Source organism: Homalodisca vitripennis, chromosome 7 (genome assembly GCF_021130785.1).
Source record: "Homalodisca vitripennis isolate AUS2020 chromosome 7, UT_GWSS_2.1, whole genome shotgun sequence".
In the NCBI taxonomy this organism is placed as follows: Eukaryota; Metazoa; Arthropoda; class Insecta; order Hemiptera; family Cicadellidae; genus Homalodisca; species Homalodisca vitripennis.
Window position 1 is genome coordinate 53,492,526 of NC_060213.1, and position 288,358 is coordinate 53,780,883.

Below are 288,358 nucleotides of genomic sequence, written 5' to 3' on the forward strand. Positions count from 1 at the left end.
CAATAAATAAATAAATATTGGAAAATTTGTATTTATCTACCAGTGATAACAAATTTAATACTTTAATGCTAATTAACAAGCACTTTCCTAGAACCACATTATACGCAGCTAAATTTTTGTAAATGCGGTTACGTTATCACAGTCAGATTAAATGCGAATCAGAACCGAGTCATACATGCAGATTCAAAAATAAGGTCGACTTGAATCGGAAATGCAAGACAAATACATGACTCGGTCTAACTCAGCGGTGTCACTAGAACAGGACTGTCACAACTCGAGTTGGAAAAGTATTTGAATGCGAGTTACTCAAGCCATCACAGTATTTGATTCATTACATCACTAATTTCTCCTGTACAGTTCATCGTTAGTGTCCGAGATCCATCAATTAGCTTGTAACAAGCCGATTTCTGAAGTGATTTTTGCAGCTCATTTATATTCAAATAAAACATAGAGCCACTGGTACTTAGTGATCCTTGTGATTTATTTTCAAATGAATATACTGCAACAATACACAGGAAATTAGCAAAACTTACATTTAATATAGCGTACGTATAGTCTAAAAGATAGTGAATTTCAAGTCATAAATTGGTACCTCAATGCAAAGTGATGTTTACAGGTTACTTTGTTATGTTAACCATGTATTAGAACTCTTATAAAGCCATACAAATATAAAAAGCTTTCTTGTAAGAAAAACAAAATAGCTTTGTATGATTGAATATTTAAAGCCCATAGTTTTGTTTTAATAGTACTTAGGTGAAGATATACACAATTTTCAAACCTACATTTAAATTAGCCTTTTTTCAGAAATATGTGTAAAATCTAATTGTTTTATTTTTGTGTGAAACCAAAGTTTGAGAATTATGTTAGCACTATCACTGCTACTTTTTTTAAACATCAATTATAGTATAATTTTTAATATAAATTATTGTCTTCGGTTAATATGTTTCAAAATAATGCCACACATGATGGCAATTTTGGAACAGGTTTTTTACACACGCTTACAAAAAAATATCTCTCACGAATGGGCTAGAACAGCTGGCTTAAAAATGACTGGGAGATGCCATTTAATATCTGTTTTATGTTGATTATTTAAGTGTACAAAAAAATTAAAACATTCAAAAAGCAGGATGATTTTTGTTTCCGATCAGGCAAAAATGTTAGGGTGCTTAATGTGAATTGTAGAAAATTACTTAATCATTCTAAAGATTAGTAATACTATTATTTTTAAGTGCTGTGTACAAAAGATGATTAAAAGACATTGTGGAAAAATCTAAAATACTACTTGCTAAATTTTAACTATTACATCATAGAAATGCTATATAATGTTTACAAAATTACAATATCCATCAAATGCACAAACCAATTTTAAATGAACATGGCGGAGGGTTAATACATTATTTTTTATGTATCAAGAATAATTCAGTGTCTTATGGAAATATCAAAGACAACCCTTCGAGTCATCACGGAAATTATCCTTTATTGTACAATTTTATATTAATAACACTACATCCATAGAACAGAAAACAGTCAACATCAAGGTTCGAGGCAAGAGAGCTGGGGTGGCCACTTTCTCGAATTTTTATCCCAACAAAACAATCTTAAATAATAATAGTTTCAGTTGTATCCTATACATGTATTTACAGAAATAATACATTGCTACATTCATCAAAAACGACACCTCAACGGTTTACTAATCATATTAAGCGTTTAAGTATTATCCAACGTATTGACACTGCAAATAAATATAGATTACATCAATTGACCTTAGCTCTCTGTTGGTTACACTGTGTTGTGAATTGTTCATCATTTGAATAAAATAAACTAAAACTAAACCAGCCAGAGTTACATTAAACAATTGGTGGAGTGAAACTCTCCGGTTTTAACCCGATTAAGAAAACTTTGTCGAGAAAATTTTATCTTCAACACTGCTCAGCACGACTGAAAAATCTTGAAAACAACTGGAAAACGTAAAACTCGTTCAGAATCCAGCAAAACTTTACATGGCACTTGTATAGAATAGTAACAATATCTTACATCGTAATCAGAGAGGAACAGAAATATATCAAGCTAAATGATTTGTTAATTTAGCTTAGAAAATAATATATACATCAATAAAAAAATTGTATTGGTCCATTTAGAAATGCAACAACAAATATTATGTTACATGTAACAATGTCCAAGGCTTGGATAAGAACGGAAATACTTAGCCTAAGGACAAGAAGCGCTGATTATCCTGTGATTGTGACAGTTAGAACAGAACAAAGCCAACGGAAACAGAACAAAGTCTTATACAGTAGACGTTGGGAACGAAACAACTGGAAGATCTGGTATAAACACTGACATCTTATCGTTAGACGACAATCACACTTACGCACCTGACAATGTAACAAGCGTATGTTGTACAAAAATGTGCAAATCAACTGGGTTACCATAGTCGAAATTTACAGAATAACAGCCAGTATGTATTAAACTCGCCATGGAGCACAACTAGGGTTCAGAAACCATTAGAAATTAGATTTAAACAAAAATATCTTGTGTGTGACACTGAAAACGAGAACAAAGTCATGAGGTGCAAGGTTGGAAAAGACAAGTTAATGGAAACACAAACGAGACTAGGAGGACTATAATATTTGCATATTAACGTTAAAAACAAATATATGAAAATTTGAATTCAAAAGGAATAAGAAATGACACAATGAAATTCCACTGAGATTACATGAAATGAGACAGGTATTAAAGTAAACAACAGTGTTCAGGCATGGCCTGTTTGTGCCCTTTATTTTATATTGGTAGACGAATTTGTGGTAGAACTTAACCTATTGTCCAGCTTATTATTTAGGTGATATTGTCAAGCCAAGGTAGAATGGATAGTAGATTTATGGCGGAAAAACAGTGTAGGTTAGTGAGCTTTGTCTTCAGTTGGTAACCTTAGTGAAACGTTTTTTGTTAATGTATAAAAATATTAAACTAAGTAATCTACCTATACTGTAAAGTTTAACGTTAGAACAAATTTAGATGAGTGGACAGCAAATCTGGTTTCTTACCACTCACCACAATTATTGATATAATTCATGGAAAATTTTACTTTATATTTCTTCCTAAACATTTTTCTTTATATAGTAGTTTCCTTAAAAAACTGAACGGTAGATATTTCAGGAATATGATTTTTTTCAATTATTTTATACATTACTAGCTCTTTTTTATTTTAAAAAGTAAAAAAACACGTTTCTCTGTGTGGAACAAGTGTTTATTCATTCAAAGTAGAATTCTTTAGCTTAAGAGTGAAGTATTCGAATTAGAAAAAAGAAAATGTATAGTAATAATATTATACAAAAAGTTTTTTAACGAAACACTTTGTCAAGACTTAATGCACATTTAAGCCTGCAAAATGTTTCTTATATCAACAGTTGTTTTATAATTAATTTGTAGTGATGAACAACTACAAAAAGGCTTAAAATAAATAGTTCAGACTTGCTTCCAAATCATTTGTTGTACAAGTCATTTGTATTCATCCAAATAAGAGTTCAACACAGCAGTTCAAATATAATATAAAGTAAGAAAATTTACAATTGAACATTTACTAGCGCTTGACGCAAGAATAACTGAACATTTTAGGAACATAAATAAAGCCTAAATGTTCAGGTTCACAGACATTTAAAAGACCAACATATGGTTTAAACAAATTTGATGAAACATTATCCTAAACATAATTAGCTATATATTTATGTTTATTAGCATAAAAAACCAAATGTTCTATTTCTGTTCAGCATGTAATATGCATTTAGACAGAAAATCAATCACTAATTGTAAAAGTAGAAAATAAAAACAGGCCACTGATTGACATTATCATTGTTGATTGTTATTATTAGCGTTAATGCATTGTAATATGTTTAAATTTGTAATGCTCATTGGACATCCTTCTTGAAAATAATAGACAAATAATTATAATGTGATTTTTCTTTAAGTATTTAATTTTTAAGCCATTAGTCGAGTACTATAGAATTATAACAATATAAACATTTTTAAAGCATTAAAATGAGCTAATAAATAAAAAATGTATTTTTCTTATAAGGTATAAGAATAATAAGTAATATTGCTAAAATGGTACAAAACTTTTAGATAATACTTCTGGAAAAACTTTGGTACTTTTGATTAATTAATGTTTCAAAAACTGTCTAGAAGTACAATACATAACTGAACAAGCAGGTTAACTGTTCAATTGAAAATATGTTTTATTTAACTTTTTATATTCATATCAAAACGTTGTTACATCGTACTGTTGAAGGTTATGAAATGTGTAAGTTGTAAATGGTAAAGAAACTTGAGATGATAAAATGGACAAAATATTCCTATGGCTATGTTTCCCTTCTGCTTCACTTAACTAGACAATTCCATACAAAAAAATTAAATTAAATCTTTTGAATTTTGTATAAATACCTAACTCAAAAAAGCCAAACTTAACATTTCAAAAATGGTACTGTCTAGCTCCTAAAATATGGTAGTTTTTAAATATTTATGTCAGATTGCATAAAAACTTACATAAAAGCAAAACTATCAGAAGCCCTACAAAGTATGCTCCAGAAAAAAGAACTTTGGTACTTATTTGTTGGGATGTAATCAGAAATAACTGAAGAAATGCATTTTAACTGTATAAATAAACATTAAAGCCTCATAAATAAAATAACGTTGTGAAAAAAGTAGTAAAATGCATGCCCTCATTCATGTATTTATTTAGTATAAAACAATATGTGTAAGCCTGTTGTAAAACAAAATAAAAGCCGGCTGTTGCAGTAACCATTTTGATATTAGCTCCTTAAGAACAATGTTAAGCCTCACGCAATTTTACGATCTTATTCTTTGCCGTGGAATTGTAGGAGATGTCTTGTTTTCAAGGTATAATTAATATGAATCCAAATGCTTTATTTTAGATTTTTTGATTGTTTAAAGGTTATTCAGAAAAATATCTCAAATTGTTTTGTTATTTATTTTTAAATATTTAAAAAATTTTAACTTTACAAAAAAATATTAAAAAGTTTTGGGATGTGTATTAATGAGATATTTAAAATGTGACCTCTCTGATAATGCTACGATTAAAAATAAGGACGTAAAAGTGCACGAGTGTTGTCATTGTTCTTATGAGGTAAAACTCAAGGCCTTTTCACTACAGCTGGCTCTACAGTTGAATGAAGAAATAGGAATGCATAAGAGAGAATGTTGTAGTGGATAGCTTGCATTCAGTGAAAGAGCTATACATCCCTTAAAACATTCAGCAGCAAAGAAATTTTAGGTTATAAGTTTTATGATTAATTTGTGTGATAACGACAACTCCGACATTGATATGTAACAGATGTAGTACAGAGCTTTTGACAATAAACACAAATGTTTTTAGAGTGTCTAGTACTACAGACCTAACTAATAGTTGGAGGTGGCAGAATCTTATTGTTTCCCCTGTAAATTGGCTGCATCATACTTCTGCTACACGTCTGTACAGCAGAAAGAATATTATATTATTCTGAATTTGCCTCTGTTTTCAAATGTTACTATAGCCCACAAGATTAGGACCAATTTACATTCTTTAACCCTACATCGGGCGCTAAACGGAGTTTTCCTCCGTGTATTTTTTATTATTAAAAATAGTACTACTTTTCTGATGTTTGCAGTCGTTTCCCGCAGTGTACTTCACAAGCATCTTTCGGAGAAGCGAAACAATAGCCTCCCGCTTATCTTTGTCACAATCTGTCAGTATGAGGTCTATTTCCGTGCGAGACTGGACAATTCCTCCGTGAGCGCCCGATGTCGTGTTTGTAGTCCTTGGACGAAATCTCCATGAGCGCATTATAGTGTTTAGTTTTTATGGAGTAATAATCCGTGTGCGCCTAAATGTGTGACCTGTGATGGTTTCTTTTTAAGTTTTACAATATATTTTATTTGAATTTTGTGAAATGGAGAATGAAGACGAGAGACTTGTCAGTACAGTACCCGTGTGCTAGGGAACATTTCAGTACTGTTTATGGAGTGAACATTGTCGTTATAAGAACCAGAAGGAAAATGTTTTGAAACTTTGTGTAGTGTTAAAAGAATTTTTAGTAAAGAATAAATTTTGATTTTAGAATAATAATTGACATTACAATTGTATAATATCTCAAGAATTGAAGTAAGTTGTTTTTGTAAGAAGTTAAAAACTAAATTAATTTCCATATATTATTACAGAAGGTTAAGCATTTTTACAATTAATTGCATTATTCCTTAAAATAAATCATGTTGTTATTATACAATAAAATTTTTTTTAATTTCGAAATTCTTATTTGGAAAATTCATTACATAAGAAAGTAATTTTTTATTTAAATTCTAAAAATGAATATATTACATTGTAATTAAATCAGTATGAATATTTAAACAAATAAAAACAGTTTAAACGACTATAATATCCATTATTCGCTAACCTGGAGGAAACCTCCGCCTGATGGTGTTTCTAATTTTAAGCGCCTGATGGAGGGTTAAATATACGTCCTGTTTTTTCTTGATATCAAGATATAAATTTCATTTAAGAATGAAATTAAACATCAGCCACACTGGGTTACTAGGGTATCAAAAGGGTTAAGAATATGAAAATAAAAAAATTTAAAGCATATTTTTCAGTCTCATCAGCATTAGTAAACCACATACTGAAGCAGAAAGAGACTCTGTAACTTTATCTTGTTATCTGACAGTGATATAACTATTATTTATGTGTCTAGTGGTTAGTTTGAAGTAAATGAAGTAGAAAAAATATTATCAGAAAAAAATCGTTGCTTTATAATTTTAAACTTTTTGACACCCTCACATTTCAACCTCAACCAAAACTAGCATTGCTGACAAACAATTTCTTTCATAGAAAAAATTCCTCTTTCAATATCAAGAAAGACCCGGTTGTGTGCTTAAAACAATGCAAATGGTTCTCGGCTCCTAGACTATTAAGCTTGTAATAATCAATATCCTAAAAAGGCAGCACAATTTTAAACAATTTTTTTAAAAGTTTTAGCTGACCTTAACATACTGAATGCAGAGATGCCTTGGACAATAGTAGTCTCACTCACGGATGATGATGTTAATAAAGCGAGTAATTTAGAAAACTTACATAGCTTTTAACAACTTTTGAAGTGAATTTTTAATTAATTAGTACAAGCAGATGGACAGTCACTAAATAACTGAGATGAAAAATATTATAAAAGAAGTAATTTTGTTTATTTAAACCTTAAGTTTGGCCTCGTTTTAATACGCTATCCATAATATTTATTAATACACAATATTTATTCAGTCTATAGTGAAGAATATTGATGCGCTTTATATTTAGTACTTACTACAGGTGAATTTAAATTTCTAAAATAATTTTTTTTTCCTGTTTTCTGGCATGATAAAGAGCTTTGAAATAATTTTGTTATTCCTTTTTCAAGGTATAGTAACAAGTTTTAAAATTTTGAAAGAAAAATGTTTTTTTTTTCCATTTCAAGGCATGATTGTTGAAGTGACACGAAATTACTTATATTTAGAGGGAAAATAATGAGAATATAATTCCTTTTACTACTGACTTTCATAAAATTGATTAAAGATTTATATTTTTAGGGACATTTTTTAATTCCTTATGTAAAAATAGAAACATTGGGATTTCTATGAAAGTAATGTCATTAATTATATTGAAGTAGTTACTGTACACATAAATTGAACTAAAAACATACAAAATTAAAGTTTCACAGAAGAAAAATGATGTGAGATTTATCAGTAGTGTTTTTAATTTTTTTTTCTCTTTAACTGTATCAATCTTCTGTAACTAAAACCTATTTGTATAAGTCAAAATTGACATGGTAAAGAAATTAAATTCTCAATGCTTCTATTCAGTTATTCAGTTCTTCAGACAAAGCTCACTTTCAGAAAAATAGGTAAATAAAAGTTTGGAGGTGTAAATATATCAACAAAATTAAGATAATCAACAGAGGCATTTTATACACATGACAGAAGTTGAAAATGAGTCAACGTATGCGAATATGTACAAGATATGGGGTGATGTAATCACAAAATTTACATTTTTAAAGGGCCTCAGAAAAAATGAGATGGCCCTAAAATCCTACTTCTAAACGTAACACTACCTTACGCAAACTTGGAGAGTACGTCGAGTTTTCAGACAAAACCATAATACAGTTACAGCATTTTACATTGTTATGTACATCAAAACTGGATTACAAAAGTATTCGTACAAAGGATGGTTCGACGCACGCCCCAAGCCGAATATCTCAATGTGCGCGGTTTCACACATTTGGACTCAGCATTAGGATATAGTATTGTCCTCATAGTGTTTTTAATGTTTGTTTCATATTAAACTTAGATTTATAACTAACTTATGTTTACAAAAGGTTTGAATGTTAGAGCTGCTGTTGCTTTGTTCTTTCCTTTCTTTCATCGCTCTTTCTGTCTTTTACACGATAACTCTATCTCAAGGTTAATTATTGTTTATGCTCGGTTTATTGTAATTAAAATTACAAACGTTACTGATTTTTCGCCATCAAGGTTCAAAAAACGTTAAATACTCTGAAAAGTTAACATCTAGAGAATGTAGAATTCATGAGTACTGATTCAGTAATAGAACACTTAAATGTAATACTTATGAAAGTTGTGATGTAGTTTACTGTAATTGTAACCAATGGACCACTCATTATTTAATCTTTCTTTGTGTTTTAGAATGCATACATAATATGCGAAAATCCATAGACCTCACTTGTCACAAAAAACACTGAAATAGTAATTTTATAGACTCTGAAAATCTGTTTATCGTACTGTCCATGATCAGTTTTATCCTCTGACAGTTCCTGCTGCGTGTGACCTGACCCCTGTGCTGACAGAGAACAAAGCAGAGGCAACAACAGTCCCACGAGGGTTGAAGACAAGAAGAGAGTAAGGCAAGACATGGAGTGCGGGGTCCCCTCTCATTGTATCGGCAGGGGGTTCTCTTGACGGATGTCGGACTTGAGTTTGACGAACTCCTTGGCGACCTCATCATTGGATCGTTGCGACAAGATGCGCAAGATCGTCCAGCCCGTTTCGTCCATTTGGATGCGTTTGCCAAGCGACAGCCAGCATGCGCAGGAGCCCTGTGAAATACAGAATTGTTTATGAACCAAGAAATGTTTGTCAAAGAAAAATATTTCATCATGTACAATCTGCACATTATTTACTGCATGAACAAAAATTGGGCTGATGTCTTCAATAAAAATTTAAAAACGCAACCACTATAAAATATTAACTAACAAAATAATGCATAAAAAATATTAAAAATTTGATTCCTATTTTCTTTTTCTACTGAGGGTCTTATGACTCTTCAGGACTGTCTTATTTAACCATCAAATTTGAGATTTCTGCTAAAAACTTATAAGATTAGTGCAATCCTGTTCTTAGATCTCCTTTGTCTCCAGTATATAAGCCCCTAAGCACCATTCCCTTTGTCGCACAAAGAACCGAATATTTGATTTAGGGAGAGCTCCTCAGCATTAAAGTGGATCAAGTCCAGTTTTGTCCATTTAGTAAAAGCAATGATGGATAAAACAATTTTTGAGTGCAACTGTGAACCAAATCCAAAGGTCCTTATTTTTGCACCAGGAAGTAGTAGTTTTCATGTGCCCCAAAAACATTGGTTTTTTTCTACATTATTGAAGTGAACCAAGACCACTGGCTATTTGTTTAGATTTGCTTAGTAACCTGTTGGCATTTGACTTTTAAGTTATTTTAACTAAAATGAGTTTTTAATAGTTTATAACATAATTTTTATGTACTGTTATAAATATCCGATGATGAAGATTGGAACCCCACCTATACATATGGGATGAACCTGACCGGGGGTAAGGAATTCTGAGAAACTTGTCTCTTGTATCCGAAAATATTTAATGAAGTATGACAGCTATTATAATCATAAAGTTTTCTACTCCGAGTCATCTAAAGGGAAAAATATAAATATAAAAATTGCCCAATGTTGATCAAAATTGTTCAAGAACCGGAGTTACAAGTTGAATAAATCTAACTTAAGTTTAGAGTATCTGGGTATTTGTTTTTACCGAATGACACTGAATTCAGTGTGATTAGCAGCAGTAAAAATGACCAACTCATTTATTATACAAATAATTTAAAATAATATAATCCATTCAGAAAAAGTTAACAAGGCCACTTCTGAAGTTAACAAAGCACAACTAACAACTCGTATAGATGGTTTCTAATTTATTCAGAAGAATACAAAATACAATAAATTACACTCACACAATAATTCAAAATAAACTCTAAGTAATCCTGTACACACAATCGTACTACACAAGAGATAACTAAGATAGTATAAACATTGACTTGTAGTGACTTGTTCAATGTTAATGCCAAAAGTGTGACTAAAAATATCTGATTCACTTCTTAGCTGGAACAGGGACAGTTACACCAATTGAATATTAAGAGTGTGTCTGCTGCACAGATGGGCCAAGGGCTGCACGTCCGCCTGATGGGTGAGCGGAGTAAAGGGGTGTCTTTTCCAAGAACATTGGACTCTTCCTTAGAGCCCCTCCTTCGGTATTCTCATGACAAAAGAGACAAAAGCAGGAATATTTACTGATTTATTCAGTTGTCTCTTGGTTATATTCAAATAAAAGGTGTTCCGATAATTTAGTTCTTTTAAATCAATCACAGAATGACAGTAGGTGACGTCAATGTTTTGTAGATGGCTAGTAGAGTTTTGGCCATGCGCTCAGATCCCTTGGCTTATCTGTAAATCTAGATTTCTTCCATAATAGGATAAGAAAAATCCCCAGATGAACAGCTTAAATGATTAAATAAGTTAAGTTCGTTTATCTTTTTTCCAGTGGAAAGTTCATTCATGAAAACTGTCGAGATATGTCAACTTCCCAACATTTCCCAACCAGCCTCTTTATTTCTAAGATATAATAGGCCCTTATTACAAAATTTTCTATCATATTTGTCGACGAATTCAAACTAATAATTAGCGTAATTTTCGAAATAAAAATTTTTAGCTCTTAGACAAGCAACCCTGAGGAATATGTTAAAGCACACCTTGAGCCATTACCGTGATAATGTCAATTTCTCTGCAGGATCTGCCTATTCACAAAACAGTGAATTGTTCATACTATTTCTTGTTTTGCTTTATCAGATTAAGATTAAAAAACAACAACTATGTGAATTATTATGTGTGATACGTAAATTATTTAATAAAAAAATTAAAATTAGAATTATTTATTTTCTAATTTAATCCTTCAAGAATTCAAAACTTTAAAACTTTTTGAAAAATACCTGACTTATTTTTAACTTGTAGAAAAATAATTTTTATCTGATCTATCATTCTGTCTTCAAAAAACCCTCATCCATCCATAACAATATAAGCAAATTATAGTATTGCGGATTTACCTGATCGACAATATCCTTCAGTTGAAGCACTGCAACACCCACGAGTCGGTCATCTCTAGCGAAGCAGTAGTCTTTGACGCAGATGTGAAGTTCAAAGTACTCTAGTTGCTCCTCATTTCCGATCATACTGCATTAAAAGATCCAAAGTTACTCATTGTATAAGCATCAGTACAATGAACAGACTGTTTACATTCTCCAGTATGCAACATATTTTACATAAAAATACATAAAATGTAATTATTCTGTAAGGCCCAGCAAACACACACCACGAATTCAGTCATGTGGATATCTGACTTTCTCTGTTGCATAGTCACATTGCAATATGAAAACAGTCGTATCAATGAACGACAGCAGATGATTCAATGTGGAATTTCAAAAACAAAATGTCATTCTCAGCTGTGACATGGTAACATTACTGAAATCGCTATGTGCGTACTGGACTTAAGAGATGAGATGGCTTCTGCTTTATAAAATGCTGGTTGAATTATAACAAGGAAACGGTAGATGAGAAATGGTATGTACCTGGTAGGCTATATAGGAGGTGATGGACCTACCCGTCACATGTGAATGATAGATTGATGAGATTAAGAGATCAAGCACAGCTGTCAAGCATGCCTTGCTTGTGGAAAATTGTACATTTACTGAATAGGACATTCTGTTCATTCACATTTCTGGGCGGTATCAACAATTTGTAATAAGGAAGGTGAGATTAGTGTAGGGAAGACCAATGGACCATCAAAGAATGTCAATCCAACGATAACTTTATAAAATAAATTAAAACAAGCATAAATAAATTAAAATTTTCTACAATAATAGATCTTATAAATATCTCAGCTTGGTACTCCATTTCGTCCCAGAGTGGCGATCACTTAAATTTTTTTCCATTAATAACTCCCAAAATCTAACTACTTCCTCCTACTGAGCCGGAAAGACTGTTAAAATAAAAATCTGTAATTTATAGTTTTAAGTTCTAACAAAGCCTTTAATTTTTACTATGCACTTTTATTATATTAATTAGTACTATGCACTTTAAGAAATTAAACCCTTTGCGGACAACTCATAAATATCTCATTTTACAGTAGCTGGATGACGAGCACAGGTTGCAAAAGAGATCTGCTTTTAATTTTACCTCCTAATAGTTCCAACAATATCTCATAGACTGTGTGAGCACCATTACTAGTCCACTGATGTTTTGAACAACTTTTCTTTTGTTTTCTCAAAAAAGTTTGTAAATATTCTAGATTGCAGTTGTAGAAATTTAAGAATCAGCTGAACTTACTCTCCTTATTATTATTAGGCTTTGTAATTTGAATTTTCTATATGATATATACATTTATTTTTTAGTCACCAAACATATACATTCTACAATATATCCTAATTTATAATTTTAACTTGCATTTAAGTAAACATATAATATACATTTAAGTAACCGAAAGATTTTTTATTACTTAAAAAAATTGCCTTTGTTCTGTCTAAACACTGGTTGCCACCAAAATTTTTACCAATGTCAGTCACAGTAGTATCATAATGGAGACAACAGTGGAAATTCTCACACAAAAAACATGTAGTATGAGTTAAAAGTGATTAATCCAACCATATACTGTAACATGTGTTTATGTTAATAGTGTAATTTTTTTAATTACACATATTCATTTTTCTATTATTTAAACAAGTTTTCTAGATAATAATTAGTTTATGGTAATTATTAAAACAATTAATAGATGCTTAAATAGTATTTTTAATGGGAAATTATTTTTGTTTTCTGCACATCTGGCTGATAAAATATCATATCTGTACTCATACTGGGGTAGTAGGTGTGCTGCTTGCTTGAAATTATATGATATTGATTATATCAGTCAAGAAACTTACAAGTGGAAAGTCTCGTTGAACTTAGGAGACCAGTTGTTGTTCTTGGACTTGGTCGCTTGTTTACGTTTCTTGTCAGCTAGATGTGGGCCAATGAGATTCACTTCAACGAATGGCCGGAACATTCCGGTGGCGGTCGGCCATTTCAGATCATTGGCGGCAACCACTGAATCAAAATATTAATGTGTAAATAAACTATTAGTGATAATCCATTAAATTCATCATATAACATATGGAACTTTTTAACAATATGTTTATTTCTAAAAATCAGTGGAGAACTACAAAACTCCAGATTTTACATGTCTTATGACTATTAAAAATTAACTCATTGCAATTCATACGAGGAATTCCACATATGATATTAAAAACTTTCATTTTGTTACTAACATTTATTTGTGTACTATTATAAGCTAAACGTGAAATTACTAGAAAAAGATAGTTACAAGACTGAATAATTAAAAATGAACATTTACTTTTTTGGCAAGTTACAATTTTGACCATTTACACTTGTTTTTTTTTTATTTTATCAAAATGTGTAAATTGTTTTAAACATTTTACTCTTTCTGGTTTTCCTCAAAATTAAATGCCCTGTCATTTTGTATTTTGGTTTTTTTTCATATCAATAGTCATACCTTTTGTACAAATCAAAACTTTGAATTAAGCTTTTGGGTTCTTTTATGTTTGCAATCATGTAGTAGGTACACAAAATACAAAACAAAAGCAATGCAACTGCACCTCATTCTGTAATGGTTTTGTGGCAATTAAGTTAAATAATTGGATGCCACTCTTAACCAACAATTACAAGTAACACAGTACTAAAGTACCTACTGTACTCATCTTGACTGCCATTTGGCTTTTGAATGTGGTAATTCATTACCGTAATTATATAGCCTCTCAAAAATATAAATTTACACAGCGATACATTGGATATACAACTACTTAAGCTTTTAGCCTGATGATGTGAAAACTTTATAATTTAAACTACTTAAAAATCACTAAAAAGAATTTAAATGGAACTTTACAGATGTGAATAATGGTGAACAAAATAAAACACTTCTAACAAACTAATTAATAGAACTAATTTCTTAATAAAAAACAGGGGTTAGAAAGAGCAACACGGAAGAAAAGCATTTGTACCTAAATATACTATTATTTTAAATTGACATTGCAAGTTTATAACTGTTCTTGCATTTATTATGTCACTAACAGTCAATGGATGAGTATTAGAAAAGCATGTCACTCGTGGGTTAGAAATATTTCATTTGTCTGTCTGTCTACCTGCATGTTATCTTGAAAAAAAAACTGATCTATGGACTTCAAATTTAGCATGAACCTTCATTTCTATATGAGCAACATTGATTGAGGTTTATAATGTTGCATGTCATTACTGCATGCATGTGCATTACTGTTGCATGTCCAACATTACAATGTTGGACTCTCTTACTGACTACGCCCTTGGGATGTGGCGTACTTCTATTTTCTTATTATTTAGAAACAGTTCCAAACAGAGATTTTAACAACATCACACATCCTCATTTATCTAGTACATATCTTTCATTAACAATAATTTTACTCACCTTATACTACCTATATCGTGCAGCAGTATTTTGGTAACTACCGTAATCTAAAATATCTAAATATACATTGACAACTCCACATGCTTAAATTTAAACTTTCAAAAATCTTAATAGTGTCCCTTGAGATTAGTCTGCCATGTATTGTACTTTAATATTGCTTTCGTTTAATCTAAATGAATTAGGTAAATACAATGCATCTTTCAGAAGTTTGTACTTCTGAATGAATTTTTAAGTCACTATTTATTTATCTTATATTTTTGGCTCGACTTCTAACCCAGTAAAATAAGTTGGACTTTCAACCTCATCTTGCATTGTTTGTTTGTCCTTGGATAAAAACTTAATTTTTGTATTGCTGACTAAATTGTAAATGATTCTTGGGATTGTTCTAATCAAATACAATGAAATCCCATCCTGAACCGGATGTTTTCTTAGATTTAAAGCAATGACCTGTTTGAAAGTGAAACATCAAAATGCAATTATTCCGGGATAAAATTACACTCACCTTTCACAGTAACCTTGTGCTCCCCAGTGCCAGGATGTGTGAAGAGATCAACCTGGATAGATACCTCACCAACACTGCCCTCTTCCATTCCCAGCATGTCAGCTGCACAGACAATACGGTGGTTCGTTCAGTAAGTCCGTGATTGGTGATTAACAGATGTAATGGTTTTGATTAAACTACAAGCTTTGTGTAGTTTTACGAAAACTATATAGGAATATGCCAGAAATTGATGTTTTTATAGCATCTAATAACTTACGAACACTTATTTTTAGGACTTGCACACAAATTAATCTGAGTTGTGATAAATCACACCAAAAATAATTAAGGACTACAAAGATTAACGTGCGTCTCTTTTAATATAACAACCATCTTGAACATTTATTTACATTTACAGCATTTTCCATATTTAAAGGACTACTTCTTCTGAAAGTTCTATATAAAAATTATTTTATTTTAAAAATCACAAGAGAAATACTTCTTTACAAATTTTAAACCAATTCAATAATAATTTAATATATTTTATTTGTGAGGCATTATGTTTTAAAATAAAACAGCTTGAGGTTTTTAGAAACATAATAAGATAGTAACTGCTTTGTTCAATTTGTGAGTTACAGATTCAAATAATAAGTTGACCTCAGTTTTTATATATATATATATATATATATATATATATATATATTATATATATATATATATATATAATGTATATAATGTGCAAAAGTGTACCAATACAGTACCAGAACTGTGTTGAGATTAATAAACCAATGCAGAGCCAAATTTTCATTTGGTCAGGATTTGAGGCCATCTAGAATGAAACAATAATAAAAAAGGCCCACTCCTGTTTCCTCCTTTTTTTGCCGCCATCTTGTTTCTGATGTAGCGAGCACCATATACTATTGGTTCTCTATGGTTGGTTGGAGAGTGCAGACCTATTGTGACCTGTAGTCTTTAGTTCAGTCTTCATAATTAATGTTTTGTTTTTATTAAGTGCAAGTTTTAGTAGGTGTGCATGAAGTTGAGATATAACATGGTTTTTGTGATTCCTGACTTATGCTATGACTCTGGTATGAATTTTTATTTTAAAATAGATTGTAGTTATGTATTAGGTTAGCTATTCAGCTGAGGAAGAAATCAGATTATAGATCTCAAAACTAGTGTTACTGATTTTTTTTATCACTGAATGATGGCAAATGTCCAGAAAAATCCTGCTTCATTCATAAAATGATATGTCACAAATTTAATTATTGAATAAATAACTTTGAATTTATGTATTAAATCATGTAATTCACAAATCCAGGTGTAAAATACCACATATTTTATGATAACATGTGACTCCCTGTCTATAACATAATTAATTTTAAATTTTATATAAACTCCATGATAAGTAATAATTTTAACAAAATTAAAATTTTAGACAAAGAAAAGAATTTTATGGACCCAAAGCATATAAAGTTAATTCCGTGGTAATATTTTAATATCCATTCTAGAGTGTTTCCAGTTCCTAGTGGGTGCAGTTTTGGAAAGTTTCTAAAGTAAAAACATTGTTTCTTACCCTATTATTCCTAATAATGCCGTCTAAGTTCCCTTAAAACTTACTGATAAATCACTTTCAAAATTTTATCATTCCTTGTTAATACTATCCAGGAGCGCACCAAAGGGGTGTTAATGGGACCTGTCCTTCCCTCCAAGAGCATTTCATTTCAAAATAATCAATCGCCTAGTAGTCTATTTTCGACTAAAATGAACATTTATGATGAAACTTTGAATTCAATCATACTGAAATACATAAATTCATACTTTAACTATTTAACTATTATAATTTACGAAATACACAGCACTTCACATATAATAATTAAATTTTGCTCAAAACGCTAAATATTTGAATTTTATCATCACGCATCAACTACGAAAGTAAGATTAGCTCTATCTAATTTTTGAGGCTTCTAACTCTGCCCAGTACTTTCAGGAACCTAATACAAATTATACTTGTACTGATTCAGAATCACACTGCCAAATGAGTCTGAGTACTTTATACCAGGAACGGCGTTAAACATGTGAAGTATTTGCATAATAAAAATACCTAAAACAATAATTTGATACTTTAGGTTTGTGGTAACCAGTACTCTCAGGACAGATGAGTACTGTACAAAGTATGTTAATCATGACAATCAGTTGTCACAGTAGTGAGTGAGATGCTGAGATCTGAGCAGTTCTGTACTGTATTAGTTTGTTGTCATTCATTGCCACTAGGAGGCAACACCGCCTTATGTAGTCTGGCGATTTGTACATTAAAAAAATATGAGAATTTGCTAGTTACACAATTTGATAAGTTGACAAAACCTGCTCAATTTAATCTGTTTTAGTAATAAAACGTTTTGAATGTTGGTTTACGAAATTAAACCCTCTAGATATTGACTAAGAGCTTCATAACGTTACCTATGCCGATTTTTTTGGACCATCCGTTCCCGGTCAAGGATAAAAGATGGTAACTTAATAACAACTTTATTCTCTATATATATCTTTATAAACATTTTATCTTAATCGGATCACAGGTTTATGAGTTACGGATTTTTAAAATTGCAGTTTGGTTGAAAAGCGCCAAAAACAGGTATTTCTTGTCGTTACAGATAAAAAAACTGAAAGTTATTGTTAGTAGTTTTATATGCAGAAACACAGAATTAAACATTCTAAATATTAACATAACTGTAGTTAGTTAGTTTGCAGTCAACTTTCAAATTTGAATATCCATACATTTTGATCCAGACATAAAGATTTAGCTTAGGTATTGATTTGCAATTTGAACTTAACTATTTTGTTCATTATTTTGTTAATGTTACGATTAAGTTTTGTTTTGGATAAATACACAATATAAACTTTATTTGTTGCAGAATATTTTAATTGTCCATGTGTAAGCTTCCTGGTAATTGGTAGAGTGTTTTACTGTAACTTTTATACACTTTGACCTGATCGTTCCCCTATTTTTATTACTTCAGAAGTGATGTAAAATAATGATTTTATGACCTAATACTTTAAAAATATCCCGGGGAAAGGCCCTAGACCCCCCAACAGATCTGGAGGGTTTTCGGGTTTTCCATACCCCCAACTCCCCGGTGTTCTGGGCACCCCCCAAAGAAGATTTCTGGGTTCGCCACTGCTACTATCTGCAAATGTTAAGTAAATTTATTGATCTAAAATTCACTTTGAACTATCAGTGTATTACTTCTAATCACATATTTATAAAATACAATGAAAATACATTGCAATTTTCATGTAGCATTAATGTACACAATACATGCCTCACTCAACAGTACGTGTTATATTAGGTCACCTAAGTGATTGAGAGTTGTAAAGCTTAAGTGAGTTGGGATCAAAAGTGCACTTAGGTGAAGGGCTAGTTTATTCAATCCATCCACAAATCTACCACTTGAGCACAACAAACTTTGAACATTAAAATAGTAGAAAAAAACGTTTTCACAGGGCATGTCTCCATCTGGAATCTCAAACACAAAAAACTGTTGTGCCCTTGTGCAAAGTGGATTAAATTCTTGTGTAATGCTCTGGAAAATACAAATGTCATACAAAATTACAACTACTACAGTAATGTACAATTTTTTCCAGGTACATATAAAGCTGTGATAAAACTTAAATAATTGGTACAGTGACAAAACAAATACATACATTTAAATTTATAAAAAATGTATAATTATATAAAGTAAGATTTTCTCACTTTTTTGAGAAGTGATCTTACACTAGGAAATAGAAAACATTGAAAATGAAAGCTAGGCAATACAGCAATGCAAGCACACATTTAAAAACAACGCAAACTACATGCACATTCAGTTTTACTTACATTTCGGTGCTGTTTGTATTCAAGTTTAAATTGGTGGTGCTATTTTATCTAATTGAAATAAACTAATACATAAGAAAACCTAGGTAATTTACATCCTCAAGCAAAATTTTTTTAATTATAACTTAAAACATACTTGTGAAAAATTACATGAATTCTTTACATAAATCAATAAATAATACTTATGAAGTTACATTTTAGGGGAAATATTACTAAATTACTTGTTAAAATTTCTTCTACTGAACTATAATACTAAGTAGGCCGACTGTTACGCTAAAGATAGAACAGAAGTAATCATAAATAAGGATTTTTGGGTGAAATACTCGTAAGCAACAACACAAAATTATTTAGGCTTGGTATTAGTTTATGAGGAAAACTGTGGAGCCAGCTCTTTTGGTTGTTATCGAGATATTACTTCCACATGAAAATTGTTGGCCTTCTAACACTTTTACGCTATTTATGTAACATATAACAATGGCAGATATCCAAAATCCTATTACCCTTTTAAATCATTTGTCATCCGTGACAAACTTCAAAATAAACAACTTTTACACCCTTTTTTAGTCAAATAACTAATTTTTCTAATAATAAATCCATAATTTATTTTGGTATATCCTTATATGGTACAAGAATCTCCACAAATCTTGATACAATAATAAAAATGCAGAACAAAGGAAAAAGAATACAGAGATTTAAAACCTCAAAGATGAATTGCAAGATTAAAAATTTTACACCCTAAAGATTGTAAATTTACGAAGATTTAGTATCAATCAAGTCTAGGAACTATCATGTATACAACAACCAACCACAGAATGAATTAGCAATCCATTCTCATTAATTGGCACTTTTTACAAAAAAAACTCAGTATGTAGAATTTTGTTTTATAACAATACAACAAAGAAATGTACACTGTATTATCCTTGATTTAAAAGAAAATCATAAACAATATGTGAAAAATAAAATGCTTAATTAGTTCGTTGTATTTGAGCATGAACAATAAATTGTACATTGATAAAACCTACAACTACTTCATATTCTGTAAAATAGTAGGAAAATAATATATTATTGATCATTAAGACTGTGCTTTAGTTCTGTAAAGTAACTTATTTATAGTTATTTTAAAACTTAAACACCATTTAATCTGTTCTCAGGATACTGATGAATAAAGAAGTGTTTTTATTGATTGATTAAACTGGAATATCTCTCCCAGCTCTTCGGCCAAAAAAAAGAACACAAAAATGTTTAAGGTTTAACTTTGTTCTTATGAAGTAAAACTTGTTTCTCTCCAGCCAACTTGTTAAGTAATGTTGTAGAATGTACTGTTCTGTCAAACTACAATATTCTTATTATTATATTACAACTGCAATGAACTCTCAATTATTCCAAATACAACTTCCAAATATTTACAATAATTATTTTAATGCTTGTGATTTAAGTTACCAAATTAATCTCTTACTCATCATACGACTTTTATTGTTTATACTGCTTAATTTGTTGTAAAATCTAACCATCCCTCATCTTATAAACCACCGATATTCAAATTTAGCAAAAGAAATAAAAGAGCCTGGTGACTCCTTCAAGAAGATTAATTAAAGTAAAATGAAAGAAAACATATACACAAATCAAGAGTATCATATAATAGCTAAACTAATGGTCATAACGGAAACAGGAAATTTTGCTACTGTATATCTTAAGGTCACTTTCTAAAAAAGGAAATAAAATGCTAATATTACGTAACAAATTGTATGCACAAACAGAATAGAAATATTATGACCGAAATCTTCTAAAACAAAAACTTAAGCTATTACTGATTTAGGTTTATCTAATAGTTTATCTATTTCATAAGGTTGACTTGTACGCACTAATATTTTATGTACACTTCACAAAATTAACTATTCAAAATTTAAAGTTTGTACTAAATTTGGCAGGCATCATTTTTAAAGTTGCAACACATGCAAATTAAAACGTCACTAACTCATTTTAAATCATTTAGTATCATCAGTTTTCAGTTCTAACTAAACTGTCTATTTTTACAAAACAGGTTAATTCAAATGAAAAACAATGCTATGCAATGGTCATGAGCACGGGTGATATTTCAAAAATAAATGCAGTGGACTTCTCATGATGCGTATTTTAAAATCACATATTCAACGTTTCTCTTCAAAAATTCATGACAAATACATGAGAACTGTAGGGTATTGAATTTCTGCAAAGAGGTGCATGTCAATATAAGTGCTAATAGAAATCTAGCGAGTATTAAGGTGGAAAACTAGTGAAAGCTAGCGAGTAGGTGGCCAGCAGTGTGAGCTACCTTGCTGCAACGATGACTCTCGCCGCTTCTTCGCCCTCAACGGTTCCTCCAAGCTCTCCATACCGGTGTCGTTCTCATCACGCTCGCTAGACAGCGAGCGTTGCGCAGACAACAGCGTCTTTTTGTTGTTTAGTGGAACTTTAGACGTTAAGCGACAGAGAAAGCCACAGAGAGGGAAAGAGAAGAGACAGAGAAATTAGAACAGACACAGCCTCATGGACAGAGGTGCAGACAAATCATGTTTCAATGTGTTAAGTTGTTCATTTCCCAACAGCTTGACAAATAATGGCTTTAACTTGAAAGAAAATATATTAATTGATTATAAAAATCACAACATTGTAATGAAAGTTTTTTTGTATTTAATAAATATTGCAAACATATAAATGTTTAACACTTTCCACACGTTTTGTAAAACACATTAATTTGTTTTGAAAAACTTTTATTTCTTGAAAGTTGATTGACATTACATACAAAAAGTTTTTTAATTTTATAATACATTTTTGATATTTTTACTTACCGAAACAAACATATTGGACTAAAACATCTCTAAATAACATGTATTTTGACGTACTTTACATTTTTATAAACAAAATAATAATTTAAAACACTCCCAAATGTTCAAAATAAATAAATTAAAATGTCCAAAGTAATGTTTGAAGTTTAACACAAATTTATCGAAGAACATCACATACTTAATTTCTTTTACTTAGTTGTTTTATAACAGTATTAAATGCGATTATTTGGCCAATATTGATTGAAAAACTTATATTTACAAGAGTTTGAATTACGAAACTAAATAAATTGCAAGTAAACTGAGAATTAGCAGTAATAATTTAATTTAACAAGTAAAATAAACTAGTATTATGAAAATTTATTTAGCAATGAAATATTGTTCAAGTAGTTCTGAAATAATTTAAATGTAGTGGCAAATGTCAAAACCAACACTGATGGCCAATAAAGAAGCTAGGCTAGTGTAAATATAGTCACTGTGCAAGAGTGAGAACTTATCTGGCCTGTCATCAGAGCTGACGTAATTTAATACAATAATGGGGCTATCCTGGATTTTGAAAGGAAAGTGTTAAACAAAACTTGAAAAATTTGTAAATATAATAAAGTTTACACTGAATTTGAAAATAAATTAGTTTAGTTAAATTTAAATCAAATCTAATGTATCATTGTTTAGTTGGTTATGAATATTTGAGAAATAAACACTTTACTAAAATAATTTTATAGTGTAGAAAAAATATTCCTTACATTATTTGAAATAATTTTTTGTCACTCCATAAATAAATATAAAACAATATGGCATTAGAAAATAATTTAAACAATCACCAACAAATTTTACTGAAGGTTGGTTAACTCTTCACAACCAATATATTTGTATATTTTATAAAATATTTCAAATTAATGAAATTATGATTAAAAAAATGTATATATTAAAAAAGGAACAAATTGACTAACATTGTTGAAAGACTGTAAGAACATTAAAGGTAACAAATATTACACACAACAGAAACACGTAGCTAAGACTACACAGTCATGCCAAATCCAAGAACCAATTAACTTTTATGTTACAGTGATTTGTTCGTGGTCTCTCTTGGAATAACAATTGTAGTAATGTTGACTGTAGAACATCTGAGCATGATCTGTTAAATTACACTTATGAATGTATTTTTCTAAATGTAAAATAACCGTGTTGTGAAAATGTTGTCATCTCCACAATGAAAAACTGTCTACAGACATATGACACAGTACGACCGAAAAGCCTTTCACAGACAAAACACAAAACTACACGAGTAGGATGACACCACACTGAAAGGAAACTCGAGAACATGAGAGGTGAAAGCTCACCTTCGTTGGTCTGTGACGTGACGAATGTCTTGATGAGGGTATCGGTAGTCTGTGTGTAGAGAGAGAGGGCATACCGTAGTGACTGGAGCTCTGGACTCTTCTCCAGGAATGTCTTTTTGAGACCATTTCCTCCAGCATGGAAGTATTGCTTGATGGTGTCTAGCGCAACGTCCAGAACAGCACACTGCTTCGGAGAAAGGTTCTTCTCTACCTCCTGAATGTGGGAAATTAATTTATTACAAGACAAGCTCAGAAAATGTATGCTTATGCAAAAAGTAATATTTCTTGTAAATTTGTAACTAACCAGGATCTATTTACTTAAGTTAAAGCACCCTGGTAAAAGCCTGTGGTCCAAGGAGGCGTACAGAGTTGAGTTAAACAGGAGACCAGTCTCTTCAAACTAAGGAGTCTATATATTACCATATAAAAACACTAATTACGGTCTACAGACAATGTAGAAAAATACTGAGGTAATCAGACAAGTCAATGTTTTTACTGGGTTATTCATCACTCATTTACAGTTTTAAAACTTAAATAAAACACTGTTTCGAAGTGAATAATTTTTACCAGTTATTTCCAACCCATTTTAAGACCTGGATGAAAATCCCGGAGAACTATTTAGCAAGTGGAATAAAATAAAATGATTTATCAGTCTAATAGAAAGTTAAAATATTTTGTCTTGTCAAGATATAAGAACACTAAATACTAAATAACAATAAAAAATACTAACTAAAACACTAGTTATATACACCTAAAACCAGATTTATATCCAGATGATACTTCACCTTAATTATTTTTTGTTAAAGTCAGGCTGAATTGAAGTCTAAAAAATATATTCTTTTGTATTATTTAAAAGTCTTTGTTATGGCCCGGCCTTGGATTTTTAATACTATTTGTTCCTTAATCATAGTTAATTTGTGTTGCATATATTGTAATTAGCTTATTATCTTAGTGTAAGCTCATGTAGACATTATTTTATTGTTAGAGAGGAGATCTGGTGTCTTAAATATTAATAAATATAAATAAATAAGGACTTTATTTTGGAGCGGTTTTCAACAATAATTGCTGGTTTACAAAACGACTCATGTCTTATTATAGTTCTTAAAAAAATTAAAAGCTTATTTTATAGTTATTAATAAATAAAACACAATATTAGACATACAGTTATATATGGCTATATCACCTTGTATTGTACATTAAATACTTGTATATATTTTTCTTTGTATGTCGTTTCAGATACACCCTGGCCTGTTACGCTGGAGGAGGACAGTTCATTATATAATTTGGAAGCAAAGTACGCAAATCGCTTTCTTTCAAATTCACGGCGAACGCGAGGCATCTCCAACACTTGATCCTGTCTAGTACTGCGAGATCGGACTTGAGACCTGCTTTTTAGTTTTTTTTCTCAGATATCCCGGCCTGCCAGTGGTCAGGATTCTGTAAACCAGGCATGAGGAGCGCAGGGTACAAGTATCAGCTACAGTCAACAAACCCAGCGATCGTCGAGCCTCCGAAACATGGTCAAACCTTCTTAAACCACATACATACCTTACACACATATTTTGGACCTCTGTTAATTTTTCTAAATTCTCCTTTAGACACAATGTTGCCATAGACAGGGAGGCAATAATCGATCACCAGAGAGCACAAGAGCCCGGACAAGGCGAAGCCTGGTCTCTCTAAGAAACATGTGCCTATGCTTGTATAGCATTCTCAGTCGAACCAAGTGTTCGCCGACAAACAGCACTTACATGACCAGATAGCGTGAGGCCACTATCAAGCATGAGGCCCAAGAGCTTTGACGATTCACACTCCTTCAGTCTGACACTGCCAAGCAACACCTCACCCACTGTCTCCGAACCCACATTGGAAGGAATCGACAACACACTACACTTTTCCTTGTTCAGTTTAATCCCATGCCTCTCAGACCAATCATGGACTATGCTTAAGTCAGCATTCAAAATGGAAAACTGCTGAGTCAGCTCTTTCCGGCATCATATGAAACACACAGTTGAGCATCATCGGCGTATGAATACAAGCGACTATGTTGCAAGTCTGAACCCATAGTGGCGGAAAACAGGGTGAATAGAATGGGCCCAACTTCCCTGTGGAACACCAGCAACTCTATTTAAAGATGAGGAGAAATCCATCCCAATTTTTAACCTTTTTGTCTCCTATTCACCAAATAGGAATCAAACCAAGAAACCACCTCTGGTCGAAAACCATAAAAATGCATGACAGCCAACAACATCCTGTGGTCTATTGAGTCGAATGCATGTGAAAAGTCCAGCATTGCAAGAAGAGATGCTTTCTTATCCGCCCTTGCGTGAAGCAACTCGTTCACAAACGAGCAAAAGCGCAGTTGCAGTGCTATGGTCCTTCCTGAACCAGACTGTAAGGCTGGAATGATATTCTCTGACTCCAGAAAATTGTACCATTTGTGAAACAACCAGCTTCTCCATTATCTTCGACAGGGCAGGCAATACCGAAATTGGACGCAGCTCGGATACAGATGAAGGTGCTTTGACTTTGGGAAGAGGCAGTACAATTGCCTCCTTCCATGCATCCGGAAAAGTGGAAGTGGCCAATGACTGGTTAGCTAAATGTGTTATGGCATCATACAATACGGACTTATCATTTTAATCATTTTTATTGATATGCCATCTGCTCCAACTGCCTCTGATGTGATGCTATTCAAAGCTTCCTGCACTTCTCTCCTTGTAACACTCCTGAAATAGAAATCACAAGTGACACTCTCTGATTTGTTTCTTTCATAGAACTGTACGCAATCATCATTTGCCATGATACCTAAGCCCATACCAACGAAATACTTATTGATTTCTTCCAAATCTTTTACAAAGTTGGGTTATGGCTGGATCGAATTGGATCAGTGACACCACTTTGTCCTTATTTTTAGTCCAAAAAGTCTCTAGAGCTTTTACATTTCTCCATTTCAGTTCTAAAATAAAATTTTGTTTTGATCGTCTTATTTTCATTGTTGAGCATATTTCTAACCTTACAATATGTTTTTTTTACAAGTTTCATTTCCTGTAGATAGCATTTTCTTCTTATAATAATCTTTTTCTATGGTTAGTTGAATGATTTGTTTTATTTCTCCATGGAGATTTCTTTCTGGTCACTCTCTTATGGTACTAGAGGTGCATTTTCATTAAAAACTTGAATAATAGCAGAATTAATAAAATCTAGAATGTCATCTACATTGTTCATAGACATAGCATCTTCCCACCTAATACTGGACGTACAATGTATCATATTGTCAATGTCAAATCGGGAGAAGTCACGATAAGTAAGAAATCTAGGAGGCCTTCTTGATTTTTTTGTTTTTATATCGACATATGTCATCTTGTGATCAGATACTCGAACACCTCTTGAGTCATAGATGGTTGACATATCCACGACGTCACACTGTACGTATTTAACATTGCTATTTACAATAATGTGATCAATCAAAGTTGCACAGGTTTTTTAGTAACCCTTGTAGCAACTTTAACCAACTGAGTCACCTCAAGGCTCTTAAAGAGTTTATTTGCAAAGCGGGTCTCTGGGGATGATAAAATCTAACAAGTTAATATTCAAGTCACCACATTACAACAATATTATCTGCGTACTGGGCCATATCATAAAATACAAAGTGGAGAGCGGGCTCTAGACAAGTGTAAGGCATATCTCCTGGTCTATAGATAATGCAAATACAGAAAGATTCACTTTTACACTTCAATATTCCACAAATATGCTCTGGAAAATTACACTCTTCAAATTGAAGTGATTTCAGCAAAAATTGTAGGCAGTTCTTCACATATAGTGCCACTCCACCACCTCTGGAGGCAACTGCATTTCCCTTTCTGTCGCTCCTAAACAATGAATATCCACTCATCGCAAACTCATCAGAAGATTTACTTTCATTCAGCCAAGTTTCCGAAACACCAAAAACATCCAGGTTTAAATCCTCTACCACGGCACGCATCTCTTCGAAGCCCGTGGAAAGAGAGTTCATATTTAGTAACATCTATAATATTTATGAGAGGGTCACCTAGAGGTGGTAATTGCTACTTCTCATCTCAGAGCATGGGAAGCGACAGAGCTTTCACTCCCAGACAAGAATAGGCCTTCCATGGACCAAAGGATGTCAACCCCCAAGTTTATGGTAGGTTCACCTTGGTGGTGGAAGGGCTGGACCTAAAGTCTCGTGAGAAGGGCAATACTTTGACCTCAGGACAAGGACCCAGAGCCACTCTCCTCAAATTAGTATAGTTTCAGCACTCAATATGGTAGGGAGTACCAGCTCTCTACATGCCATTTAGTTTAGGACAGAGGGCTGCAGCCCTCTGTATATCATATTAATTTAGTAGTTCTTTAACTTGCAATACAGTCCACTTTAGTTAATATAATATGTATCATAGTAGTTAGTGTCATTTTTATATAAATTCAATGTTTAAGTTACCAAAGTGTTTTATTTATAGACAACTAATTCTGATACTCAATGTGTACCATGCGCCCCAACAGACTTTAATGTAGGAATCTTCATGTTAACGGCAGTTTATTGAAAAAATCTTAAATAATGTACAAAAAGTATGTTTTAAAATGGGTTGTTTAATGAGTACGCACTGGTAGAGAATAAAGAGTACATGTTATTTAGGGAAATGAAGGGATTTAATTACATTCTTTTAAAAGTTAAGTTAAAACTTCCATTATGTAAATACTTCTTACTGTCAAAATTGGTTGGTTGTAACATGCCTCTAGATATTTTTTTTAATTCTTAATTTCCTAGATTTTGAACTTCAACAAATAATTTTATATCTCATTGCATATTCAAAATAGCCAAAGTAAATAATGTATCTGTTTGTAAATCCCTCAAATCTTAATTTGTTATTGTGTAACATACTGAATGTAGTTTTCAATTTCACTTACAGATGTAATTTTCCCGTCTTAGATTGTTATCCAAAATAACACCAAGAAACTTACAATTTTTTTGGAAGGTCACTTATTTTTTTGAACAGTTATTTTCTGTTGCTATTTAATTTTTGTAGTACAGTGAAAATTAAGTTGGATGTTTTAGGAATATTTAAGAACAGTTTTTTATGATGTTAAAAATCAAATTAATGATTTGATGTAATTTTTGAAATAGCCTTCTATTAGATTTATTGACACTTGTCATGTACAAGGAGAATAAATTAATCTGCCACATAAAAAATCAATCTGATTGGGTAAGTTATTTATAAAAATTAATAATATGGAGTCTAAAACGGATCCTTGGAGTACACCTGCATTTATATAGCAGGAAGAAGATAGCTCTAAACCAAAAGAGAGAAACTCCTGTTACACCACAATACTCCTATTCATTCAAAGAAATTTTATGGTCTATACATCACAAACCTTCCGGAGGCACAGAACAGGTCTAAGATCACCTCTCCCTGGTCTACGGTATGGCAAGCATGCCCACGGATCGAATTGCATTACGTGGAAGGTACATCAGAGTAGCTGTAATAAGGAATCTACATATATTTGGTTAGAGCCCCTTGTAGTTTTACTATACTGCATATATTAAAATAATCATATTGGTAAAACTGAAATCACACATTAAATAGTGTTTCAGTTTGAGTTATTTTGTTACACCTGAAACCTGACTGAAGTACCTTATAAAAAATTGTGACTCGTATAAGATGGGGGCAAGTAAATGTACTAGTTAGTTAATTTAAATTTCTTTAACATAGTAGATTTACTGTACAGATAATAAGAACCTTAGTGAGCACATAATGATTAGATGGTGACGCATATGGTGGTTAATGAAAATGTTTACACTAGTAGGTTTTTGAAACTTCTGTTACTCTAAAACTTTATCCCTCTGTATATTACTCCCCCCCCCCCCCCCCATTAAATATTTAAGCTCAGCTTTTGCTGAATCTTGGATACACTGGACCTCTCTTGATAAACATATGGTGTTTCTCAATGTCCTGAGCCACATTATAACAAATTATGAAGCGGAACTAAGAAACTCCAAAAGACTTCACCAGACATACCATGACTCCACTCAGAGCATTCTTGACGTCTTGTTTGCCCGCCATATTCTTGATCAGACGTGACATGTCCTCCATCTTGGCGTTGGCTGCTAAGTTCTTGGCATTGTCTGTCAGATTCTTCAGGATCATCTGAGTCATAAAAGCACAATTTAAATAAACTGATAATCAAATTGTTTAAGGTCTTTATATTTTTACAACACTTATAAGTTATACCTAAATATAGTCAACATTTTGTAAACTGAAAGTCTGATTTAAAAAGATAATGAAATATTTGTTAAACCCTTTAACTCTTATAACTTATATAAGAGACATTGTCCAACATCGTGATGTTGCCATTTCACTCACATGTTGGATGGCATCCGGCTTTGTAATGACGCGACTTTCACTTAATTTTCCTCTATGTGATGTTTCTGGTTGGTGCTAAAATACCTTAGCATTATCAGGAACTAATACATAGTTCTATAACCACTAGTTTGCTAAAAATTTTTCACTGAAATATGCTAAAATAAAAACAAGCTAAGAGGCATACAAGTATAAGAATTCAATTGGAAAGCCTTAAGTTTAAAAATACACACCTTACTAAACAATGTTCTTGTTAATTAACATCCATCAAACATCTGTGAGAATTGAAACTGAGTTTCAAACAGAACAGTAAAATAAAACTACACTGTGGGACAAAAAAGTGGGACAAGCTTTTAAATTGTTTTAACTGTGTAATATTTTATTTAAAATTAAATATTTCTACATTTCTCTTATCTGTAGCTGATTCCTCACATGCTTGCTTCAAATCTATCCTGAAACATCTTGCTTACTTTATTAATATTGCTAATCTTATCATGAGTCTAAAATAATGTCTTCCTTATCAGCTCAGAAGTGAACTTTCAACCCCTTTGTGATCATTGCCTGCCTCAGTCTGTGTGTCTATCCATTACTGCAGGTCATTCCCAGCTTAGACAACAACAGAAAATGCCTCTGTCACCAACAGATTGTGCCAGAGCCGTTGCTCTAGTTGATAGTGGTTTAACATTGCGAGAAGTAGAAAACATCACAGGGTTTTTCCCTAGATCCAGCATAAGCACAGCTGTGATTCGCTTTAGATTAACAGGAAGTTATGAAAGGAGGCAGGGATCAGGCCGTAATAGAACAACAAGTGCCAGAGATGATCGTTTTGTTGTGTCATTAAGTTTGCAAAATCGGTTCCGAACTTCTGTTGAAGTTCATAATGAGCTTATAAGAGCCCGTGGAGTGAATGTTTCCACACGAACAATTAGAAGAAGGTTACAGGAGGTGGGAATTGGAGCGTATCGCCCAGCTACAGGTCCTAGGCTGCTCCCGCACCACCGAAGAGCTCTGTTGGAGTTTGCTCGAACTCACGTAAATTGGACCGCAGAGCAGTGGAGCCCAGTGCTGTGGACCGATGAGTCTCGTTTCTCCCTGAGATCACCAGACGGTCGTGAAAGAGTGTGGAGACAGGCTGGAGAGAGGTTTGCTCAATGTGCAATATCGCCAAGAGACAGTTTTGATGGTGGGTCCATAATGGTTTGGGGAGGAATTTCAAGAGAGGCTCACACTGAGCTTGTAATTGTTAATAGAGGAACATTAAATGCTGAAAGGTATGTAGAAGAGGTTTTTTCTGAACATGTAGTGGTTTTTGCAGGATTTGTGGGTCCTAGATTCATGCTGATGCAAGATAATGCTCGTCCACACACACCGCAAGCGTGGTGCAAAATTACTTACGTGAAGTTGGAATCGAAGTAATGGAATGGCCCACACACAGCACGGATCTTAATCCATTAGAACACATCTGGGATGTCATGGGAAGATGAGCAATTAGAAATCATCAATGTGAGTTACACTCTTTGCAACAGCTTGGCTAGGCCCTGCAGGAGTGTAATAACTTGGACCAGGAGGTGATACGGGGCTTGATTGACAGCATCGGTCACAGACTACAGGCAGTCATCAGAGCCCGAGGTGGGAACACAAGATACTAAAACGCCTTTGGACTACTCCAAGTTCAAGAAAAAATCATTCTAACCATTTAATTTCTTTCTCCTTTTTTTGAATTTTAAGTTTTTTTTGGAATTAACATGTAATTACGAATAAATCTTTGTAAATTGTTCTTCGTTTGTTGCAGAAATGTGTAAAGAACACTTTTCAATTTGGTTTTTGGTTTTACATCAATAATAACATTAAAAGATTGAAAAATATTGAGTGTCCCACTATTTTTGTCCCTCAGTATATTTATAGTAATTGATTGATGTGTTGACTGGGTGTACAGTACCTCATCGATTCCTCATAATTTTTGAACAATTTCTATTTAGTAGAGTTAGTTGAATGATAGTAATGGCTTTTAATGACTGAACTAAACCAATTTCAACCTTCTCACTTATACTATAAGCACATATAAGGATGTCTGCTAATAATACCATCTACTAATGTAAACTAATTTTAGGTGCTCATATTCACACTTTCCATTTTCCATAAAAAAAGCCTAAGCAAGATGAAGATATTAGTTTGTAGCCCATACATTAAAAATGTTATTGTGATTTGTAACCTTACAATAGCCAGAAATAACTAATTGCTATACAAAATATATTTTTTTAAATATATTTCAAAATCAAAATGGCTAATATATGCCAGTTGACTCTTAAAAAGTCTAAATCTAAATACAAAAAGTTTACTCTGATTAATATGAGCTGACTTTATATTTGTTACTGTAGTCTTCATTTTACAGTTTGTTTAAGGGTTTATCTATGCCCACCTCATCTCCTCTCTTTTTTCTAAAAAAGAGAAGAAAGTATGAAATTGTGATTTGTTACTAAATTTTGCTTTATGAAGTAAAATTATGACTAACATCTCTAAACCTTTTTGAAGATCTTAAAAGACGTAAGTGCAATGTTTCGTATTGTTATATGAGTTAATTAGATGATGGTGTGAATAAAATCTTACACTCTTGTCTGTCATCGGTGGAAGGACAACAGCTTTCTCAAGAATCCTCATGACAATCTTCCAAAGCTCCTTCAGCAGTCTTTTGAGTACTGTCTTCTCACAAGATTGAGCGTACAATGACAGTGATCCTGTTAACAAAAACATAGTATTATTTTTATGCTAAGGGTTGCTAAGGCTCCCTGCAAATCCATACATAAAGTGTGTGATACTAAAAGAAGGTATACGAGGTATGGCTATTAAATAACGGGACTGACGCTGCAGTGGAACGAGTGTGCATGCGCCAACCAACAATGACCAACAGCTGTGTAGTTTGAGACTTCCTCTTCAGAATGCAGTAAGTCTCGTTTCTGTAAACAACATCGTTGTGTAATAACCTTCATTTATGTAAGTGTTGTTATTTTGTTTTGCCGGAAAAATGGTTAGCGTAATAATAGAGCAACGAATTGTTATTAAATTTCACGTTAAACTTGGAAAAAACCGCTACCGAAACTTATAATTTACTAAAAGAAGTGTATGTCAGTGAATGTTTATCGCGGACTCGTGTTTTTGAATGGTTTTAAGCGTTTTCAAGATGGTCGACAAGACGTGGAAGATGATTCGTGGCCAGGTCGTCCTTTAACATCAAAAACGGAAGACAATGTCGAAAAAGTTGTTAGTTTGATTCGGTCTGACCGACGATTAAGCATTCGTGCAGTTACAGAATCTGTAGGCATTGATAAAGAATGTGTACGGCAAATTTTACATGACAATTTGAACATGCGATAAGTGTGTGCAAAAATGGTACCAAAACTTCTTACGATTGATCAACAAGCAGCTCGTAAAAATGTTTGTACTGACACTTTGAATGCCATTGAAAATGACCCAAATTTATTGGAAAGAATAATAACATGTGATGAATCGTGGTTTTTTACTTATGATCCGGAAACAAAGCACCAATCCATGCATTGGAAGACCTCAACTTCACCGAGAGCCAAAAAAGCAAGAATGAGCAAGTCAAAATTTAAAGCAATGATGATTGTTTCTTTCGACATTCGTGGGATTGTGTACCTTCACTGGGTTCCTGAAGGTCAAACAATTAATCAACATTACTATCTTGAGGTACTTCATAAACTACGTGAAAGAGTAAGAAAAAAACGATCCGAAACGTGGAAGGACAAATCAAGGATTTTGCACCAACACAATGCGCCAGCTCATTCCGCGTTATCTGTCAAGCGGTTCCTGACCAAGTACAGCATCCCAGTGTTAGGACATCCACCTTACTCGCCAGACCTAGCACCATGCGACTTTTATCTTTTCCCTAAGGTGAAATCTGCATTGAAAGGTACGAGATTTGAATCCGTAGAAGCTGTTCAAGAAAAAGCGGCAAGAATCCTGAAAGAGTTGACAGAAGATGACTTTCAGCATTGTTTCCAACAATGGAAAATTCGCATGGAGCGTTGCAGGGATAGAGAAGGGGTGTATATTGAAGGTGATAATAAGTAATTATTTTTAAAATGAAAATAAATTTTTTTACAATATCAGTCCCGTTATTTAATAGCCATACCTCGTATTACTAAAGTTTTAACCTGTCAGTTTTTTAAATCCTAAAAACCAAACAAACACATTCTTACTAAATGTGATATTTTTATGAACCTCCACTCCATCCCTTTTACTAGCAGAAATCAAAGGTGATTATTCTCAGATTCTCAGATAACACAATTATCACAGTTGTTTTGTACAAGACCATTCATTCACATTAGAATAAACTGCTTCCCAAAATTAATGGCCAAAAAAAAACATTAAATTTAGATTTTACTTTCTTAACTTATTCATATAAGAATAAGAATAAGAATAATTTTTATTCCAAGAATGCTGTTAATGTATTTACAATATTATGATGGAATAATACTAGCTATCTTATCAAGTAGTGATAGCTAGCGCAAACAAAACTTTACAATTGAGCGAACAATTCATTACAGGCTGTTGTCCACACAGTAACTTGTCACTTGCCAAATCCATTGGAATTGCCTGGACAGTTCTACTAATGCTGAAGCGTTCTGTTACACTGTTATACACTATTTGCATGACCATTGCCCGGACAGATACACTGTTTAGAGACAGAACCATATCGACGCCTCCGAATAAGAACATCGTATCTCAAAATCTGCAATTTTTCAGGAGAGCAGTTTGGAAGTTATAGAAAATCCCTGAGCCCAGACTATCTATATATATAAAAATGAAACTGTTCGTGTGTAACAGCATCACTCACAAACGGCTGGACGGATTCGCCTAATTTTTTTTTTAATTTGTTCGTCTTGATCTGTAGAAGGTTATAGGATACTTTTTATCCCTTTCCCGATTCAGGATTCCGCCCCACTGGTTACAGAAATACCCGTAAGAAATGCATTGCAGCAAACATATGTTATTAAGTGAAAGAGTCTTTTCAAATTTTTAATCAGCTGTTCTTTGTAAACATATATAATGCGACAAAAAATTGTTGTTATTTTTGACAGTAACTAAGTAAACATAAATATTTTTGACGTTTCTATGTAAACAACTTCATCCCTCGCATCCCCTTAATTCCATCCGACTTGCCATTTGAATTTAAGAGACTTCAGTTCCCCGTTCGACTTGCGTTCGCAATGACGATTAATAAGGCACAAGGACAATCACTTAACGTCGCAGGAATCCATCTGGAACCCTCATGTTTCTCGCACGGTCAATTATACGTCGCTTGCTCAAGAGTCGGAAACCCGAAGAACCTTTATATTTATGCTCCAAATAATACAACTAATAATGTTGTTTACCAAAACGCATTAAAATAAACAAAAAACTTTTATAATAGATTTTGTGATATGCTACGATGTATTAGTAGAGCAATAAATTAATTGGAAAAACGTATAATAAAATTAGTATTTCTTTTCGATGCTTGATTGATGTAGCCCTCTCTACTGCCACGCGAGCGGAGCCGCGGGTTTAGGCTAGTTCTCTCTAAAGTAATGAATTTTGTATTGATAAATACACTTATGCTGACACACATTTTAGTAGTATTGTGCATGAAGAATTTTTATTATTTAGATTGTTTACTGAGTTACGATTTTTTATACTCACAGTTTTCCAAATAAGAACATCGTATCTTGAGTTAAGATATTCTTATATGGAAAAAATTTTATCTTCTACTCACAGTTTTCCAAATAAGAACGTCGTATCTTCAGTTAAGATGTTCTTATATGGAAGAAATTTCATCTTCACTGTTTTGACTCGGGTAATTTAATGAGTAAAAGTTATTGTTTTAGAAAGGAACAGTTAATTTTATTTATTAAAGAAACATTTTCATGATTAAAACTATATAAAGCTATCATTATTTTACTATTAAGAAACAAATTATGATTGATATTACATACAAAATGCAGACTACAGCAAAATGCAGTAGTTTTTATGCTTTAAAACAGCTCAAATTACTACTTCAAACAGTATTTAAACCTTATAGAAACATAAAACTGTTTTAAATTGGAATACAACAAATTCTGAATACACAATATTTAGTATTCATAAATACAACTCTATTCACAATCACTTTCTACACTTGTGGTGGTCTTGCTATGTTTTAGTTTTCTAAAAAAATGTTGGTACATTACTGGAATTTGCATACCATTGCACAAAGATAAAAGATCTTTATATTTTGAAGTTGTTATTGCTAACTTAGACTTGTAAGCAGGTCCTAAAACTAAGTCTTCAATATTTCTTCTGCTTCCAGTGTGCTTATGGTACAGATCAAGTACAAAGCATGTCTCTTTAGTATGGTTATATTTTAAAGTCAGTGTTGTAGGGTTATCCTTTTCCATATATGAACTTCCTTTATACAGTTCCACTTAATCTTTTCTCCATTTATATCAATCTGCTAGTTCCTGTTATCAAATGTTACCAGATCTTTACATTTTACAATGTCTTTTTGACATACCTCTTTAACAATATATTTTTCTCCACTTGACTTAGCCATCCGTATGAGCATGACCCATTGTTCAGGAACATAAATGGTTTGGTTCTTGCTCCTCCTCTCAATTAGTGCATGCATAGAATCACCTTCATTCTGTGTGTACCCTTTTTCTAAAAAGCGATGAGTGATCGTTACACTCAGTTTTTCCGCCATAGCTGAATACATACTGTACATGATACGATTTCTGTTTTGGCCAGGGAAGTTATCGGAGTAAAAAATAAATTCCTTGACACCATCTTTTACTCTAGACAAGATAAAATCCATAACGAAGCTAGCAAGTTCATTGGAACCTTTTTTCCTTATTTCTTCATGCCAGAAGTAGCTGTATCCTTTGTTATTGCCAATATAAAAAATTGTAACAAGCGTACTTTCTCTTGTAATAAAATATACTTACATCGGATTGAGGGATGTTCAAGGTCTTCTGCAAGTCGAAGACAGCTACACTTACTGACTTGTCACTTTGTGCTCTTTTCTTATCTCTATCTTTCATTTCTCTTACAGCATTTTTGTTTTTCCATAACTCACAATGGTCTTTCTTGGGAACAAAAAAGCCCAGATTGAATTCTGAATTAAATATATCAGTATATTGCCTGATTGTTGCACTTTCTCCACCTTTGTCTTTTGGCATTCCTGGTATAGCCGATACATTTTTGCGATGCTCAATCCTTGCTCAAGATACTGTCGCTTACTTTCCTTTCTTATACAGTGGGATTCGAGACTTTTAGAAGATTTAATGTGATTTCTTACACTTTGTTTAATAGAATGGCTTAAAATCCACTTACCACGCTCAGTGTGTTTCCCCCTTTTATCTGGGGTTACTGTTACTTCATCAGACCTTTCCAGTTTATTGAACGCTGTCCTAACCCACATATCAGTTATGCTTAATGTATCTAAGTACATTTTTTTGCATACTTGAATAGAGGTGTTTTGAACTGGAATAGTATATTTAATTGAATAATTTCTTCCGAATCTCTATTTTCTTTGGTGGTTGCAGTTGTTTTGTCTGTCTTGGTAGCAGTTTTCACTATGAAATCCCATTCCTCGTATGATTGCCTAATTTCCAAAAGTTTTCAAAGATAACAAGGCGTTGTTCTTGGTTTACCCTCGTTTGGCATTTCAATCGGCATTTTTCAATGCAACCACCACCCATTGTTTTAGCCGAAACAATTTTTTTTGGTAGTAGGGCTAACATATTCCAAGCCAAGGTTTTTCAATCTTTTGGCTTTCACACTTTGCCAATTTTCAACAGAAACACTCCTTTTTTTGCCAGGACAAGTTTTTAGCACACATACACTTTGCTTCCTTTTTTTATTAGTATTGGTACAATCGACTTCTGGTAAATCAGTAATATTTGTGTTCTGATTTTCTTTCCTACCACTGGAGGAGGAATCTTGAGTGTTGCTTTGATAAGCCAGTGGCAGGGGATTGTTTGATTGGCCTATTAGAATAGTAACTTTTTTGCTACTTGGAGCAAATAATTGTCTAGTAGCTTTTCTTTTATTACTTCTTTTAATGCTGCTAAACTCATTCTCTGATTCATCACTTTCTTCACCAAACGGCTCCCAATCTGAATCATCCCAAAATTCCTCTTCGTAGTCATTTATATCTTCTATAAAATTTTTCAACAATTTCTGCAGTTGCAGCTTGCTCTGGATTTAGAGGCGATGAGCGGAGATCTATCTCGATCACATGAAATAATAAACTTACCTTTTATTGAAGATGTAGAAGGCTTTGTTATCATGTCTACCATTAGTCGACCTCTTAAAGTCATTTTTAAATGTTATATTACTTCTGATTACATTGAATTATCCAAAAGGAAAAACATAACCTATAAGAACAAAGCTGAAACACCAATACACAATAAGCAGCTGACTACTACACCAAGATGCTAATATTACTATTTTCTGACATTGAACAGCTGATTTAAATAATCAGTGAGGCAACTCATGAGTTCCAAAATAACTTTTATAAGAATAGCTCATTTTATAGAACAACGAAAACATAATGTTTTTAAACTAATGCCTTGAAATGTTATAAACATAACATCACATTGTTTTGAAATGTTCTAAACTTACCATGAACTACAAAACATCCCAAAAATCATCGTATCTCAAGATACGATGTTATTATTGGGAAACATAGAATTGTTAGAAAAGATACGATGTTTTATTTGCATTGATTAATTTAAAGACAAAAATCAGTTTTAACACAGAATTTATACATAAAATAGAAGATTTTCTTCTCCATTGTTTATAGTAAAAATATAAAAAAACATAAAATTTGAGTTACGATGTTCTTATTCGGAGGCGTCGATATCAAAATCAAGGTCATCCCAAGCATTTCTGATTCTTTTGAATATCATTCATCACAACTGGTAAGTTATTATGATTTTATATTACCTAGTTATAAAAATGTTTTGACAAAATTGCTGGCTTCTGACCACAAACCCCAATTAATTATTTACACATATGAACGTAATATTATCTTATATGATGGATTTGTAGCATAATGAACCAAAACTTAATGAAAATCGTGAGTTTGGAATTAGCCAAATATGGGGTACATAAAATGGCCCGCTTGCCATAGTGTTACGATCCAGGCCCCACGTTGGCTGTACGATTTTGCTACGTTCGTCGTCCCCCGTTTGTTGTGCCAATTTGCTCACGATCAGTTTTCTAAGTGTGCTGCCCCTCGTTGGTTGTGCGACTTGCTTACGATCAGTTTTTTAAACCGCTTTTTAACATGTGTTGTAGTCCCCTGTTGGCTGACTCATATTGTTCGAAGTCGGTATTTAAATAACGATCAAAGTTCAATGTCTGTGGTGTTGTTGGAAGTGTAGTTTGTATTAGTGAAAGTAGGCTACACGTTATATATATCTAGCACTGGGTCTATATTTATCTCAGGTTTTTTAAGTAGGTTGAATGATGGTTCAAACTTAATATTACTCTATTGAAAGTTCTGATCAATATGATTGTTTATATCATAATAAAGTTCACAAAATATTCACTGTTCTTATCAATCACTTTGAATCAAATACGTTTTGAAAGTAATATTCTCTAAGCTAAGCTTATTTTCTTACTTACCACATTTCTTTGTAGATGGGATAGTCAATGAAAGACAAAGCAAATGACTTTGACGTCAATTTATTTTATGTTATACTGTCTAATTCTACTCACTTTGCTTTGATAATTTGTTCACTAACACAACATCCCATCCCTGATTACAACTTTAATGCACTATTGTACAGTTTCATATTTCATCACTACTGTACCAGGAGGATCTACACGAGTACACGTCCTCGCTGCTTCAAGTCCAGAGAGAGAAGAAGATTCTCCGTCTAAAACCACGCATACCGGCTCAAACAATACTCATCCCCTCTCCCGTTCAAATCAGCGTCTTCACGATTGAATATAATTTGATTCTTTTCTCATAATTGTCGAAATTTATCACGTTCACTATAATTGATCAATTTAAGTCTTTCTATTTTCTTTTTTTATTTTTCTATAGCTTTTTTATTTAAATTTTTTGCAACATGTGCTTTCTGATGTCATCAATACGCAAGTCATTTTATTCCACAATTGGCTTTTCTGCGTAATTTTATTTATTACTTTTGTAAAACACGAATTTTGGTTATGTTTAACTCATTTTAATTAATTAAATTTGTTCCCGTATAAAGTTTAATATATTTCTCCGTTATTGATTAAATAAATCTCAATTCCGATAACATGTGATTTACTGACGTCACAGTCTGCTAATTCCCCGCGAATATTTAAATGTCGTAATTTGACCTGTCACAATAGTAAAGATGTTAAAAGATCTCACTGAACTCATTGTGATGTATGAAACACCAGATCAGCTTTAAAATACTAGTTTAATTGTGACAAAGGATTTAGATAACATTATCGTGAATAACTTTTGATGTTGTTGATATTCTTAAATAATATCATATAACTGTATCATAAGCTAGTATTAACCAAATAAAAATAACAGTTGAAGATGCCTGGAGTGGTGAACGATAACCGTCACAAATTATAATTCGGATTGGTGAGGAAAGACAGTACAATTTATAAATCACCCTAACCATTCAGAGCCAAAAATGATTTGTAAGAAATATTTTTAAGTTTTTTTTATAACATTCCTGCCTCTGAATGTTATAAGTTTGAATGTGTTTTAACCTGATGAAAACAAATTGCACAATCTAACGTTAATAAACTTCTATTATGCATACAACTATCCTGTTTTTATAAATCATTGTTGGGATCATAAATTAAAATTACTATAATTGCGAAACAAACTGTGAGAAAAGTAGTAAACATAAATTTTAGAATTTACATACATACAGCCTATCTAGCTAATCTTCCTGATTCATAGTGTCTTGGTTCAATGATACATGAAGCTAAAGCCACAGGGAAATAAAAATTTGATCTAAAAATTGGGTTATTAAAACTAGTACAGTGAAAATATAAAAGAATAGCAGTGGATGTAACATTTGAATTTGCCAACAACGCCACTTTTACCAATTTCTTAAAATAGTTTACTTCCATTTCCGGAAAGAATTTTTAAGCGTTCGCAAACCATATACGCAGAAACATAACATTAATTTAGGTTATATCTCAAATGGTTGATTGAGCTAGGGGACCTGAAGGAATCGAGATTTCTGGGTTGTGAAAGGTAAGAGGTTTAGGTAAAAAAAAAAAGAAGATAACAGAGTTGTAAACATTCACATGATAATCTGAGCAGGAAGAACAGGTCTGCCAACTGCTTTTGAAAGTAATTAAGAGCTTTTTAGTGTTTTTTGTCATTTCAGCTATATTTTCTACCTTCAAAGTGAAGTTTATTCATTGTTCCTACTTTCATAGAGAAGATTTATTCATCATTTTTACTTTGTTATTTTGTTTCTGTTTTGCTATTGCGCAACTTATTGGGGCATCTCAATGTTGGTTTTCTGATTTGTTAGATTTGGTTCTGAGTCACTTACAGAAATAGTCTCGTGGTAGTGGTAATCTATTCGTTAGTAGTAGCATTTTTCTGCATATTCAATGTAAAAATTTGTGTAGAGAGAACATTTTGAAGTACACTAATATTATTTTAATTCTTTGTGCACTTTCATTGACAATAATTTTCCTGCAATGTGGAATAATATGATTAGGTGAGTTTGTAGTATTTTTACCTCTAAGGCTGTCTATTAGGAAGGATGTGACAAAAATAGACCATTACGAAAGAAGACATACCATCCAGGAGATCCATGAGTGGACGCAGGACCTCATCAGCTTCCTGAGCAACTGCATTGCGCTGTGCCGGCTGGTTTAAGGTCACCTGGCCTCCACCCTTGATGGCGAGCAGGAGATCACCCAGCTCCCTCACACTCTGAGTTATCCTTGGTTCCAGACTACAGGGATTGGCCACAGTTAAAAATGATGCATGAAAATAAGTTTTAATATTCTAACGGCCAATTCTCTTTTTTAAGACTTTTCAAGAAGTATGTCTCATACATTACAGACTGTACAGAGACTAAATAGGAAATTCAAACTTCAACTTATGAACAAAATGATTGCTAAATAAAAAGCAAAATTATAATACTTATTTTAAACGTAACGATAAAGAAAAACCCACCTCAGCGCAAACTGGGTCGCAAGATCATCTAAGGACACATTGAGATTCTGCTGAAGTTCCTTCAGGATAATTGCTGCATCCTCCTCCAGCTTGTCACCTCCCATGGACTCAAACATCTTTTCCAGTTGGACCCTCAATTGTTGGATATTGTTCATCAGTATACACGCCTGGAAAATATTGTGAAGCTTTACTGTCGACATACAGTTTTGTATAGGACTTAGTGCATTCATAGAGATTCACTGTAACTAACTGGTAGAGATTAGATCTTATGTTATGGATTGAACGATGATTTTAGAAGATCTTGAAGAATATCATATTGTTATAAACATTTATTATATCAACACAATGACATTTGATGTTATGTTTTATTGGTGTGAAGGGATGAATTTATACTTGCTCCTGTATTTATCAAATATATTCTAATAGGATATTTAGTACAAAAAACAATGAAAACTTACAATTCTCTCATCTTTCAGGTGGTTGGGGAACTCTTTCTTGACGATATTAGCATATGCGATGAGGACTTTGACGATAGTCTTGGCGAACCGTTTCATGTAGCGCTTCCAGATCTCAGGGTCAGGACATTCGAGTTTGGAGACAACATCGAAACATTGTGTGAGCTGCGTGAATACATCCACCACAGAGTTGGAGAACAGAGCATGTTCCGAGCTACGTTGGAACTGTGGGAAGAATGAAATGAAATCAAAATCAAGTTGTTAAAAATGTATAAAATACTTTAAAACAATTCTTTATGGTTGATTAGTAGGAACATATTTTAAAGCAAAGGCTTAGGTATAATTGCTTCTCCACTAAACATACCCCTTAGGTGATCTGATACACCTTGCATATTATGTTGGCAAGTACATATATAATTTGCACATTTAATTAGTGGTTGCTGAAAAAGTTTTTGCTCTAAACAACAAATTTGTTCCCTGGCCATGTACCAATTTTTTTTAAGTCGTAGACATTATAATCTATTAATAAAACATTGAAACACTATGTAAAAATATATAAGATGTACATTTTTACATACATAAAAATTTTCAAATTGACCAAAAACAAAATGGTCTTTTGATAGGTCAGTATGAAATTTTTGCTTTACATACAAACACAACAAATGCTATATCATAGTAACCCCAAATTTATGTTCTATTAGGTAAATTCAAATTTGCAAGTCATAGCAAACAAAAATTAATTAATTAAAAAGTTTAAACTTTGTATCTAATATAAAAGTGTTGTTATATTCATATTGATATTATTTTGTAAAATCTTTTTTGCATATTCAATATGTTTTTCAAATAGAGCACAAGCACAGTATATAAATACGAGCTATTCATTAATATATTATATAAAATGAAAATATCCTTTGATGTGATACTTGGAAGTATAGGTAGTTTTATGCTATTCTCTCAACTTTGCAACTGGTGTCAAATAAGCAACAACTTCCTAACCTTCATAAGTGTCAAGTTTTTGCAATATAACAGTAACAAAACGTTTTTAATTTTGTGTGATTTGTTTTTTCATAATCTGTCTAAAAATTTTTAGCTTTAGCATAGCGATTGGTTTAGTTCCAATGGAAAAAAAAACACTATAAAAATAATAGATTTTTGGATCCATTCACAACGATAGTTTTTTTATGTATATCTTTGGTTTCCTTTACTATGCAAGCCCTCTAGAATACTCTTTATTAAAGTATTCATACTTAATTGTTGTAACCATCCTTTTGTTCAAACCCTTACTTTACCAAATTAAACCATTACATACTTATAAATTTTAAATTCCTTCAATCAACTTTAAGAAAGAAAAAAGTTAACAATCTTTGTTTGTATTCATCCCTCTAATTTTTTATAATATATTTCACTGAGCCAAGAATAAAACAAGTAAAGGTGATTTAAAAACAAAAGCTGAAACAAAATAAACTAAAAGTAAAAAACACTACAATATCCATATAAATACATGGACAAAGGGATACTAGCCTTAAACACATGACATGCAAAATAAACATCTATCTTCTCTGCTTGTTCGACAGCAGTTGCAGTTGTGTACCGAACTGAAATAACATCAGTCTGACAGCAGAACAACTACACTCTATACATCTTAAATTGGATGTCACATCCACTTGACAAATGTTCTACGTCTGCATTTATATTGTTTTTTTTTATGTACTGTGAACAAAATTTATTCTTTTTCCTTGCTTCAATGCTAAGCAAACACATTTATAGAAATAAATGTGAAAATCAGTTGTGTAGTGCAAATTATAGCTGACTGGATAATTTTAATGTTACTGTACAAGTTCTGGAATATATTTTTATAACAACATGAGCATGGATATGGCAGTCCTGTGATTCTCAGACAGGGCAATGTAAAGTCCTTGGTAACCGCCTTCTGCTCAGGAAAATATTGTAAATTTATTATAACTGATAGTAGAACAGAATATATTTCAAGCCTCGATTGAAGAGAATATGAATAGTAAAGTATATAAATAATGTGAAGCCTTCCCCAATACAGTAAAGTCCCAATAGTTAGTTATGCATCTGAGTTTTGGTACCTTAAACTGTAGAAAACTCGTATTATAAACATTTTTAATGGGAGTAAAGGTAGCTCCGTACTTCAAAATGTTGAACTGTTACAATAGGTAAAAATATGGGGTTTTGTACAGTGCAGAAGGCACATTTTAGAATTATTAAATACGTATAGTCGGAATACTGTAAATGTATTTTCCCGAACTATCTTAAAAACACAGAACCCCAAACTGTCAATAAGTTATGAAATAAGACATGTTTTCTAATCCAATTCCTAACTTTGGTATTTCAAATTGAAAGATCTAACTTCAAATATTGCACATATTACTACATTGAATCTACACAATCCAAGTCAAACAGTTGATAAATGTCTTAAACTGGCGATCTATTGAGTCACCTTGCCTTCGGAAATAGCTAAACATAACTTTTCACTTGTCAATCCATTTTTAACTACTGATAACAAGAACAAATTCAAACTCAGTTTAAATGTTATTTTATTCCTCTGGCTGTACATGTAAATTAAACCCTCAAGAAGTAAAGGTAAATGGATTTTTGAAAGATGCCTTCTATTCAATTTCAATAAAACAACCTCTATTACTTTGTTACCACACAACAAAAACTAAAAGAAGAACCTAAAATCTTAATTAATAGTCAGAAAATTCGGCAGGAACAAAGCACAACATTTCTTGGTTTATAATAGATAAAAACCTCAGCTGGGACCTCCATATAGAAAAAATATTAAAAAACATTTCTTTGGGAATGTTTGCTTTAAAAAGTTTCATTTTCTGCAATATTAAGACAATGAAAACAATACACTTCTCCCAAATTCTATCATATATAGCCTATGGCGAGGCTGTCTATGGGGTTACTACTAAAACAAACCTAGACAAAATTTTAATAGCACAAAAAAATTGTTATTATTCTCAAAACTTAAGGGGAATGATTCTGTGAGGGATGCTCTTGCTGATCTGGGTATCATGACCGTATATAGTTTGTGTACGTATCAAACTGTATTACATCCTGGACAACCCAAGAATCATCTACATAAGTCAACAGAAATCATCATCATAATTATAACACTTGAAATCTTTCCCTCGTTATAACAAACAAGACTACATTTGGAATTTTATTAAAAAAAACTAATCTACATTGGGCAATATTTTGTATTAAAATTACCAAACATTATCAAAATTGGAATAATGGTGTTTTGGAATTTGAATTTGAAGAATCTTAAAATATGGTATAGCAGTAATCAAAGTTTAAAAAAAAATACATTAGTATTAATTTGAATTAGGCCCAACTACAATATACAAATTTAGATTTATTCAGATATATTCCATATCATTACCCCATGTGGTGTGCTTTTTATATCCCCCCTCCTAAAGTCTTAACGATGGTACTGTCTTGACTGCTCAGTGGAATTACCATTAGAGCTCTCCAAATTAGCTGTAAAAATTCTACTATGTTGTACAAGATAACAACCAAAGTTAATTATTAACACAATTAACTAGCATGATAAAACTTAAATACAGAAGTAGTGTAACTACAGTGAAAAGAATCAACTAAACGTAGCCTATGCAGGAATCACACAACAAAGAACAACAAGGCAGCATGGTACAAAATCAAAAACTTGGAGTACATGAAAAAAGTTTCATGAGCTTGCAGTCTGATAATCCACCTACCCATCACATGTGTGGGAGCTGGGTGAATTCTAGTATTATTCATTACTACGTAAACAACAGCTATTTTTTCTTTCTTTTCCATTTGGTCTACTATCTTTTTAACCATTTCTTTCTTCTAATGTTAGTGTAATGTAAAACCATGAAATTGAGTAATTTGATATTAATTTAACATAGGTAGTTAGTAAATTTTAATCACAATTGCGAGTTTATAGATGATTTAATATAAGTAATTTTAGAACTAACTCCTACTCACCCCGTCCTTGAGATCTCTGTTGAAAGCACCATTGAGGTATTCCAGGGAAACATCATCGTTTTCATTGAGCCACTGCATGACAAAAGGCTCGAACCACGCTGGGTACTCAGGCACAGTGTCTTTGAATGGGGGACAATCCTTCACGTAGTTGGTGTACAGCCACTTAACTTTAAAATGTAGATTCATATAAGCGGAAGACTTGACGGGCTGCACCACAACCTTCTGTCGGTTGGCTTCATGTTCTTCTAGAGCGTACTTCTGGTCCATCCCAAACTGCATCCACATCGTGCCTGCTGACAGCTGTGAACAGACCCATCCCGGTTGACTTTAGTTGTTGGTGTCAAATATGTTTCGATAAAATATTTTACAGGAAATTATAAATAAATATAAACAGCCTTTTAAATACTAATCATTCTTGTTTTTATCAGATTTCTGTAAATGGACAGCTGGTATATTGCCTGAGGGATGATACCTCCAGGAAGTGTTAAAAAATTAATAAAATATTTTTGATAGTGATATCTTAAAATTTTTTTAACAAAAGGGATAGCTTTTAAAAACAATATATATATTCAGAAAATTGTCTCTCATATTATTTTTTAAATGCTATAATAAATGTTACTTTGCACTATTTATGCATTAAAAAATTTGTATTCTTTGCAATGGGTTCACCTTTGGCTAAAAGGCAAAAGTTTCAGCTCTTGGAGTTTTCAAATGTGATCTGGCTTTTTCAACAGAACAGAATTTACATATTTATCACAGGTTGACATACGTTGTTAAATTTTGCTCATTCCTCAATTTCAAATGTGATCTGGCTTTTTCAACAGAATAGAGTTTATATATTTATCACAGTTTACATTCATTGTGAAATTTTACTCATTCATTATCGTATATTCCTAGAAATATCATATATTGAATATATACAGCCGAGTTATTGCTTTAAAATATTTTTTTTCATTACTCTGAATATTATACTTTTATTTGAAATTAGTTTTAGCTGATGAAGTCCTGGGATAACATATAGCTACACATTCTTGAAGGAAACAGGATTTTTCCAGACATTTGCCATCATTTCTGTTTCACTGAATGATGGCAAATGTCCGGAAAAATCCTGTTTCCTTCACAATCCTTCCATTGTCAGAAATAAACTTCATACACATTCTTGTCATTCTAGACAGGTCATCATGGTCTATTATAGATCATGTATGGTACACATACATGTACCCAGAAATGGTTTAGTTTTATTTACTGACAAAACTCTAAAAACTCTAAGTCATGGACATTTTACACTGTAAATATTTTCATGGATTGTGTGTCTAAAAGTTACAATAAAATCTGTAATTTTTTTATGCAATCAATATAAAATATGGTTAAGGAAACAGGACTGGGATAAAACTAATGATATCGTATTGTGTGGAAGAAAGCCTAGGCTAATAGCTTTTACCAATTCATATTTATAGTTTTGCCTTAATATCATAAACAAAATCCCACCTCTTATTCGCAAAGCCTGTCGCTTGAGAGGCTGAGCAAATTATATTTTTCTCTGTCTATGTGTATGCACGTCATCTTAAAAAAAAAAAAAAACGAATCTATTGACTTAAATTTTGCATGAAGCTTAATTTCTATATGAGAAATACTGAGTATAACGATTGTTCATGTCACTCCAAGGGAGTTGGCTGAGCGGTAACGAATATGTTTACATCGGCCTTATGGGTAACTATGATGGCAACAAGAAAATATTAGAATACTTAAATTTGTAAATAAATTCAGTATAGTCATAAGATATTTTTACATGTATCACATAAACTGACACAAGCCTAATTATCCTAACACATAGGCCTACAACATTATGGTGACTTGGTGGTTAGGCCTTTATTATTCAAACACTGATATAAGTCATAAATTAATAAACAAAAATGTGAATGTGTCATGTTGCAACATATCTTAAGATTTTAATTGTAGATTCGAAATTTTGCATTAAACTTCATTTCTACGTGTGAGTTTTATGATAGTGTGTGTCTAACCATGGAATTTGGCTGAGACACATTGAAGCCTATTAATCAAAAGGATGAAACAATTTCCCTTTTTCTTGCTAGGAGATTGTTTCGTTTTCATATAATTGTCTTTTGTTCTATCTGTAATAAAACAAGCTATGGACTTGAAATTTTTCATTAAACCTCTGGAAAGCCTGTTACACGGGTGGGTCGTATTTCTACCTTGCTTTAGTTAGTAGTGTTGATTCTAGTAATAAAAATAATATTGCAATAGAATATTACAGACTCAAGCAGAAATCAAGTTATGTTATGATTTGTAAAAAAAAACTTAAGTTATATCAAATTACAAGTCTTGTTATTAAGCATAAAATAAATGTTATGTACACTTTATCATTTAACATAATGTAATTATTAATTTAAATACTGAGATTATTATAAGATTGGCAACGTGTTTTAATATTTATATTATTTAATAAATTTATGTATAGCATCCTTATTGCTCCAATCCTTAACAAGTAAAACACTTTTTTAAGGATCCTTTTATGACCATTTAAATATTTTGTTTATTTATTATCATTACAACTCGTCACTAAATCAGTTTACAGATTTTTTTACCTAAGTGATATTCTAGAGAGCGTAATTTTCATGTTCTTTGTAGACAAGATAAGTTGATGTTTGAAGCTCATGCAACTTAATTAATTGAACAAGTTCATTGAATTACATGATTGGTTTGCACCTACCTGACTGATATTAAGCTCCTGAGGGAACTGGTTGAGCACAGGAGCATAGCTGTTCCGATCCTCTTCTATGACAGACACAATAAGAGCTATCAGCTTGTGCCAGAAGTCCAAGGAGTCCAGTCTTGGTCCTGTGTCCTCCGGGTCTCTCTTGGGTTCATTGGGATCCACCTGCGAAACAATACTTTATTGAAGGACATCTCAGAGCCAGAGTCCGTTTCTTACGTTTGTAAATAACAAATATTTTACAAAATTTAACTGACTTTCAACTTCATTATAAAGTTATATGGAAATAAAACATTTGATTAAAAATTGTTTATAGGTACTACTGTTAAGTTACAACACTGCATGCAGTTTAAGCCTTCAACAAAATATAAATGTTGAAAAGTTGAACACAAACCTGATACAAAAATTTAAAATACAGATTTTCTATGACTGTTAATTAAGTAACATTAACATAAATATACTATTTATTTTCAGATTTCCAAAGGGAAATTTGACCCTATATCCAAATTCCCTAGCATGCCAGTTTCCAGATGCTGCAAATTGTTTGCCACACATTAAAATGTGACCATTATCATGAGCTGAACAATCATGCACTTCTTACAAATAACATTAGCTGGTTATTATGATTAATACCTGTGTAATGCTTTAAATTCTCATGAACACTGAGATATGCTTACCTAACCTCAAATTTATCCATTCCCATTATTAATGAACATTGAACATCCATGATCCATCGATCCATCTACTGGTTTGATGTAATAATAATATTCATATTTCATAATGAATAAGTTGTACACAACTATGCATATGATCAACACGATGGTCAGGCCCTTAATTATAAAACCTTTCTCAAGGGTCAGAGTCAGGAGCTTAAGATCAGGAGCTAGAAGATTAATAATTATAATATTATGTCTAATGGCGCTAAATTGATAGGATAAAATTAAACTAAAACACACAATACACAACTTCCTAGCAGCTGACCCCGTTATCATAACCTATTTCTCAATGTCAGTGTTGCCACCAACATGCCATCATATTACCCCTAGCCTAATTCAGAAAGTAACTTGCCCCAAACTGACCTACACGACCCCAGACTTATTTGAAAATGTTATCAAATTACTCCACTGTTTTAATTAATTATTTACATAGATAAATATCAAAGTATGTGTACGTGTGTGTGTGTCAGAAGTTAGAAATCCTTTATTTGGTTATATACAACACCTTTACATGCAAGAATAACCCAGACAACACAAATGGCGTGTGTAGGCATTAAAGTTACTCTATAACTTAACTATGACTACATTTTTGTGTGTCTACTTCCAAATTGCAGTCCCTTAGTCTTTTAATTTCATATCGCAGCATCAAAATTATGTAGGTACCATTATTCATGAAATTCAATCAACATGATGGTCTCATTTAAGTTTTTGATCAATGAAAAGTCTCAAATATTTTCATCTGTTCTACAACTTCTATGCTGGAGCATGTGCATTAATATTTACAACTATATGTTTATGACTTAACAGTTGAACATTATTTTGCAGTTGTTCCCTATAGGCAGGTTAGTATCAAAAAATACTAAACATTTTGATTTGTTTCTGTTTATTATAATGTTGTCAATTACCCATGTTGAAAGTTTACTCAAATCACTATTAACCTTTCTTTTTAGCAATTCCTTACTGTACACTAAACCCACAAGGGCAGTGTTATTGGCATATACGAATATTCTTGAATTCAGTTAAATACATAACATGTCATTTATGAATATCAAGAATATTATTGGCTCTAGAACACCTCCCTGTGCTGTCCTATATTGTAGTTCAACCATGTCCCTAATGCCTAATTTATCTTAACAGTTTATTTTCTACCCCTACAAAAAGATTCCAACCACTATAAAGCTCAACCTCCTATTCCACATTTCTTTCATTGTCATAACAAGAATATCACTATCCAAAACATCAAATGCTTTCCTCGTATCAAGGAATACAGATAATATATAGTTATACCTATCTGAAGAATTCATAATAGTGCTGACATTTTTCTCAATCGCTATGCCACACGCACGCATATGTTTGTGTATGTGTGTTATATAAGTTAATTCCTTGAAAACATTTTCTGCATTAGCATTTGAAAAAGGCTCCAATTCAGAGGATAAATGCAATGCCAGCACTTTGTTTATTTAGTTTACTAAATACTACAAAGTGATATGCTGTAGATTATCTACACCACAAAAAGCCAGTGAGTTTAATTCAATTACACCAAGATTATTGATATGGTAAGTTCAGAAATAAAACAGGTACTACAGTCACAGGTTAGATTTTTTTATTACTCCAAAATGACTCCCAGTATCATGTTACCCCCAAAACACACCCTAAGTGACACTGTTTTTTTGTCCTAAAAAAAGAATTTAAAATTAGACTAGTTTTAAAATGTGTAAAATAATGTTATTAGTTAAAACTGGTATGAGATACTCTATGATTACTTATAGAAGTCACATAGTAATTATTATTTATTCCTTTACTGTTATTGTTATTTATTATAAATATTGAATAAATTATACAGTATTTATTGTTATTATTTCTTAGATAACAGTTAATTTGTGCATCAATGTGATCTGTTATGATTACAGTTTATACAATACACTTATATATTTTTTTTGCTTTTCAGTTTTTTGCTAGACTGACTAGTTCTAACAATTTAATAAACACTTTAAATATTGTACACATACAATGAGTTTATTAATATCATGGTACATGCCATTGCTTTAATAGCATAACCATGTTAAACAATTTATTTTTAGCTTTAGCATTACAAAACTGCTTTATAACAAAAAACTTTTTATTTTGCAAAATTGTAACTTTTTAATTTTTAATAATTGATTCTACTACAACTACATAGGTACTTATCTTTTACAGTAGTTTTTAGATAAGCTGAATATTATTTATATTGTTCCAAATAAAAAATAAATAAAGTGGAATGTATTTAAATATTTTTTAGGTTTTAAATACAGATCTAAACTTCGTAAAAAATTCAAACACAAAATCCAAACCACTTTTGATTAGTATAAAAGGAACTAATACACAAAGGTAATACTCTGAACATGTTTATATCTAATACAATTTGTTTGAATATTTTAAAGCCAATTTTGAATATTAACAGAACAAAATTATAGTTATCATAAAAATATGTTTATTAACTAAACACCATTAACAATAATTACAATAAGGCAAGTCACTCAGTCTATATCTTGCGTTCACACACTGCACCAACATTGATTATAAAGGATATCAATAGGGATCATATTTGTGTAGGTATTTAAAGAAGTTATTTTATAATTTTTATCTTTATCTTTGATCTTTTTTTATCTTTCTATTATACATTTCCAATATTAATTTTAATTATTGCTAGGCCTTAATAATATTATAGGTTACCTGGAACTCCCTGCTGTAAAGTTCATAGCAGTTTTCAAAAAGGAACTGGTATGTGGAACGGAGACAAGCTTTGACACAGTCTTTGACAACTGTACTGGCTCTTGGAGGGCTTGACAATTCTTGCACCTGGAATTTTGAAATGTTTCATTTAATCCTAAGTTGTTATTAGCGATAATATTCATCCATTATATTGTATATTCATTATTAGAATAGTAAAACATTCCATGAATACAGTGGTATTAGATTTGATTTGAATTTATTATACACAGGGTGTACCCGAGTGCATACCACAAACTCCCACACTATATTCCACTGGGCAGAATAGGGCTTTAACTTAAAAAAATGTTTTTTCCCATAAATACACTGCTTTAGAACTAGAACCCTTTAAAGTTAACAGATAATTAATATTTTAATATCAGCAGTACAATTCAACCAGCAATATAACTTCCATGGATATGGGTTTTAAGCAAACCAGAACTTACTTTCAACAATATAAGATTATTTTTAAAGAAGTTCCAAAGATGTCTGTACACAGGGTATATCTTACTTAAAATGGATCAAACTATTTCAAATGTCACCATCTAAAACCACGTGAAATGTGAAATTTGCTCACATTGTTAGATTTAGTATAAAAATAAAAGTAGTTTGGAACCTTGTACTTTTCCTAAAATGAATTATTTTTTTAGAAAAAATTAATTTCAGCGTGGGATTCTTCACACTGTGGAAATTGCTGGTGAAACCGTCCAGGAGAGAGAAGAAATAAATTTTTGTTCATAGCCTTGTATGACTGTGGTATTAAAGTTCCTACTAGGTGATATATAAACTCTCAAATTAGATACCATCTGATTGAGTATTAAAAAAAAAAACACATTATAAGAATTTAGAGCTGTAACTCTTAGATAATTAAACCAAACAATGATGACCATGGCTGCTTCCTGCATGGTAGACCATCAAGCAATCCTGTTCTTGGTCTTCAGGATGTCCATTGGAGAGTGCTTCCTAGTCCTAACTTTAATTAGTAGAATAAGAACCTCTTTAAATTTTGCTACTAACATAATTCAATTCACATTAAAAAAGTATATTGCAGTAAATAACAATCAATGTACCTTCATCCGGAAGAAGGTGATGCTCGTGAGAAGGTCCACGGTGGACTTAAGGTCCATCAGCTTCTCTTGGCTGGAAGCTGGGAAATTGTTGCGGTACATGGACAAGTCGATACGCAGAGAGTTGTGCAACTGATCCAGCAGTTTCACAAACTTCTCTTTCTGAAAACGTCAAAGGACAATAACTAACATTTATTTTCACACTGGAGCTCTTAGACAACTAGTTGCACAATTATTATTCCACCAGTATATTTACCACCATCGGGAATTGGAAATATCTTTGCTTGTATCACTAGGGGAAAATACATAAGTAGAAATAATCTGAGAATAAGAGGGAAGTGAGAAAGAGGGAGTGCTGTTTGGATTCTCTGGTGTCTTATTTAATTCACTCAACTCGGATATGTGGATTATGATCAGTCATACTATCTGATTTTTTTTAGGTCCCACCATTCACTATTGTGATACTAGTCATCTTATTTACACATAACATAGATATGGTAGGAAGGGTTGATTTAATTGAATTTTGAGTTTATCTCCAATTCACCTTCCTTTTATTGCAGTGTCTGTTATCTGACGCTGTCTCAGACTCCTGGAATCTGGAGTCATGTTCTTCTGAAGAAATCTCTTTAGGAATGAAGGTGATCTGGAGCTAAACTCATAATTCCATCTTACTTAGTCAGTACAGTGTATTATATGGTTATTTAACCATACAAAGGCTGTGCATAGCTTAATAATGGTTTAGAACTAACTAAAACAGATCTTGAAAATGGGCAGAGTTGGAAGTTTGTATATTTATTGCGCACAATTCTTTTTCAGCCTTTAAACTCAGGAGAATGTTCAATTGTAGTCAGCAGATAAATAACACGACATTCAACCAGAAACATGCTGTATTTTAAAATTAATTGTTGGTTCTTTTTAGAGAGAGACATGGGATAAGAGTTGACTCTGCCTTTCTAAGGTTTAGAGAAATGTCCATAACTTTATATAATCCCATCAATAGCAGTTTGCTTCCATGTCTAATCCAGAAGACAGAATCAACTAAAGTCATTGTTCAACAGCTGTCATATTTCAGGAACTTTCCTCCACCGCTAATAAAGATGATATTAACATATAATTGTCTATTTTATTGTATATGCTTTTTAAACCATGCACAATGAATACAGAGCTGTGCTTTATGTGTAAAATATTTTTATAATGAAATGAACATTAGCTCTTCGTAAAATGCCGTATAATTCAAACTTGGTAACATTAAAAACCATTTATTTTGTCTGCATTCAGTAATTTTATTTGATATTATCCTTTGTGTTGCTATCTATTAAAAATATTAATTAGGTTTAAAAGTGCTAATGCAAGTAACAATGCCGTGTATAGAAAATTATTTTGGGGATGAGGGTGCTTACACATTGGGTAGTTCAGGAAGTATAAAATACCTTCTAAAAATAGTGGCTTGGGATTATTCCATGGGAAATTCTTGAACTTTAAGACCTCATAAATGAGTACTAGCTTAAAGCAAACTACTAATTGCAATTTTAATGTTTGTCTTTCAAAATTGTTGGGAGTGCTTGAGTTCCAGGAAACCCACCCCTCTTGTATACGCCACTGAATCAGGATAATGCTGTTTCTGAGCCATATATATCATATAATTATTAATTTAAAAATAAGACTTGTGACAAGGATAGAATGTGCTCGGCAATCCACCGGCTTCAGTATTACGACAAGGAACCCTCATAAAAGAAGTATAAATATTATAATAAGCTACCTCTTGAAATTCTGCACCAATTCAATATTGTAAAATTTAAAGGTTAATTAAAAATATATCTATTACACAAAGCTTCTTATTCAATAGAAGAATTTTGTCACATATAAAATTATCTTAATGTAATGTAATTAAAATTGTATTGCTATACAATTCTCCAGAAAATCTATTATATTAAGTTGTAAACACATTTGTAATATAACTCTGTAACTAAAATAAATATAGTCATATGTATTTCATGTATTACGCATGAGACTAATATAAAGATTTTGAATTGAGTCATGAATTTTCTCAAGTATGTCCATAAGAACTTTGTTAAGGTGTGAGTTGATGTAATGCAAACTGAGTTGTTGAAATGTATTCACTGTTGACACAAATATACCCATGTATGCTTTAGTGAAACTAGTCCAGGAATCGAAACTACAGTGTAAGATATTATACAGTAATCAAAATTAATATGCCCGTTGAACTAATTGTAAAACTTAAGGAATATGACTAAGGCAATATGGCTTACTTTTTGGCACATTAAAAATGTTGGCGTGGTGTATAGATAGATATAGAGTATAGATTTCACAAACTAAAAATTAACAAACCACAAACCTTCCTTCCCCAACCTATGTGATAGAGATATCAAGAGAGTAGAGTTTTATCTTTATTAATAGTATAAAATTCAAGATCGAAATTTCAAATAACTATTCATATAGTATATGATACCTTTGAAAAACTAGTTAGGGATGGCCTTCCTCATCACCATGTTTAATTAAGAGAGCACTTTACTGAGTTTAGTGTTTGGAATACACAAATGGAAGTGCTGTTGCTACAGTAGATTTACTACTCAACAGCCATAGAAATGTTGTTGAATGAAACAAATCTGAGCAAGTTCTTTCTTCATTTTTCCAAAGTTCACTCATTATTCACCTCCAGTTAATTTACTGTTTTTATGTATAACTTCCAGTTTTGGAAGAGAGAGTACCTATTCATTTTCCGTTGTTATTTTGATAGCTATTTCAGTTTATATGGAATACTGAATAACTAGAACTAAGTTTACCAACAGTCTGGTAATGCTGTGGATAATTATTCAGATTTACATTTCATTGTGCTTCACAAATAGAAGAATACTTACACCAAAATTGGAAGCAGCGAATCTATCACTAGCAGAAACAGCGGAAGACGCAGTGGTGTGTGCGTAGTAAGCGTTTATGTTCGCCAGGAGTGTACTCATTACAGCAGGCACTCCAGGGCACAGGTACTTAGTCGACAGACAGTGGAAGTGACTGGAAACATAGTATTTTATTTAAATACATACACTCAACGACGAATTCAGAAATATTTTTGCTTCAAGCGATAGTGATAGTTTTATTCATAAAAGTTTCACAAACTCATCAATAAAAGAAATTTAGACTTGAAAATTTGCATGCAAGCCCAGTGAAGACTTTTTGTAACGTGAGGTGTAGTGTACTTCTATACCTTGTCTTGTACTTTTTAACAAACCCTATCAACTATAATGCATCAAGAATACATAAAACACATGTAGTCTGTATTTCATTTCAGCTAAAATGCGATAATTACTTTGTTCAGTTTCTTTTACAAGAGCAAAGTAGCTACTAAACTAATAACATTTTGTGATTGACATTGGAAGTCAGAGTGCTATGCTGATAATACACTGAAACATTAAATCTCATTTATCATAGGAATATTTAAAATATCTTCTGTTTTCATTGTTGAACTTTCAAAACGTCATCATTTAATGGGTTTAAATGAATTTTTATTCAATATTTATTGAAACATCCTCTTTCGATATAAAAATATATTAGTAAAATATTGCCTGAGATACAAACAAAATTAACTTAGTCCTTGTTATAAAAATAACAATCTACACAAATTAAATAAGATGAGGTGCCTAATTGCTGGTATAAAATTACTCCTTTTTTACACAACCTGCAAAATTAACTGGAGTACAAAAGTATCACTGATGTTTAGTACATAAGAAAACCATAAAAAATCTTTAACTCTTTGCCATCTTGTGGCCATACTGGGGCTCATTTATATTTTTCAGTTAACTGTTTTAGTTTGGTAATAAAAATGCCTTCTCTGATCTGATGGCCACCTCTGATGCCCATTTATGTTTTTACTTAGTCTGATGGGCACCATAGGTGACCAGATTTATTATTTTGTTGTAATTGACTTTTACATATACTATTATGTATGTATAATGCTGAAACTTTGTATGTAAGATCTACATTAAAGGAATATTAATTTTCTTAGGTTGTTATTACTGCATGACTGACATTTTACATGTACATAATGCAAACAAATAACTCATCACAGTTGTGTTCCTTTGCATAAGTCAGGCCTAGTAGTTTTGTTTGTTAATAAAGTTATTTGTCATTTAGTTTGTTATTGTTTTATTTATTTAGTGTGCACTTTAAATTAGATAATTAGGTAGATTTAATTACTTAGATATATCAGATGATATGAGACGTATTATGAGAGTATGACGGTGCTATTGTATCAGATCATGAGAGCGATGTTTCATCTAATGTAGGTCAGAAATTGACGAAGAACTTTTAAACGAAATTGGTAATATAATGAATTGCAAAATAGTGTTCAAAAGATAGTACAGTACTGGAAGTTATATTGCATTGCAAGAATATAACCAGGAAAGAATTTTGGGGTGAGGGATCAGACAACTGCTATTTTTCCTTAGTGGACCGAGAGTTAGGTCCCATTTTGTTCCTTAAAAAGTTCTTGATCTATTTCTTTGTTGAGAATGATCTTTCAGAAGTACATGTCAGTAATACTGAATCATTTAAATAATAATAATTGTTTACTGTTATTGGCTTTAATATATAAGCTAGACAAGTCTACTCTAGATAAAAACCTCTCACCTATGTTGAACCTAGTGGTGGGGAGGAGGGGCTTCAGCAAATGTTCTCTATGTCAGGGGAGTCCGCCAAAAGAAAGGGAAGTCTACCAAAAATGGGAAAGGAATATTCTACTCTATGGTGGTGGGAAGGAGGAAAGAAAGGACCTCCTCTATTCTATTTTAGAGAAGTAACTTACGTCATAGCCTGGTAGATAGACTCGATGCCGTATCGCATGGCGAACTCGTCCACGATCTCCTCGCCAGGCTCGTCGAAGTACACCTTCCAGGCATCGTCTCCCTTGGCCTGCGGCAGAGTCACTATCCCCATGTTCTCCTCACATAGGTAGTGAAACAGGTTTTCATGAAGGCACGTATATTGCACATGATAAGGCGCAACCTATTTGTGGAGACAAAATTCAACCCTTAGTTCTTTGATGTTGAATTTTCACATATCATAAATGGTAAATTGGATAAATGTTTTAATTTTAAATAAAAAAATGGTTTTTTCCCAAACTTACGTTTTTATTAAAACAAGATAAAAAACTAAACATTTTTGTATAGCTTATTAGATAGGTACATTAACAGAATGGTGTGTACTGCATTTATTTAGATAATTTGGTTCAAAAGATCTAAAACATTAATTTTTAATTTTCATTCTGAGTAAAGTCCAGTTCAGTCCATAATATAAATAATCTGATTTTGAATAAAAAGCAGGAACTAAGTCCTATTTATTACTTTTTTTTAACAAGATAATGGAAAATATTTTTTGTTTTAAATATTTTTAACAATGTAACCTGTAAGACTTATATTCTTTTAAAAAATCAATTTTTTGCTCTGAAAAAGGTTTGATTTTAAATTGGTTTTTAAAACATTACTGATTTTTACATTATTACTAGTTATAGCCAAGTATGTGTAGGTTAAAATGAAATAACTGCAACAATATAAAAGTTATTTTTCAAGAAAGATTTAAATTGGATATAATCAATAAATTCTGTTACAACCTTGAAGATCTATATGATATCTCAATCTCAACTATTTGATCAGAACTCAATGTAGTACTATGGTAATGTGAAACATAGCATCCAATCTGTAACATGAGGAAGTTTTACTATATTTTGATATTATTTGTTATTCTTCTTATAATCATGCAACATTTTTGTTTCTTGCCGAGAATGTGGTTTAAGCTGACCTTTTCCTCTCCCTTAATCTCCACACTGATGTGCAGTCTGATAGCTCCAGACACCGCTGACTTGTCCGTCCTCTTCTCCAGATTGTACCAGACTTCCATCTCCCCCGACAGTGTACGAACCTGGAGAAAATAGATACTTTAGTATTCAATGAAAGAAAATTCTTTCACAGTTACAGGTAAAGAGTTTCCATGTGTAGCTCTAATTTTGAAGCATTGTATTGAAGATAACGTCAATAGTTTTGAATGCCAAGCGTAGAACATTAATAAGAAAATGGCTCTAATGCTTTGTACAGTAGTACATAATTATTTTTTAAATTAGAAAGCTCGTTTATCTCGATATCTCGCAAAATTTTAAGGATTATAAAGAAGTAAGTTGTTTCTAAATACGTACATTCTTTTAAAATACTTATTTCTCTCTGGATTGTATTATACCTTGATGAATATACTATATGAACGTTCCATTATGAATGAAACCATTTTCCATTTAATTCTTTTAGATGGTTTAACTTAATTATGTATACTGTCGAATACCTGAGACAATGTTTCCCAAATTAATTTTAGTATACATGGCCAGCATTGAATGTTACAATTGAATAGTTAACATTCGAGCATATTAAATGCAATCAAGTCATTATCCAAGGACATAACCAGCGAGGGAGTCTAAGGGTTCCCAAACTCCCCAAAATTTTCCATTTTTGTCAATTACGTTTTTATTAAACGATTATTATTATGTAAATAATTTAGTATTACTGACATGTACTGATGAAAGATTGTTCTCGAGAAAGGAATGGGTCAAGAACTTTTGAAGGAACAAAATGGGGCCTTAATCTTTGTCTACTGCGAGAAAATATCAGTTGTCTGAACCCCTCAAAATTTTTTAATGGCTACGTTCTTGTCAGTATCAAATCTGTTTTGATTTGTGCGTTTTGTTTACAATAGTTTAAAAGATATTTTAAATGATCTTGGTACTTAAAGCCCTTTTTTACTATGATTCGTGAGATCTAAGATATAACTATTCACTTTCTAAACTCATAAAGGGCACTATCTTGATACTATACAAGATAAAAAAAACGTGAAAAAACAAAACTTATTTGGGTTTGGTCAAAGCTTCTCAAAAATTTTTACATTTTGAGCATCACATATAATGTTTGAGACATAAAATCTGTACAAATAGTAGGTATGTTCCACCACCTTAACATTTTCATTGAATGAGGCTCGCTCATGAGATCTGTGTATTAAATTTAATTTCTGTCTATTAAAAAGATTAGTTATTGTGTGAACAAGTCCTTAATGTATTGCATAAGCCCATTCATTTACAGACACAAGTTTTAATTGTTGTAGTTTTGTGATATAGGAGTAATGATCCGTGAATAATAATGATAGTATTAGCCGAATTTCTGTGAAACCAACGTCAAAGTCAACACGAAAAGTAATAATTTTTTGTAAGTTATCAGTTGAAGGTAAACCATAATTCTTAGATCATTGCCAGATATGATAAGAAGAAAAATCAGCGTTAACAATTTAAGAATAGATTAAGGGATTTATTAGTTAAAGAAGTATTTTATTAAATTGAAAAGTTGTACAACATGTAAATAAAGTTTGTAAAATAATTGTGTAGTACATAAGACCTAGTTTTTAGAACATATTGTAACTATAAATTACAAAATGACACTATTCTTTGTACACTGATGTACATTTTGTTTGAATAATGCTATTTGAAATTGAAGTATTCACTACTAAGTCTTAGAAAAAAACATTCTTGAAGTTCTTTATTATTTGGATTATCTCAATAAAGTACTTGTGTTTGTATTAGTTTAGTAAAAACACGCATATTGAATGTTTCAATTGAAGCAAATTTTGGTTGTGCATTCTGTGTTGGGAAGAAAAAAGAGAAGCATGAATACTTTCTCCTATTTACACATACACCCTCAGACATTAAGGAAGTCTTTAAGAATGTGAATTATAACAATCTTACCTCAATTATGGTCTGACCCAAGAAATCATCAGACTCTCTCGTCAGTTTTTGTCGAAGTTTAGCTTTCAGATCATTGTCTTCATCCCAAACCCTGACTTTGATCCGGTCAGAAGAGTTGTGGCACTCACTGAAAAATGTATTTAATTTGGTATTTACAAAAAACACCTCTTCCAAATAAAAATGTAAAACCTTATTTCAACAGTAAGGCTAATGTAAGAAACAAAAGGGTTGATATTGACCCTTTCAAAGCTGCTTCTTAGTGTTTAGTTGAATATTCAAAATTTCTAGTTCAGAAAAACGATGCATAATCAGTTATTATTATTGTTTCCTATAGGAGACTAATGGTTATAGATGATAAATTAATTTGAATGTCTATTTTTTTATTGTATTTGAATGTAAAAACTTGACTTACATAGGAAAATTAGCTGTTTTGTTTTACTGTTCACTATGTAAAAAACAACATTAATTATCTTTAAATAATAATAATGTCCAAACCAATGCAAAGCAAACATGAGAAGCAGTCTTGGTATTTCCATGACTTAACTGTTATGAAATGTGATTTTGTCTAGACTAAGCTGTTTGTCTAAAATTACTAATAAGAGTCTTGTGAAGTAACAATTAGATAATAGAAAAAATAGAAAAGCAGTTGAGGGACTGACCTACTGAACTGACTACTTCTTATAACAGACTTTGAAAACATATCTTGAAAAAGTATGCTTGCTAGTAAATGGTAATTTTTTATATTTTAAAATAATATGTTAGACTCAATTCTTTAAAAAGTTTCATATTTTCTATTCATTTTATACATTATAAATGGTTTGTAACATTGTTTACATTTAATATTTTACTATGATCACTGACTTCTAAATATTAAAAAAATTTATATATTTTGATTATTATTGTTTATATTAGTTTCTATAATTTGGTCAGTATAATTTTCACTACAATCTTGTATTTCCAAAATAATTACTTAATTTTTATATTAACAAAATAAAATTACGTTAAACGGGTTTATAACTACTACTTAAATAAGAAATAAAAATTTTGGAATAAAATCTTACTGAATATCTTGTTGTACTTATAAGTTTCTTGTTTGAAATGGTTTGTTTAATTTATCTTTTAAAAAGTCAGTAATTGGTTTTAACGTTTCTTCAGAAAATTTTTTATAAACATTTGTTTTTAAATCATTTTTTTTAAGTGATGTAAGGTACGGCCCAATGTAATTGAGTAAAGGCTATAATTATAATCAGCAGAAAGACTAATTTTCTTCCAGGATTACATTACGGCTTTGTTAGCTAGAAAAGATCCAATCAATTTATTTTTAATCTCGTCAGGACGAAACTAGTAGAGGACTTGAATAGGAATTAATATTACCTGTGCTGAACTTCAATTTTCATTTCAATGAGCTTTAAATACCGCTATTAAATGACATAGTAATTTAATAAATTTGTCGTTCGATTCATTAATAGATAAATTAGTAGTCTCTAGATTTTTTCAAACTAATCCATAGCCCACCAAAAAAGTAGTCACTTCAATAAAGATCAACAGTAACTTCTCACTAGTACGCCTGGACAGCCACTGAACAGAGAAACGCCCTGCCTGACATCAAAATGGCCTTGATAGTGCTGCCCCTAGCAGTTACAGAGCGAGCAAGCATGACGTGAAATGAAAGTTTTTTCCCCGCACAAAACATATATCCATAGCCTGCCAAATAAAGTAGTCACTTCACAAAAAACCCCTATTAAAAGTCTAAAGTTAAATGAGCTATTAAAATAACAGATTAAAACTTTACTTATCATATACTGTATCTGTTTAGATATATCATTCTGACTGCTAATACTCTCAGTATTGTCACACATTCACTATATATATTATGTGAAGTCACGAAGTACAGATTGTAGAAAAAGATGCCTATAAATTGCATGGTCTGTAATTAAAAGAAATTCATTCAGTATAGTAAATAATGTACCAAGTATCTGCATCCCAAAAGAAACGTTCAGTGATATTTGGCCTTTTGTCTAAAATCATTGAAGTTTTAGTATATGATCAGCTAAGCAGTTTCCTGTACAAGAATAAAACTATTTCTATATTCTAGTATTATTATAGAAAAAAATAAGTCAAATGGCAATGTTGAGGTATTAGGTATGGAGAAATTATGTCTCACAGCTTTTGAAACACATAATTTGCTTAGGCCTCTCTGTGGTTATAGCAGACCATTAGGTTTTTAAAATCATTCATTTTTATGAGAAAGTTGTCTGTGCAAGACGTCTTTTTTATTTTATAAATGATGCCTTAGTAATTGAATATAAAACCTTGTGTTAATGAGGTGTGGTGTGATCTGAGATTAATTGGGTGATTCTCAGGCTCTGTTTTAGGTTATTCTTAATATCTATAAAAGATTTGCCTATTTCACTAAATAAGGCAAGTTGTTTTGCAAATTAAACTACTTCTTTACATTATAAATAAAATAAAATCTGTGTTAAAAATCAGTAAATAATGCTTTGCAGTGATTTGAGTCCAATGGTTTTCTATGAAATAAACCATAAGGAACTTTAAAGTTTATCCAATAAAGGAGTTCTTTGCAGTTGGTAAATTTGTTTTGGTGCTTAGTCAAACTGTTTTATTACTATCTCTTTATTAGTTGCTTTTATGTCATACAGAAATTTAAAAATAGTTATAAACTCTAGTTATTGTTTATATATTGTTCATGTACTCAATGTAATCTATAATTATTGCGTAAAATATAGAATTTTGGTTTTGAAATTTTTATTAATGCATACCTTGGTAACAAAAAATGTTTAACAACATAACATTTAGAAAATTATTGAATAAACAATTGGTGGTTTTAAGATACTGCTCATTATCTGTGATAAATATTAATAAGAATATTTAGGTTTGGAATTTTGCAGTAACTCTGACATTGTTAATGTATGTAAAATCAATTATTGATTTAGTCTTGAAACAAATTTGCTTCAAACTCAATGAGAGTCTAAATATGTGTTAAAGTTTAATCCTAAATTGATAAGAATTGGCCTTGAAGTAAATTAAAATTTAATCAGAAACTGTCTGAATTAAAAATAATAACCTTATTTTATGTTTTTTATACAAATTTTCTCCGGTATATTATATTCCTCCAGTAAATAATTAACATTTATAGAAAAATCAGTGGCTACGTTAGAACAACAAAATGTTCCACAAAGCTGATAAACGTTAATTGAGATGGATTGTGCAGTTCTGTCACACAAGTTGCATAAAACAAACTAAATCCTCTTTCACTAAGGATTTACCGCTGGGCGCCAGGCAGGATGGTTTGATACCGTAAAAGCCCATCCGTCACTGCCTGTTATGTTGTGTAGCCTTGACAGATTGGCACAAACGTTGTTTTATGTTCGTCCAGCCATGTTTTGACTTGGTGAGAACATCAATGTGTCAGAATGCATCAGACCATGTGATGGCAGGTGTTAAATTAGTGGAAGTGGAGCTTTCAGTTTAATACGGCTTTACCAGGTGTTGTTTGGAAAAGTTGGTGCTTTGGTTGCACGAAATCTACAACCGGGGTAGGATGAATCCTCCATCCACCCTACAATAATGAAGGATCCATTCTAATAGTAATCAAAAGAAGGAACTTGATTCCTAAATTATAGATTCAAATTGTTCAAGAGAATACTTACATCTTTTCATACATAGCAAGAAAGTATGTAAAATCATCAAAAATTTTAGTTGAACTAAAATACAATTTTGTTTAAACCACCCAGTTATTTTTCATGCAGATGCTGATAATTATTTGACATTAAAGTTATTTTAAATATGCTAAAATAATATAGTTAACTATGAAGCTTAATATCATTAAAAAATGGCATGGTAAAAGTGTTAACTAGAATCCACACCCTGGTTTTTCTAACTACAAAAAGGTGACTAAAATAGCATATTTACTAAAAAAATCAGTTAAGATAGTAGTTTAGTTAAAAAATATTATTACATGTTTTTGTTATGTATTAATTTATACTAGTATAAAACAAAGCAAAATTGTAAATATACATCATAATTGTAATTTTTCCATTGTAATGAAACCCCAAATTCTGTTTCAGTCAGGAAAACTGACCATTATGATCTGATAGACCAGTCGGCACAACTTCCACTTTAATTTCACTTGAGTTCAGAGTGGTGGAAACAATGTATATCAAGGTTCAAGAATTTGTAATTATTCTTGTAACTGGAAGGTTGAGTCTGTGAATATTGAAAGAGAACACTATGTCCTCGAGAATGTTATTTTCTCTTTCTTTAGATTTGTTGAGTCTGTCAACATTGAAGTCACCCACAGTACATATATCACTTCTATCTGTGGGAATAGAATTCAGAAGTTCATTTAATAATGTTAGATTCTCACTCAGAGAACTACTAGGTGGGTGATCCCAATTACATACAGACATCCATTTTTGAGAGGAGGGACTTTTAATTGCCACCACTTCAAGGACCATTTCAACTCTGAAGCCTTCCAACTCAACGGTTTGTGCGTTTATTTCAGCCCTATTGGTTTAGAAAATGGCCACCCTCCTTTTTGGTGATGTGACTTTCCAATGTTGGAATAACATCATACTAGGGAATACAACATTACATTGAATTCTTTCTGAATTATGCCCATGTTCTGTTACCACAACAATGTATGGATGAGAAGATTGAAGTAAATGGGTCTTTAACTCATTTCTCAGTCTGCCCATATTTTGAAGAAAATAGTCTTTTTGTTCTATTATGGAATGGTAGATCAACCGTCCTATCCATTGCTTGAGATGAGAGTTTGCAATGAATCTGGTTTTGAAGTTATGTTTCCACTTTTATTATTGCATTTGCTGATATTCTAAAAAATGTCAAACGATAATCTATAAATTTTCATGTATAAATTATCTAAAATAAATAGAAACTCTAAAAATAATAATAAGGCGATTCCAAACATTTTACATACCTTGTATATAATAATAGTATCTGGCTGTTAACATACTTATTAGTACGGGATTTGAAAAAATGAAACATTTATGAAAACTATTTAATGGATTATATAGCTTTCTTAAAAGTATGTACATCTTCTTTTATAAAAATATAATGTTTAAATCAGATGTAATATTGGTTTTGGTGGTCCGATTTAATTTTATATGTCATAAGTTTGCTGATGTTTTATAATTTTGTTCAAAGAGGAGTTTTATCATTGCAACCCTAAAATTTAACCAAAAGCAGTTTCTAATTCCAGAAAAAAACAAACTCCACCAACTGTTCATTAAAGTAAAAGAAATGGGTTAATAAAATGCTGCACTAAGTACATCATGTACTATTTTAATACTAATACAGTAAGGATTATTATGAAGAATTTACTTCCTTTTGTTCACGTGGAATAAGTTTTTCAGGTGATATCCGTAACATATTTTACTACGGTTGAGTGTAACCAAATGGAAAAATTCCATATTTCCAAAGGCAAGAAAACTACTCATAGTAATATTAAACAAGTCTGGAAACTGTTAATCTAAGACAGTGGTGTAAACAGAACTTTGTTTTTGTAGGGCTCACACAACGGTTAGTTTAGGATGTACTTTGCCCAGAATATTCTTGAGTTTTAAGACCTTATAAATGTATGTTATTCTAGCTTAAAACAAATTACTGGATGGAATTTTAATATTTTTCAACATTTCTGGGGGTCTTGAAACCACTGTGCTCTTCCCCCTTATACAAACCCATGATTTAAGATACTTATATGATATAAATTTCTAGTGTATTGTAACCTTTCAACTGTCTTTATAATTTAAGTGTAAATATCAAAAGGCTGTTTTTTACCCAATCCCTTGTAATTATATAAACAAATATGGGCATAGAATTAGTAAAAGTGTCTGAATTTAAAGTATTAATTGGGGGACACCCTTGCACAATTCACAAGCCATGATGAGCAGTAGCAGTTCTTGTCTTCTAAATAGATTCGATTATAGATTCTCTAAAGGTCATACTGATTGGATATTTTAATTGTTAAGTGTCAGAAAGTAAAGTTGAATTAATTTATTCCTCACTCATCTAAGCTGCAAGTAAAATAGTTCTAAAGCTACAAACACAAGTAAAACTGAGTGTAAAGGTATAACTACTAAATCCAACAATAGTGAGTTTCGTACTCATATACCACCTCATATATGTTTTCACGTGTCGTATGTATTCCAGAAACACCTCAAAACACAGAAAACTACAAAACACTCAAAAATATACAAAATAAACAGAACTCACAAGTAAAACTTCTCGTTCCACACAGGATTCAGTTCAGCCGGCATTGTCTTGGTTCTCTTCTTGACTTTGCCAACTTGTACGGTCACATAAGGGTCTGATGTCCCGCTCTTATCCTTGGCAATCAGACCTTGTGCACAAATTACTGCAAAAAACAATGATATTTCAAGAAGTGGGCAGTACTAAGTTCTGCACGAGGAAGCAAATATTATTATACTTACTTGTTATTGGCATAAAATCAAAATAGGAGCAGTTTTTTCGTTAATTCCTTTCTAATGTATATAGAAAAAAACAATACAGGCAAATAATGAGTTGTATTTAAATAATTACAGAAAAAATTCAGCAGTTTTTAAGTTTTTAATACCTGAGTACCTAACATGTTACTATGTTTGAGCTCAGTATAAGGGGAAAGTAAAGTTTGCTTACGTTAACTACCTACTTTTAAATATATCAGCAAATATTGTAGATAAATATTTATCTTATTAATGTAATGAATTATATAAAAAACAACAGTTTTAGATGTTTTTGACACATAACAGTTCTAAAGCACGAGTTTTATGAAACATTTTCCTTTTTCACACAGTATTTGTTTCAAGACATGAAGGGCAGTTTGATTAGCACCACTTAAAACTTCAAAGATTTTGGTGTAAAAGTTTAATTGGGACAAATTATTTTAGTGATTGGTGAACAAACACTAATTCCATTTTAATTAATTAATTGAAACCTTAACTTTTGGTGTAAACATTCATTACACTTACAGCATTCTTACAAAGAATAAAAATTTCATTGCTTTCAGGAATAAATTTCCAGAAATGGTTATGGGCTTTAAAATTATTCATTCTAATACCAAGACGGAAATCACCCATTCCGTGGGTGTAATTTCAATGTTCAACCGCAAAGAGTGAAATATACAAGGATTTATTTTCTTTCGAAGCATGGAAAATCCAAACAACATTTTTTTTAATATCTAAGACCGGTACCTACCATTTTTAAAGTGATCCGTTTTAAAGCCTTACTCTAATACTTTTCACTGTACAATTTGAAATTGAAATACATTTACTGGTCAAGTTGAAAAACTGCAAAAATCTATGAGCACTGAAAATTGTATAGCTGCATGCCTTTATACAGTAGTGTTACCTAATTGAAAACAATCTACAAATAGGGAATATAATATATGATGTCTACAGTTAATTTAAATTGTAGAATGTACGTGAAATAATAATAAGGCACTCAAAGAGCATTTACAAAGGTTCAATCACTCACAAGGTATTACTCCATGCTCTTGACGGGGTATTACAAGTAATTCTACACTCTACCCAAACTTTTGTGGTAAGTCAAATGGACATAAACTACTCATAAAAGAAGAGATGAGTCAAAGTGGTTCTAAATCTACAAAGACAATGTAAAACAATTACAATACTGAAGATTCAAGTTCTATGTGAGATAACTTAACAAACAAATTGAAATACCATACTTCTACTGATAAATAATTACTGGTAAAACACTACATTGAAAATCTATGTTAGGAAAGTTCACTTAAAAATAAACTAGATGACTTAAAAAAATTGAGCCATATTAACATATTGAACTTTAATATAGCTTCTTAAGCTGATAAATATGAAGGTATTATATCGCATGATTCAAGTAAACCGTTTCCATTTAATTAAAAAACTAACCTATAGTACAAGTGAAACCCAAAGAATACCATCCTTTCCAAAATTATAAATGAGAAACGCAGTAAAAAAGATTTGATGCCTTAAATACTGGAGATGCCAGAATATAAGTCATAGATCACATTTTTCTAAATTTAATCACAGCTTTCATAACTCCCGTTATAAATAATAAATGATGTTACAATAAATAATATAAGAAAAATTTGAGATTAATTTCATACTCTTATTGAAGTAGCGATTAAATTGTTTTTAGTACTGTACGGCAATGCCACATTTACAGTGTGTTAAAATTACATAAGTACACATACAATTATACAGATGAAATATTTAAATACTATTTGTGAGTTATAGTAATAACATGAAATGAACACATTTTGTGTTGTTGGTTACCGGTATGAAAACTTTACCTCTGGAAACATTTATGTACATTAAACATTAATGTTCTACACATTGAACATAAACTCGATTATTCTGACACTAAACATCAAAACTCAAAACATCGAACATCAATTGTTAACATCAAACACTGACGGCTTGCTATCTAACGAGCGCAGCATACACTTAGTGTCGTGTCTTGTTTTATAAACACGTGTCGAGCTAAAGTCATAAAAAAATATAAACAGTTCGAGTGAGAAAAGAGAAGAATGGACAAGTACAGAGAGAAACAATAAAAAGTGTCTACATAGAAATGCTTGTGATGTGAAAAAGAATAATTCATCAACCAAAATAAGTTTCAAAATAGTTTTTGGGTGATGAGTGGACAAAATGTGTAGAGCTTGTGTTGGCGGAAGAGTGGTTTTTTGTGTAGTTTTGTATGGTGTAGTGTGAGTTTGTATGTATAGCTGCATGTTTTATCAGGTGCTATAATGAGTGTGACTAGTATAATGCGCAAGATTGAAATATTATAAAAGTAAGTGAAGAAATGTGTTTGTGACGAAATGGACGTTACTAAAATCATCAACACTATGCACTGTGTCATCATTATCAAAGCAAATTGAGATAAAATTTATGTGACCTATTCATTTTACAATATTATCACGGTTAAAAAAATATTTTGATTTCAAAATTCTTTGTAAATGGTGTACATTTTAAGTTTTGGGATTAAGTAACTGACATTGAAAAGCTACTAAAATCAGTGATTTACTTTTTTAGCAAAACGTTTTTGAAATTATTTTGGTTGAAGGGATGCATTTGGCTTAATTTCATAACGTGACCACACATTTTTGAGCAACATGGTCAACTGACGGTTTTTTTAATTTGGACTGATTCGGGGTTTCAGCACTGTAAAGTCATGAGAAACAGGTTATTAAGCCAGATGCATTACGGCTAATCTACCAAAGTTCCGACTTTCCCATTGCCTACGGGGGTTACGGGGAGTGTTACGTGATCAGATGTGAATAGTCAGCTTCACACCAGCAGGCATACCAACATCACACAACCACATGTACCCGGGTTATAAGGTTAGTAGCACAGGAAAGTGGTAGAAATAAACTAAATAAGGAGAAATTGACAAGTTTGGTTGTATCCAGCTTTGCAAGTGGGGTTAAAACGCATCGCTCTGCTGAACCATAAATATTTAACAATGGCTCCTGCAATTCAGAGTAAAGGACATACATAATTTTAGTCTGAACAGAAATCTTAACCTTTATTTTCTAAAGTATTTATTCTATGTATTGATTATATTACAGTATTATTGTATTTTTAAACTTAAAATTGGTTTGTTTTATTTGAAATGTATAAACTATTGTCTATGGAGTTATGATTATCCTATTTCAAATATTATATGTAAAATATTTCTGGAATAAATGTCATTGATTCATTTTGAAAATAAATTGTACAGATTCAACGTATAAAATAAATGTATAAAAAAGTAAAATGAAATTCACAGTTCTTTCCTAAAAGAAAATCAACAACGTCCCTAAACCTTTATATTTTGAAAAAATTTAAACTTATATTTTGAAATATTTGGTAAAAAAGAGTTTTTTACAAAAATAGTAATATCATATGTTTTCAAATTTTATTTGGACGAGTATTTGCTATAAATAAAATCAACAATACGCTCTAAAACTAAGTTTATTTCTGCTCTAAGATCATAAAACTGAACTTTTAACATAAAACACAATTAAAACAATTTTTAGATTAGGAAAGTTAAAATATAGCATTTTTTTAACTTAAGAAGTTGAATCAAACATATTCATCAATAATCTACTAAATTTGTGTAGCATGCAGTTGTTATAAAATATGAATAATGTAGTGGTGTTGAGCAAATATTTGGTTTATAATTTTATAGAATAAATTGGACGTTATAGAAAAGATGGAAATAATTTTGCAATAATTTATAAGACATTAAAATATATTTGTTAAAGTTCATTTTAAATACTTGTTATTTTGCTTCTTCTTCCCTAATTATGATTGGGTTTTTTTTGTGTAGAGGTGAAGTGAAACTTTTCAAAATAGCAGTCCTCATCGTATTATATATCGAATCAAAGATGTTATACACAAAGTTCAACATCGTTCATAATGTATTATTTTATGTTTAAAAAAAATGGAGGTCATTTAAAATGTATACTCTCAAAATAGTTTAAATAATAACGCTCTTCTTGCTAAACCGTAACTGTTTAAACATTTGTGAAATATTATCAGAAACGATCGCTATAGCAATACATTTTGTGTCATGACAAAACTTTACACTCTACTAAAATAGGCGTGGCTAATTAATACACGCGTAAGCGTATCCACGTGTGTTGGCGTGTATTTTGAATCTATAGTAGGAGACATGACATTTTTACCATATTTATTTGATAAATACTATAAAATTGTTGAACAGTTGTGGATTTAATTTTTAATACTTTTTCATATAATGTGTCACATCCATTCACAGTTAGAGAGTAAAACAAAAAAAATTTGATCAAAGTTCAAGCTGTCTTATGAAGATATAACAAATATGTCAGTTAACTCTTATCAATCCAAGAGTTGTGATAAGGAAGAAATATGTATGACATACAACAGTAACATTTGAATTCGACCGGAATTTCGTTCAGTGCTAAGATTATTGCATTTAGTGAATAACATCGGAACTAATGTTTTCTGTTCTTGATTTGGGAAGTCATTAGATTGAGGCTGTAATTATTAAGGTTTTTAATATATCCATATCTTCCAACGTTATAAAAGGGGTCTATAAAAAAGGGGGCTATAAAAAGGGGTCACAAAATAAAATTAAAGACTTTGATCTGTTTGAGATTTTTTGTTGTAATCTGTGTGATTAATTTTTGTAAATTAGTAATTTTTTTGTTACTTTCGCGTGACATTTTTGGTGGATGGAATTTGAGTGTCGGAAGTTTTAGGGGTAGTAAATTAATGTTTTCATATAAACGAAAATACGCTGATTTATTTTGGTTTATTCCTCAATATATCATAAAATTTCAATGTTTTATCAATGGTTTCAATCATTTACAAGTCTTTAAATAAAAATAAAAACAGTGGTGTAGGAATGGGTACATGGCGACTAAGATCCAAAAATATTCCGAATGTAATAGAATGGAGGAATTCCGTAATGATCTCAAAGGTTATCGTTTAAAGTGGACTTCTAAAGAAAGTACTGAACTTTCTGATTAAAAAAGAACAAACAGCATGGAAATTAGGAACGGATGGTGGGGATGAAGGTTGGCATGTGGTCAATGTGTGTCGGCGGCAGGCAAACCAGCGGTACCTCGCCTAGCCTAACCTGTTATTGCGATCTTGCAGGACCATTTAGACGTGCCCTCAAGCACAATATCCTCGGCTTGCTCGAGCGAGTCTATATGAGTGTCCGGGTCCATCGTGAAAGTCTTTCTGTTGAGCATAACAATTAGAACAACAACAACAACAACAACAGACAACATATAGACAGGGTGCAAGACGAGGAGACGCAGGCTCGAACACGTTCGCTGGAACACAGTGTGGTGGGTGGATGGGTTTAGGGTGAGGAGGGGATCAGGAGAGGCTAAATTAGTTGGTGTTGAAATAATAAAGTAAAAAATAAGGGTTTGACGATTAAAAAACACTGTAATGTCGTTTCAATTAACTATTCAAATAAATGAACTTAAAATGTAATGTGTGAATTAAATCGATTTTTAACGAGAAAATATTTTACCGAAATGTAATTTATATCTGTTAAAACAAGACCACATGTTTGATTTTAACGACACTTGAACTTTCCCGAGAAACTTTGTTCGAGATTCACTTGACTAAAAATACTTTGGATGATTACATTCCTCTAAGAGGCGATTGCGAGAGGAGAGCCTATTATTATGAAGGAGCCTTCATTTTGGAGACAGGCAATTTCATTACTGCTGCTATATTGCGTTTAGGAAAAGAAGGCGCTCTCCCTCTCTCTGCAAGGTTGACATTTACTGATTTTATGAGTATAACGGCACATGAAATTCAATTTGATTTAATATGGTTAAACGATGTATCAATGGTTTCATAACACATTTATTAAGATTCAGCAGTAAAATAATTAATTATGTCATGAAAAGTTACATGTACTAATAGACAAATGTTTTAAAGTAGTACGTGTTGCTTACCAAATTTTATAAACACACGAATAATTTTTGTGGTGAAACATATAACGTACTTCAGTTATACCGATTGTAATGTCAATTATTAATTATTATCATAATAAGTTATAAAAAAAAACTGCCTACACATAACTACTATGGGCAAAGAGCCCAGTTATTGAAAATATCTATTTTAAAATCCCACGGAGTCCAAAAACGTATATAGGAATGGTGTTTTCCGTGTGGCAAAAAGAAAAATTTTGACCAATTTCGATAAAGGTAATTTATAAAGACTCGAATTTATTTTTTAAGCAATATGTATCCAAAACGGAAAAAAACATTTTCTGAAATCCATTACAACCGTTAGGTTTTAAAGTTTACATGCTAAAACAAATTCTTAGCTAAATCGCACAAACTAAAGTCATGATAAATGGCATCAATTATCTGTAAAATATTGATTGTTTTGTTTGATAAATGCATTGAAATTGAAATGATGAACACAAATGGTCTAATTTTATCGGAATTTGGCAAGCTAATAAAAATAATATCACTAGACAAGTTGTACTGTATTACCCAGTGAACAATGATATTTGCCTAACTAATCATATTTGTGTTTTATGTTCAAAAAACTTTAAATGAAAAAGTCCCTTTAAGATTATGTAATTTTTACGTATAAGTTAACTTAATCCAAGCTAGCCGAATAAAATCCGAAGTTTTAAAATAAAGAACGGTTGGGAAGAGTTAAACTAGACCAGTCAGTATTCACGAACAGTGAATCACTAGTTAGTTTAGAAAAAGTTTCACTAATTTACACCTATTTAGCTCGATGGGACGGAGAGCAACGCACTCCGTAACTAAGGGCCGCACAATAGTGCGTAACTAAGCGACGTCTCCCGGTCAAACAATAGGGTCTGAACCAATTCACTGCAGATAGAGCCCAAGTTATCTCAACGAGGGGACGAGGTTAGTTACAGACGCTAACGAGTGCCTTTCTCCTCCTCTTCGATAACGATCACCTGATTTTCTCTTGTTGATAAACTTTATCTCAGGCGTGATTTCGGTCTTCTCATTCTTTTACGTTTAAAAGCTGTTTAAAGAAGTATCACAAAGTGGTTTAGGAGTATTTATTTCAATTTAAATTAATTTTATGTAAAAAGTATTTATTCCTTAAAGTCCTCAAAATTTTACCGCGAAGAACTTCCAAAGAGATGAACAGTAATGCCTTGAGAAGCTTATAAAATGTTTAATGCTACTTTTCTATGGATTTCAAGGAAGCAACAATGTCTGAAAATAAATGTATGTTTTTATGTGTTTAGAAACACTAATTGTACTGTGTATGTAGCTTCATAATTATAAAATTAGTTACAGTCAAAATATGATGATAAACTCTATTATGGGTTAACTGTTGTAAGCACAGAAGAAATTTTAATGATTACTCATCGTTGATAAAAGATTAGGCTCTGTCACAAAGTAAAAATAAAAGTTACGGTGGAAACGTAAATTCACTTCCACTTGTTTAATAATAAACTCTCTAATTCCTTAGTTTGATGGCATAGTAGGTTTTTTGTACTTAGATTTCTTGTAGTAGGAATTAAATAAGTTAAAAACTGCATTTTTGGATCACAGTTGATACATTTAAAACAGCAATGCTATTTTAAGAACAACGCCGTGAGAGAAATACTTCTTAGCCTTTATCTTCAAGGAAGAAAAGATTTACTACAGAAAAAAAACATGATAAAATTAGCATAAAATTTAATATTAAAAAGGCATTATTTATTTGAATGAAAATTTAGCCAGCAAGAAAAGTTTTGTACTGAATGTGAGTGACAATGTTTATAATTAACCAGGCATGTGAGAAGAGCGCTTGGGGGTCTCTCACCGACAGAGAGTGATGGCCGGTATTTAAATTGGTCTACCAGTGACTACTTTACGCGGTAAGTTAAACCTTTGGCAAATCAGTGTTAAATCACAACTATATATTTATCCCGTTAAACTTACTAGATGACACAAATATCGTCAAATTTCAGAATTAAAAGAACAATTTATAAAAAACAGAACAAAAATAACTCAAATTAAAAAAATTATAATATAGTAATAAATAAAAATAAATGACATATATACGTCATTAATAAATTAAAATTATTCAGCAATCCAAATTAAAGCACAGCATAATAATATGTACAGTCCAAGAGCTTTAAAACAGCAATAAACTAAACAATATTAACTGTGAATATTGAGTGTAGCTTTAGGCTTACCCTCCGCTTAGTTCAGCGACTGAAATCTGAAATGTTATAGACTTGACTCCTGGAATCGTGAGTCATGTACTTTAAAGAGAAATAAAATTCAGCGACAAAGAAGCTCAAAACGAACTCTTTGCATCGTTTCGACATCAGAATCAAGCGTAATCTAGGTCTAATCAGATTTCAGACGCTGTACTACTCGGAAGGTGAACTAGAGCTAAATTCAATCGGTCAAATAACTAATAACGGAACAACAATTGAACAAAAGCAACAACAGCAAGGAATGGCAGTTTGATGGGAGGGGGAGGAGGGAGAGTGAACACTTTACAAACAGTTGTACAACACAAGATGACAATAACATGTGTTAGCCAGTCAACCTGTCACCAACCTGTGATGGCGATCTTTGCCGACCATTTCGATGTGCCGTCCAGTACGGACTGCTTCACAGCCTTCATGTGCCCAATATGGCTCTTCTCTTCAGCGCCGAATATCGCCCTAGCATCAGCACTCCATATTTATATCCATACTTGACCACATCACCAATACTCATCCATAGTTCATTATAGATACGGGTGATCAGAAAAGAGTGCAATAAACTTATGTGACTGTTAATACTCATGATTCGAAACAAAAAACGTCCTGTATATATGTAAACACTATTTTCAGTTGAGAGGCATCATCTGTTGTGACAGGTATGTTGCTTTCTGCTTGTAAAAGCGTACCTTTAAAGTGGTCGTGCTCGCGTATGCGTTAACAGAGTTTGTTGAAAAATGACCGTTGGAATCGTAATAAAAGTTCTAAATTATTGTTATTTTTTAAATTTGTATTACTGCAATGGAATTAAAAAAATTGACATTGAATGTTTTAACAGGCTCCATTTCAGGATAATCAAAGCAAATAACACAATTTGTTTGAGTTTTTCTCTTACTGGTGATCAAAATTTTTGTAAAGTTTGTTGTCTGCAGATTTACTAGTTTTATAAAATAATAGTTTTTTATAAAAAATAAAAAATGGCGGATTGCGATTAAACAACACATGTCTTGAACAATGCTTTCTGCAGGACATTTGGAACCATGAGTAATAACAGTTACAAAAGTGTGTGGCACTCTTTTCTGAACAGCTTGTTCAAGTACACACATATTGGGTAGGGTACGATAAGCGGACCCGGTGTTTTATATCGAAATTGGCAAACGATATTACTTAATCATAACCATCGATATAATAAGTCGGTACTAATTAATTATTTTGAACAATTAACTTAAATAATCTATATCACAGCTGTAAACACTTTAAGAAATACAAATAATACACGTATAGTAATATTTCAATTCTGCAACATGTTGGACTCGTACCGAAAAGCACATTATGTGAAATTTGTGGCAAAGAAACAACTGTAACTGTGAGAGGAGCAAATATGGTAGCCTTCAGTTTTCCTACTTTTGGATATAATAATTTGTTTGATCACTGTAAATGTTAAATTCATATTTTAATTTAAAACATGATTATTATTGAGGACTATAGATACTTTTATATCGATTGATAGTCTAGGATTTGAGATGCGAATAATCGGTATCGATGGTTACATTCTTCGATATAAAAACCCGGGTTCGCTTATCGTACCCTACCCCATATATTTACCACAATATAAATAAGCAGACTGATGAGTACTTATCACTTGTATATATATTATAATATAGCACTGTACTCGCCACATCTTAGAATGCATCCATATTTATTTTATAATAATCCCACCATTAATATATCCATACTTCTTCATACTACCACACTGTCATGAAGCTGTCGTCACCCACAGTGCACACACAACATGACATGATATAAATATTTCATAATTATTATATACAGCCCATTTCTTTCATACAACGTCTAATACTACTACCTTTGTATTATAATAGAAACAATAAGGAAACAATATACTTCTCTTCATTTTGGCAGCATCCATAATAGAGCGAGAAAAACAATTGAAACATCTATATACAACATAAGTTGCAGTAAAGGAAACAATCATTTTTATATTATTAATTAAATACTGTATTAAAGTAAAAAAATCAAATAAATCTTACAGATATTCGGGATTTTATCATTATAATTGCAACTATGATAACTGTTACACAAACATACCAAACTTTATTTAAGCAACACAAGCAATTTCTTGTATCAAACAACAAAACCAAAATTTAATATAATTTTGAAGATCATATGTCACGTATGTAAATAAAATAAATTTATAAAACTTTTATGACTTTCCTACGTTTGATATCTATTTATATTTCCTAACGTATTAAAACTCATCATAAATCATGAATAATAAACCTAACTCATTGCTTTTGTAATGACTTACCTTTTCCTCAAGAACGCAGATAATGTACTGTATTTTTACTATTTGAAAATAGTTTTGTGCATACATTTAGAAATATAAAGTTATGTATAGTGCAACGTATTATTAAATATCGCCGATTTTCTTGATAATCACGTGTGACGAAACGAAACGTTTTGTTACACCATTAACGAAATGAAAATAAATTGTTTTCCCTTTATCCCTGACGAAATCATGGAAAAAAAACACTAAAATCACACAATAATTCATATAAAAACCGATATTTTGAATCATTTACACAATGTGAACTGGTCGATGGATCTTCATTTTAATTGTTCCATTTCATTTGAAATTAAGGACTCAAATATTCTTATAAGTTTGTCAACGGATCATATACGGCTTCATTTTAACTAATAAAGTCCCATATAAATAATCGTAGTAAAACTAATGAAACCTCTCAAGTGTGTATTTGAACATACGAACATTTATAAACATACCTGATCAGTTCAAATATTTCTGGTTTCTCCCGCTCTCTTTGCTTCATCCTCTCCTTCATTGCAGTTATGATAGTATTTGCCTTGTCTTCAGCTCCTTGTTTCGAACTCTTCTCAGCGGCTCCTAGTAAACATTAAAAGAGGCTATTAACTATAATCAAATACTCTGTGTAAACATTGATTTATGAGAGCACAACCATTAATTAACTAATCATTTAATTTAAAGACTACTTTCTACTTGTTTATATTTATAGCGTGAAATCATAGAGCTTGATAATAACAACACTTCTTATTTAAACTTTTTATACAACCAGTGTTGAGCACAGAGTAAAGAAAATATCCAGATAAAAAAATAAAAGTTATAGTAAAAATGTCCCTTAACTGTATAAATTTAAAGACTGTTGTAAACTCCATCTTAGTTTGAAAAAGTGACAAAAGCAGGCTTCTCAGATCTGGGTATATACATATATTTTCTTGATCAAGCAAACAAGGCAAAATCAACTATGAAACAAAAAATACCAAGACCGGAGTAAATTACATTAGCAATAAATATACACTTTTTGACAGATGTTCCTGACTGTGGCAACAAGGCAACCTCAACATTGGCGTAAGAAATGTAATTACTCGAAACAGAAGTGCCCATACTCGTGAAAAATCTTAGTAGCCGTACAGGTAACTGCTCGTACCAAATATACTAATATGGGAATTAAATGATATCAGAGGTGAACGAAAACAATATCGTCCCATAAAACGCGAACCTTTTACTGGCCGGCAGGTTAATTATAAAGCTTGGATAATGTTTTCACTTGCTTATAGTTTTAGACTAGCAAAAATAAAAATAAAATAAAAAATATTCAAATAATTGTATGATTAAATACTCGCCACTTGCAAACCGTCGTTTGACTTTAAAACAAAACCCTGTAATGTTTTTGTGACAACAGATATTATTGTTTTCTAACTATATACTTAAAAATATAAAAACGACTTGAATTGTTTTTAACAAAAACAAAGACTCCATCTCGAATGTTTTACGCTTCACACTTGAGTTGCCGCTGTTCATACTAAAGTGCACGCCGAAGAAAATGCAGTGCACTGTGATGCCACAATCGTAGTGGCGACCCACTTTGTATAATGGATTGAACGTAATGTCGTTTTAACAGCGCTCTGGCACGCACACACACACGCACACACATCCTTTTATAAAAATTAAGCAATTTTATAATGCAAAGCAAAATGTTGAATTTTAAAATTTTAGATATATAACACAATTATTGTCTTATCAGTTTATCAATGAGGTTGAAAGAATATAATTTAATTACATATAAAAATAAAAATATTTACTCAATTTTGCGTACGAAAATACTTCAAAGAATAGGTATAACTGTTGCTTAATTGTGTAGGCCAAATAAAAAGAAATAAATTACTATCTTAAACATTTAAACCTTTTTTAGTATTCCACATATATTGGTATCAACAAACATTTTATGAATTCTAATAATTTGTTCGAATTGTTACATTTATCGTCCACTGTATTTTACCAATCTTCTAGGGTTGGTTGGGATGCCTCTGAAAGTTAATAAATTTACGATCGGTTTATGATAATAAATACATTTAATGATAACATTTGTAGAACTCCACAGTGTGTTAAAAGATATACAAAATTAAACAATGTCCTGGAAACATTCTGGTTTTATAAGGCCAAAGACTTACTCATTTTTACTCACATAATTATAATTTTTATAAACACCTCTTTGATAATTCATATTTTTTTTTAAATATTCAATACATGAAATGGAAATTAATATTAAAATTTTTCTTAAATACTTTAATAGTAGATTACTAACTACGTTAATTACTCAAACGAATTACGCAAAACCCGTAAGGATTTACATTTGATTCGAAAACGTATGTAAAGGATTGTAAACTATATGCTAATATATATATTTTTTTTGTTCATTCAAAAATATGAAATATTATTTAGACAGAAAAATTAATTTGAAAACTGAGTTGAAGGAATTGATTTATATCACCTGAAAGAAAGCTATATACGAAAGAATGTACTGGTTTCATAACTAATATGTAAGCGAAAAGATATTTTAAGCAAATATTTATAAGAATGAAAAACTATACTGTGTTTGCAGAATATATGGAAAATGTTTAAAATAATAAAATAAGTAATAATAATTTTAAAGTAATATGAAAACCAATAAAAAAAAAACTGACTTACAAAGTAAAAATTTTAGAAATATAATATTTCAAACTATTACCATAAATGAAAAATAACAATATTAACAAACCAATATAACATTAGTAATACAGTTAAAGCACAATTAAAAAAATTACATATAAGTTAAAACACGAGCCAAAGTTAATTCCTATAAAGATAATGCCAGTTATTTCGTAGGGCTGAAAACCTGTAAATAAAATACTGTTGAAAATATAAATTGATTTAATGAAATTTATTATTTAATGATCATAAATAATGTGTTTCCTAAAGTGAGTGTTATTAAAAAATATTAAGATGGATTAGTGGTTGGAAACATTTTATAATACATTGGAGGTTTAAGGTGTATTCTCATAAGTATAAATATGAAGTAAATTACCTCACGCAACATCAGTTAAAGTGAAGGAACAAATAAGAGTTTTGTAAATTAAACAATACAAATGGAAATCTGCAACAGCTTTGTTTCATGTTCGAGATGAATTTGGAGAAATAAGTGAAACGAGAAAGGGATGTAGGTAGGTCACAGTGGTGGCAGGTGTATAAATAAGTTATTTTCAAAGGTTCAATAATATAATAATCACTTTACGAGCCTTTGGAAAAAAACGTTAGATCGTCCCAGGGATTTTGTAGTATTAAAACCGAGCCTGGACATTATTGCGGACACCTATAGTTTGTCGGTCCCACAAAGAGCCTTTGTCCCGTCAAAGACCTTTGTGTTTGACACTTGACATACCTCTTCTGTTCTTTGTCACACATTCAATCCGTGCCAGGTGAGCTCGGAGGTGGCCCAATGTTACTATATTATCCTATTTTGTCACAATAGTGCTATATTATCCAAGACTTAGTTTCATAATTGGCAATTCCTTGCTTGATACATTTCAATAATTAATTATTGAAATTTTGCTGAAAGAGTAAAAGATTTTGGTATTTTAATTTCAGTTTTTGTTGGTAAGTATGCAACTAGAATATCGTATTATAAAATTCCCATAGGAACAACTTTACTAAACACACAAACTCTCATAACGTATGCCAGAGACTCGTTACAAATTTGTTTTGAATTTATACATATCACTTCACAGGCCATGCATTTAAATTTAGCCCAAACAACCCATCAATACTTAGTGATGTCAGGAGACTTTCTTAAATTCATGCTTTCGACCAGAGTCATGAGGATCTAGATTTTTTTAATTTTAAAAATTGTAACAATTCTTCTCAGGAAATTGATTTTTCTCTTAAAATGAGAAGAAAATTGCAATCCTTTCAAGCCCTTAAATGTCTTTTCTTTGAAAAAAGATTTTAGAGCAAATTTTAAATCGACAACCGAAACGGTTTCGTGACACTAGGATGTGAGACGTGCAAGATTGGTTTCTTCAACTTCAAAATTAACAACATTGTTTCAATATCTGGCATATTTATGCTATCATATCAGCTGTTTAACTGATTGTCAGTATTTTTCTTGATGAGGCCAATAAGATTTGTAACAAAGTTGGGAGTCAAACAGGTATAACATTCCCTGTACATTCTATTCTGTTACAAAACAACCTGTACGTATTCGTTACGTGAATCGGATTTCCTTCTGCCTAACAGTGTGATTGGTATGGATAACAGTGTTTCCTCAACCTATTTATATTGAAAAAGTGAAATTTCCTAAAACAGTACGATTTATGGTAGACTCCACTACATCATCTTAATTACATTTTTATCAGTTCATCACATTTTCTTTTTGTCATCTTTTCTGGTTTTCTGGAGCTTCGGTACTAAAATCAGCGAATGGTCGGTGATCAGCAATAGGAAATTCAGAACAGACTCTCGCTAACCGCATTGCTACACTTACTTTGCAGACAGTCGGCGTTGAGGAGGTCCTTGCACTTCTCGTGACATTTGACCATGCACTCGGTGCAGCGGACACCCTGGCGCGCCAAACCCCACAGGAGGCCCTCGCACTCGTAGCAGAAGGTGGGGGAGGTCGCCGACCACATCACGAAGTTGTGCGGCGTGGTGCTGGAGATCGGGTAGATTAGCGCCTGCAGAGTCTTCTTGTACACGTGCATCTTCTGCAGGGACAGAAAAAAACAGGGTGGTTACAGGGGCGGAACATTTCAATCAAATACAATACTGCATAGGATAATTCAATAAATTGGGTTATAACATTTACGTAAAAAACTGTATGCAAAAAAATTAATAATATTAAGGTTATTTTTTCACCAAAACATTATTTGTTTTCAATCGTTTTGAATTCCGATTTTCGTATCACAATTATTAGGAAAGTGGTAATTTATTGTGCAACTAATTGGAACACTTCTAACTGTAATTAATTAATTAACGAACGGGACACAGGGACCGCAGAAACTAATACATTGTAGTTTACTAAGTAGTTACTAGTTCCGTATCCCGGAACTCTACACGAGCTGCTCTAGGAACTGTGGAACTGGACCGAGTTCTGTTCTGTGCGGCAAAGTTTCACAATGCCTTGATGTGGTCTACACTGCTCGAACAGTGAAACTTCCGAAACTCTTCCATTTAAAGCGACCACATCAACTTTTACAAAAGAAGGAATTCCCAACTTCTGGGAATCGCTTATGAAATATTGATTGCTTTAACTGTGCCCGGAAACAACTTCGAGTTATAAGTTGCAAGCCACAGAGTGGTTGAGTTAGTGTTGTAATCCTTATATCAACAACAAGGGTGTTAAACCTTTAGAACAGCATCCGCTTCAAAGTTAAAACTTTATCAGGGTTCATATAACACGAATGTAGTAAATGTGTACTCATTGCTTCCAATTCTCCTCAACTTAAGGTTTGTTATACATTCAAATAAGTAAATCAATGTGTAATACGGTAGCTAAAATTATATAATCACATATTTGTATATAACTTGTCAAATATTTTGGGAACACAGAGAAATATTAAATTAACATTCAGAATAATTACGAAAATATTTCATATAAAATAACTTCTTCAAATTAGAATGTATTTATACCCAAGGTAACTTGCAGGCTTTGTTTTACATGACGAAATGAATCATAAGCACGAGCTTAAAAAACAAACAATGATTAAACTCATATACTAAGCTACTAACCAGTTCTTCGTCGTTCAGAGTTGCTCGAGGCACCGCAGACGTTAGACCTGCTCCTTTCTGTCGCGTTGCTGCCATCGTCTGAAACAGAAATACTATTACAACCTTGGTTCAAAAACAGAATTTGTTAAACCCAAACAAAAGTCTAGTGTTGAGAAAATGAATAATTTAAAAATAATATACAACAAATCCCCTAGAATAGAGCGCTGGGGTTTCTACACCAAAACAAAATTAAAAACAAATCCTCAACTGATAGGTGAAAATATAGAAGACATTTGGTCAAAAGTAAATGCCTGGATATAAATTTGACTAGAAAGTCTGTTTCAGACTGTCATACTAAGATCTACGTCGTTTACTGGAACTGAGTATGAAGGTACCGAAAAATAAAACGCAGTATAAATATGACAGCAGTGTGGATTTCCTTCTAATACCCTGACGTCATGAATGAAGATATGTACATTGGGAAATTGCTTTCGATTAGACAAACTCACTATGCAGATTATTAGACGTTCGAACTATCTGAGTCATTGAGGACTAAAAGTAAAGAAAGTGAAAAGAATTTCCTAGATTACTGAAATATGACATTACTGTTCTTAGAAGTTATAAGAAACCTATTGAGTTGATTATAGAAGCAGCAATAGCTCTGTCTAGTTTCGATGAATCTGATTTCGAGTATGCAGTCAGAATAAAGGTCAAGGCTTGTTCTGTACTGAACGGGACCCCAAAAGTCAAACAGAGATCAGAATTCAATAGTGGCTTGAGAACCTTCTGAGGACTCTTTTAAGGTTGTAAACAGTAGTGTTATGTATAATACTTTGGGTGATGAGTATAACATGTCCTACATGGAAAATTGACAGAAATACCAAAAAATTTTACAACTATTTGAAAAATATAACACCACCTATCACACATATTTACTGATTCAGGGTGAAGATACCAACTTAAAATTCCATTTTGCTCGAATACTCATGAAGAATGAAGTTTTGATTTTGAAGTTATGATTTACACTGATGAGAAAAAAAGAGTACAACCTCTAGTTCTATTGATTTGGATCGCACATAAAATCATCAATGAAACTGGAATACAACAATTTTCTCCAAAGACTCCAAAGCATGCTTTAAATTCAAAATATACTTGTAATATCAGTCAACGTTGTGCATTGCTACCCTCCTACGTAAGCATAAAGCACAAGCATACATCACAACAAGCATGATCATAATTTTATAAATATCCGTGTGAGAAAAGAACCAATCACTCCCAAAGTTGGTTAACCAGTTAACGGTAAGCTTTTTACGATTTACGTAAGTGTTATCCTTACTAGAGTTCAGACGCAGAAAAAAGTAGCACGTTAATGATAGAAGAGCATAGCTCACGAATTGCTACATTGATAATTCCGAGCAAATGAAAAGTTTCGCGTTGACTTAAAGTAAACTAATAAATTACATTGCACATGAAAATCATGAACAATTAAGAACGCACTACTATTCAATTATGGATTGGGCATGAAGGATGAATATACATTCCTAATGATACATTCTGGAAAAGGTACATAAATTCCTAATGATTTGAACACTCTGGATAGGTACATGCAAGGCTAAGTTGAAAGCAACAAAATTTGAAATTCATGCACTAATCGTATCAACAAATAACAGCAGGCCATTAACATTCAGTTGTCAGGAAATTTATTTGTTTTAAATATTGAATTCATTAAACATCTCCTATGTTGGAGATACAAACATGATTAACAAGAGTGAATATCGTTTCCGAACGTTCTAAGAAGTAAATTTAAGTAATTTACTGTTTTTATATTTTAGTTATTTATTATGTTTGTTTAATATTTGGGCTCATGCAAGAAGACATTATGTCACACAAATTCATTGAGTTGTCCTCGTAAGTAGGGTAACAGAAGCATTATTATTGTGTTTAAAGCTTTGATATAAAAAATAATAATAATAATTAATTTTGAGCATTACTCCAAAATTAATCTACGCAGATACATGATTTTTCCATGTAACAAATGGAAAGCAAAGATATTCATTATACTGTAGTTTTAATGTCTTAATTATTAAACGTTTACTACTAATTCAGATTAAAAAAATATATCTTGCTCTGTTCAGACTACAGTAATGTTCTTAAAGTAATCTTAATCATAGAGTTAAATCTTTAGCTGAACCCTGCATACATATGAATAACAACTTATTACGTTATTGGTAAATCGGATTTACTATTCACATAATAACTCAAGCTTTAATAAGGGATTAACCCAGATTTTCTTAGAGGTGAGCTTATTTAATCGAACCCAATGTGTTAATTGGGCTGTAAAATGCCGACTGTGTAGAATTACAAGACTTGTGCACCCTGACTCCTAATATGGTAGTGTAAATGTTCCTCAAGTAAAAGATTAATAGTGTATGTGCCGTAAATCCCAAGCTTTCGGACCAGGGAGAGAGGATGGAGTTTGAGATTTCTCTCGATGCAATAGCTGACTATACAACCGATACTGTCTAGTTTGAAGAAATCTCAAAGATGCGATAAGAATGCCCGGTAATATTCAATTTGTAGAATATCAATTTAAAGATCAATTAAATGGAGAGGGACACTATGGTGTACAGAGATCTCAACTTCTTTCAAAGTTTGTATCTGATCGGGTGAATTGCTAAGTTGCTTGTCGATAACTAATTTTGTAGATAAGACAGCTCAACTATAACTCTAAAGTGGTTTCTAAGATTTTGGTGGCATTGCAGTGAGAGGTAGTACAAAAATGAGCATTTATCTCAAAATCATCACTTTCCAGGGGCGTATTGCCATCCTTGAGACACTACAATCGCAGTTCTAATTTTTTTCAAATTAGAGCGAGACGTAATATATTATCAAGATGGGGAATGCTTTAATGACCGCTACTAACTACGGAAATACGAAACAGTTTTACGTGTACAGGAGAAGGGAAAAGTCATCAAGTCTTGTTTTTCGAAGGGCTGTTACAAATTACACGAAGGGCTACTATGCGTAAGCCGAGAGGTCTTTTACATTTGCGCAACCCAAAGTACGCAATTGGGATTTTATTAGAAAGTAAATAACGCACAATGTGGGATGGTAGGAGGATAGATACTGAAAATCTAAAATAATCCAAAACATATCATTGGATAAGCTAATAAAGTGATTCCGAGGAGCGTTTGAGTCTTTGGATGTCACGTTACCCTTATGAACCCAAGTTAAAATGACTTCCTCAGAAATCCTCGATTTTATTTCCTCAAGGTATAGATCCGAAAGTTTATATATCATTCCCGGATATTCAAAGTAAAGAAATTGTCCTGAAAACAGGAATCTATAAACAGAAAAAAAAATTATGGGAATGTTATTTAAAAAAAAGTGAATAAACACTTGTGAAAAAAGAAAACTAAATAACGACATGATGCAATGTTGTAAAGGCTGTGTTAATAATAAATAAAGTGATGACTTGAAATATGATCAAGAATGTCTTATATTTTGTTGTCAAAACGTAAACTGTGTAAAGTGATATTTCCCCCTTTACCCCCCACCCCACCCCTTTCTATTCAGCACAGCGGGCGAAGAGTAAGCTTCTTAAAAGATTAGTTCAGGCAATGCTTCCTTCCTTGTGACAACCTTTTCGACTAATTGATTTGCACAGCTCTTGTGTCATAACGCCCACTTCACCAAGGTGTGAATATTTCAGAGTATATGGTTGGCAAAGGTGTTACCTATACGTCAGGTAGGCGTGAATTCAAATTAAATATAGTTTTTGCTCAAGTTTGGAAAGATACTGAAGAGAAGTGTTACAGAAGCGTGAATGGATGATACTATGGTTTATATATGGAAGTGGCGAAATTAAAAATTATTTTTATTTAGAGTAGTAAAACAATTATTGTATTATTGACAACTACTAGCAATTACTCTTTAATACAAAGCGACATCAATTATTTGGCTAAAGAATTTCTAAACTTCATGTGTATGATGTAGCCTAGAGTAAAACAGAGATCTTAAAACAGTGATCTTAAGTTTTCTAAACTTCCCGTGTATGATGTAGCCTAGAGTAAAATAGTGATCTTAAGTGATGTTATCTGGGACAACACGTCCAGGCAGCAGTTGATCAAGAGGTACCCGCTGGTTCTGGCGCACCTCAACCCCAGGTGATGGTCGAATGGATGCCGCAAGGAGGCCAAGGACGGCGTCACGGCCATGGACGGAAGACAGTGACAAAGCACATGGGCCGTGGTCTCGTCATGACGACCACACCGACGACAGCGACGGTCCCCAGCACCCCAGCGCCTGCATCCATTGAGGGGGAGATTGTTAAGGCGCGCCCTATGTATGAATCGCCAGTCAGCGAACCTCGTGTGGCGACCTTCATAGAGGAAGTGATTTGACGTGGGGCACGCGGCGGTAACTCTCATCACCCTACCTTGGTCCGGCTTAGCAGACAATGCAGACCGATATGATAGCTGCATAGCCGACCGCAGGCAGGATGACACTCTGGACCGCGGGCCTCTGTCCACAATGGAGGTGGATCTTTCACCCGGGACAGACAGTTGGAAGGAATCCCTCTCCTCGCACCATCCCCAACGGAGGTCAGGGAGCCGCTTGGATTGGCGATTCCGGGCAGCCCGGGCCAGAGAAAAGGTGGTCGCTACATTGGAGTTACCAGCGAAATCACCATTCAAATATGCCGAAAGGTACTCTTTGTCTGCTCTGGCAGGTACTCATATTTTACTATATGCCGTCGTAACACTGAAATTTTTAAAATAATTACGGCATCTGTTTATCCCAAATCATCAAACATATAATGAAACAAGAAAATACATAAATACAGCTTATGAATTATCATATCAAACAGATGTGATAGATTTCCGTAAGCTAAATACACATTTTTACCAATATATTATCTTGTTTAGAATGAACTTCACAACAAGATATGATAAATTCTACTTTCCAAAACTTTAAATTTTAATTGTCAAGCAATAATCAACCCCAATAAAAAGGTCCATAGTTTTTTATTTTAGTGTCATAGAGTCTGTTTAAATTATGTTTGAACCTATTGTATAAGTGCTACGTTTAAACCACTTACAAACAGTCCAAAAAGATCATAAGAGTTAAAATTTGAGAATTTCAAACCCTAGTGCTATTCTTAAAAAATCTCAGTTTTGCAGAAACAACTACAGAATAAATAATGACAAAGGTGTAAATTTCTGATCTAAAGTTTTCAGTATTTTTAAAGTAAAAGTGATAAAAATAGAACAATTAAATCTTGCATGGTTTTTATTATATTCGACCAGTAACTATGCTTAATTTAAACCTTTGTAACAACCACAGCATTCTAGGTTTAGGGATGTAAATTAGACTGATATAAATCACACCAGGTGTAGGAGTCATGAATTATGGCACCGCCTATAATTGAAATAATTTATTCCCCCATTCAACAGCTGATAGAGTGGTTATTTTTGTGGGTGGAGCGCAAAGGACATGCGACTAGGGATGGATTGGTTCTCCACTCGCGAAGGTCAGAGACTGCCCAAGCGGGGTTTGGTGACCGCTCTTAGGACAAAGAAAAGTCTTAGCTTTGTGCGGAGGTCAAGATTTATAATTAGATTAGTGGACAAGATTTTATGATCTTATGATTTAAACAGACTTTCCGGAGTCTGACCAAGTACAAAGGATCATGGTGACACCAGCACCTTTCTTATATGCTTCTAGAGCTACATTCCGACTTGACCAATTCATCTTTCTTAATAAACATTATAATAGTAATCAGGTTGCTATATTTCAGTACTATCCCAAAAAAACTTTGATAATAACACTTACTAAGGTTTTCACTATACGGAGGCCGTTGAAAAAGACTTTTGTGTGTCATGAACCTTGGATTATATAGAGACAACTTATTCAGATATCACCAGTTCACGTCTATTCTGATCGTCTGATCGGGCCAACACTAGATTTTTTTGGAACTGGTTTAGAAATGCCTTTAGCGTAAAAATGTAATCTGGGGTTGCAACAATTATTGACTGCTTCTTAAAGTCCTTCTCGGAATCAAAGCGTTTAGAGTTTGGTTACTGAAAAATTTCATGTGATAGTTGGAATTTCATGTCAAAATTCTATTGTATTTAAATCTTTGAAATTAAATCTTAACACGTTGACTGTGGTAGAAACTAGAATATACAGCACTCAAATTCACTTAATGTAGATCCGCAGTGAAGGTGTTATCCACATGTATTGTAGCTATACATTTATTGTACATGGACATACAATTTTATATTTAAAAAGGAAATAGTTGTGAAATATTTTACGAAGTAACTTACAAACGGTATTTTTAATGCAAACATGGATCATACTCCTATAACATTACAGGCTAAAAGCTTTTTTCAGTTTAACTCTAAATGACTGTCTTTGGACAGAATAGATTGTACTAGCTAAACTGAAAACATTATTTATAAAATCCATAAAAATATAATGCCCTATTAAATTAAATCGCCAATATTTATTAGGTTTAAAAACTATCCTTCAGTAAAAATATGGTAAATAAGTAGTTCATAGCTAGAAACCAACTAACATAACATGCATTATAGTGGGATGTATGCACAAGAGATGCTAAAATGTAAATGAAAAAGTAGGGTCAGGGGTGTTCGATAGTTTTGAATAGCAGTTTACAATACAATAAACTAATGGTGGGAATCTAACTGTAAAATGCTATGCAACTGCTATGTAACTACTATGTGGAACTACCAAAGATCAAACAAAATCGTGCAGGACGATCATGCAAACAATAGAAAGAAGGAACAAATACCTTGAGCACCTGGTTACCATGGCAACAGACACAGTCAATTAGTAACAATAACACCACAATTAAACAATTAATGACAAGAGGATGTTATAATTGATTGGAAAAGATTTACATTGAGGAAACAGTAGATTATATCTAATAAACATCGGGATTCATGACAATGAGGACACAGGAAACGGATGTTATTATTGGTTATAATATTAATGGACATAGATGTATTATGTTTGTATGCCAACCCAAACTTTTTGTTACAAGTGAGATGGAAATTTTGAAATTATTTAGAAATGAATCGTTATAGCCACATTTAATAGGTCCATATATTAATATGCAATATTTAAAAAGTACACACTTTTTAAAAATATTTAAAATTAATAATTATTTTTCTGTCATTGCTTTCACAACATGTTATAAACATCGTTATTATTACAAACAAAGAAACAAAGGGGGTAGTTCAATATTGAACTTGTTTATATTGAAGGAACTTCAAATAAAATCGGCAACTTTTAGAAACCCTCCTCAGTAATGTTTTAAACTGAAACACCAGTAACGCTACGTTTTGAGATCTGAAATATGATCTCTCCCTCAAGTGAATAACTAACCATAAAACTTTATAAGTTAAAATAAACAAAGCATGTGTTGTGACACACTATAGTCAGTAATCAAAACAACCATGTTGTCTGCCAACTGTGTCAACAGTTATTAAAACGGATTTAAAGAAGTTTATATGGTATTCTTTAGTTCGGTTTTAATAATTAGGTATTTTTTATTAAGTGCATGGATTGAAACACAACATGATTGTTGTGATTCCAGACTTTTGCGTGTATCAAAGTTCTGGTATGATTTGTTCATTTAAACTTAGACTGATGTTGGGTCGGTTATTCACCTGACGGCGAGATTGGATTGCGGTCTCAAAACGAAACGTTACTGATGTTTTGTTTCATTTAAACTTAGACTGATGTTGGGTCGGTTATTCACCTGACGGCGAGATTGGATTGCAGTCTCAAAACGAAACGTTACTGATGTTTTGTTTCATTTAAACTTAGACTGATGTTGGGTCGGTTATTCACCTGACGGCGAGATTGGATTGCGGTCTCAAAACGAAACGTTACTGATGTTTTGATATAACAACGGTACATATCCAGACATATCCAGTTGCCTTCAAAAACGCTTTTAAGAACTTATCTTTTGTGGAATTACAAATTAACCCATGAAAATACATGATAAAACATCCAATAGTTATTTTAATGCACAAAGTGTATTAACTACACAAAACTAACACATTTAAAGTTAAGTAAGCCTAAACAAACACAGATGGCTTGTACATTTAAAACGTCACTTTACCCACAAACGAAGAGTTATTCACAGATTTCGAGCACAAAACATTATCCACATTGCTGTTTGCTGATTAAAATATAAACTTTAGAGTGCCTTAGCTCGTTATTTAGCAGAATTAAGGAGTTCTTTCCGCAAGTAAAAAGAGTAATCAGGAAATTGCTTAAGAGATAAAATACTTCAGGGACCAACCGTTTTCTTGTTGTGACTGTCAGTTAAGTTTTAACTAACTTACTGAACAGTAATTTTCCTTTTTGTATGTTCAATGTCATTTTAGATAGAGTTATGGTCAAAAATTCCAAAATATTATAATGTTTTTGTGAGATATTAAAAAAAATTCAATTCGATTATACATATCCAACTGTTTTCTTTAAAAGACGAAATGCAAACTAAACAAAAAGTGGAATGTTAGATTTTAAAATAATTAAGAAATAATTTTACGCCAAAGTTACACCTATATTAAAGTATAAGACAGTTGAATAACAGGTGATATTTTCAAGTAGAGCGGAAGTCATTGACTGTTTAGAAACAATAAAACATTTTTTTACTATAGGAGATTTATAAAGCGTCGTTAGAAATAACTCAAACAATTAAAACTTTTATACTTCACTTAACTTACTTTTATTTTTGACTAATTGGTCGATAATTGGTTTTAAGCTTACATAAGAAGTGAATTGCAACTGCCTGAAATCTAAACTGTTAAAACTCACAAGATTTGTGTTGGGCTTGCATACAGATACAAGAAACATATCGTGAGAACCAAAATTATTAGAAACTTTACTATGGAAACCCCCATATTAAATAACGCAGAATTATAGGAATTAATCAGTTAAAAGAGTTTTAAAACTAAATAGTCAATCGTTTTGTAAATATGTAACTGTAAGGGTGTCTCTTTGTTGATTTCCAAAAATAAAGCAGTTTCACAGACTCAATATTGTAACCTTAATTTAGTGGTTTATTGACATTTATATTAATGTTTTTATATAGGATGGATACAAATAACACACAAGTAGGAGCTGAGACAAACAAAAGGGTTCAAGATGAAAAGGAAACATTAAGGAAATATGAAATATATTGTAGGCAATTGTACGGACCTATCATACCTGTATGCCTAATCTCAAATATCCGTGATATCTACCATAATGCGAAGACATTCAGTACATTATACGTTAGTAATAAATACTATTCAAACCGTAATTATTGGTTTGTAAGATAAAAACAAAACCTGGAGCCGATATTTCCCACACAGGAAATGGTCTGGAAAATTAAATGTTGTACGTAAAATACATTCGCAGGGAACGTTTTCAAACAAAACATGGATGGTTAATGTAAAAGTATTGATTCATATTTGATTTACGTTGTTTTACAGCCAGTGATTTTCGATATTGTAAGATAAAATTCGAACACTAAAGATCGTATTTTTAACATCAGAATGTTGGTGAATATTTTCATACCGGAGAGCATTTCACAGTTGATTTACTAAGTACCTAACGGTACCTAGTTAAAATCTTATCAGTTTGTTTGAATGTGCAGTACATAAAAGGGTCGTGATGATTTGGTACATATATTCTTCTTGGTTCAAACAAAAACCCTGTTGATACAGATGTCAAAACATCAAAGGGTAGTCCCCTTGTCTGTCTGTGTATACGTGCGATAACTATTTAAAGAAGTATTCTTGAGTTTGAAACTTGGTAAATAGTTTTCTTTAGGTCGAAGGAAGAACTGAATTAATTTTGGAATCAAAAGATTTTTATCCACTCTTTTTTTATCCATTAGTCATTCTGTCATTGTGATAACTATTGATAGAAGGTTATAGGGACTCCAAACATGGGAACTTCGTCAAATGGTAGAGTGTACTCCGTCGTTCTATCTGTCTGTCTATGCAATAACTCTTAATAGAACGGTCGTAGACGTTCGAAATCCTATACAGATTTATATTTGTTATAGAAAGAACTGTATTTATTTTTAAGACAAAATTTCAAAGATAAATCCGTCAATCTGTAGGTCCGTCTATGTGATAACTGTAGATTAAAAGGACCTACAGACTAGGTAATTATTCAAATTAGTAATTAAGTTAGGTAATTGAGCAAAAGAGTTTTTAGGTCAAAAGGTAAAAGGGCTATCGGTCCAGCAGTCTGTCTTTTCTGTGTGATAACTATCTTATTACCTTTTGTCTCGTTCACCAATACTCCATTGAGTTGGATTATTTCCACTGCGCAACAATTTTGAGAGATGTTATAGTTTACCAAAATAGAATTTCAACCATATCAGAATTATAACCAGAACCAAATTTCAAACTATAAATTTTATTTTGCAATATATTTTTTTAATTATCATGTTGGGAATAAAAGAAGGAAAATTCAGGATATACATCTTTTATACTCTATTTAACAGTTAATATCAAGACTGAAAAACTACTAATGCATTCAAAGTGTTTAATTAATAGGAAGTTTTAGCGCGAACATTTCCAGTATGTTTTAGATCCAGCCAATATTCTAGGCTAAAATCGAGGACGGTGCACGATAGCGAGAGAGCGGCCCGTGACTGATGTAACAGGTTTCAATAGGTTAGAACAAATGATACGGCGCTAGTGACGAGACCGAAGCGGTGTAGTGGAGGGTGCTTGGCCGTCATCCTACACCACTCCGGGTCAGGTGTCACCGCCATGCCGCGCTATAAATCCTCAACTTCATCCTGAAATTACTCCAGTCCCATCGACAATCCTGTGTGTCCTTCATGAAAACATTTTACTTTTGTTTCTGAACTATTGTAAAAATATCTACAACGTTTAAAAAATTATAGATTTTTAAAACGTGCGAACGGATTTTTCTAACCAATGTTTAGGATCTGAGGATAGAATCATGAAGTGTTAGCAGAAATGAAAATTAACTCTTATAACTCAAACTTTCAGTTGGACACAACAGGAGTAAAAGATTTCAAAACTGCTGAAACTCGTTTCAAACTTTTAATTGATTACGAATCAATAGTGCCGCGAGCAGAGTTAATTACCGCATTTCCAACTCTAATCTGAAAAGTATTGCAGTCTAAAGCAGGACAGGGAAATGGACATGTAACACTGAACGAGAGGGTTGGTGTTGACATATAAGGAAATGCAATGAACAATTAAGGAGTTGACAATCACAGTTCAAGACAGGGACACAAAGGATGCTTGGAAGGTGAAGTATACCACAAATAAGTTGAGCAGACATCCACCTGTAAGGATCAGATTATGATTTAGGATATCTGATCTCAATTGGTAATTTTTGAAAATAACTTAATTCAAGATTGTCTCATAAATATTACATTCCCCATTTTCAAAACTCATTTCCCTTCATAGAGTAACCATGACAGTATAACAATGAGACGAACGAATAGACCGACATGGATGGATGGAAAACGTAAAACTTTGGATCTTGAAAGGGTAAGGTGTGAACTTACCAACTCCGAGACCAACGGAATGGATTTTCGCCTGGGTCGAATATCCGGCATGCTGTCGATGTTGCTGTAGAAAGGGTTGTCTCCAGGGTGTCTGGAACAGAAAAAGTTCAATCTGTTATTTACCAATGAAAATTAATCTTGAACTTTGGAAGTAGGAGAAGCACATGTAACATACAAGTTTCGAATGTTTATTAATATTACTGCAAGTGGAGAAAATATTTTTGATGTGATTACCCGTATAAAGCATTCCAGTTGATCGAAGTAATATCCTTATTTGAGCAATTGACCTTTTATATATCTGTTTATTCCAGAACTATGGTCAAATGTTTGAATCACAGAAATGTCATGGATCAAAATGTTATGTAAACAGACGATTGCCTTATGTGAAGTGTTTATGAACTCTGTGCCAAAACTACAACATACAGTTTTCTACGTTGAGGATTTTAACCTCTAGAGGTTAAAAACCTTTAAAATAATACAAATAAAATGAAAAAGTCTTTATTTATAGAGGCGTTAGGACTAAATTTATTATTTGCAGACGACGATAGTAAAAGGAACATTATAGGCAAAGCCATGTTATTACGCCTATACAAATTTTATAACTACAGCAAAAACACTGATAAAAGTTTAGTCAAACTCTGCCTCATTACTCACAAATATATTACAAAAAGATGTAACGATACGATGTTGTACTTAAAATCTGTTTTCTGCTATTTTTATCTAATTTATACTTTATCGCACTGTTACAAGAAAGGTTTTGCCTAAAACCAAATAAAGTGCCGCACTGAAAATAGCATTAATAGCATTAGAAGTCAACACTAACAAAAGCTCAACCACAGTCATATTTGTTGCATAGTGATGCATTCAGCTTAAAGTTTTTACATCACATTGTAGCATTGAATGTCATATAACACTATATGTAATGTTTTGTTGTGTTGTGTTTTATTGCAATCAATATTCACAATCACAGCAGCTCTTTTTAAACGTTTCATACCACTCAGTGATGTAATCAACATTAAATGTTATGTAACCCTATGGGTAATGTTTGATGGTGCTTCGTCATGCAGTCACAATAACAGTAGATCGTGTTAAACATTCCATACAGCTCACTGATACACTTTGCATCTAAAATCATGTAATCCTACGTGTTTACATTTTTGATAGTGTTTTGCGATGCAGTCTATATTTACAATCACAATAGCTCATTTTTAATGTGTGATACCACACAGATCTCGTAATGACATGTAATCCTATGGGTTTACATGTTTCATGGTGTATTGTGATGCAGTCTGTATTCAAAATCACTATAGCTTGTTTAATTTTTGATACCACTCAGATACAGGTATACACTCAACATGTAATAATATGTAATCCTATGGGTTTACATGTTTTATGGTGTATTGTGATGCAGCCTGTATTCAAAATCACTTTGGCTTGTTTAATTTTTGATACCACTCAGATATACACTCAACATGTAATATTATGTAATCATATGGGTTTACATGTTTCATGGTGTATTGTGATGCAGTCTGTATTCAAAATCACTATAGCTTGTTTAATTTTTGATACCACTCAGAGGTACCCTCAACATGGAATAATATAGGTTTGCGATTTGACGGTTTGTTTATGCAGTATATATCTACAATCAAAATAGCTCGTTTTAAATGTTTGATACCACTCACGTTTATACTCAAAATCCAATATCATGTAATCATATGGGTTTACGAGTTTGATGGTGTATAGTGATGCAGTCTGTATTCAAAATAGCTTGTTTAATTTTTGATAGCACTTAGATATACACTCAATATCCAAAATCACGTAATCCCATGGGTTTACGTTTTGATGATTTATTTTGATGCAGTCTGTATCTACAATCAACATAGCTCGTTTTAAACGTGTGATACCACTCAGATATAAACTCAACATCTAATATCATGTAATCCTATGGGTTCACATTTTTTATGGTGTATTGTGATGCAGTCTGTATTCTTAATGACAATAACTCGTTTTAAATGTTTGATACCACTCAGATATACACTCACCATCTAATATCATGTAATCCTATGGGTTTACATGTTTTATGGTGTATTGTGATGCAGTCTGTATTCAAACACTCTATAGCTTGTTTAATTTTTGATACCGCTCAGATATACACTCAACATGTAATATCATGGAATAATATGGGTTTACGATTTGACGGTTTATTTTGATGCAGTATATATTCACAATCACAACATCAGCTCGTTTTAAATGTTTGATACCACTCAGTTATACACTCAACATCCAATATCATGTAATCCTATCGGTTTACGAGTTTTATGGTGTATTTTTATACAGTCTATTCACAATCTCAATAAATGTTAAAAACTTTGATACCACCCAAATATTCACTCAGAATCTAAAATCATGTAATCATATGGGTAAAGTTTGATGGATCATTGTGGTGTAGTCTAAATCACAGAAGCTCATGTTAAATGTTTGATTCCGCTCAGCATTCAGTATCATATAACCCGAAGGGTAATGTTTGTGTCCCGAGTTAGCGAAACTAGACTTCACCGGAAGTCTCCTCAACCGCAACAGGAGGTCTCGGAAGCGCGTCCCTCCCAAACTCGGAGTAAAGCATAAAAAAAAAACAACAACATGCCACTAGTGGGAAGAGAGACAAAATTTCCAGTACATAATATAATTAATTAGGTGGCAAACATTTTCACACAAAATACAATTAACTGCAGCACCACGGTGCACCGAGTAACTTACACACTAAATAACAAAAATAAATAGAATTCCAATATTGACAATTACATAATAAATAGAAATTTGACATATAAATAACATAGTTTCAGGTACGGCATGTAGTAAATATAAAACTTTGAACTGGTAATTATTATGAACTGAGGGGAGGGAAAAGGTTGTAGAATTTCTAGGCCCACTATTTTTAAAAAGTAATTTTGTTTCAAGTTTGTAGCCAAAAATAAAAAAAAATATTTAAAGCCGATTTTCGAAAGAGGCGGGGGCTTAGTTGCCTCCACGAATCCGAATTAAAAATGAAATCCTCCCCTACAGATTATGTCACTAAACTAAATAAATACTAGGTAACTTAACCCTGGCCCTCCTCCAGATATAATATCTGGCAGCGCTCCATAAAACCCAATCCTCTCAAGTCCAGTAAAAGAAGAAGAAAAAAACATTTTAGCTCCAACCTTGCTCAAGATGAATTGAAGCACAGACAGTCCAGTTGGATGACGGTACAGTAGCGCTGGCAGGGCGCGGGCATTCAATTTTAGTTTACCAGTGCTGTTCCCATTGGGCAGACTCGCCGCACCAGTCATGTTCACGGCACTCACGGGGACCCTGCCGAAAGTCGGAGAACTAGCCAGCCATGGGCATCAGGACGACCAGTTAACAGTCAGAGATACACGTCGCCTCTGCCGAACGTGTCCGACCGCTCCGACCAGTAGCAGCTGCCGGCAATCAGCTGGTCGGTAATCAGTCAAGGTCAACCACCTGACCTCAACCAATCAGTCCATCCAGGCAGAAAATAATCAATAGGGTAACGTAATCACCCCCCCCCCACAGACTGACAAACGTGGCCGAGGTGGGAAAAAATTGACAAAATAATCCAAACTGAGCCCCGGCTCATTTGTGATACTGTCCGCATTCATAAGCACATAAGCTCATGTTTAGTGTTCTACAGAATACACCTAGCACCTACGGATACTGCAGGTGTTTTGACAGACACCTGTATTGACAACAACTTTCCTACACATAGTTCCATTTGTTTATCACTGTATAAATACAATACATTAGTTAATTAACTATCACAGAGAGAACATTTTGTGTATTGAAATACATTTACATTCTAGAATCTGCAGTACAATGTCAGTTTTCCTTTTTCCTGATACCATAGACTACGTTATCATTTCTTATACAATAATGTATGTACTGATGATATTACTGAATATTAATATTGTCATTTTGTTAGTTATATTGCCATTACAAAATAAGAAAAGTATTTGATCTTATTTACCTCACTTTTTTGTATGTATATTAATGTATCGGGGGTTTTAAGACTGTACACTAAAACTAAAATCTTTTAAAGTTTATGCAAGTAGTAAATTTTTAAATTTTTAGCACTAACGTACAACATACGTTTTTAATCCATTATAAAGTACATTAACGAACATTATACGAAGAGAGGCAAGGTATGTAATCAGCGGCATGTTTTAGTTGATTTCAATCCATTGGTTCATGTTTTATACATTCTGTATATAGATAATCTAGTAATTGTACTTTACGCCCTTTTCTAATTACTACAATTATTATATATTAGAATGTATAACTGAAGTATTTGTTCCTCTGTGTGAACAGAAACAATATTCAATCATATTAAACTTCCGTTCACTCAACATACTTACTTTGAAACAGAATAAATTGTTTATTTCATCTTTTATATTTCATCAGATAGAGTGATGGTAAAGTCTAGTTTAAACCAATGATTAACGAGTGTTATCTTCCAGAATATATAGTATTTTAAATGTCCATTTCATAATGTGTTATTATAATATGCATGTTAAATGAATATCAACAATAAGTTAGTTCACATTTAGAATATGGGAGTCTACATCCAATCAATCATGATGCAAAATATGTTCGGTCTTATTGCTTCGTAATTTTAAAGTGAATTCATTAAATATGTGCGCATATGTTCAGTGAGAGGAGAATGGAGGAGATTGCGATGATTAAAATTCCATAGAAATGCAGATGTGCAGCTCTAATAAGTTTTCTATATATCTCAAAATTCCCACGACATTCCTACAATTTGCCCTAAAACAACATCTCCTAGACAAAGCCTACTAAATGTTTGATGCATTTCTTTTACTAAAGATCCAAAGTTTCTATCTACAGTTTCTTTTACCCAGAGCCATAAATATTTTTACTTAGTATAGTTTTTTTTTTTAAATTTTGTTCCAATTTTGTAAATAAGTGGCTTGTACAAACTGATATTATGTACCATAAAATACTTTGACGTTCCACATATTTACTTGAGCTAGCTTAATATTGTAGGCGGTAAATGAGTAAACGTTTTTGAGTTAGAACTACACTAAAGTGGATTTTGTGTGTGATTAATATTGTACAGTATAGTGTGAAATTATTACACGACATCGCTAACGCCAATAGTAATGTCATAATTTGCTCTATATAGTCTGCACAAAAATCTACTCTAAATACCTATGACAACATACTGTAATGACGTGTAAATAAACGTTGAACCAAGTGCTACACGAGATACAGAGAAATTAGAACTCGCGTGTATTTAATTAAGCAGATATCGTGTTCTCCCAGAACATACTTGTGGAGTTTACATCAACACCAGCTATGTGACATGTGATTTCTTCGTCCCGTTAATACTAGTAACTGCATGTCATACCCTTGCAAGTATCTAGTCTCAAAACCAACTTTGCAATCAGGGGTCTTGGGCGCAATTTGATTTACTGCAATTATAATTATCCCTTCAGGGTTAGTCGGAAGAAAGATATATTTCACATATAGACGTCATTTCTAAACTTCAAATTGAAGATGAATTATAAGTTTAAATACTTAATTTACACAAAACCGATGAGGCAATAACTCTCAATTATGATACGTAAATATAATCGTAACACAAACATATTTACAAAATCTATAATACTGGAATTTTTAAAGACAAAAGATGTTATAAGCGCATACGTTTCTTTGTAAAAAAGTGACTCAATTTAGTTACAATTAATCATAAATTATGAATGTAAGCACATTTATTGGACCAATTTTATACGTAAATACCTTCAAACGGGTAATATATTTATGAAAAATGTTAATTTTGATTTATTTTTTACAAATTTTTGAGATAAAAATGGCCCGAATGATTGACCGCCAGCCTCAAACATTTTTTGGATGAGACTGATTAACGAACTCATCCCAGCTATGAGTAAGTACTACCTTTGAACCAAGATTATTCTGGGTGTTTTAAAAATTACGGCAAGGTTTGGACTTGGGGTTATGGTCGGGGAAATTGCAAAACATCTCCGGGAAATTCCGTTATGAGGGTGGTTGAAGTAGACAGGTTTCAATACTACACGCTTTTAGTCTACAGGGCAATATTCTAACGCTGACGTCTGTGTGAATCTAAAAGAAGCTTTCAATGGCAAAGGAAATACACTCAGACACTCTGGCAAGTAGAAAGATGTTCCTCTCATTCGACACAAGTAGACAGCAGATTGCAGCTGTCACCAATACAGCGTACTCAGTTGGAGATTAAGACCTTCACGTCCTCTTTTCGTGTTCCCTCTCTGACAGTCTATGAAAATAAATTGAACTACTCTAAATAAAATTTTCTGACTGTTATTATCCAAGCAATAAAAAAATCTATAATCTCATTTCGGCATCTCTGATTTTTTTATAGAATTTATGTAACCTAGTTTTTATAAATGGGTGCATTAAATATTCGATTACATCTTTCAGACTGGTGCTATCAATTTAAGGTTCAGTAAAATAACGTTTATTTTCGAATTTTTACAGAGGAATGTAAAAAGGTAAAGATAAGTGATAGCTTATTTTACCAGGCGAATTTAGGGCTTCTAACATCTCTAACAGTTAAATATAACACTTAAAGCCGGAGAACAACGGCTTAAATGTAACTTCCAAACTACTACTCATGGTCGAGAATATGGGCTACTTGTAAGCAGCAGCCGCATTCAAAGTTCACTCTTTAATCTGGTGAAAAAACACTATACTCACTACACGGCTCCATCGGAGACTGAATTTCCAACTGCGTATAGTTTATGTATTGGTTGTTGGTGGTCGGGAATAGGAGACGGGTAACCTCCTGTATCTAAACCGAGTTGTTGTGCGAAGAATATGACAGGTGCTTAAGGGTGTGGACCATCTCGCAAAACATTGCGTTCGATTACAATGACAAAGATTTGAAATTTGATATGTCTGGAAAATTTAAAAGACTAGACCAAAGGAAAATTATACATACAGAAACCATAAAATTACGGGGAAACCGAACTTTAATCGCTTAAAAAGTTGGTAACATTAAGGGATTTTCACAATGTTTCCTAAATTTGTTCTGTTATTGTGCTAATTTGTCGGTGGGGGGGGGGAGGGGTGATTAATGGTTTATTCCCTAACTCCCTTGAATAACATTATTGTTGTATTTTTTGACGTTTCTATCGATAGTAACTGAGAAGAAATATTTGTCATGCACACTGTACAAATAATAAGTATAATAAAAGCCAGGTATTAATATATTGAAGGTGGACTTTCCTATGCTCATTCCTAAAACGGAAAAAACGGAGCTTGCGCGTAGCCTTTGAAGGCTTTATAGTTTATCCTCAGTGTGATTATTACTCTCCGAATTGAACTCTGACCATCCTGAATATTCAATAATTTTAGAAGCAGTGCATAATATCCTTTACGATCAAAAACGTGGGAGCGTCTTGCTAGACGTAATATAAACTATATAAAAATGTATGGTTGTAATAATTTCCAAACAAGTCATAGTAATTTATTGAGGATATGGAAATGTATAGCAAAGTTGTTGCAGTTGAATATGAAGAGAATAAAACCCTCTTGCCTCATAAGTTGGAAAATACGTTGTCATCTTATTCCATTAGTCACATCCTATCACTCCTTGTCTTATAGGTGATTGAAATGCATTTTACAATAACCTTAGTAAGCAAAATCGTAGTGGCCACGTTATAGAAAATGGAAAAGAAAAAAACTACAGCACGGGGGCTAAAATTCACAATTCCTAATACATGGAATTAGGTGATGGAATATTGAAACACGTAAAGCTCCTGCAACTTTTATGGTCGTCTTATAAACAGATGGTTCAGAAAAAAATGGAAGTTTTAATTGCACGGGTATTCACATCAATGCAGTTAACAACATGTATTTTATCTGAAGTGAACTGCGTAATTTAAAAAATGCAGGGTAAGAGAGTATTTATTATTTAAAATAAAATATTGGCCTAGTTAGTTTGAATTACAACGATCTCATTAGTCATTACGTTAACAAGTAAAAAGTAAAAAAAAACACATACGGTGAAGGGAAAGAAATCCAAATAAGAATATTCACCCGGCAGCAAGGAAGTGGGTCACAGTCAGAAGTTGTTCACGTACCTCATTTATCATTACTCGCCGACACAGTATCACGAGAGTCTCCAGACACAAATATCTCTTTGTGTCCGCTGTTGTGATATACGACATGCTTTTTTACACAGAGGCTTTTTACACAGAGGATGCCTTGCACTGCAGTCATCTTGTGGTAGATAGCGGTCTTGTAATATCCTGTATGACCCTGTGTTTAACGAGACTTTCCAAACACAAGTACCGTATCTCTTTGTGTATGTGTTTAAGTACACGACCATACATCTACAGAGGAAATGCATTCTGCTGTAGTCATCGTGTGGAAGATAACAGCAAACGAAATAAATACGCCAAAATTATGAGACCTCTAATATTCTGTATGATCATGTGTTTAACGGGATTGTCCAAACACAAGTATCTCTTTGTGTATTTGTTGTGATACACGACCATACGTCAACAGAGGGAATGCATTCTGCTCTAGTTATCATTTGGAAGATAACAGCAAACGAAATAAATACGCCAACATTATCAGACCTCTAATATTCTGTATGATCATGTGTTTAACGGGTTTGTCCAAACACAAATATCTCTTTGTGTATTTGTTGTGATACACGACCATACGTAAACAGAGGGAATGCATTCTGCTCTAGTTATCATTTGGAAGATTAAAGCAAACGAAATAAATACGCCAATATTATCAGACCTCTAATATTCTGTATGATCATGTGTTTAACGGGTTTGTCCAAACACAAATATCTCTTTGTGTATTTGTTGTGATACACGACCATACGTCAACAGAGAGAATGCATTCTGCTCTAGTTATCATTTGGAAGATTAAAGCAAACGAAATAAATACGCCAATATTATCAGACCTCTAATATTCTGTACGATCATGTTTAACGGGTTTGTCCAAACACAAATATCTCTTTGTGTATTTGTTGTGATACACGACCATACGTCAGCAGAGAGAATGCATTCTGCTCTAGTTATCATTTGGAAGATAACAGCAAACGAAATAAATACGCCAACATTATCAGACCTCTAATATTCTGTATGATCATGTGTTTAACGGGATTTGTCCAAACACAAATATCTCTTTGTGTATTTGTTGTGATACACGACCATACGTAAACAGAGAGAATGCATTCTGCTCTAGTTATCATTTGGAAGATTAAAGCAAACGAAATAAATACGCCAATATTATCAGACCTCTAATATTCTGTATGATCATGTGTTTAACGGGTTTGTCCAAACACAAATATCTCTTTGTGTATTTGTTGTGATACACGACCATACGTAAACAGAGGGAATGCATTCTGCTCTAGTTATCATTTGGAAGATTAAAGCAAACGAAATAAATACGCCAATATTATCAGACCTCTAATATTCTGTACGATCATGTTTAACGGGTTTGTCCAAACACAAATATCTCTTTGTGTATTTGTTGTGATACACGACCATACGTCAGCAGAGAGAATGCATTCTGCTCTAGTTATCATTTGGAAGATAACAGCAAACGAAATAAATACGCCAACATTATCAGACCTCTAATATTCTGCGTGATCCTGTATTTAACGGGATTGTCCAAACACAAGTATCTCTTTTTGTTTGTGTTGTGATACACGACCGTACGTCTACAGAGGGAGTTTATTCTACTCTAGTTATCATGTGGAAGATAAGAGCAAGCGAAATAAAGAAGCCAACATTGATAGGTTGTAATATTCCTTATGCTTAACGAGACTGTCCATATGAAACTATCTGGAGTTGTTTATGTGTGTGCCTGTGTGTATGCGTGCGTAAGTAATTCTAAGCCTCCTAAAAACATTTATCAATATAGTTTTGACTTTTTTACGATAAATAAAGTTAATATTGTCAGTCATTATTTATTAATCATTAATATTTAGATAATAATTGCTTATGATGTTATCTGGTAGTAAATCTAATTTTGCAGCATTGGCCTTATTGTATTGATGTTTTTGTTTTTAATTTTTAATTATGATCCATATACGTTACGTATATAATAATTCTAAATTTCATGTACTAAATAGGTATATTTTTCTCTTTGAAGTTTTTAAAGTACTAATATTATCTAATTAGTTCATGGTACTAATTGCGTCCAAATTCCCACTCCCAGGCTACGTCCCCGTGGAATAGAATATCTGTAGTTTGTACACTAAATCCTGTGATCTGTATTTATGTGAGCAATACATACTCATTCATTCATCCCTTTGTGTGCGGTCATTCGTTTATAGAAAGAATGCTTTACGCTGTATTTAGCATTTGGAAGATATCAGCAAACAAAATAAATAAGCCAAAATAACAAAACGTATAATATTCTGTAACAACCTCGTATCACTGGATTATCTATTATCTCAAAAAATGTCATATATGCACATATAGAGTTCATATTCTTCGAGTATGAATGGAAGGTATTAGTGCAAGAAACGAATAAACTAAAAACCCCTTTTTTGGAGCAATCTACGTATCATGTGAATCCCAGACACAACTTTCTTTGTATCCATTGCTATCTTCTACGACCATCTGTTATACAGAAAGCAAGCATTGCGCTGCTGTCATCGAGTGACAGGTAACAGAGAAGGAAATGAAAACACCTAAATCACCAGTCTTGAAACTTTTTGGGACATCCTACTTATAATAAAAATGTTCTGACGCATGTATTCTCCCATTCTATTTGCAACAATAACTTCCTCCTTTATGAAGACGTAATCTTAGGAATTTGATAACAACGTAAAGATCCCTGACTCTTTCATGTGTCATCGTGTTCACAGAATAACATACTGTACTTAATCTTCTCATAGCTCAGAATAACCAACACATTGTAACAATGACATTATATGTTATGTTGTTCTTGTTTTTAAGTCTCCTTCTGGACGGATGATCAAACAACAGATGTTTTATCAAATGTTACGGGGGTAACCTTAAGTGTATTCACTTATGAATGCAAATTACTCTTTGAAAGAGTCTATAAGGGAAGCAAATTCTAATATTATTTTTAAGTAAATTCAGCAGTGAATTTCAAAACGCCAGTTTCAAACAACTGACGATACTACATGTTTCCAACTAAAAGTTTTTCTGCAAAACAATGATGAGCTAAAATGCAACCTATAGTTCTTAAACACCAAAAATAAATCACAATTTGCCCAAATACATACATTTAAACTAACCAAAATTAACCTATTATTCATGCAATTTAAATGCATTCATAGATTTGGACCTTATTTTAATAATTTAATATTAAATTTGAAAGCAATAAAAACTATTCAAACACGATTTATAACAGTTGGATTTGTTTAACTAGTTCCAAAATTAAGATTAACTTATTAAATATTACATTTTCTTTAATGTAATTTATAATCTGGAAATATGTTTATTACGTATTTACTAGTAGGTACTTTCTAAAATGAATCGATAGTGTATGGACATCAATAGGGGTATTTTTTAGCCTCTTAACCTAAGGTATTCTCCAGCATGTTATTTATTTTGTAACAATAATTAGTTTAACTTTTTTACATATGTTATTCCGTGTAACAAAATTCTCAATTACAAACTTAGTAAAATAAGTTTATTAATTGCTATTATTAAAAGGCAATAGACATAAAAAAGTCTTACTTTTAATAAGATTTTAAAATGGTATACTTTAAAACACATGTTGCTATTAAATGTTCGAATTTTCGTGTTTTTTAATTTATTAAGTCCATGTTTTTGTAAATTAGAAAAGAAAGTAAAAAGTTAACACCAATTCATATTTCCTGATAAAGTATGTAGGCTAATAAATATAAAAGAATGGTGCGTCTAGGTCTTAAGGGAGGCTGACATCAGAATTTATGTTAAAACCTAGCTTAAAGACATGTTATCACACCTTGTACACATTAATACACATAGTATTGAATTTGTGGCGGCAAAATGCTCCGGGCACTTAGACTTTTAATATCAGGTATCAAATGACCTAAGTTTCTTTTTGAACATTTTCCAAATAGACCCCTACCCCTTAAAAAGTGCTCTTTTAGGTAATTTTTCGGGTTTAAAATAATTTACTGAATTCTTTGGGGTCAAACATGAGGGTATCTGTTGAAACGAACTATGCAGCTTGGTTTGTATAGATGCTATACTGTAGATACTACACGTGTAGTATGAAACACCCTGTATATACAGTTTTTAATTACAAAAATTCAATAAAAATATGTCTTATTAGAGAAATAAATCCAAAATCAGGTTGTTTTTAATACAAACAAATATTAAAACTGAAGTGGGCAGGGGTGTCCTTAGGTTTTAGAAGATTTATCATCGTGATTATTAGGTTGTATAAGCAAGAACCATGGTCCAAATTTAGCCAGAAAAAGTAAACCGACAACGGAGTTTCGAATGATCCAACAGACAGTAACGAAAGATTTAACGAACTCATTGAGGGCAGGCTTTGACCGTTTAGCCCCCAAATCAGTAAGTTTATTCTTTTGACCAAGAAAAACACAACCAAGATACATGTATTTGGCAATTATCTATGATCTCTAGAGCTATATCGCATAGACGAGTAGACTGTCACACAAACATACTGCGAATTAACCTTCTGATAAAAAATCAACAGCATTTCATTTACACCAAGAGGAACCTGTACATACAATTTTAAGTCATCTCGGTATTACGATCGAGAGTCATAGCATAGACAGGTAGAAATACGGACAGGCAACAACGTGGTTTTGAAGATTTTGACAGACCCTAAGGAGTTGTTTCATTAATGTATTATACTCAAATTGTCGTACTGAAATCAGTATTTGAAGACGATCATAGGCAATAGTAATTGCCTGTCAAAATAGTTAAACTCCAATCTCAGTAACTTCACAGTGAAATATTCAGCACTTACCATCGCAGAGGCTTATGTTAAATGTTTGATGCTGCACAGTGATACATTAAGCATGCATCATTACCAATACAAATGCTTATGTTTACTGCTTCATTCCATGTCGCGCACCAATGAGCTCCGTTCACGTCTCCTTTCATGTTACCCCACAATTTATAAACAGAGAGCTTACATTAGAAGCTCCACGTGAACTGTGGTTCTGCAAACTTAAGTTATTCCATGTTCAATGTAAATGTTTTGTTATGTGTAACTAGTGTATATTTATTTCTTAAAATGTTCTCCCTTCTAAATGTGGGTTTAAAGTTTGATATTAGATTGACAAATTTGAAAAGAAAAATCAAATGATTTGATAGTTTTTAACTGAAATCCAGTTATTCATTGTTAAAGAAATTTGCTATTATACTTATATTATTACAACAATTTAATATATGTGAAGCTATGAATATTTATATAAGAATTAGTCTTATTATGAGGAAAATTTTCAAATCTTTTATAAATATAAATAATGTTATTAGGTGAGCGTTAGCGAAGCCTATCACTCGAGGTGCTAAAACAAATTTCATTTCTGTTTTGGCTCTGTCGAACTATAAGCCTGCATGTTCGCAGAATTTCTCGCAAATGAACAGACATACAGACGTTTACGAAATTCTGCAAAATATATCTTTTATATATAATTCTGTATAAAGAGACCTCGGTATTTATCTCCGAGATACTGATGAAGTGCAGGCCACTCCATGGCATTTGGCTATCGTTTTCATATTGGTTTTAGGGGTAAGCATGATATCTATGATAAAATTGTAGATTAAATACATTTGTAAACACACTTACTACAACCGTATTGCAGTTTATCATGAGACATTTAGCCTTATGAAATGGGATTTATTTTATATCTGAAAATTGTGCACTAAACTTCAGCGAACATTGTACTCTTGCCTTCTAAAATACATAAGAATGGACTAAATTATAAACATTTTTGTTCTTTTACATGTTATATTTCATGATGAGGTTACAATCCTCGAATTAACGTACAAACCAATATGTGAAATGATTTCTTTTCAAACTGCACAGATAAAAGCTGTTTTGATATTTAAGTTGATCCATGATGTGATGGCTGATCGTTACCTTATAATTATGATATAAAAATTAAGCTAGTGCTCATTTCAAACTATATTATTTTTACAGTTCTTAAATATTAGTTATATTTGATCCGCAAAAAGTAATCAATGTGAAATAATAAGTATCAGTTTTAATTCTTTTTCTTTATGATAAAAAGGAGTTTGTCACATGGAAAACAGTCTTTACCTACAAGTTGTACTTCCAAATACGGGTTTGACAAGTAATCGTATAACATAAATTAATGTTGAAAACAATTATTTCCTAGGGATTTCCATCTCTCTATAAAATTAATGGTATTTAATTCCAATAAAAGACTAATGATTGAAGACTGCTTACTAACTGCATATTAAAGCCAATCCCTTAGAATGAAAGTACTGTGGAGATATAATGAAGTCCTCTTAGTGCTCAGTGAGGGACGTTATTGTCTTCTTTCCTCTTAAATAGATTATTACAAATCTAATTATCACTAAAGGTGTCGCAACAGTTTCTGCTGACTGTTGCCAGATAGTTGTCTTCATGAAACACGGTTATTTATTTAACTCCATTTGACTGGGGACTGTTGGACATACGAAGCGACTGTTCAATTAAATTAAGTCCACTAAAAGTTAATTGCGTTATTTAGATATTCAATTATTACTAAAGGGACCAGTATGAATCAGTCCTAATGTCTTTAATTAAATCAGAGTGAAGGCTTTAGAAAACAAGGGAAACCTCCGCCTGCTTCCCACGTAATCCCGGCTCGTGTGGTCGCTTGTTTTCTCACCTAAGATACTGCAAAAATAGTTATACATTCATGTCTGGAAACAGTTTTCACTTTCAAATCCCATACATACCCGATGGACAAGGAGACGGTTTGATTAATTTGATTCACATATCTGCCGGTAAATCACGTGAAATTGATTTCATCGATTAGCAGTTACTCGAGTAACCATAACCTTAAAAACTTACGTTTTCAATACATTTTAGTACTACTGTAATTTTCAGGGATTTTGGGACTCTTTCAGTTTACATGTACGTGTCAAGTTGAATCTAGTATACATGGTGTTCACAGAAGGTTGTCAAAAACTTCTGTGGGGGATAGTACTCATCATTTCAAACAAAAATTTCATATAAACATAGGTCAAGAATTGTTTCGTTTAGATGCTAACCAGCATTTTTATATTTAAAGTTTAATATAAAAATAGACATATAAAAATATATTTAGAATTTAAACATTTTCAACAGGCACCATCTTGTTAATATTAAAGATAATAACAAAATTATTTAGTATAATGTTTTGTCATATATTCACACCCGTCTGCCAAATTTAGTGTCTTTAGCTAAACTAGTTTTAAATATAAAACTTAAAAAATATGAAATGTCGGTTACAATATAAATGAATGAATTAATGTATCCGACGATGTGTGTGTGATTGAATGAGTTTGTATGTGAAGGACATACCTTCATATTTGACTAAAATCACCACAGCTTAAAATATCGTTTGAGCATATGTTAACTATGCTTTACTGCTGTAAAAGACACGCCAAGGAAAAGCGTCGTAGAAATCAATAAAAAGTCCCAAAAATCTTTTGTTAGTTAATCCCGAAGTTACAATTTATATAAAAATGTATAAAGCAGATCGAAAAAATATACCGCGTAAAAGTAGGTGTCCCGGCGTTCAGAATTGTTCAAGCAACACAACTTTAAATCCCTATAAGGACTTAATTACCTGTAGGTGAGAACTAACCCAGGTAAATGTGAGTAACAAAGACATCAAGTGTTGCGTGTCTGTCGTGTTCTACCACGACACACTAGAGTAGTTTGTAATTGAGCAACCGGATTTTAGTAACATGTGAGTACTATCAAGGTGTGAGTACTATATCAAGGTGAAATTTGAAATAATTGTTTCTTGAGTTAATGATCTCTAACGTCAGATATTTTAAGACATCTTGATGTGCATAAGGTAGTGACACTCAATTCATTACGTTTAATTAGTAAATTCGTGAACTTACCACGGGATAAGTGACGAATGAAGTAATTAGTTGGTTTTAGGTGAATAATTAGGTATAATTAGTGAAAACCTACTCAAATTTATGTTTTAAAAATGAAAACATTGAAAACCCTCATCATTTAATGGTTGTTCAAGTACAAATCATTCTATTAGTTTTATTTATACTTATGTCAAATAGTCCGTTTAGTGCCAATGTCACCTAATTGAAATAAGAAATCACTTTTCTTTGTTTTTGTTGCTCTTTATGCAGTTATCACATCGTTCCTAGAAGATTGAATATTTGTGTTGTCATTATTCCATTCTAACTTCAGAGTACCCTCCTGAGGGTTCCCATTCTGGATGGTTTATGCTAACCACTGTAGCCTATACTGGGTACATCAAAACCGCATAGGTCACTTTAATATGGAGAACTCAATGGATGTCCAGAAAAGGCTCCTGAATAATCGCAAATTATATTGGAGATTAGTACAGAGGATGGCTGTTGGTGAACATAACATGGTTATGCTTGGCTTACGGACAGTAAGAGATTTCGCTCTTTTCACACAAATTTTAGTTTTACGTTAATTATAGCACTTTGCTAACGCTCAGCCAACTACTGCACATTACTAGACATCCTGTTTACTACTACCGTTCCTTTAGGAGATTTTAAAACAGCTATCGATCATTGCAAGTATGGGAGTGCACAGGATAAAATATGCTTATAAATATCAAGAAACCACTCGAGAACAACGGCCGATGCTCTATCACCAAATTGAGTCCCTGCATTGTTGTAAGTCACGAAAGTGGCCATGATCACGATAACGAGTCACTGAGGCTGAGTCCGGCTGAGGAGTGCACTTGAAGCTGATAACATCGTCTTTTCTGTTATGCACTGTCACGTGGCTTGGTGTTTCATTGAGTGGGAGTGCACATGTCAATAATTTCGATATCACGTTTTGATTGCTTTTGGAAATTACAAAAATTTTCCCTAGGCCTAAGAGCCAATTAGGATAAGCACGTGGCTTGGGTTAATTGAGATTGATTGTTAGCCATGTTTGGTAGGGTTCAAAATAGTGGAAAGGTTTAATATATAACATACAAAACGTTTTATCAGACCACGTTTCTCTTAGATTTGCACACTTAGAACCAGCCGCCAGACGAATAAAAATAATCTTAAATCAGCGCCTTATATACATACCATTAAAGTGGTAACTTTCAGTATTTTTATAGTTGTACGATGGAGATATAAGTATTATTTATGCACATAACGGGTTGGTTTTAAGTGTATTGAACTAGGAAAAATATAAATCTGAGAAAAAGATTTTCGTTTTATATTTTTAAACCTTACGGTACCCTCCTACTTCTACATCAATAAAAACTAGTGTTGCTAACGGGAGATTTATTTCTGAGGCAATTTTTCTCTGTCAACTTGAAGAACAGCAAGGTTGTGCGCTTATAGAGTGCAAATTGGTTCTCTACCACTTAACTATTCCCGAGACAGATGTTGGAAAAACACCCTCCCAAGGATTTATATAAGTGCAACAGTCTTATGGTTACCAGAATATATATGTCCTCTGCAATTTTTTCCTTTCCCCATTTTATATTCCCAATTAGCATGGGCATAAAAGCATAAAAATTTCGCAAACACTCTACATTGGTTGTAATAAGTTAGTTGAAAATAAAACGAAGATGATTCGAGTAGGGAAGAGGTTTCACCTAACATTATTCCTCTACTAGTGGGTCGTAGTTAGAAGTTGTTCGCGCACTTCATTTATTATTCCTTCGGTGAGGCAGTATCAAGATCGTCCCCAGACGCAAATATCTTGGTCGGCCTGTACGTGATGTACGAGACTGAGTGTCTCCAGAAATGATTTCTTACCCAACACAAAACTTGTGTTTAACCACATTTCATGTTACGATCAAAATATGTAATAAATCTCAGAATAGTTTGTTACATATTCAATAGATTCCTTCAAATTTAGTAGGAACTAACTTGAATTTGATCAATACCCAACTGAAGATGGTGGTAGGGGGTGTTCCGACTTGTTCTTGCAAAAATTCAAAAATGTTTTGTGCATATTACGTTCGAGAAGGAAATAAAGTAAAGCAAAAATGAATTGTAATACAGTTTTTGTAGGTCATGTCCAATAAAAATGAGTAATTTTTAACACCTTAGACCTAATATGGTTTAACTTACCTGACTAGGAATTGCCTATAGTTACACAATATAGACAACAGACAAGTTGTGACGACTACGTTTGCTTCCAAAGCTTGTTTAGATTTGATAAAGATATAAAATAAACAACAAACAAGAGACACCACATGTCGTGTAACATGCTTCGCTGAGGTTATGTGCAAAATTTGAAGTCTAAAGCTTATTCCACTCTTGACATGTCCTGGGACAAATACAGAACATAAACTATTAAATTCCTAAAGAGGAATTGCGTCAGGTTACTAAGTCGTAGTCTTTAACAATGCTTTGTTATCTATGCTTATCTGAAGTTGTATGCAAAATTTAAAGTGCAGTGTAAGTTGTAGGACTAATGTAGAAATATTCGCTAAGGCCCAGCCGAATCCCGGGGAGTGACATGCCCAAACCCCTAACTTACTGTTGCCTAATGTGTGTATATATAAATTGAGCGTCTTTAAAAATGTTTAGTCCATAGACCAGTTTGGTTTCAAGATATCGTGTCGAGATACATTCAGACAGACAGAAATTAAATTTGTCTAGTCTCTCGAGTGGGAAAATTTACAAAACGCTCAGCCATTATATGCAATTTTATATTGACCATTAAAACTGATTCTAAAATTTTTCCAAGTACTACAATTTTTGTAATTCGTACCATTGAAATTAACACGAATAAACAGAGTTATGCCTCTATTCAAACACTAAAAGGTAAAAGACATTTTAAAATATAAATAATTCTATTAACTAAATGGTACTTCACATAACATAATACAATTCTGTATTTTACGAAATAAAAATTTCTCCAACTTTCGAGCATTTACATTCATGGTATTGGAGTATTAAACTGAGTAAGGCAATTTTGGTATTTTGTAATGGGGATTAGACGAAAATGGTTTTACAAATACACACCAGAACCAGACATGCAAATGTAATGGCGGCAATAACGACAAATTACACTGCACCTCTGCAGTTACAACCCTTTTAACCCCTTCTCTCCTGCTTCCGAAGGTAATTGGATTATTGCTTCAGGCAAGTGCGAAATATAATATTCAGATTTATCGATATTTACTAAGCGGAGAGTACAACTCAGTTTGCCGCTTTTAATCAGTCAGTGGAAACATCCTTATTTGCTTCGTTACTACCATCTCTGAACTATTAATTACATAACTAATAGTCTTACACAACTAACTTAACATAAACTAGTCTTTGATGCTTAAAATGACACAAAGTGTACAAAAGTATCTTATTTATGAAATGCTAGAAATACTTAGTCACTTTATAATTTATAAAGTAGCCAATTTTAAATTAATTAGCATGTTTTCACTAATTGTGTATGTAATCGTAACAAGAACATGACATTAGTTACTGCTTCAATACACAATGTTGCACACTTTTTATTTAAGACCGGCTATAATATAGCTACATGACCTTAGTTTTCCTCCTCCTTAAGGCAATGTTAAAACTTCACGCACCTTTACGCCCTTAGTTTATCATAACGTTATGGGAGGCGTCTCATTTTCAATATTATATAACTATAAGCATACAGTAACTTTTTTAGTTATTTTTGTAAAGTGTTTAAAAAAGTACAACAAACTTTAAGATTTATTCTTCAAAACCATTTAGAAATTGTAAAAAGGTAGGTAGCATTTGAATTATGATAAATTATGTTATTATTCTACAATGACAAATAAGGTAGTAGGATAAATTAACATTATTCTTACAGTGCTAAAATCAATATGGCTGCCAGCACAGCCAGTTCACCACCAGTTGCATAAATTTAACCTTTTCATAATTTGCTACTTTATAACGTACATCAATGTTGCGACCATGGTAAAACAAAATATCTCCACTACCACTAATTTCAATTCTATTTCAATCCTATTTCAATCGAAGAGAATATATGAGTGTAATGTATGTTTTGAAAACTAATAAAATGTTTTTTACATATACCAGCTGACTCTCAAGGATGTTCAAAATTCGTGGTTTTATACTCCTATAGTTTAAACAACAAAATATATTGTACTATCACTAGTATAAATGAATACAACATTTTCTAATATAACTTTTATTTTGTGCAAGGCATTTCGGAATCAAAGATTCCATCATCAGGTACTTCACAAATTAACAAATGTTTACATTTTTTAAATAATAAACATTATAATAACATATGAATACATACAATATAAATACATTATAATAACATAGTAATAGTACAATAAACCTTTTTTCCAATGCTCCAAGGTTCTGCATTCAACAAATTATATGCTCCATTAAAAAAAAATGATTATACATGTTCGGCGTTTATGGCTTTTTATACCGATTGTACTTTATCTGTCGAGTGGTGACTGTAAGGGTAAGAAATTCCCCTGAAGACAAGCCGCGTCGTATATCACGTAGACGGACAAGAAAGCTATTTGCGTCTGGGGACACCCGTGATACTGTCTCGGCGAAGGAATGATAAATGAAGTACGCTAACCACTTTTATTTATTTATCTTTTAAGAAGCCGGACTTCATGTCGTGGGTGGATATAAGGCTAACTATGTTTAGAATAAGTGAGGGTAGACTGTGTAATATTAGGATTACATGGCTGTGATTAAACCATTGAATGTCATATTAATACAGCGAAAGAATCAATGAGCCAAAGATTTTTGGAGTGCATTATGTTTAAATCGATTGTGAATAACCCGTTTAGTTAATACCAACGGTAATTACTTTTGTAAATGCCATTACCTAACCTATCCCAACCTACCCTAACTTAACTTAACCTAACCTAACCTTTTTTTCCTTCTTCTCTTTTAAGCCTCAGCTTTAAGCTATGCTGGCTTCGATGTACACTGATTTTTATTTATTTTATTACACTGGTATTTATTTGCAAAGTACTTTATCGTGTTTATGCCTGATTGGACCTCCCCGGGATTTGAACCCGTGATCTCTCAGTTAGAGAGCTGAGACTGTATCCATTAATCTACGGAGGAGGATGAACCTAACCTATCCTAACCTAACCTAACCAACCTAACCTAACGTAACGTAGCCTTACCTAACCTACTCCAAACCACAAACGTATTGGTATGATTTCATAGATTGATTGAAAATCTGACTGAATGCTCACATTATCCGAGACCGAGTGAATACCCTTAGTCATCCTGGACAGAGGACTTACCAGATTTTCGTGGTAATTTCCATCTTGACTGGACTACATATACACAATCCATCTTGACTTGTAACCCACAATATTGTTAGAAATGGATCAATATTACCCTTTGAAATGGTTATAGAACTTAGCTAACCCCTTCTATTGTGTTAGTTATTACGTAGTTGTCATCATGGAGCCTAGTAATAGTGTTTAGCAGAACTATAATTTTAAACACAAAAGGAGACAATTAAGTTTGTTTTCGTGCCAAGTATCAGGATATAAATTGACTCTTTCTTTAATTAAAGCTTTTTATTTACTCTCAGTTACTCTACGGTTGTAATTCAAAAATAAATCTTTTTTATACACACTTATAAATATTTTTAAACTAAAAAATGTTTAAATTTAACCTATTAGATTTACAGTTAAGAATGTTTAAATGGAAGCCGTTAGAATACAGGGTATTTTGTAACAACAAAGTTAACCACCATATAGAAAATGATTAAAGCTTCTTTTGAAAGTTTGAAATACATATTTTTAAATTGTCTCTAAACCGAAAAAGATTTCCCATTTTCAGTTTGCTATCAAATTCATAGTTCCCAGGATCAAAATGATGGTCCATTTAGATAGACACCATATATATGTGGTGAGAATGAAATAGTGTTGGAAATTCTTTGTGTTTTAGAAAAATGTATATATATTTTTGTGCTCTAATATTAGTTTGTTGTACGTACTTGTGCTTTAATAATTACATATAACGCCATTAATAATTTAGCTTATTTGCAACTGGAACTATAAAAAAAACAGTATATCTGTAAAATTAGTTAAAAAATAGATAGGAGTTTATTTTTGAAAAGCAGTACAGGAAACATATTGTTAGTTTTAGTAGGACAAATTATAGTGTATTAAAACGGGAAACGTATAAGTTTTGTCTGAGTCTCTATATATTGCTACATTTTAAAGTGGCTTAATGTTTTAGTAAATCATGTAAAACAAAACATTTTAGTAAAACGCACCACTTTTTTTAAAGATTAGGCGATTTTTATTAAAGTTTTACTATTTTATTCACGTTTAATGTTTTAAAGAGAAATTTACTCAGTTTACGTCCATATATTTTAAAATGTTTTTTTAATATTTCGTATTAACTACAAAACCATAAAAAATTAATGAAACGAAATTTGTTTAATAAATTTAAAGCATTAACGTCTAAAAAAAGACTGATCGGAAACGTCTTGTTATATGGGTAGGGTGAAATACTTAGCTTATTGTTTACAAGGAAAAAACCACCATTCTTAATTATTTATTCAATTGATAATCATTGATGTTTTAATTAAATAAGTAAGTTAACGGCATATTAGCCTACAATAGCTGTTGACTATTCCATAGCAAACTGGTTGCACTGTACAGACAGGAACGTTATTGAATGCTACAAAGCGACAAAGCTTCTCGTTCCATGAATCAATTACATAGCGCAATTTGTCGGCAAGTACAATAACCTTGTGGCTCTGGCAATCAATTATCGCGACAATCAGATCTCTCGTGAGGCTCAACGTTCAGTACGTGGAGGCTTCAATAATGGACGTAATGAAATTCCTAGATTGTGTAACATATGCAACAAAAGTTGTGCACACTAATCCATGCAGGTCGTAATGTATGATATTGTAAAACTGTTCTATCATCAACCCAAGAAAACTAAAATAAGAGAAACATCAATTTACAAACTAATTGACATCAGTGTACTGTTGGTATAGCTAAAAATATATTATTTTTTGAGAAGCTAACCTTTGAATATATAATATAATAGAGGGTAGGTATACGCCACATCGTGCGTAGGTCTGAAATGATTGTAAAGTTTCAAGTCTATAAATTATTTCAATCATTAGGGGTCGTACGGAGAAAAAAACATACAGACAATCGTACAGAAATAACATTTGTATCCCCAACCCAGCAGATAAAAGAAAGATAATTAAGCCAGTCTACTGAGAGATAAGCTTCAATGACGTTCAGCCAAAATTCATGGATGAACATGCACCTTCATACATCTCATTCTTGTCTATACAGATATACGTTCATGCAAAATTTTTAGAGACTTACGATGATATATTTCACAAGTTATCTTATGGATAGGTTGGCTAAATGTGTTACTAGAAATTTCTCATATTAAACATGTCACATATTTTGTGGACACATGCCAAGTTAGAATGTCATTTGGTTTTATGATAATGAGTTTAAAAATGTATTTACTTTGCGATTTTTTGTTGACATAATGGTTACTCATAGAATGAATATAAGTATGCTTGCAGATGCTAACCAAAATCCCATGGAGTGACATTCACCATAATCGAACAGACAGAGAAACAAAAATGCAATAATTCTAGTCTCTGTAGTAGTACCCTCAACGATGCTTAACCATATATTACATTGTTATGCTAAGCGTACGCCAGAAAAGAATTAATTGATGGAATACCCTAAATTAAAGGTTGGAGCACTTCCACTATCATTCACATAGGTACGCTTCGCATTCACTTCATCGCTTGAATTTTTTACATGCATTCACTGGTTCATTTCATACTTCATAAGAGATCTAGCTTGTTTGAACACAGCGGGTTAGTCTGCTTTGACATCACCTCAAGCTAGGCACGTTAGTTGTGCCAGGATATGATAGAATAGGTTCTGCTACGACTTTGATGTGGGGGCTGTTGCTGTCAGTATGATGTTAGAGCGTCAGAGCGGTGGGATTGGGGGGGGGGGGGTGACACCACATGACGCAATACACTAGAATGTTCGCTGGCTGTTGGAGAGAATATAGTTTATACAACAAAATCGTGATTTGGATCTCAAAAGCTTTAGTATTTTTGGTTCAGTGGTTGATTTTGTCCTTTTCCCGATCAAGAAAATGTATATAAATACACAGCTCTGTGGAGCCTATTTCTGTCAAGATACAACTAAGGTAGGTTTAATAGCAGTCTTTAAATGTACGGTAAAATTTAGACTACTTTCGTCTTTATATCTGCGCTGCTAGTAGTTACCCGCTTCATTGCGGTAACTTTGTCTTTGATACATAATTCTTAATATTTGTAAAAGTTAAATGAACATTTAAAATGAGACTATTTACGTGTTTGTTTTTTTGTAATGTTTTAGAAAATTTAGAGCTAAAATTGGTACATTAGATTAGAAGCACAATCAATCTTTTCTTATTGTATTGTTCTTGCCAGCTGCTTCAAAGGGAATCTCTGGAGTAAAGTTCTTACCACCTTATAATTTGATACATTTTTTCAAGTAGATGAGAGACATAATCAAAGATACATAATCACAGGAATCCATACATGGCGTGAAAACGAATGGTTACTCCCTAGAGAATGTACAGACTATAAATGTAAACAAATTGAAAATAATGCTTAAATTAATTAAACATATGGTTGTGCTGTGATAAAACAAAGCTTAGCCAGAACAGTTGATTACATTTGACAGGTTCTTCCTATTAATTTCACAACTTTTGACGCAAAGGTGGGATTTGTTGATACGTCAAAGTCAAAATTTCAAATTAAGAATAAGTATTATTCATACTAGGAACAGTACGTATATTCATGTAAAATTTCAGTACAATAGGATGAAGATTTTACGCATGAAAGAAAAAAACCAACAAAGGGACTTTCGCATTTATAATATTATTTCCATCCCACCCCAACCGCAAATAGCCTACCCCTCTCGCGGTTCGTTTGAATGCAGATAGTACTTAATACATTTTTCAAAGTGTAAAAAGTTATGTTTTTCAGTTTAATCCATTTGGCCGTTATCGTGTGGACACAGCGACATGCAGGAATTGAATTAGCTGGGAAATATAGAGGATCTGCTTTCAAACAAAAACTGAGTAATAAAATAAACGAGTTACCATTTTATAACCATTATCACGCCTGCTTTCCCCACAGAGGATGGGAACACGCAACTTGATCATTTTTACCTCCGATCTATGTTGGGCTCAGATTGACAATGTTAACAAAATGTTTATTTCAAATTTTCAGCAGGAAAATTATTTGGACAAACTACTCTTTACTCATATTGGTTGCTACACAAGTACTCATGTACTTAAAGTAATTTATGTATTTTATTTAAGTAAAATGTTTCCAATACAACTAACGAATTTTGAAGTTTAATAATTCTAAAAGCTATACGAATTTATCTAATATATATCACTCAAAGTAGTATAAAGAAAAAAACTGGTGTTGCTGCATGTAATTATTGTTAGAATGATAAAGTTCATTAATAAGAGACTAATGAGATTATTTCAGAGATATAATAAATTCTATCATATCGTAAAACTCAATCTGCATTCAGTAGAAGCTTTATGTTCCCACCCTTTGGTCATTGATGTTAATTACATTTCTGCTTATCGCTAGCTCGATTTTAATTGCGTTCTTATCAATGGTTAATATTAAGGGGAACACTTGCATTGAATTTAAAATAGTAGGTCGATGTTTTAGGACTTTTCTTGCTTCTTGTTTACACGAAGTTACTGTTATCCTAGACTTGAAATGTTGTCCACATAGTACAGACCGAACCATATAGCATGAAGTGAGGCGCAGGGAGGCTGGCTCGGCCCCCACCATCCGATAATAACCTACACTTCTTGCAGCTCGATTGAGTACAGCCCGCTCCAAATTCCATCCGCCACTGGAAATAAAAGTTACTCCCACCCATTACAGCAATACTTTTGGATTCTAATGTGCCACATGCTTTTCTGTGAACTAGAGAGGGAAGGGCGGCTTGTGAGTATAGACTGACCGCGCTTGGAGCTACTTGGTCTCTACTCGAATATCTAATCTATTTATTAAACGACATTCCTTGAAAAGAGCAGTCGTCATTGGAAGATATTCTTATCTCTGGAACCAACCCTGAATCATAAAACGTCTAATATGAAATGTCAGTATTGAGTTTGAATTTATATAGATAAACCTGATGAAATATAACCTAAAGTTGTAAAAAATGTGTTTTTATATATACATGATTGAGAGTAATATTTTTGTAACAAAAAGTAGCCTGGTAGTCACAGACTCTTCTGTCTACGGCCATAGATAGAATGTCACTGCTTGACAAATCAATCGCATTCCCGTATTGTATTTGCATTTTGCGCCCCAAAACTTCGCTTCTGGTGCTGCCCTTGGGATCAAGAGCGATATCATTTCCTGATGAACACTTAAGAGATTGACTGGATTGAATGGGTTAGTTCAGTAATTTACAGACTCTTTTACCCCTTGGAAAAAATCCTGATATTTTATAAATGTATAAAACCCAGCTTGACTGTTAGAGAAAATTTCTTGTACCGGTTTTATAACTTGAAACCATTATAAAGGATTCATTAGGCTCCTTTTTACTCCAAGTAAGAGACAAAAATGAAGTATTATAATTGTTTTATTTCAATGAAAAACGTTTTAGACCTTCTCTTTTATATTACAATTTCACTCATAAATGCCTTAAAATATGCAGGTATGAATGTTGAAGTGTTAAGTTCCTACTACGACTTCACTAAACAAAATATTAATAAACTGTCCTTATGAACTTTTTATTATTACTAAATGTTTTTGAGGACTCTCCTAATATTTCTGTAGCAGTTGCAGCATAGGTTGAATGCTGTTGCAGAACTACTTAGAGCAATGTTTGAGAGTCCATTACAAGGCCATTATAAAATAACTGCAGATAAAGAGATCACTTATTGGATTGCTTTATTTCTGCCATGTTAACAGCTGGAAGTTGCAAGTTGAAAGAAATAATTTACTCATGATTTCAAGTAATAACTCTATACTACGTTAATTTCTTGTACCGGTTTTATAACTTGAAACCATTATAACGGATTCATTAGGCTCCTTTTTACTCCAAGTAAGAGACAAAAATGAAGTATTATAATTGTTTTATTTCAATGAAAAACGTTTTAGACCTTCTTTAGAAGTAATTAAACTGATATCGTGAATTTAGTGCCTGTAGACGGACATTATATGCCCGACGCAGATTACTTGCAGAACAGCTGATTTGGATATCTGCAAATTATTAGAATACTATTATTACGTGTACCTCTCTTCCGACTCCTGGTTGTGTCCTACACACCCCCTCCTTCTTCCTACATCTTCCTTTAATAATTTCACGTCTAAATGAGTTCAGTTGCTAAAGATGAGTTATAGTTACTGTTATAGCTGATGAGTTATAGTTAGTTATGAGTTATACTGTTTTGCTACTGTTATTACAGTTTATTACTTATCTTTGTTGTTTTTGGTACATTGTTATTATTTATTTTTATATGCAACGTAGTCTTTCAAAATTTCATTCAGTTTACCTATATTGTCAGTTATCGTAAGGAATATTTAAATTATTTTATTGTAGGTTGTTGGTGTTATGAGATCTATAGTATTTATTTTCTTTTTCGTTACTTGTTGTTGCAGTTGTTACTTTTTTGTTTTTGTTTTGTAAACTGTTACTTTTATAACATATTTATCAGCTATTTATGTGCCCATACGCTACTGTTAACTATTTATTTACATTGTATTATTTGACATATATTTTTTACCTTATTGTAAAATGGTCTGTACAGTTGAAATAAATAAATAAACAATAGTCAGCAAGTCTCGTCTCTACGACCGTAAGTTATTGACTTCTTTCTTAGATCAGTAAAAGGTTACGGTCCTTATTATATATTTAAATCTTAAATTCAAAATTATTAGGCTGAAGAAATTATCGGGTTCTAAATAATTTTCTTTTAAATTTCAGATTTGGGGCCTTCGTTTGGTTGTCTATACATAATAATTTGGAAGGATTAAAAGAGAACAAGAGTATGATAGATATTTACTTAGATACATTTTAATAGTAAAAAGACTTGGAGTAATCTGAAAACTTTTGAATTATTATCCTAATAATATTATAAATGCAAAAGTGCCTTTATATGTTTGTTGTGCTTTCAAGCGTAAACTATACAACCGATTGTACTGAAATTTTAAATGTGCATTCTTACGGTCCCTGGGACGAATATAGGCTGCTTCGTATTTCCGGGCTGCGCCCCACTGGTCTTTAAAGAACGAACATCTTGGTCTCTAAGGTTGTGAAATTTTAATAATAATAATTTGTCTAATGTAATCAACTGTTATGTGTAAACATTGGTTATTATTTTAAATTAGTTTACATTTATAGTGATGCAAGGAATAACCAATATATTTTGCGCAGTTTTATAGTTCATCGATTAGGTAAGTATTCATCTATCTTATAAAATGTCCTATTACATAAGAATTTGATAACGAATACTCCATTGAAAGCAGTCGGCAAGGCTTATGCTAGACAAAGGCTTGTGGACTGTGCTTTTGAATTGATGTACCAATTCCAGCTCTAAATTTTCTAAAATAATAACAGTAATTTTCAGTTCGTAAAGAAACAAATGCGAAATGTCATTGTTAATGTTATTTTAACTGTATATATTTATCAAATATTAAGTATTAGATCTAAAAGGCAATTTTACTATTTAACTTTTAAAATAAATTTAAAGATTGATTTAAATAAAAGACTTCCTTCATCTATGATATATATTTTCTTGATCGAGAAAAAGTAAAAAATCAAGCATGGAAAAAATATTTTAAGAACAAAGTAAATTACAATAGCCATGAATATAAACTTTTAACGTATTGACGTATTGTATTAATTGTGGAAATAAGGCAAACTCAACTTTGGCGTCTGAAATATTCACTCGTACCAGCAGTAATCATACGCGTACTACGCCTCCTTAATTGAATACAAAGTAGCGGTTACTGCTAGCAGTGCACATAAAAGAGAAAATATAGTTTAAATTTAAATTTACACTTTAAGACTATTATGAGACCTTCGTTAGTTGTATTTTGACAAAAGTAGACTATACATAATTGATAGATACTGAAGAAAACTATGTAATAGGAGCAATCACAGGTTATTGCAGCATTGAAAAGGTGTAATATGTCCTGAATGTAAGAACACGAATCCGTTTTTGTTGTTGTAAATATATATATATATATATATCCTCTTCATCGGGAAAATGGCCGAATCAGCCACAGAACAAAAATACTAACATCGAAGTAAATTATAGTTACCACAAATATACACTTTTTATATGTACACAGTGATTAGTGTAATATATACACATATTTTATTGATAGTGGGAAGAAGGCGAACTCAACATTTGCGTCGAAAATATAATTCACTCGAACTTAAACGTGCTCATATAGGTATAAAAACTACGAAATTGCGTGTGAAGCCGCGGGTTACTAATAGTAACTAAATAAAAAGAAACAGTAACATTTAATTTTGAATCCAGTAGTGTGCGGTGCCTCCATTTTACTTTATAAAGACGCATCATAAAAGTCATTTTTATAATTCATTATATTAACTGTAAAATTAAATATATAGTATACGTTATTTTATAAGGTTTTTATTATTAATGCGTTCGATCCGTGCGTAACGATTTTATATTAAGCTGAAAAATGTCAAATATAATTTATTGTCATGTTTGATTATTTACTCATTCGAGAAGTCGCACGTTTAACGTTGTTTTAACGTACTAATTAAGGTTTAAAGTTTTATGTTCAAATTATTAAATGCTTTTTTTTAAAGCAGGTGTTATTATTTTAGTTTTTTTGAGTGAGAAAACAATCAGTTTGTACAAGTCTGTATTAGTTTGGTTAAATAGATAATGGGACATATAATATCGCATTTATTTATGGATATTAGGTGTCAAAGGTATGGGGACCGAACCTATTGAAAAGCAAACCTTACTTTTACTTTAAAAATTTTAATTTTATTGCAGGCGTGTTGTAATTAGAATATTGTACATTGTCAAAACTGTAGCCAAAAACGAAGTCTCCCTTGGAACCGCCCTTAGACAATAGCCATGATATTCCGTATAAATTGGTTATTATAAGTATTAAGGGCGTAGAAGGATGGTAACAAGTTTAAGAGGACTTATCAGAAGTTATCAGCCAAAAGACACATCCGATCCCAGGAGTGCTGTGCAAAGTTGCCGCTCAATTTACCCTGTCAAGTCCAGCCAGGAGTTTTGCCGAGTCTTTTATATTCCCGTCTCAACTTCGGTCTCTTCTGTCGGCATCAGACTCTCGCGTCATCAGCAAATTGAGAAAACACACGGCCTCTGATTCAGTCTTTTGTAGTGTCGAGAGTTGCAAAATAACACTTGGGATTGCGAAAATAACTTTTACCTCATAAAATCTACTAGTAATTTTTCCCCAGTATATGACGCAAAATAATCATGTTAATAACTAGAAAAAGGATTTTTGCGGACATTTTCAATCGTTCAGTGAAACAAAAAAATCAATAACACTAAGTTTCGAGATCTGCAATATCTCTTCTTCAGGCAAATAACTAATCTAACATATAATTAACAACTAAGTTAAAATAAACCAATCGTACCAGAGCGTTGTGACACGCGTAAGTTAGGAATCACAACGACCATGTTGTGTGACAACTTCACTAACTCTAAAACATGCACTTTATAGAACTAAACACAACACTAATGGTTAAGACAGATACAGGTCACGATATGTCTGCATTCGTCGACCAACCACCTATGACTGACCAGAGGCCAATAGCAAATGGCGATGATCTTGTATCGTATAATGTATCACTGAACGATGGCAAACGTCCGGAAAAATCCTGTTGCTCCATAATCGTTCCATCGTCAAAAATAAACTTGAAACAAAGAGTTAATTACGGCTTTACTAAAATTTGCGAGATACAAATCTTTCTAGAAGAATAATATTTGTTTAATGCGGGAAACATTGAAAGCTCCAATACAAGATAGAGAATTTCCTGAGAAAAATATAAAATTAATGATATGCAGAATTAATTTTGGCGTATTGGATAATGTGAATTCAAACAGACATATATGTATACCTGTAGCATATATAGAGAATTTACCACTTCGTACCAAGTCGATGCATATAAAGGACGTCTTAAAACTTAAGTCAATTCAAGTATTATCAGGATATTACAAGATAAGAGTATGCCACTTCACGGGCCGCGTAACAGAATTCACTGAGGTGCTTGAAAAAAATCAAGTTTACTGCTTCTTTCATCCACTAGATGTCTTGTGGACAGATAATCAAGTGGGTAAAAATACTGGACATAAAGGTACTTTTACATATCTCCGACAGACAAAAGATAATATGGCTTTTTGGATGATAGTCTTCAATGTCGCTCAGCAAATGTCCATGATGGAACATACACCATCATAGATCTCATTCTGTCCATGCATACATGAAGTTACGTGCAAATAAAGTCTGCAGATGACATGTTATTGCAACATCAAACGTTCACATGTTTGCTTGCTAAGTTGCGTTTCATAGCAGTATTTAAATAATAAATGTTCACACAATAAGTCACTAAAATATGCTCGTACGTGTTGGGGTAGTTAGGCCACATGGTTTGACATGTCATATATTTGTGTACCAAGTTTGCTTTAAAATTAATTAATTTTTTAAATTTTAATGTTTCCATCATGGTTACCCATAGGATAACATTTTTTGGCGACCAGTAAAAACCCCATGAGATGTGATGCACCATCATCGAGCAATGTGTTGGCTATACAGAAACGAGGCTTAATGCTTGCTTTCAATTCTGCATATCAGATTGTTCTTGAGATATCCCGCGGATGGACAGACAAATAGATGGAAAGATAGATATTAATTTAATTTTTCAGGCTCAAGTAATAGGCTTAGCTAACGTTTAGTCAACAAGGTAGTATTGAAACGATCACCCTTACGTAATATTTTCAAACCTTCTTCATGAATTTGATATTTGTGAATGTCAGTAAATTTACTAAGTAATATATATGATATATAGATACTGAAGCAAACTATGTAATAAGCGCAATCACAGGTTATTTCAGAATGGAAAAGGTGTAATACGTCCTGAATGTAAGAACACGAATCAGCTTTCGTTGGATACAAATTATAACTATCAAATTTTAATATCGTTATTCACAAATTGTCCCAAAAACCAAAAAGGGTCTCTACGAGTGCTATTTAATACAGCTGGCCATTAGAATAGGAGAAGAAATTGAAAATAAAGTAGCGGTAATTTGCTTGCAATGGAAGAGAGGAAAGCACGGTTTCATTTTATTTAGGTAACCACATTCTGTTGGTAAGGTAAAGAGGTGGTAATCTATTCATGTGTCAATTGCACGCTGAGTTGGAGAAAACTTCTTTCTCTTCTTATCACATCTTAGGTTCTTCTCTCTTTGTGTATTTCATTACTGTATGCCTCTGGCATGCATATTAAGTGTAACCGAACAAATATAGTAAAAAGTCAATACATATTGTTTGGTCGTATTAAAATTCATACCAGCATAGTTGTTAGAGTAAAATAACTATTTAGCTAGGGATTCCAGAGCACATGTCAATTAGGGTCAGACCGTATTTGGTGCGCTGCGGAGACGCGATTGGACAGTCCCGTAATTCGGTCCTAAACCAACCCTGGCCCCAGTCGGTACCTAATCTGGTCGAGGGAGACTAAACAAATATAGACGTTGTATGCACAAAAGAGCTTTGCTGATCAATGTCATCGCTGACCAATCTATAGCAAGTGCATCTCCCGTACTGTATATTTATATATTTACTTGTATTTGAATAATTGACTTGACTTACTACGCACTAATGTGTCCTTTTCTATGTGAAATGTATTTATACACTATATGTTACGAGATAATTGCACATTTTATTGCAGTTTTAACATTAAAAAAATTCTCTTTATGACTTATATAAAAAACAAATATCAGTAGTTTATAACTGCATACCATAATATTTCACACAGATCTTTATAATATATCCTAAATATGCACTTAAAAATTATTTTGTAACGCATCATTAGATATAAAATCTACTGTAATTAATTAATTAATAAGAATTCAAAATAGATCATGCCTACTTCAACCTCTGTACGCAACTGCATAATTCAGGAGGAATTCAGGAATGTTAGGTTTTTTTATTACTTAATACTTTATATTTAATTTGCGATTTTTTAAATAATTATTACTACATATAGGTTTGATAAAAAATACAAATTGTGAAGTTCTGATAAATACTAACTAAAAACAGTGTAATTCTACTTTGTAATAATTTATGAACGAAAAGTCACAATTTGTATTTTTTATCAAACCTATATGTAGTAATAATTATTTATTAATTATTGGAGAATTGTGACTTTTCGTTCATAAATTATTTCAAAGTAGTGTGTTCCAATAAGAAGAGCTCCTCCTTCAATGAAGTGTAATTCTATTTATAAATAGTATCATTGAATGATGAAATTTGCTCTAAGTAAATAACCATGTTCACCGCAAAAGGTTTTTGAAATGTAAAGTATATAATCTGCATAAGAACTAACAACTCCATAAGCCTTGCCAAGTTTATGTACTAGAAGAAAAATAAAAATATGTTTTAGTGGCGCACTCCATTTTCCCAGTACCGAAATTTACCAGAAGAACCCCCTGAAGCTACCGTGTGCTTATAACATTTGAGAGTTAATTTCTTCAACGCAGAAACCACGACGATGTAAAAATCAATCCCTCAACATCGCTCATGAACAAAGGACTCATTGACGGTTACCACATTCAACCCTTTGACGCAACTGTCTTTATTTGTTGTTTATAATTGAGTGTACATAAAATACAACATCGTTTAGAGGAGCATAGCGAATTAAACAGCCATAGTTGAAATATCACTCAACTGTGACAACATTGACTTTGCTGCAGCTCAATAACATCTCCACCCCTTGGTCTCAATTACGGGTGGAGCAACAAGTAATAAACGTAATGAGGTTAACGCCGTGTCTGTTGTAATTACAACATACACAAAGCACAAAACCTGTTTTTGCGCAGTGTTGATTGGCTTTTGAATGGCTGTAGCAATTTTTACGTCAGAAGTTAGTAAAGTTGATTAAAACATGTAACAAATTCAGTTAATTAAGAGCCGGCTGCTTTATTATTTTAGCCCCGTAAAATCGCAAGAACAATGATCAAATTCAAACACATGTTTAAGCCTTTATTTTTGGGTTTAGAGTTATTGGTTATCTCTCGTATTAAAGATGTGTTTCCAAATTTTATAATTTTAATAGTTTATTAGTATTTAGAAAAAAATTGTGTTTAATACTTTTTTTTAAAGGATGTTAAAATTCTATATAACTAAAAAAATTAACCCTTTGAATGACAAAATCACACTTACCTTAATATAACGTAGCATGCTTATTAATTAACCTTTAAATGATTGTATCATGTCACTTAATTGAATGTCTAAAAACTACTGTGTAAAAGTGTTCGAAGTTTGGTAACATTGTTTTTATGAAGTAAACTCAAAGTAGTTTTACTACAGCTGTTTTAACAAAAGCGACACAATATAGTCTGTGCAGGAAAATCCGCAATCCAATCCATACCGGATAGACTTCAAATTTTGTATGAACTTGATATTTAACCTTTAATAGACACAATCAGAAATGCTTATCTTAGATAACATTCCGAATATAACTCTAATTTGTACTCTTTTTTGGGCTTATTTTATATTTTTTACGATTTTAATAATTTTATTTAACTAATTTGAATTCTCGAAAATGTGTTGGCAGAAACAGTAATCCTTTACGCTGAACAGGATCAGTTGTGATTCGAAAAATTCACTTGAACTTAAAATAACTGCTGAAAAATAATAATCAATCACAAATTCACGAAAGAAAATAAAGTATGAGTAGGAAAGGAATAAAGAATGATCATTGAAACCCACTTCATTCATGTAAGGCTTACACTCCTAAAAGTCCCTGGAGCTCTGTTGGTAGTTATATTCCACCCGCTGAAGTATATATGACGACTTAGCTAAAAGAATCAAAAATTGAATTTGAATTGAATCATAATTAATTTTGGTACACGAAATAGTGTATAAATTAAAACTCAAACTCTTTAAAACATAAACAAAGTGTAACAATGTAAAAATTAAGCAGTAATTATAAGTTACTTAATAACATACAATTAAGGAATCTATTTATATAACTAGTTGTACATTCGTTACAATCCTAGAACCTCTAGAAGACCCTAGTTGATCTCAAACTAGAAAAAAAAAACATTCTAATCAGCCAATATATTCCGCTTTAACTAAACCTCCCAAAACTCAACCTTACCAGACACGAAATAATCGAGCACGACAAACCGATTATAACGTAACTTAGTGGGAGGGGTTGATTCAATGCGCTACGCTCTATTTCACCTTCCACTTAGTTGCAAAATATGAAATCTGACATTGGTCCAGATGGAAACCTGGAATATGAAGTCCTCGTCTGTCCAAAAAATCCATAAAAAGTCGATGATGAAGACGTTTAAAAAGAAGTTAAGTTATACTCGTATATAGAAAACTTAGTTGCTCCGCCATGCTTTGAGACGGAGCACTCAACATCAAAGTCCACTAAATTTTGCATCTGAAGGGACAATGACAATTCCTCTTTATCTAGATTGCACTGAATACCTGCTGGGTACCAAGATTAATTTACTTAGTAGGTCAGGTGTCTCTGATGTCGAAACAATGCAGGTAGTCATTTTGAACGTCTTCCTCGCCGACCTTTTACGAATTCCTTTAGAAAAACTTGAAATCCAGATTCTACGCTTCAGTTTTTACCTGCGTTAGATTTCACGCACCCACTCAGCGTCTGATGGTTACAAGAACATATATATCTAAGCGGTTACCCATCCAAACGTCGTTCAAGGTCAAATAATACACTTGGTTATCCTGATAATAAAAATTGTACCAACTAGATATCATTGTCTATAACGTGAGATAGACAATGGCCGCATGGATGTCAGACTTTATATATGAATTAGAGATAGTGCAGGTTCAAATCCTGTCTGTGACTTTTTATTAGCACTACCGACCTTGAGTTGTCTTGAATCTGCTCCTTATTCTGTAATAAGAACCACGCACAGGATAGCGGTCCATGAGGATGGGTAAAACAAGTGTTAAAATGGAACCAGTCTCTCCTTTTTGTAACAAAAATCACCACCGAGGTTAGATCAACGAAAAATCTATTAAAATCCTATTCTATTTCTTTTTATATACTCCTTATAAACAAAAAATGGATTTTTAATATTTTAAAACTGTGCCTTGAGTTGCAGATTCACAATATTAATTTAAAGTTTTGTAAAAGTATAAATAATTAAATACATCGTTAATTCAATGAAATATTTAGCATTAGGGAAACATATTGACGCATAGTATATTGCGTTACTACCTGTAAATTTGAACAAGTGACAAATGTAGGAACAATCTACGACTGTGTGGAACGCCCACAGTATTTTTCCCGCGGTCTGTGCACGAGACCACCATTGTCGTCTGTTCGAGACCGAGCCTTGGACCAAGTGGAAGGAATTGGGTATATATGTATAAATAGAGTATTAATTTCATTGAACCTTCCGATAACTTCTGAAACCAAAATACGTGAGAATTTCCTGAATAAATGGTTCATGCGGATGAAACCATCATTAACGTAGTTGTTCAATTGTGATTTTTTACAGGTACTGTAGTACTATAGTAGGTACTATAGTAGAGTACTATAGTAACCCACACAAAAATGTTCCAATGATGTTTGAAGCGGTGTTGCCATATGGTGCTGACCACAACTTGTACCGCGATGAAGTGACTATGGCTATATACTCTATGCTTGGTTTACGTATTGTCTACAAAACAGATTAATGAAATAAACTGTACGCATATCTTAGATTCTATAACAGTGATGATGTATATTGTAGCACATATTAAAACAAATAATTTCCCATACATTTAAATTGAATTAAAAAGAATTGGTTATGTCCCTTTTGGATCTGATTGAGGATGGTATCTCCGAAACATACAACGAATGGTAACGCCGTTTCGGTTGATTTTGGTTTTGACGGAGGTAAGGATACCTAGTTAAATATATATGTAAAACTAGCAAACAGTGTTCGTCATGGGGTGTTGAGGGAAAGGGGGTTGGAGGCACACTAACCACTATAAGACTACTTTTGTGCGGACTGCTTTAGTAGAACAATATATAAATTCTAAATAAATCTAGTTGACAACACCTCTACCAAACAAAAAAAAAAAAACATCTAGAAATGCTGATTGTGAAACTGAACTGACTGCGTGCTTAGAATTAATTTTAATAATAATTAATCCTAATAGGTGCATCCCTAATCGCGTGGTTCTGCGGTGTACCGAACAAATGTAAATGGATATTTTCGTATGCAAAATCCTGGCCTAACCCAGCCTTGGTCCTGGACTAAGCGTAATCCGCTTAATCCACACTAACCAAACATTACAACTGCATTTAGGTTCACAAAAGCATTTGCGGTCCTGCCTCATCGCTGAATATTCCACACTATGCTGCATTTAGCTGATCATATACCCTTGTTGGACTATTTAGCTAAAATCTTTATTTTTTTCACCATGCCATGCGTAGTAGACGATATACCCGAAGGAAGGTCATCATAGAGAAATTTAGTTGAATAGAAGTGGAAAGAGAATATGATTCCTTAAAAAAGGCTATGTCATATTAGGCGACTTAGTAGCTGCAACAAAAACCAGTTACATTTATATTGTAGTAGCTGCAGCAACGCAATACCTTATCGTTATATAAAGTATCATTTGTCGGTATTATAGAACAAGAAGAACTGTGCCTTTAGTTATTAGAGGGCACTGAAGATGTTTGTGTGATTTAATCAACAATATATGGAACAAAAAGAAACGCTAAGTAGAAGAGAAACCACATCTTGCAAAGCGTGTTTTATTAAGCGAGTTTCAAATACTCGGATGAAGTTACTTCCCGAAGGCACGGATTTTCTATATTATCTATATTGTCTTAATTTTTAGTTTGTTCAAAATATCAACCACCTATGATCACTCGTTTTTTTACCTCCTACATAGTATGTATCCATTTAGAAACATAATACTGGCTTTGTGACTACACAGTTATGTGAAGAACTCATAATTATTATAATGTCAAGTAAAGAGTTAAATGCAAAAAAAAACTACGTAAAACTAGAGGCAACGAGGTACATCTTGCGACTAGTACGCTAGTTAACGCTATCACACCAGAAATGGTGAACTACAGTTGGAGCCACTACAGAGTGCAGTTGATGGTGACCAATATAATGGAGAGGTCTCTGTGACGTTGCCGCTCACACGCCAAATGCCACCAATAAGCGTAGATTTCTGAGTCTAGTACGCAACAGAGTCAACCACAATCTAGGCTAGACTTCCCGATTAATTTCTTCGATGGTTTAGGAACTAAAATGCAGAAAAATCTAAACGGAATCGGGTGCTCAGATAAGAATTCACGTAGTAGACATCACATCAACCTCTTGATAATTGCACAATACAAAGCAAGGTTTAAAAACGGTCATCATAAAATGGCTATGAAGATCCAACATATTGGGACGAAAGGATGATACTCTATCATAATAAAAAGAATTAGTTCAGAGATGAAAGCCGCAACAAGTATGACCCCCAAAATATGTTAGTACCGCCAAGTTTTAGCACAAATAACTTAACTTCTATCTCTGAGTGATCGCACTTATCAAAGTTACGTTAAGTTTGCGAAGCGTATTGTATCACTGTGATGCAACTATGAAATATTTATTGCATGAGGATGTCCTATGGATATGTGTTACAGATGTTCTCCTCCAAGTGCTTCATATAGTGTTGCCATACATAAAGACACAATTGTTTGACAAATAACTAGTACGGCCAGTATATTAATTTGATCCTGTATAGTGAACATGTAGAAGGTTCAAAGATTTCGGTTTTAGAAAGAGTGATAATCTTAAAAAGGCATGAGTTATGATCATATTGCAGGCTTCAAATACTGAATGCAATTAAATATGAGAACGCTGGATTTTATGAACAGATTTAAGTCATTTTGTTTGAGAACAACGCCTTGTAAATTAACTGATAATGAAAGAATGTCCAATCGTTTTGTTCAGTGTAAACATTGAGAAGGAAACTTTAATATGTGAACTAAACAGCAAAAAGCGTGTTGCACATCCTACCATGTAGGCAGTCTAATCCAAGTTTTCTTGTTAAGTTCTTTTACTTTTCTCATTAGTCTAGTTCTCATCTACAACTTAAGCTACAACTGATGAAGTCCAGATCACTCAAGTGTAAATACAGAATTTTACTGTTTACTGTAAAATATTTTATATTGATTCGTAACTGACGGTTTTATAAATTTTTAAATACTTCCTCAGGCATAATTTGATAAATCAGATGTCAAGACTCCTGCCAAGCGTAACTTTAAGTTGTGACGAGAATGTAAAGGCCTCGCCCTAACTTCACCTGGACTTGACAGCACTAACCGATCACCAACTTATCACAAGTCTTTACTCTAACGGTGGTGTTTTATTATTTCTAGATATTTTTATATTAATATTAAAAAATAGATAGAAAAATAGGAAAGAACGTGGGTGTTCTCTAAAAGAAAACATAGGATTCTTTGTAATAGTTATTTTTCAGGAAACTGCGTGTACTATAATAAATGTTTATCAGACAAATAAATATTTAAATGTCAAGGTATGTAATGGTATTCTTTACAGTACCAATTGGAAAATTGTCCAAAATATGTTTTAGGGAAGTTATTCATCTTGTTAGATTATGTTTAATGAGTTTATTTTATAATTTTAGAATGAAATGAATTAATTTTGAATAAATATTATGGGGTGGTTCAAAGTTTTAGTTTAGGTAGGGAATATTTAGTGGAAAAGTATCCCCTTTAGGAAAAATCCACAATATAAAGTAGAAAAAACATTGTTTTTTTGTATTGCAAGAATTCAAAGACAAAAACTGTGAATACAAATTTAAATTTAGTAAATGCTTCATGATTTTTCAGCTATACAATTACTGACAAGTATTTGATTAGAACATACTCAAATATGTCACATCTTATTTAAGTAGGAATAAAATGCACGGCTGTGAAAATACAATGCATCATAAAAGAATTATATTGCCTTACCCACAATTTTGCTATAACTACTTTTTCCTTTACCGCACTTTCTTTGCTATTTGTTTAGTCTTCAATGTACAAATGGCTCATGTAAAGTATCCTAGTCTGTCTTTCTAGATTTCCAGATGACTATTTATCTGTAAAGGATTCGATATTTTCCTATGAGATGTCTTTATGTCTTGAAACATAAATATGTAGGTGAAACAAAACAATGCAACTGGAAACTGTGAAACAACATCGGTCTACTAAAACATAAAAATAACAACTGGTGCAGCTTACAGTCACTCCTAAAACTCAGTTACAGGCATGGCAACTGGTAATAAGTATAATGGAGTTAACACCACGTCACTTGTAATAACCGATACACAGAGCAGAGGGCTAGTTTGTGCTCAGTGTTAATTAGTTTGTAAAGTGGAACTGAATCGAGAATTGTATTATTAGTCAAGGTAATTTAGCTTTCATTCGTAACCCCAGGGATATATAATTATGTTATAGAAGAAACAGTATGTGTTATCCGGTCGTGATAAATGAATTGTGGAATCTAGTGATATCAAGATAGAGGAGATCTTGGTAAAGCGTTACTCATTCCTACCACAATCGATTGTTATATACTGCCGTAATCTATTGCCTGTTACTGCCCCAATATATTTGTCGACAAGTCGCAGTAAACTGATCGATGGTCGCAAACTACGACCTTTAAAGCAATCTAAAGGTCGAAATTTTCTCAATGTTTTCCGTTTCTACAATCTATTGCTTGAAAATGCTGCAGTCTATTAGTGGACATCGCCGTGATATATTTCCCGACACTGCCGCAATCTATTGGATGACGCTACCTCAATTTATTGGTAGAAAATATCAAAAACTTTTGGCCGACACTGCCGCGAATCAACTGACACCACTTTAATGTGTAGGTAGACAATACCGGAACCCATTGGTCGACGCAATCGCAACCGATTGATTTACTAGAACACTGCCGAAGTCTATTGGTGGATACTGGTGGGATTTATTGATATTCACATAATCTTGTTTCGTGGTTATGGTTGTTCCTACACTGTTGGAACCAAAAAGAGATTAACTATCTTCCTTTAAGATCTCATCTATGTACAAGGGTTATATTATTTCTAGGCTGTAACTGTTCAAAAACTAAATATTGACAGAAATACATATTGCCTTCTATGATGGAGACTACGAATAAATAAATCATCTTCATCTATTTATTCATATAAATTTAGAAATGACTTTAGATTTAATTTTTTTATTTTCTAAATTACTTCTTTAAAGTATGGAATATAAAGAAAAAAAACATAAATGAGAATTTCTTTCTATGTGAGATCCTATTTTAATGAGACAAGAGGATTAGGTTACTATTAACTCAATACTTCACATATTTAACAAAACTATGATTCTTGCCGCTTTTCATTTAACACGTAATTTTCTCCAGTGTTGTGAGCTTGAACCTCATAGCTAACTTGAGCCAAGATTCTCAAGTTTTACTGGACGGGTGGTATTAGCCAGTGGGAGGAGTAGGTATGAAGAGTAATTGAGGAGTAGGTATTAGGAGCAGAGGTTTAGGAGTTAAAAGTAGATGTGAGAAGTAGGTAGAAGGTTTTAGGGTGAATAGTAGGAGTGAGAAGTAGGTAGGAGAAGTTAGGGTGATGAGTAGGTGGGAGGACTATAATTGAGAAGTAGATGTGAGGATTAGGATGAAAATAGATATAAGAAGTAGGTTGAGTCGGTTTGAGGAGTAGGTATAAAGAGTAGAGGTGAGGAGTAGAAGTGAAATATAGGTGAGAGATGTAGATAGGAGGAGTTGTGGTGAGGGGTAGGTGTATGGAATATGGGTGATGAATAGAGATGAGGAGTAGAGGTGAGTAGGGATGATAAATAATTGTCAGAAATAGATGTGAAACTGGGTTAAAGAATTAGAGGTAAGGAGCATGGGTGAAAAAAGCGTGGGAATTAGGTGGGAGGAGTTGGGTTCAGTGGTAGGTCGGAGGAATAGGGTTGGAAATAGATGTTATGGGTAGGGGTGACGGAGTAGAAATGGCGGAAGAGGGGTGAGGTGTGAAGATAAGGAGTAGAGGCGAGCAGGGACGATATATATATATATATATATATATATATATATATATAGTCTCTTAGAGCAGTTTCAAAAGAAAAACTAAAATGTTTATATATATATATATATATATAAACATATATATGTCTTATATATATATAAATACGGCCAAATACCAAAATAATTGAATCGGGAAAAAAGTGAGCGCTCTATGGTGTAATGGTAGCACATTCACCCGGCAAGTGAGAGATCCGGGTTCGACTCCCAGCGGAGCAAGTACTTTTTGTGATTCAATGTTTATTGAAATTAAATAAGGCTTTGCCATTTATACAATTTAATGTAAATAAAAAGTCGTTTGACAGGTATTTGGTCTTACGATCATATGTTAGTTTGCTTATTTAAACGCATATGTGACAGATACGGCCAAATACAAAATAATTGAATCGGAAAAAGTGAGCGCTCTATGGTGTAATGGTAGCACATTCACCCGGCAAGTGAGAGATCCGGGTTCGACTCCCGGCGGAGCAAGTACTTTTTGTGATTCAATGTTTATTAAAAATATATATATATATATATATATATAAATTATTATATGTATTTAAGAAACCTTATTTTGATATTATTAAAAGTCAACTAAGTTATATAGGGATCACTCTGGCAATAAAAAAATGTCTCGTTTGTTTGTAATAACATATTCCGATTCTTTATTATTCATTCAAAATTAAGTTCAAAGAGTAGCGCTGAAGTATACAGTAATTTAGTAAAACATAATGAAAAAAAAACTTTGGATACCGAACGACTACACTGACCACTTAGTGATTATTGCAATCTATGGAAACCTATGTTAATTGAAGACCACAAAGCGACAATGCTGACCTGTCACAGAAATCCATTACAGGGCCACTTATTGGCAAGTACGGTTGTTGGGTCGATTAATTGACCTTTGAAATCAATTATCATGATACTCAGGTCAGATGTATTTCATATATAACGATTGTAAAGTTTTAGTATAACACACTTGCAACAATAGATTGAGACATGTTTAGCACATAGCAACAATAATATATTTCAAATAATAACTGTATAATACTACTTTGAAAATGTAAATGGTCAAACTGTAATAATTAAAACCGCATGAAACAAACAAATAAATAACTAAAACCAGTTGTGAAGTTTTTATCTCAAAATAAAAATGATGCAAAATGTTATTTATTCATAGCTAATAAATAAAACACAGACCAGAAACATAGTTATAGCACAAACTAGTCAGAGAGAGAATTCTTCTCCTACACTCACGAAAACTTTGAGGTTATATCGGCTTGTAAACTCGCGTATGTATTAACCGTTTAAAATAACGGAATTGCTGAGGGTTTCAGTAATGCTTTAAACCTGTCAATGTGCATGTTCATTTTAATTCATTTGACCTTTAACTTGTGAATGTTGCTTGGATAGTTTATGAACAGATAAGTTAGGCCTAATGACACACCAATAAATTGTTTTCTAGTGTTCTCCTTATTAAAATTGTCTTTGCAAAATATGATGACTTTTTTCCATTAGCGTCAATAGTAAAAATGAAACCACTAGAATAGAAAATAAGAATGTTGATTATGACTCTTATAGAAAAATACAACAATTGAAATAATTTACATTTCAAAAAATTATTTATGTGAAGTAAGCAAAAGCATATGTTATAACTATTAAACATTTAGTAAAAAATTGAGTACTTTATTAGTTTATCCCTAAGGCGTCGACAACTTGGAATTGTGACCACAAGCATGTAATTCTAACCATTCAACAAAAATGTATGCACATTTTAAAATTTTGGGATCATAAAACAAATTGAATGAATGAAACAAACCATGTAGTTTATAATAAAGTTCAAGGGTGTTTCGTAATCTTCTTTCCTAAAGGTTGTGGTACAAACCCAAAAAGTTAAGCACAACCTTTAAGCACAATATCTATATTCTGTTCAAAATAAAATTAAGGATTTCCCAATAGCGAACGGAAAAAATGTAATATCAATTGAAAGTAAAATGTATATATACTTGGAACGAACTTGAAATTTTAACTTAGATTTAGTTAGTCATTTAAGTATATATTGCCATGCCTTGTTATTGGATGGACGGCAGTAAAGTAACCCTGATCGGCCTTGTCGGGTGGCTTATCAGAAATTACCAACCATCCGATACATCCCTCCCAGGAGTGCTGTGGAAACTTGCCGCTCAATTTATCCTGTCAAGTCCAGCCAGGAGTTTTGTCAAGTCCTTTATATTCTCATCAGTCCTAGGCCTCTTCCTTCGGCTTCTATCTCATCTTTTGTGCATTCAGTAATTTGAAGAGTACTTATTAGTTTTTTAGTTTAAATTGTCAAGAACCATTATAACTAAACAAATTATGATTACTAAAACAAAATTATTTTACTGCGCCTCAATACGTGTCCTGAAAACGGGCATATCTCTTTATAAAAATGGAAATATGCCGTCCGTAGATATCAGCTAAAGCTATAACCAAATTTACTAAAAATGACATTGGAAGATATGATAAAATAAGTTTCTGTCATTAGAAGTAAGGAAGTAAATTTTATATTTCGGTGAATACGAGTATTCTGTGCATTTTGAACTATTTAATGTCGAATTATATTCAAAGTGTCTTTAATAACCTCTCCATTGATTAGGGAGAAATTACGGATTCAGCCTAGTTCTATACATTTATTGGTGAGTAACAATTTGGCTGCCTCTTTACCTCAAGCATGGCTTTCCAAATTTCTACACTGTGAAACTGTGGACAAGGAAATCGTGGACGGGACTGAGACTCAACAAGGGGGTTAAGGAGCTGGGTTTAAAAGCTAAAGAGTTTACATCTTTCAAACATCAGAATATCTGGGAACCTTTAGTAGTGAAGAAATGAAGTAGCTCTATGTTCTTCTCTAATCATTCAACTAGGGTGTCTCTTCGCCTCCAAAGGCTTCTAAGTAGCCAGAATCTATTTAATGATGATAGGCCCTTCCATCATCATAATGCTGAAAATGATTCGATGATAATGGCCATTCTTTTATTATGTTTTGACACTTTCTTGTAATTTGCTTGTTAAGAGGGAGGAAAAAAGTTAGATGAACATAGTATTTCGTTTACTATAAACATTATTTTGATTATTTGATAAACAGCTCCTCAAATATTTATATAGTACATATCTTTACGAAATGTGCCCCAAACTTTTGCCAGACACCCTTACCATAAAAAACTTGACCTACCACAAAACACAATAATGATAATGAACCAAAGAGTAAAATCATTCAAAGAAGCTGTCTTTAAAAGTCACCTTTACAATTACAGCACTAAATCACTTGTAATCAGCTATAAAAATGTAGATACTATTTGTTTGGATTGTATCAGATTTTCTTTGAATCTATTTTAAATTCAACACAGGCCTAATAGTTCTAGAAATAAAGTCGAAAAACGTAGTTTAAGTATGAGACAGTAAAAATTAAAAATAGTGTTGATAGTATTACAAATTTGATTAATCCACTCATATAATCAAAGACAATTTTAATAAGGAGAACACTAGTGCAAAGAACACTAGAAAACAATTTATTGGTGTGTCATTATTACTAAATCAAGATTTCTCGTAATTATACTAAAATAATATTTTTAGAAGATAAATCATACAATTTAAAAACGGAAAAGAAGAGATATTTGCGTCTTGGGAGTTCCGAGATACTGTCTTCTTGTTAGTGTTATAAATAAAGAAGTGTATGTGGGCCAAACACTAACTATGGCCATCCATTTATCAAGTTTCTCCCTGGTAATTTATGGGATCTGAGCTGTCTTCTTTCCGAAAATAAGAAGGGCCTCCTTCTTAAAATCCAGACATTAATATTAAGTGTTTAATGTTATGTTATTAAACACTAAGTGCGTCTAAACCTGAGGGTGTGATAAAGAGAACTATAAAACATTGAAAGCAATTCATATTAGTCATTAATTTTATGTTCCTCACCATGAAATTATGTTATGAGAAATGTTTCGATAGCGGAGGGAACCCGATAGGATGACCTACTGCATGGATATAGATGTGTGGCCCCAATTAATTGCCTCGTGGAACTTCCGGGTTCAACTTCGTGACCGCTCTGGCTATTACTCTCTGGGCCTTCCCCCGAATCAATTTAATCAATTACCTGTTATGTTCATCCATATATGCCCGTACATATAATAAGGTTCTAGAATACACCCAATCAACCTGAAAAGCCATGAATCCTTTTTAAAGTACTCTAGGAATACAGTGCTACTTACTAATACTACTTGAATACTACTTAATAAATAATAAAGTGCAAAGCTATGTCTTAAGTAAATGCAGTTTATTCCTGGATTATCTCAAAATTGGACTCGAGGCTTTACAATTTGATTGGGTGGATTCTAGAACCTTGTAATATGTACGGAACATAACAAGAAGCTTAGTTAGAACAAGAAGCTGAAAAACCTCACTCTGCACTTAGTCCTAAATTACTCTAGATCTGCTTCTGGAGTAACAGGATATTCAGGATGCGTAAGGTTGGGGTATGGACTGTTCCGTATCGAGATCTATGAGGACAAACTGCGGACATTACGTCTTAATCATGTTAGCTTGGAGGAATGGGAAGCCAGCTTTGTACTTGTTTCTCTAGTCAAAGTGGGCAGGGGTAACGCGCCCTTATATCTAGGCTACCAACTTATTTTAATAATTAGGAAGCCCCATAGACTTGACCTATCGAATATTCTTGCACCCAAATATCTCAAAATTTGGATTCGTGATGTGCCACTCCAGGATATCCATAGGGTTGCCCAAATTTAAAAGACACACGGTTTATTAGAAGTACTTTTTAGGTCAGTTGTCAAACATGTAACCAGATTTTAATGGTTTTGAAATAATGATTACCCCCTGGTTTTTACCATACAGTTCAGCTAAATGAACTGAGTTAACAGTTGTAAGTTGAAATGTACTCAACACATTCAAAACACACAATAAATCAACTTCAAGGAATATTTCATTGCAATTTAAATTACATATAATATTCATACAAGTGAAATAGACTGTTTATTTAGAAAAAGACTATGAAGAAATTTATAACCACTATAGTACATCGAGTTACAAATTCTTTTAGCACAAGATCATCATTACGAGTAATATGAAGGTCGAGTAATATCACCACCTCCTTGACATATTCTTTTGGCAAGGTCAACATGTACGAGTAATATGAAGGGCGAGTAATATCACCACCTCCTTGACATATTCTTTTGGCAAGGTCAACATGTACGAGTAATATGAAGGGCAAGTAATATCACCACCTCCTTAACATATTCTTTTGGCAAGGTCAACATGTACGATTAGCATGAAAGGCGAGTAATAATAAAATGCACGAAGGCATAGTACTATGATCACGTCCATGTTTTATTATCTTGGCAAAGATCAGTTTGCGATCAATTTTTGTCCAATCCAAGAAGAAGTCTGTACTGACTATTTTTACCACATCACCAGATTTCCTCTTTTATAGAGGTTTACTAGTAACATAGCAAAATATATTAAATAAAGAAACACATATATAACTAATTTTAACTATGTATAATAGAGCAGAAGCTTCCATACAGAGAAAATGTAAAGCGGACACTGTCTGGAAATATCAACTTAAAGCCACAACTGATTGTAGAACTAGATACCAATCCTAAATCAACACTAGTCCACGGTACAACCCACTTCCACCCGCACAAACTAAACATCACTACAACATTTACACATAGAACAAGTAATGTGGATCAGCTTCATCTAGATTAGCTTACCACACTTTATGAAGAATAGTTCATTAAAATGTTGTTTTTATCACAACGATCATGTATTTTTTTGATATGGTTTATCTAATCTATTTTGAGTACTATGTGATTTTCCAACAAATATATTAATAATGAACTAAATACAAACTTAACTTCAGATGAAGCAAGCCCAAATGAAGAATCCGGCATTCAATATGAACCAGAGACATGTTGTTTGCCTGTTTTACGAAAGGCAAAAGTCACATATAAAACACCGCCCATTCCTCAGGAAGAAAGTTTTACTGCTGTCTGAATCTTAGTACTGAAGTCAATTTTCAAAAATATAGTCAACCAAAATGTACTTAAAAATCATAATATTTTACAAAAAGGAAACACATCTAAATAATAAAAATAATGAGGTGGCTTTAATTTTCCTGATATACTGAATCCGAGATAAATTATATGAAACAGGTGTCCCACGGTACAGTGAGCTAAAGAAGCAGTAAAATCGAAGCTCCCTATGAGCAAATTTCCCTCCAGGTCTGAAAATTTCCAGACTGTCCATGAAAGATATTCGCTTCTCTCAATCTCTTTATATCCCAACTCGCTACTCGTTCTCCGTCCTTATTCAGGCGATTTAACAGTGACGTAGTCAAGACGGCGTTGGAACAAGAATACATAAATAAAAAACCAACTAGGATCTGTGTTTAAAACTGGATGATCCATATAACAAAAGTCGAACTCATAAACTAATAGGTAACATTGTTCACAAGTTCAGAGAGGATTACCAATGAAAACATTAGAACACAAAGATTGTTGAGTTTCAAGAGCATGTATAGGGTTTCAGCCCATCCTACAGAAGAAAAAATAGCTGATTTCAAGGAATGTTAATTTTTATTTCCTAATGACTGTTGTTATTACTATAATTTACCTTTTTCAGTTCTCACCAGATAGAAAAATTATTAAGGCAATTAAAATAAGTAATAATCATCCGAAATGGTAAACGTTTATGGGCATCTAATTTTCTTTTCCAGTTAACTTCATGTTGGAATGTATGAAAGTTAAAGAAATTGTTCTAAGATATATTTTCCATTTTTTAAGTTTAAAAAATACCAAAATTGAAGATAAGTATATTTTAATGTTTTTGATTTTCAGAGTAACACCATGGGATGAAAAGGATTTGAGAAAATAATTTTAGGCGTCACGACAAGAAATTATCTTTTGAACTTCAGGTAACCAGGCGACAGAGAAAGAGTGTATCGTCAAATACAAATTTATTATTCTGTAATTTGTATTTCATTCCGTTTATTCGTAATAAACATTATGACGCGTCATTTCACAGTTAGGTTTTCCAGTAAAATTGCCCTTTCATATTCAACTCAATATTGCATTGACGTCATAAAACACTGTAATCCAAACATTCAACACAATTAGCTTACTGTAACTCAATGAGCATCGACATGCCCGAAACTCAATTACTAGCAAAGCAACAAGTAATAAGTTTAATGATGTTATCACCTCGCCAGTAGTAATTATCCCTACACTGAACGGAAACATGTTTGGCTGTAGAATCGATTTATTAGTTACTGCATTACGAGAGTCTGCTCATATTTGAATTGAACAGTTAATTAACGGTGATGTTTTGAAGGTGCTTTTAAACTTTATATCTGGTTCCATCAATTTGCTAGAGCCAATTAAAATATGGAAAGCAAAAGAAATCACGAAATAAACTCAGAATTCGTACTAAATTATTTTTTTAAATTGGAAAAATAATGAAAATCGTGGTTCTTTTTAAAGAAATACACTAAGGAAGTGAAGTTAAATGAGTAATAATATTTTCTTTTAAAGATGAAGATTTACAAAAGTTCATAATAATAATTTAACCTAAGTAGTACAAATTCTAAATAATTGTTATACAAAATGTAGTATAAAATATCACAACATACAACATATAATGTTATGGTTTATAAAAATAATATATCAAACATACAGAAGAGAAGAGCCTAAATTTTAATCCTACACATATAGTTTTTTATTTCATTGATTATCTTTTATTAAACAACCCATCAGCTGTCGAGCTATATTGCCACTTCACGAATAACATAATCTTAGGATAATCTAAATCTTTACATAAGGTAAAATAATTAGTAAGATATATTTCAAAGGAATAATTTATCAGGGTCTCATAAAACTCCCCAAAATAGCTAAGTTATGTGCAGAAAACCATTTATATAAAAAAAAATTAAATTAAAAAGATTTTTAAACATTATTAGCACAATTCAATATGCCTACCATATGTGGATCTACAGACATCCAGACGATGCTCTACTACAGTACACAAGTACAGAATTTCTCTTGTACTTCAGTCAATCAGTAGAGACAAATTTTGAATTTTTAAGGAACACGCTGTTTTTTTACATATACCCCAGAGAAAAAATTCAAGTGGATCAAATGGAGTAAAGGTTGGACGCCTTGGATTCCATGCTATAGGGCCACTTCTGCCGATCTACCTGCTGGAAACTTTAAATTTACGGACTTTTGAGCAACCGTCTAATGGTGAAGAGGCACTCCATCTTGCTGAAAATGCAAACTACTTACATTCTTCATTTCGTTTAATTAAGAAAAACAATATGAATTTATAGAGCAAATACACGTTGCCATTGATATGTTGTTGAACGAAGAAAGGCTCATCACACATTGTTCTTTGGATTTATCAAATAAAACTTTTTCAAATGGTTTTTTTGATACTGGTGGTGTACCAGGCCTACTTTGATTTTTAACTGCATGCAATGTTTGTGAGTTGCTTACTAAAACACTTCACTGTTACGCGGAGCTTTATGAAATGTTCAAAATTTCCGCTGCACTAAAGCAACTAACATTAGGTCACTTAAAAACTTTAAACTCTGAGATTTTTCGTTATTAGAAAAATTGCTTAGAAAGAAAACGCAGCACTGAAGTTCGTTGTCAAGAATGAGGTTATTAGCAGTCAGCATAACAATCAACACAACTGTTTAAGAACAAGTAAAGAAAACTGTTTGAGCTACAGGATGCAGTGGTATCGTTATGTTTTTTTATTTGTCTCATAATGATTTCAGAATCTTGAAACTTCATTAATATTTCATGAAAGCTCTTTGTATAAATCACAGATATATATTATATTTACAATACAATTATAAGGACCAATTATAATAGTTCATTTTTAATATTAGACACCTAAACTTAATTACAATTAATTATGTAAGTAAAGATGGGAGCAGTGGCTTTCATGATGAACCAACTCGTTATCTTAACATGGAGTTGGGACCTAAACCAACACTTATTAAAACACTACCAAATCTCGTTATGGTTGGTTACCATACTGAAGTCTACTGTACTGAAGAAAACCAGGGGAAACGAGATCGATGACTTCTAGCATTATGTAAGTAAATTTCTATATTGCACTTTATACGTTGTTTGATAGTTTTATTGGTTTATTGGTTGATCATTAACGAAGTCAGTTTCTCATCTTTTCTGTTTCCAGTATATCTCAAAAAGATATTAATTTATATGTATGGAAACTGATTTATACATAGGCAAGATCGAGTTCGACGATGGTGCTTGTACTTCTGTGAGATCGGTTGAGTGTCAGTGAAGCTCGTGAAGACTTTTCGAAAATGACTGTAGCTATAAACTAAAGATATTGTTCGAAATTTCATTTCTAGATAGGCAATACCGAGTTCGTAGGTGCTGTATTTATGTCCCACCACGGGATGTATCCCATATGGCCAGGGCCTTAAAGGATACTGCTTTTTGGAAACTGGGGTGAACCATATCAAATCAGGATAGAGTCAAAAACGCCAATGACCAAGAATATCGTTTCGCTACGCATGTTCTGGTGTACTATCTTGTTTATTAGTGTAGTTTGAGGTATACCAAAAATGACACAAGATTCCAAACAAAACAGAAGATACAGTACAAAATACACATGAAAGAAATGATGAAATGTTTATAAGTAATTGGGGATTGCGGCTAAGGGACAGGTAATCCCCTCGTACATACGCACCCCTAAACTCAGCGCAGAGGGTTGAGTCCAGCTCGGCATCTGACGTTTTCCGTCCAAGAGTATTAGATTATTACAAAAACTAATCACATATACAAATTTAATGAAAACTTTTAATCGATTGAGATTATTTAATGTTTATAAGGATCAAATACAACAACTTTTAAAGCTACAGCATCCGGGCAAGAGCAACTTAGTAGATTAGGAATCCCTAAACTAAATTATATATCCTGTTTTGACGAGGGCCTTGTTACTGCTTTCTCACTCATCTGATTTATTACTTTTTCAACGTCAATTTCGTAGTTTGTAGGAAATTATTGAAATATACAAGTTCATATAATAAAAGCCTCTCTATGATTTATGCTATTCAAAGAGGAAACCCTTAGGACTTTCAAAGGATCCTACATACATGTAAAAGGACTAAAAAATTCCTCAATAATACTTAAATTTGTATTTATTGATTCTGAGAGCGATTCATTATGCATATCTGTCGAAAAATTTATTTTCATAAATGTCGTAGCTATAACATATTGTTAATTGGAAATCTGAATTGTTTCTAGACATAAACTAACAATTGTATTGAACCATTCCTTACTTTATTATGGTACATCATGACTATAAAATTGTATTCAACCTTTTGTATCTACATGGCTAACAAAATATATCTGATAAGCCAAGATTATTTTGCACACAATTAAATACCTGGTAAATAAAAAGAGAAGACATGTCACATATTATTTATGTGGTGAACGGGCTGACTCGATTGTTTGGTTTGCAAATGTTATTACTCTGAATGGATGCACTTCAAGGATTTCCAAGTCTGAAGACAAGGACGCTAACGAGATTAGGTCTGGAATGTTTGGCCGAGACTGTACCTTACGACACTTCTGACCCAGACTATCTTGGCAGATTCTTTAAATTCCTCTCCATATTGGACACATTCCCGTTTTTTGTCCACAATACCCGTCTGCAGCTAATGTGTACTCTCAGACCCTCTTGTGCAGTCTCGTACTGAGTAGTTATTGTACTTAAATGCACCTTTCCTTCATATATTGTATATCGTATATTTCAGTAAGTAATATTCTAGTTTTCTTCGTATTAACATAAATTTAAATAAATAATCTGTATATTTAACTTGAATCACAGTGTATTCATATATAATTTGTGCATTAACATAAACTTTCTTTCATGTTCATCAACTTTGTTGTCCAGAATAATAAAGTACATTCTAATAAAACTGATATAAAACCTAAAATTACAAATATATGTCTACTTTGGCATGTATATAAGAAACATATTTATGTAAAGCTTACTGACACTGCAAGTGTCTGATGATCTGGATTTATTATTCAATATTTAGAAGAAACCAAAATACCATTTCAGAAATTTCAAAGCTATAACAATGCATTTATGGCCTTTTCCATTCATTGTCACTTTGATAAAACACCCTAATTTGTTGTGAAAAAGGAACAACCTGGACAAAGATTAATGAAGTTCTGTCTTTTGACGAGCTGTCCTTGATTAATGGAGTTTCCGAAAGAAGTTATTACAACAGGCTGTGTGTCCTCTTTTGAGGCTTTAGCTCATTATATTCAATTAATATCTTCCTTTGCACCACCCCCATATATCAAACAGCAGATATTTTGTAAAAGGTTTCTTTAAAAATAAGCGATCGTTTTTGTAATATAATTCAATTTATTTTTAAATAACTAACAGTCCATAATTCAATTTTCTTTATTCCAAAATATTAAGTAAAATATTTATGTTTCTACGAAACTTAATTTCTGTCAATACAGCTATTTTGAAAGGCGTGGTATAAGTATAAACTAAAAACAATTTATTATTAATTATGAAGATAACGTTTTGACTAAGTCGAGTATATTTGTAATGAATATAAATTTGTATTTAACAATTCGCACGTATCTTATTATTGACATTGAATAACAAAATGTGTAACTAAGCGCTAATTTCGAGAACGGATTGACTAATTCGGCTGATTCCTTTTGTAAAATACTCGTTAAAAACCGAAGAAAGTTGCTATAAAGAGATGTGTCTGAAAAACTACCTAGAATAGTCTTTAATTAGAAAAATGTGTAATGTTTACAATTCATAATCTAAATTTAATTGACACTAATCAGCTGTTGAAACTTTCAGTTGAAATTCGTGAAAAAAATACAGAATCATTTCTTTACAATTTAGTACTTGAATGGCAGTAATGCAGACAAAGATAATATCTAGCTTTTATTATAAATTGTGCCAGTGATTAATTCAAAACATCTAATGCATTTTAAATATTATTTAAATCTATTATTTAAATATTATAAAACCAACCTTAATGAGCAAAGCAGTGAAAGTTTTCATATTAAGCTACTCTAAACAGGTGGGTTTTCTTGGTATTGTAATATGAAATTTTAAACAGTGGCTCAAGGAAAAACAGGGAAATGAACACTAATATGCCTTAACGGTACATTCTTTCGTAGACTACACTCCGAATGACAAGACCTTATAAACATTACAAACAATTATTTTGAAATGTTGCATGAATTTAATAAGGATTCCCCCTTGTACTAAAGAAGATATGGATTTACCCTAGACCGCAATAGCCTTCTCCGTTTTATGTATGTATGTATTTTTTCTTCATTGGGACAACAAGGCGAACTAAATTATGAGACTGGAAATATATTAGACCGGAAGTAAATTACAAGACAGGAAGTGGACGCTTTTTGATCGAAATAGATTTCAGAGAGCTTCTTACGTGTATAGTTTTTTGATCGGGGTTATTAAAACCCCGCTTATTCCTACGTATGTATATAATATTTTCTTCTCAGTGGCTACAAGACAAACTCAACAATATCACCGGAAATACATGACAAGGACTAGAAGTAAACCGAAGTGCGTTTCCGAGAATTGTATTTTTAAGTTATTGATTGGGAAACAAGGCAAACCCTTTGCTATGTCGTCTGGAATACTGTATACATAATTTCCGCTAGATACCCCTACAAGTTCAAAATATTATAAAAGAGTCAGGTTAAACTCTGATACTCACCCATGAATACTGAAATAATAATTACATACCTTTGAAGAATTTCATAGGAATTCATCATATTAAACAATTAATGCTTTTACCAAGGACTTTAATTTTATTAATTACACGCAAAGCTGCAGGTAACGGCTAGTTTATCTAATAAAATAAAACCAATCAGCTAAGATTACTTTTGTGGAGACTGAATATTTGTTTATTGAAAAAGTTTGCATTTGTATGAATGATGTTACGAAATACATTATAATACGGTTATATGAAACATTTAAAATTTAATGTAAGTATAACTAATGTTATATTTAGTTTTGTTACCAACTTACAGGCTCTTCGTTACTCTCCAACGAAGATAGACAGAAAACACTGAGCACAACCATTTTATTGGAACAAAGGGCACAAGTCACTAAACTGTTGCGAAGGACTAAGAATGTGTTTACAGATAAGAAAGACAGTTTACGTTGCTAAGAAGGGGATGAAGGTTTTGTTGTAAAGGGTGTAATACGACTCTTCGCGATAACCCGCACCGGCTACGCCTTATCTTTTCAGTAATGATGGCCAGGAAACATCTGCGACATCGTCCGATGCTTTTGCAGAATAGTCCTGAGGCAGCGACGTTGTATACTATCCGTGCACTGTGGACACGCGTGCGGTGACCTAAATTATAACATCAAACATTCATTTGTAACTATACTATCTTTCAGTCTAAGCCAGAATTGATCCTAAATGGAGTTCCACAGGGGTCAATTCTAGGTCCCCTTCTTTTTTTGATCTACATAAATGACATCACAAATCAAATTCCAAAAGAAAACCTTTACATTTTTGCAGATGATACCACTCTTGTGACCAAAAGTAGGGATTGTGAAATTCTTGAATTAGAATTATTTCACAAAACAAATGTACTAGCCCAATTTTTTTCAAAAAACAGTCTTAAAATGAACCTCGAAAAAACAAAATGCATTTGCATCCAAACCAAACAAATGAAAATTTCAAAAAACTTTTGGACTCCATCCTTGTTCATTGGTGACACTGAAGTGGATATCTCAGAGTCATCTGAGCTGCTAGGAGTGGTGTTGGACGATGTTATGGACTGGGGCAGGCAGTTGGGAAAAGTCGCTGGAAAAGTATCCAAGGGCACCTTTGTTCTTAGGTGTCTCTCTGGGACTCAATAACTTAGACCTAGTCAAAAGCGTATACCACTGCCTGCTTGAGTCACACATATCCTATTCAATCATCCTCTGGGGTGGCAAAACAACAAATATCAAACAGATTTTTACCTTGCAAAAAAGAGCAGTCAGAGCTATGCTGGGTTTACCGCCTCTGACTCACTGTAGAAATCTTTTTATTGATTTAAATATCCTAACAGTACCATGTTTGTATGTCTATGAGTGTGCAGTGTATATTAAAACACAAAATCTTGAATACCAAAATGATGTTCACTCGTATAACACCAGGCATAGAAACAATTTTGCTGTATACCATAGGCTTACTATTTTTGAAAATAACCCTTATTATTCTGGAAACAAAATTTTTCAAGTTCTGCCTTCTAGTGTAAAAGATTTAAATTCTATAAAAAATTCAAGTGTGAGCTAAAGAACTTTTTAGTCTTAAATTGTTTCTACAGTGTAGAAGAATTTTTTGAATTTTGTGAGGGCATTGTACCTTACCCACCCTGACCCTTTCCTGGGGCAGTTTGACCTGCAGAAGCCCAGTTTGGGCCAACTCCTGCGGAATTGGAAGTACGAAGTAAGTAAGTATCTTTCAAGGGCAATAATTTTCAAACCTAATGTATTTTTAGGTATTCACGATAGTGAAAAAATCCTCCACAATACCCTTATTTTTTAGTCAATGGTGGTAATTCCATTTTGAAGGAAACGTGAGGATAAAAAAAACCTAGTATTGAGTCATTGACAGACCGGAAATGTGTGGCAGGCAGGTCGAGATAGCGAGCTTCCTGTATAGCCAAACTGTGTAAAATCCAGATGAAAAGTTAGAACACAAGGAGTGTAGGCCCCTCACTAGCAGTTATTCGCATCGCAAAATTGCTGACATATCACGGTTTAATTATTTTTTGAAGATGAAAAAAGTACTTTTCTTGTTTTGAAATAATATTATAGGTGGCAGAATAAATTTTATTGTAATATGGAGTAGCGAATGTTCGGCTGTACATGGTTAATTTTAAAGAAACATCTAATATCTTCAGCTAACAGCTCCTAAAAGTACTGGTACTTTGTGAAACCTAACAGCACCTAAACGTAATTAATAAGGTGCTCAAGAATACATTTAAGGTGCATCTAGAATACATTTAAGGTGCATCTAGAATACATTTAAGGTGCATCTAGAATACAACTTTTATACATTTCCAAAGGAATTTTCAGTACAGAAATAAATTAAAGGATTTTTATCATCAAGAGAAACAATAAAACGATTTAGAAAAAGTAATTATTTGTTCACTTAAAATTCACAACACTCTGTTCATCATCAAAAACATCGGACCATTTTGATATTCCTATGAGGTAGAACAAGAAAGAGAGTCAGTACGGTGTGAATTGCCTAGTAAATACTGTGCTCGATGCTGGAATCGAACTTCCGGTCTCTTAACAATTCAAAAATCCAATCCGTCGGCGATTGAAACTTCAGTTTGTTTTGTAAACATTGATTTACAGAACATGTAGACTACTACCAACGTGGAGTTTTATCTATAATCCGAATAACCTAGTGGAACAAGAGTACTTAAATTATTTGTAAAACATAAAATACCAAAATGACACTCGTGGGCTATTATTACTTAACTAGCGCAGTAAATATTTACGTAACATATTATTAAAACCAAACTAATACAAATACAACAGTCTTAAATTTCTTTTATGTGCCACTTAAAGACAAAAGGAATAATTATCCAATGTCAGATAATAGCGTCATCAAGATGTACAACTAGTTTAACACCTTTTATTGCGTTGCACAAAAAAATAAATAAAAACCTTCAAAATCTTTGTTAAATGTTATTTAAAAGTTATTATGTATTTCATAAAACTTGAAAATTTACAATCATTGGAGTTAATAACCTACCTTGTATGTAAATATCCAATGAAATTTATGTTTATGAAGCTAAACATTTATTTTCAAGCTTGAGCATTTATTTTAATATTTTATATTTTTATGCCACTGACAAAATACTTAAATCCAAGTAAAAGTAAATGGAACTGAAAACACGCCAGGCACTTAATAGCTTATTGATTTATAATCATAAACTAAATATTCTATCATAACAGTCCCTTTTGTATGAAAACCACAAAAAGTGAGTAAGCAAAGCTGAGCGATCCTTTATATAAAGTAAGGGCGCGTGAACAGAATTAAATACTTTGAGTCGAAAAGGAAAATTTTCTAATGCTTGTAAACCGAAACCGGATGTGGGTTAGGGGTGCGATAAACAACGCTCTAACGCGATTCCAGAAGAGACTAAAATCTCGGCTGCCTGGGCTTTCCGCAGGGTAGTTCCGTGATTTAAGCAAAGCGTCCCTGCGCGTTAATCTGGTGCAGCGTGGCGGCGGGTGGTCCACCTAATTTAATATTTAGTTTGTTTTTGCAGTCGGTTCTCCGAGACTTAATTTTCTGTCCCCAAAAGTAATATCAAAATCTACAGTGTTTATTTGACGACTGAATGTTTTAAGATACTCAATCTATTTTAATATAAAATTTTTACGTATATCCAATATGTGGTTTGTAAGCAGTAGTTAAAAAAAACTCAACGAAAAAGTTTAATGTATCTGTAAATGTTTTTGGTATAGTTTCGGAAGGAAAAGAATAGGCCAGGGTCGTAGACATTGGTATTATTTGTTTGAGAGTTAGTAAATATTTTTATTGCACTAGGAGTTAGGGCAACATTTAATTAATGTCTGAATGTATGCACTATATTTCGAGAGCGAACTGACCTAATGGTGTGTGGTGTACCCTTCGAGATTCAGCCTAGCGTAGCGAACAAATTTACATCGCTCTTATGGGTGACTAAGATGATAACGGGAAAACCACAGAAAAAGTTGCAAACTAACCAAGTACAATCATATAAACGATTGACACATGCCACCTTACGTAATAGGCCAGTTAGACTTGAAATGTTGCATGTAACATCGACGAAGTCTGTTATGCGATTTGTGGTGATGTACTGAAGTATCTTTACTTACGCGCCCAATGGGTAATTTGAGCTTGGAAACACGCTAAGAAAACATATATTAAACGAGAAAAATTTAATTTCACACTTTAAACCCTTTTGATACCTTTCCATTTTAATCCGCACCTAAAAATGCATGGATGATTATCGATTTCTGTCTTAGGAAAAACTTCAATACAGTTTTTTTAGTTTTTTTTTTCAACTGTTGTGCTTACCTAATGCAAATTGACTCTCAGCTACTGGACTGTATGTGGCATTAGCAGGATTTAAATGTTAAACAATAAGAATGTCTCTGTTTAAAATCCAAAATGCAATGGAAACAGGTCGAAGCGATTTAATACCGTAATAAGTAAAATTGTATTTTAATAAGTTTTAAATTGAATGTTGAAAAGGTTATTTAGTGTTTATTCATTTTGTCTAACAGCATTAAACATTTTGTAATGGAACGAAAATTAGACAAAACCTACGCGTTGGAAGATTTTGTCTCCTGAATTAGAGATTCGGTTCTGAACCAGGGCACAGGGGAGGCGTCCTAGCAAATACGTCATAGGTATGTTGATGAGGCCCCGCTCCCCCTTTAGTGTCTGTTATTCCACGGCACTGTGCCAATAACATTCACTGGTTGAATCTCCATTTGGCGTGCACGCCAAGTTGTTACTGCAAACTCAATCAAACTCTAATACAGGGCATCAATATGCGTAAATAACTATGAAGTCATTTTTCATGGTATTTGTGACACTGCCCTCAATGGGTTAATCGATAGTTTTAAATCTATCTATAGACTATCTATATAAGTATAAAATGGAAAAAACTAAGGGAGCTATAAAACAAATATGAAAAGTATGCAAGTTTAAACAGCCTCTAAATAATTTCAGATATACAGTTAGTTGTTAGATAATTAAGCAATACAGTTCTATTATGCTGTTAACGAATGATTGAGCGTTAGGGAGTTCAGTAACCACGAGGCCTGACAAACATTCTTTTTCTATAAGTCTGTTTTATTCTATACATTATTTTCTTTTGCTGGTCCGCAGGATATCTCAAGAATAAATTGAGCTATGGGTTAAAGAGTTTGGTGTTACACTTCATATTTAATCCATATCCTTGGATTTCCACACAGGTATTATAGTGTTAGACGATGGTGTGTGTCTATACATAGAATATCTATCATTCTATACTTGGCATATGTTGTGAACAGAAACGTAGTCTAGCGTATTTATACCTAGATTTATACCAGGTTACAGTTAGGACTACGCCACGCTACGTGTTGCGTAACAGGCTTTGCTAAGGTTATAATTCAAGTTCGTAGTTCATTTCATTCTTGAGATTTACAACGGACAGACAGACAGACAAACATACAAAAACATTTTCATCCCCAAAAAGGCAAAAGAGAAGTTGTGCTAGTTTAATGAAGCTTCAAAAACGCTCAGCCAAGTCTCACAGATGGACATACACCATAATAGAAATAATTCATGACTATGTAGAAATTAAATTTATGTAAAATTTAAAATCTACAGATGATGACGTTTCTAGAAGTTTAGTGGATAGTTAGGCTTTGACATTTGTTGAAATGCCTTATTGTTGTTTGTTTACAAATTTATTTACTATGCGACTTACTCATTGCTTTCATGGTTATCCATGCGACCCGTTTAAATATTTGCAAACGCTCAGCCTAATCACATGGAGAGTCATACGTATACTATTATAAACATCGGTGCTGCTTACATAAAAATGAAGCTTCATACAAAATTTCAAGCCTGTAGCTCAGTAAGTTTTTTTATATCGTGCCGACAGATATTACGTTTTTTTATCCATTCGAGTGATGAAAGTTTTGCTTAAGCTCAGCCAATAATGGCCTAAATAATTATAACTAAATAATAATTTTAGTTCTCACCGTTGTAAAGTAAATAATGTTTCTTTATTAATAAAAAGGAATATAAAAATCTTGTGTCTTATTTTGTATTACAGATTTGAATGTAATATCTATAATTATTCAAATGCACACGGTTAAAATGATAAACACGTTGGAAATTATATTTTGTACAACTATGTTGGTAATATTAAACGCATATTATCGAAATCAGTCATATTTTGCTTAATATAAATTGGGTTTATCTGTGACATATGAGATGAGTGTAGGATATTTATCAACTTAAAATAAATATTTAGTTATTATTAATTTATAAAATAGTTATTGGTAGCTAATTATCAACATCTTTAACTAATCATCAATTTCATTTTGGAACAATTCGAGGCTTTTAAAGAAATGTATTCAATCAGAATTCAAGCGTTCAAAATTCAAAGACCAGAGAGTAGAATAATGCTTTGTTTAATGAAGGCCTAAAAGCAAAACGTTTTGATAGAAGCTTTCACCGCCAAACCCCCAAATATTTTCCAGTTGAAACCCTTTCCGACGCCGCGGAGTAAGAGTTGTACAACTCATTTAATATCAAATGTTTGCCCAAACTTTCTTCATATCGCTGCCTCTATTTTATTTATACGCAAACTTTCCGCTACATTTTGCAATCATTGATTAACTGATATATTTAAGATAAGGCTTCACCTATACCTGCTCAATACCGAATTGAAAGAGAAATTAACGAGGTAATTACAGATCGACTTCCAATGTGAGTTTGGATCGAAATCAAATAATTTATACGGATGCATTGTAAAATATCATCTTTTAATATAGTCTCAGATATTAGAAACTAAGCAGATGATTAAAGTGATGAATAATGAAATTATTTAGCTATATAGAACATTCATATTCAATGAATGGGCGTTCCATGAACTCTGTCCGTGACTTTTTTAGTTGTAAGTCATACTCTGTTAAGTGTATTTAACTTATTATTTATTAACGTATTACAGTGTAAAAACTTTGCATTTAAGTAGGAAACGAACTCTTTTTTTTATAATTCTACTAGGTAAAATATTTTAATATAATGTAATTTTTCACATAAACGCGTAAACAAATCTTAAATAAATAAAAATAACAATTTTTGAGTTTCTAAAAAGAGCAATAGATAGTAAGTCTAAACAGAAAAGTTACAAAATCTAACTGTTTAATAATTTAAGTGTATTGCGTATGTTGAGAATAATACACATCATATGAGATAAAGAATGAATATATAAATATAAAAATAACACGCCCAACTTATGGTGTATTCAATACTTTTTTACTTTCGAAATTGATTTACACTGTTGATTCAAACAAAAAACTAAATAATCCCGTATGATAATATTTTCTTATATGATTGCATTTAGTTATTAAAGCTAGGGTTTCGGGTAACTTCCAATTGGAAACCGTCCTGAAACCACAGAGGAAATTATGCAAAAACCTAGGTTACTGCTAGCAAATAATTGATCGTTCAGGAAAATTTCATTGCTCAAGTCAGATTTTCTGAGGATGATCCTTTTCAAGGCCTGCTGAAAATGTAGTGATGCAATGATACAGGTTCATTTTTTGTATATATATATATATATATATATATATATATATATATATATATATATATAGAGGAGGAGAGTTCTTCCAATAACCATGATAAGACATATTAAAATCTTTTAAAATTATTCTGTTTATGTCAGAGTTCTAGGAGATTACCATTTGAACGCTAGTGGTTTAAGGTAGAATAAGGTGCGAAAACGAGTGCTGTAATAGCTAAAAATGGAACCAGTTATGGCAATTATAGGGCATTTAGTTCAGTAATATTCAGCATACGTAGTTAATTTTAGTTTTTAGACCTCCATTGCCACCCTTAAATCAATTCGCCCTCGCTGTAGGGAGCCATCTTAAGTGAGGAGATGTTAAATAGAAACTGGGAATAATAACTATTCGTCTGTATAGATTTGTTGGAGGGGCAGACGGTTACTGTGATTGGCAGAAACTTGACCACAAAACAACCAAGCATATAGCTATGAGTAAATGTAGTAAAATCTAGCTTTTTACCTATGTTCTCGTTATCTTCTTTGTTGAAGTTCTTTTCTCTCTTTGTTATTTCTAAGGTTTCTCTTATTATACTTGGGTAATATTAAGGAACTTTCTACTTCAGCAAACTGTTAGAATTCTTATGCCTTCGGTTTGGTTTGGATCTCCTTGACTGAAGATGAATCTCCACAACAAAACCGAAGTATTTGAAGAATTCGATTGGGTAAGCAATGTTTTAACGCATTGTGGACAGGAAGTCTTTGATGATAACTAAACATGATAATGTTCAAACGAACTCGAGTGAAAAATGAAACAAATTTATTAATTTGATACATTATTACTCAGGGAGAAATTTCTGAACAAAAATCTATTTCACCCAATTCCAAAAAAAGGAAATTATGAGTTTTTTCTTGAAGCACGTGTGTGTGATTTCCCTACAAAATATTTAAAACATTATAAACTGTGTAGCAAATCATCTATAAAAATGTGACAGAATGCGTGAACACAGTGGAATTTAAAAAAACACGGCTGCACCACGCGGAAATTAGACCACGACATATTCAGTGGAAGAGGGTCAGCGTGTGTGTTTATTAGACGGCACGAGGCGAGAATCGGGACATGAGCGCAAAAAGCGGGAATGTGTCCAATATGGAGGAGAATGTAAAGAATCTACAGGGACAGCCCGAGCCAGAAATGTTGTAAGGTACAGTCACAGCTTGCCATTCCACGATCTTCACAGTGTTTCCTATAATATAACAAGCAATGTGCTTGATTGAATATTAATCGCACTGGAATACAAAAATCGGCTCTTCAGTTTTACAAAACCGAACTGGCTACGTTTTAACGCTTTTGAAATGTAATACAATAGAGTAGTAATTGAACCATATGTACAGTTAATTATTGAAATAAATACTTTAAAACGTACCGATCCATTCATTGTCATCCCAAAGATGTCCAAGTAAACGCTTTGGGTTTACAAATATATTTCTTCTGTAATCAATAAATGTTGTTGAATAGATTACTATTTCATAACTGCATTTCATAAAACAGCTGTAGATTCTATGAATTAATTGTAAGTATGGGATTGAAACTAATCGTGATTACGCTATTTAAGATGAATACTGTCTGCCAGGGCGAAGCAAGTAAACATATTCCGGGGTTGTCGGCGAAGCGGTGGGGGAACCTTACATTTGCAACAACAGCAGTAATGTTTGAAATACAAACTGAGGGAAATACGATATTTCTTTGTTACTTACATACGGAATATTGAACATCATACAACTACAATCGTCGTCTTGTACCATATCAACACCTAATGTTTCTTCGAGTACCCAGGATACAGCATCACCAGTGCGATCAAGACTAAACGTGTCGTGTATGACGGAAATCATTAAAAGTAATGACAGAAACACGTAACTGCTGTAGAAACAACAACCAGGTCATGTCTTGTTTGTGAGCGAGTCATTGTTATGTTTAGTCAGCGGAAATATTCACTCCCTTGAGAACCTTGTCGGTTTCGTGTCTAGACTTGACTATACTGTAATGTGAGGCACCATTAATTGAGCATTGTCATTTTTAGTAGGTTAATCATGTCGTTGTCTGTCCGGCAAATCTTGGTGGATTTTAATTTGGTACACATGTTATTCTTCGTTCCAGGAAGAATTCTGTTGATTCTGGGGTCAAAGGGCAGAAGAGCAGTCCGCCTAACAGGCCCTTCGATACACCGTTGTATTAAAATAAAATCGCAATAAAGTGAATAATTAAATAAAATCTATTATTTACCATTTTGCGTTATTCATCATATAACAGTATTATCAAAAATGGATAAACATTGATCGGGTCCTTGCCGTATTATTTTTGGAAATAATACTTACATTTGGAAGGAAGCTGTGGAGTCATGTAGGTCGTAATGCTTAGTACAATAATAGTAAGTTTTATTTATATGGCTACTCGTATATAAGCAAACTTAGGATTATAATTCATTTCTTTATTTTATTATTTAGTAATTATATAAATCTATCAGTTTGTCCACTCACGAAAAGAAGATGAGAAAACCCTCATTTCACTTAGTCTTAAAGGAATTCTGCACTGGTTCCGGAGTGACAGGGGCCACCTCCTGTCTAGAACCCATATAGATGGATAGTGGGTACTACGTCTCAATCACTTTAAAAAGAAATTCTCAATGGTTGGATGATCTTAGCTTCCTCTGTGAAGCTACTATATTAGTTGGATTCGTTTGGATAAGTTATTCGGTTGGTTGTTTGCCATATATAGAGGTTATTGTTTAATCATTGCATTGTTTTGGGCGTTATAAATAATACAGTTACTGTTTCTTGGTTTGTCACAATTTTCCAAAGAATTATATTTATTATTGTGATTGTCCATTGTTGTTATATTACAGTTGCTTTATATTTTCTTATTGTTGTATTTTATAATCGATTATAAGTTAATCCACTTTATATGTAGCTTAGTTCCTCAGGGAAATCAGGGAAATTTAAGGCACACCATCAATTTGTCTACTGCAATGTATTCATATATAACAGTTCATAGTTTCAACTGTGTTGCAAATTTTTATTATTATTCATTTTGCGTTATCAGTCTGTAATAATGTAACGTAATTGTAAAATTATGCATTATCTTATGTATCAATAAATAAATAAAGTTCAACTAGGAAGAGGCTAGCTGTGTTTCAGCATATTCTAGGCAAAACGGCCAGTGAAGCCTAATACTCTCTCATCTTTAGGATAAAACAATACATAACACCAAGGGAGCCTCGCCCACTCCATCGGTCGTCTTTCATAGTAAAATAGTTCCATCGATCAGCCTTTATTACCAGTTAGTGATGCACTGCCCTGGGCATCCATTGGGTTGGCCAGATGCCCAGATTTAAGTAACACATTGGTTTTTTATGTACTAAGAAATGGTTCTACTGACAGGTATAAATGAGCCACACGTGAACCCTGCTTGGGAAATGATATTAGTTTAGTCAATTTACATTTCCCGTAATTTTTAATATCACTAATCTCTTGGTTCATTCGGTAGTACAGTCAATACGAAATTGAGTTATAAATTCAATTTATCTTGTACATAAATGAGTACCGAACATGAACTAATGTCATTTGCCAAGGTTCAATGAGAAACACGTTGCAAAAGTACCGTACTAGGTATTTTTATATTGTCATTTACATAAAAAGTAATTACTAGTTATAATTCTTGAATTAATCAAAATATTATCTCTAAATTAATTCATTCGGTTTGGTTAAACTGTATTCAACATATGTACAATCAGAATTAGTTTTAATTAGCGTGGCCTTGTTTTACTTAGTGTCTCCAGCCAATTACTAGGGACAGATTATCGTAGAGAACCAATTAACTAAAACAAACACAAATAGTGTTGAGCACCATCTCACTGGCTATCCCAATCAATGTGAGTATGTTACTATAGCATTTGCCCAATTTGTCGGAGTAATTTTACCTATCGACGCTCCGTTTGTGTTGCTTCTGGTATTGTTCTGATACGATCAAGTTTCATGTTTTTGACGGAGTTTTGTTGATAATTGATACTATAGTTTGACAAATTTTAAGTTGTGTTTGGTGTTTTAGACGAATTTACTAATCACGCATGATTTTCCCCACCGTAACGTATAATAGCTAAATAATTAACGTGATATACCTACACCAGTATATTGGACAAACCATTATTTTTTGTAACCTTGTGACATCACTACTCTAATCATTTGGCGTATTAGAGCTGCATAAAAACTCTTCTTTATCGTGAATTGATCAGAAATCTAAAGTTATTTTAGAATAAAAATTAACGTGAATTGGTAAGACATTCAATCTAATTAAAGTATAAAATGTATTTATTTTACAATAGGAACTCATCATTCGCGTTAAAATAAACAAACTGTTCTGTGACGGTAAAATAAAACAAAACATTAAGTACAGTTCAAGTATACTATTATAAAAGCAGTATATAGTAGATAAACACATTTAATTCGTGTGAAGTAAGTGTTGATTTTAAGCCCAGGAGGGTTGCTTCTGGTTGGTTTATACCTTTCAGTTGGACGTGTAATGGGTACAGCAAAATCTGCGACTCACTTACATGTAGGGTGTAACCGAATTAATGTCGAGTGCTGGCACGGTACAAACAAAATTTTGAGATATTGGAGTAAAATGGTAGTGAAGACAGATAATTCAGCATCTCTCCTTATTTTATTATTTCTCGCACTAGGACATGGCATATTTAAATACCAGTGAGTTGGGGTACTAAGTGTATTTATAGATAAGTCTAGCGTACTGTGGAGGAATAGTAAGGTGTGTCTAAGTGTAACATGAAGAATGTAACACGTCCGTGCCTGTCTTGACTAGATGATGGAACAGAGTTAGCGTCACCTTCTTCAAAGGTAACACGACTGACCCAGTGTCGTTATATTTTTTTATGGCGAATGTAACGTAGGGCTCATACAGGAGGTGGATCCTACCTCCCCATCATATCTCCTGTCACACCAGAAGCTGCGCGAGGTCCTGTTAGACCAATTGCGATGCTATGTTTCCTCAGCTACTTGTCTAAGTCAACTGGCGTCTTGAATTTGAATTTAAAATTCAACTTGGAAATTGATTAATTAAAAAGTAGGAGATTTAGTAAGCATTAGGTATAAGATGGAGTGGTTTAATTGTTGTCTTTTTGTTTCGTAGACCTTATGTACATATTTTCGGAGCTTTGATAATAATAGTTACTGAAATCTGCAATTTAAACACATTTAATGAAGACTGTTATGGTTGTGAACAACCCCTAAACCCTCAGTTGTGACTTGTCAATAGAGAAATATCGACCTAAACACACCCTACAAGCTCGCTGTACTATGAGCGGGAGCTGGAGACTTCACCAGGAGGGTTACGTGGACATCGCAGAGTGCTCTCAGCTATGCTTAAGGACAGAAAAATTAATTTGAAGAAACCAACATCTCCTCATCCTATCCTGTCCACGTACGTCAAGGAGGAACACGTCATCGGCTGTTGTCACCTGGATTTTAGACAAATCCAGCAATCTTTGAGGTCAGTTATGAACATCAACAGTTGGTCCATTTTTGCCTGCAACACGTCCCGTGGCGCTGCACGATTTTCAGAAACTGTGGATCTCCAAGAGTTGAGTCATTGAGAAGACTTGAGTATTTGTTTCAATAACGCAATAACATTCAGCCAGAAACAAAATTTAATTTTTTCACTGTTGGGCAAATACGTTTTATTTGAATAATTTCCAACTGTCAGTAGCTTTACAGATTTATTGAACTTTGCTTGTATAATTTTAATGAATAGATTAATCTGATCATTGATTATCAGGTACTTCCATTGTTGTATTGCAGAAATGTATGGAGTATAGTATTCCTCAATAAAACACCTAATTATGCAATATTACGAAACACCTTTAACATACATTTACAACCCTATGTGAAAATAAGGGTATATAAACCAATTGAATAGTCTTATAAGCTAATTGATCCTCAAGCTAATGGAACGGGAGTCGTAATGGAATAAGTTAAATTAACCCTGTCGCCGCCACGTGGTACAGATAAAGTGGAGAGGTTGTTACATAGTAAAGGGAAGGCAATCTTGTCGACAAAGGGAAGCAATACTGCTGCAATCTGCGTGTGTGTGTGTGTGTGTGTGTGTGTGTGTGTGTGTGTGTGTGTGTGTGTGTGTGTGTGTGTGTGTGTGTGTGTGTGTACATGCGCGTACTCGTGTATTCTGCATGAATTGTGTAGGAGGGTACGATTTACACTTTTACTGTTATACATAATTAAATTGATTTCAATTATTTTGATGTCTCAATTTAACTAAATTTCAGAAAAAAGTGGATTAATTGAAGAACTCATTTGTTCAAATAAGCTAATCAATAATTTTCCTATCTTTCTTTTGGAAATGTAGGGTGGTAGGAGAATGGTATTCCTCAAGAAAATACAAAACAGTGATTTATACATGGTAGTGAGGTTTTATAAGTTTGCTACGACAAATTTTGTTTAAAAACATGTTTTAGCTTAATACGTTGACAATCCATTAGCAAATTTATGCAAATTTGTGTAATTCGTGATAAATAATAAAGTTTGTATTACTATTAATATGTTTTACTAATTTTTAACATTAAAAATATTCCAAAAAACTGATCTCTCTTGAATAATTTTAATGGATAAATTGGATATAGATATCGGTGAAATGCAAGCTATTCTAATATAATGAAATAGACACAACACACATAATAATGGATTGAAAATAAACCGTTTCCATGGAGTATTGAAGAACCGGACTAAGAGTACTATTTACCGAAGTGACTGAAATTTCCCCGATCGGTGAAAATTAAGGTTAGATCAATCAAATGTCCTTTTTCCACGCACATTGTGTAAAGTTCCAGGTTGCGCTCATGAGCGGTTGAGCTCATGAAATGAAAACTGAAAGTTATGAAGCTGTTGTTATGATGATGGTCCAAACTAACCTGACCTTTGTCAAAACTGACCGTAACTTTGCTTCCCTTTGACCGTAAACCCCAAAATCAAAATAATTCTTGCTCGGACCAAAATAAATCTACGTACGAAGTTTCACTTAGCTAGGATCTTTCAACAAAGAGTACGGACTGATATACGGGTGAACTGCTGGAAAGAAGAATACACTAGTAATTAAAAAAGTCAGGATCTTAACACTCTTTCCTAATAAATTGATGAACTCTCCAGGTAGTTTTACTGAAATGGAAAAAAAAATATCTTAGTTATAATGAATAGTGAATTGAATCCTTAATAGGTGTTCGATCTATCCCCCCCATATTACGTTAGTTTGATCAAAAGCATTTTGTTTACAAAAAACTTCCAGACCAGCTTTTATTTACTTAATAACACGCGCGTTTGCTAGAACCTTGACATAGCCAAAGAATGTGCGTAAGAAGATTTCAAACTCTCATACGAGTACGACACCCAGAAGTATTTTATAAGTTCAACGTTTTTATAATTCAAATATGGTGATTCTTAAAGACATGTTTTTAACTGTTTCCAATAATTGGCTAAGCTTTAGCGAAGGATATCTATCACTCGTTTTGCTGGTGCTATAAAATCAGAAACAAATTTGATTTCTGTGTGTCTGTCTGTCTGCCTGCAGCACGATATCTAAAAAACAAACTGACCTATAGACTTGAAACTGTGCATGAAGATTTAATTATATACTGAGTTAGATGATGGTACATATGACTAAATGCCATTTTACTGAGCGTTAGCGAATATTTTTACATCGATCATATCTGTAACCATAATTGCAATGAGAAAATATAAGAATAAATTAATTTTTAAACACTCTCCATAGACCCGTAAGAGGTTCAAACGTGTGTCACATTAACACTAGTAGCCCACCTATTCCAAAACGTACATAATTTTATAATGATTTGGCGTGTGCAATGTTATTAAACACTAATACGAAACGATTTAGAAAAAGATTTCACATGTAGAATTTTGCAGGAATGATTTGTATGATGGAAATTTTCGAGTTAAAAATGCCAGTTTATCTGTCCGCAGAAAAGTTTGGGAATGTAATGCGCTTTAGATACGAAATTCTGTATGCAACCGCAGCGAAGCCTGTTAAGACACATAGTATAGAGTACTCCAACCTTGTCAACTATAAGCGTGTCAAAAACAGATAATAAGCTTAAACGTGATGCAATATTTTTGTAAAATTAAGTTTATAATCTTTAAACACTGCATTTCAGTTTTAAAGTGTAATCCACAAAAAATGTTTACGTTATAAATTTTAAAGTTTTGTCTACAAGATGTAAAGATTGAAAAGGAGTGGTAACGAAACACTCATACCGGGCTATATAGTTTGGGCTGTTCCTCAACAATTTTCCCGTTGTACCTTTTCAAACATTTCAATAAATACATAAATTTATTATTAAATATTGATTAATTTGTTATCACTATTATATTCATTTTGTACACTACTGAAAGCACCAAACCACTAAATACCAACTTCAAAACATTGCCACAGGTATTGAAATATGTATTTTGAAAGTATTTACAATGCTATAAATATTTCTTTGGGTATTTGGCATTACGAATGTACGTTATTTTCTTACGTAATATTTTGGAATTTCAATTTGAAATGTATCTGACAAGAAGCTCAGCACGTTTTTACAACTTAAAATAATAGACAATGCTCTTCACGAGAGAAGAGCACGATCTCTTTTTAACCCGTTTCCACGCGATATATGTCCCGTGACAGTTTCTAATCAAACAAAGTACACAGAGCACAGCTGATCGATTCGTGCTCAATATGGTTTGATCTCATCAAGGTAGGATTTAATCATTTGAACTATTTATCAATTTTAAGGTTAAATATTGGTATATATACAATTTAACATAGTTGCGGTACAAATTTAAACATTATTTTGAAGCCAATAAGGCGACGGCTTTACCTAAAAAGAAATTTTTAAATTTGAAATGTTCATCTCATACAGTATATCTAAGGGCCTGAATGTATCCTTGCACAGGGTATCTCTTTAATATCAAAAATTATATTTCCATACTACCAACACACTACGGGATTCATGGTGCGTCGTTTTTTGTTTCAAGTTAAGGAATTTTTTTATAAATATGCAAATACTCTTATTCCTTGGTGGATCGTTACATCTGGAAAACATTCAAAGGATAAACAGATTTTTAAAATTTACAAAAACCTAGTACTATCCTTTCAAACCATTCATCGTTAAGAGAAAAATGTAAGCAAAGTATGATAACATAATTATAGTTTAGGTTAAATATTTATATTCAAAAGTATAGACATTAACATTATACTACCCATGAGGTTTCTGAGGTAATTATCTTTCAGTGCCAAAGAGGGGATTTTAAGACACCCTCAAATAAGTGCTTAAATGCGTTAGAACATTCTAGGAAAATATTAAACACTATTTTCACTTTGTATTCTCCTTTTTTAATAACCTTTACCTTTTATATTTTAGAAATTCTAATCAGTTTGACACAAAAGATAGTATAACTCAAAAATATTTATTATATGAAAATAATAATTACGACATACTATGAACAAAACAGTGCGGTCAAAATTTTAAAGGGTAATAGAAAGTTGTAAATTAGAAGAGATATGATCATGCATATCTCACGCCATGGTTTGTAAAAATAATTTACTAAAATTTCACCAAATTGAAACAGAATTTTTAATGTAAAGTATGTGTCACCATTTAGACATATGTATAATTACTAAATAATACACAAATTAAAACTAAAACTAAAGTAATCACATATCATAAAAAGTTTAATTTGAAATGGTTTAACTACAAGGTTCAGTCAAAAGTACTATATAAACTCGACTTATAGGGTTGTACATTACAGAAAAAATCGAAACCTTTATACTATCAATATTTTTGGAACGAGGAGAATATAAAATAAATGTAAAATTTAAACCAGTTAGAGTTAAAATGTGTAAATTGGGTTCAAATCGAAACAGCAGAGTGACGTTACCGATGGTAAGGATCGTGCGTACCTATCGTCCAATGTCGGCACGATATGCTTTGACAAATTTAAAACATTCCAAATTTCACTAAATCAATTTTTCCTCAAATATTTTTATACTTTTTATAGCTTCATTTATCTATGTAAATCAGGTACACTTACACCTTGTTTAAACTTTTTAAATTATTAAACACACCATTGGTTAAAAGCAATATATAATTCAGCCATTGGCAACCGTAGTGTAAAATATAGTTTGCGTCGGCAACAAGTTTTAATAGACATTTAAAAATTCAACGTCTCAGGTTGTCTCGGATCTCAGCATTTTTAAGAAAGAAATTGTTTCGGAGACGCTGTTAGTTGTAGGACTCGCTCGATATAAAATGTTTGCTCAAACTTCTCTCATATGCTCCTGCAGTCTTTATTGCCCTAACGTTTTACTTTCCCTTTCTAAACGTAAACTTTAAACTACTTCCAATTTAAGAAATTGACTACTTGATGGTACCGTTGTATAAGGTAAAACAATACAAACTAATATAATTAAATACTAAAATTTACCCTCCAGAAGTTTAAAAATGGATGTTTAGAAATTTTAAACAGCACGATTTCAGTGAATGTATTTATGACGTTAATTAAAGTATTGTTTGTCACAAATTAACAGCTACAATTTATTATAGGCTACCGTACATAGCAGTAACAAATGCAATAATTTAATATTGGGAAAGAACTACAAAACCTATTTTTACGTGAATCTGAACGTAGTAAACTTATTCAGTACTTTGATTGAACTTTCAGGAGTGTAAATTATACTCAGCATATTCAAATTTATTGTCAATATTCCCCCTTCGAGTTACACTGTTCACATTCTACGTATAAGTTACATATTGATATTTTTCTAAACAATAATGGGAAAAGGATAATTTACGCTTTTAAAAAGATACTAAAGAAGATCTAAGTGTTAAGTGATATGGTTTATAGTAAAGGGGAGGCGGGGGTGAATAAGGATAAAAAATCTTAACATAAGTGGCTGCGACTGATGCGCAAAAGTGTATGACTCAGGAGGTCAGATAAAGTAGGTTTTGTTTATTATTTCTACCTAGCTTGATTACTATGTACCACATCCCCTGTACTGTGTTGGTAGGACTGTCTGATACTGAATGTATAGAACTGTCAGACTTGGTCCATATTTGTTCAAGGTCCACACAAACAAATGGGACATTCCATTTGTTAACACTGCAGTCAATCCTGGTTACGCATAATTTGGAGATACAGAGATTGATTCATGAGTGTTTGAGTATATTGAAACGACAGAAGAAAAGTAAAAAAAGTAAAGAATGTATTACATTCTTGAAGCTCTTTGTCTTATTGGAAATTATCTATTAATTTAAACAAACTCTCCAATAATATAAAGTTTTTATTTTATTAGTTTTCAAAATTCACCGCTACTTTATTTGATTTAACTAAATATAAACTTTATTTTTATATATACATATAACATACTGTGCTGTCATAGAATATTACCTCTTTGTATTTTTAATGACATATGTTTTTATTTAGTACAAAATTGTTTATGTTACTATTGCTATTATTACTTTTATTCAGTTGTGTGAGTCCGAAGATGTACTCATTGAGTACGAAAAGCCTCACAAAAATAAAAACTTTATATTATTGGAGAGTTTGTTTAAATTAAAAGAATGTATTATTTACGATGTCAAGTTAGAGCCATCAGGATGACCAGCCATCCAAATTAAGCCTCATAAATTTATCCTTTTGAGTTTCAGAACTTGGTGGTACAAGATATGATGGCATATGCAAATTTCTTCATATAGTTGAATAGTTGTTACCATCATCAGATAAATACAAAAACATTGCCTCTTAGACTGTTATAGCCTTTACGGCAGTTACAGCATAAAAGAAAAACATTTTGGATTGCAATAGGGTTTAATTAAAAACCTCGCTAACCTTATAAATCACAATCTGTCATATACATTCTCTAGGACATACAGGATGTAAAAACATATAGATAAGAACATTTTAAATTTCCCCAGTAGGAAAAAAAGAATTTGTGTCAGTTTATTGAGTGCATGCTTATTCAATGCCCATGTTTGGACTTGCACCAACGTAGAACTTATTCTTGTCCATAAGGTAATTAAACAGCATAAAAAATTTTAAGTTTACTGATTTAATCTTTATCGAAATATATTTTCATATGATACATTAAAATTTTTGCTCCTTGTGTTACATTTGATAGCATTGTTTAAATAATAAATGTTATATGTATGTATGGAAAGAACTACAACTTAAGAATTAGTAAAATCAAATCTTATTACAAAATGTGAAGTTGATTTTCAAATTTATTAATTTTTATGTATGAATACGCTACACGTTTTAAAATGTGTTAAACGTCTCATATGAATGTGCTCAGCTTTTTTATAAATTTATTTACTCTGCTATTTTCTTGTTGGCTTAATGGTTACCTAGAAGACCAAAGCGAAAATGTTCACAAAATAACGCTCAGCCGAATCCCATGCAGTGACATATATGAACATCGATCTCAATGTACTCTATGTAGAAATTAATCTTTGAGCAAACATTTAAGTTTACGGGTCAGTTTGTGCAAACGGACAGACCTAAATAACATTTTTTGAGCCCCACGAATGACAGGCTTCGCTATCTTTCAGCTAATTAGTTTAGAGTCCAAACTACAGACATCTACAACAATCTACTCCCACGTTCACCGATGACAAACTTGTTCATACGTTGTAAATTTTCTCAAAAAGTCGTACGTATCCATAGTCGGAACGCTTCGTTTATCAAAAATGGAGAATTCTAGTGCTACAGGAAATTGTTCTAAGTTGTTTCCTAGTCAGCGCCATTTTTAATAACGTTTTTGGACGAACATCAATGCAACGGCCAAAATAACCAATGAAGCGTTACAAAATATAATTTAAAGTTACTTAAGAAATTTATGTTCATTGCATTAAAAGTTTAAATTGTGTCCAGTATTTCGAGTTGAAGTTTCGATTATTAGCTAAATGTTCATTTATTCCATTTATAAGTTTCATTGGTAAACACTTCAAAATATGGTATGCCATGCTACATACAAGTTTAATTTACATGCCGAGCAATAAAATAATTTCTGTTGGCCTAGGGAAAAGAATGCATTTGCGGTCATTCGTTCAAATTGGAAAACACATTTTGGCAACAAAAATACAATTTTGAAATATTATATACAGCATCAGGAACACCCTGTAAAATGAAAAATCAACTAAACAATCCGGGTAACTTGTCTTCGAACAAGGGAAATTTCAAAGCACAGAAGATGAAGTTGGTTTTAATCTGCATACATTTCCATAGCAGAGGAGATACCAGCGGCCATTTGCATAAGAATTCTCAAAGTAAATACAAGTAAAGTTTGAGGAGGAGGTAAACTAAGAGGAAACAAAAGTTGTAAGTACCGCTAACACAATTCCTTTTATGCTGCTCACATAAATTACACAAATATGTATCTTAGACAGAAGGTGGAAAAATAGCACCGAACATTTCAACTGTTTCTGATCTGACAATGTTTTGTCAGATTTCATCAGCAGACTGTGTTTCGAAAAAATGTCTTACAGTCCCTGATTAGATGACATCGAAAATGAAGTTTTGCAACATTTCAAGAACATATTTATAAATATAAAAATAACTATCAATTAAGTTACGATGTTCTCTGATTTACCCGTATGCCCATTCAGTTTTAACGTATTTGAAGTATAATCACTCTGTGACACTTTCAACAGATTTTTCGTATGTTTAAGTAATCCAGTAATAATTTGGTAAATATGACGTCAAGAAGACACAAGCAATCTTTTAAATCTAGTATAACTTCTAGCAAAAGATCTGCTTCATTAATACTTTTTTAAGTTTAAGTTTTAAGCCGATATTTAATGCTGAATTATTCATTTCTGTTCAATAAAGTGTGAAGTTAGTGAGAAAATAAAGCTTAGTGCATTAGCAATGCTGTATGAGTTATAAAAATATGTGCATGTTTGTAAAAAAATGTAGCGCTGCATTGAGGGAGATATTTACATAATAAAAACCTAAATGAATATTTTCCTATATTAGTAGTCTTTTTATTTCAATATTATTCGGCCAGAATAATCGACAGTCCAGACTGCAATTTATACATAATATTTATAGTTATAAACCTGTTTTAAGCAAACAAAATATACACATTTGTAAGCACCAAAATCAAATAATAAATAATAAAAATAATATAATGCTTTATTGCGTTTAAACATAAACATGTCATCGCAACCGCCAAAGTGAAGGAAAATGCACTTCTAATTTGTTTACTACATTAGAATATCGCTCATAAATACATCAATTTTATTTACTTAATTTGTTCAGGTTTTTCCTCACATTTGCCCAAGTGTCAGTCAACAAATCATGTGGTGATAGCATGCTATACGCTCGTCTATACTGTACAGATTTCAATTTAATTCTGTTTTTAGAAACGCTAAAATATATGGGGATTAAGACTTTCTGGGTTGATAATAACTGAAATGTTACCCCTTAATACATTGTGACACATGTACTATAATTTAGGTATGATGTAATATTTCTAAAACACTTAACAATGTGGTGTACTTAATATTTTGTGTGTTCGTCGATTTAGAAGATGGTAAATGATAATATGAGTTAAACTGACTCATATTAATGGACATTTATATAATTTGTCATTGTTATTTTGTTTGCTGATCGGTTAAACAAATATTTTGCTTAATTATTTCCATTTAAGTTGTTCAGATCCAGACTAAAAGTCAGCGTAAACAATGAACAGTATGCAGATTTAACAGGATAACAAGATTTCGGACAATTGCCATCGATACTGTTACAAAGGTATAACACAACGTTTCGAGGAATGAAATCTATCCTCTTCGTCAGGTGGGGGAGGTTTAAGAACATACAAAAATAAATAACAGAAAGAAGGGAAAGAAAAGGGTTCAAATATACCCAAAAGCTAGCCCAGGCGTTGTCACTGCAGAGAATGCAAGCCCCGAGCACAAGTCACGAGTACGAGAAACACAATCACACATCATACATTGATATGACGATGGCAAATATCCAAAATCCTATTATAATGTCACACATTCCATCGTCAATAACAAACTTTAAACAAAGAATACAGATTTACTTACCCATTTGTGCGGCCGCCACTTTCGGATCCAGCTGTGCCATTCTGTAAAAAACATTAAAAATTAAAATCTTATTACATTTAGTTTTCATTATTAAGTATAATTATATGAGCCATTGCATCATAATCGACGCGTTTATGTCGCGATGTAGGCGCGTGCGCGTGTGTACGTCGGTTATTTGCATATGAGATTACCGCGAGGGGATTAGTCCTAACAAGGGGGCAAAGAAGCCGCACAAGCCTCCTACCATTATTTAAATAACCAACAGGAAGTTCCAACCTCTAGCTGGAAATATACATACTTCCAGATCAACAATCTCCCTTCGTTGCTAAATCTAAACGGATAAATCTCTTGATCTAAGTATTGTCTTAATGGGTCTAATGGAGATATGCGATTATATACTGTAAAAATAAAACACTACTTACTCTATTACTCGATTAGACCCAAAAAAGTTTTGTCACGTGATATAAACTTATCAAAAAACTTGTAAGGTTTATAGGGAAAGATAAAGGGTTTCATGTATATGAATGAAGTCAATTGTGTATAATTTATTAAAATACCAAATAAATTATGTGCAAGTAACAATACAATTTACAGTGTTGTTGGCAACAATTTTGTTTTCTAAAATTGTTTTCAAAAGTTTCCAAAATTTGATCTTAATTCGTTATTTTCTTGAACTCCGATTTCAAACACAGAATACGGCAGTATGAACGAAAAAAAACGTATGCATTGTTTAGTAGAACGATATATGCTGGTTGCTTTCAAACATTACTTTTTGCATACTGTGTTTCAAATAACATTAAAATATATAAATGTTATGCTTAAGTTATAAAGTTTCCATTTTTATCTCCGAAAGAAGTTGATCTTCACAATCTTGCAAAGCAATTATTTTTGAAGGCTTAAATGGAATTTAGATAGAAGTAACCATTAAATTGATGACACAATTAAAATCTATTGTTCAACACACTTTGTCAAAGTAAACTTACAAACCACTTAATACAAAGTTAGAAAAATATACCCATTTACGAAAGCAAGAAATGAAGTGTACGGGAATAAAAACTTTGATTTAAAAAATTTTTCAAAACGGTTTTTCTATCGATATTTTAAAATTTCCATTAAGTGTTAGAATTTTGAATATTGTTTGTTGAATTATAAATGGAAAGTATAAGTTTATATTGAATAATAAACCAAGTTTATTATATTTACAAGGTAGGAGTACGCCAGAACTCACGTAATAAAACTGCGAAATGTTAATGGATAAAGCAAATACAGTGAAATGACAAAAGATTGTGGTTTACCGTATGTTTACTATCTAGTTATATATTTTCCAAAATGAAAGTGATTTATGTTGGTGGCAGTAATTCTTCGCGATCTGGTTACCAAAATTTTCAAGCACTCGCCAGTTTTTGAAGATACAAAGTCACATATGGAAAATATTTTAGAATTTTGTATGGTAAGGTTGACTTAATTAAAATCATAAATTACTGTTGTCGTTCCAGAAAAAGCAATAAATGACACTACATGACAACCTGGTGATGAATAAGTACTTCTTTGATATATTTTATGATAGACAGTTACAACAGCTGTAGTGTCGGGTGTTATTAAAGCTGTAAATCAAAGGAAGTTCTGGTGAAGTTGATGCTGTCAGTTGATAATACCTCACTAATAAAGCCGTCAAGGTGACTATGTCACTTGATATACCTGGTGTTGCTAATGTACCTCTGCATAGGTTATGTATTATAACTACATATCTACAATAACAACGCCAGCATTTAAATAATTTTGAAAAATTACCAAGTAATAACAGGTATATTTGAAAATATCTTTACCATACTATTTTGGATATTTAAACCTCTTGGTTTGGATTAACTTACCTCTAAACTTACAAATTCCTAATTTATTCCAAGAAGTCAAATACCATGTTCCAGATATTTCTATTATACCTGATTAATAGCAAACAGCAATGCATGAGCTATATAACACTGTGTAGATCACTGATAAGAATGTTATCTCTGTCGACCCAAGCTGGCAATTTACGACGTGGATCGTAAACTGACACCTTACGACACGTCAGCGGATATATTGTACCCTTTAATGGCGAGGGTTTGGTGTAGAAACTCTCTAAATAGTACTGAGCAAGAGAACATAGTTTGACAGTGAAATAGAACATTTAATTACAGAAAGAACAAAAAACAGTACTAACAACGAAGAAAAGTTTTATGAAACGTGATTTCAAAATAGTGTTTGCTTGCCTATTATCTAACTGAAAATAGTTTCAAGGAACTTATTAAAAGAGCAAAGAAAGTAAGTAGATACAATGATGGTGCCTATAAATCATGTTAAGTTAGGGTTTTCAATTCTTCAGCTGGGGCTAGAAATCCAAGCAGTTTTTACCTCTCGGAAAGTCTTTCACTCTCAAGCATTTATTGCTTTTTAAAATATTTTAGTTCTTACGCAAGTTTAAAAAAGGGTGGATAATAATCTTATGTTTTTAAAACTACTTAATAGACGAAACACAAAATTGGATCAATAATAATCTGCACTATTTATGTATTCAAAAGTGTCATATATAATTTATAGTGTACCTGTATCATTTTCAATGTAAAACAAATATTGGTTAGTAATAAAATAAAAAAAACTGTGCCACATAATATCTAAAGTCTTACTTTACAACACGCCTGAATTGATAAACAGGACCTTATTACATGGAACCGAAGAATGGCTCAAACAAGTTAAAGAATAGTTCTGAAGATTTTCACATATGGAATGTTCGTACATATGTAATGAATGCGATTTGTGCTACGTAGGAATAGACGTCTGATTTCAAAATAAATTTAACTTCAATAATGAGAAACTCTTTGTAGATAAAATTCACGCAATTTAAAAGTTAGGAAAATTGTATGTAACAGCCGAATTTAATTTAATATTCAGTGTTGGTAAGTTTTAAAAATGTGTAGATTTAATCTTTACAGAATAAAAATAGATAAACAATGCAAAGTAAACTTAAGAACCTAATGTATAAAGAAATAAAATTAAAGAACTGTTTTCTGAGATTAAAAAATGCCCACTGAAACCAGCATCTTTCTATCGAGAATATCAAATTAAACAACTAATTGTTACATTTTTCTGATTTTATTAATGATATGACACCACTATACGGATTTTTTAATTTCGCCTGTTTGATTAAATGAGTATTGAAATCGCTGTCTAATTTTCATTATTCCTAATTAATACTTTTAACTTGAAAACTTAATACTTCAAACTTAGTACTTTGGCTTTATACTTGAAAACTCAGAACTATTTCATAAAATACAATCGTATTCTAACTGATTTTCAGCAAGATGATTCGTAATTTATGGCAAGTTTTGAGTTAAGGCAAAGCAGTAAGTCACTATCACACTCGCAATGAGTTACAAAGTTACAAAAACGTCCAATATACATATGCGGCTTTTAAGTTTTTACCAATCCACTGGTACAATGGACGGTGGTGGTTTTCATGGGAACCGAACTCTGCTACAAGCACACACTTGACGCAGAAGTGGCTATAACACCTGGAAAACTTTCTAAGCCTCCCAGAAGATTACTGTGCTTTCCTGGGATGAATAATTTATTACGGATTACGCGGAAGTGGCTCATGGTTGAATATATTCCGAAATATAGACAACAGAGTGGCAGCTTTTGAGTCAGGCGAAGCTAACTTTTAACTGAACATAATCTAGTAATTCAAGTTATGCACGTATTCCTTACGTTTTAAAATTCATTAAAAATTGTAACATACTGAAGAGTTCTGTTAAAAGATATTTGTGCACCACGTTTAAGACAGAATATCAATTTACTGAAAATATATGAGGAGATTAAGTGAAATACATAGTAACCAATTTACCTACTTTTAGTACCGGAATCGTACAATCGTTTGGTGCATACAATAGATATAATCTGCTACATGCACATATACAGATGAGTATAAAATCAATAATATTCTTAGTGTCATATTTTTAATTAAAATACAACAAAACGACGTGATGAGGAAGTTTCCGTTGTTAAATGAAATGTTGGTAAGGTAAAAGAACAAACCTGATACATCATTTAATGAAGTATTGACGGTAGTATAAGTATATTACTGCAGTATCATTTTGATGCATGGCTCTATATCTTATATGGATCTATACAAACGATAGTGAATTCAGTTTCTGCCATTTCCAGGGGGACGGAATGGCCCTTGAGAAGAAGAGTAAACGATGACAGATTATTTGCTGACACACGACGCTGAAGAAGTTTACATCTTGTCTAACAAATTGCCTTCTCCTGTCGATCAGGCGAGCTCTGCAGATGATAACATCGTTATTTGAGCGCCATCTCAATGACGCACGGGACCCACCTGGCGATTGCAGTCGTTAATGCGCCTTATAGTAATACTTCCTACATATGTTGTATTACACTATGTATAAATGTACATAGTATAATGAATGTAAATGTACATGTATACATACGCTATACAATTGTATAAATTTAGTACAAGAAAATTCATACAGAAACGATAGATTTTTATTTTATTAACTCTATATTCTCATCGACATCCTAGCAAGCTCTGCTTCTTAGGTTGTACTAAAGATGGACACAATATGGGTTTTCATTTTTGATTCACTTTCGGCCAAAAACAAGTAATATAAATGTTTTAATGAATTCCTACTCTGCATTCAACTAATATAGTAAAATAAATAAATATATTTTATTTTTATTTTTTACAACAGGATAGGCCGGATATCATTAAAGCCGGACATGGAATTTTTTTATGAAATATCTAAGTTATTTACAGCCACTTCGTAATTATGAAAATGAAAAGTGAATTTTTGTTCATAATAAGGCAAGCATATTATATATATATATATATATATATATATAATATATATATATATTTTCAATTATAATTATTTTATGAGTTTCAAATATTTTAAATTACTTATAGTTTTCATCTTCATCTTAAATAAATTTGTATTCATGTAGTATATTTTAATTTACACGAAGAACAAAAGAAACAAAAGAAAAACATATTTATATTTGTAAAGGATATATATATATATATATATATATATATCCTTTACATATATATATATCCTTTACATATATATATATATATATATATATATATATATATCCTTTACAAATAAAATATGTTTTTCTTTTGTTTCTTTTGTTCTTCATGTAAATTAAAATATACTACATGAATACAAATTTATTTAAGATGAAGATGAAAACTATAAGTAATTTAAAATATTTGAAACTCATAAAATAAATATTTTTACTCATCCTAACATATTGATAAAGAATATAGCACACCATTACGACACGTCTCATTGTGCACATTCTAAAGCTGATACGTCAGCACTGATATTACAATTTCGTCAAGAATGTCTCTAAAAATAACGCGGTGAGGTCATTAAAGGGGATCTAAACTCCCATCCCATATACTGGTGTGCGGGATACAGTAATCAAGCTTGTCCATGTGGCATTTCATGCGAGAAAAGCTTACAGTTAAATTGACTACGTATCTCTGCTCGGAAAACTGGAATCACATGGCATCCGAGGTGTACCTTGCGAGTGGTTTAGATCATTTATAGTTGCGCTACAGAATCAATATCCATCCCAGGGATCTATTCTCAGTCCAATTCTGTTTCTCATATATTTCAATTACATTGTCTCGATGGAAAAAATGGATGGAAAAATCGTGTAGTATGCTGATGATACGACTCTGCTTCGGTGGAAAATAAATATCTTTTTTGGAATAACGGACTTTTTTTGAAATCATGAATTGTGGTTTACGAACATCTACTCTCACATACAGGTTTTATCAACAAGCTGTCTAATTGGATAAAGAATACTGCATCATCCAATGTGATAAGAACTCGCTTATTTATTTATTTCCAACTGACATACTCTCCATTTTTACATTCAAGATCCATATACTTAACTATTATAACAACTTAACCTAAACAAGAGACTCTACAACAAAACATGTGAAAGGCTGAAAAATGATATTAACATAATACACTATTGCAAGGCATGATATATAACAAGAATAAATATATATAAATTTTTTAAAACTGTAACAATACTATCATGAAAGACCGCAACAATAAACAAACTATAACAATACAAATAACATAATAACAGAAATAACATAATAAACTATAACATAGTATAACAAGAATATTCATAACAATGTTTCAAAAACAGCAACAGTAAAAATAACAATAGTGATAAGATAAACTATGGCGTACAATAAACAGAGAATATGAATAAATATATGTAGGCAGCAAGTTAGAAGCGAAAGACAACTAAAACTGATGGTGTAATATGATAGAAATTAAGTGGAGACATTTAAGTTGGTAGCACTGCACCTTTCACTTTCCACTTCAATGTTCTCACACCATCGTGGAACAGGTCGACAGTGTTATAGGCAGGTTGTTGCCGGCCCTCTGCAGGCGTGCCACCGTGCTGTTTGCTGCATAGTTTGTCCCATAGTGTTGCCTGATGAAGAGGTCATTGGAACGAGTGCTGGATGATGGTGCCTTGAAATTGAGGAGTTGAAGGACGTCTGGGCAAACCATCTCACCGTTCACCAACTTGTGGAGAACCACTAAGTCGGCTACAGTCCTGTGAGTCTCAAGATGTTCTAGTTCAAGTTTGGAGTACAGATCATCAATTGGTACTTGTTGGTATTGGTATCCATTTCTGACACCCACCAAACGAATGAAACGACGCTGGACTCGTTCAAGATTGTCACAAAGGTATTTTTGGTGTGGATTCCAAACAGTCGATCCATATTCCAGAATGTGGCGTACCAGAGCACAGTATATAGTCCTCAGGGCAACCATATTTGTTATATGTTTAGAAAAACGGGAGATAAAGCCAAGCATTCTGTTTGCCTTCGAGCAGATATTATGAACGTGAGCCTCAGGGCTGAAATTCTGTGTCAGAGTAATTTCTCTTGAAACGCTTTTTATCGTCACAGGCATTTTATAATGCTATCGAGTTTTTTAAATTTCATTTGGAGATCACACAATCAGAAGATTGACTTGTAGGTAAAAAATTGGCAAAGGATGTAAGATAAATGTTGAATTATATATTTGATTGTGACCCTGATTTGGGAAGAATGTACACAATTTTAACTCTGTACTTTTAATATCAACGTTTGCTATACATGCAAATCATGTCCCTGCAGATGATGATAGATGAAGATTGATAGATTAATTGTTTTAAAATGTATTAATGAGGGAGCTAGATAGCGCGTGGGAACCGCGAGGAGAGAAGTATTCCTGTTTGAAGCGCCGTCTCCCACTACCAACCAACAGCCCTCTGGTGATGAGACCACGAAGAAAGTTAGTAAGAAAGCCGATACCGTTGCTTTGGAATGTATACGTGACCTATCACTGTCTCACCCGTATATCTCTATCTCTATAAAAATGCTGGCCTGTTCTGATAAAAAAGTTAAGTATGCTTTGGTAAATTGTTTTGTTCAAAAGTTAAATAAGCACAATATTTTTTGGCAATGACTGTACCATGTACTCTAGCAGGGAGTGCAGAGGGAACAGTTGCTTATGCGCATGCGCTAGCCGCGGCTCAAAATTGCCTGGTTCATTTAGTCACTTTTGTCACCAGGTCTGATAATGGAGGTGCCGGATATTCGAGGTACCGGATATCTGAGTTGCCTGATATCGGAGGTACCGGATATTGGAGAGGTTTTATTAAATTAATAATCAATACATTCTGGAGATAATGGAGGATTGTTCATATGTGAGTTTTCTGTGTATTATGATGTTTCAATAAATATAAAATTAAGATAACAAAATGTAGTCTATACAGTTTATATAAGCAACATTGTTTCTAAATATGGACGAGTGTTTAAAGATTATCAAAATCTATGCATTATAAAACTTTTGAACTAAATAATAAATTCCAGTTCGACTCAAAGTTTTGGTAGTGATAACTATGTTAGGAACCAAAATGAGGTTCAGTTTAATACTTGGACGCCTCTCCGTATTTTAAAAACATGTCATGCCCTGGGGCTGGTAAGAAGCAGGAAAGCAGGAGTATAAAGTACAATTATTGCGTGATTCCCAAGGATAAGTTTCCACATAAACTGAGATAAGGACACAAATCATCACTTCCGTTGGTGTAGAAGACATCTCTCTTTCAAACACTTCCGGGGGAAGTCGTTTTTTTAAAACTGTTGTTTGCCCCGTAATTCACGGCCACCGAGAGGGATCTGAACAAATTACTCATGAACAAAAGGAATTGATATTGCCAAGATTGCTTGAGCATAGTTTTAGGCCTATAAATGTAGCGATGAATTGCTAAGAATTATTCAATTACTACCTTCCTAACAATATTAGATTACTACTTCAATTTGGAGAGAAAATAATGGTTTTATACTTTTACATTATGTTTATGGTATTTTCATATTGGATTTTCAAGTAAAGAAAACTCAGATTATACATATGAATTATGCTAGGTAAACGTTAGGCCCTCAAATCTATAGTTTGTGTGGTTTAAGAGTTGTTTATGTAAAAAAGTACAAAGAGTGTGCATAGGATTTTTTAAATTGTGACAGAATGAAACTATTTTATTATTGTTGAAGCAAATGAAGACTCCAAGATTAAATAACACTTCTAATATACTTTGCAGAAGACATAGAGAATTATTATTTAAGTATCTAAACAAAAAGATATACGCGGATTGATCATTTAACAAAAGTCTAATATTTAAAGAAATACTTGCAGGGTTTCGGGTGACCCAACTTCCTCCTTGGACACTTCCGTTGTGAGCTTCCTTGGTCACTGGTAATCAAGATATACTGTTGAGTATCGAGATGGAAGCCATGAGTAGCAGCTAGTTTAGTATAACATTAATATATACGTTTGATTCAGAAGCTTCACGCAGTACCGTCTTTGTACTGCTGGTGGTTAATGCCCTACAACCGCATGGCAGAAAAATATTTCAAAATAATGTATGTTTTAGAAATTTTGTGGCATTCCTTCAATTTACCATGCAATAAAATTTTTAAACGCGAAAGTTTATGTATGTATTTCTACATTTAAATTATTTCCGCAAGAACTAATCGTACAATAGTATAACATTATCTACAGCTGATCATCTGTGATAAAACATGGACCGGGTAGAAAAGAAAATTGCTCTTCATACAAATTTTCAAAAACAGGCAAACCATAATTGAGGTATCGCATTTTAGATTATTTTATTGCAAAATTAAACGGCGTAGTTATAAAATGATACATTGCTTCACGATCCAACTATAGTTAAAATGAAGTACGATGTTTTTCACTTGAAAAACAAGGATAGAAATTAACATTTAAAGGATGTTGGAGTATAATTAATACTATTTATGTTAATATTAAGTTAGGTAAATGGTTGCTGTAGAAAAGGCGTTGGTTTAAAACTATGGCAATCAAGAAAGTAAGTTACTTTGGACACACTCTTAAACTTGAGTTTGTCGCTGAATATGTTGCGTACGTAATTTAATCTAAGGTAGAGACGCGCTGTATACATTGAAGGCCTTTCATCGAGTGTCTATATACTCGGTAATGGATTACTTTCCGCTCGTAAATATACAATCCCTTTTAAAACTCAATTTATTTTATGCACGACCATTTCGTATAGTACTTCAGCAATGATATATTTTGAATACAGCTGGGCTGGCATTGTAGGTGCGATGGAAGGAAAGTCTTTGAAGATCTAGTTTGTACCAACGGTATTGTAAAGTAAAGTAATATTCAGAGGAGAAAGGAACAGTAAAATATTCATTCAAGACGTCAGTGGCGTACAAAATTCATTTAAGGTAAACGTCATTGTGGCTTAAAAACCTGTATTTTGTGAATTTATTAATACAGAAGACTGTATTCTATTTTATTCTCGAGTAGAATAATTAATGATTTTATGTATTAAAACCTTGCTACTACCTATACAATACAAAATTGTAATTCAAAATATAGTTATTTGAAAAAAGCATTGATTACATTGCAGAATATGTATAATTATATCTAACCCTCTAGTATTGCTATCGAGAGAGAAAATTTTATAAAAAAACTGTTTTTTGATTATATTAAACATACTTTACATGCAAATTGTTTTATATAATAACATCAACATTAATGTGAATTACATAAGTCTTGTAATAATGAACAAGTTAATATCATTTGTAGATATTAAACATATTCCTTACAATAACAAATATAAAAATTCTTTTTATTTGAAAATGAACAAAGAATTAGAGTTGTAGATTGATATTAAAAAAAACTATAACATTATTAGAAATATAACTGAAGATTTTAAATTTAATAGTAATAAATATAAGTAATTATAAGTAATAAATATAATATATTAATGAAAAAACAAACTAAGCTATAGCGTTTGAAAGAAGCATGTAAAACCTCATACTAACGCTATAAATTAAATGCTACCCAAGATATAAATTAACTCACTACGTTAGTATAATGTACTGAACTATAGAAAATACTTAGGGCTACGAAGATAACATATTGCAATATCAAAACACTTATTTGCATATGAATACACAAATGAAACCGATGAATTATTCAATCAGTCTGTACTTATGAATCAATAATAATATGGGCATCAAGTTCTTAGCTACTGATATACGGTATATAAATGGTGTATATATATTTTTAATCAATGTGAATTACGTAGGTAGTGCATGGATTCTCCATGGGATTAAGCTGGACGATAACGCCATTTTAAATTGGTCTTATGGGTATCCGTTATGTTAATGAGAAAATCGCAGAATATATATTTATATATTTTTAAACAAATATCAATATAATCAAATGATATTTTTATATGTGACATAATAATACATATAGCCAAATTAGATGAGCTGTAGATTTAAAAATTTTCTATGTATTCTAAGTTAAGCCTTTTTTGTTACACGAAATGTCGTGTAGCGTACTTTTACCTTATTCATAAACATTAAATATTGATTTCTTGCTATTGGCTGAGCGTTAGCGTTACTTTGAACTAAACGTGACTGTAGAAAAATAAGTGTGGTGAAAAAATTGGTTCTACACAGGAAAATATTTGAGTGTCCTCAGATGTAGAATACCAACCCATATTCTTTCTTTCTTTTATTTTTTCCGAATGACTATTTTTGTTTATATTTGTATATTATAATTGTTGAACTGCAATTATAAACTTTAATTTATGACCTTTTGCTAAACTTACCTTCATAAGATATCTATATGGGCGCAACTCCGCGATGTTTGACAACAAAAATCCATATACTCTTATAATCAACAAATCGCTTCAGGCCATTTGACAGGTTAATATTTATGTTAGTAACTTCAAGTGAACGAGACTCTAGGTATAGAGGACTGAAGGCAAGCCTCATTTCCATAATCAGTTCGTAAAAAAAATATTAAAAAAATTAAATATATTTTTTGAGTAGGATTGTTTGATTTAAATTATTATTGTTATTGTTGCTCTTTCATTTGCCTCTGAACCATAAGCGGGAAAACAAACTAAAATAAATTTTTGTAAAGGATAGCGTCTCTAGCCTACGCACAAGCTGCTTGCCTATGTATGCTAATTTCCAATAAAATATATATTTAGAAATTACAATGTTTTTAATTTCTTTGTTAACTAATATTATTTGCAAACACATTTGTAATCTCTGTACTTATATGAAGATTGTAGAAATAAACTTATATTTCATTTGTTTTCATTACCACTAAAATATTATTCAAATTCGATAGAAAAGTATCTGATTTTGTTACATGTCCGTGTATTTATTGATCTTCAAAGTACCTTCTGATTTCTATTAAAGAATATATTTAATATGCTGAAAAGGCAAGATTGTTCCATAAAAAGCCATACAATAACGGGATTAGCGAAGATTGAGGCTATGGGCGCTATCTCAGCGATATTCTGGTGGGATGGGGATCATCCAATTGTCTAAATTTTACCTTGACCTATCTAATGTCAAAAAGTACTAAAAGATCCCTGCAATCCAATTCAAAAGATGCAGCGTAGCGGGTATAACTGTTATAGCAAAATAATCTAATAAAGCAACGTGACTGCTGCTTGGATGGGTGACCGTTAAGCGATCCTGCCTTTGCAAGCAGTCCACCTGTCTGGCCATTGGTGTTTTCTTAAATTATCTTTACACCGTTAGTTCCCAAGCTAGGTTTCAGAGGAGCTTTTTAGCCTTGACTTCGCCAGATGAAAAGAGGCATTCATTGACTGTTTTACTGTTTATAATCATACCTTGAGGACAGCTGTTCCTCGGACTTTTTCTCTGAATTGCTGTTTGAAAGCAATGGGCGGACCTTTGACAAGATTCTGGCCAAATGAGGACATCCACTGAAAGACATCGGTGTTTTCTATGTAAAAACTAAATTTCATCCAAACTGCAAGCCCTGAGCAAGTTCTCGATATATATTTCTCGGTAAAAACTGTTCTAACGTTTAACTAAATATTCTTATTACACATACAACATTATCGAATTAGATTATGTAATATGGTAAAATTACAATGAAGGAGGAGGAGCTCTTCTTATTGGAATATAAATTTTCTATTATTTCACAAAAGAAAACTCACAATTATCCAATAATTAGTGTATTTTTCACGAGGCCTTTCGACATCGAAGATGCCATCATCAGGTGTGAATCAACCTGTTGATTAACACCTGATACACTAATACACTAATTATTGGATAATTGTGAGTTTTCTTTTGTGAAATAATAGAAAATGGTAAAATTAGTTTAATTCCAATTCAAGCCTATAATTTAATAAAGCAATTCAGGGACTCCACCAACTCTCAGCCAATTCCTATAGAGGGACACGCATCATCATGGAACTTGATTATATCTTATAGAAACAAAGTAGTATCTACCATTCCAACTTAATTCGTTATCGAGAAATCTCCCTGAATGATAAGTTTTGCTAACGATCAGCTACGAACGGATGTGCTCCATAAGCAAATGCAACATTTTCTATGTAGAAGTAAAGAAAAGGTATCCAGTGCATTACGCTTTTGATACATCCTGTAGAAAGTGATAAACTTCACTAGCTCTCAACCATATCTCATAGAGCAAAATGCACCATCATTGACCTCCATGTTGCCTATACCATATAATTGAATTTCGTTAAAAACTTCAAGTCTACAAGATAATTAGTTTCTGTCGTATCGTGCGCGTTACATACATACTTACTTAAATACAGACACAAGTAAAATTTTTTCAGCCCCTCAAATGTTAGGCTTCGCTAACAAATCGATCATGTGCAATAAAAACAAAGTAGTATATAAAGTGCCAAGTCAAATCTTATACAAGAATTGATTCGAGTGATAATATTTAATAAGTTTAGACATAGATAGAGACAGAGGTGATATTTTTCCCAGCCCCAACAATTAAATAATACTTTTAAGAAAATTCAATTCCTCGGAAAAAGATTTCTCGTTTTACCGACGATTGTTAATTCTGGGCGGATCAAATTTAACGACGACTATATCAACTCAGTGTAAACCAGTTTCACTGCGATCTAATCAAAGCGTAACTTCACACTGATTACTGTTTCGGGTGGAGAAACCAGAGTTCTGAGTTGAGCAAATTCAGAAACTTACATACTGAATGGATATAATTCAATAGAGTGAGATTCAATTACAAAGGCATGTTACCCACAAGTATTTGTTGGGTTTGAACCCTAGTATACAACGATATAAATATTGTTTTCAGCACAGCTGGATGGAAAGAAAATGTTATGTGTAGCTGCTATCTTGAAGTATAAAATTAATGATACATTATCAATTTAAAAAGTGGATTCCTACCACAATTTTCATTTGAATCTTTCTTGGTAAACTTATAACACTAAAGTAATATAACAATTTCTAGAAGTAAATTGGAAAAAAAAGTCTAATTGTAAGAAACAAGTGGTTTCAATAAATATTTTCAAACGTAGTCATTATTATTTGACGTTTTCGTATAGTTCTCAAAATGTATAATATTTGATGAGAAATGAAAGAAATGGTAGCAATGGTTTCGTTATAAACCATCTACGCATTCTAAAATCAATTTCGATCTACTAAGCATAATAGCTTACATAAAATATATTTTCTAACCTTTAAACGGCCACTACCTTAATATCTGATACCTTTGTATGACTAATATATTAACCGGGGTTAATTTTCATCTCTGCTCGGTCGCTATCTAGAAAATTTAACATATATTAAAAGCGTATTCGCACAAACGTTATTAAACTTGTTTAAAGTATTTTAAAACATATACATTTTCTCAATATATTGTAGTAGGTGATTCTTGTAAAAATGCGAGCGGTCGCTATCTTGAAACTTTGAGTCCGATGAAAGTAGCTGACGAACTTTTGCCGTTATGCGAATGTACTGTATCTATACAAAATTCAAACAAAAAATACAGCACTTTTCACGAGTAGTTCAAATCATATTAAAAACGTCCATGCTTTTTCAACATGTAATGTATTTGATGCATGGATGTTGTTTTGTATTTTCGGATCAAGGTAATTCAGTGATCTGAAGGGCGTGATTGGCCAAAATACAAAACAACTGCTATACATTCTGCTAAGAGAGTAATTGCAACAGGCTTCGGTGAAATCCACATTAAATATGTTACTTTTGCTTACCGTTTGATTTCTTTCCTTCATTCATAATTTAAAATTAGACAAGTAAAGTAACTTTTGTTAAAAACAAAATATACCGTTGATGTGGCCGGACCATCCATGGGAATCTGTAATTTCCCACTGTAAAGATGTAATTCTTTGTAAGATCTGTTAGATACATAGCTACATTACTCTGGCTAAGAATAGCTAAAATTAAAACAATGAAAGAAATTATATTTTCATCATTCTGTACAGTAATAGGCCACTTTCCATTACCGCTGAGATCTATGAAAGGCAATGCTTCCCTCGTATCTAAATGAGCTGATTTCCTCCGCCCCAAACGATACTTTCCCTAATTCATCTCCTTCCATGTACAAACAATCGAAGTTCCCAGGTTGGCCACCAGGTGCACTAATGGTTTTTGTTGTGAACTTCGAAGAATAAAGCTGTAATTTTTGTTGTTGTAATTTTAATTATTACCTAGTGAGGAAGTAGGTTTCCAGGCACATCTGAGGCCTTTTGCAGTACTTTTCTTATATTTCTCTCATTTTTTAATGTGCAAACAAATCAGTGACATCCTAATATTTTTTCCTACGTTCAAATACCAAAACGAAAATAGTGTTCTATTCCCTTATGGAAGAATAAATAAGAGGCTATAAACTTAAAATAATATTTTAAAAGATTTTTAATGCACATTGTAATTATTTTAAATGCAATATCACTCCGCAATATGTTACTTTCGTGACTAGCAATGAAAGGTACAATTGAACTATTAAGAAATAATTCATAAATTAATAAATCTTCAAATAAGTATCAATACCTTTATAACATTTACGTACATAATTATGTACAAAATGAGAAAAGTTAACATATTAAAGGTTCAATGAACGATAGTGGTTATAAATGTCCAGACACGATTTATCGTACTTAATGGAAACATTTGAGTAACAGACGAGCCGTGATTGGCGGGCATAAAAGATAGCTACTATCAAAGGTGGATTTGCTCGGATGGTCGGACATCACCATAACTTCCGATACTTTACGTCCACAATCTCTGCAAACAGGTGCTTTATCGTCCGGATTTTACTGGCCTCGTAGAGGGAATGTTAATGCTGCGATAGCGACCGGATTAATTTAATGTCATTTTAATTCATGATTGGACGTTATTTCTATAGCCAACTACTACTTATTATTGAAGCCGGGATTTGGGAAGATTTGCAGAATGATATGAATTAGAGACTTTTATATCATAAATGGAAAAAGGAAAAATATCTATTTGGTTGGAAATACACACAGCTGCTTTTTAAACAGTTTTTTGTTACATAATTTCCCAGCAAATGACATTTTAATACTCGTACCTTTTTTCTTTGTAATAGAACGTCGAATTAAAGGAATACTAATATGTTACTATAATAGAAAGATGTTATTTATTATACTGATTTCTACATTTTGACAACTTTATTTATAACACACTTTAGAACACAATGTATACAGGACACTGATTCCCCTTTAAGTATCTTTTGAGTATATTTAGTGATGTTATCAATCAATCAATCCATCATTGTTATCAATAAGTTTCTGTTCATCGTATTTTTATTATAACCAAATCTTTAAAAGCTATAGTAAAATGATAATGAGTTTTATTCATGAACAATGTTAAATTACTTGTTTTATTTTTTTAAATATTTAAAATATCGAGTTTGAGATTTTTGTATGACTAACCCATAACAACAACGAAAAATGCTAAAAAATATGGATGTTTTACATTTAAAATTAAACATTTCTCCATAATACTATGAAATAAGGGCGTAAAAGCATGAGATTTAACTTTGTTCGTTTTAGGAAAAACTCAAGTTCCATTTTACTTCCCCCCGTTTTTAAACACGCTTTACTTTGGATTAATAATTATAACTGAACTACGTAGGTAGTCAACTCAGTCGTAGGTGGTCAGTAGACGAATGAAGACGTATTGTGACCTGCATTCCGTAGTTCAGTTATAATTATTAGTGTTTTGTATAGTTTTTTATTAAGTGCATGGTTATAGAGTTAGTGAAGTTGACAAACAACATGGTGGTTGTGATTCCTGACCTAGGCGTGCCACAAAGCTTTGGTAAGATTTGTTTATTTTAACCTAGTTTGTAATTATGTATTAAGTTAGTTCTTTACCTGAAGAAGAGATCAGATTGCAGATCTCGAAACGTAGTGTTACTGATTTCTTGTTTCACTGAACGATGGAAAATGTCCGGAAAAATCCTATTTCCTTCATAGTTGTGTGGTTGTATATTCATCATTTAACTGTTATTTATGTGTCTAAGTTTATTTTTAGTGTCTCAAGTTAAAAAAAATATGAAATAAGAAAATCTTTTTAACGCTCCTAAAACTTTTATTATATTTTTAATCATAGTTAGAGGTTTTACTTTGATGTGTGAAAGAGTCGTTTTAGATAGATTGGAAGGTTTTCAGCGCTACTCTTATTTTACGAGCACCCACACACAAAATCCAAGGCTTTTACCGGATCCAATTAGATTTATAGCTCCTTTCCTCTGAGGCCCGAAATATAATACCTTAGGCAATTTTAAAAGTGGCACAAACAGTCTGATACGCAAGCCATTTGTATCTTGGTTGTATAGTAAAATTTACAGTCGCTACTTTAAAAATAAAGTTGGCCCCAGTAAAGGAAGTAGTCCTTCTGGGAAAAAATTAAGAAAACTTAAAGTAGGAAGTGTTACTAAATATTATTAGTCAATAAACTACTGAAATTGTGTTTTACAGGCATGTCGTGCTTTTTTCGTTTGTTTAGGAGCCATATGAATCGCTCAGCGATTTGGTCTATCAGATCATAACGCCTTTCGCTTGTCGTTCATCAAATATCACCCGTATCGTAGCAGATGCCTACCTTTTATCCATAAGCCCTTAATTCCATGCCACCGGCTCCCTTGAGTTGATATCTCATGCTGAATACCCGTCATTATAGACAAGTTTATAGATGGACGGGAAGTGTTTTATACAATCAACTCTATTAACTTTCAAAACTTCCCGTTCTCAAAATCAGCGATTCCCCGCAGCTCCTGAGATGGAAATAGAGTACTGATGACCTATTTCTTTCTCGCTCGCTCTGAGTATCTCTATCTTTCTCTCTATCTCTTGGCAGCCTTCTCCTGATGTCTAAAGTAACATCCTTTGTCACAATAATGTGCGAAATAACCTGATATGGACGTGGAAAGCTAGATAGAATCTTATAAGAAACTAATAATTATTTATATATTTTTGGATTACTTAAATAGGAATCCCGTTTGAAATAATTTATTACTATTATAATTTATTTCTCGCTGATGTTATTAAGTTAATCTATATTGTAATTTTATTGCCGCGTCACGCTATATTTTATTTGTCTTTGCGTTACATTTTAAGTATTTTTATTCGTATTTTATTTAATTTTTGTCAGACTATGGATTGCCTCTCAATTGTCTTAAACGTGTGAGTTCAAATGTTTGGAAACAGGTGTCAAATTTGCTTTGAGTTCTCGTTTCATGTACCCCCGATATATGTAACTAAATAACGCATATTACAGTAGACTATGGCAGGCAACAGATGGTAAGCGAAATTGCTAAGGCAACAGATGTTGAGCGAAATTGTATAAGCATACAGCATAGGGACGATCTGCACGTCAAAATGAGTTTGGATAACAATTAAAAATCAATTTTGTGATTATTAATTAATTGGCGAATTACGCAAGCACGATAATTATTTAACTGTGTTTATTTACTCTAGGGATACCGAACGTTAATTAACGTTTGGTTTGTGGAAATAATTTCCAGCGTGAAGCGAATGTACTTCAATGTCAAAACAACCGAGTCGCATATCTGCCGCCTAAATTATAATATTCCACCGTGTTTTCCCTTGTAAAAGCGATTCGGAAAACAAAAGTATTTGTTTAGCGCGAGACAGTATAAACAGACCAGGCCAACAAGTCACGGAGGCTGCTGCTTTCTCTCTTGGCTTTTCCAAAAATTTATTGCTGCCTATTTGTTCATGTTATCGCTTTCAAATTCGGCCCTCGGGAAATAGATGATGGTAAAATGTGAGGTAATTGGTCCCGTGTAGTAGTTTATCTTTTCCTCCCGCAATAATTGCAAATATTTTCTTTCTTTTACTGTAGACTCCTCTGTACGTTTTCCAGAACAATCTACCTGCCTTAGGTTTTCTTCAAGTATGACGCTACGCCAATTTGGCAAAAAACCATTGCCTGTCAATGAATTGAGCCGGCAATTTTCATTGTGTAGCTACTTTATCAATCACAATAAAAGCCAGTCCATGATTCAAGAGTCAATTTTCATTTTATAAGCACACAGCCCCATTTTTTTTTAAATCCATAAAGTAATTTTCCCTAGGAAATAAATAAATATTCACTTACACTGGTTTTAGTAGAAAGTCATGAGAAAGGTGCACAAACAAACACCACACCCAACAGATGAATTTTGTAATTAAATTGAAAAAAGTACATTTGTTGGAAGGTTCAACTATTAAACCATATTTTTATTATAGCGAACTACCTTTAAGGTTTGACAATGTTTATAATAGGCTATAGAAAAATAAATTTTCAATATATTTCAACCAAGTGTTCAGCTTTTTAATCAGTAAAATGAAAACAGTCCCAGTTACAAAATCAATGAAAAGGGATTGTCTTCATCATCATTATTTAAAAAGTCGCCATAGAACCCCGGACTTTATGGACGACACATATGAGAGGTGCTACGGGTAGCGCCAAGAACTCAAACAATAACGACTCGTCGGCGACAGCGGGCGGGATCATTAGCGCTTCACATCCCATTTCTTATGCTCTTCTTCATTTTCCATATTATCGTGAGATCTTTACTTTCAACTTCTCACTGCTGGCGACATCCTTAGCGTTGAACCTTTCATTATCATTATATATGCAGATTGGTATTCACCGTAAAGAAGATCAGAAATACGCTTTTGATGCTCATTGATACATGATACGGATATAAAGAATATATAGTTCCTTAAAGTCTCTGGTTTCTGATTGGCTGAGCGTCAGTGAAGTAACTTTTTTTACTCAAGGAGTTGCAAAGTTTCTGTCTGTATATCCACGCGACATCTTGATAACGAGTTGATACAAAGCCTTAACATTTTGTACGGAGCTTCATTTCCATATGGTTAAAATTAAGTGAATGTTTCTAACTTGCTAGAGGATATCTCAAACACCGATATTGTTCTAATATATTTGGTTTGAGTCCCATTTTAATTTTGTTTGAAAATAATACAAGTTTAATTAATATAAGTGATTAATTCCGTCAATAATAAATATTGTAATCGCGGTCGTTTCAGTAGATAAATAACAAGTGCGCTGCTGGTATATTGTATGTTTATAACACAATGAGACGCTATGCACTCCTAGATTAGCTAAGAGAACACAAGCACAACTAAAGGAAAGGTCACGCTTGGACACAAAAAAATGACATCTTGTCTGCGTCGCCAGACGACGTCATTAGAGCTCCTAAATTCCTTGTACGTTTCCTTCATTATTTATATAATTCCCACCAACATTGAAAATTGCAAACGCGTTCGTTTCAGTGGACAAATAATAAATACGCTACTGGTAAAGAGTTTGTATAGTGCAAGGAGACGCTATGCACTCCTAGACTAGCTAAGAGCACGCGAGCACAACTAAAGGAAAGGTCACGCTTGGTCACAAACAATAACATCTTGTCGGCTTCGCCAGACGACGTCGTTAGAGCTCCTAAATTCCTCGTATGTTTCCTTCATGATTTCTTTCATTATCTCCAACCTTGAGAATTGCAAATGCATTCGTTTCAGTTGATAAATGATTAATGTGCTGCTGGTATATTGTATGTTTATAACTCAATGACAAGCTATGCACTCCTAGACTAGCTAAGTGAACACAAGCACAACTAAAGGAAAGGTCACGCTTGGACACAAACAATGACATCTTGTCGGCGTCGCCAGGCGACGTCATTAGAGCTCCTAAATTCCTCGTATGTTTCCTTCATTATTTCTATAATTCTCCTTCGCATAGAAATTTTAAGGTTTATTCTGGTACCACTCAAAAATAATTACTCAGTAGATTCTTAACGAAGGCTAAAATTAGATTACGACCTCCATTTAATCATTCATCTCATCAAGAATTTATTGAAATTAAGAGACTACTACAAATATTATTGAATAAAAACAGAAATATTGAATTCCTAGTGAGGTTTTAAGTTGTTTTATACGGACTTTGTAAAACAGTTTGACATTATTATTAGAAGAAATACTTAATATTGACATGTTTAAGGTAATCATCTAATAAGTATAACAGGCAATAACTGCCTAATTGATTGATATGGTTTTGACATTTTCGTTCTTCAGTACATATTCCAATTCGGGAGATTCCAACTGAAAACGTCGCAAATAAGCAACCATAAATTAGTGAGACGAAATGCAAGTTGATGAAGTTCGTCTTAACGACAAAATATTAATTTAAAACTTATATAAATGTTTAATAAACTCATGCAATTTTTTTACTGGCATTTAGAAATCCCATAGTATGATTTGGAAAGTTAGGTACGTAAAGGGCAGAAGGAATAATATATTATCAGAATTCTATAGATTATAATGGTTGTGAAAACACCTCCGGATGAATAAATAAAATACCTTATCAAATTCAAAGAACAAAAATTATTTTTCCTAAAATTTGAAATTCTATGTACTTGTTGCTATCCATGGTTACCCATGACAATAATATAAACATTTTCTCTAAAGCTAAGCCAAATTACATGAAGTTACATGCCCATCATAAAACTCAACTTGTTATATAGAAATGAAGCTCCATTTTAAATTCTAAATTTATACTCCAGTTTCTTCCATAAATATAACGCAAGACAGACAGACAAACATGAAATCTCATCATCCTCTCGAGTTATGTCGTTTGCTAACCATTTGTGCTATTATTTATAAAAAAGGTACTATTATTTGTACAGAATTTTAGTTCGGAATAAAATCAGTTATTGGCATTGAAGTTAGTTTATTTTACTTACACTAGATTTTACATGTACAAGTATATAACATGGCATAAATTTTTAAACAAACACAGTACAACTATACGACATTTTAATTTGTAAAATATTAACACGTCTAGCCTAACTATTACAATAAAAGAGTTATAATCTAAGTTTTGCATAAAACCTCAGAAGTCTATTATGTGGCACGTTGTTCTTTTGCATCCCTTCTAAGTTTTAAAAGAAAATGCGATGAGATTTTCCAACAGAGTTCATACAGAATAGGTTTGCGGAAAACAGTTGCATTATTTTGTTCTCATTCCATTTTATTCGCGAGGGGCCCCCAGATACTTTTCCGGTATCCCAAGATAACTTCACTTCCCTATCCCATCTCATTTTCCAGAAATATCGAAAAACCCGAGATTGCCTCGGGATACCCAAATTTACAACGTATCGTATTATTGGATCTGTGTTTACGCACTTAAGTCAGTTCCTTTATGTTTAGTTTTCGCGCAGGCCAAATTATCTCATTGATAAATCGAACTGATTGAAAAAAGCAGTATTGATTTATTTCTATTAAAATTGAAACGACCGTTTGAAAAATTGAAGGATTCGTAAGAGTATTTATTTATAAATGTCTTGTTTTATAAATAAATAAATATATATATATATATATATATATATATATATATATATATATATATATATATATATATATATGTTTTACTTAAACTTGCTAAAATAGTTTGACACCAGTACACAAATGGCTAATCGTAAACGAAGCTCATAAATTTATTATTATACAATTCTGTACATTTGCATGTAAGATATATTGAAACGATTAATCGAAAGTTTACGATAAATTATAAAACGTCTGAATCCTTGTAGGCCTATATCTACTATAGGAAACCCTCTGTTGATACACGAAATTCCCTCATTTTAGAGTAAAGAGGAGTTTGAGTAGGAAATCAGAAATATCCATACGATAAGTTGCTTATTTTGTTTTGGAGCTCTTAAAGATGCAAAACAAAAAGATGCTCTTTTTGATTTTCTTTAATCAATCAAAAATTATTTTAGTTCTAGTGAAAGTAAAAATAAGTCGAACTTTTAATGTATTGCATGTTATGTGTAGTAGTTTTTTAATTCTGAGTTACTTTACCATCTCAGAAAACTCTTAGTTGCCAAGATTTACAGACTGAAATCGGTCATATTCTGGAGCTTTGAAATAACGACCTAAAGTTAAAGAAATTAATTATATTAAACTGTAACATATATCACTGACAGCAAATGCGTCAAATTAAATTTTCAATATTTACGAGATAATTAAACTATAAATCTATATTAAAATTCTAATGCTTTGTAACATGCCAGTAAGCCCAATGTAAAAATTTAAATATTCAATACAATGGTTAATTTCTAGGTCTACATGTTCGAAAATAATACATTGACAACAAAGTTTTGTCGATCATAAAAAATGTCTGTTGCTAATTTTTAACTCTGTATAAATAAATTGATGAAAACCTATGTAACAAAGATTAAAATTTAAACTATTTATATCACTATGAGAAACAAATACAATGATACAGTAAACATGATTGTGTTAGTTAAATTGAGTAAACGTTAGTATTCGAACTGATTTCAAATATCCGTATATTTCTATAATTTTCAGCCTCCCGAAGAAGTCAGTATAATCGTTTATCACGGACATATAGGAGTAATGGAGATTGCACTAATTAATTAGAACCTAAGTTCACTTAATTGCGGAGGAAAGCCAACGTTAAAACCTGGGATCTTTAACAACGGAATTCTGCTCTCAAAAAAGAATTCGTCATGAAGCTGAACCTATTTTTGGGAATAATTAGGTATTGGCAGAAGTTACCGAACAATTTGTAACCGAAAGTTTATAAAAGATACTTTTCATTATTTAGAATTTTTTATTTAATGTTATTTGGCAGTATGTCGGCTTTTAGTTTGTGGTAAATAATGGTTTCAGTAAAATACTGGTCAAGTGGTAAAACCTTGTTGAGTGGTACTATAAACGCTGAGAATTATGTTTCGTGAAAATTATATATTAATATATTCGGTCACTGTTTAATCAAAACCAACGTTAAAATATGAACGTTACTGTTTTCGTGTGCTACATTTCTCGCCGACGCGGCACAGCAGTGTTGCTATTTACAACTTGGTCGTAAATTATATACCCGTGTCGATCAGGCGGTCTCTGCATGTGATAACATCGTTATTCAAGCATCACCTTGACGATATATCGGTCCTTGCGGTGACGTCAGGTGATTGATCTACCTTCCTTTAAAATTAACATAGGGAATCCTTTGATGAGACACGCAACAATCGATCGGAAAATATAGCCAAATTTAAATTGGAACAACAAACTAAAACCGTATTGGGTGATGAATATAGCGTGTTACAAAGTAAATTAAGGTAATATATATATATATATATATATATATATATATATATATATATACTTTTCAAGAACTGGAAATATTTTAGTTATAATAGTCATATAATTTCATTTAAACTTTACCAGGTCTTCTTTTACCGTTTTTTAAAGAAAATTTCCAACAAATAATTGCCGTGTATTGTAGTATATTTCATACTTTTTATACTTAAAAGCTTATAATATATATATATATATATATATATATATATATATATATATATATATATATATATATATATATACCGGGTGGGGCAGAGTGGACTCCCTGATTTGATCGGTTAACTGTATAAAAACCATACAAGATTATTACAAAAGCTTTTTATTTCTGAAATCTACATACAATGCCATTTATTTTTTATTAAGTTTTAAAAATGATATCGTCCAGGTGACGACCTTGACGAGCGATGCACATATTCAGCCGTTCAATGAAATTTTCAAAAACTCTACGCAGCATATCTGGCGTTATTCCAGTGATAACATCAACAATTGCTTCATTAAGGGCTTCCAAGGTCCTTGGTCGAACTTTGTAAACCTCAGATTTGAGGTAACCCCAAAGAAAATAATCGCATGGGCTTAGATCGGGGGAGCGAGGGGGCCATGAAACATCCCCTCGTAATGAGATCAAGCGGCCGGGAAACCGTTCTTGCAGAAGTTGGCAAGAGCGACGGGCGGTATGAGCCGTGGCACCATCCTGTTGAAACCAAAAGGCTTCCATATTATTTTCCTCACCATACTCTTCAATTCTGGGGAAGAAAAAGTTCTCCAACATCTCACAATAGCGTACAGTGTTCACAGTAACGATTTCACCTTCGGATTCAAAAATGTAGGGGCCAATTATGCCTATGGAGGACACAGCACACCACACAGTCACTTTTGGTGAATGAAGAGGTTTTTGATGAAGAGTTTGTGGGTTTTCAGCTGCCCAGTAACGACAATTGTGCTTATTTACTGTGCTCGAGAGGTGAAAATGTGCCTCATCACTAGACCACAGAATAGTGCCGGGTTGTAAAGAAGCCAGTATTGCATTGCAAGCATCTGTACGTTTAACAAAATCTGCTGGCATCAATTCTTGAACAACCATCATCTTATACGGGTGTAAATGAAGGTCTGAGTGTAAAATTCACCTCACCGTTCTGGCCAACATTCCAAGAGCAGCAGCATGTTTCCGCGCAGAGCGCGATGGAGATTGTTCAATAGACGCTCTCACCGCCATTATGTTCTCTGGTGTCCTCACACTCTTTGGTTATCTGACTGGTTTTCTAGGCAGTGCAGATCCAGTTGCCCGTACACTTGTAATCCATTTCATTATGGTTTTAGCATCAGGAACACTATCATGACGATTCAAACCAAACCGTCTACGAAATGCACGCTGGGTCGCCACCACACTAATCCTTATTTTTAAAGAACGTTTCGACTACAAAACCACGATGCTCGCCAGTCCACGGCATGGTGACTACTAAAAATGGCGTCTTTCCCCCACCAAATGAAACCACTCCCATTCCGCTAACTCGTGCGAGCGCTCTTCGGCGGCTGATTGAAACTAGGGAGTCCACTCTGCCCCACCCTGTATATAGCTTACAAAAAATATGTCTATTTACAATAATTTCTAAATAAACTCTCACTGGATAACTTATTATAAGCTTTTAAGTATAAAAAGTATGAAATATACTACAATACACAGCAATTATTTGTTGGACATTTTCTTTAAAAAAAACGGTAAAAGAAGACCTGGTAAAGTTTAAATGAAATTATATGAATATTATAACTAAAATATTTCCAGTTCTTGAAAAGTTCTCTTGGATTGACCTGTCTCAAAAAGAGAAGAGTAAAAAAGCTTTACGTACTTCTAAACTTGTAAATAAGAATTGCAGGATCAGCGTTGATAACTTATAAGCGTTGTTTGACATATGCATTAGACTACGAACAGCTACCTATACTGCACTGCCCAACAAAACTCGAGAGCCCTGCTTTGGTCGACATTTGCATTAGACTGCAAACAGCTACTATTACTGCACTGTCTAATAAAACTCGAGAGCCCAGCTTTGGTCAACATTTGCATTAGACTGCAGACAGCTACTTACTCGTATACTGCATCACCCAACAAAACTCGAGAGCCCAGCTTTGGTCGACATTAAACGGTTGAATTAAACACGTTTAATATGTAGTAAAATCACATGCATCACATAAACTAGATTCAAGTTGATGGCCAGGAGGAGAGTTTGAGACGTATGGATGAAATATCTTTGAAATTTCAGGGACTGAGAACCTTCACGAACGATAACTGTAACGTTTCAAATATTTTTACTAAAAACCCTTTACTCCTGACAGGTTTTGGTATCCAACATCAAAGTTACTGGAATACCACAAGTTGATAATAAAAATAAAAAAATATCACAAACCAATGTTTGACACTAACTCGTTTACACGGATATTTAAGCTGGTGTTAGACCCAGGCGCGTACACAAAATAAGCTGTTCCTTTGACGTCAATTACAGTTTTGACGCTTGGCTTTCATTTATGTCACGTTTCAGCAAGTGGTAAAATTAATTAGTCTTCAACTCAATCTCTCAATTAACATTTGGCTCATAATGAATTTACAGTTTTGATTCAATTCCATCATAATAACTGTAACCACTTACAATTTATAATTTTTTTACTAAACCAATGTATGTGTGTATTGCAAACACTAGTTTCTTAAACATATAAATTAATAGATTCGTGACAGGGCACAATTTCTGAGTCCTTAATTTAATGTGGAGTTTGAACCACTGACTTATGGAGTATCTGAATTAATACTCTTTTGGTTGGAAAAATTACAGAAATATTAAAGAAAAGGAGCTCTCCGTGTGAGCCTTTTATTACTCTCTTGATTCCACTCAAGTATAGAACACGTAACAACAGTTTAAATCTATTTGCTATATTATGTTCAAAAAACACAGTTTTTCGAAATCGGTATGAAGACACAACTTGCTTAAAGTCTCTTAGGCTATATTAGGAAAATTGTACTTCTGGGAGACCTACATTCACTGTATTGAGCAGAAAATGTGTCAGATGAGACTCAAGCAGAAATCATATAAATATATTCATACTGGTAACCTCCCTGACTAAGATAATTTCCAGAATCTTGGTGGAATCAATCTCATTCATCCCCGGCTGCAAAGCACGATGTTGCTGATGGCAAAAATGAACAAGATTCCATTTTAATTATTTCAGTGATGAAATATTGAATTGAGTTTATTTCCAAGTAAAAAAGTTATTTCATATTCTCATGTTGGTTTGCATATAAAATAAACCATTGTGTTATTTGAATTCTGAATTAGTCCTAATAATGGATTAAAAATAAAACTATCAATATGAATGAGAATTAGAAGAAACCCAGAAATAGACTACTGAGATACAACATGGTACATGTTTATAATTGATATTACGCACTCCCTGTAGCCACGGGAGCCATGTTGGAGTGTGGTGGAGCAGAGATTATTACTTTAGTCTGTAAATATGGAATAAGACACAAAAATTGATGAAAAAAACTGGAACAAGAACAAGAATGTCCATTTGGAGGCATAATGCTGACGAGTCGCTGAATGAACACATGTCTTGGTTCAGTCGATTACTCCTCCCATATTATTGATCTCCCCCCTCGCACTTTTGATCGGTCGAAGTTTCTTATTTTTATTGGGGTAGGGTACGATAAGCGGACCCGGTTTTTTATATCGACGTATGTAATCATCGATACCTAATATTCGCATCTCAAATCCTAGACTATCAATCGTTATAAAAGTATATATAGACCTCAATAAAAATCATATGTTTTAAATTAAAATATGAATGTAATACTTATAGTGCTCAAACAAATTATAACCACAATTAGGAAAACTGAAGACGACCATATTTGCTCCTCTCACAGTTACAGTTGTTTTTTCCCACAAATTTCACATAATTGGTTTTTCGGTACTCGTCCAACATGCAATCACGAAAAACATGTCTTATCATCTTTCAAAGCAAAGTCGGGTGTGTTTATAAAATTGACTGTCATTTTTAATAATCAAATGTTACTTATAAAATTATTATTATATAAATTATATTACATAATTATTATAAAATCTAAATATAACATTGCGAGTATTATTTTAAAGTGTTTTCAGCTGTTTTTAAGGATTATTTAAGTTAATTGTTAAAAATAATTAATCAGTATCGATTGATTATATCGATGGTTATGATTAAGTAATATCGTTTTCCAACTTCGATATGAAAAACTGGGTCCGCTTATCGTACCCAACCCCTTCCACTTCTAAATATAGCGATTAAAAACCATTGGCGTGTTGCATTTTTTTCTGTGAATGCATTTCTCGCGATTAAGGAACAGTGCACAGTAAATTTTAGTACTACTCTGCGCTATCCAGTCTAACTCGTATATTGTACCTTATAAAGGTGATAACACGTTGTCTGCGAAAGTTGAATGTTATACAGGGTGATCAAACAATCCACTTGACCTAACAAATGTAGACGTAAAAAAAAAGTTTAAGTAAATCTACTTTTCGCTACATTCAAATCAATATTTTTTTAAGTGACCATCCATAAAAAAATGTATAAGTAATCCTTTTATATTAATTAATTTTAACTAAATTTTACAACAGAAAATAAAAAAATAATACATAGCATAGCCATTAAGCCAGCAAAGCTCAGTATCGAAATAAAATAAAATAAAATAAGTACATTTTATACATATATATATACTCTTTATTTATTTAAATTTTTACCTAGTACCCATATAAGAATACCAGATTTAAGCCAAATTCTTTGGTATTGTCAATTTAGGAAGAGTTGGTAATAAAGTTGGAAATTTGAAAATGGATGGTACGTTTAAGGCGAAAGGGATATTGTAAATCCAGTGCACTCGTAAATATTTCGCTATTTTCTCATTGCCACTGCCTACATTGATAAAATGTTGGCTCACCATATTACTGTCAGATAAACTCACGTCTGGAACCCAACAATGAATGAACACTGACAACACTAAAGGTTTTTTGAATGGTGGCGATGACGCAAATCTACTTAGTACGTAATCTAAATGCACACGTCCGAATGGTTTTAGCTTCCATCTGTCAACTTCCACATCCTGTCGGCGATTAGATCAAAAGTCAGCGGCAGCACTAAATGCGACCCAATTATTGGGAACATACGGATTACCCGATGTAAACGCAAAGTGACAGCGAGCAGCGGAGTGCGGGGTGCGATCTGATGATGAGATCAATGATTACCCTTACGATTTACCCGCCGCTTCGCCTCTTTGGAGCTTCTCGGTTCAAGTCATACACGGTTGAGAGATCAAGCGTGGAGTTACTGGTTAATAACTACAAATACTGCATGCTTCATGCATTGCATTATATAGAACTAAGCTTCTTTTGTTTGTTTATTTTATTCTGTGTCTATATATATATATAAATATATATATATATATATATATATATATGTGTGTGTGTGTGTGTGTGTGTGTGTGTGTGTGTGTGTGTGTGTGTGTGTGTGTGTGTGTGTGTGTGTGTGTGTGCGTGCGTGCGTGCGTGTGTGTATGTATGTGTATTTATTGTATTTATATGTGTTATATGTGTTTATATATATAAATACATGTATTCTGAAAAGAAATTAAATACAAATGTCTGTATATTTTGTTGAAGTAGATTTTTTTTAAGAGGCAAACAATGTTGTATGTAAGCTAATAAAAATATAAGAAATACAATAATAATAAATAAATATAGGTATTATATTAATAAAACTAGTGATGAATACGCAAAGAGCCTTTATACAGAGTATATGAGTCACAAAAATAATATTTTACGTATATAATTCGATATAATTTAAAATTTTAATGGCTAAAATAGTTTAAATTTAGATTTTATCTTTGGTGTGATCGCTGTATAGAGTAGCTGGGAAGTCCAGAAAACATCTTCAGGTTGACATTATCTGAATACGAGACAAAATTTCATGAAAGATATACTATTATATAGGTAGGTTAGATGTTTGTGGATAGAAGGCCCGGTAATATGTTTGATTATTAAATCCCCAGATAGAAAACTCAACGCCACAAATGATCAATAGCCAATTTATGTTTTACCACTTGGGGTAGAAGAAAAATGGCGTGATAGGTTAGGTGGTATTTCGAGTTTAGAAGGCCAATAAATTATAGATGACGGTACCCACGTCATCAGCAGTGGTGCTTGTCCATATTATGACTTCCCAACCAATATGTACGATTTCTTTCAATGTCATGACGCGCTCCACGCCCAGTTGGACTGGTTTACACGCTGCCTTGTTTGAGATAATTTCAATGATATGACGCCCTCCACGCCCAGTCGGGCTAGTTTAAAGACTGCTTTGTTTGAGATAACTTTCACTGTCATGACGCGCTCAACGCCCCGTTGGGCTGGTGTACAGACTGCCTTGTTTGAGATAACTTTCAATGTCATGAGCCCTCCACGCCCAGTTGGGCTGGTTTACAGACTGCCTTGTTTGAGATAACTTTTAATGTTATGACGCCCTCCACGCCCAGTTGGGCTGGATTACACACTGCCTTGTTTGAGATAACTTTTAATATCATGACGCCCTCCACGCCCAGTTGGGCTGGATTACACACTGCCTTGTTTGAGATAACTTTTAATATCATGACGCCCTCCACGCCCAGTTGGGCTGGATTACACACTGCCTTGTTTGATAACTTTCAATGTCATGAGCCCTCCACGCCCAGTTGGGCTGGATTACACACTGCCTTGTTTGAGATAACTTTTAATATCATGACGCCCTCCACGCCCAGTTGGGCTGGATTACACACTGCCTTGTTTGATAACTTTCAATGTCATGAGCCCTCCACGCCCAGTCGGGCTGGTTTACAGACTGCCTTGTTTGAAATAACTTTCAATGTCGTGATTCCTCCTACTTCATAATTTAATTTTGGTTGTTAAAATCCGCCCTGTCACTAGTAGTGAGCCATAATCTTTTTGAAGACCCAAGCAAAGTGAATATCTCCATTCAACATAGAAGCCAAAGTAAATTCAATTATAAGAAGAATTGAAGAGGAATACGAAGATGAATAAATATATTTGCTCTGGAAACTATCAGCACTACATCATATTGTTAATGTTTCCATTTTTTGTGGTCTAGACAGATACGAACCAGACATAATCCCACTGGCAAATAACAGTATAAAACTGTCGAGTTCATTATTAATGTGAGTTTTAATACTGAAGAGGTTCTACAGGCTAGTCTATAACGTCTACACGACCACTTTTTAAATGGATTGGTCATTTCAGAGAATAGAGTGTCATTGACATAAGATCACAGCTGTTTAGGAGAATAACGAGTATAATCCACCAATGTAAAAATATTAATTGATGGGTTCGGGTAGTCCGTACGTGTTTCAGTGTTGAATTCAATTGAATTTCTTTAGAGAATACTTATTGCGTGTGAAAAGTGCTGAATTCAAATTCTGGAGCTGTTTACTCATACATTAATACCTCGACGGGATAATGCAAAACTTTTCATCCCTTAATTCAGTACATTAACTCACTACAGAACCACTTAAAAGTGAGTTAGCGCGAAAAATAGTTTGGTGAACATGATAAAACCCACTGTGAAAAATAAACTCGGAATAAGACATCGCTGTCGCGACTGGAGACGATAAAGTTGTGGGTAGGTACGGAAAATCGATTTCAATACTCGAGGGTATCGTGATATTTTATGTCTGTAGAAGGTAAACATCTTTTCTCGATACCTCCAAGTCTCGGATCTGACTTTTTGCAACCTGCTACTGTGTTCACACCAGTGTGTAAATATGAAAGTAAATAATAAATAAGGTCTTTATTTTTGAGAAAAAGTAAGGTACTATTTATACTATATTACCTACGAAAGTTATTTATTTTTGAACACCAACAAGATAAGTATATTCAGCTAATTCGTATGAGTATGTGCGAGTTGCCTTTGGAAACATGTAAGTCTATTATATAATATGCAATACGAACAAATTATGGACTTCCGTCAACAATACATATATAGTTAAAACGGCAGAAGTATCCTCATTCTTTGTTTGGATTGAAATCTGTCATCTTCAGTATCCCATCTTAGCAAGATCTGGTGTGACGTATGATTGTGGTCTTGACTTCTCGTGCTCGTAAATTTTGCTCACGACTTTCATCCTGTGCTGTGGCAACTGGGTTCATTTTATCCTGTCTGGACTCCAAGTTCTTTGATTTCATAGTCTCTTAGGCTTGAAAAAAATCGGACTTCCTTCGCTTTCAAGCTTTCAGTTCATACGACCTAGAGTATTTTTGGCCTAATATTTTTTTTCTTATTCTCTGCGGAATTTCTCAGTCTCTAAATATAATCTTTTACTCTGCAGTCGAACCTCAATATATCCCAAGCAAAAACTACGGACTCTGAACAAAATTCCTCATATTTAATTCTTGCAAATGAAATCGAATTTAAAACTAACCCGTTGTTTTGTTTAAGTGTTGTCTATAAATAAAAAATAAAACATATTCATCTACTTTTAATTCTTTTCCGGCCCTTACAACGAACTGTATGCTATCATAACGTATAACAAAATAAAATTTGGGATTTTTTATATGTGACTGGAGCCGTTTATGCAAATAAAAATTACAATGGATACATAAATAGAGTTAAACGTTTAGTTTCGTAACAGTACGTGGATTAAAAACTGTCATTTTGTACAAACGGTTGATGAAAGAACAAACGGTGTAGTATAGTTACTATTTAGTATTTCATTGAAAGCCATCTTTTTTAATTTTTGCGAGCCATCGAACACTATACGCAGTTTAAATCGTGTCTCAAGAAAACATTGATTTAGTTTTTGAATCGATAGTAACATTGAAACAATTTTTTCTTCAAAAATGTTTACACATAATGTTTCTTTTCTTTTAAGAGACCAAAAAACGGAACAACCAATTAAAAAAAAACATTTCAGAAGGTACACGGGGTCCAAAAACATCATTATTTCGACTTGGAAAAATAATCCAAGGAATAGAAAACTTCCTACATGTTGAGTCTCTAAGCACTAACTAATGAATAAATGTAAAACAATCTGGATATTCTAATCTTGTAAAGCGTACGTACGAGTATGTTTTAAATAGTTTAAATAAAGTACAAGGCGCTGTAAAAATCCAAAAGACATTAAAACTTTTAGGTGATGGTATGCAAATTAGAAATTGTATTGAAACTAAAATAACATTTCATTGGTATCCTATCATTTTAATTCAAGGTTTTAAACGTAACAATTTCGAAGGACAGCTGTGTTTTGTTATAAAAGACATATAAAACGCCGTTACAAGCGATTACTGTCAATAAAGTGTAACGAAGTAGTTTACCCAATCTATTACAAACAATCCAATTTGTCACGTTTATCTAGCTTTATGGAGGTGAAATTGCCCTCTTTCGTTGTAAATACCAGATGATACCTTTGCGCGTGTTTACATAATTTTATCACCAGGCAATAAATTAAGTGCTTGATTTTGTAAAACTGAGATATATTAAAAATTTAACTGTTTCCTACTGATAAGTTTGGGATTTTAGAGTGATTTCATAGAAAAATATGCGTATTATAAAATTACCTCTTCCTTTTTCTTAAACAAATATATCAAATACCTCCTCTTTTGGCTACAGTCTCCATGTTGACCAATTATGCTGCCGAGCGTCTGGTATGATGGGGCTGATTATGAGAACTGCTAGGCATGGCCTCGGCTCTAATGCTCTTGTACTCCTCTACAAGTCCCTTGTCCTCCAGCTGCTCGAGTACGCTTCAGTTGTTTGGTCTCCTTACCAAGTGGGCCTCATTGACAGACTGCAGTCCGTGCAAAATAAATTCCTTAGGTATTTGCACTGGAGAGAGCCTGATAGGCCTCTGAACTTGCTTCGGCTACATCCACTGGTCGTTAGAAGGGAGGTTGCAGATGTTGTCTTTCTTTATAAGATTTTCAACTTTGTGGTAGTCTGCCCCCCTCTTTTGGAGCGAATTGCTTTTCGTCTCCCTTCTGGCACAAGGTCGCGCCGCCTCTTCGAGCTGAGCCACTTAAACCGCAACTATCTCCAGTTCAGCTCTGTCCCAAGAATACTTCGGCTTGGCAACGAGGTGTGCAGTGAAGTAGACTTTTTCTGCAATCGACTGGGAGCTTTGAGACGTGCTGTGTTGACAGTGAGGCTGGAGACATTTGAGTCAGAGTGAGCTTGCCGAGTCCTGCACAGTATTACAATAGTTACTCCATTGTTATCTTTGATGATTTAGTCTATTACTGTTATCATTATTGTTATTGTTGTATTATTTTTTATTACTTGTTATATCACTACTTGTTATTGTTATTGCACTATTGTTATTGGTACCACTTTACGTTATGTTTCACATTGTTTTAGTTTTATCTTGTTATATCTGTTTATTTCACTATGTCGTAGGCATGGTCAATTGCTGAACTTGATTTTTCATACTATACTTTTTTATGAGAATTTATCACTGTTTATTACTAGTCATCTTAAGTATTGTAATTTTGCAAAATGGTTATACCGTGGGAATGTAAATAAATAAATTGTAACTTGAACGTTGCTAAATTTTTCAATATATATATATATATATATATATATATATATATATATATATATATATATATATATATATTGTATACATATATATTAAAGCTTCCTTAAAACACAATTTTTCACCCATTGCAGTAGGGAAAATTCTCTTAACACTCAGGTATACAAAATAAGAGTACAGGCTAACAAATCTTTAAAAAGTGGTTTAATGTACCTTTAAAGCACTATTTATGGTGGTTTGCATACTGATTGTACCTTTGTTTTAAAATATATAAAAACCAATGTTAACTCTTTTTAAATGTATAATTTGTAGAGTGGATTTTTCCGGATCTACGTTGATGTAAAACACGAATTCGTACAACAAACAAATTTATCATAAACACGTAAATTTACACATAAATAAACACAGTTAAAATTCTACATGGCCACTGATATAAAATATAAACATGCCTACGTAGTCTAGTAGTGCGAATAATACTATAGCAATAACTGCCCCAGAGTGGAGCTTGACGGACCAGTAAGCAGCCACTTACGGGCGCCAGATACTCCGCCCGCCCCGTATTGGATTTCGATACTCGCCACGGCCTGGATTCAATAACTGTAGCTCAGTACACTGCAGTCGATGTAACTTAGTTTAACGTTCGGAGTCTACACTGTGACATTTCCACCACCATTTCAACAGTTACATTCGATCTGTACCAACCGTGAATGTACGCTATAACTACGAATGAATTAAACATCATATTTATTCAAATATTTTCGCCGTGATACTTCACATCGCTACGTGTAAAAGTACATTCCGGAATTGCTCTATTGGCTGAGCGTTAGCGAAGTCCTCCCTTCTTCTATCCTTTATATCCATTGAATCGGTTTTCTTCTATCCTTATCGGTCTTGACTAACTTAGCTCGTATTGTGTATGAACGGGACCGGTACTAGGTGTCCAAAAACGTGTTATTAACATATGTGTTTATATATGAATGGTCGCGTAACGCATTAAGTTTTTTCTCAGTACGCCACACCGCGTGTCACATGTGTTACTGTGTCATATTTTGGAACGTAAAATTATTGTACTCAGTTTTAGAACACGTTTTATAATTCCGCAAAAATGTAAATAAAAATCGGTGATGTATTTAAATTCTAAGACATTAATGATTTTGTCAAATATAAATGGCAAAAAAATGTAACCAGTTTCTTTACACGTCTATTTATACAGAAATTTCTAGTTGCCATCGTGGAACAATACCCACATAATTTAACCGTAGCAGCAAAGTAAACAATTCAGCAAAATCCAATGGCATGGCATGCACCATAGTCAAAATGGTTGTTGCTTAGATACGATATTGCTTGTAGAGTTTTAAATACTACAGGTAATTTGCGTTCTCTATATACTGTTCGGGCCTTCAGACAGAAATGAAATTTTCCAGCACTGAAGTGATAACATTAATTTCCTAAGTTATTTACGACGTTTGAAATTATTTTTCATTTGATTTTGTGTAATGTGATATTAAAATTTCTATAATACTATAATAATAATATTTATATATAAATATATTTAAAATAAATAAATATATTTATATATTTATTTATTTATCTATAATATTTATATAATAAAAGATTTGTTATTTAACTTCACCTGTTTCGTTTTTTTTTTTTTTCTCTTAGGACAAGAAGCTTATAAACTGCACTTAGTCCTGTATGGACCTTTGCGCTGCTTCCGGAGTGATAGGATATTCAGGATGGGTAAGGATAGGGAGTAGGGGCCGCCTCCTATCGAGATCCATGAGGAAGAATTAGGGCACTACATCTCAAAGTCATCCCGGAAGAAGGGAGGCCAGCTGTGAAACAGCCTCTCCAGTCAATGTAGGCAGGAGGTGGCACACCCTTGTTGAGGTTAACAAGAGCCTCTGAGGTAAGGGAACAAACCCCACCAACTCCAACAGCCATCCTCCACAGTAGACTAGACCTATCGAATTGCCCATGAACCCCAGAATCTCAACATTTGCGGTTAGTGATGTGCCGCTACTGGACATCCATAAGGTTGCCCAGATTGAAGTGGCACATCGGTTTTTGCTGTGCCCAGTGGTGGGTTCAACTGGTAGGTATAAACCAGCCAGAAATGATCCCTGCTGGGTCTGTTTCGTTCTTATAATGTCGAAGAACTTAGACTACAGTGAGAAAACTCAATACAGTGTCAGCGAGATAACTTTATAAACGATCCGAGATCTTTCAATTACGTAACGAAGTCATTCACCAACTTTACATTCTTTACTTTATCTGTACGACACCTTGGCAATATTTAACTATTGTCTGATTTAGGAAGTGTTATAAGTGTTTAGTGTTATCACAGAAGATATAAATAATACTTAAATTTTAATAAAAACACTATGTCGAAATAAATACAAAGCAAATAGTATAATCATCGCTGTGACAGTGTGATACGGGTAATGGCTAGGACAGATCGAACGTAACTGCTGAAATGGCGGTGGAAATGCTGACATCACCGTGAAGACTCCGAACGTTAAACTAAGTTACATCGACTGCAGTGTACCGAGCTACAGTTATTGAATCCAGGCCGTGGCGAGTATCGAAATCCAATACGGGGCGGGCGGAGTATCTGGCGCCCGTAAGTGGCTGCTTACTGCTTCGCCAAGCTCCACTCTGGCTCGGTTATTGCTATTGATCTGTACCAACTCATGTTAGTATAGCATGACAATTAAACCCATGTATGTGAGAGCCTGGTACAAGAATTTGTTCAAAACTATTGTTATATCTATCCACAAATATTGTGGATTTCTCATTCGGCCGGCTTTGCTAAGAAGAAATACACCACATATAATAAATTAAATATATTTTTTTAGTTTTTATTTGATATTTTTACGAATTGGAGACTCATAAGAGCCGTACAAACGACTGAAAGATGTTGCGTAGCAGATAACCTGGAAATGAACTGTTCGGGAGACAATATCACTAAATACTACACAATAACACTAAATATATCGTAAGTAAATATGAGTTATGTTTCACAATGAAACACAAACTTATATTAAGAAACATACACAAAGAGAAATTAGAAGTTAGTTACGCATAAGATATCATATAATAAATTATTGGGATTAGGAAAAATATATCACAAGAAATGAAGTCAAGCAAAGGACAGATTAAATTTAAAATGTTTCGGTTTAAACCACGTCAAATCATTAGATATGAAGATGAATAAAGTATGAGAACATCACATAGGATGAACGCTGAGTCTGGAAAAAGGTAAACAGAGTAAACAGTGAAACTATAAAATTTTATTTACAAAGGATGTTGACGTATTGAATAGACATACGGTAAGGGCGATGAGATAATGAAAGAAAAGCACATAAAAATGCTAGAAGTACGAAAGGACATAAAGGACAAGATGCAGAGATCAAGGAAATTGTGAACAGAAAAGGAGAGATCGTGGAACTTATAAAGTTAGAATATTAAGGTTTTGAATGGGGTGGGAAGGAATGCTAAGAACTTGAAATGCCATATACAACAGGAAGAAGAGTTCTTCAAAAGACAAGGTTAAGAAATTAAAAATGGTAAGATTAAGAAAATACCTACAAAACTAATACTGAGAACAGAACAATGATAAATAGAAAAAAAAAAACAGTGAGTCCAGAAGAAATATACCTTATATAACTTATGAGAAGACATAGAGGGACAATACTAAGATCACAGAAAAGAAATACAGATTAAAGTGTTGAGGTCAAAACGCAGGGGAAGAACTGTGGGATCACCAAAGATGCCAAAAAGCAAGATATACCGTAATAAAGCTAGAGAAGGCAAATAGTCAGTAACCGCAAAGTAAAATAAGTAGACATGGGAGTAATGGTATATTCATAAAAAAAGATAAAAAGGAATAATTATGATTCCATGCATAAAGAAATAGTAAACACCGTAGAAACAACGGAATATGTTTTTCCACATTGCTTTGTAGAAGGAAATTATGTAGAAAAAACAACAAAAATAACTCCTTGCTTTGAATAGATTTAGCAAAATTTCATATGAAAACGTGAAATATATAAAAGTAAATAAAATAACTACATTTATCAAATCCTCCTCCGTTTCCAAAGCGTAAACTACTAGCTTTTTACCATAAGTGACGGGAAACCAACGTAAGTTTGTTTACAGGACAATATAAATTATGATTATAACGTTAGTGCTCCTATTGGTAAGGTATTGTAGCGTAGTATTTTATTAGAATACAAAAGTCAAACATAACGGAATAAATCGTTTAAAGATTGTAAACCAAACGAGTTTATAATATTACATTGGTTTTTAAATGTTTGGCACACTTTAAAAACATTTTTAGCAAAATAAATACTTTCTTACATATGTTCTGTACATAGAAGAAAGTAAAGAAGGGAAGGTGTGCTAAGAATATGAAAGGAAGCAATTGTATTGGTGTATTTTCGACCGAATGTTTGCACGACTGTTTGGACGGAGACCGTCGCGTTGGTTGTTCCGCAAACATTGCTACGGTCACCACAAAGGCTTGTTCAGTTGTTGTTTGGCCAAGGGCGTAATACACTTCGTAACATTGTTAGTAGCAGGTGAATTAGCTACTAAAAAAATTAACTGAGCACAGTCTAATCGAACAGAATCCTTATGTTTTAGCAGGAACTAAAAGGTTCATCTACATATGAGTACAACTTTGTCGATGAGCAAACTATTCACCTCTTTGCAGTAAAACATTATGTAGAATTATAAATTGGTAAAACAATAAAATAAATTTGTTGCTTGCTCTTGTATTCCAGGACTCTCATGTTTTGCTCCAGTTCTTTTTACGTACAACTTTCCATTTGTTATTTATGATCGGTGAGTTTATCGCCACACATTTCATAGAAGATTTAGTACATTTGCAAGCTTAATAATTTTCCTAATGTTTATTTTTACAACTTATGAGGGGGATATATTTAAGTTCTCGAACGTAGTGTTCTATTTTTGGTAGCATATTACGTTGGAAATAATAGAACGAAGGAGATCACATTATTTTTTCAAAATTGACTAGATATAAAAGAACTGCTTCTTCTATCAGAAGAGTCTAACTTGGCGTTGTTAGCATTTTTAATTAAAATATGCTTTTGTTTACATTTGTATATTGTTCATTCAAATTCTGTTTAACCAATAAAGCGTGAATCAACATTGTTATTTATCTAACTATAACAGAATATTTAAGCATCTTAGAAATACTTTCATATTTTCATTCCACTTACTAACGTCACCACATAACCCATTGTAATTATTGAAGCATCTCTTCGTCTTTGGTGGAAGTGTAAGTGAAAATGTAACGTTCTAAAACCAAATTATATTTTCTATTTGAGTTAAAAAAATGAAAATGCACCGAATGATTTAACATGGTTATCGTATAAGTATAACATTATCACAGATTTTTATCACTTTCTTCCTGTACCGGTTGAGTTCGTGGTCGAGTACACCTGAACACGCTACGTTCTACAGTGAAGACTAACAATTAAAGTTCTTGAGTTACGATATACCAGCTGATATACTATCACATGAAATAATCAGTGCAAACTAGTTTCCAACTTTAATAATAGTTAAGTAGAGGCAGCAAAACTAATCCTGTATTGAATAAATTCATTCAACACAAATTAATGTAGAATGAACATGTCCATTGTGTTCGAAGTACAATACAGTTATTAATACACCATTACAATATTGCAGTATTTGCTGCATCCATTAAAACTGACTTATTCTGTATCCTGTATGCAACTTATAAATGTGTATTGTGAAATAGCGTTTATAAATTGTCAATCTATTTATACCAAAATAAATATATGTGTATTACAAAAGCATCATCAATGCATGTATCAACATAAATGTTTTAGTTTGAAAAGATACCATAGTTTACAAAAATACTTCCAACATTTACTTTAAAACATTGTTAAACATTTAACAAAACAATGCAGGATGGATACTCACGGTAGTAGTCGTTGTTGTTGTTTCAGCCTGGGCGGCCTCTTGACTTTTGAGTTCTGCCTTTCTCTCCTTCAGAGCCTTGAGTAGTTTCCATTTGCTTCCCATCGGGCCACTATCCTTCCCTGGGACTTCGTCCTTAGTGGATACCGCAGGATCACCCTCCGACTTGAACCGGGGCAGCGAGGGTGTTCCGGGCCTGTCCGAGCTCATCTCATCACTCCCTGGTACACTTACCGAACCCTCCCTTACTGTTGCGGTCTCCTCCGTATCCCAACCCTCCGGTATACTTACGGACACCTCACTCGGGGGCACGCTCAAGGAGCCCTCTCTACTCACTGAGCCTGAACCGGATATGGGTGGGCGGTCCTGTCTGATCCCACTGCTGTTGGAGCTCCTTCTCATCATCTCCAGTTCCTCAGCTACAGCTTTAGCCTCATCCACCTCCAACTCTTCAGCACTGTGTTGGGGGCTGTCAGGCCCACTTGTTTCTCCAGAAGAGGCCTCAGGTATTTCTTCGTATTTGTCTTCGATGATTTCCTTTCTCGACGAGTCCTTCATTCTATCATCTCGGTGTTGCTCTATGTTATCTCTTGGATACTCCATTGCTATTTCTTGGTCGTCGTATGAATCATACATCTGTCTTTCGTAGCTGCCTCGTCTTGTGGAACTGAATGGCTCTCTCCTATCTTTATCCCTAAAACTACCCCTTCTCTCTTCAACACTGCCTCTTCTGAAATCTTTCTCATTCAGCTCCTGACTCAATCTCCTAGGTTCCATTGCTATTCTCTCAAAACTACCTCTTCTATTTTCTCTGTCGTATCTTTCTCCTGGTCTATCATCAATTCTCTCATAAGCATTTCTTTTAGCTGCCAGTTCAATACTTCCTCTTCTGCTATCTCGAGACCCTCTACGACTTCCGGGAAGATCTTCATTTTCATCGTTACGTTTTACTTTTAGCCTTAGTTCCCTGAGGACGAATGACATGCGCTCTCTGACGTCCTCTTCGGGTTCAAAATCCTCTGGGAGCTGTTGCATTTCTGCCTCCAATTTAGACTGCCTTTCTAACTCCTCCAACTTTCTAAGTTCATAACAATACCATTCGTCTTCACTGTCTATGCTATCTTCTGTACTTTGCCTTCTAGAAGATACACGCGATGTGCTCCTCCACGAATGAGTGCTTCTATTATCATCATCTGTGTCACCCGAGCCTCTTCCTCCCCAAGGAATTTCGAGACTAGCTTGATGTCTAGGAGGAGGGTAATGTCTACCATGTTTAGCTATATTGGGAGTACTATCATTATAATACTGTTCTTCATTTGATACATGAGAAAGCTTGTTATTCTCTTCAGAGCTTATTCTTTCAAAAATTTCGTTCCTTCTGTGCTCTTCTTCCTCTTCATCTGTCGTTATTACTGTAAATATTTCATCGCGTGACTTTTGCTGTGGAGCATCTTCTGTAACTGGCGTTTCTTCCAACTGAGATGATGAAGATTGCCTGCGGCGGTATTTTCCTAAAGCTCGGGATACAGCAAATTCTCGAGAAGCACTGCCTAATGTTACCGGAGGAAATTGCATTCCATCTCCAGATTCTTCACCACTATTGCTCTGGCTTTGCGAAGGGGCCTTTTTTGCTTCTCCTATTGTTGCAAATAATGAAGATGCACCAAAAGGATCATCATCAAATATACTAATATTTCTATCAATTTGTTCATCCCGCTGATCATTTCTTTGATCTCTAATCTCATTCCGTTGTTCAACAACGTTTTGATCCATTCTCTGGTCTACAACTTTGTAATTCATCCTTTGATCGGTCTTCTGATCCGATCTATAATCAACTCTCTGATCTTGTCTTTGGTCTAATCTCTGATCAACTCTGTTTTCTGTTCTAGGTTCCATTCTCTGTTCTAATATTCTATGATCCCCTCTATATTCCGATCTTGTCTCAGTCCTGTACTTGTCATCAGCCTCTACAGTAGACGTTTCTGAATAATCAGGCTGGCTCTGGGAGGGAGATTGGAACGTACTTGCATTGGGAATGTTTGTATTACTAGACATTTTGGCAAATAAGGAACTATCTTGGACGTCCGAAAAAACGCTGTCAGGCTCGCTATCTTCTGAGACCCCACTGTGTCTACTGCTCCATTCTGTTTCCGAATGTTCTGGGTCTGACATACTTTGTTGGTAACGTTGAGATCTGTTCTTAGCCTTTTGTAAAAATCCAGACATTGTTGAAACAAGCTGGTTCTTCTTCTTTTTTCTACTCGAAGGTGGTTGTTTACTTCTAAGCGATTGTGAAAAATGTTTACCCGTTTCTTTTGTAAGACCTAAATCTTCTCTTCTCACGCCTGTAGGTAAAGAATACGATCTGTGTCGCTTAGAGAGATGAATATCTGGCAACCAACTACTCACTGAACTCATCGCCGACTTGAGCCCTCCTCGTTTGGTCTTTTTGGACTTGTCGTCTTGTGGTTCTTTGATATCCGCTGCTATGCTGATGTATCCAGACTGGGAAACTATGACACTGCTGGGGTCATAATAGGCAATATCAGGAGGACGGTCTGCCATTTCAGAAACCCCTTTGCTTCTAATGTCCATGTCACTATACGCCATATCTCTCCTAAAGTGTGCAGGTGATCCACCTTGATAATACCGAGGATCAAATCCTCTCGCATTATAAGTTTCAACACTTGTTGACGATCTAATTGTGCTTGAAGTTATATCCCTCACCATGCGGGACTGTTGCTCGGGTATCCAAGCCGGTTCAGTATATTCTGCCCTTTGTAGTTGACCATTGTACGTGTTATTGGTAGGATAGTAACTTAGGGCGTCAGTGATATTTCCTGTAGGAAACATCGTTCTGTACATTGCTGTTTTGTACTCTTCCATGTTAGAAATACTCGCTCCCCCAGAAGGTACAGAACCTGTAGAATAACCTCTGTTTAAACTTCTTTTAGGAGTAGAAGTAGAAGCAGGATAGGAGCTGGTGGACTGACTTCGGTGTTCATGGCTAGGCCGATAGCTGGACGAAGATGAACTACTAAACTGGTCTTGTGCGGCGTGCGGTCCTATTAGGTCGGGAAAACTAGATACAGTCGTAGTAGGTAAGAAGTTGGCCGCACCGCTGGTGTATACTGATGTAAAGTCTTGTCTATGACTCCCTGCTACTGAATAGATGGCAGGTTGATCACTATAATATATGTAATCGTTTTTGACTGTCGCAGCGTCATAGTCATATCTGCTATGCCTCATAGAACCCATTCCGATCTCGGGGGCGGGAGGAGGAACAAAATTTGAGCTGTCTGAGTGGTTTGAAAATACACCACTGGGTAGCGTTGTTGGAGTTCTAACAGTTGTAAACGCTGAGGTTCTCAGGCCACCTGGTAGGATGTGGTTGTAATCGTTATTACCTACATCCCCGTAGTTATAAGGTGGAATATCACTGTACGTTGTAGGAACAGAAACAGTATTAGTTGCGAATACCGGAGGATTCAAGGGGTGTTGTTGAGATATCCTACCTATGTGGACAAGGTTTTCAGATGCATATGAAATAGGCGTTTTGGAATTTAATCCATCTGGAGACTTTTCTAAGCTGGACCACCCACTCATTGACGAAAGCCCAGAATCCGATTTTGCAGTTACTATGTGGGTCGAAGAAGATTTGACAATTGCGTGTTTAGGAGATGCTCTTGGAGATTTTGGTGAGTGAGGCGTTCTCGGACTTAGACGACCTTGCACCATTTCGTTCGTTGAACACGAAGGGCCTTGGGAGCTGAACAGATTTACAGGACTTTTTCTAAGAATGCCTTCAATATGATCACTTGGCATTAGGTAAATGTTAGAGTCTTTGGGTGCTGGAGGTGGAGGGCTGTTTGCGGATTGGACAATGGATACGTCTAACTCCTGATCATCTCTCAAGGATGGTCCGTCGATGTACCCGTCTTGCCTTGTCCTTACTAACGAGGGTGTTGGAGAACTGACTCTTTCATTATTCAACGAATATCCCAAAGAATCACTTCTAACTCCAGATGAATAGACATCGGCTCCGACAATCGAAGAATCTGTCCTGTACGACGGTTTATCGAACCTATCAGACTTAGGAGAAAGGGGTAGAGATCTATGAGATGACGTAAGATCGTTCAAAGTAGAACTGTTAGTGCTTAGTCTTCCTGTTGAAGAATACATAAGGTTTGGAGAGGTCATCAACTTTCTTGGAGAAGTCGGCGTTGATATGAACCCCGACAAATTAGGATCTTGGGACGGTTCATCTACGCCTAACCTGGGTGATGATGCGGCTGCTTGGGCACTCGTTAGCATCAACATGTCTGATATTGCCCTCGTTGTCGTGCTGAAGCCCCAGTTTTCCAGTTCAGTCTCGGCACACATTCTCCTCAGCTGATCATCAATCTCATTAGTCTTGTCTTCTCGAACAGTGATCTCAGAGACGTCCGTAGTATCTTTTGAGTACTTGTGTTTCGGCGAGTCGGCGAGCAAACGATCTTGAAGTTCTTTTAAGTTCTGAGAGTCTTTTTGCAATTTTGTCGTCAACCTATCCAGCTCTTTTAGTTTTTCCAACGCGACCTGGTCCATCGTAGACAGCTGCGAAAGCTGAACTAAATCATTCTCACTGACGCAAGGCGAGCTCCCACGATAATCTTTATAATCTAAAGAACTGAACACTTCCTGAGGTTCGCCGGTCGCAGTCACTAAGTCCTTGTTCTCTTCCCTTTTCGTTGTTCCGTTGCTATCTTCCTCCGACTCCTCCCAGATCATGCCGAGTTGCGAAGCACCTGACGCCGCTACAGAACTACTCGGGCAAACGAGATCGTTCCTGTACGCGTTGTTCAGACTTCTATAAAAGGCTTCATCGGGCAGATTCAACCCGTCGACTCCCATTTCGATTTTCAGCTCATTAATGAACTGTGCAGCAGTCGTTGACATAACCAAATCGGTGTTCAAGAGGCCTATCTCGTCGACGGAACTGATACCCTGGATGATTCTTGGTCTCTCCAACAAGTCACCCTCCGTTTCGTTCGGCTCTACCGAGGAGTAGAACTCGATCAACTGTGAGATGACACTCTGCTGCTCGTACAAGAGCAATTCCAACTTCTCCAGCCGTTCCCACATTTTAATGTACTCCTGCGAGAGCAGATCCAGAGCTCTCCAGGCGTACCTCAACTCGGTCTCTAGTATACCCAGTCGCGTCCCCAACCTCTCCATATAGTCGCCGATCACCAGATCCGCGTTCTGGCCCGGCGGCGGTGGAGTCCTCGCCGGCGATTCCGGCGCCGAGTTGCTTTTCACTTCCTCCATTATTTTTCCGTATAAAAATAAATCTAACTCTGACTATGGCGCTGGACCGTGTTCACGTCATGTCTCGAGCTCGCCGCACTGCTCGGGATCATGGCGACTCGTCGGCGCCGACCTGTCGCTGACCATCGTCGTCTCCTCCATCAGCTATTCTGCTCTCCGTCACTCCTGGAAGCATACCAACTTGTCAACATTGTACCTAAGCAACAATTGTCGAGAAAGTGCCACGAAAGGTTTTTCAGTTTGATTCTTATACAAAATTACTTACTTTATTATTTACTTACGTGGCGCACACTCTGTTCTTGTTAAATATGTTTACAAAAGGAGAAAGTTTGTCATAATTTTTAAGATAGCATAATGTGATAAATACAGTTAATGATATATTTTTAAAGGAGGTGGCACTACCAAATTAGATATGGTGCCATGAACTCGTTTGTAATAATGAATAGTTGTAGGTCTAACAACGGACTATATCTTACACGTGTCCTACAAAATCAACACACACTCTCCACGACAAATAATGTTAAGGCTCGATATTTTTTATGCGAGAAACATGCAGAGTAATATTAATGTCTACTTGGCACGTATATTTAGAGAGGAGTAATATTAAGTTAATGATTTACTCTGAGAAACGTAGCGTGTACAAACACGGTGCCGATGGTGCCTGGACTATTACTAGCAGGTCTACATTGATATCCGAGGATATAAGCTGAAAATGCAAAAGTGTAACAAATGGTGGCAGGTTATTTGAACCAACAGCAAGTGAATGGCTTGGCTTTGGCTTGGTCGGTCGATACAAGAGACTTGTTGCTGAACCTGGAGGGAGAAGGGTGGATGGGTGAGTCGGGAGTAGTGGTGCCGAAGGGAGGGGGGGTGACCGGGTCACGAGTGCGCTCTTGACAGCAGAGGTGAAAACCCAACTTCCAAAGGGTTTACAAAAGGTTGAACCGTAAGGGAAAAATTAGAATTTAGAACTGAACTCTCTTTCTTGGAAATATTAAATTACAAATTTTTGTAGTTTGCGTAGGTATCTATAAATTAAATGTTGGCAACTTTTTAGAAAAGCATTTAATTGCTCTGCCCCATGTATGGATTAATTTTAGTTTTAATATTTTCATTTTAACGTTTATGTATCTTTAAACTTATCATTTATATTTGGAAAATTACATGCTAAGTTTCTCCACTTCAAAATAATGACATGAGGCTAAATGAAGAATTAATAGTATTATGATTAATAGTATGTACTGTTATCCTATCCCAAATGTATCTTGAATAAACCATTTTATAGATTTACTGCTAATAGTAACAAGGAGTCTCTCTCTCTCTCTCTCTCTCTCTCTCTCTCTCTCTCTCTCTCTCTCTCTCTCTCTCTCTCTCTCTCTCTCTCTCCTTCTCATTGCTCCTCCTCCTCCATTGCTCGTGTCACTTATCACTCCAATATTGGGTAGGATTGCTAAACCTCACCCAATATTGCCAACATGAATAACAAAACTTTCCTTATCGGATACGAGAACATTTTATGCGAGTGAGCTTAATGACCCTCAACCTCTAATTTTTGAACGTGAAATATCTAAACGTTCGCTCATCGTTTACTATCCGATATCCCAGCCGACCATCGCATACATCCCCCAGACGATTCCATTTTCCGAAATATCAACCTTCTTGCTCTCTCACCGAAACTCATAAAGGTACCGGCCACAGTAAACGTACTTATCGCCTACAAAAATCACCAACTGGAAAATGTAGCATGCTGGATAAGTAAAATAAATACAAACTACATGTTAAAACTAATGAAATATTGGACAGGCAGGATAAAACGCATGGTCATTAATTCCAACAAGGATTTAATAATGTTTGCTCAGGCTTTAACGTAATTAAACATTTTGGTTGGAGTTTTATTTCGGTAAATTGTTTGAATATAAATTTGATAATGATATACACACGTTTTGAAGTTGTTTATGGGTAGTATAGTATCACGTTCCACTACGTAAAACATATTTGGATAACAAAACGCACGGTTGCATAGCTTATTTATAGCTACTTGTCGACAGTGATAAAAAAGGGTCGTAAAAATTATATTTTGCTCTTTAAACTGTGAAAAACTATTCAGGAGAATTTGAGTTATCTTTATCTACATAGGAAATTTGATGTTTCAATACTATGCCAAACAACCCTAGGTTGTTGGTTTATTAGAGGTTCCAAATTTACGGAAAGCACACAATATGAATAATAAAACACAGATTTAAACCAAACTAGAAAAAATAAGATGATATCAACTTGGTTAATGGACTTATACTACCTGTCTGAGCAACATACGTGTTTTTTTTAGTAATCAGCTGTTTTACATTAAAAATATATATATTTTCTCATAAGTTTACATTTCTAGTTTGGAGGGCCATGAGACAGAATTCATGGAATTCGAATTCAAAAAATCCACCTCTAGAGTTTAAGACTTTTCGATTGATAACAAAATCTGTCTACAAATAATATTTTTTTAACATAAATTTGCTAAATAAAAGTCAAGCAATGTTTTGATATTATTATAGATTAGTAACGTATGATCAATATTTTCTTCTTTTTACTTAAATGTGCTAAACAATGTATTAAAAAAGCTAATATCCCTGTATCCGTGTAAGCTTGTATCCTTGTTTTACTAAGAGGTTTCAAAATATTGTGAATATTAGATTTCTCTAAAGAAAGGTGAATGGGAGAATAGATTATTGATTTATGGATTATTACATGAACAGGTAAATATGTGTAAAACTGAACAGTAAAACATTTAAAAATAATTTACATAATGAAATTCTAATTTATTTGATTAAAAATATGGAATTTTTAAAATATTGCCTCACAGAACAATAAAGATTAAACAAAATAATGCTTTAGCCAGAATCTGAATATTAATTCAAAGCCAATAAGTTTTTTTATACGAATAATGTCTCTTTTATTTAATCACACTGCACTAATAGCTCACATAAGCGACCAGATTTTTTAATTAATTACAATTTTTTCTTACAAATTGTAAGAACCCCCCTCTTGGGTTGGGGAGAGAAGAGGATAATTATTAATTACTAAACTAATTACGATCAATTAATTTCCCTTATAAAAGTTTTGTACGATAATTCTCTGCGCAATGCAATATATTGGCATCTAATATAATAGTGCTATTATAGATTTTCGTGGTAGACTAGACAAATACTAAAATTGTATACAAACATGTAATTAGATATAACTTACCGCATACGGTTTAATACTATCAAATATGTGTAGTATTAACCTTGATTAGTACTGTTTAATACAGGAAAAATATGTGTATAGTTCGTTTACGACTGTTAGATATTCACTATTAATTGACCGTTAACGTTCTATTCGTATTTTTATATTAAACGTACTATAAAATATTAATACACAAGAAAAAATTATTAAAATAAATGAATTAAACGATTTAAATATACAAATAAAAGATGGGACTATACTATACCGTGTGACACCCAATAAACATCACCGGGTTACATGAAAAATTTCTTTAGTTAATGTTATTAGATTAAAACATGTAGCATGTTAAAACGTCATATTAATTTTCCCGGGTTTCTTTACAAATTTATTTATTCTTCGATTCTAGTACTGCCATCATGGTTACCCAAAACCGCGTAAAAATGGCTGCTAAAGCTCAGCCAAACCATATAGACTGACATGCTTCATCATTATCGAACTAGATGTTGCCGATATATAAATGAAGCTTGGAAAAAATTTCAAGTCTATAGTAAAGTTTTTTGTGACATATCTTGAGGACAGACATAGACAGAAATACAATTTTTCAGTTCCTAGCTCGATATTTTTAAATGCAACAGATAACTTGGTTTTCGCTAACGCTCAGCCAAATCATTCTAAAGATTAGTCCTAAAATTTTTAATATTATTGTACAAGTCTGACGTTAAACAAAAAAATATCAATTAGCCTCCAACGTACCGATTATGAAAACCCGAAGTTATAATAATTCTACGATAATAAACGTCAATAATCGTGGATATTATTGATAACTCCCAACAACTGACAAATGTCAGTGTTGTGTTTCAGTTATAAGGAATCATTAGTAAATATATATAAAAGGATTTTAACGCACTGTGAGGTTAGGGGAGGGCAGTGGTCAAAATCGATAAGGGGTGACTTGTTGCTCAGGGACAAAGTGGGGGGTGGGCTACGGGGTACGGGGTAGATAGGGCGGTAAGGGTTTGAGTGCGAGGGGGGGGGTACGAGCAGGTTGCGAGGTAGTTGAGGACACAGTCTAGTGTTACATCTATCACAAACAATGTCTATCCTTTCTTTCAACACCAACGATGATGTTTCAAAGTTCCTGCGTTTATCCCAACCCCAACGCAGAGGGTTGACAAACTGTTTGTCTTTGATGCCTTTTCTTTTTAAAACGTTTCTACAAACTCAGGCTGTATAAGGGGTGGCAATATTTGAAAAGCTTAGTAAAAACCGGCATACTTTGTGGTTTATTGTATCTTTCAGCATACAATAAAATATAAAATAAGTGTTAGACGAATACGGACGTAATCATTATTACATTAAAATCTTTTAAAATAACATATCAGTAATTAACACTTATGCACCAACATTACTTTTTAATTATTAAGATTCATAGTTTTTTAATACCAAAAACGTTTTATAAGGAAAGATATATGCATTACTTAATCTTAAGTTCGTTCTATTTGGTTTACAGATGTTAATATTATTAAAATTACTATTGTAAATAATCAACGGTGTAGGCCTTGGAAGCTGAGTGTTATTGTAAAAAATTGGTCTTGAAATGGATGAATCATTTTCTTATTTAATTTAAAATGACAATTTTATTTAAAAGTAAAATAAATCAAATGGATTTGTTATCCTAGTCAAACATCACGAAATTACGTAAAATATTTTGTAATTCTTAAAGCTGTTAGAATTTAGAAATATAAATGAAAAATTCTCACATTATTTTAAAATTTAGACAAAAATATTTTTAAGAGCATATAAAAGCTCAAATAAAAACAGAAAATTTCAAAACATGTCACTCCATGTCACGACAATTATAGCTTCTTCAGCTGTTATCATGGTTTTTATAATTCAATATATCACAAACACAAGATGTACTTCTACTAAATTTCCGTTCATAAGATGTAATTTTACAAGGAAGAAAACTACGATAGTATCATGCACACTTTTGAAGTGTTGATTTTTATTAAAGGGATTAAGCGACAAAATTCCCTATTTTAACTCAAATTAACCATAACTTGGAACATGCGACATACCAACAGAGGTAAATTTAAAGACGCTTATATTTTATCACAAGATTTTTGACATGACACGTGGACTTTCACTTTTAAATTAAGAGGCAGTAGAATAATTTAATTTGTATTTTACAGTTCATTTTACTATTTTGGTTATTCTTAAATACACTTATCGTGTTCAATTACGTACGCAATATGTGTCTAATTGACAAATTCCATTCACGTGTTTCAGTAATCAAACTGTGCTGTGACGTCAGTGGCAGATTTCCGCTGCTAAGAGCGCAACTGACCCGGTTTTAGAAGTTGCATGATAACGGGAATAAACCTTCACTTCCTCTTCTAACTCCTGAGCTTCCTGGCAACAACAAGACGATGAATTTAGATTAACCTCCGTCCAGTACTCTCATCTTGTCTTCTAAATAGAAATTCCTTTTTCAGTTAGTGAGTGGTGCTTTTATTATTTAATGAGAAACGTTTAACTAATTTTAATAACTAGAATACATAGACTAAGGTGATAACGCCAATCAAACACCTCTAAGGTATGGAAAACTGACATAAATAGAAATTATATTTTTATATTTTTTACTATATATTGATGTGAAAGTTTGTAGACATATATCTTTTATAAGAACTCCATTCAATAAAATAAAACTACAAGGCAACAAAGTTGAGTAAACTAAAAAAAAATAAATTTATATAATTATATAACTACAAATTATATAATTTTACATATTATTTGAGGGTGTTCTAGCTAAAAAGAGTATTTCTTCAAACTATACTGAAACTTATAAAGATGACAACTTATTTTAAGCTAACGTGAGCTAAACAACGGAAAAACATTTATATTTTTTTGACATACCATTAGTATAAAATGGATGTTGAAGCATTAAAATATTTAACCTGTATTTGCATTACTAGGCAGTTCTTGAACATTAATTGGTTTTAATCATAGCCGTTACTAACATAATTCACTCATTAGGACCATCATTAAAAGTCAGACATTGGACGATTTAAACACTTTATAGTTAATGCTTGATTAAGAAAACAAATTTTGACTGTTTGGAATTTAATACACAGAAAATAGTTCAAAATCTCGAGTGACTATACATTGGCTGCACGCCATGTCCTTTATTGAATGAACTTATTTTAATGTGACCATTAGCGAAGTTCTACGAAAATAAATACTTAATATCCAATCATTAAAACAGACTGCAATAATGAACGGTTTACTACAGACAGCAGGGATATCTTTATCATTCGAAAAAATTATTTTTATCTTTTTATGTTTTTTAGTAAAATAAACAATAGAACGGGTATAGGAATAGATGTTTAAGAGAAAAATGGTGCTGGTACCAAGCATTTTGACCACTTTTGATCTCATCTAACCACTCACTAAACTTTGCAGGTATAAACAAGAGAGAAAACACGGCACCTAACCGAATTTAAATCGAGTATTTCTACTCCTTCTACCCCACCAGATCCAGACAAAGTAATCCCACTCCCAAAAGAAAAACCTAACATTATTGAGAGTGATCTTTTAGCACCTCTTTACTAGTTAAGTTGGATTTTTAGGCATCGTGGTATCGAAATACTGCTACCTAAGAAGTCTTTTACAAGTGCACCTAGTGATAAAAGATTTATTATTAGATAAACAGATAGGGATATACAACAATTTTATCAGCCACACATAGTGAAAAATCCCATTCTTTATTAGTTGGTATTGAATTTAATATCAACTGGATGTACATTGTACAGCTTAAGAAGCTAAATCAACGACGTGCTTATCAGGATTTGATTTATTTCCCAATCCTCTGTACAATAGCATCTTTCCCTTTGAAAACGCATGTAAAAAATATTTAAATAATAATATATTTTAAATTTATACTATATAATAAGCCTTATTTGTTTAATCGTGATATTTATTACTATATTTCAGTTAAAGCTAATATTAGAAATTGCATGAATGGGACTGGCACGGAGGAAAATGCTGAAAAAGAGAACGGAGCCATAGGCGGTTCCCTGGGGAAGCCCGAAAGAATTTTCATTTGCATAACATCACCGAGAAAATGATACACTTATCTTAACTGCCTGCAGTAGTTAAATCTGTAGATAAGGGTTTTATTTGCACAGGAACTAATATTGAAGAAAGAAAAATCAGTAAATGTTGTTTCTTAATACATTCTTTTTGGAATATGAGCGACATAAAAAATTGAATTTAACATTAATAAAATGAAAAATAAAAGTATTCCATCAATAATGATATAAAACACATTTTCAAACATTTTAAACTATTGAGCCTTCCCGACCTTCAACTGATTGCGCAATAAAAAACCAATCAGTGAAGTTTTCATTGAGATCTCAACAATTCGAGATTCGGAGAATTTTGAATTTAACCCATCAAACTTCTATGCCAATCATCACGGAATGGTTCATTCTTAATACAAAAAGAATTAGTTTATCCTAGTAGCATTGTTACAAAATAAATTTATAGAAAACGATATTTGGATTTTTAAGGACAAAACGTTCACCCAATTTCATTCATCTCTAAAGTGTTAAGCCCTTTTAAACCTTTAATTGCTTATGATATTACAAAAATATAATCACTTAAATTTTTAATGCTTTTTGCGACTTTTCTAAGATACATTACACGGTTATCGAAAGTTCAATTTAACGCATCACAGTAATACGGTACATGCGAATAGTTATGGCTTTGATCACAACCGGTATAATTTTGTTATACATATTGTTATACACATATGTTATAGTATATTACATACTAGCTAACAGTAATGGAAAATCGTATTAGAACAAAATAGACTTGCTAACATGGTGTAAAATTAAAATTTAAAATGTTACATTTTTAATTGATGTAAATGACAAACACGTGCAAAAAAAAAACACCAATTTAAGTACACATAACAGCAACGGCATGACGGCCAGTGGTATTTTCTCATTACAATCACTGCCGCTAACACATTCATCTCGTCTCACAAAAAGAGTGATAAATATTCATGTAGGACTTGAATTCATGATGATTGCTGGGTCTGAATGGTACTGATATTGAGTATTTCAAGATAGATGTCCATGATATTGAAAGGTCTGTCATAACACAATATATAACTGAAAGTGAAACTTTTGGGGTGGTATTTTTATAATTACATCATTACGGTGGTATGACTTCTTTTGAAAGCCTAAACCTGAAAACTACTTTTTAGAGTAGTAAAAAATATAATATAAAAAACACTTTAAAATCATTCTTCAATATTTTTCTGCACATGAAATATATAAAAGGCTGAGCGTTAGCAAAGTATATCACTCACGAGCTTGACAAATTAAAATGGTGTCTGTTTATTTTGTCTATCTGTCTGTCGTCCGCAAGGTGTTTCGTTAACCAACTAACTTATAGAATTTTGCATAGAGCTGGACTAATACGCAGGCAATATAGAGTTCGATGGTGGTGCATGTCATTCCATGGAATTTATTTAAACGTAAGTGAGCAGTCTAACATTACTCTTATGGTTATCCATGGTGGCAACGAGAAAATCATAGAAACAGTACATTTTCAACAATCTGAGTACATGGATATATAATAAGCACATGCAGCCTAATTACACCAAATAGCTCTAGAGAAAGATGAGACATATACAATTTTGAATGTAACTGCTTTTATACATAATTAAGAGTGAGTCTATGATGGTGCCTGTCCCTCTACGGTATTTGGCTGAGCGTCATTGAAGTATATAATTCAGTAGGGAATTTCTCTTTAGTCTGCCGGGTGGATATAAAAATATCTTTATGATTTTCTGTATGCCAATCTGACCAAAAAACATTTCAAAAATGAAATGAGCTATGAAATGAGCTGAAATGAGCAAAGCCTGGCCTAATTCTGATTTGCAGAGATAAACTCAAGTAGTTTGCTAGCATATTTATAGCAATTTCAGGAGATTTTTCAAATACAAACACGAATTACAGATGTAACTACAGCAGCGATAGAGTTTATGTTTGACCGAAGACAGTTGATAGGAGGTACGAATTACAGGTGTAACCATAGCAGCGATAGCATTGATGTTTGACCGAAGACAGTTGATAGGAGGTGCGAATTACAGATGTAACCATAGCAGCGATAGAGTTTATGTTTGACCGAAGACAGTTGATAGGAGGTACGAATTACAGTTGTAACCATAGCAGCATTAGGGTTGCTGTTTGACCGAAGACAGTTGATAGGAGGTACGAATTACAGTTGTAACCATAGCAGCATTAGGGTTGCTGTTTGACCGAAGACAGTTAATAGGAGGTACGAATTACAGTTGTAACCATAGCAGCATTAGGGTTGCTGTTTGACCGAAGACAGTTAATAGGAGGTACGAATTACAGATGTAACCATAGCAGCGATAGAGTTTATGTTTGACCGAAGACAGTTGATAGGAGGTACAAATTACAGTTGTAACCATAGCAGCGATAGAATTGATGTTTGACCGAAGACAGTTAATAGGAGGTGCGAATTACAGTTGTAACCATAGCAGCATTAGGGTTGCTGTTTGACCGAAGACAGTTGATAGGAGGTGCGAATTACAGTTGTAACCATAGCAGCATTAGGGTTGCTGTTTGGCCGAAGACGGTTGATAGGAGGTAAGAAATACAAATGCAACCGAAGTAGCGTTAGGGTTGATGTTTGACATACGACAGCCTATATGATTATAAGGACGTAGTTAAAAAAAAATATTGAGTTTGTCATAACTTTTATTGTAACATCCGTAATACAAAGAGTTATTATTGAATTTTAAATTTAATGCAATATGCTACTATAAACAGATTTGAAATTTAATTTCCCTTTAAAAAATACGTTAGATTACATTTTAAAACTGCACACACAAGAATAATTGAAAAATAATATATCAGTTTAGACCAAGAAGTGCTCAAAATAAAAGTTTTTAGAATTATTCACAAATACGAAGGCATTTTTGAACCGATTTCTTCACTGGTACCACTTAGAACAGTTCTAATGAACAAATTTAAAATATTTGTTCAAACAAATTAATACTCAATTCTCCTCATAATCGGAAACTGTAAAAATATCAAAACAATGAAATAAGTAACAAGTAAATACAAAATTATTGATATAAAATATTTAAGGCAGGACAGGGATGAAATCCAAGTGGAAGCAGAACTCGTCTAAAGTTACATAACGGTATTATCAAGACAATGCCTTATCTTAGGGCTTGCGGCACCACCACGCTGTAAATAAAGATTGTATCTTTACTGAAACTAATCTCAGGGAAGGAACAGTTTTGGAGAGAGCACTGCGTCGGTTACGAGATTAAATGTCTTAAATTTCACTCGGCTTTTAGGATAGTAAATGGTAAGGAGTACTAATGCTCCAATATGTGTACAAAATCTATTGAATAGGTTCAACTTGTCATTTATAATTATGTGTATCATTATTATTACACCGTTAACATCACAATTTTCGTAATATGCTCGTATATATTTACTGTATATAATAGCCTATAATTTTCATTTCCCACGCTTTTACATATTTGTCCATGCTTATTTGTTTACGTTTCAGGTGTTAAGGTTGGTTTTTATTTTACCGCACAGCACATATTTTGTCTTTGTTTTCATGGATTTATCAAGATGGGAATATTATCTTTACCCAGCCTCTAGATACTTGAGGTCCTGTACTGCAGATTATTTGTCAGTGATAAAGTCAGGTAAGGTACATTCATCTGTATGAAACTAGGGGCAGGGACAGTTATCGGGTACATATAACTGTTGTACTTTTGAACGACTCCTACTCAGGTTGATCACAAAATAATAATTTTTTTGAAGATGTGAAATAATCGATTGAATGAAGAAAGCTAAATTCTCAACCATGTAATTTTTTAACGGCCTAGGCATTTTTCTCTGTTGGTAAGTTCATGAAAAGTTGCTGAAAAGACTACATTTAAAATTTTCAAAACTCAAAGCACAACTTTCCTACACTGATATAAGAACCTATGCATGTGTTGGAGTGAAAGTATGTTTGAAATTAATTATAATTTTGAATGGAATTTAAAAATGTATACATCTATAAGAAGATTGCCGTGTAATATGAAATCTAAAACAGTAATTGCCGTGTAATATGAAATTTGTTCTAAAACAGTACAGTTATTGTTTTATTGTGTAGCTCTATTATCTCTTTCAATTCGTTAGCAAGCATGGAAAGAGTTAGCCGTGTTAGGAACCAGAGAGAGAAACACAACAAACTTTGCCCTGAACCTGTCAATAGTCAGGTAGACTAGACACATTGCCGCAGACACATAAATCTCTGGCAGCAGAGTAATGGTGCGCGCCAGGTAGCAATGTGGCGCTAGCGAGGTAAATCCTGGCAAACCGTTTACTCTGGTACGTGCTGACTTTTTGTTTTTTCCAGCGCAGTAAAGCAACTATATTAGGAAGCAACTCAGTACTTTCATTAGTATCGGTCTTATGAAGTATGGAAACGAACATATTCCCCTGAATAGGCTAAAAGTACTTTTGGATTAGTTATTATAATGCTGTAGTATGTAATTTGAGTAATTTGCTTTTATATCAAAATTATAATCTGTAACTCTATACACTAAGATAAGTTAGTCGGATACAAATTTACATTTAGAAGTAATGTATATTAGATAGAAATTACAGCACTAATATTTGTAAGATGAAGTTCACTTTTATGATTTAAATGAAAGTGAGTAGGTCTTAGTAATAATAATGGGATTATTTATATATTCATATATATATATATATATTATTTAATTTATATATAATTTTATATATACGAGATGAATAAATAAATACATATATATATATATATATATATTATTAATTGATTATTTTTTATTCATTTGTTGATTATAAGTTTTATATTTTATATACAGTATTTTAAATTATTCTAATTTTAAAGCATTGAATTCATTTTTTAGGTTAAGTAACAGAGAGTAATTTATAGTCCTAACTTCGTGTTTAATAACCATTGTTAATTTCATGTCATTTCAATTCTGAGATATTATGATATTTTTAGTTGAATAATATATTTTATCATTATGTAAAGAGATATTACGATATAGTTAGCTAAATAATATACCTGTAGCATTATTTATGAAAACACGTACTAATCAGGAGTTTTTAAAATTTAACTTTATCAAGGAAAAAGTTATTTGGCTGGCATAAATTTAAATGAGAAATTTTATTACTTTTAAGTCATGAAATATACATAATTCGGTCACTTAAAACATGTCAATGCCTTTGATGGGATATTTCAATACCTGTAGGATAATCTGCTATAGTTTTGAAACATCAATAGACCTATATTTTTGCCAGCATTGAATCGTTTATAAAGTTTTAAATCAATTAAATAAAAGCCGGCTGTGGTAAAACGACATTAAAAAGTAAGGGCTTTGTGGTTCAGTGGTAGCGTACTAACCCGGCAAGTAAGAGATCCGGGTTCGAGTTCCTGTAGAGGAAGTAATTTTTGTGATCAATATTTATTGAAATTACGAGTATATTAGGCTATTGCCATTTATACATATATATTCATATGTATATATGTGTATATATATACACATATACAAATATAAGGCATTTTTATTGCTATTAATTATATCCTACTACTTAAAGCAACATAGTTCAGTCGCCCTTAAAGTCGTGCAATCAATTTACAGTTAGAATAATGATTTATTTTAACTTTTAAAGAAAATGTTGGTGACAGTTTTATAAAAACCATTTCTAATGAGAGAAAAATATAATTTCTTTTAGTTCCTAGAGGATTGGTAGGAATTTTAAGCAGAAGTTGGAGCCATCTTATAATCAGCCCAGCGATAAAAAAGTTTCAGGATAAAGATATGAGCTTTTTACAGTACGTAAATAGACTATGTATATGAAAGCAGGATAGAGTGACATTTTATTTGTTTATAAACAGATTAAATTATTTTTTCCTTAAGAAAAAGATAACTTACTTAAAAAAAAAATAATTTACACATGCTATTTAAAACATTTAATATATTATTGTTAGTTCGTCTAGTGATTTGTTAGTTAATTGAATATCATTCAATTAAACAATAACTTATGTAAATTCTCTCAAATTTCACATTTTTATGTTCATCTATATTATTTGGAACCAAAATAATTTAATGTATTCCCATCTTAAAACACCTGTAATCTATCGTTAATTAATAAAAATAATTACTGATTAGCTATGAAACCTATTACAAAACTATTTTTCAACTAAACATCGATTGTACCATGTAAACCAGTATTTGCGTAATGCAAGAACTTATAATATAGAAAAATAAAGTTTCATACAACTAATACTTATATCATAAAATACCAAACTTATTTATTCTAATTAAAGCGTAACAATGATAATAATAAAACAAACATGGTATGATATTAAATTAATAAAGGCATACGTTTTGACTGATTTACTTAAAACACGACCAGCTTAACGCGTGGGTGTTGTTGCTTTCAGCGAAATTAATTGTCACATTTAATTGAATTGCGGTGTGAGGACGACTGAGTGGTGTGTTACCATCGCAGTTGACAGTTCGTAATTAAAGTGGCAGAATCTAGGACGCGACGCTTCGCACTGAGCAGTTAACCCGGCTTATGATTGCTAAATGTGATTCCCTGAACCGGCATTCTCTTCATGTTGCTTGTTCAGTGTTACCATCGCAATTGAAAGTTCGTAATTAAAGTGGCAGAATCTAGGACGCGACGCCTCGCACTGAGCAGTTAACCCGGCTTATGATTGCTAAATGTGATTCCCTGAACCGGAATTCTCTTCATGTTGCTTGTACAGTGTTACCCTCGCAATTGACAGTTCGTAATTAAAGTGGCAGAATCTAGGACGCGACGCTTCGCACTGAGCAGTTAACCCGGCTTATGATTGCTAAATGTGATTCCCTGAACCAGCATTCTCTTCATGTTGCTTGTTCAGTGTTACCATCGCAGTTGACAATTCGTAATTAAAGTGGCAGAATCTAGGACGTGACGCCTCGCACTGAGAGCACTTAACCTGGCTTATGATTGCTAAATGTGATTCCCTGAACCGGCATTCTCTTCATGTTGCTTGTTAATTGTTACCATCGCAGTTGACAATTCGTAATTAAAGTGGCAGAATCTAGGACGGACGCCTCGCACTGAGAGCACTTAACCTGGCTTATGATTGCTAAATGTTATTCCCTGAACCGGCATTCTCTTCATGTTGCTTGTTCAGTGTAACCATCGCAGTCGACAGTTCGTAATTAAAGTGGCAGAATCTAGAAAGCGATGCATTGGACTGAGCAGTTAACCCGGCTTTTGATTTTTAAATGCGATTCCCTGAACTCGTTCGTTCAGTGTCAACGCAAACTCTAATTTTGAATTACATCCTAAAAATATAAAATAAATGTAAACGTTTGAATATTTGATTAACAAATAATACCTATTAGAATTTTTAACTGCCGACCTAAAAATACTATCTATTTGTCAGAAAATAGCGAGAGCCTGGTATTAATACTATCTTAAAACAATACAATGTCATTAAGAAAACCCAATTAAACAATCTTGCTCGTTAAAATATTTATATAGTAGATACATCACCGTCAGACTACTTGATAAAGAGACTGGAAGCCGCCACTTTCCGCCAAATAGCGGGTCTCGTATGGTTGGTTTAAGGTGGTTTTAAATTTATTCACGACCTTAGCAAAAAATAGCTATTTCATATTTTTACCTATTTAATACTGTCTCATTTCTCCTCCAGAAAAACAAGCACAACTGTGATCGATTTTTCCCGTGGTAAATATTTCTATCGATTTTAGGGAAAATCAGTTGTGTGCGAACGTAATGCAAATTTATCCTCAGCTCATACACAACAGAGAGTATGCAATACTTTATAACGAAAGCCTTTCCAATATTATTATAAAAATAAGTTCTGAAAAATATCGCGAAGGGAACTTTCATGGTGTGGAAATGTCTAATTTCCATAATAGCATTATCAAGACAACAACATTCTTATCTAAATAGCCTGCAACAACGTACTGTGTAGATAAGGCTCATCTGTATCGGAATTACTAACGAGAGTAACGAACGTCGTTTAGAAGAAAGTTAACAATGATGACGTGTAAGAGATTAGTGAGTTTGTAAAAACATCTATAAAAGAAAACGTTTGTATTCATGTAAAAGCATTTTTTAACATGAAAGCTTTTAATTAGAAATCAAAATAATTGGGTTATAAAAACGCGTTAATTACGATATTGCTATACACTATTTAAGAACGGGAGGCTGTACATTTCAAAACTAAAGGTAGACGCTTTTTTAAGGTTGTTGCTTAAAGAGAAATTTTCCTGCTATATAGAAATTATATTCTTAATGAGTTTAGACATTACTCACATCAAAAATAAAATGCCCTCTTCTACTTTAAATTAACATATTTTCTCTAGAATTGTAATCTAGATCACTGATGTCTGAGTAATAAATATTTTATTCTAAACCGACCAAACCTTCAACTGCAATCTAAGTTCAGCCATGTGAGAACTATCTGGCTCTGGCTAAAAGTTGTTACAGATTGAATTGCATGCTCCCCGAATAATCTTAAAGTGTGTTGGTCTATGTATAAGCTTTTGAAAGACACGAATTTAAAATGTAATTAAAACTAAACTTTGCCTTGTATAATTACTTAAGAGGTAACATAGTTCATCAATTTTTATTAAAAAGCAACCTGTGCAAATAAAAATGCCATTTTTAGTTGCGCTATTGTGTAAAGAGTGTCCACAAATTAATTTATCAAACTTCACCGTTTGAGTTTTAAGAAAAGAAGTGTAAGGAACGTCATATAAAATATAATTCAACCCTGATTAGTTTACCATGTGTGTGTCTTTTAGTGTTTCTTTTCCAGGAATGGCATTGTATCTTTAAAGTAAATGAGGATATAAGTACACACGTTTCGAAATTCTTAGTCTTGTTAAGGCCTGTACTTAAAATATTTTAAATTGGCGGCCATACATGTTTTTCAAATGGTAACAAATAAAAACGGAAGATTTTATAAAAAAGTTAAATATGGATTTCTTTCATATTTAACATTTAGATCCCAAGTTTATTTTAAAGAAAATATATAGACAAAGAATAACGGAATATTACTGGTTTTACTGAGGGCAATACTTTACCTAAATACACCAATCGACTTACTATTGTTATTTATCTTCTGATTAATAATCGGCTGATTGTAGCAGCTAACAAGTAAACTTGTAACAAGTGAAGATTTGTACACTTATTATTAAACTATTTTATCGTGTAAATAAAGGATAAATTAAGATTTAATATTTCATAATTATATACATCTTGATTTATTACTCATTATAGCAGAAAATGTCAACTATATAAATATGTACTCACAACCAAAGAGTGATCAGTTGTTAACATTGGTATTATCCGGTTGTGTTTGGAAGAGTTTTTCTTATCGGGGTTATACAAAACTGTATTCATAGAAAGAAAAGGATTTATTTTGCTTACAATGAAAACTAAATATCATTTTGATGACCGGTTCTTGTTTTCTGCCTCCCAAAAGGAGGCGATGTCGGCAACTCTGTCCCTATTTACTATTTGTTTGTACGCTATATAAGTTAAAGATAAACATTACGAACGCTTATGTAATCTGAGCTTGAATGTAGGTACTGTCTCGACGGAATGTTTGTTGTTGTTTTTGCCAGAATTAAGGGATGGCGCCGATGCATCACCGAAGTCCGAACTGATGGCTAGGGATATTTCTATAATCGGTACCTCCCAACCTCAAATCACGTCCCAGATTGTCCAAATCTTTGGGCGCTAAACCACGTTGGATAATCTGGCACTTGATCTGAGATTGAGAACTACGGATCGGAAATGCCCTGACAATTCGTGCAGAGAGCAATTTGATAGGTAAATGATGAGTAAACAGAAAAAAGTTGGGAAAAGTTTAAAAACACAATTCTGCACGATAAGACTCAAGAAGAGCGCAAATAACACGAGAAGCAGAGAGATATAACGGTCAAGTCCACACTTTAGAGAAATTCCCGGTAATTACTATAGTTTCCGGTCATCAACCCAAGCCCTTCCCAGTTTACTGCCTTCAAAGAAACAGTCTTCGCTGAACATGCAACGTCAATCCCAGAATGTTATATTTGACCAGTGGATCAATGAAATTGAGGGATGGTAAAGAGTGGACTGGCCGCATCCCTTGGAAGTGTATTGCCTGGACACATTTCTACCTGAAAATTCCACCTAAATCCTAAATCCAAGGTTATCAATGGAAGTTTAGGGGTGGATCAATGAAGTTTAGGGGTGCTGAAGGGTGGATTGGCCACAAACCTTGGGAGTTTACTTAAAACCTATTCCTAGGTAGACATGCCACGTCAATATAAGAAGTTTATCTTCGAACCAGTGGGTCAGTGAAACTTGGGGGTTGGTGAAGAGTTGAATAGCCGTAACCATTGGCAGTTTATTGTCTTGACAAAAATCTTTAGCTAAACATGCCACGTTGATCTAGGAATTTATCTCCGATCAAGTGGGTTTAATGGAGTTGAATGGGTGGACTAGTTGGAACACTTGGTAGTTTCCTGCCTCGAGGGAAAAATTCATTTCTGAACTTAACCGTCAATCTAAACAGGTTAACTTTGAACCAGTCGGTCAATGAAGTTAAAGGGATGCCGAACGAAGGACTCTCCGTAACACTTACCAGGTTACTGCACTGACAGAAGTATCTCTAGCTAAACATGTCCTGTCTTTTTACAATCAGATGGACACCGAAGTTGAATGAACTGAGAAATTTGTACTGTTTGAGACATTATTCAGTTGTTGCCTTGTCAGAAACATTTATAGTTAAGTATGCCACTTTTATCCAAGTAGGGTAGTTTCGAATTGGTCGGTCGGTGAAATTGAGTAATAGATGAAGGGTTAACTTGGCCAAAACCCTTGACAGCGTACTGCCTTGATAGAAACATCCCTGTCACGTCTATTTAAGCAGGACAACTTCCAACCAGTCGGTCACCGAAGTTTAGGGGTGGGTAAGGGTGGACTGGCCGCAAACCTCGCCACCAGCTGGTGTCCAGCGTACCGTACAGTAGCGGCCGTCAACAGTTGCGTGTACGCTTCACCGAACACAAGTTCCACTTCCTGTTGAGTTTTGTTATGTTTCTGTTTTAAAGTTCTCTTTTGACCTCTAAAAATACAAATTAGTCTAAACGACCAATTCAATATCATCTTATATTTTGCCAATGGTTTATAGCAACATAGACTAAAAGAATGGGGACTATAGGGAAATGATAATAACCACAATACCAAACCATCCTATTTCTATTATTAATGGAATTATCAGACAGACTTGAAACCTCACAGATCCAACAGTCCTTATTTGTGTCAATAAAATGTTGATACCCATTTAGAGAACCTTATTTGTGATAACCGAACCTATTGACATACAAGATCCTAAATTAACAAATTAGATTTATGAGACGACTTTGTTTTGACGATTTATAAATGATATAACATTTATGACTTACCTAGTTGTGTGCTAAAACATTTCATTAATTGACAACAGATTCTTAGTTGTCTGGAGAGTAATAATTTCGGAACAAAGTTTGAAGAAACAAGACACTTTAAGTCAACTCACTCAGCTGTTTATCTATATCTGTATCTGTATAATTAATGTGGAGAGTAAACACTACAGCCAACACATACATTTTGAATGTATCAATTCTTTTTTTGTTCAGGAGTGTATAAATGACAGACATTAAAATATTTCTGAAATTTAAATAAGAGGCATCATACAATAGGCATCAGAAAGTAAATCACAAATGTTGTATAAACGTCAAAACATCTTGAAACATTTTGTCCGATCGAGCTTGATTACAAATGTGTCAAAGTAGTTATGTGTCAAATTTATGCTACCGCTAAGTTATAGTGTGGAGAGTAAAAACTACAGCCAACACATACATTTGAATGTTGGTATATTTTTGTTCAGGGGTATAATGACAAAGACTTTTCGACATTTCAAGAAGAGGTATCACACAATAGGTAGATTCGAACATCAGAACGCAAATCACAAAAGTTGCATACAACTCAAAACATTTCGAAATTGTCGGACCCTGCATACGAGAAATGATGAGCTAATTCAAAGAAGAAAGGACCTTATAAAACTTTTAATACACAAATCAAACTGAACGCAATCGAACAGTATGCTTTCGGTGCACAATTTTCAAAATCTTAGTCATTATAAATAAGTTAGAAACATTAAATACATTTGAAAAATCTATCTTCATTTAACTCTTTGTATGGTACATTACTTTACAACTAACTGTCCAACGCATAACGTGAGATATGGATACGTTACTTCACAATTACAGCCTGTGCACAAACTATGTCTGAGGTTCGGAATCCATATTAATAATATTTACCTATTAAAGGAACATTCTTAATGAGATATATTATTGGGCAATAAAGGATGGAATACGATCGTATCACTAATATCCACTTACTTTTATTACAATGTTTATAAAAAACAAATAGCACCACGATATCTCAATTCGCTTAACGTACGAGTATACAGAGTAATCAGATAACAAAACAAATACAATGTTATGTTTATGGAGTACGGCTGGGGTGGAATAAAAGGATTTTCATTTACATAAAGACAATAGCATTTCTTATCTAAAGTACTTTCGACCGTAGTCTTATGAATACAGACTGCATGTGGTAATATTATATAAAGTATATAGAGAAGCAATAATGGAGTACACTGTATATTAGCAAGATATTTATACAAAGAAAAACTAAGGAAATCTTAAAATTCACTAAATATCGATAGGGTTAAAAGCGTTTCCTATTCTTTACCACAGACTATTGAAACATTATAGTATAGTAGTATAGTTATATGTTCCTTTTCATGAATGAATTTGAAATATGTCAACGATTATAAACTGTGGAATTAATAATGAATTCAGGATTAATTGGCTGAGTGTCAGCAAAACCAATCACTCGAGGGGATCAAACAAATTTAATTTCTGTCCGTCTGTAGGGCTGTCTGTCCGCTGTTTATCTTGCGAACAAAGTAACCTATAGTCTTGAAACTTTTCAAGAAATTTCATTTCTATACAGGAAACATCGAAGTCGAGGAGGATCCATGTCCCTACAATAGGAATTGGTTGAGCGTTAGCGAACATTTTTATATTGGTCTTAGAGGTAACCGTGATGGAAACGAGACAATCTTAGAGTAAATCAAAATGAGTCATATGACACTGTAGAACATGTAAAACTGTAACACATTTAGTTTAACTATCAGCATGAGATGTGCTATAAACTGGAAATGTTTCAAGTAATATCAGCAAAGCCTGTTACTTGAGACGTGGGTTGACGCATTACTCCATTGTTAAATTCATATATTGTGAAAAAATTAAAACTTTAAGTCCAGCAATTTTATAGATAGTCTATTTTTCTGCCAATCGCCAGGTTTTGTTATTTAAATATACTTAATATTATTATAGAATCAATATATCAAAAGAGGAATTTATCTGATGTAACTGTTAGAGCGAACTAAATATTAAATTTTCACAAAATTCTGCTCTTGGGTCATTTAATATTTAAGTCTCAATTAATATAGCAGAATTATTTAAACGACAGTGAGGAAGTTTCAGAAGGCTTGTGAATAACCCTGCAAAACAGATTCCTAAGGTAAGTTTTGATCTATGGGCTTGTTTTCCAGCGAGGGTATTATATGGAGACAAATGTGATCCCCGCTTTGACATGAAAACGGGAACGGAGTTGGCAAATGGTTCATAAAACTGATCGACAGCAACAAAGGACTCGCAGTTTGTAGTGACGAGGAAGGATCAACCTTTATCCTGCGATCCAGAAACAGGATATCTCGACTGGCATGTTCACGACCTGGCCTATAGAAGTGGATCCTTTCAGGAGAAAGAAAAGTGATTAGGGAAGCATAAAGTGGTCCAGGACCCAAACTGTGCTTGTGGGGCGCCCATTCAAAACTCTTCTTTAGAATTGAAACCCACCAGATTAGCCGTCCATTGACGATACAACTCTTTTGCAGATAAGTTTATTTAGACTAAATTTTAGGCTTGAACAAATATTTTGCTAAAATATTGGTTTACGAAAGTATTTGCTATCTTCCAATGACGATACACATCTTTTGTAAATAAGTTTATTTAGACAAAATTATAGAGCTGAATCCAATATTTTGCTAAAATATTGGTTTACGAAAGTTTCTGCTATCTTCCAATGGCGATACACATCTTTCGTAAATAAGTTTATTTAGACTAAATTTTAGGCCTGAACCAATATTTTGCTAAGAAATAGGTTTATGAAAGTTTCTATCAAATTAGTTAGCAAGTTTGTTCAAGTCAGCTAAAGTTTGTGAATATCAACTTGACTAATATCATTTTCGTCCCCTTCAAGCTCCTTTCTATGACAAACGTCAAGACACATGTTTTAATATATCATATTCTTCCGTTCCTTATAGCTGATAACACGTGTTTAAAGGTATTTAATTTCATAAATTACTTATATTTTTGAAAATCTCATTGCAGAGTTACCCGATTTTACTACTGATAAATGAATTTTATATTCGGTACATTACATTTCTGGAACTGAACGGCAAGGTAAAGTACCACCCATGTTCAAGTCATAACTTTGCTTAACGGTGGAAACACTATTTTCTGAACAAATGAGGGTTGACAATATTTTCTGCCAGCGTTGATATCATAATAGAAGGTAATGAGCCGCAAAAGCCACAGAACTACGAGCTCTGTATAGCACACATTGTCATGGTAACACTGACGATATTGCAGTCGTCAAACTGTATGATGCACTATAATCGACGCGTCTTGGAGGTTATGTACGCGTTCATAAACATTTATCACTTTTTCCATTCTTTCTGTATTATTATTACATTTATAAAGCAAGAGAAATTGCGTCATGTTGATCATAAAAATCTGTGCTTGGTTTTCATGTAAACAGTTTTACGTTTTACTTTTCATACTTTTTTTGGACAAACTTATTTTGCTAGAACTAAGAGAGCTTTTGTGCAAGCACAAAGGGACGTCGCTTCATTCAACTTCAATAGAACTGCTTTTGGCTTTCTTAGTGGCTAAACCTGTGCGAGTACTGATTCAGTGGTCAAAATCCACCCCCCCCCCCTCTAGGGTAAGTGAGATCCTGATAATTGTTGCCTCAACTATGGTGGTATCCAATCTTTGACAGTTATTAACACATATAATTGCAAATCCTTCAAGGTTTTCGGACACCGGTTATTTGCATATTTTGCAAAAATTAACATTTAGAAGATTGCATCTATTCTCTTTTTTAGAGATGAAAGAGATGAAAAATTAACCAAAGCAATGAATTCCGATTCTTAATCACGAAACTGTTATAATTATATAGTCATTATGGGTATTTTATACACATCAGCTTCAAGATGAGTGGGAAAAATGGTTCCCTTCATCCTAATAAATTTAGATATTTGACATACAGATTGGTCTGTGGTGAAGTTATCGTCACAGGATTTACATTTTAAACGTTTAACGTTTCTTTACAATTGTAAAAGGAGCTGGATACAACTCAACGAAACGTAGTGTCCTACATTTTTTAAATTTAACGGGAGCGACGGTCTGAAAAACTGGCATCCTTTTAATTTTGAAAGCTTTATATTCTGATCGAGAAGGAAAACTAAAAGGAAACTCCTTAGCACCCTCAGGACCCCGCTCTTCTTCTGCAATACACTCGAGTGTAAATCTTTAACCTGTGGAAGGGCTATTTTACTGGTAACAAAGTGTGGTAGGAACATACTGGAGACAATGTGTGAGAACTAGATTCACGCAATAGGAAATTGACCACTTGAAAGTAAATTCATAAAAAATGTGAAAAATAAAAAAATAAACTTTAAAAGCTTTCAAGAAACGCACAGTAAAGTAATTAATATACTAACACGACACTACGCTGTCCCCAATATTTGGAACGATGAAAACTAGTGTTACATATTCAACAAACTACAATTCCTTGGTGGTTATTAAATTAAATGCAGTTCTTCAAAAAATATGACGGTCAACATCATTTTTGTTTCAAATTCATGATCATCTGATAGATAATTAAAGTCTATGTATCGTATGGGAACTATATACCTTTCTATAATCACAATTTCTGTTAATACCAATATCGTTATCTTTTGGTATTAAAACGGCACATTTAAATATCTTTTCGCGAAATAGATATTGTTTTTATAAGTAGTTTGAATATTCTTTTCCTGGAAATACGTAAAAACGATATCATGTAAAAGAGAGATTTCCAGATTGCACCACATTGTGTAATTTCTAAGGCAAGGAATCCCTTATAATTTAAGTCCGCACAAGTCATCTGTGTTCTTAGATTTCAAGAAAAAAACCTTAACTTAAAACTGGAAATAGAAATAAACAACATATCATTAGGTGGATAAAATGTGGTAGTTCAACTTCATTTATTAGTAAAGATAATTGGGATATGCTATAACAGATTATTAAAATAAAGCTCTAGTGAGTCTTTTACTTATGAAAATTAAAATGTGTAATAACCTGCGTACATTTTATAGCGTTAATTTAATAAATTATTGTTTGAGGACATATTAATGTTGTATGTTATAAATGAAAGTTTACGAATAAACAAACAAAACATCCCATTTCATGGTCGTTAATTCGATGATAATGATAAATTTGTGTTAAAATGCACTGTTATCTTTAAATTATTGCGTAGAATTTGTCATCCAAAAAACCTAATAATAAGACTTACAAATCAGCAAGTACGAAGCCTAGCTAATGTCTACATGTTTAATTTGGAAAGCGTAGGCTAGTAACAAGTAACTTTGTAGTTAGTAAACTCTTATTGTTATGTGTGTTGAGCAAAGTTTTAGGGGTAAGTTGGTGTAGGGGGGAGGTATACCAGCTGTGTATCCCAAGCTTTGACTCTACATTTCAATATTTAACAACTTCTGCTCGTTTATACAAATTATTAAATAAATAAATCATCACAGCTTGTGAACTAGAGACTTCAATAACGTAAAACCGTTTGATTTATACAAAGTTTATGAAAATTACTCTATCACACTTATTCATTTAAATGGTTTAATCAGTATTTATTCTCTGTTGTATTACTTTAAATGATTTGCTCTACTACATTTAATATAGAATATCGATTAAGTTAAACATTCATTACTTTTATTTTAGCTGATTATTTCATTTGATGCCAACATTTCTAGCTCATTGTTGGTGATTTCATATAGTAACTAACTAATCTTAATAAAATTGTGACAGCTAATTTAACTCCGTATTTAATAGTTGCTATTTGGTTTCAATATATAAAAAATAAAATAAAATTGTATTATTAATTGGATACAAAGCAACATGTACATGCCCTACTACATTTTATTATTAGTCTCTAAAGTGACCTACAGGTGATATTGCATTTATTACTATTGAGAGTTACTTTTCATCAGGATGAAAAAACACAACAGTTTTTTTAAAGATTATCTGACATTTTATAGTCTAATAAGTACTTTTCCATAAGAAAACAACACTAATTTATCATTCACTCTAGTGTTAATATTAGCTGTTTGAACTCAAGACTGTCATAACTACTAACATAATCGTTTTTTTATATGCAAGGAAAGAGATGTTTACATATGGAAAGTCACCTGATTTAGCTACAAAGGAAGCGATGACTCAGTTTTCGCCTACATGGAAAGTAGCCCATTTACCACCAAAAGTGATGAAAACACATCTAATAACGAATTTACAAAATAACATCAAAGAGGAGTTACTTAGCTGTTAAATGCAAAAATAAACTTACCACGGAGTTAAACAGAGTTAATAATTCGATTAGTGTATTTAAGTAAGATATATTGCTCCGTAAGACCTCGTTAATAACTTAGTTTAAATTTCATATGGGTGTCAATTCAAACGTTCAAGTAGTTTTGAAAAGATATTTCAGAAATGGTTTTAATTAGAATATAAATTATAAAATGTTTTGACTTTATCTCATTATTTAATTAAAATATATAATTTTGTTCCCAAAACATAAACATACATAGAAACGGTACACTAAAATAAACACAACTATACCTTAGATAGGTTAACGTAACTAATAATGTTATTTCACAATAGAAAATGAAATATTTTAACTGATCACTTTAAAACATTATAAAAAGATATTAGATTGGAAAGCACAAACACGGTATTATGTTAAGCACGACAGCAGTGACGCCTAGTGAGAAAAAGACATTTGGATAAACTAAAACTCGAACAAATCAGGAGATCAAATCAACAGATTTCTTACATCAAGGATGCTGATACTCTGGCTGAGAAAACGATCGAATAAGATGGAGAGATAGCTGAAATATATTTCTGGAAAAACTTTCCACTTTGGAACAAAACAAATCTCAATGTCCGGTCAGCCGCGACCAATAATTCGAAAGCAAACAACATGAAAATAATCAGAAACTCCATTACACAGCAGGCTGTTCTCTACCGACAGGCGCGGGTCGGGGAGAGGAGTTGAAAAACAATCTCACTTTTCTCATCTGGGCCGCACTTTCATTTTTCACGTTTTAAAATGAACTGCTTCCTCGTACCAATCAAAACGAGAACTATAATTACTGACCAAACCGGTAATTGTAATGTAACATCTGGTACTTAATCTTTTGTTAATAACTAATCTCTCAACATATAAAATAGGATTCCAGTAGAGCAATAATTATTCTTAAACGTATATTTATTTAAAATATAAAAATATATTTATATTTATTAATATTAAGTTAATACTTATATTTATTGAGAAAAATTAAAATAAAAAACCAAAAATTTTGGCATTTTTATGTTAAAATTTTAGTCAAAAGTAGCGAGGGAGTGTTAACAGTTATTATTCAAAATGACCGAGCCCCCTTTAGCAACTTTGCGTAAAGTGATAAAAAATAGTCATTGCTTCGTTATTTGCAAGTAAAGTTCTACAACTCTTTTTTGTGCAATATATATGATATATATATATATCATATTTTTATCATTTAATTTGTTGTTATTGAAGTATTAAATGTTTAACAGTCTGCTGTCGTAAAACGTGGCATGAAAATATAACATTATATTTTCTCTTGATTTTGAGACTTGAAGAAGAATAATTGTGCTAAATTTAAGTTTTGTTATATCTACTGGAATGAAATATAAAACGTACTAAGCGTATATAGCCTACGTTTATGCATCATTTTGGATTTATTTTGACACGAAGAACAAACGTAAATTTTTAAGGGGAGCTAGTAAACACCCTGTATAATTTTATAATCTGCCCACTAGTCAGATGATTTTTATAAAATTATTTCGAATCCTTCTTTTAATAATTAATGTGGGTTTTGATACCGTTTAATTAAAATAACAAAAGACCAAATTACCATCGTTGTGAACTAGAAATTGCGTATTTTATGTTTATTTAGAATAATATGTAGTTATAGTATACAGGATACATTATTTGAAAGGATAAAAAATTGTTTAATTAACATTCGGGTTAAACAGATTCAGCCATCCCAATTAAAAGATGGTATTCCAACATGTAATCAGGAATTTTTTTGTCTAAGAGTAAAAAATTTTTACAAAAAAAGTTGAAAACAAGGAATCTGATCTCGTCATCAGGTATAAATTTCTAAACACAAGGTTAAGCATGAAATGAGGGGGAAATTTGAAAAATTGGTTACAAATATTACAAAGTCTACTTTTACACCATAAATGAACTGATGAAAACAGGATTTTTCCGAAAATTTGCCATCGTTCAGTGAAACAATAACTTAGTAACACTACGTTTCGAGATCTGCAATCCGCTTCTTCTTCCGGTAATAACTAACCTAATACATAATTACAAACTAGGTTAAATTGCAGATTGCAGATCTCAAAACGTAGTGTTACTGATTTATTGTTTCACTGAACGACGGCAAATGTCCGGAAAAATCCTGTTTCCTTCACAATCCTTCCATTTTCAAAAATAACCATTAAACACAGAATAAATTAACTCTTAAAAACATTAAATATAAGCAATGAATTTAGTGCATACGTGTTTTGTTTACTTTAGTTTTCGTTTGTTTATCATGATGCACTTAATGTGATTACTGTTTTAAAATTTTTATCGTTAAGTTTTAGGATTTCAAACACTAAAAATGGCATATACTATGTCTTAAAACACCGTTTTTCTGTTGCTGAATACATTATGATTCCGAAAACCCTTAATCCTGTGATCCCTTCACGCTGTACGAGGTTAGCTAAACGTTTCAGTGAGCTAACCACACAATTAAGATTAGTACGTAAAAGCTATACAATAATTTGGAGAGTCTTATAAAGCTTCTAACACATCAGAGAACTGACACATTGTAGTACAAATAAAAAAATGATTTTAAATGTTTAAACCACCCTAAAAAATGAATTTCCCGTACATATAATTAGCTTTCTGATTTTACTGTTTGTTATTTTTCCTAAATGTTTATTGTTCTGTAAATAATTATTACTCCTGTTTGTTCTAATAAAATAATTTAGTATTAGATCTATTAAATTTTGAAGGCTGTTTCAAAAACCAGATTGCTACGTAAGTTAATTTTTCTAAGAGATTTAAAATAAACTCATTTAAAGGTTTCATAGCTAATTATATCTATTAAGAAGAATCATGAATAAATGACACCGTCTTAGAGTTCTTAGAGATCTCGCACCAAAAATAGTTCACATAATAACATCTTTACATGGTACCATAAACAAATAGACATTTAATTTCCTTCATCCGTATTGCAGACGTGTAAAATACAGATAATACTGTAGTAACCATAGTTACGTCATAGCGGGAACAACCGGTGAATGGCAATTCCTCGCTGGCTGAAATGTCCTCGGATTATTTTTGTACGGGTTGCTCTATTATTTTATTATTTAAATGATGATATTATTATTAAACATAAAAAGAGTGCTAGTTTCAAAGGAGATCTGAGTTATTCAGCTGGATTGTTGAAGCGGAAATTAAACGAGTCTACTATTGAATTAGACACCCATTAGAACCTTTCTCGTTTGAACAGACAGTGATAGTAGGGTCTTTGGCCGTAAGACAGTCTCTGGTGAATTAAGCGTAGCAGGTCTCGACTACATTGTCTCAGACGACTCTCAAAAGGAAGAATTCGCTACTTTTCAAGCGAAAAGAAAATAATTATTGATTATAAAACAAATCATTGCGCAACATCGAAAAGTTCATAAGTTGAGCGTGAACATAACTTGTTAAATGAACAAAATATTTCATATATATTAGGAACAAATAAGCATTTTACATTACTAGAAATGTACATAATTTAAAATAAATTCATTACAATCATATAAAAAAGTACACATATAACCAATATATTCAAAATAAGGAAATAAATATAGAGTGAGACTAAAATTTACATTCTAGATACAGACACCAACCTCTTGTATTGCTCAAAGGCTTTAGAGACAAATGTAGGAAGGTCTAAACAATAATTCTTTCGGTGAACGCAGCAGAAGAAAGCCCAGAGATATTTTATATCTTTCGGACTCTTAATGAGTTTTTTATTCACAAGAATGAAAAGAAAAGGTATATTATTCTTAGTCAAAAAATAATATTTATTTAAAAAGGAATAATCCTTTAATGGGGTTAAAAGCTAGTTGGTATTCTTGGTCGGTTTCTAAATTATTTATTGTAACATTAACCTATAAATTCATATATTAAATCACATGATATTTTTGTAGGCTAATACGATGCTTAAAATACTTTATCCAGAAAATGTCAAACCCCAATCATTAATATTGGTTACATATGATACTACAAACATTAATTTATTAAAATCATATATTTGTATATTAAAGGTTTTATGGTTTCAAAAAATACACGTTTTAAAGCGTAATTGTTAAACATATCATACACGGTTTGATGTGAAGTTTAAAAAAATACTGTTACATAGAGTAAAGTATTAACATATTATTAGCTTTTACAATGCAGATGTATTCCCGATAAAAGTTTAGGGTACGACAATCAGGATTAGCAGATTGTTGCATCTAATTACTAAGTGTAATACCTTTTGGCAGCCTTGCTGACAATCAGCATTATGTATGAATTGCGTTTTTTCACAGTTAAATCCCTAGTCTTCTTATGCTATTCCAGGATATTGATCATATAATCTTTTCATTTTCACTTCAACAATATTTTTAAACTAAATTCTACCATATTTCCTGGAACTGTGTTACAGCATTGTTAAAAATTGTACTCAATAAAATCACTTCAACGGTAAAAATTTCCAGGAAAGCATATGAAAAATTTCCTACACATTAAAAACAGCAATTTTCTCTAACCATTTGTAGCCTTTGACAAGATACCTGGTTTCCAGTATTAATATATTATAAAAATATGTCAGTCGTATAAAGAAATAAAACCATTATTTAAATTTTTTGAAAATGAAAAATACGACTCCTATCTTTCATTATTTATATCACAAACCTCGTAAAAGGAAACCAATAAAGTTACAAAATTAAAAATGTTGAGATGCTCAATTTATTTTGCAAAATGTACTTTTAGAGTAAGTAATTTACAGATATTCATGTATTTTATTTGAATATTTCAGCTGGGTATATTTTGAAATCCCAGCGCTCATCAACAGGTGTTTCACTAATAATCGTCAAAAATGCTTTTAAAACTAGTCCTTACCCTTTGATCCAATGTGACTTGAGTATTAAATATATTTTGACAAAATCAAACAAAGGTAATGATATTATATTTTTAGTTTTATTAAATGGGTGCGATAGTAATAACACCCGTAAAAATAAATAAATATTTAATGTGCGTTATTATATTATGCTGATAGTAAATTCGAATGTTACAAATATCAACAATAAAAATTCCGATTCAATTTTTATATAACATCTTTCCCATAAAATAGTCTTCTTTAAGTATTTTTTTCCACAATCGATTGTTATTTTGTTTGAATAGAAATATTCCTCAGTATATTAACTGATACAGTGGATTGTTAGAAAGTACCTCGAGTTGACTAACAGACGGATATATGTGGATGGGTAGGTTACTCTTTTACCATTGGACCCCAAAATAAATTACGTACTCCCTTAGAACAACAGGAACATATGTACACAGTTTCAGGTCTCTAAGACATTTATACCACGAGTTATTTCACAGGCGGACATATAAGAGGACGGACTGCCATTTGACCTTGCGAACCAAATCATCACAGTTATCACTTTGACCATCAGGAACTTATGTACCAATTTTCAAGTCTCTAAGACATTTATACCACGAGTTATTTCACAGGCGGACATATAAGAGGACGGACTGCCATTTGACCTTGCGAACCAAATCATCACAGTTATCACTTTGACCATCAGGAACATATGTACACAGTTTCAAGTCTCTAAGACATTTATACCACGAGTTATTTCACAGGCGGACATATAAGAGGACGGACTGCCATTTGACCGTGAGAACCAAATCATCACAGTTATCACTTTGACCATCAGGAACATATGTACACAGTTTCAGGTCTCTAAGACATTTATACCACGAGTTATTTCACAGGCGGACATATAAGAGGACGGACTGCCATTTGACCGTGCGAACCAAATCATCACAGTTATCACTTTGACCATCAGGAACATATGTACACAGTTTCAAGTCTCTAAGACATTTATACCACGAGTTATTTCACAGGCGGACATATAAGAGGACGGACTGCCATTTGACCTTGCTATACCAGAATCATTACAGTTATCACTTTGACCAACAGGAACTTATGTACCAAGTTTCAAGTCTCTAAGACATTTATACCACGAGTTATTTCACAGGCGGACAGATAGATGGACGGACTACCACTTGACCTTGCTATACCAGAATCATTACAGTTATCACTTTGACCAACAGGAACTTATGTACCAAGTTTCAAGTCTCTAGGACCTTTCTACCATGAGTTCAGAGACGGACAGATAGATGGACGGACTACCACTTGACCTTGCTATACCAGAATCATTACAGTTATCACTTTCACCAACAGGAACTTATGTAACAATTTTCAAGTCTATATGACCTTTCTATCATCAGTTCACAGACGGACAGATAGATGGACGGACTACCACTTGACCTTGCCATACCAAAATCATTATAGTAATCACTGATCTTGTAATAACATAATCAATTTTTCACTTTAACCAATAGGAACTTATGTACCAAGTTTCATGTCTCTAGGACCTTTCTATCATGCGTCAAAGATGGACTAATGGGCGGACGGACTTAAATTTGATCTTGCGATACCAAATGCATACTGTTCTTACTTGGACCAAGACAAAAAATGTACCAAGTTTAAAGTACCTAGGATATTTCTATTATGTGTAATCGCTTATACGGACAGACGGGTGGACGACATATTATTTAAGCGTATGTATCAGTTTCATGTTGTTTGGACGGTGATAGAATCAATAAAATGTCACCAACATTTAATGTAATCGAGTACAATAATTTAGAACCGTCATGATAGCAGAGGAGAATAATTAGGGAGCGTGTAATTAAGGCTAGAAGAGAAATGCTCTCTGAATGCAAGTAAAACTTTGTGTATTTAATAATGTAGCCGCAGTGCAGACACTTCTATTTCCATTTACCCTTAGAAATGTTATAATGTGGCGTTATTAGTGTTGAGTGGTAAAATAAATAAACGTGCATAACGATCCTAATTATTAGTGCAAAATACTTGTTTGCAAATACGTCCATTCATGCTGTATTACATATATGTGTGTTTAGTTGTAACACATTTTTATAGTTATCATGGACGTGATGAAAAAGGGTAACTCGAATTAGGGTGGTACAATCCATTGTCCATTAGAATGCATTTTTCTTATTCTTTATAGTTTTGCGTCATTATTATAAAAGGCGTTAATGAAATAATGTACATAATTACGCGGCAAAAAATATAAGTACCTCCTGGCCTAAATAATTCAGCGTCAACTAAATTTTCCAAAACAATCCGACGTTTTAAGGTAACTATGTATTGCTATAAATTAGTTATACCAGTTATAAATTTATAACCGTTACACATTATACAATTATCAAATAAGCCATGACAAAAAACTCACTATTGCTAAATATTTTACCGAACGGAGAAAATACAACGAGCAGTATATTGAATTTACACTTTTATGGTGAGCACATTTTGGTGAAAGTCCATTTTCACTCTTTTCACTAAACAATTAGTCCTTTGAAAATAAATTAAAAACGCAATATAAAACTAAAAATAATCTAACATTAAAAAAGTGACATTGTAAAATTATAAACCACAGATGTAAAGAATGTCCATAGCATAAAGACCGTTAAATGGTATAATATGAGAGGGTGGATCTCATTTATGCTTTAGTGAAAGAGTACTGAAGAAATAGGTCAATTAAAACAGTTGCTTTGACGCTGGCAAGATTGATAATTCATAACACAACCTTTCTCATCCATAGAAGAATTTATTTTCCATTACAAGTTCATTTCCATTACCATTTCGTTTGACGTCATATCTGCAATTTTATGATCGTCTGTCATATAAAACAGTGGTAGAATTAATAATTTCTTATCTATTTTTCTCCCTTTGTACCTTTTGTTCTTCCGCAGTGGTAGGTTCTATTTATTCACTTCATTCTATTATACAAGGTGTTTGAAACGTATGGGTACGGCTTAATATTTTACAAACCATAGCAGATAACACCTGTAAACTTTGAACACTGTCATATGGCTATGTAAACTATTTTTCCTTGCTATTACCATGACATGCCAACCATGGGGGGACGGCCCACAGAGGAAAACATGGAAATCTTAAATTAAAGCATGGGTCGAGTGATACCTCATTTGAAAGAGCTCACTTAGTAGAGTTGAATGCCGCAAACCGCATCTCAAAAGGTTTATCCAATCACAAATGGCGGGTTGTTTTAGGTACACATTGTGAAGTACATTATGCGCTGCCATTTCTGACTGGATCGTCGTATTCTGATGCGGTAGGCGGCATTTCACTCTACTAACCGATGTGTTTTCACTGAATTTTTTTTAATTAGCAAATTATGTCATAAATTTATAACACAATAAATAAAACCCAATATGTACCTAAAACAACCCGCCATTTGTGATTGGATAAACCTTTTGAGATGCGGTTTGCGGCATTCAACTCTACTAAGTGAGCTCTTTCAAATGAGGTATCACTCGACCCATGCTTTAATTTAAGATTTCCATGTTTTCCTCTGTGGGCCGTCCCCCCATGGTTGGCATGTCATGGTAATAGCAAGGAAAAATAGTTTACATAGCCATATGACAGTGTGCAAAGTTTATAGATGTTATCTGCTATGGTTTGTAAAATATTAAGCCGTACCCATACTTTTCAAACACCTTGTATATGTTAAACATAATATAATAACTGTATCGCGAAGAAATATTGAGCAATTCTAATAAAAATAATTTCACTTGACATACCAAATTACTAGGGGATTGGCCTCTCTCATTCGTCGACCTACACCGGATTGCTATGTTTACTCCTCCTTCAATTAGCATTAAAAATTTCTTCCATAGAAACAATTAAAAAACCTTTATGCCGAAGTAGCATTCGATGCAAGGAGATGAAATTCAGTTAAAATGTATTTCTAGCTTCTACAGTAATAATTATTTAATTTTTGTCAGTACCCCAAAAGCATTCACTTCTGGCTTGTGTCTACCTACCAGTTAGATATTAATTGGGTATAACTCAACGACGTGTCACAAATGGGAAACCCCATGGGTGATCAGGAGCACCAGATGACAAACCTCAGATTTAGAAATATTGGGATAAACAGTTGACAAATGGGTATGTTTTTCTACAGAGAATGACTGCTGGAGTGGGTGACTAAGCATGAGTGAAAAGCGTCTACCGGCTTTTACTGGAAGAAGCTAGAACACATCTAGCCTTCCCTTCTTCCACAGTTATATATAAAGTACCCTTCCTTATGGATTCTTGACAGTACGTGGTCTTTACCTTCAATTTTACCCATCCTGAAAATCCTTTAACTCCAGAACCAAGCCCAAGGGTTCTTTTTAGAAGTGCTATGAAATTTTCTCTCAACTTATTCTCTAAGTGAAAAAAGTATAAGCATAAAGAGAACATACATCTAAGTCAACCAAAGTTTTCCTGCATAATTTCTGCTCGTGTCGGGCTTAAAACGACAAAATTTATTAGGAGTTAGATATTGAAAAAGTTACATTTCCGCAGAATATTGAGTAGTAAGGAAGGTCCACTTTGTTTTCAAATACAGCGTCTTAATTTCTTCCACAAAATCTTTTCAATTGAGGGACCCTATAAAGTTTTTCTACGGAGCATCAAATAGTCTCTTGGTATTTATCACATTTATTGTTACATATTGGATGCACAATTGGATTTAAAGCTTGTGAGCTACGCTGAGACGATTCATCGCGGCCATTAAAGTATTCATTGTGTGGTCGGAAGCGGGCAGTGGAAAGCAGCAGGATCAATTGGACTTACTGACCGATGCACATTGGCTTTGTAACATCTGGACAGTATTTTATTTAACGATCGCTGATCCAAGTCTGTGAAACCGCATTTGGTTTTCCCGTTTAGTTCAAGTTGCCTAATGGAAGTCCTTTATTGGTCAATAAAACTTCAGAACGACTCGTAAAGTGATAATGATTGTGTGGTTTGGACGATTCACTGTCAATACTGAAAATAGTGGTTTTATTCCTTCTAAATAATTTAACTGTGCATCTGTTTGAATTGTGTGCTGTACAGTCCAAACAATAAACATATATTTTGTATATAGCTATAAAGATAGTGAAAATGACTGTGGATTAAAAGTGGCGTATTTAAGTGGAAATGAGTTTGTAAATCAACTTATAAATATTTTAGCACTGTGAAATTAAAGGTAATAAAAAATTTCAATAAGTTCCATAAGCACAATAAAACCTAAATTGAGGCGCAATATCAGTAACATGTATTTAAAAACTCAACTGATAACTGGCACTGGACGTACAACACGACAGGAAAGATCATGGAAGTAGCTACGATCTATAGAAGTTCCCTTTCCTTCCAACGTTGAAACAGTGAGGGCCCCCATCTTGGCGGGTGCTTTAGTAGAAGTGAAGTGGAAGATGGCACTACAAAGTCATAACTTCGCCTGAGAAATAAATACTATTTTCATTTTATTATTGGAGACGCCTACCGATACAAAAGCTTCGAACTTAACTATGTTATCTCTCTACTCAAATCTGAAAAACAATCAAAATTCATGAGATTCTAAAGTAACTGAAAAGGTCAATCTTATGAAGGAAGAGTTGTTGGTTGGTTAGGACGAGTTGCTAGTCCGAATATTAGAAAACTGACACAAGAAAAAATTAGATAAACTAAATTTGTAACATATAATGACGTTGTTATAAAATCAGAACGTGGATGGGACATTTTAATTTTTCATAATATTGAAACTGAAACCCACGTATAAGATAAATGTACTATATCAACCATTAGATCCTCCTCATGGCATGACAATTTAATATTGCAATCTAATGTAAAAGTTGTTGGATTCAACCATAAAGACATTTTAATATTTTTTTAAAACATATATTTTTTAATTGTTTAAAGTGTTTAATATATGCTTAATAAAAATTTACCTTAATGGACAAAATTTCCATGTTTGTGATTTTAGACTCCAAAATAGGAAATTTACAAACGGGAATACAAATAGTACTACATTTTTTCTAAAAACCAGTGTGCAAATTGTTATAGTGCTACGATCCATTATTATCACTCCTCCTTTAGAAAACGCAAACATTACAACCTCAAGTACAAATAAAAAGACTATAATGTACAGAAATTCAAAAATCGGTTTAATTCAATTCGACCTAAAGATTGATTTATATCAAACGATATAGTTAACTTCTAAGATCCAACTAATAATTATAATTTTGCATATATATATATATATATATATATATATATATATGAATATATGCATACACACTCACACACACACACACACACACACACACACACACACACACACACACACACACACACACACACACACACACACACACACACACAATATATATTATAGAGGCTTCTAAACTGCATTAACGACTCATGCCATGTTCTTGACAAGCTCGTGGTATACGAGTAAGATTGAACAAAAATGCTTTACCAGCCCAGAAAGGTAATTAATAAAAAGAAGTTAGAACTTGGTAATTTATTCTTCAACGGAGAGGGATTTTATGTTTTAGAGATCCTCCGTTGGCACGTCTGTTAAATACGCAAGCTCGTTACCAATTCAATACCAGTGCAATCATCTCTGTGCCTATTGCCGAGCTATAAAAGGAATAATTGATCGACAGTATTAGGCAACTTTCGAGTTTTTCCTTCACGAAGGCTCTCTCCTGTTAGGTGAATTAATGTACTTCTTCTATAGTTGATGAACAAATTTGGGATAATCATTGTGATATTAAACTCCAGTAAAAGAAGACTGAACCAATTATTAACAATTACATATTTTGGTGCATTCTAACAAGACAGATCGAAGCTTTTCATAATTACATACTTCTTCTTTTGACATTTTACCTCATTTTAAATTGTCTCCTAACGTGCGATACGAATGGCGTTTCTTTACGTCCTTATTTAAAACACACTAACATATTTCGCACCGAACAAAACACTTACTTAGTGTACTTTAGCGAATGTTATTCATATAATGTGTACTCTCTCACAACACAGATTTAATTAATTCTCAAAAAATATACTCTTGTTCTGATTACTGAATTAATTGTGAACTAAGTATGGTACTTATTGTCCAAGAATGTCTTAATAGCATAGCTTAACAAAAAGTATATTTAATTTATATGAATGAATTATTATAATGATTACAGAATAGTTATAAAGCAATTTGGAAATGCATACGGGCTTTATATTAAAATAAATGCAAAAACAATAATCTCTCTTTTAACGTGGAGTTAATTGAAACGTTATGAAGATTGCTGAAACCTTTTTTTTTAATTTTACTATTTATAAATTTCAACTTCGACAAAATATCATCGCCGGTGATGAAGGTCGAAAAATCTAATTATTTTTAAAATAGCAAACAAGAGAATTCACTCTCGTTTTGACCATAAATATCAAAACTTCAAAACAGGGAATAAATTACAAGTAATAACATTAAAAACTAATTAGATTGAATATGTTTAGAATAATTTGTTTACTTATATTACAGTAACTGTTCGTCCATTTATGAAACATATATTAAAGTTTGCTATTGCATTCATTACTTTTTTTCATCCACCTAATGAAGAAACCGGATTTAGGCTCTCTGTTTTATTGTAGCACATAAAAAAAATATAATTTTCATAACAATTCTGAATCTCTTAAAAATACTCCCACGTAAATATATCATTTAAAGATTAAACAACTATAAAGATTACCATATTCATACTGTTAAATATGTTATACAAGTTGTGTTGTGTAAAATGTACTGACTCAGTCTTTTACTAAAAGAACCAGCGTTTATTGTAGTACTTTGCACTAAAGACCAAGACCTATTTATCTCATGATTCATTGCAATATAGTTACAACATTAATCTACCTAGCAGCTTCTTGAGTCCACAAGAACATTTCTTACGCAACTACCAAACTCTGCTGCCAGCACCCACATCTATTCACGTCAGAGAACAACATCAATTACAGTGTTACCCCGGGGGCGGTGTATCAGCATCTTCAAAACACGTTTTGTCACTGAATTATCGTTTATAACTTAACGACGGTGTTTCGTACGCACAACTTGCACCAATTCTGCTGCTAGCATCCACATCTATTCACGTCAGAGAACAACATCAATTACAGTGTTATCCCGGGGGCGGTGTATCAGCATCTTCAAAACACGTTTTGTCACTGAATTATCGTTTATAACTTAAGTAACGACGGTGTTTCGTACGCACAACTAGCACCAATTCTGCTGCTAGCACTCACATCTATTCACGTCAGAGAACAACATCAATTACAGTGTTATCCCGGGGGCGGTGTATCAGCATCTTCAAAACACGTTTTGTCACTGAATTATCGTTTATAACTTAAGTAACGACGGTGTTTCGTACGCACAACTAGCACCAATTCTGCTGCTAGCACTCACATCTATTCACGTCAGAGAACAACATCAATTACAGTGTTATCCCAAGGAGCGGTGTAACAGCCTCCACAAATCACGTTTTCGGCATTGAATTATCCTTTACAACTTAAGTAACGACTGTGTTTCGTACGCACAACTAGCACCAATTCTGCTGCTAGCACTCACATCTATTCACGTCAGAGAACAACATCAATTACAGTGTTATCCCAAGGAGCGGTGTAACAGCCTCCACAAATCACGTTTCGGCACTGAATTATCCTTTACAACTTAAGTAACGACTGTGTTTCTTACGCACAACTAGCACCAATTCTGCTGATAGCACCCACATCTATTCACGTCAGAGAACAACATCAATTACAGTGTTATCCCGGGGGCGGTGTATCAGCATCTTCAAAACACGTTTTGTCACTGAATTATCGTTTATAACTTAACGACGGTGTTTCGTACGCACAACTAGCACCAATTCTGCTGCTAGCACCCACATCTATTCACGTCAGAGAACAACATCAATTACAGTGTTATCCCGGGGGCGGTGTATCAGCATCTTCAAAACACGTTTTGTCACTGAATTATCGTTTATAACTTAACGACGGTGTTTCGTACGCACAACTAGCACCAATTCTGCTGCTAGCACCCACATCTATTCACGTCAGAGAACAACATCAATTACAGTGTTATCTCGGGGGCGGTGTATCAGCATCTTAAAAACACGTTTTGTCACTGAATTATCGTTTATAACTTAACGACGGTGTTTCGTACGCACAACTAGCACCAATTCTGCTGCTATCGTCCACATCTATTCACGTCAGAGAACAACATCAATTACAGTGTTATCCCGGGGTGGTGTATCAGCATCTTCAAAACACGTTTCGGCACTGATTATCGTTTATAACTTAAGTAACGACTGTGTTTCTTACGCACAACTAGCACCAATTCTGCTGCTAGCACTCACATCTATTCACGTCAGAGAACAACATCAATTACAGTGTTATCCCAGGGAGCGGTGTAACAGCCTCCACAAATCACGTTTCGGCATTGAATTATCCTTTACAACTTAAGTAACGACTGTGTTTCTTACGCACAACTAGCACCAATTCTGCTGCTAGCACCCACATCTATTCACGTCAGAGAACAACATCAATTACAGTGTTATCCCGGGGGCGGTGTATCAGCATCTTCAAAACACGTTTTGTCACTGAATTATCGTTTATAACTTAACGACGGTGTTTCGTACGCACAACTAGCACCAATTCTGCTGCTAGCATCCACATCTATTCACATCAGAGAACAACATCAATTACAGTGTTATCCCAGGGAGCGGTGTAACAGCCTCCACAAATCACGTTTCGGCACTGAATTATCGTTTACAACTTAGGCAACGACTGTGTTTCTTACGCTTGTTAAACTTGGCCCGTATCAAGTTTTAATGATTGTGGGTACGCCATTTAAAGTTATTACCATAGTAGGCATAGTAGGTCCTTTGTATCAAACAGTATATTATAGGCTACATATTAATTATTAACTATAAAGTTTCGTAAGTAATTTTACTAAATGGTTTCATTTTTCAATAGTTTATTTGGTGTAAATATGTATCAACTAATATTCTTGGACATGAGAGCCAATTTTCATTGAATATTTATGTAATCTGGGTTTTCTTAAAATTAATTGAGAAATTTGCCATTAGAAAGTAATCTCTCTTCAATCAGTCTAGTTTTCAATTGGTATCCTACCTAAATATTCAAAATAGAAAATTTACAACACATATACATAATAGCTATAGTACCGTCAAGGGTACGGTAAAATATACTGAAATGCAACATTTTCAATCAAATATTCGTTTCGTATATAGGTGGATGACGCTAATGTAATATTTATTTACGTGTCTGACACGTATTTAGTTATATTTGTAACTAAGAACATTGTTATGTAAGAAATAACTATTCGTTAATCCTTTTGAAACAATTTCGAACTCCACTAAAACTAGTGCGGATGATGAACCACCTTTTTCCTAAAGATAATAAATTCCTCTGCCGATTTGAAGAAAATTAAATTCTGTACTTACAAATAAAAATTGATTCCAGGTTTCTGGACTATAACAAAACACTGCTTAAAACTTATAAACATGATAACAAAATATATTTGGGGTATATTTATTGAAATAGCCAAGGAAATTTTCTAAATAATCTGTTACACAGCTTGGTCCATTGATTATTAAAATCTTTTTTTACGTTTTAGCTATTCAAATACAAATATAAAATTAAATGAAAATATTTAAAGCAAAGAAATTACATTTTTAAATGGACTTGTAACTTAGAATATTATTTACCATAAATTATGCAATAAAATAAAAGTAACACTCCGATTGAAACGGTGCGTATTATACAAACATCTATACGATTTTATTTACTATATATGACGTTTGAATTGCAGATCAAAGGAATTAATTTCCTTAAGGCTTATCTTAGATGTAGCATGGCAACAGTGAACAGTTATATTTGTAATAATCACCCCGCTTTTCTCTCATCTTCTCTCCAAACAAACCAAGTAATTAGGTGTTAAACCGCTGCAGGTGACGACTATTCTGCATAGTTAGCTAAGTGATAATTGCCAGCTCCGTACAAACTTTGGCAATAGTAAGTATGATAAAATATAGATTTTATAATAGTTTTTATTTTATAATTTTTTTAGAGATGCGCCACTTTGTAAAACGCCATATTGCGTCGTTCGTAATTATTCTTACTAAATTAGAAACTTTCCGTATAGACTTTGACTTCAGGAGCAGTTTCAGAAAATTAGAAACAAAGATTCCTCGGAAGTAATTTTTATGAATATGCAATAAAAATATAGTCATATTCGAGTATAAAAGTTAACAACTATTCATAACGTAACAATGGAAATTGTTGATTCAATGTGAATATTGATTTTAGCTCCATTTCACCATCAGACGATACACTAAGCGAGATGTGTAATAAAGTTAACTCAACTTTCGCATTGAATCCACCATTCTCACCACTATATTATGTGAAGAAAATTCTGTTACCCCGCCGTAGTTTGTGTTCATGTCTAAAATATGCTAATACACTCAATCGTGGATAGATAACGAGAATAGCTCTTCATCTAGAATATCACCAATTTTGTTTAGGAGTGGACGTAGACTCCAGTTTTCAGGAGTCGACTCTGTAACAGTGTCAGAGTTCAAACGGTGTATTAAGTGGAAAGTGAAATTCATATAAGCCTAACGACTATTGTTTATAGATTTTCTGGTGATGAAAACGAAACCGCACAGTTCCTTTAAAAATGCTGCATAACACATTGTATTTTTATACTCATGATTCCCGTCATTTTTAAAACATTAAGATACATATAAAATGTGAAAAATGGATGTTTCGAATGAAATCTGACTATAAATGTAAATAGCTCAACATATAGGAATCAGTCGTAATAATACTAATTATTAATCAATGCACCTCACAATGTACTGTAAAGTTCCCACTAGTGCATCTTTAGATATTAAGCGCAGTGAAGGAGGACACAGCTGACCGTATCTTATAAACCACCTGCATTGGAGCTATCTCTTATAGTGCCATAGTAAATGTTAAACCTCATGTACCTTTACCACCCTACTTATAGTTTTTTGAGTATGCGTGATTAGTTTTTATATCTTTTCATTGGTTATTGGGAGTCAAAATCTCAAAGGATTTTGTTCTTCATCGGTTATTAGTAAAAAATTAAACACTTAAAAATGCTTAATTTGTATTAATTATATGTTTAAAATGAGACACTTCTCATCATAACGGTAAGATAAAAAATAACTTGGTAATATTAGTCACACTTTCTTATGGGAAAAAAACTCAAAGTCAGTCGCTACTTTCACTACAGTCGCATCTTAAGAGATAAATGATTTGCGTTTTATTGCATGAAAACAATATTCAACTTTAAACAGTCCTACACCATTTTTCTACTGTATAGAGTTATTGTTATGTTTAATTTTTAATTCATTACTATGGCACATCCCAACTTCTTTATTCTAAAATTTGTAAGATAATCTAATGACAATATACGAAAGTTTAAAGATTATTTTATAACCAAGAGAAACATCCCTATTATAAAACCTAAATAACCATTTTGAGTTTCATTAATAACATCTTTGAAATGAAATATAATAACTCTAGAATTATAAACACAGGATAGAAGTATGAGTTTTTAATTGTTTTCATAATTTTTAAATAAAAATGGCCACTAATACAGCTGGTTTTTAAATCTCCTTGATGAACTTTAACATTGAATGCCTTCCTATTAAACACGCAAGATTAGATAAATTTGTCCAGTTTAAAAATGAAAGCTATCTGTGAAAGTGTGTACTGTAAGAAGAATAACACTTTAAGGAATAAAATCTGTAGGTGGACAAATTTTGATATTTTCCCTGAGACGGGATTTCTGGGAATAACGCCCCGGAGAGCTCTTTGGCACACAACAGAAGTAAATCCTCGGGTAAATAGATCAGCAAGGGAGAGGAAACTGCAAGGTATGCATGGATCTGGGGAGCAGTTAAGTGTTTGGATAACACTGGGTTTGGCAAAGAAACTCGACCACGGATTTTATAGTCAGTGTTACTAAAACAGTGATTTCAATTCATTTTTTTATGAAAATTTAAATTTGAAATAATTTAAATCCACACTTTAGCATATGACTAATAAATTTATCGCTTAGTCAATGTATACAAATTATGGTTTCAGATATTATAAACCTATTAGTTTTGTCTCTACAATATCTCCCAAACTATCTTATCTGCGGTGAGCCATCAAACTATTCATTAATTTTCCCCGTATACTTTTTCGTCGTAGACTATTATACTACTATGGTAGGACAGTTTGATTTTCGGTGTAGTTGGAATCTCACAAAAAAGATTCAGCGTAGTGTTATTTAACCCTTTCAGCCCCAACATTCTATATTTATCTAAAACCAGTGTAATTATCCTGACCCGTCACACTCACGAGGGGCTGAGAGTGTTAATAGGCATTACCATGTAAAAATACAAATACTTAACATTTAAGTAAAGGACAGTTTATCTATAAACTAAATCATATACTGATACATTATATTGTTCTCACCTTTCGTGTTTGAATCTTATACTCATTCATAATTAATTTACTACATGAATGGGCAATTATGGTAAAAACTAGTATTTCTCTTGTGAGCAATTCTGTTGCTTCAATATTAAATGTAAACCACCATTGAATTTTTAAAATTACTTCTACAAAATGACACCCTAGAAGAGAGCGCCGAAAGACATTTCTGTCTTTCCTCAAACAATATTAAAGACCGAGACTGGTAATTAAAATAGAATCGTTTCTGACTGTCCGATCTGTACCATAATTCTTGATAGAAAGCCCTTATGAATAAAAACTTGATCTAATTATTATGATTATTATTGGTTGATATTTTACAGATACACGCTACAACAAAAAACCTTAACAATTTATTCTCGCGCTATTCTTAAAATGTAAACATTGTATGAATCTAATTCACCTCAAAACACATGGTATTTTGAATTGATTAGCAGGTACTAGACAGGTCCTTCTTTAAATGATGTCGTTGCCTGTATATCCTTCTATGAGTAACTCTTGATAGAGATCCTAGAATTTTTATAAGCAAGGTCCTCTTAGTTCGAGAAACAACTCCACTTGTATTAACTTTGAGATCAAAAGATCATAAAAGAGAGCAGTTAAAAAATCCTGGAAAAGGTTACATTTGCTGTAAGAAACACTACTGTTATGTTCCTTCTGTGGCTCACCTTTTGGTTTATTTCGATAGATGAATGTAAATTGAACATACAGCATATAAAAAGGAAATGCTCAGTCGAACCATATGTAAAGGACAAGATTGGTTCAACTACTGCATTCCAGAAATACCAGACTGCACATTCGCAATAAAATAAATAGGTCAACACTAAAAAACCTGGGTAGGGAAGGGAGGAGAGAAACAGTAAGTGCAGAAATGGCCATTAGGCATGCCTACATTAGAGTGTTCCTGCTGTTAAGTGTTATACTTTAAGAGCTGCTCCGTCCGCGTGGGTGTGGTGATGGGGGTGGGAAGGAGGTTGGCCAACAGGAGAGAAAAAGGTTCTATTGTCTAGTATTTATTGCCTTTATCTGAATAGCAGTCAACTCTTCATTTTTTGCATTCCTGTAATGTTCTTCAACGGGTGAATAATGCTTGGAAAATATTATCTCCAAATTGTTTATTAAAAAGCATAAGAAATATTTGGTTACGCTTAGACTATCCTTGAAAGGATTGAAACAGTATCCTTTAAAGGAGGTGTCATCCGTTGTCCCTGGCTAGGATTCAAAATAGCATATTATTTACAGATGGTCAGGTAGATTGTCATCGTGAGAAATTAAAATTGTAGCATTAGATATAATAGTTATTTGTTATGCTTAAATTATTTACAAGATATTGTCATACATTCCTACCGTCAAATTTAGTATTATGATAACTTGAAATCTTTTGCAACAAGTACTATTTTACTGATCCTCACTCTGATGATTTTGAAACATCCCCGGGAATCTCACTTCCGCGGTTAGAATTCCTCAGACACAACCGGATATAGTACTAGTTGTTGGTGGAGACCTCTTTCCTCGTCCCCGTGTTCTTGCGTACTTTTCTAAAGGTCAACACCTCCATTGAAGTTTCAATAGGGTATGTCTTTTAGGGTGAAAATATCCCAGAGTTAATACTTAGATACGTTATGAATTATGAGAAAATGCCCGTCCCTGCACATCATAGTTTCTCAATGTAGTATGTGTAGAGAGAACTCCATCTCATTCTGTGGTAGAAAAAATCGGAGAAATCCACCGGTCAGATTTTATATATGTATACAAGCAACTCAATGGACAGATTTATATTTCGAAAAGACATTCCATCCTGGAGCCCTTAAGCCTCGTTGGAGTGGGGTCAGAAATTGGACTACATCAGGGAATTCGTAATGTAGCTAAGCATTTCTGTGGCCTATAATGGTTATTGGGATAAGTCATTATCTACTTTACCACTCCCGTATCGTTAAAATAACATACTGTCATTGTAATATCTCATTTTGGCACGTGTATGAAATTTTACAAATGAAACAAATGAGAACCCTCTTATAAATGAATAGGGTTATATATACAGGGTGTCCAGCAACCATTCGAACAAACTTTGCCACATTGTTCAGCAGGCCAAAACTAACAAATAATGCAATATAACAGGTGCCCTATTTCACTTCGTTTAGCGTCTGTCTGTCTGTACGCGTTTTTTGGGACAAAAATTACTACTCAAAAACAACTTAAGATACAGAATTCAAACTTAACAGGTTATGTTAACCTAGTGTTGGTCCTTTTCAGTGAAAAAAAAAATAAAACAAATATCTCATTGCATTTTCAAAATGGCGGCCGTTCAAAATTTTCAAATTGTATTAGCTTTGAAACGGCTACTTTGACAAAATATTTACCAGGATTACTTTTTTTAGCATATTTTATTACCAATTCAACAGTTTTTTGTTTAAAAAATATTGAATAACAAATAACTGAGTTACAGCACCAAACGTAAAAAAACAGGTTAAATCCATGCATTGCAAGTACATACAACAATGTAGTGGATTTTTACGAATAAACTTTTTAAAGTTCTTTATTAAAATAAATTATTATGAAGGCCAACTTCTTCATTATTGTAGAAGTATGTCGTACAGATTCTCGCAAACTTCATATAATACAGGTATAACAACAAACTAAATAATGTTTGAAATAAGGCAGTAGACTCATCTTCGCACTGATTTAATGGCAATTAATTAGAGGAAAAGAGAAATTATGACTGCCCTTCACAATTAGAAACAAATTACAGTTCAAAGAGAAAATCTACATTGTAAAGTACTTGGCATTACTTAGTTTCCATATCTGTGATTGGCGTTATTCGCACAAATATTTACAGTAGTCCACAAAACAGTGCAATGGTGAATTTTATTAGCGGAAGAAAAACCATTATACTAATTGGTTTGTGTTCAGATTACAAAATAAACACTGATATTAAAGAGAAGGTTTCTGCAAGCGAGCATTAACGAGATAATGACCTGTATATTTCAAAACTTTGATAAACGTTTTGTCCTATTTACATTATTTATTGCGCATTGAAATCTATTTAAAAGATTTTTGGTCGACATGATTGTAATTATCACACCTAAAATAGGAGAAACTCCATTCCGCTTCATATCTAATAAAAATTGACACACATAAGCGTTAAGATATCCATTCCATTCCAACGTTAGAAAGAAACCCACAAGTATTGGAAAATACTTGGTCAATTTGTTTGGATACCAAAGAATTTCATATAACCCTCTTTAAATATAACATTTTAAAATATGTAGAAAGTTAAAGGGAAAGGTAGGGTTTCAGACTTATTTCCTTGGCTTAGGCAATTAGTACCATGACTTTGATATGACATTTCCGGTTGTCACAACATAGATATGTTTTTTTTTATCCTCAGCTATTTCGGCTTCGTTAAGGAGACCCACATTGAGTCAACTTCTTCTATGGGGCGGCCTACTGTTTAGTCAACTTGCGGGCTAATAAAGGTATTTGGAGGGAGTTGGAGATTTACCGTTATTAACAATTTAACTAATCAGGAATCAACAGAGCTTCTTTATCACAAGCTGCCAGATTATTGATCGTATGATGCTATCTTCTTCTTTAAAAATATTTTCCTTCTTGATTACATTAAGATTAAAATCGTACTAACAAAGTAACGGTGTGAATCTGAAAACTTAAATAGCACATTGAGTGATAATACTTTTATGACCAATAAGAACACTAAAAATTATTATTTATTTCAAGTTTGCTGTTACAGATGTATAATATGGAAGGGTAGTAGCATTTTGGGCATTTCATATTACTGTAGGTTTCATAAAGTATAATGCTATGTTTGAGGATTGAAGTATGCCTTCATCTTCAATCCTAATACATTATAAAACTCTATCGAGTGAGACAAGAGGTAATGAACTATCACTCAGAAGTAATGGACCTACCTTGTAGACGAACGGCAATAATTCCAGACTGGAGAAAATAGACACAGACGCTATTGGCATGGGATCCAATAGCACAAAAACACGCCTGGCCCGAACTAATTAAAATAAAAAATGAGGTGTAATCACTCTCGGCATTTCCTATTATTTTTTTATTGAGTATCGCGGCGCGTTATCTCCTCAAAATAAGTTTTATGTATTTTAAATTTGTCAACATGATTTTCAAAGAACATTTTTAATACATGGAACTATACAGTTGTAAAGAATAAAACAAATACTAAGAAATAACAGAATTTAATTGAAGAATCACTTTGAAAATCTGTTGTTACTTTACATTAATGAGAACATGAAAGGGTATATCTCAACTGAAGAGACTGAATTAGATGTCAGGATCGTTGAATATATAATAGCTTTTCTAATCTGAGAGAATAGCTTTATCTCACAAAACAAATGCAATTCCATTAACACTTATTCCTTTAAACTCAATACTTCCGACCCATTACTTCCATTTACATTCCATAGCAGAACTCTAGAAATTCTTTAAACCCATTTTATTTTGGAATTGTATATACCTCCTTTAAAAGGAGTACAAAAATGATTGTGTTTATCTAAGAAATGATTATTTAAGCATGTCTAAGAAATGATTATTTAAACATGTCTAAGATATATATTCCGTAATAAAAAGGCACTCACTCATGTTTTTATGTGTACGTATGTAAATTTAAGGCTGTATATCATTGAGTTAAAATAATATCAAAAAGCTTAGCAACTTATCGCAGTCGTGGTTTGATTTTGATTTTTAAATAGAATTTTATAAAAGTCATACATTTTTCAAAAATAGCAAGTCGAAAATAACTATTGAATTTACGGCTTTCCTATAACACACACACACACACACACACACACACACACACACACACACACACACACACACACACACACACACACACACACATCACTTTTTTATACAATGTTTATTCAAATTATATATATATATATATATATATATATATATATATATATACACGCATTACATGTATTGATACATATAAAATATTTAAATACTAAAGACAAAATATGTATGTTAATATGAAAAAGGGTTTGATTTAATCCTATGAAGGTGTTCATCACGGTTCAGCCTGTGGAAAATAATACGTTTTAGTAAAAACTGTTGTTAAAGTCGGAAATTAAACGTTAAATTTTCAAATGTAGCTTTAATAGTGAAAAGCAGTAAAGAAACCCCTGAACCGCAATCGAATAACGCTCAGTCAATTTATTACAGCCGCCATAGAATTTATGATGTGGCTTTAAGCAAACAATGACATGAATGTAGAGATAAGTTTGATACTTAGGCTACTTCACTGTTGCCTTTATAAGGTTTGAATCAACAGGTTGAAAGTTTGAAATTGATTGTCTTGACTAGATCTGTGTGACTGTCAAACATTAATTTTTGGATATCCTAAATATTTCAGAATATATTGCCAGTGTTTAAAAATAAATTTCTATTTTCATCTAAGTAAAAACCTGGTCCTATGGTAATTATAAATCGGTCAGTATTTTCCTCATTTTTAAACCTTATGTACTGGAAATTATGAGCAGAATAACATATTAATTTGGGACAGCCTTGTGTTTCATGTGTAGGTAGTATTATTTAATGAAAGTAAATTTTATTGTATTATTATTTTATTTATTAAGTTAAATTAATTATTATTTATTATTTTAATTAAATTATATCTACACCTTCCTTGTAGAGTTTATGTAATCCGTATATTCTACAGTCTACGATTGCACACTGTGTCGAACGTGAACTTGTACAAGGTCACTAACCTTGAATGGGTTTTCAAAATTTGTATTTACAAAATTCTAGTTTTGGAAAAATTATCCTCGTTTATGTAATTTATAAAGAAGCGGCTTATTTACTGTGGTAACCAAAATAAAATATTCTCGAATTTAATGAATATACAAAAATTAAATCAGGAGGCTCAAACTTTTAATTACATTCATTATTGCTGAGGGATTTTATGTTGAAATGGTTGGCACAACTGTTGAATAAGCAAGCTCGTTAAAGGTGCCGCTTGCAATTCAATGGAGAAAGCAATAATCTCCTGCCCATTGCCATCGTATGAAAGGAATAATTGATCAATCGCATTATGGCGGCTTGGAGTGTTTCTTCTCTCATTATTCAGAAATATTGAAGAGGCCATGTACGATGAAATTTTGCTGTCTGCTTACAACTTTGTTTAAGTTTGCATTGAATTTTGTTTAAATTACTTATTCTGGATGTTATAAAAACATTGTACACACAAAATATTCCAAATAAATCAACTTACTGTCCGGGACTGGAGAGCCAATTTGCATATTTAAGCAAATGGCCTGGTTCATTGTAAAATCAATAGAGAAATGTCCACTAACAATGTATAATCGTTGGTTATACGTCTGTCAAGAAATATAATTCACATTCTCTCATTTTGCTCACCTGATTCCCCTAAACAATGCGGATAACGATTGAGTTTTTATTTTAGAAAACACCATTATTGTTTGAATGAAAAACTGGTTTATTTTTTATTTACAAAACAAATTAGCTCTTAGCTCTTGAACTTAAACTCAAGGATGAAAATAAAAGATATAACTAGTTTTATTTCAGAACAAAGAATATATTTACTGTACTTTTTATAGTTTTGTGAATGTAATTTACAATTTCAAGAGAGTTCGTTTGAATTCAAAGAAACGCTAAAAAATAAAAAGGCATTAACAAATAAAAAGGCACTTAATACTCTCCCTCATATTTAATGTAATAAATATATTTGTGACAGATAATGTGCAAATATAGATTCTTATTTGATCGAAAAATTCAGTTTATTTATTGAATACACGAGTGAGGCAATAATCTGATTTAAGAAAATTCAATCCTGTTACGTTTAAGATGAAAACAAGTGTCCAGACCTTGTAGCAAACAACTTCGTAAAATGAACTGAAGAGGAAAACACATAAAACACGACTGCTCTCTGTTTCGTCAGTAGTTTATTCTTCATTCTTGACTTGATTTATACGTACGCTGTTTAACAAATACATTTCATAGTGATTATTTTTCGCAACTATGTTATCAATTTCGTACGGTTAAGATGCATGAGTATTGAAATCCAGTAACAATATAAATAAAAATTATGAATTAACCAAAACTAATAATTTTTGTGTAATAAAATAATACAGTTTTATGAAAATTTCACAAAGAAACTGCAACTGTAGAATGTATATAGTGTTCTATATACATTATCTCGGAGCTGATGTATTAAACAAAATACCTACTAAGATAATAATTATTTTCGCAGTATATGTTTTTATGTGAAAAATAAAAAGTCGTGTAAAATATTTTATCACAATTATAATTTTGAATCATTCAAAGGGATGGATAAATAGTTGTAGCAAATATAAGTTTCATAGATTTGTAGAACTTTATTTGAAGTGAGGTAACGTAAAACAATTTAAAGATATGTATTTTGTTATAGATTTATGTTTTAAATGCCCCATAGTGATATAGTTAGCAACACGTTAGTATGCGTTGTGTAATTTTGTTTATTTAAGAACAGTGAAGCTAAATATGTGCCTCAGCCTTATGTTTTTTATATCGTAATTTTTATATAGTTGTGCAGCTTGCAGGAACGGTGAAAACTTTAAGACTACACGGAATAAATAAATTTGTTAATTTTCTGGGTATGATGTATAGTTACCCCAGGCATGTGAATTATAACAGACCCTGTAAAAGTGTATTTAGTACTTTTATTGAAGATACCGCATGAAAAATATTTTAACTATGACTGTTTCACTACGCGTTTTGTAACAGGATTTCAAACAGTTTGTTAGGTTATTTGGAACAGCAGTTTCACGACACACAGCATCCTGGCGTGTGGAAAAACTAGTAAGCCTGGGGCTGAATCACTTCAAGCCTGCTATTGATCGGCAGGTCGGTCTTAAATAAGGCTGGTTGGTGATTTGAAAGGTCATTATGCCTATTTCCTCCCAAGCACTTTGCTGCTTGAATGGCTATTGCTTTGATAAGCTTAGCTGCTAGATCACAAATTGCAAAAACAAGGATAGACTCCATAGAGCCAGGAGAGTCATTTGGCAGAGCTAATCGGAGGAGTGGGGAACATTTGTTATCGGCTCATTGATTTACTAAGCTACTCCTAATCCTCCTTTTTCCATCACGATTTTTCCCAGTCTCCCAGATGTTCAACGGACGGGAAGAAAACGAGGGAGTCGTGCTTAGGAACCTTCCTGCCGCCTAATCCCTTTAATTGAACATCTGACAAAAGCTGTACAAATATTATGTAGGAAATGCTATTCATGTAGTTTCAGGCATGTATTACCTACTACCATAAAGTTTTGAAAATATATAATTACTGTTTTACGCTTATAACTTGCTGTACACCATAGTTGTAGAGATATATAAGTGTTAACATACGTCATGTTATATGTGCTAACGCACTTATTTGAATGTATTTTCATCTCACGGTATAACTGATAAAGCAGCTAGTTTAGCGTTATGCCACTTCACGTTGTGCATCATCACGCGCGTAGTTTAAATATACGCCACTTCACTTTGTACATCATCACGCATCTAGTTGAACTTTATGCAACTTCATGTTCTACATAATGAAGGATCTATTTTAACGTTACACCACTTCACGTTTCATATCTTCACGCACATTTTTTTAAGGTTACGCCATTTCACATTGTAAATCTTCACGCACCTAGTTGGACGTTACGCCACTTCACGTTGTACTTTATCACGCAGTTAGTTGTATGTTACGATACTTCACGTCGTATATCATCATGCAACTAGTTGAACGATACGCCACTTCACGTTTCAGATTATCAAGCTCCTCTTTGAACGTTACCTCACTTCACGTTGCACGATATCACGCACCTTAGTTGAACAGTACGCCACTCCTGTGGTAATTAAACCTAGGCCACTTTACAATATCGTGTATTATAAAGCTGTTGTAGTCTACCACGTACCACAAAGTTTTCTAAGAGTTTATATAATCAATGAGCCCATTAAATGAACAATGATCTAATTCATGATCTAGTTAAATCCTCATTCCACGTGGATTGAAATGTCAGTGTACTATCGTTAAAGAATAACTATTTGTACAAAATAGCCGAGGTGTCTTAGAATTACCAAGTGAATTAATCATAATTTCAATACACTAACAGATCGATACGTTTTGTTCTTATTGCATCAATCGTATAATATTAGCAACAATGAAACGTTTTAAAACCCTTTTAAACAATGTGTATCAATCAAGAATGTCGTAACCGCATAAATTTAAGCTTTTTCCACTAAAAACTAACATCAAACACATTTATTTTTTGGCTCCCATGCCAGCAACCACATCTATTCACGTCAGTAAGGAACATCAATTACAGTGTTATACTCCAAGGGGGTGGTGGAGGAGGGAAGGTGTATCACCCACCACAAATCACGTTTCGGCAGTGAATTATAGTTTACAAGTTGGTCAGCAACAGTGTTTCTTGTGCTAGTTAACTTGGCTTGTGCCAAGTCTTTGTAGGTCTTACACAAATAGGAGATCTTGTAATATTAGGAATATCACGTCTATTTACGTATGCTTATTTTTAAGTACTTTTTAAGAAAATTGTTTGTGAGAATTGGGTCCTACTAATAGTTAGAACTTTGACATGATATATTAACTCCAGAGTAAAGAACAGCTGTATTAGAAAAATTGTACAAAAATGTATACTACAAGTAACTTCATTAAATCAAGATATCAATTACATATACCGTTTTTTCAAAATTGTATGCACACTGAAGGGATATTGAACACTATAAGAGATACAGCAAAAGATTAAATACGAAACAGAAGTAGTGAATAATAGCAAGATCAACAAATTAATATAGTCAAGTTGATTATTGGTTGCGTCGTTGGGATCAGAAAGCTGTTTTTGGTCAAAATTTAAAAACTGTCACAGCTCTCCGATTAGCAGCTATATCAAAATGTATTTTACATGATATGCATGAAATTTATTCTAGTTTAAAAAGTATTATAATGAAAAATATTTCAAGACAAGCAAGCATAAGCTGGAAGGGTCCGAGTAATTTTTTCAATGCAAAGACCAATTTTTTATCTACTTGAAAGAAAGTAGATATTTTACTAATTTCAAAAATACCATATATTTTATAATTTTCTCGTGATTTTCATCGAATAATTTATAGAAACTCCTTTTTGTATAGTTGTGTGAAGGTAATTTTTAATCTACTATTCGGGTAGTTGGTGAACCTGACTGATATTTTACTGCACACATTGTTGGAATTAGCTGTTTAGTAAAACATTATCAGACAATATCAGATAAGGACAGTCTAAAAATAACTTTTACTGAATTTATGGAATTGATTAGCCAAATAACATGTTAGTTCGATATCGTATCATAGTTTATAATTTTATTAAAAAAATCAGAATAAAAATAATTAAACAACCTAAATAAATTTTTACACAGTTTATTTACACTAACTACAAAATTCCGCTGGCCGACATGTTCACAAGACGTAGCATGATTAAATCATTTTTATTTGGGTATAAACTATCCATAATTAGGTTGTTAATTATTTTTATATGATGTTTATTATTGTTCATAAAATTATGGATTGTGATACAATTTTAAACTAACATGCTATTTGGCTAACCAAAAATTACAAAATGACAGTAACAGTTATTTTTAATTAACCATGTCAGGTAATTTCTATGTTTTATAAACAGCTGATTCCAACAATGTGTGCATTCAGTTTTACCAACCAACCGAGTAGTAGAATAGAAATTCCCTTCACATAACCATACGAAAGTGAGTTAGTTTTAATTATTCGATGAAAACCACTAAGATTTCAGTTGTCACGATTTCTACTTATTCCTTCCGAAATAGCCAGGACTATTTAAATGGTACACTACAAGTGTTTTACTATATTTACCAAGTCTTCCTATATACAAAAAAACTGCAAAAACATAAACATCAAAGTAGACTTAAATAATAACACTGATATGGTAACAAAATATAACAGAATAATGGTAATTTAAAAAAAAATTCTAAACACGTGTTATAAATGAACTTTTATAGAACGGTATTTCATCTTGCCAATATTGTACTAAAGTACATTCATTTCTGAATTAGGCTTTTCATTTTATTATAAATGGTGTATTTGTATTTAACTGCTACAAGGTGGATGTACGCAAACCCCGTGTCACGTACGTAATAAGGTTTGCTGAGATTGTATGAACAATTTCAGTCTACAGCTCATTTGATTCACGAGATGTCCTACGGGTAGATAACTGTCCCAAATAACCGAAGCAAAAAACAAATTAAAGCTTGTTACAAAAACTGATGTTATAAATTCACTGGCCAAGTTTCAACATTGTGGTCCTTCAAAATGAAAAACAAAACAAAACTTCGTTATTTATGGATTTAGAGAAAAAAAGAAAAGTATTTGGAACTCTTAAAAAATTCCCTAAACAGTTTGTAATAATCATTCTTTTATCTCAAACGGTTTTCGAGGTATCGATTATGTAAAATATGAATTAACCCCATGAGAATCTTCCGATCAACAAGGAATGCTGAAGTTTAAACTTGGTACAGAATCAGATCTTATATATTTATATATATATATATATATATATATATTCTTGTTAACTTAGTTTTATATATATAAACTAAGTTTGGTGGCCAACCTAGTCTGTCATCTCTTTACTTTACGGTAATTTTTTAATATTAAAATATTTCCCTACTCCTCTACTTATTATCATAGAGAAGCAATTGATCTGAAATGCTTAATAATATCCTACTCTTTGTATAGTTAGTAGTATGTTTTCTCTATTGAATTTCGAGATATTGAGAACATTTAGATTCCATGAAAAATAAATTAATAATACTAATGCTGTTAAAAAATCTACTTACTTCTTCTGAACAACCCGGATGGCTTATTTTAATTCTTATTTAAGTCCAATATATATTTTACCCACTTTTATGAAGTAAGAGAAAAGTAAATATTCTAAAAGCTTTACAAGAAAAGTAAGCTTGAGGAAAAAGGATGCCACAGTCAACAGAGGCTCACACACTCTTGCTCCTTTGAGAAGGATACTTCTTGGGATAACACTGTTAAACAAGGCTTTGATTCTCTAACGAAATATATCTGTAAGGCAACAAATAATAGAGAGCGAAACCTCAGAAGCAAGCAGGAATTGTCAGAGGAACATACATACGATCTAGGTAGTTAACTTGTGTTTGGATAGACTTATAGTTGCATTGGAATTCCCAAAATTAAAAACACACATTCAAAACTGATGTCCTTTTTTTGAAGTATGTTTTTGACACTGGAAGGATTGTAATGGAAACAGGGGTTTTTCCGGACGATTGCCATTGTTCAGTGATATGAAAAATAAATAACACTGCGTTTCGAGATCTGCATCTGTTTTCTTCTTCAGGCCTGAACTAAAAAAACTAAAAAAAACACAAACAAAACATAATCTAGGTTTATAGTATAATCTACATTATAATTTTGTGTTAGGTTATTTATTCACCTAAGGAAGAGATCAGAAAGCTGATCTCGAAACGTAGTATATGTTTCCTTCAAAGACTGATGTGTTTCAATGGATACCTAAATAACTTTGCAAAAAGTACCAGCTAGATTTTAAACAAAATATACTGCAGTTGTAATACGATATGAATATAATGGGGATGTAATGTAATGAGAATAATGTTATTTAATAAATTTGATTTGTGCTAAGGGTTTGCTTAGCGTGGCCGGAATCTGTTTGTCATACGAGGGCAGTAATATTTTGTCACTGGCAAGGATCAGGGTCGGGCAGCATTTGTCGAGCCATTACTCTAATGGGGAATCAATGGCTTGTATATCACGGGTAACGGCCTAGGACCACCATTACAATATGGTGGTGGCCACGGGTGGGGAGGGGTAACAATGGTATCTCCTACCATTGTGTTGTGCATGATTACCATTCCCGACCACCAATATGACAGAGAAATCTCTGATAACAGTGACACTAGAGCGAGTTATATTTTATATGTTATCTAACTCTAAATGTTAATCCATTATATAATCCGTTATATCCATTATATAATATAATGTAAATCCGTTATATAATCACAAATAATGGTAAGCACTAACATATGGAGAGAGATGCAAATAGTGTAGAAATACTACGTTTCACTTTACAAGAGAATACACTTAACAATTTATAGTTATTTTTAATTATAATAGTTTTCAATTAAGGAATATTGTTTAATATTGCAATATTCTACATTTATTTGGGAAATAAAACAAAAACATTCATTCGTGTTGTGTAGATTTGAGGATTAGGTGGCAGAGATTTTGTGCGCCAAAGCTAGGTATATGCGGTGTTTCATAACTAAAACTGCAGTATTAAGAATTTTTTTCAAAGTTGTAACCATTTGATTCTGAATTATAAACTGTAGGTTTAATTAAAATGACGTATTTAATAATTTTCAGTAGTATACTCGTATGTGTAATTACTGTGTTCTATCGCTTCCTACTAGATAACGGACAGCCAGATTTTTTCACACGACTTTCGATTTTTACACAGGATGGTATGTATTCCATAAAATAAATAGACTCATAAATAATCAGATGTAACAGATAGCGTAACGCCAACTATTGTTTTTTTTATTTATATAAAAAATTCATCCTAGTTTCAACATAAATTTTTAAATTCAGTGATAATATTTGAAAACTTTATTAATCGAAACACATAAAGTTGAGAACAAAAACTTTGGAACTGATAAATTTCTAGTTTTTCATTTGACATTTACTATTTTATTTGAGTGATTCATTGTTCTAGTACATGTGAAAAGTAACTTTTCGTCTTACTACGTTGCTTTAAAAGTGGTTTTTATACATTTCTTAAAATGTAGGTACGTTCCCTACAATGTAGAAAGATGAAATGATTTGTTTATTTCAACAATAATGATAAACTGTACTAACTAGCGTATTTGTCAGAGCATTTCATTCCTAAGATATCCTAGAATTATATAAATGTATATTTTACTATCTTTCTGATTTCATATAATAACTTGGCATTGTTTAGTATTTATGGTTATTGTTATTTCAATACATATTGCATTGAACTTGGCTACAACTTGAAATTGATACATCATTTCCACAACAATAGAGTGTTTTCTTCTGTTGATATCCACTATAAACAACTATTTGTTTATATGAATGGTTTCTATGTTGTTCAACTCTAGATATCTATAATATAATTTTACTAGATTCTCGGAATTACTTTGTAACACAAAGGAAACAATGAATCTACCCATTTAACTGCTTCAAAGCTGTATCAAAAAACGATATTTAAATCAAAATACAAAGGCCCAATTTTAGTTTGATTCTTTTGAGGAGAGGTATATTCAACCTCCTTTCACCCTTTCATTCTACCCGTCTTTATGAGGATGGTATTAAATAGAATAATGTGAAGAGTCTATACAGTAATAGTTCGATGTTACTGATACACAGTACAAGGGTCACATGCAGGATTTGAACGTATACCTCTAACTCAGATCCAAAGTTTGACGCTTTAGACCTTCGGCCATCGACACTCCCAACGTGCCCCAAATGCAAAATTTATTTTCAATTGATTTTTTTTAATCTAAAGAAAAATAGATTTATTGTTACTCACATTAATATGTCGATATTGAGTTACTGGGCAAACAATTCATATTTAGTATGATTATAAATTGAAATAGTTTATAAATAAGTCAAGTCAATGTATCTTATACCCTTAAGCACATGTAGGTACAAGCGTCTTGAAATGGTGTTATCATCTCAGCAAACTGTGTTGTATACAATAAGTAATTAGAGAAAGAAATTAAATTTCAAGTGGGGAACTATGCGATCATTGGTTAGTTAAAAATAAATTCCAAATATTCTATATGTCAGCTGTCACCACGTAGCTGATATACTGCAGATTATTTAGGATTAATTTACTTAGATATGTTACAGCGACTTATTTTTATTACTCGGTGATTTAAAGAAGATTTAAAATAACGTGGAAAAGAAATACACAGTTAATGTTTATTCACGTTTTAAATATTCTTATTGAAAAGATTGTTACCTCTAAAACTAACAACGATATGCGCAGCACCACACTTACAGTGAAAATTTGGTAGAGGTTTAGTCAAATTTAACATTACAGATTTAAATTAATGATAAAATGATAGAAATGTGTAATGATTTGTTAGAATAATTACAGATTTTAATGCGCCTACTTGTTTTTACATCTTTATACAGTTTAAACCAAGCGTGGCTATGAAGAACAACACATTAAAACTACTTTATTTGTTTCCTTATTTTATACTTTGTTATTGAGTACGGAAAGTTTGAATAGATACTACAATCTTGGATATTTTAAATTGTAGACAAATAAATAAGAATAGTAGTATATATTAAGTAAAAAGAAAGAAAAATCACTTTATTTATTTTCTTTTGTCTTACTATCTTTCTTTTTATCTTCCCACCTGATGAAGATGGTAGATGTTAATCCCCGAAACGTTTTGTTGCACATATTCCATACAAAGAATTTGGAAAATTTAGTTATTTCCTTATGTAAGTAAAATAAGAATAACTGTTTAACCTATCCACAATGTTTTATAACATATAAATGTATAATAAGTATCGGGACTGTGGGTGTGGCAGTATACTTGAATTTTGAATGTACCACCTAGACGTGCTCTTAGGTAATGACAGACTTTACCGTCACTACTCAGACATCGTATGTTGCATACTAACAACGGCCTTTGAGTGCTTCATGTTACCTGCAGACACTGAAGTGATACATTAAGATGCATTGTATACGTATCAAAGCTATTGAGGTGAGATAAAGGCTATGGTTCTCTATTTTATGTATTTTTCACTGTATCAGAGCTATGACGGTTACATATAATGTACTAATATTAAAATAACAAGAACGTCTATTTGATACGTTTCTTCGTTCGCACCATTTGTTATTGGTTTAAATTTTTTAATCTGATCGCAGGTTAAATTTTCATTTATAATTATTAAATAAATATAATCTATACTATTATGCAAAAATTAATGGTATCTCTGGGTGTATGTGTGAGTTACTCTATGATGTAAAACTACCAATAATACTCAAATTTTATATGGGAATTCTTAGGGTACCTATTAACATATATGCCTCTTTCCATTTCAGAAATTCCTCCGGGCTACGGCCCTACTGGTTTCTATAGTTGCGAAAAATCCCATTTTGCGCTCTAAAGTTGCATTATAGCAAACAAATGTTATTAATAAGAGCCAGTTATATGTAGTCAACAGTTAGGTACAAATATTTTTATAACAGCACAACCACATGTATATTTAATTTAACCACTTTTTAAAATGTGTTTACATTTCTAGTTTTGAAATCATAGATTCATAGTTTTGAAGGTTGATTGCAACAACACTTCTTATTTCGACCTCTTTTTTAACCATTGTTGAGCAAAAAGAAAGAACATGTCCAAATTATGACATGATAAAATTAAAAGTTGCAGTAAAGAAAACTTCTAACTGTATATTTCAGCAAATACCTTAGTATGCATTATAGTTCAGACGTGAAACAAAGAGTTACTGTCTAATTTTTAATATCCATCTAAATTGTCTTTAGATAAAAGATGGTTTCTCAGACCTGTGTATGTATATTTTCTTGGGGATCGGGGAAACAAGGCAAACTCAATAAAATATAATCCACCAGAAATACTCATACACGTTCAAAGCTTACTAAGTTGCGTGCGAAGCCGCGGATAATTGATATTAGTGTAATAGTAATAAAACCGATGTACTGTTATTTATACCAAACCTCTTAATAAAACACGGTGAAAGAACAAACGAAAAACATCTAAAAAGAATAAATTGTAATATAACTGAAAGATGATGCAGATTTAACCGCAATTTTACTTATATAATTGAGGAATTATTCTTAAATGCAATGCAATAAGACGTTCCCGAGGAAATAAATTTCACACAAAGTCATAACAACGACACATTTGGTGTCACTTTATTTCCGGTTTAGGCGGTATTTCCGGTCTCGGAAATTGCCGTTCCAAACTCCTTGGCTTACAATTGACCATAAAGCGAATCTCTAAAGCGTCTTGTTCTTGGGTGATGTCCTATTTAAACTGATCATGAATTTTATAGTGAGTAATACTTTTTTCTCAATAAACTAGAGTTTTTAACGTGGTTTTATATAGTTAATGGTTTATTCAGTCACCTGTTGTAAACTTACATACTTTATAAAAATTATTTTATTCAATCTTTTAGCTCTACATTATAAAGTTAAAAAAAAAAAAATTAAAATTTGCCTTATTTAATTGTCATCTTAGGTTCAATTTGATGGATGAAAAGTACAGCGCTTCGAAAGGCGAATTAAAAAGTGTCCAGAACTTTTAAACGTGTAGATAAAAAAAACACTAAATTAAATGTAATTGTACCTTTATTTAAATATTTATGTTTTTACTTAAAACATAATCATTTAGTAGACGAGCTCGAAGTAGTAGACAAGCTTTAACTTAACAAAACGTCATTTTCTTTTGAAACACAATGTACGAACGGAGGTTTTCACTCAAAATGGGTAATTCTCTTTATTGTAAAGTCAAGTAAAATTTCCCAAATATCAGATGTTCAATTTTCAGTTCGCAGCACTTAAATTTACCCTAGTTAATAAGGCAGTTTCTTATTGTTAATCTCAACAATTTGAGCTCGTCATAATTACCTTAAATATTATAAAAGTTTCAACAAATAAAAATGACTTCAAATTCCTTTTCCTATCAAAAAATAGTAATTATATACAGGGTGTTTCATACGAAAAAGCAATATTGATCACGATGTTTTGAAAAATAGTCGCAGCATTTAAAAGTTTGATTATACATATGCTTAAATATTTATAAAGACAAGCAAAATTATACATTTTAAAAATTTTTCTTCCAGGTTCAAGATCACAATAATGCCCCATTTAAAAAAGCCACCCTACATAGCAATGTTATTTAAATGAGTATAATGGAAATTAATGTCATTTTTTACTTCGATAATATTAATTATACTCGCAATCTGATGCACAGCAAACACGAAATTTGTACATCTTTGAAGCTACTGCGGCAACTTGGCTGCAAACCAGAGAGAGAAGATTATTTGGCTTGACGAGACAATCAGATCAGATAATGTGTTGCTTGAGAATTTAACATACCTTCTGAGATACTCTCCATATTATCTGAGATAGTGACATTTTATGTTTAAATCCAAACAATCTCTTTACTAACTACTTCACAGTGATTAATTAGAAAAATCAGACTATGAAGGTTTTATTAAATACCAACAAAGTTATGCAAATCAATACTAGTTGTTGCTTTACTAATCTTGTGTGGTGTATTTATTAACTTACAGATTTATAAATTTAGAACATAATAAGTAGTTAATATTTATTTATTGGATATTGATAAACGATAATCCTTTTTTAGTAACAAGATATCATTAATATATTTATTATAATAAAAAAGTATAGCAGCTCTTGGGTCATTATGTGCATTTTTTATTCATGCAATAATTTAAATGAATTCCATTGTAACTAAAATTTCCTATTAGTTTCCATGGCAACGGAAACAGACGGACTTAGTAACTAGAGAACTGGAGTGTATTCGGCAGTTTGATACATTCATTCGTATTAGGCTTTATATGGTGTCGAGGGAAATAAACGTTATAAGGTAAGTATTAGATGCGGTAATGTCACGTCTACGTTGGTTAACTAAATATGATTGTATATCATTCAAATAAATAAGTGCATGATTAATTAAGAATCAAACGTTTATTTCTAATATCGCCTGCTAATGAACATGTTGTAAAATTCAAAACAATTTACAATAATTATCGAAAAAGAACAAATATATGTTATTTTACTATGAATCATCGAATATTATAACAATTGCTTTATTCTTGTGTACACATTTCAATGTCTTGTTTAGAAGCCCCTTGACGTATCAGCTTAAAGTGAATCATAAAAATGACTTTTAATGTGCTATAAAAACTAGCTCAATCGACAGGAAAACGGATACAGGATTAAAAGATGATGGATTCCGAATATTAGTCATGGTTACAAAAACAGAATACTATGGTGCCTTTCGAGGGCGGAAGTGAAGTGAAGGAGACCATAATAATACATCATAAGTGGTTTACTAATTAGACAATGGACTTCGATTTTAGAAATTGCGTGTGAAGCCACTTATAGCAACTAGTAAAGATATAACTCATTATGTATAAATCTATGCACTGCAATTTTAACTTTAAAACACTTATATTCAACATGAATAATACACTACAAAAATTAATTTAAAGTAAACAATCGAAAATACGCTAAAGTTATAGTGGTAAAAGAGGTGAATGTTAATGGATTTCAAAAACTATTCTTCACTGGATCAAAGTTATTTTGTAAACAGTTAAAATTATACAATTTTTTTTGGAAGATATTTAAAAAAAATAGAAAAGAATATCTAAAGCTGGAATCTATTCACTTCCTGGGTGTCCAAAACACTAAGTCACACTAGTCATTTACATCAAAATCTAAAACTTTCAAAAGTGTATTACTGCACGTTACAGTGGAACAGAACGAGTGTATGAGTTTTAGTTACAGATAGCGAAAAATCGTTAGGAAAGACTACTAGACATGTGTTATTTTCTTAAATTGTATTTATTTAAACTATATAATTTTCTTACATCATACAGGAATAAAAATATGGCATTCCCTTAACCTACGTACATAATGTAAACATTCACATTTTTATATTCAGCCGTTTTTATTTTGCTGTAATCGCAAAGTGTCTGACTTTAAATTCCAGTAATTTCACATGGATATAAAAAACTTCCCAACCCAAAATCGATTGCAAGACCTTAACGTACGTTATACATTGTATTTTGAAGGAATTATAATTTCTGAAGCACTGTTAGAAACGAAATATCTAAACTAATATATAGAAACTTTCGGGTTCAACGTCACGAAAATAGATATGGCAAAGTAATACCTGAATACAGAATACCAAATTTAATAAATTCATTACCAAGAGAGTTACAACACCTTCAGAATGAATATCAAATAGATAAATGGCTAAAAAGCTATTTCATTTCAAAGTAGTGTATAGATACTTTTGTAATATTCTCAAGAAAATAAAATAAGAAAAACAACAAAAAACATACCATCAAGTAATCCAGAAACGCACTTTTAAATTCACTACACTGATTCACTAGTAACACAACACACATAGAACTTCATACAGTATTCACTCAACCACCACCCATACTGGACTGAGGCCCTCCCAAGTTTTTTCAGTATACCTAACTCACAAACAACTTCAAACAAAGCCAAGAAGGAACAATATATATGACACAGCAATAACTCTCAATTTCAGGCTTTTACCTTATCATCAAAATCTTCAGTCCCAGACATTCCAAACAATCAAACAAAGGACACTGATAAGACCACACTGCCCCAGAGGCAACTTTCTCTTCCATACACAGACATTCAATAAATTCATTCATAATAGACTTCAAAACATATTTCCACCCTTCCAAGTTCAAATATACCGATACATCAAAAAACAATAACAGTTCTATTTACATTAGATTATTAATTTTATATTAACTTTCTATACTTTGTAAGACGATGAAATTTGTATACTATAGATTTAAGCTAATTCAATATACGAGCTCAATCATAATATTTACTATATACTCCATATTTATATTGATTTAATTACTATGCATGTTGGTAAAGTTAATATTTATTGTAACTAATATAAATTGTATCTTTTGATCTATTCTTCTCCCTCGATTAGCAATGCTAGAGGGTTAGATGTAGTTAATTATACACTGTAATTGTAAATCATGTTGATGAAATAAAAGAATATTGAATTGAATTAATTATGAACACTATTGTGGTGTAAGTTTTAATAGAAGTGGTTTATAACTAACTGTACCGCATCAAATGTCAAAAGAGTAACAGTGACAAAACTGTAACAATGACAGAATCCAACCTCACTGCTTTCTGGATACGGTCGATGCGCATCTATTATTCAAATCACTCTGCGACCTGTAATCCGGTACATGCGTTCACGTGCGAATGTTCTAGTAATCTGCAGTTCCTGGCCTGCTTGTACAACAACAATGTCTGCCATTGATTACGTACCTAATCCACAATTGTGAGTACTCAATAGGCTTGATTACTTGCTTTGTATTAGCAAACTGAAACACATGTCTCACGTGAAAGCGATGAGTTTCTTTAAATTTTATTAAAGAAAACAAATTTCTGCTTATTCTGTAAAAAACAGGTACCGTTTAAGCAAGAAATTATTTTAACTTTAAACGACTACTATGTCGAATGAATTCAAATTAAATACCTTCGGTTAAATTAAATTTTCATCATTCTCTTTTTCTAAACGAGAGGAAAATATCAGTCAGAGTTATTGTTTTCAAAACCTCAGGAATACCCATTCTTAGAATAAGATGGACGCATAGGCTGAAATTTTGAGATGTTTAAACAGAATTTATATTTTACCATAGATCTTTGTTTTGGATCCCCTTAAAACATGTGTCCCCCCCTATAAAACAACGGCCTTTATGTTATTAGGCATTAAACTTAACCAAATAAATGAACTCTTTAAACTATTTTCAGAACACCTAAGATTTATTTATTATTACAAAAATTATGTTTATGATTAAAACTGTTTCAGTTAAAATATTTTTACAGTTGCTTATTTATTCCCCAATGTACAGTTGATAATTCTTTCAAGTATATCTAAACTTACCCTCTCAAATAATTCATAAAATGTATGACGTAACGTGATAATATTGTCGGGTAAGTATAATTGAATAGTTTAATTAAGTTTCTCGACGTGAGTGAGCATCTTCATTAACGTACTGAAGAGATAGGCCAAGAGATATTAAGCTACGGCGGAATGCAGGGCTCGCAACTAAGTGCAGGTCTAAGTGCTCGAGACGGACATTAAGTGCAGGCCAAAGTGCTATAATCAGACACTAAGTGCTACCTTACGACGTTTGAGGTCGGTGCTATTGTTCCTTGCCTTGCGTTTCCCTTGTTTACCGCCTACAGCAAGCACTACGTTGTCTAGTTTACAGGGCCAGTGTGTGTGCGCACTCTGCGGTAATTACCTTACTTACCTCGAAGTAAATCTGGAGTTACTCACTAAGTAATCACTACCTTGTGCTTCTTAGGGCATTAGTAGATTAAATTGGTAATGTCCTTCCAACAGTGTTTAATATGGAAGGTAAGAATAACATAAAACCTTTATCACTTTGGAAACAACTTTTAACGAGTGCCGAGTACATTTCAAAATGTGCTTCGGATTATCGTTACTTGCAGATCGAAATGTACACAGAACACAATAAAAGCTCTTTTATGATTCTAAAAAGTATTCAAAGTTTCATTGTATTCTCAATAATTGAAATAACGTTTTTTAAAGATTCTAAAGACCTACGTATAAATGCATGTTATCGTCATAATTAATTAAACAATATAAGAATACGCCGGACCACGTGTTGCGTAACAGACTCTAAGTGCAACATTTTACATCATAGCACACGTCGTTAGTGAGATATTTTATGAGTAAATATACAGAAGGTTAGACAATTAGACGGAAATGAAATCCTTTTTGTGTCAACACAGAGAGAAGGGATATTTTACTAGCCCTGCGAGTGATAAGTATAGGAGTGACTGAGCCTAATACCAAGGAATGACACGTCCTACCTTTAAAATTAATATTGTCGAAATTGAACTGTATGCTATATTTATAGTTTAGGGATAATATAATTTCCAAGATATTCTGCGAACAGTTAGGCTACGGTAACGCCCCGCCCAATTCCATGGAGAGACCACCTGTAAGATCAAATTTGAAATAACACCATATGTAGAAATGGAGATTTGTGCACACTTAAGCCCATAATTCAATTATTTCTCGAGATATCCACCAGAGTAACAGATGATACATTCGATCGTCCAGATCAGTTTAAGAACATAAACTGTCAATAACTAAATTAAAAACACAGAAATGTACACAATCTTTACCAAACAAATTATTTACATGCATATGATGTAAGAGACAACTAAATCAATAAAAAGTTAAAATTTATTTATTTATTTCTCATGAAATATCTAATTAAGAATGATAAGGTTTTGGCTTTCCAAGTTTAAATGCTGGATAACCACTGTTAAAGGGGCTTTTATAAAGTGAAAGTGTACCTCTAATGATTAAAAAATGTCTCCTTCTTCTTCATTATAGAGAAAATCTCAATAAAAAAACATTCTTCTTTTATTTCCAAAATTAAATTTACCAATCATGAAACATAAGTCGTTTGGACCTTCCTCAAATATAAGGTTAACGTGTAAAAAAATTGAGGATACATTATTCTGTTGGTACAATTCTTTTCTGTTAGAATAATATTAGAATAATCTTGATAAAGACTATAAAATACGTAAAAGGAAGATATAACTAGGAAGATATAATTGCTTCATGGAAGGCTACATATATTGATTGAGGTGTCGGGTACAGACGGATAAAAACTAGATGGGAGAGGGTATTTTCTTGTTGCGGATCCCTATTGGCAGTACTGATGGATGGATTGTTGATCCCAGGCTCCGTACATCCAGCCAATCACTGAGAGCTCCGCCAATGTAATCCTCAATTATTTATTGTAAGCTAATGCTGCTTTGTACGTCGGGCTAAATTGGTTTCCCTTATATCTGCTGTTGCTCTATTGAATAAACTGCGTCTGTAGTTCAATAAAATTAATAATTCATCTCTAGCATTTCCATTTTATACATGTGATATATTAATAATTGAAATAGTTAAAGTTCAGATAATACATCGTATTTTTCATAAAACTATACAACACTTGGTCAATTTAACTAACTACGATGTGTACACACAACTCGGTGTAAAATATAAAGTGCTTGATCTGTAATTAAGTTGTTTAAAAAATGCAAAAGTATTAAATTGCAGTAGACCAAAAGTTAGTAACGTGTTATTGTATTTTTACTACATTACTTTCCAATAATTTACAATACGATTGTGCTTAACAATAACACAATTCCACTTTAAAACATATTATTTCCCTGAGTAATTTATTCTAGAACATAAGGTTGAAAAAATCATGATCAAGCTATCTCATAAAATCTTCCAATAAAGAGTTCCAAAAACATCAAAATTCTTCAGACAGTAAGAAATTATGTTTTTGTTCACTGATGTTTTGGTAAGGGAAAAGTTTATTCCACAGGTAAACCCAATTTAGCAGAATAGAAACTTATACAACTTCAATAAAATAACCTTTACAAATTGTTTAACTATTGTGGTCCAATTTAAAAAATAACACCTGCAGACGGACCTAATACGAATACATCTTTGAGCATCGCTTGCTATCTTCATTGGGATTTCAGTACAAAAGATTCTACCTCTTACGAAACTAATTAACCGTGAAGAGGAGACCAATCAATGGTGGCATTAAGAAACGGAGTGGTATCACCTCAGACAATGGCGGGCGTTATTTTAAAACTCGTTATTACTAAAGCACAGGTTTTATCCTAATGTTTCATTCCTTAACATGCTTAACAAATAATGTTCCTTTCATCAGCAAGACCCGTGAGTATTATTTTCTCATTACGTTATTCGCAAATTCTCTGTATGCAAGACAGATTTATAGAAAATGCACGATTGATTGGTCGTTGAACATGTGAGACATAAAGAATCCTTTGTTGACCTAGCACTGAGCTGC

The 288,358-nt window shown here is 32.8% G+C and overlaps 1 protein-coding gene across 7 annotated transcripts; it reads right to left on the reverse strand.

The window, feature by feature from the left end:
• Nucleotides 1–6,434: 6,434 nt before the first annotated feature.
• On the reverse strand, nucleotides 6,435–220,220 carry LOC124365823. Of its 7 annotated transcripts, none has more exons than XM_046821866.1 (28): nucleotides 214,670–220,220; nucleotides 173,971–174,011; nucleotides 95,857–95,947; nucleotides 91,090–91,098; nucleotides 84,297–84,374; nucleotides 83,053–83,272; nucleotides 78,998–79,118; nucleotides 73,112–73,218; nucleotides 67,718–67,859; nucleotides 61,463–61,589; nucleotides 59,488–59,607; nucleotides 58,496–58,695; nucleotides 56,556–56,706; nucleotides 53,680–53,838; nucleotides 52,574–52,699; nucleotides 49,143–49,310; nucleotides 46,412–46,711; nucleotides 42,413–42,634; nucleotides 41,955–42,121; nucleotides 41,573–41,730; nucleotides 32,366–32,493; nucleotides 29,417–29,545; nucleotides 23,379–23,592; nucleotides 21,528–21,665; nucleotides 15,370–15,471; nucleotides 13,294–13,456; nucleotides 11,425–11,551; nucleotides 6,435–9,122 (listed from the first exon to the last, which is right to left on the reverse strand). In XM_046821866.1, exons 1-28 carry the CDS (start codon nucleotides 219,974–219,976, stop codon nucleotides 8,958–8,960), a joined length of 9,180 nt encoding a protein of 3,059 aa, XP_046677822.1. In that variant the 5' UTR covers nucleotides 219,977–220,220; the 3' UTR covers nucleotides 6,435–8,957. The 7 variants fall into 7 exon arrangements, with proteins under 7 accessions (XP_046677822.1, XP_046677821.1, XP_046677824.1 ...); XM_046821865.1 differs by lacking the exon at nucleotides 73,112–73,218 and adding an exon at nucleotides 76,554–76,660 and having other exon boundaries at nucleotides 214,670–220,219; XM_046821868.1 differs by lacking the exon at nucleotides 91,090–91,098.
• Nucleotides 220,221–288,358: the final 68,138 nt, after the last annotated feature.

What these genes read in the sequence shown, in the direction of transcription:
- LOC124365823 (XM_046821866.1), bottom strand. Translation starts at nt 219,976, where the DNA reads ATGGAGGAAGTGAAAAGCAACTCGGCGCCGGAATCGCCGGCGAGGACT. An exon ending in ACAGAGATCTCAAGGACGGG is followed by an intron (nt 42,635 to 46,411) that starts GTGAGTAGGAGT and finishes TTCTTCCCACAG; the next exon opens with TTCCAACGTAGCTCGGAACA. An exon ending in TTCAACGAGACTTTCCACTT is followed by an intron (nt 11,552 to 13,293) that starts GTAAGTTTCTTG and finishes CTTTTAATGCAG; the next exon opens with TATGATCGGAAATGAGGAGC.